Raw genomic sequence first — 256658 nt, 5'->3', positions numbered from 1 at the left:
ATCCCATGCAATTCCATGTGGAAAGCAGATTAGTAATGATTGGTAATGGCTTCATTTTTCAGCATGACACAGCAAACACAATGGCAATGGAGTCAAAGGTATGCGAGATAGAAAAACACACAATGTAACATCTTTAGTCATGGATTGGCCTCCTCAGGACTTGGCATGTTAGTTGAGCGCCACAGTGTGATGAAGAATAATGTTCAACTGACTTTCAAGCTTGTTAGAATTGCAAACCTGACAGAGTCAGCTAAACTTTATGTATTACTTTATACAGTATTTCCATGTGTGTTTGCAAATGTTTGTTAGCAGGCAGGGCATACATGGAATGCCATAACCAAGTGCATACTATACAGAAACATATGGCCTGGAAGTCCTGAGGTCAAAATGTGAGATGCCCCAAGATTGGTGGAGACTGACCAAGCTAAGATCCTGTGGGACTTCCAGATACAGGTGGAGAAAATGGTGGTGGCTAACCAACTGGGCACAGTGGTGGTAGACAAACAGAAGAAGATGAAATAATGATGTAGCGGTTCCAAATAACAGCAAGATCAGGAAGAAGAAACACGAGAAGCTCGAGAAATACCAAGGGCTCAGAGAAGAGCTCGAGAAGATGTGGAGGGTGAAGGTAACGGTGGTCCCAGTGGTAATCGGAGTACTAGGTGCAGTGACTCCCAAGCTCTTCGAGTGGCTCCAGCAGATTCCCGGAGCAACATCGGAGATCTCTGTCCAGAAGAGCCCAGTCCTAGCAACAGCTAAGATACCCTCAAGCTCCCAGGCCTCTTGTAGAGGACCCGAGCTTAAAGGATAGACCACACGCAGGGGCGAGAGGGGAATTTTTAATATATATATATTAAGAAGGCTAGCTCAATATTTTCCCACCATTCTAAATTATAGACTCTTTTTATTCCTTTTTTTCAAAATAGTATAACTTGATTTTCTCCCAACTTCTCATATGCCAGCTCATCGGCATTGCATGTATTTACCTAATATAAATGGTGTAGGGTTCTCCCAAGTGGCATCATGAAAGCAACTTGATATCATTTAATAGTTTTAATAAAACAAATTCAAATGCTAACCACTTTGGAATATAAAATAAATATTTTTCAAATATTTTTCTTTTGAAATGCATATTTTTTGTTGTTGTTTTTCATGTATCATGTTGGATTTAAACCAGAAAGAAAATCATGTTTTTTTGAGTGGTGAAAACAAACACTTGTAGAAAATAAGTAGCTGCCACAGCTCTACTTCTTCTATTATTGAAGCTTGCAAGCCACTAAAGTACAAAAAACAAACAAATCATTTTTTGCCCTTCACAACACAATATTTCAGGTAATTATCACTGAATTTCTAACTCAAAATTGAGAAAATGTTGATTTATTAAATAACTTCCATAAGACAACAACAGTTTACCACTCCAGCTCTGTTTAGCTGACTCTGTCAAGTCTTTTGAAAAGCAGTGAAAAGTTAGACACTATCTCTACGTTTAAGATCAGGCTTAAAACTTTCCTTCTTGCTAAAGCATATAGTTAGGGCTGGTTCTGGTGGAGATTTCTTCCTGTTAAAAGTGAATTTTCCTTCCCACTGTCGCCAATGAGCTTGCTCTTAGAGGGTCATATGATTCTTGGTTTTTCTCTGTATGTATTATTGTAGGGTCTATGTTACAATATAAAGCACCTCGAGGCGACTGTTGTTATGATTTGGCGTTGTATAAATAAAATTGGATTGAATTGAATTTTGGAATGAATAAGTCGAAATTTACCAATAATAAACCACTGAGTTCTGTTTAATTATTCAGCTAATACCATTGTAATATAACTTGGATTTCTTGGTAATATAAAGCAGGTAATGCTGGCATCACCTTTGTCAAACGGATCTGGCTGGTGTTCAGAGAAGAAGAATGATCAAAGAACCATTTATTTATTTTTAGTTTTTCTTTTTAAAATTTTCTTTATAAAACCTGCAAATGACATATTTAAATATCAGTAAATTGTACAGACAGCACGTGTTTCAGGCCTTTTTTTTCCTTTTAACTGCTGCTCTGTAGTAAAAATTATTTCTGTTGCATTTATGGTCCAGTGAGTGTGGGTATCAAGAAAGTTGTTTTATTTTATTGCACATCTGTGCACATATTTCAGGTTCTTTCTAAATGAATATAGCTTTGCTAACTGGATATTCAGAAAAAGAATACAAAATAAAAATTATATTTATTAGTGACTCAGCCAGCAGATGGCGCTGCAATGTACGTTAAAGGCTAATGAGACACCCTTATCATCCTCTCACAGTGTGAAGCCATCAAACTTCTTAGTAACAGACTCAAACACACAGGAGTGTATGGCAACATTTATTGCTGTCATTAGTCTCATTTAGTTTCTGACTGACTCGTCTTACAAAGTAAAATAAAAACAGAAAACACAGCAAGTTTTCACTAACATGTAATGAATAACACACATTGTTCCACACTTTATCTCAAATCGAGTCAGGACACTAAAAAATAAAACAGTGACGTAATCTGTCCTGGTGTTTTTAATACTTGATCATTCCTGCTTGTGCTCAGATGTTTGACTCTTCACAATGACAACCACAAAATATGTGCACCCCCCCGCACCCGGTCCTCCTGTGCCTTGAATCATATTTGTACAATTACTTTTGTGGGTAGATGCTCAGCTGTGATTGGTTCCTATAATTAGTGGAGGTTGGTCCAAGTGAAAAAGCCATAAAGTTTGGTGAAGATCCGCATTGATAAGATATTCCAAAAAGATCTCTGTCAAACTGGTTTGGTCCGGTGTTCAGAGGACAACAATGGTCAAACAACCAGATACTTTAAAACACAAAATCTTTATTTGAAAGCAGGTTTATTATAAGTTGTCATTAAATGTACTTATATACATTCCAACCTAGTCTTTAGTAAGCAATCTATAATTTACAGGTCTTTCCCAAATCCCAGGACTCACCCACCACACAGCAAGTGATTACCAAAGGGATCACAAACCACGGCACACAAGAAAAACCCACAGCCACAAGGGCTCAACCAAAAGGACAACAAACAAAGGCCACTGAAGTATACAGGGCCAACACCAATTATTATGGAACAGGAAAGCCCCTGACGTTAGCCAGGAATTGCTTATCAACCTCTAACCAGGTGAAGAATGAGGAAAGGGGCTGATGAGGGAAGTACTAAAGGGTAAAGAAGGTAGGCCTAAATTTGTCACACAGGAAAAGAAAGAAAAGAATCAGTCATAAGATAGATACGATACTCCAGTAAGATCTTTATCAACCATCTTTGCCCAACTGGTTTGGTGCAGTGTTCTGAGAACAACAATGATAAAAAAAACAAATGCTTTAAAACACAAAATCTTTATTTGATTGCATGTTTATTAAATGTTATCATTAAATGTCCTTATAAACCTTCCAACCTGCTACTGATAACAATAATGACAGTAATAAATATAGAAATAATAAAGCTAGATAAGAAATGAACTCCAGCTAAGATGCATTTGAATCTTATGTCTGAAAAGAGAGTAAACATTTTATAAACAATTTTATGAGCTCAAATTTAATCAGAATGACATCTGTATAGGGAAACTGTAGATTTGAAATGAGTTTGAGTTGTGCTTATGGACTTCCCCTTTCTTTTAACAGCATTTCTATGTATACAGCATGTAGGGGAGTATTAATAAATCATTGGCGAGCCATATATTATATCATGACTGAAGTGCAGCTTTAATTGAAGGTTATTTAAAAAGTATTGCATTACCTGGTTAGGAATTACAGCTGTATTCTATAGTCTGTCATTTTCAGAAGCATAAAAGTAATTTGATAAATATTTGACCGGTTGAGGCTTGTTTCTTCATTATGTTGTGACAGATTAAGCTGATAAAATATTTGGAGTTGGTCTCAAGGGTTTGGTAGCATTTCACTAAAATGCATGAATGACTGAGATTCAAAGATATGTCAGCTGAAAGGAAAGAGGGTCATTGCTACATTAGCATCAGTGGCAGAGTACCAGCAGGATCAGCAAACAGATTCATGAAACTGGAACCATCACTGGCCAGAATCTGGAGATGTTTGAGCGAACTGCTGTCCATCAAGGAACACCCATCGCACACGCTCCACTGTACTATGCTACTGAGGCAGCACGGCTCCTTTCCCCCCCTAGACTTATTAAACCCTGCTGCCAAGAAAAACGCTTGAGGGAATCACTCCTAACATTCTCTGTGAGACTATTTATAACTTCTTTCTTTGACAATGTTACTTTTCACCGACAGGACATACCTGTTTCCCATGTGAGACACCCATCAGTGCCATGGGTGTTCACCTGTCAGCGACAGGAGTGTTCACCTATGTTTCTTTATTTACCCCCTAATTTTAACATTAACCGTATAACAGGAATACGACAAAAATGACCAGTTTGCATAAAGATACAAGTACATGGTATATTATTTGTTTGTATTCAATTAAATTACTTTTGTTGTCTTTGGTTTCTGGTGAAAAATAACTTGACTCACTCATGATAATTGCACAGCCACGTCTTGCAGACACACACATGCTATCAAAGAGCACATCCTTAGAGCTGCCCTCTTGTCCAAACAGTAACTTTATGATTGCCTGCAAACAACACATTTAAACATCAGTAAATTGGAGAGACCAGAAAAAATGGGCACTGCACTTTGTTTAAAAAAAAAACGAAAGACAGACAATCTCTTGACTCAGCAGGTGTTTCCAGCCTTTTTTTTCTTTTAACTGCTGCTCTGTAGTAAAAATAATTTCTGTTGCATTTATGGTCGAGTGAGTGTGGGTGTAGGAGCCATAATTGAATGTATTGAATTCTGATGATCACTGGGTTTTTATTTGTTTGGTTGTTATGGGAGTCACGTGGGTGCTAGCGGTGACATAAATGGGCGTTGTCAGTCTGTCATTCACTGGTTTTGATTTTGACAGAGAGGAGGGCTGGGTAGCCGTAGTTTTTGTTGACCGCTGCACAACATGTTTCGCTTCGTTATATTAGAGCCTGTGACGTTGTAAGAGTCTGGATTGGGATCCGATGACATTACTCTGTAAACTCTCAAAGCACTTTAATAAACAAGCAAACAATTCCACCTCTCGCATTATTGCGTAAAGTTGACAGCGCGTCAGGCAAATAGGCAGGCTTCATCCCCGGCCTCTAGCGACTGTGGAAGTCACTACATGTGGGTATCAAGAAAGTTGTTTTATTTTATTGCACATCTGTGCACATATTTCAGGTTCTTTCTAAATGAATATAGCTTTGCTAACTGGATATTCAGAAAAAGAATACAAAATAAAAATTATATTTATTAGTGACTCAGCCAGCAGATGGCGCTGCAATGTACGTTAAAGGCTAATGAGACACCCTTATCATCCTCTCACAGTGTGAAGCCATCAAACTTCTTAGTAACAGACTCAAACACACAGGAGTGTATGGCAACATTTATTGCTGTCATTAGTCTCATTTAGTTTCTGACTGACTCGTCTTACAAAGTAAAATAAAAACAGAAAACACAGCAAGTTTTCACTAACATGTAATGAATAACACGCATTGTTCCACACTTTATCTCAAATCGAGTCAGGACACTAAAAAATAAAACAGTGACGTAATCTGTCCTGGTGTTTTTAATACTTGATCATTCCTGCTTGTGCTCAGATGTTTGACTCTTCACAATGACAACCACAAAATATGTGCACCCCCCCGCACCCGGTCCTCCTGTGCCTTGAATCATATTTGTACAATTACTTTTGTGGGTAGATGCTCAGCTGTGATTGGTTCCTATAATTAGTGGAGGTTGGTCCAAGTGAAAAAGCCATAAAGTTTGGTGAAGATCCGCATTGATAAGATATTCCAAAAAGATCTCTGTCAAACTGGTTTGGTCCGGTGTTCAGAGGACAACAATGGTCAAACAACCAGATACTTTAAAACACAAAATCTTTATTTGAAAGCAGGTTTATTATAAGTTGTCATTAAATGTACTTATAAACATTCCAACCTAGTCTTTAGTAAGCAATCTATAATTTACAGGTCTTTCCCCAATCCCAGGACTCACCCACCACACAGCAAGTGATTACCAAAGTGATCACAAACCACGGCACACAAGAAAAACCCACAGCCACAAGGGCTCAACCAAAAGGACAACAAACAAAGGCCACTGAAGTATACAGGGCCAACACCAATTATTATGGAACAGGAAAGCCCCTGACGTTAGCCAGGAATTGCTTATCAACCTCTAACCAGGTGAAGAATGAGGAAAGGGGCTGATGAGGGAAGTACTAAAGGGTAAAGAAGGAAGGCCTAAATTTGTCACACAGGAAAAGAAAGAAAAGAATCAGTGAATAAAAAGATTTTGTTTTTAATTCCTCACATGACCTGTAGAAATAGATTGATCCTGGTTTTCTTTGGTCACAACTCCAAGACTGTCTGAAGAAGGTGAATTGAATGGAAAATACTAATAGTACCACTATTACTACTGCTACTAACAATAAGGACAGTAAAAAATATTGAAATGAAAAAGCTAGATAAGAAATGAACTCCAGCTATGATGCATTCAACTCTTACGTCTGAAAAGAGAGTAAACAATTTATGAGCTTTAATTTAGTCAGAATTATATCTGTATAGGGAAACTGTACAGGGTGGGCCATTTATATGGATACACCGTAATAACACGGGAATAGTTGGTGATATTAAAGTCCTGTTTGTGGCACATTAGTATATGTGAGGGAGCAAACTCCTCAAGATGGGTGGTGACCATGGTGGCCATTTAGAAGTCGGCCATCTTGGATACAACTTCTGTTTTTTCAATAGGAAGAGGGCCATGTGACACATCAAACTTATTGGTAATGTCACAAGAAAAACAATGGTGTGCTCGGTTTCAACGTAACTTTATTCTTTCATGAGTTATTTACAAGTTTCTCTTTGTTGACAGCTATTGACATGTCGAAGAGGTTAACACGTGAGGAGCGGATCGAAATTGTGTTGATATCTGGTGAACGCAGTAACCGGGTCATTGCAGCAGATTTCAATGCAAGACAGCCTACGAGACCACCCATCTCCCATGCTACAGTTAGCAAACTGCTTGCTAAGTTTCGTTAAACTGGTTCAGTGTTGGATTTGCCAAAATGTGGACGCAAGAAAACTGTCACTAATGAAGAAACATCAGTGGCTGTCCTAGCTTCATTCAGCAAGAGCCCTCAGCGTAGCACTCGCCGCATGTCACTGGAGAGTGGCATTAGTCGAACATCCCTTCGGTGGATATTAGTTACTCACAAATGGCACCCTTACAAACTCCAGCTACTGCAGCATCTCAACGAGGATGACCCAGATCAGCACACAGAATTTGCAGAATGGGCAAAACAAAAACTGGAACAGGACCCTCAGTTCATGCAGAAGATTTTGTTCAGTGATGAGGCAAACTTTTATGTGAATGGTGAAGTTAACAAACAAAACTCCCGCTATTGGTCTGACACTAACCCACACTGGATGGATCCCTCCAAGACTGTTGGAACAAAAAAGTGATGGTTTGGTGTGGTATATGGGGTACAACGATAGTGGGTCCATGCTTCATCTACATGATGATGTGTTTCCCTCTTTATGCACTGAAGCTGGCACGTTCCCTGAGTTTTTCCAGCAAGCTGGTGCACCACCACATTATGGGTGCCAGGTCCGAGCATTCCTAGATGAACAGTTTCTTGGAAAGTGGATTGGTCGTCGTGGGCCAGTTGAATGGGCCCCAAGGTCTCCCGATCTGACCCCCTTAGACTTTTATCTTTGGCAACTGTCTATACAAGATGAGCAGCACCTGAAACTACGGATACTGGATGCCTGTGGTAAATAGCCTGTATTTGTATAGCGCTTTTACTAAGTCCCCCCTAGGGACCCCAAAGCACTTTACATACCCAGTCATCCACCACATTCAAGCTACAAGCTGCCCTGCGCCATCAGCCCTTCTGCATTAGTTCTTCTTCACAAGCATTAGTTAAGTTCATTCCTAAAGGCCCATCAGCTTGAATGTTTTCCTTGTCTCCCTGCTTTATCACTCCTAATTTGACTAGTCAGATAGTTAAATCATGTGTTTGGGTGATCAGAAACATTTGACACCAAGTTAATACTGCAAATATACACAATCAAAGTTATTACAGTTATCAAGGATGGTTAAGTTGTTTTAATAGGGAGAGAAGGAAACACTAAGCATTCAGGAGGGTAAGCCTGTAGGGGTCAGTAACCATAACACTGAACTATGTTCCTGTTCAGCTCTTCCATGAAGATGTTACATTTTTAAATTTTTGTTCTTTCTTCGTAGATTAAGCTTCTGGATTCATCGCTGGTGATACTGACACATAGTCAGTGCTCCTGTGTGGCAGGCGCTGTTATGTGCAATCACACAGTGGCACTGCTCTTCCAAACAGCACACTACTCACAACTCAGCGTGCCGGTTGTCCCCCCTGTGCATAGCTGCACGGAATCTGAAAAGCAATGGCACAAGCCACGGACAGTGATAATTTAAATGAGGTTAAAGTTTTTGAATTAGTCCATGTTTGCATATGAACAGCAACACCATCCATAGTAAATGTGTCTTCTGTTAGGGTGTGAAGCCAGGACCCATCAACTCCATGATCTTCACTAAGCCGGTACCAAATAGGATGGCCCAGACTGGAGTACGGTAATTAGATTTGTAAAATTTGGTTTCATGTTGCTATTTGTTCATACATACATGTGTCACAATTAGAGCTGGGCGATATGAGATTTTTTCATATCACGATATGTTTTTTTCATTTCAGGCGATAACGATATCTATCACGATATAAGCCAAATAACTATATTTGTAAGATTTAAATGTGCCGTTGCTCACAAGTAAAATGTGAAATAATCAGCAGCTTGTTTTTATCTAAATATTTATTTCCCATAATAAGTTCAAAAGGGTAGATGTACTTAAGGAACATGAGACTTTTTCAGATAAATAAAGGCAAATATTGCAAACTACACAAAAGGCAGCCGCTAAAGCGTTTAAGTTTCAAAACAGAACAAACGAAACAGACTACTAAATTGTCAATTCCACTTAGAAACAAAATATTAATTCTAAAAATAAATCTTAGTTTGTTTTACAGAAGAACAGACAAAACTGACTAACTTTTGTCAATATCAAATAAACTGAGAACTAAAAGGAAATTCTCAATCTCTCCTTGTTGTATAGCTTAGCTTTTCAAACAGTTTTAACAGTTACTTTAGTCTGACAAAAGCCGAATGACGAATTAGTGCTTCCAGTCAGAGACTGAGGCTACGTCCACACGTACACGGGTATTTTTGAAAACGGAGATTTTCCGTTTTCGTTTTAAAAAATAATCCCGTCCACACATAAAGGCAGAAATGAAGGAAAACGCTGCTATGAACATGTCAAAGCAGCAGGTGGCGCTAGATTCCTAACCGTGCAGAAATGTTGGCCAATCAGAAGTCTAGAAGCCTCAGTGGGAAAAAGTAAACAAAGCTGCGGCATAGAAGCAGAACCGAGTCGTATGTGTGGAGGGACAGTAACTGTGTGTATATGTAAGCATTTAAACACTGCAGAGAGTAGAATTAACAGTAACAGTATTGTAGAAATTCATTTCACCGAAACAATAACGTGGCGCACAGTGTGACGCATGCACCAGTTTATTGTATTTCCAGACTTGCTTTCGGCACAATTTACAGTGCACGCTACTCTGTTTTTTGTCAGACTTGAAATAGCCGAAATACCTTCACACTACGGAACTTCTTTGGCTCTTCCGTTCGACAATCTCTCCGGGATTGGAACCATCATCTGTTTTCTCTTCGGTCACGCTCGGTTGATTTTTCTAGTCGGCACACTCATTTCCTCCATTACGCGCTGGCTCCATTACCCGCTGGCTGCTTCCCAAACAAACACACGTGCGGCTTGGCACTTGTGCTGTACGTAACAAGTCACGCGACGTGACGCTGCGGCTGTGATTGGTTCGGCTCTGCGCTACTTAATTTAGATTGGCTGACCTTTTTTTTTTTTTTTTTTTTTAAGAGGACAAGAGCGGCGAGGTCTATCGCGATAGCTTAATTTCTCTATCGAGTAAAAGTTATATCGCGATACATATCGTTATCGTTCTATCGCCCAGCTCTAGTCACAATAGGTATTAATTTACATACAACATTACACTTTCTGAAGACGGCTAACTCAGTCATGTACATATATATCCCAGTCTCTAACTTATGCACTGTAGCATGTTGACCTATGTTTGTATCAGCCACTAGATGGCACTGTGTCGCTGCAATGTGTGTAATTCACTGGCGAGCAAGAAGCTCCACAGAAAATGGAGAAGTAGACGAAATAAAGTGGAATCGGAGCAGAGATTGGTGTGTGCGTGCAGTTAGTATGAAGCTCGGTATACATACAAAAACAACACATGGTGTCAGAGTAGCGGATTCTACGCATTCCCTCGCCGTCGGACAGCGCAGACATGGAGGCTTACGGCGTTCCCACACCGCGTATGGATTGGGACTCCAGCAACCTGCCCGAGGCATGGCGGCGTTTCAAGCAGCGCGCCGAGCTAATGTTCGCTGGTCCTCTTCGGGGGAAGGAGGAGGCAGAGAAATGCAGCTACCTTCTTCTATGGGTCGGTGAGAAAGGACGGGACGTCTACAACACGTGGACGCTCACCGCAGACGACTCCCGAAAGCTTCAGACGTACTACGATAAGTACACTGATTACATCATACCGAAAGCTAACCCAATCTACGCCCGATATAAGTTTCATGAAAAGATGCAGGGTGAAAATGAGACATTTGAACAGTTTATTACGGAACTGAAACTACTTGCTAAAGACTGTGGGTACCCAAATACAGATGAAATGGTCAGGGATCGCATTGTATTTGCAACTAACTCGCCACACGTCCGAGAAAAGCTACTCAGCCAAGGCGCAGAGCTCACGCTAGAGAAAGCTATAGATATAGCACGATCACACGAGCTAGCAAAGCAGCAGCTAAAAACTATGGGTCACTCCAGGGGCCAAGAAACTGTGCACGCCATCGGCAGGAAATCGCACAGACAAGAATATCAAACAAGAAGCGTGAGACCAAAAGAACACGCTAATGCAACACTAAAAACGTGCAGCTATTGTGCCGGACAACACAGTAATAAAGACATCTGCCCAGCAAAAGGGAAGCAATGTGCAAAATGCAAGAAAATGAACCATTTTGCAAGAGCATGCAGGTCAAGACTCCCTTCGCAGACAAAAACCCACCTCAAATCAGTACACACTGTGAGAGAGAACATAGAAACGACAACTAAGGACACAGATGAGGACCAAGACTGTTTCTACATTGATAGCATCACCATAGAAAATGAAGGAAGAAAGGATGAGCAAGCATATGCAGACATGCAGCTTGGTTCCCCCCCACAGACAGTGAGGTTTAAAGTTGACACTGGGGCGCAAGCAAACACAATTCCAGCCAACATGTTCCAGACACTCTTCCCACACGTGACACTGAAGCCTGTCACACACAAGCTCACAGATTATGGGGGACACTCACTCAGCGTGGAAGGAAAATGCCAGTTAAAATGCAAACACAAAGACAAGACCTGCACGTTGGAATTCCATGTTGTTAACACAAGCGCCCCACCTGTATTAGCAATGAAAGCTTGCCGTGACCTTAACCTGGTAAGGATCGTGATGGCAGTGACGGAGGAAAGAGGCAAGACAACCAACAGTTCACAGGCAATACTAGACGAATATGCAGACGTATTCAAAGGGATAGGAGAATTTCCTGGTGAATGCAGTTTCCATGTAAATCCAGACGTTGCACCCACAGTCAGCCCACCTCGTCGGATTCCCATTGCTCTGCGAGCCCGACTCAAAGACGAGCTCGACAACATGGAAAGGAACCAAATCATATGCAAGGTCACAGATCCTACGGACTGGGTGAATGCACTTGTTGTCGTGGAAAAACCCAAGACAGGCAGACTCAGAGTATGTCTGGACCCCAGACCCCTCAACAAGGCTATACAAAGACCCCATTACCCTCTACCCACCTTGGAGGATGTCACCACAAAACTTGCTGGGGCCAAGTATTTCAGTGTTTTGGACGCCAGATCAGGCTACTGGGCCATTAAGCTAAGCCACGAATCATCTCTGTTAACCACATTTAATACTGTGTTTGGCAGGTACCGCTTCCTCAGGTTGCCATTCGGCATAATCTCAGCTCAGGATGAGTTCCAGCGACGCGTGGACGAGACCTACGAGGGCCTGAGGGGCGTGGCAGCCATTGTGGACGACGTACTGGTCTTCGGAGAAACCAAACAGGAGCATGACGACAATCTGAGGGCCATGCTGCAGCGCAGCAGGGAGAGAGGTGTAAAACTGAACCCTGACAAGTGCACCATCTGCGTCAAAGAGGTCAGTTACTTCGGTCACACATTGTCACACGAAGGACTGAAACCAGATCCACAAAAAGTAAAAGCAGTCCAAGACATGGCGCCCCCACAGAACAGGGCAGAATTGGAAACAGTGCTGGGGATGGTTAATTATCTAGCAAGATTTGCCCCACACCTGTCAGAGATAAATGCTCCGCTCCGCCAGCTGTTAAAGCAGGACAGTGAGTTTGTATGGGACAAGAACCATGACAGAGCCTTTCAACGAATGAAGGAGCTGATCACTAAAGAACCAGGCCCAGTTCTCTCCTTCTTCGACCCCAAGAAAGCGCTACGACTCCAGGTCGATGCATCCAAAAGTGGCCTCGGTGCTGTGATGCTGCAGGACGGCAAGCCAGTTGCCTACGCATCCAAGTCACTTAACAGCACTGAGCAGAACTATGCCCAAATAGAAAAAGAGCTGTATGCTGTTCTCTTTGGTTGCAAGCGGTTCCACGAGTACATGTACAGTCGACATGTGACCATTGAGTCGGACCACAAGCCACTTGAGTCCATACTCAAAAAAACACTAGCATCAGCACCACCACGGCTACAGAGGATGATAATACAGCTGCAAAAGTACGACATCAGCATCATCCACAAGCCAGGGAAAGACATCCCGGTAGCCGACACGCTCTCCCGGAAATCCATAGAGTTTCACGACAAATCACTATGTGACGGGATGGATGCGCAGATCCACTCAGTCCTCAGCAACATGCCTGTCAGTGATCAGAGACTCTCAGAGATAAGAAACGAAACAGCCCAAGATCCTCAGCTCAACAGCCTGAGACGGACCACATTGAGTGGATGGCCTGATAAACGGTCTCAATGTCCGCCTGACATCCAGGAGTTTTGGAACCACAGGGATGAGATCTCACTGATAGACGGGATCATGTTTAAAGGAGAGAAAATGATCATCCCAAAAAGGCTCAGAAAGGACATGATAGATCGGATTCATTCCAGCCATATGGGTATAGAAAAGAGCAAAAACAGAGCCAGAGACCTTCTGTTTTGGCCAGGCATGGGAAAGCAGATTGAGGAAGCAGTCGGAGCCTGCAGCACATGCCAGGAGAGACAAGCTGCTAACCCCAAGGAACCCCTGTTGTCACATGCAATACCAGAACGACCGTGGCAGGTCATAGCCACCGATCTGTTCACTTGGAACTCGGAAGACTACATCATCGTGGTAGATTACTACAGTAGATTCTTCGAGTTGGAAAGACTGCGCAGCTGCACTGCAGAAGCAGTGATCCACAAACTAAAGTCAGCCATGGCTAGGCATGGTATTCCAGAGTCGGTGATTAGTGATAACGGTCCGTGCTATGCTTCGAGTAAGTTTCAACAGTTCGCAAAGTCATGGAGTTTCACCCACACCACTACTAGTCCCCATTACCCACAGAGCAATGGTCTAGCCGAGAAAACAGTCCAGACAGCAAAGAAACTTCTGGACAAGGCCAAAGCGGAACATAAGGATCCCTACTTGAGCCTATTAGAATACCGGAACACCCCCGTGGACAACTTAAAGTCGCCTGCACAACTACTCATGAGCCGGAGACTTCGCTCCATCCTCCCTGCAACACCAAAACAGCTGGAACCCCAAGTAGTTTGCCAGCAAACAGTGCGTGAGAGGAGAGAGGTCTGCCAGCAGCGCCAGCAGACTTATTTCAACAAAGCCGCCCGACCTCTGCCTCAACTATGTCCTGGCACACCGGTCCGGTTCCGGCAACAAGACGGTTCCTGGAAGCCAGCTGTGGTCACAAGTTGTGCCGACACGTCCAGAAGCTACAACATAACCACAGATACAGGACAAGTTTACCGGCGTAACCGCCGACACCTCCGCAGAAGCAGGAACAGCGTAGGAGGTGAGGAGTTCATTCAACCAACAGGCATCAGCGATGACAGCCCTGTGGTATCTCAGCCCCCGCCTGTGGAGCCCCCTGATAAAGACATTACAACACCTGGATACACGACTCGTTATGGGCGTGTTACCAAACCAAGACAGGTCTTGGACCTGTAATATTGTAAAGGGTGCAGGCGGATCGCTGCCCTAGAAAAAAAAAAAAAAAGGGCTGTTTATATGTTTGTTGTTCCAATGATGTCACTAAATGCATCTGTTTATTATGTTTGTGATATAGCCAGTATTGAGTCGAATGCTATGTTATCAATGGATGTGCTCAGGATGTTATTCCTGTAATTTCAGTTGCCTTAGAAATTTTACAAGCCTGAGTTGTGTTTTTTTTTTTTTTTAAGAAGGGAGATGTAGCATGTTGACCTATGTTTGTATCAGCCACTAGATGGCACTGTGTCGCTGCAATGTGTGTAATTCACTGGCGAGCAAGAAGCTCCAGAGAAAATGGAGAAGTAGACGAAATAAAGTGGAATCGGAGCAGAGATTGGTGTGTGCGTGCAGTTAGTATGAAGCTCGGTATACATACAAAAACAACACATGCACCACTGTTTTACACCTTTTAGTTTAGTTGTTGTTCAACTGCTCATCAGTGGGATGTAGTGGTGTGACTTTGTTGTGTGGGCACAAGAGGACTACCTAGTGCAAACAATATACATGGATACAGATGTGCACAATGCAACCAGAGGAAAGGCAGACTATTTCTTTTTTTACATATATATGCCAAGATACCTGTGTTTGGAAAAATGAACAGTGAAAACATAGCAAAAAGAAAAACAGATCCTTCAGGCTTGCTGGAACAAAATAACTGATGTTTTATTTGCAATGTATTTCATGAATTATTTTGTTGTTACATGTTACTTTTATGTGAAATCAATAAACTGTTATTTAAGCAATGGCATCAATTTCATTTTTTAAAAACACACAAAACATTGAATTTGTGTAGAACTTATTTACATGGTATTTAAAACTCCATGCCTAGCATACTGATATACATTTAGACAATAACACAACTGAATGAAGAAAATGACAAATGGTATTTTTGATGTTACAAAAGCACAAAGTCACTTATGATTTTAAAACGATTTAGTGATTTACTTTATAATTTTGATAAACAATTTTGTTGAATCTGAATAGTAATATAGTAGTATAATTAAAAAGTATTAACATTCAACATTTACAATGAATTTGAATTATCAGTAACTTAAACTCAACTATCAGCACTCAAGTACCAGTTCTGTAATTAAGTATTGTCAGCTAAGAAGTCCATGTTGCAATAATGCGGCTAACTGTGGACTGGTGTATGTTAAATCGGTGTGCCAGGTCCCGCTCCTTCAAACCAACTGACAGGAAAACCAGGAAAAGGAAAAAACTCGTCAATTGGCTGTAGCAGCTGCCTCTGGAAGGTGAAAACAAAAGGGAAAATGTTACTCCTTAAGCTATGAACTAGTAAAATTATGCTTTTCTTGGCTAAATGTTTTGTAATGGTTATGCATACCATACTGTACCATGGGGTAAACAATGAGGTGCTGTAGTACACAGGTGTATGTATGTAGGATACTGAGTCTAGCATACATACACCTGTGTATGTATGCTATTGTACATTATGTAATGTTATTGTACATAAATACAATAACATTACACCTCTAGTTCTAACTACCAACAAACCCATAACCTACCGTTGATGTGCGTGCAGGTGTCAACACTTCTTCGTTCCGATTGGCAGCTGACTTGGCTCTTGAAACCCGGATCATTTTATAGCTGCAAGGCTCAATCAAAAACCAAAATGCCATCAAATGAGCATAGCTTGGAAATCTATTCACGAGAGAGACATACATCGTGTCAATCATTAATTAACATCCAACATTGGCATAAAATAAACTGTGACAAATATGCTAATGGTATGCTGTATAAAATAGTCTGATTAAGAGTCTATTTGGTGTTGTATTTTATCTGTAGCATTAGGATATCGTTTAAATACTAAAGCATCTACATGAAACATACAGTCAGCAGAGAAAAAGTAAATTTCTATTGTGTTTCATTAAGACTTGTTACACCCCGGCCTAGGCAACCGGAGTGCAACACGAAAAAAGTAAAAATAAAGAAAAAAAAAACACACAAAAAAAACCCCCCACTAAAGCTCACCACCAAAATGCCAAAACGAAAGTATCGACAAATCTATTTACAGCTATTTAAAACAAACTATTTATTTACAACAAAACACCAAACTATTTACAACACGGGGGAGATCGCGACCATGACACACTGAAACACAGGGTTTAAATACCTAGAGGGAGCAATCAGGAAAATGGACAACAAGAGGGAAACACAGCTGGGGCAACTCAGAACTGACGAGACAGGGAAACGTAATCTGAAAACACTAAGATAACACAGACTTTCAAAGTAAAACAGGAAACGCATAACAGAAAACAACACACTGACAACACCGAAACGTAACAGACTGGAAACACTTGAAATTTAACTGATGGTGACCTTGGTATATTTTAAACAGTTAGCTTGAATAGAACTTAGGTGTACCTGGTATAGAATCGGATGTCAGTGTTGGAGCCAGCAAAAAGCTGTAACCCAAATTCTCGCTGGACACGTAACTCCTGTATTTCCTTCCTCAGAGTCTCCACGTCTTTGAACAGGTCTTCTGCAGCTGATGCAGATACTGTATGTCCAATGCAGACGGCTCGGGGACTGAGCAGTAGTCATGATCTCTTGTAAGACGTACTAGTTCAGGGCGTCGCTCCGTTCTCTCCCAAACACTACGCCGCGGTGGTTCAACTTTATAGCCATTCCACTCAAAAAGTGTTGGTACAGCACCTTTAATAAGCCGCCTTCGACCATCGAGGGTTGTTGGCTCTATGAGTTGATCACTGGCAAAGTGTCTGCAGCAGAGCCTGGTGTGAGAGGTAATCGTGAAATGATCCCGGCGTATGTTTACCAGCCATTGTCTTCTCAAGTCGGAATGGGTCGGAAAGCCATGAAAACTTAGTATGCCGTTAAATTTGGCTGAAGCCGAACAAAATAAGACACAGCAATGCTCGGAGTATTTCTTCTCCTGTTTTTGAAAATGTTCTGTTTTAAATACTTTCCTTTTTATACTCATTCTGAAGGGACATTAGCATAGCTACCGACAGATAAACAAACATACCGGAAACGCCCAAGCGGTAGTATTTGGAAACGGAAATACGTCACATGCCCTAGTGCAAGTAGTCCATTCTACACTGCAATCATCGAGTCCATCCTCACCTCCTCCATCACCGTGTGGTACGCTGGAGCCACTATCAGGGACAAACAGAGACTGCAGCGTGTTGTGCGCTCTGCTGAGAAGGTGATTGGCTGCAGACTCCCATCTCTGCAGGACCTGTACACCTCCAGGACACTGGGGCGTGCAGCTCGGATCTCAGCTGACCCTTCTCACCCTGGACACAGTCTGTTTGACCTGCTCCCCTCAGGCAGGAGGCTCCGGTCCATTCGCACCAGAACCTCTCGCCATAAGAACAGTTTCTTCCCCTCTGCTGTTGGACACATGAACAATAAACGTACGACTGTTCCCACCACTAACACATGACCCTACGCTGTGTTCACTGCATCATTCCATGTTTGGCACTGATCACCACCTGCACTCATGTATATATCTTTCTACGTAGCACTTTTAATTCTTATTCTTATTTTTATTTTTTCATGTCTATTTAAGCGTAATTTATGACAGTATGTTTGCACTGAAGCACCGCAGCAATTTCCTAATGTTGTAAACCTGCTCAACATTTGGCAATAAAACCCTTTCTGATTCTCTGATTGTATTTTCATTTATACTATTATGTTTTACTGCAGGCAGAGGTTTTTCTGTGTGGAGTTTGCATGTTCTCCCCGTGTTTGTGTGGGTTCTCTCCAGGAACTCTGGCTTCCTCCCACAGTCCAAAGACATCCACTTAGTGGAGATAGGTTAACTGGAAACTCTAAATTGCCCATAGGTGTGAATGCGGGAGTGAATGTGAGCGCGAATGGTTGTCTATGTCTATGTGTTAGCCCTGCCTCTGTCCAGGGTGAACCCCACCTCTTACAGCTGGGATAGGCTCCAGCGCCCCCCGCGACCCTGAAAAGGATAAGCGGAAGCGAATGGATAGATGGATGTTTTACTGCATATTTATTGACAGCATTATTAATTGGCTTTGTTCACACTGTTGCAGAATTAACGCTGTTTTTTACTTATAACAAAAGAAGTTCAACTTTAAAAATAACATCTTAACCGGTAATAAGAGTCACCTGTAAGAAGTGCCATATCTAATCCCTGTCACCTCAAAAAAGAAAAAAAGTACTACCAAAGGGAGGAAAATGAATGTCTGGACTATATTCAAACAAATTATAGAATTCACGTGTCTGCAACACTGTGTGCTTCAGGTCCCAGAATAATACTGGGATTTTCATAAAACAGAGCACAAATGAACTGAACCGAGCTTCTTTTTCACAGAAGTGTGCACAGAGTGAGGGACTTTGCTCTATTGAATGTGTAACAAATAAAAGTGAAATGTCTGTAAATACAGCTATCAATTAATCTTATCTTCCTTCTTATTCCTATACAGTTTCTGACTGACTTGTCTTACAGAGTGAAATAGAAACAGAATGCAAACATGTAATAATGAGTTATTCTGTACTTGTTATTCTGTCATAATGAATCATTACACTGACTGACACATTTCATTAATGCTGGTGTCTTGACAGACAGAAATTACATGTTTGTGTTGCACAAAGGGCACTTTAAGAGCAATTTAAGAGCCTCAGACACTTAAATGGAGCCAGGATGCAATGCAATTAAGAGCTTAGTGCTGGTCTAAGAAAGGGCAGGTAAACTAACCCATGTTGGGAGACTTTAGTCGATCACATCTAGAAGTTTTGATGCGTCACTTCTGGTGGGAAATATCTGAATTAGTGAATTTTTGGAAATGATATCCAAATTCAAGAGTTTGATGAAAATAATTCATATTTTATTAAACTTTATAAAACAATCCACAATATTTTTTGAAGGAAAATGTCCTTCACTCAAATGTTTTCCCTCCACTCAAATGAAACATTCTTTGTCAATAAGCTTTTGATGAACTCGTGAAAATAAAATACAATTTTAAAAAGCCTTTGCAACACTTTCCAGCAAATTCATACATACAGACCAACAAGCTCAAGTAAAACAAATCAACATGTATTTCTCACTGTCCGTGCCGGAATACCGCCCGTAGAGATGCCAAAGCCAGAGGTGGGAAGTAACAAAGGGCAAATACTCCATTACTGTACTTAAGCAGAATTTCCAGGTATCTATACTTTACTTGAGCATTTCTTTTTCTGGCAACTTTTTACTTCCCACATTTCTGCACAAATATCTCTCGGCTACCTTCTACTCCATGTAACAGGAGAGGAACAAGACAGGTTGTATTTAAAGGTAAGGACTGCTCAAGAGCACTAAATAAACTGTAAAGTTAAATATTACACATCAGTTGCTCATTTTGTAAATCAGATATTTGATCTGTATGATATGCAGTTATGTTTTTTTTCCCTTTTGTTAAACACCCTGCAAAACAAACTGAGCTTTATAGTTGCTTGTGATATTCCGAGGTTGCAGGAAAACCGGTTCAGTGCTGAATAAACAGGTTAGTTTGCTGTGCTGTGGTGGGTGTACTATTTTTCTGTGTAGGTGGTTTATGATTACAGTAATTTGGTACATTATTTAGACACGAGTCTCTTGTGGAATTTTCCTTCAAAAAGTGCTACTTTTTAACTTTGTGTGTGTTATTATTATTACTATTATTTATGGTGTATCTATATTGAAGAAAATCATGAGATGACTGTTATTTAATGTTTGATTTGTAGTACAAAAAACATGGCATCCATCCATCTTCTTCCGCTTATCCAATTCAAGGTCACCGGTGGGAGGCTGAAGCCTGTCACAGGGTGAAAAGCGGAGTACAGGTCTGTCGGAGGGCGAACACAGAGACAGACAACCATTTGTTATCTAAAATCATGGGGAACATCGACTGTGTGGATCATTATTCATCCAACAATTAGCATATCTCTGTCATACTCTCTCTGTCGTACTTACAAAAAATACATATGAAGATCTAGTGCAAACCATCTATGCTGTCTTCAGTGTGCTGGTTCAGCGTATTCTTGAATCCTAGTCTGTACAATTGGCCTCCTCAACACAGCCTCTGATTGGCAGCTACAGGCTGACCTGGGTAAACGGCTAAAGTTCCCACAGTACATTGTAAAAACATCTCTCCAGACATGATCATTATGTCTGAGGCCTCAAAACATCTGATCATAAAGCAGTTAATGCAGTACTTTTGTTAAAAATGGGATTGTTTCTGTCGTGCATTTCAATGATTTTATAAAAGTCAAAAACGTCTTTCAGAAACACAATGACCAAATTCAGACCTGTCTTCATTCTGGTATGATCTAGTGATTGGGGGGGCTTTCCTGCAGTCTGGGTGAAAGATGGGCTGATCCTATATACAGTATCCAGTATCGGTCCGATCCTGACCTAAATTACTGGATCAGATATCGGCGAGAAATAAAAAATCAATTAAATATCACAAAAGCGCCTCACAGAACGTCCAACATGGCGTAACCCAGCTAGTGACCTTAGCACGTCGGAGCAGCAGCTGTTGCGTGCGAGACCTGTCGGCGGACTGGAGTTGCTTCACAATGAAGGCATCTGGAGCCTTGCACAGGAAAAACGTTTCTCCCACAGAAAACGCTACATCCAGATGAACAGAATCAACTTTCAGAGATTTACTTACCTGGATGATAGAGCATGCATCAAGATGACCATACAATGGTTAGACTCACGTCTTGAAACTTGAAATGTCTGAAAATACAGCCGTTGATAAATCCATGTTAGTGTGTTAGATTAATGCCTGAATGTTGCAATGCGCCATTTAAAAAAAGAACAGATTTACACACATGGCACATTAACATAGTTACTGGGAAGGCTCATGATCTCATGCAGCAATATCCTAATGTTGTAAACCTGCTCAACATTTGGCAATAAAACCCATTCTGATTCTGATTCTGATTCTAAATAATGTCTTGTGTTGTTCTTCTGCACAGGGGCGCTACCAAGTTTGCTGACCACCCCAGTGGCCCCCTCCTTGACAAGACAGTCCTAGGTTGGCAAAAATGTTAATAAACGCGAGCACAAAAGAGAGGAAGGCACCCTAGTTGAAACATAAGCTTGTTATTTGTTCCTGCATTAAAGCATATTCTTAGCAGATCATCCAGCGACTGTGGTGTTGCAAGAATTTGCCCCACTTCATAAATCTTTTTTTTTTTACCCTTGTGTTTCTTCTTCCTTTCTTTCTGTGTTTCTATTTTTCTCTTCTTACCCCCCTAATTCCAACGTGAACCGTAAAACCTTAGCCCTAGACCATGAGTAAAATTAAAGCTCTAAATCTTACAACATTTTTTACTCAAATCTTAAACTGGTGTGAATAAAATACCCAATAAATTATGCATATGCTATATTAAGGGAACATCAGTAAACTGCTCAAACAGAAAAAATGGGTAAAAGAAAAGACAGAAAGGAAATCCCTTGCATGGTATTTCCAAGTTTGTTTGTTTAGGGTTTTTTTGCTGTGTGTTAGGAAAGATTATTTCTGTTGCATTTACAGTCCAATGAGTATTAAAAAAGTAGTTTTATTGTATTCCAAAACTAAACAACTATTCCAGGTTCTTCCTTAGTTTCACTGAATATCGAGCTAACAAAGATGAGGAAGGATGACAAGATGATACTTATTAGTGACTCAGCCAGTGGATGGTACTACAATGCAAATTATCCTTTGATGAGAAAAGCTGCTTATCACCCCCTTAAAATGTGAAGTCAACAAGGTTCCTAACAATAGACTAAAATACACAGGAGTACTTGTCATTATTTATTGCTGCCAATAGTCAGGAACAGTTTCTGACTGATTCATCTTACAAAGTGAAATAGAAACAAAAAGCTCAGATATAGAATCACAGACAAGTCTTTCACACAGTATAGAAAGATATTTTACTGCAGTGGAAAAACCTTCCCAGATAACTAATAATAGCACACATTACTCTACAGTAAACCTCATTCTCTCACAGTGAGTCGCTGTACTGACTGACATTTATTCTATACTAATAACTGCCTTGTGTTCAGTTGTTTCACTCTTCAGTATGGGAAGCATCATGCCCAAGGGCAGCCAGCAAACAAACCGCCAACGTTCTAATCAGTAGATAACATGCGCTATGTCCTGAGCTACAGCGCTTCAGCCACCCCTGATAATAGAAACATATTTATTCAATCCAAACCTTCTTTGTTTTGTCTTGAGTGATACTTTGTATCATTACTTTTGAGACTCTGAGAATGTAGGTTAAAAGTTGCTGAAATTCAGAATCAGTTAATGCAATACTTTTGTTAAACACCTTTATCTGAAAGTCTGTGTTTCAATCACAAGTGGATTCTTTAGTTTAAAATCCATAGTGATGGCGTACAGAAGTAAAATTACAATAATTATGTCACTGTCTAAACACTTGTGCATGTAACTGTATCCTACATATGTTAGAAACACCCACTTTGGACAACTTACTACAGATATACATAGATTTTAGAGTATATGACAAGTACTGGCTTTCTAAGACAAGCATGCATATTCCTGTAACTCCATTAAATTTGTTTTTCTTTTTTCACGGTAAGGATTAATAGATGAGCCATATTTTGCTGTAGTGTGTGATACATATGAGGAAACATGACAAGTGACGCCAAAAGCAGCAAACCTGTCTACAGCAAAGTCTGTCATGATAAAGTGGCAAGTAGCGTTACTACTCCCTCTTGTGCTGACAAGTTGCAATAACACCAAAAACATGAAATGGCTCTAACACACCGGCCCCTAATTGTTCTTTGGCAGAGCACATAACAATTTCACATTTCACAAAAATAACAGAGCCATTACTTCAATAATTACAAAGGCATCAAATACTTAACGAAGAAAGAACGAAACCTTTTGCAAATTAATCATCGTAATTTGTATTGACTTCAAAAAGGTGGCGAATTTTGGTCAAGAGCCTTTCAACGATCCTTGTCTTAGTTTTTTAGACCCCAGATCAAACGAGTCCTCCTTTGTCAGGATACACCTCAAGCACTTTTCAAAGGAATGTGGGGACAACGTGGTGCTTTGGGATGAACTACGCAACATCGTCTCCAGATGAAAGGCTTTTTCTTTCTTTGTTCCATTCTTGCCTTTCTTGCAACAATGGCAAATATTCTCAAGTCCATCTTTTCCAGAAGAGATGGCCCAATTATTGAATTTGTTTCCATCTTCTTAGATATTGCTCAATCCTTTTGAAAACTCCTGGTGGGAGAACTGGTTTTCCTTTCAGTAAAAGAATGATTTGGCGTAAGTGGGATATTTGTTGCGATCATCAATTAATGTAATGGGACGGTCATTCAAAATGTTTTCGCGCAATATAGTGCGTAGCCCTTTGTCGTCGTTGCATTGTCTCACTCACAGCATGACTATTTTCTTCAACCCATTTAATTAGAGCAGGTAGGCATCCATGTCAGTCAAGTCGAGCAGCCACCTCTACTTTTTCTGGTATACCGAAAAAGTAAATTGGGTGGTTGTTACATTAAAAAAGTCTAACTTGTAATTTGAACGCAATAATTTCGTGTTTCTATGAACGTAATTAAATCAACAACTTAATTTGTTCTTGTTGAGATGACATGATACAGTCTAGTAAGAGTGGTTAGTTGCTGAACTCATAAAATTCACAAGATCGAACGAGATCTCAAACTGCAGGAAAATCACTGGAGTTAAAAGAGGCAGACAACTACACACACACCACGTGCATGCTATTGCTATTTATTGTGGATTAACCTGTCAAGGACAAAAAAAAAAAATCTGCATCAAATACAGGAAATCATAGCTTTCCTGTGTTTCCTAGATTGTTGGCATGGTGGTTAGTGCTGTTGCTTCACAGTAAGAAGGTCCTGGGTTCAAATCTACATTCTGGCTAGTTTGCAGTGGTTTCTCTCTGGGTATTCTGGTTTCCTCCCACAATTAAAAGTCATGCAGTTATTAGGGTTAACTGGTGATTCTAAATTACCTGTGAATGTAAGTGCAAATGGTTGTTTGTTTCTATGTGATAGACTGGTGAGCTATCCAGGGTGTACCCTGCCTTGTAACCTATTGCTTCAGGGTTATTTCCCAGCCCCCCTGCAACCAGGATAAAGATAGAAGGATAGTTGTTGAAGACCCATTCAATTTTTATGGTAACCAGGATCTACACTTTGTTGAACATTATGTAATATGAAGACAACATGTAGTATTTAAGTGACCAAGTAGTATTGGGGTAAAAGTTATTGAATACTGTTGAAATAAAATGACAAAATTGTGAAGGATTAAAATATTCCAAGAGCTCAACTTACTTCATCTAAACATGTTTCAATCGCGTTTTATGAACACAAAATGCACAGGTTTATTGAATATGAAAAAGTTGTGTTGATTTAACTCAGTTGTTTAAGTTTCTGCCAAAGCAAAACATTTGTGTGCAACCAATGTCCACTATTGAATCAAGGCAATCCAACATGGCCTTTTTTTCAGTGTACTGTGAGCTTCATGAACTACCTGTCCATTTAAGTCTCTCTGAAATGGAGAGTGCTGTGATCTTATGTGTGTGTATTTAAAACCTCAACTCTGCTGATACAAAAGAGACCCAAACCAGTGCAAAAGAGATTCAAAACCAGTGTTTTAATGAGTAGAATAAGCCATTTAAAGTTTCCATTGATTGAATAAACCTCAAATTTGAGTGCTTATCATGTAAAATATTGCAAAATATAGCAAATTTCCAAAAATGTACAAGTGAAGATATTGTTTTATTCAGAACACTCAGTCATTTAGGAAAACCAAAACTCTCACAAAGTTGTGACTGAAGTCCATCTTTAGTGTAAGTGTTTGGCAATTTTTCATGTGCTCAAAAAAATCACTATCAACATTTTCCCAGATATCACCCTAAACACAATTAATAGTAGTTAATTTACCCACTTTCTCTTACTCTGAAGAGATAAATCAACATGATTTAACATTTGCTACTCATTCAAGTCATTTCAACGTCAAGCCTAAATGTACCATCACAGATTAAATGTTCTATGATGTTTATATGTGATGTTATTCTGTCTGTGCAGACAGCAAGAGATATTTGATTTTCATTAATTTCTCAGAGTTGGTTGCTGTATTAAAAGATGTATAACTGTGAACTTGACTCATTTGTTTTCAGACTGATATCAGATGAGCAACATTTATGGCAGGTTGGTTGGTGTACTTTACAATCTCTTTTTGCAGCAATGAATAAATAAATAACTATAAGTTTTGTCTACTTATAGAGACACTTCAGGAAAAGTCATGTGATCGTGGCACGCAAACACTAAATGTACATTAACAGAATACTGTGCTGCCTTTTCACATTTCAGTCTTCTTACAGTGTCCGTGCTTTAAAAATGGACATTATGACAGTGTTCTCTGTTTTTAATAGTCGTACCCTAATGTAGTTTTTTGTGCGGTCCATCTGTCAGAAAGTCTTTGTCATTCTTGTTGTAACTGTTGTCCATGTGCTGTGTTTTATCAGGTGACCAGCTGAGCTGTTCTTGTGGTACCAGCAGATCTACGTAGAGATTCTTCTGCTCTATTTCACTGTTTACCATCGTGTACCCGAGATAAGACATGGCCTCTTCACACACTTCCTGTACTCGTTTGACCGTGTTGTGTGGCAGCATGGTGCGCCAAGCCTGAGAGATGTCAGTGGCGCTTCGCGATGTGATGTCAAAAGCCTCTTTAATGGAGCCTTTGCCTTTTCCGTGGGTCACCTGGTAGATCCATGTGGCCAGCTGTGTGGTCATCTCCAGACCTACAAACTGATACAAGGATTTGATCTCCTTGACTGGGTTGCGCGTCACATCCTCGTAGCGAACCAGTTTGTAGCGGCCTTTTAGAAACGGAGGAGGCTTCAGGACCGCCCTCTTATTGATACGCAAGTGGCTTCGACAGATCTCCTGCATGACCTGATACTGTACCTCTGCTTCATTGATGGGTTTCTGCTCCAAGACGATCGCGTTATCACTCGCTAAGTATTCAGCTACCTTTTCCTTAGACCGCATCACTCCCCGTGGGTCTCGGACCAGGTGGATGATGCGGAGATTTAAGTTTGGGTCCAGCAATAGTGGGTAGAGGGATTCTAGCTCAAAGATGCGCACTTCCTTGTACACCACATGAGAGTAAAAGCCACACACCTGCTCTACAATCTTCAGGTCCCGAGGTTTACAATTCTGTTGGCAGTGTGTCTTGTTGCTGAGCTGATTACGTGGCATGAGAGGACAGACCGGGGGTGAGCACAGAGCTCGACTGTGACTCCACATAAACAACTCTTTCTGGTTCTCTGGAAGGTAGGACTCCATCACTGAGAAGTCACACTGGAACAGGCTCCGTAAGAGATCCCTCAAGGCCATTCGAAGTGCCCGTGCACCATTTTGCCTCAGCTGGGTCCACACATGCCAGCCAGGCTCCATAAGATAGAAGACAGACGGGTGCTGACTGAATACCTGGCCCAGGAAGGATGAGCCTGATCTCCATGATGACAACAATAGAACGTGGACTTTGTCATTGGAGGGTTGTGGGTCATAGAGGCTGAGCTGCATGTACCAGCCGCTGACCAGCAACAATGCTGCCCCACATAGGATCACTTGGAACTTCATGGTGTTGTGGTTCACTCTGTAGCGCAACATTATGGCTGTGAGCTGCTGTCCAGTCAGTGGTGCTTTGTGCGAATTCTTCTCTCTTCAATCTTGTTTTAAGCTGTGTCTCTTTTGCTGCATAAAAAATACACAAATAATATTAATTATTTTTTATAAAATACCAATTTGTTTGCAAATCCTGTCTTTGCTGGAAAACCTGGCATGCCACTGGTTGTGAACCACCTTCTTAAACATTTTAAATCACATGATACAATTTTGTATATGGTGGAGAAACTAAACCGAAACGGCAAACATTAACCAGTGATACTTTTTGTAAGGGTCATTTCATCAGCACAGAATTTTAGCTTAAAAAATCTTGCATACTCCTTCTGTTTCCCTTGTTTGTCTCTCACTGTGTGTGTGTGTGTCTGTGTGTGTGTGTGTGTGTGTGTGTGTGTGTGTGTGTGTGTGTGTGTGTGTGTGTGTGTGTGTGTGTGTGTGTGCGGTTTTACCACAAAGGTCTGCTACCCAGTACCCAGTTGGAATTAAAGGTTATCCAGTATTCTGGGCTGTAGAATCTACCGTAGCATCGCAGAACAGAGCGTGTCCACAGTCCTTTGAGTATCCCAGGGGAGCTCTCCTCTCCTTCTCCGCTTCCTCTGTCACATGCTGCTGCTCGGATAATTATTTTCTTTAGTCCCCGGGCGTGTAAAAAGCGGAGATTTTGGGCGGAGTCTTGCATGCACAGAGTTGACGGTGTGGCAGGGGACTGCCACAGCCGATGCTATCGTCACCTTCCGGCATAACAGGTCAGCTGGGGGATGTTCGAAAGCTGGAACAGAACTGTTAAAAAGCCGTAATTTACATTTACCCAACTGCCGACATCGTTTAAGACATTTGCTCTTTATGTGTTAATTATCTTGTGGTTCTGTCTGTGTTTTATATCTTCTGGTGTGCCAAAATATGATCATCTGCCAAACAGTAATTTCGGATGTTCCCAAAAAGCGATTGCCCGTACCTGTAAAATACTTATTTGTTGAATTATAATATATGAAAAGTGTCTAATGCCTCACTCACGAATGGTATCAATTCATCTTGAGCTACAAACAACATTCTGGCTGCATCAGTTTTTAACACAGCAACTTTTATATATGCTCAAGAGTTAAAAAGATATTTTAACTGGCCTAAAGGGCTGGATTGATTAAATTGTAGGTACAATATCATAAAGATAGCCTACAAGTCATAAAGATAAAGAACAGGTAATGTCTTTAATTTATATATAACCTTGTGAATCCTGTTCGTTATTTAACAATATGAGTAAGACATTACATACACACACACACACACACACACACACACACACACACACACACACACACACACACACACACACACACACACGCAAAACAAGACATTGGACATGCAAACGTAGCAGCCACGATAACACAAAAAAACAAATATAAATATATATTTAAATATCCCCCCCCCCCCCCCCCCCCCCCCCCCCATTTCTTTGTACTTTCACGTCCATTCCGAGAATTCTGGCAATTTCCCTTAAGGAACTCGGTGACATTTGTGAGTTCTTATAAGCGATGATTATTATTTTCTCCGAGGTCTGCAGCAGATCTTATGAACTAGACCAGCAAAAATGCCACTTACTGCCGTTGGGGGTGAGTGGATGAAAACAGGACAAAGACACGGTGAAAGAGAGGCAGAGGTGAATAACCAATGATTAAATGCGTAAAGAGAGGCGTAAAAACACGCAGCGAGTGAAAAAGGTGAGTGAAGAAACAATGCGTCATGGAAATCCCCCAGCAGCCTTGACCTATTGCAGAGTAAATAGAATAGAATAGAATGCTTTTTATTGTCACTATAAACATATACAATGGTATACCCATACCTGTAAACATGGTATACCCGTACCGCAGACATGTTAGAAAGAAAGAAGAGTGAAGTCCATAGTTATGCAGCACTATATACAGATGAACAGTATTCAAAAATAACAAATATTCAAACATCGGGAAAAAAGTGTTATATATTTACCATTAATTAAGTATTGCACAGTAGTTATGGTAGTTTAGTGTGTGTATAGAGGGAGGTCCTTGGATTGGGTGAAGCAGGTTGAACAGGTCAACACCAGGGTGGGAGCTGTCCTTGATAGTGTTTGTTGCTCTGCTGAGGCAGCAGGATTAACAACTGTCCATCAGGGAGGGGACAGGACAGCCCATGATGCCAAGGAAGGATTGAGGGCCACCTGATCCAGCCTTAACTCTAAGCTTTATTAAAAGAGAAGTTTTAAGCCTAATCTTAAAAGTAGAGCGGCTGTCTGTCTACCAAATCCAAATGTTTTATCATTGAAACTTTTGCTCGTCTTTGGGAACCTGTGACGAATGGCTTCACTCCTTCATGTTTTCAGAGCAACATCTCGCACACACAGACACACTAAAACACACTCACATGCAGTCATTGAATGTATTTACTGTCTTGCTTTCCATACAGTAACTTCATGATTGACTGCATAGGGAACATCAGTAAATTGCACAGAAACATATAGTCCCATGAATGTGGGTATTAGGGAAATTCTTTTATTATTTTATTATTCTTTTACAATATGCATGGAGGAAGTTGAGAGAGGTACAGCAGTGAGTATAACAGCCATACAGTTCTGTCATACAGTCTGATCACGAAAACGTAAATACCCACATCAAGGCTTACTGCAGTAAGAACCAAGGTCAGGTTAACTATTAATTTAACAATATCTAGTGCATCTGCAGCAGTCGTGATAGCATGACACAGTGGGACACTGATTCTTAGAGCGCGTAAGTCTGTCGAAATCAGAGTTTGGGAAATATCCATCATACGTGTGTGCAGCTACAAAGAAGTCATTCATCAGGTTTTGCAGTTACCGTTAAAGCATGAGCTCACATCGAAATTGCAAAACAACTGGAAAGACTGTCCAAGTTTGTGGTACGTCACCAAACAAGAGCATGTAGCAGAACAAGCTGCGTGTCACTGTAAGAGAGGATTTGACAGGTTTTTCATTGTTTTTGCAACCCGCACACACTTAAACACTCAACACCCCTGACTTTCTGAAGCTTCCCATTATACCGGTTATACTTTCTGTAACAACATTTAATGTGCTGTCTTTTATCAAGAGGGATGATTGGTGGAAGACAATGCATGTTTTGATAATCACTTAATTATTTCAGCTATTTTACAAGCAGATATGCTGACTTATCAACATCTGCTTTTCTTTGTCTGATATGACAAAGGTCTAGGTAGTCTAGGTATCATTCTGCAAAAGACCAAATAATTAAAATAATAAAAAATAATAATTATAGGCAGTTTGGCGATTATTAGAAATACTTATCTGCAACCACAGTGCTGTTATCCTCCAATGATTTCAAAGGGCAGCAAAGTTGATTCTCAGAATCAGAGCGTCATCTGAGTCAATTAATATTTTAAGTGACTTGGCATTGTTAAGCTCGTTTTCTGAAAGATTATGTCATAATTGTCCTGAAATTTGCTGTCCAAAGTCCAAAATTTCTGCTGGTGTCTGTTTGTGGTGAGCATCAGATCAAAGTTAAGAATTATAAATTGTAATTATAATTAGCTTCTAGTGCACTTTCAGGCCCGTGAGACTCATTTAGACTCTCGGACACTAAGCCATGGCTCTTTGCGAAGTGCACACATTTCTGCATATCTGCCATTCAAAGACACTTTTTATAGAGTTTATTTTATGTAATATTCAATACTGAACTGTATGTGGGAGCCAAATCTTCAGCCCTGCTGAGAATCCATGTGGGACTTTACTTCCATGGGCATATCATGCAGGCCAGTTACATGCAAATACCAAAGGGTCATTTATAGCTGACATATGAAATTATCTTGCAGACCAGTTATATATAACAGAATAGTAACTGCTCAGCTGGGGTTCCAAGCAATTCAAGCAGGTACTAAAATATGACATCATACCCAGAGTGCGTGCCACCAATTGGCTGGTCAGTGGTATCACTCAGTGGGTTATTCACAAAAATCAAAGCTGCTATTTCTGAAATCCAGCAACGAGGAAAATGGCTACAAAAACAATGCTCTGTTCATCCAGTCTCACAAAAAACCACAGACTGAGCAACAGTTACATCGTTGCCTCGACATCCACCTTTGTTGTAGCATTCATGTCACATACTAATTATGTCACAGGACCCTCGTCAGCATTGCTATGACGAAGACCACACACATTAGGTAGATTCCTATGTGAACAACAATATGGTGAAATGTACATTTATTCAACTAGCATTCTCACATTCTCTTGCACAATCTTGCAAAATCAAATACTCTCAGATCCATATGTTTTTCAAGGGTCTTCTGAGCCGCTTTCAGGCCTTTTTTGCATAGTGAAATCTTCTACAATGATTGAACATGAATATCTCAAAGACTGTCAAAGATAACCTGCCATGGTTACTAGAATCAACAAGTGAATGAAAATGGCATTTTATTTACAATAAATGCAATTTTCTTGTTGAAAAGTATTCTATATCCTTAATTTTGTATTGTAATGAAATATTAAATAAATAAGAAAGTTATTTTAATTATTTGTGCTCAAATATGCAACTTTCCAGGACAGCTTGAAATTGTTTTTAATATTTTAAACAGCCATTTCACATTTTCTACCATGAACGTAAAACAGAGACAGTCGAACAGCAAATGTTCTGAACGTTGGCTGTTTTGAAACAGAGTAACCCATGTGTAAATTTTTGCATCTCACAGTAAATGTTAGGCCCTGACAGTGTCCGGCTGTGACCTTTTATTTTAACTATGTTGTTTATGTATTGTGAACGGTACTATTTTTATTCTTTACTCTTCTGAGAACATGCTTCCTAGTACAGGGCTCTATGGTCACATGATTAGTGGTGGTATTCTCCAACGCATGTTCAGTTTCACGTCAAAATATGCCTCTAATTTTTCCACTACTCTTTGCTCTGCTTTGAGCTTGCTGGACCGCCCATCCCTTCAAACTGGAGAGCACTAGTTTCCTTTTGAGATCTTGAGTCTGTGTATTTAAGATTTTATCTTTGCTTATGGAAAAGAGACCCAAACCAGTGCAAAAGAGATTCTAACCAGTGTTTTAATGAGTAGAATAACCCATTTAAAGTTCCCATTGATGAAATAAACCTTAAATCAGAGTACATATCATCTCAAATAAACAATATTTTGTTATGTATTTTACTCCATGATGTAAAACACTTCTGTACATCATAGCAAGTTTCCAAAAATGTACAAGTGAAGATATTGTTTCAATCAGAACACTAAGTCATATATGAAACACAAAACTCACACCAAGTTATAGCTGAAGTCCATCTTTAAAAAAAAAAACCCATGACAATTTTTTATGCATTAAAAAAAATTAATGTACATTTTTTACTACAAAGCACCCTAAACACGATTAACAGTAGTTCATTTATCCTTTTTCTCTTACTGTAAAGATATAAATCAACGTGATTTAACATTTGCTACTCATTAAAAGACATTTCAGTGTAATCAAGTATTAATCAATAAAACAGACAGATCCCGTAAACAAATGTAAATAATGACACTGAGCACTTTTATTCAGTTTAAGTAAACATGTTAATTCCACTCCTTCATGAATGTATACCTTCATAGCTACAATACACTGTGGAAGTGAGGAGTTTCAAGTGGGAGCAAAAAAAATAATGTTTAAATTCTCAGGCACTTAAATGGAGCCAGGATGCAAAATAACGCTGTTAGTTCTGAGCTGAGAGCAGGTCTGAGAAGGAACAGATAATCTATCCCATGCTGTGAGACTTTTGTCAGTTACATCAATATATTTTGATGTGTCAGACATTCATTTGCAGAGTAACAGGAGACTGACTCCATCTTAAAGCAACATTTATGGCAGGTTTTAGTAACAGCGTTGGCGTGCTTGACTCATTTTGGAGCAAAAAAACCATGATTTTTTGTCAATACCTGTTTTTTTATACTGCAGGGTGTCTGGTGATTTCCGCCCATTACTTTTTACTGCGGGATGAATTAAGCTTGAGTCCAGTTAGTGAGTTTCCTGGCTGTACCGTATTAATAACATGCACATTGCTAAGAGAGGGTAGGTGCGTTTCATTGTGCTAATGCATTTTCTCACGGCTCTCTGCAGCTTCTTAACTTTTCTCACACTATCAGCATGAGAAAAGTATGTGAGGTGCCAAATGACTAGCCCTTCAGTTCTAAGTGCTGTTAGTGCGTTAACACATCAGGTGCTGGTGATACTTGGAGGCTGGTCAGTATTTATGCATCGTGTTGCACCATTAAAGACTTTGCATAGGAAACATTTGTATTTATTTGTTCTATGCGTCTTGGTTGTCCTTGAGGTGCACATAAGGGATTTGAAGAGCAAGAGTAGCCACTAGAAAGCATCAAATAGCATCATCATCATCATGAATCAAGCCTTCAGGAGACAATGGTTTGATGCATATGCTTAAAACAATGTGGCATGCAACGGCCAATGGCCGGCTCTGTGTGTTTAATGTGGCACATCATAAATCAGGATTTTGGTTATGTTACATCGTTTTGTCATAAATTGTTTTGTCAGTGAGTCTGTGGACTGTTTTTGTGTGTGGTCTGTGCCTTTAAGAGACTATACATGTCCCTTGTCTGATTGGGTGAGCTGTTTTGGGCTGGCTTCAAAATGGCATCTGCTGATTGGCCCCCACTGTCAACTGGCCACTTCAAAAACTGTGTCTCCATACATCCCCTGACAGCAGCTGACACCAGACCTAGTTTTGATTAGTTTGATTTCTTGCTTTTGACCTTGGTTTACCCCAGAGTTAATGGTTTCAGTTTTGGTATTATTGGTGTCCCCACTTCGGCCTCCAAACCAGGAGAACCAGGGCAGGGTGGTACCGTTATCCGGTCCTTTGAGTAGTCCATTCTTTAAAAAGTCTGTTTTTATTCCTGTTTTAACAAGTCTTTGTCATTCCAGTTCTAATTGTTGTTAGGGTGCTGTGTTTTATCAGGCAACCAGCTGAACTGATAGGGTTCCCGTGGCACCAGGAGATCTATGTCAAGCCTCTTCTGTTCCTTTTCACTGTTCACCGTCCTGTACCCGAGCAACGACATGGCCCCTTTACACACTTCCTGGATTCGTCTGACCTTGTTGTATGGCAGCATGGTGCGCCAAGCCTGGGAGACGTTGGTAGCGCTCCTCGACGTAATCTTGAAGGCCTCTTTAATAGAGCCTTTGCCTTTTCCGTGGGTCACCTTGTAGATCCATGTGGCCAGCTCTGTGGTCATCTCCAGACCTACAAACTGATACATGGCATTGATCTCCTCGAGTGGATTGCGTGCCATGTCCTCGTAGCGAACCAATTTGTAGCGGCCTTTTAGAAACGGAGGGGGCTTCAGGACCGCCCTCTCGTTGATACGCACATGGCTGCGACAAATCTCCTGCATGACCTGATACTGTACCTCTGCTTCCTTAATGCGTTTCTGTTCCAAGACGATTGCGTTATCACTCATAAAGGCCTTGGCTGACTCTTCCCTAGACCGCACAACTGCCCGTGGGTCTCGGACCAGGTGGATGATGCGGAGATTTAAGTTCGAGTCCTGCAAAAGTGGATAAAGTGATTCCAGTTCAAAGAGCCGCACATCTTTGTACACCACGTGAGAGTAAGAGTCACACGCCTGCTCTACCCCCTGCAATCCCTCAGCACCACATTTCTCTAGGCACAGAGTCTGGTTGCTGAACTGATTACGTGGCGTAAGAGAACAGATTGGTGGCGAGCACAGAGCTCGACTGTGACTCCACATAAACAAAGACGACACATTGGGGTACTCTGGAAGGTAGGACTCCATCACTGAGAAGTCACACTGGAACACGCTCCGTAAGAGATCCCTCACTGCCATTCGAAGCGCCCTTGCACCGTTTTTCTGCAGTTTGGTCCACACATGCCAACTGGGCTCCATAAGATAGAAGACAGACGGGTGCTGACTGAACACCTGGCCCAGGAAGGATGAGCCTGATCTCCACGATGACAGCAGCAGAACATGGACTTTGGCGTTGGAGGGTTGTGGGTCACAGGGGCTGAGTTGGGTGTACCAGCTAAAGAACAGCACTACTCCTGCCCCCTGTAAAATCACCAGAAACATCATGGTGCTGCAGTTCACTCTGTAGCGCGGCATCGTGGCTGTGAGCTGCTGTCAGACAGTCGTCCTTTGTTTGAATCCTCTCTTTGGTCCTGTGTTGAGGTGTTTATCTTTGCTGCATGAAAAAGCAAGACAGACAGAGAGAGAGAAATTCATATTCAAGATTTGACAATCATGTTTATGCAGCACTCAAAATCTCTTGCAAATTATTATCAAGCATGTGTCAAGAAGAGAGAGCCCATACGCTCTTATAAATTAGCTGACTTTGGGACATTAATAGTGACACAACATTGATTAAGAAAATATGACTTTTGTTATCAGTTTTTTTATCTGATGAAAAGCTCAAATAATAAATAAATTAGATTAATTTTACTTAGAGACTAGTTATACTTGCTCCAGTAAATGAGGCCTTGTGCAGCTTTAAATGCTAAAAAAAATTACATGTATAGTGGAAGTATTTTAAACTGTTTTAATTTTGATGATTATGGCTCATGAAAATCAGAAATCTATTATCTCAAAGTGTTAGCATATTTAATTCAAAGTTTGCATATGAATGGCGTGTATTTCTCAGTCTATTTTAGCACTAAAACCACAATCATGGGGACAACTGCCGATGCAACAGTTACCCAAATGATCATCGACATCCTGTACAAAGATTTTTGTATTTGTATTTTGTACCTAGGCTCATAGCGCCTAGGTACAGGAGTCCAGGTTTTTGAATGGTTTGAGATACTATGTCCTCTATGTTGGTGGTGGTGGTTGGTCTACTGTGTTTCATCGAGTCCAAAGCCAACACAGCATTTCCCAGGAGATGTGTGAACACTTCATGCTTATATCTCCTGACAAGCTTTATGGACATGCTGCTTCCCTTTTCCAACATGACATAGCACCTGCCCACAGCTCAAAAACATCATTACTGTGTGTGACTGGCCTGACCTGGCACCCCAGCAGTGCAACAATGTGATCGCCTCCCTGCCACACCACACGTGCTGAAATTCTTGGCAAATAAGTCCCAACCAAGTAATGAGTTTGTAAATATGGTTTAAGTAAATTTTAAATACTTTTATCATGTGTCTGACAAAACATAATCTGAGATACTGAAATGATGATTTAATGAGCTTTAAGCCCATAATCCCTGAGTAAAGAAACATTTTACATAGAACCTAACAATAAACTAGTGCAGAGTGAACTCAGGTCAAAGAAGTGGAGCAATATCCTTTAAGAGCACTACTTAGAAATCCATTGCGTTCTTATTCTATTACAGTTTTGTTTTCATCTAAAGTCTCACCTTAGACATTTTATAGAGATGTCTGCAAAGATTATGGCTAATGTCAGTGCGTCAAATTACAAGCTGAGCAAGTTTCAACAATTTAAAAGGATTCAAATGACACTCAGCCAGTCAGACTAAGTCACTAGCTTATATCTGTTATAGCCCATATAATGTTTATATCTAACTTTGTAAATAATGTGTTGCTAATATTATTAAGTGTACTGACAGCTAATAAACCAAAGATAGGTTCATTTGATAGATACACTCCTCACACTTGGAACACATCATGCACTGACTGTACCTGACAAAGTCACGTGCTACACACAGCACAGTCAGACCTTCCGGCACAATCTCAGCAAAAACTGTGAAAAGGTATTTGAATCATTCATTACCTTTTCAGGTTTATTTTTACCCATTCATGTTCGCACCTTCATTTTCAGTGCAGATAAAACAGATAAGCAGATAAGATTGCAAAACGCTCTTGCAAATTTTTCCTGTTGTACTTCTGTGTTTGTAATTAGCTCAGTGCATTTTTACCTCATTCTTTCTACATATACGCACGAGCATACATCCATTGTCACAGTCTATTTTAAGTGACTCAGTTTCCATTACAAAATCACATAAATTCCAAAGAACCACCTCCCATTCTGCTTGCTTTTTATTATTATTATTTATTTATGATGTGTTCTACAATATTTGTCAATTTAACCAATTTTGCAGGGCAATCTTCATATACAAGATTAATTTTCATATATGAGAGACCTGACAGAATATGGAAATGACTTTTGTGCTTTTTCCTGCCTATCTTGAAATCTTTGAAGCATTTCCACTGGACTAAACATGTTAAAAACAAAGACTGTGCTGAGAATTCAGTGACATTTACAAGCAAAGCTGTCATCCAGAGAACAAGTTAGAAGCATGATTGCATCTTAATTGGTGGATTTTGAGACATTTGTTTGTGTCCCTCGTTGCTGCAGGAGAACTTCATGCTGGTTTGGAATGCAGAGAGAGCTCGGGTTAGTGCAGAGAGAAAACTGCAAACACTGGCACGGCTTCACTGAATGATTTTTCCTGCATCATGCCACTGTAGCAAGCGGCCTTTATGTAGCTGTTCAGTGTACATTTTTAAGGATTGAAGAAGAAAAAAGTTCATTTACATTAAATGTGTTTTCATAGAAAATAAAGGGTCCAGTTTTATTGTTACTTCATTGCATATGAGATGGTTTTAGTAAAGTTATAACTTTTGGCTACTTTTAAATGCGATACTTTCTATTGATACTTTTTAGATACTTTTAAACCAACCCTATACAAAACTCTGATCTCTCCCCTAATGTTCCAATGTCACGCAACATGCTAACATGTGAGGCGTGTCACCTCACCGGCGGCTTATGACAGGAATGCTGTCACCTGATGACAGTTGAAAATACTGGCAGCATTCTTCTTTCGCCGAGTGCAGGAAGAAGGAAGAAGAGCAAGATCCCTGATGATAAAGCAAATCATGGTAGTATGTCATAAGATGTCTGAACAGGCTGGGACACGAGCTAATCAACTTTTGACCCTCGAGATAGTGAAACAGTGATAGTGAAATCCTAGTGTGGCAATAACTACCTAGTTAGTTGGTAACTGATGTGAACCACCCTTCTTAAACATTTTGAATCACATGGGCTGATTTTGAACATGGTGAAAAAATCAGACCTAAACATCACACATTAATAATAATAATAATAATGGATTGGATTTAGCGCTTTTCAAGGCACCCAAAGCGCTTTACAATGCCACTATTCATTCACTCTCACACATTAACCACTGAAACTTTACACAGGTATTAATCACGCCACTGTATTCCTGCTCTCTCTGTTTCTCTGGGTCGTCTGACTGTTGGGAATTTCCCTCTGTATCAATGTAGAGTCATTACCTTACATACAAATTGCCTCGAGGTGATTGTTGCTGGGATTTGGTGATATATTTAAAAAATCTATTTCATTTATTGAAACTATCAGGTGTCAGGGCATTTAGCCACCTGCTACTCACAGATAGAAGGGCCTGAGTTTGACTCGTGTATCTGGGGCCTTTCTGTGTGGAGTTTGCATATTTTCTCAATGTTTGTGTGAGTCTTCTCTGGGTACTCTGGCTTCCTCACACAGTCCAAAGTTCGTGGGAATTAGTATTTAATTATTTAATTATTAATTAGTGATTCCAAATTTCCCATAGGTATGAATTGCTGTGTGTCTCTCTGTGTCAGCCCTCTTTCAGATTCCAGGGTATGCCCTACCTCTCAACCCTATGACAGCTGGGATAGGCTCCAGCCCCCCCCTGGTGCATGAAAGTATCAGTCAAAGATTCAATCCTCAAATATTTTCAGACAAGCACTTATTCATCCACCGAAAAACACACGCTAAGCTCGACATTTAGCTAATAACAGAAGATGAAACCTGAGAAAGTTACAGTCTTGTTAGCTGCTGATCCTTTCCCTATAAGAACCCCTTACCTGTTGAGTAACCTTCCTCTTAAACTTTCAGATAAATGCAGAAAAAAAATCTTAAAAATTAACAACTTGTGACAACTGGCAAAAGAAATCTTTCAAACCATATTTACTCACTTGTACTGAAAGGCAGGATTTTATTGTATTATTTTCTAACTGAGCTATCACTAAATACTAAAATATCTGGATGAATGTCTTGCTTAAACTGTTATGCGCGTCCACATACTTGCATGTGGGCGCAGATCTGATGTAGAGGCAATAATGCCAGGTAATGTCAAGTTTCAGATCACTTTGTACTCTCTTAAATTTCAACAGGCTGCTCAGCTGAAAAAGTGATGCTGCACAATTTAGCATTGTAAGACTGAAGTGCTGAATCGTCAAAAAAACGAAAATCCCGACTGGCTTTCAAAGATGCTGTTAAATGATATTTAACTGCTGAAAACAGCAAGCACTGTGCACTCAGACATAAGGTGACATGGATCCATCACATGCAAAACTGCCTGAGGCTGTAATCTGCCCTTTAATTTGAAATGCTAACATGAGCCTGCAGTGTCACAGACACAGTGGATAAACAGGGACAAGCCTGCAGAATGCCGCCCAAGATCAACATCATTTCTGTTAGAAATATAAAGAACATTTATACTGGAGATGAATTTCTCAACCCACAATTAAAGGAGCGATGGCAATCTGTCTTAAGTTTGGGATCACAGAAACTAAAGCGGGACAAACCACATATGAAGCTACAAGTGTGTTGGTGGAGCAGATCAGGTGTGATGGCGCAGTGGGAAAAAAAGATTATTCTCAAAATTGTCAAATTCTTTTGTACTGTGACTTCAGTAGAACTGTTTTGTTTGTAGGGAGACGAATCAGCTGACCAGGGCACTAGTCAAATGAAGTTTATAAATATGATTCCATACAAGAGGATGATAAATGACACTGGCATTTTGCTGCTGGGATTCTTTCACCTGTGCTTTGACAAATTTCATTTACTGATTTTAAATCTGTTTTCGTCTTGCAAGTTCCCGTTTTTTTAGTTATGTTCCAAGTATTGGACAGCTGGACTGGACAGAAACAGCGACTCATTATAAAATTAAAGAAAGTAAGTGTGCTCTGCAGAAAAGTAAGCCCAAAATTAATGAAGGTCTTTTTGTTGGTTCTAAAATCTGTGAACTGATACTTGACGATGAGTTTGAATGGAAACCGGAGCCAAGTGAATCAGTAGCCTGGGAAGCATTAGTGCAGGTTGTCCAAAATTTACTTTGGAATCACAGAGCAGAGAATTTTGCTAAAATCACATCAGCTAACGAGTGCAAAATGTCACTGAAGATGCACTTTTGTTCACCCAAACCTGGGCAAAGTCAATGATGAGCGTGGAAAAAGATAAAAGATCAAATAAAATGTTGGAAAACTGATACCGGGACAGTGTAATCTGAGCTTGATGGTTGACTGCTTCTGGTTCTTTGTAAAAGACATGCATGCTCAGTACAAGTGCTAAAGTAAGTGGCTAAAACATTTTTGAGCAGACATTTTTTTGACAGTCTCAAATGTATGCTCAACTGTGAGGTTCAACCATGTGCACCTCACAGTTGAGCAAAAGTTCAGCACAGTTCATTACTGTAAATGTTGCCACAGTTCCCTAGCACTAACTAATCCCAGCAGCCTGCACACGCAGCCTTTAAATTGATCTGAATGCAGTTCCCTGATCAGGCTGCATGAAGAACATACTTGACATTAGGTATTACCCCGCCTCTTAGATTTAATTACTCATGAAGGTGCTGACATGTTAAGACTTTCTCTCCTGTTTATGTCTTGAACAGATTAGACAGCACACTGAACAATGGAGAAGTAAACAAAAGGTAAATGCTTTTAATACCCCAATCTTCATCTGGATTTATATAATTTATGACTGTGTGATATTATACACACGCACCTTGTGTAAACATGGATCTGCAGCGTCTTGTGTGCAGACATTGTGCGACACCTTGCGTGCAGCTGCTCGTGCACTGTTTGTTTGCAGTGAGACTGAGTCTGGGAACAGATGCGTCTCTTTCTGTTTGCCAGCAGAGACGTGGTGAGTCCAAGTGCAGGAGACACTTTGCTGTCTTTGTGAGGAGAACAGTGCTGGCAAGCAGCACCGTGAACTACAGCGCTGCAACACCGAAGAGATCCAGATATTCGTCTGCTAAGAAGCATACATTATTGCACCTGCATGGCGAGCTGCGCCAGCTGCAACCTTTCCTTGTGATTATCATTTCTGACAAAGCGGCTACTCGAAAACACTCGCTGCTCGTCCTGCTCAGCTCTGTGTGCATGAAAGAACACAGGCTCTCAGGGTTGTTTCGGGGTGTCTTGCAGCTGCTTGATCAGTGGATAAATAAACCACAGAGTCAGCCAAACCTCAACAATGCACTTAAATTAAATCACTCGCTTTGTTCATGAAGTCTGCCTGAAGGTGGCCATTCTTTAATTGTACTTTGTGATGTTTGTAGTTGGTAATGGAATGCATATAAGAGCTGCAGAGTGCTCTTTAGACCACTCTCTATCTTGTAAGTGTACAGATCCAACTCTAAAAAGCTTCTTAAACATATGACAAAAGATTTGAGCCGATATGTGTATAAACAAAATCAATGAGCCTTTCAAGCTGGCCTATCACATACTCTGTAGTCTTTGTGAACCTGAACCGTACTTGTTTCTGAAAAGTAAAAATAAACATTTGCTCAGTTTTGACGTAGTTGTTCACACATTGGCCAAACAAGCAAAAGATCCCTAGTTTGTTCCCAGGAGAAGGAGAGTTTGTGGGTGCTCTTGGCCCATCAGCCAATCGTGGAAAAGAGTAAACTTCTTAAGTGCAAACAGCTAAAATGAAGCCAAATGTTAAAAACCGTGAAAAGTGCCCGTTGTCCCTGTCTGTACTTTCAAAAATGTATATTTGGATATTTTATGGGGGTTTTCTCCTATGAAACTCTGCGTTCACCTTCTATGGATGCACAATCTGATACTGGACACAGGTTCAGTCCTATTCAGTTCATTGTTGCTCTGCATTTATAACTCTACATAGCAGAAGCGTTGCTCCTGTTACCAGCAGCACAGCTAATATAGCATGGAGGAAGCTGGCAGCACAGGTTCAACAGTCGGGAGGTATTCCAAGCATACTGCATCAACAGCTTTACATATTTGAAGTGGTTTTTACTGCTTATCAAACTGTTGCCAAGTGGGGTGACTCAACTGAAAATCTCCAACAACAGTGCTTTCTTTGTTGGTTTCTCTCTCGCTCTGTTTACTTTAACACATGTTGGGAGGCTTTTACTATACTCACTGTAACATAAAGTGTTGATAATCTTGGTTAATATTAAAATAATCTCTCATTTCACCTGCCTCCTATTACACCAGTCTCCTTCCCCTGCTCTGACAGCAGGGTGCAGTAAAGACCTGGTCGTTTTCTTCTGTAAGCAGACCTGAAACAAACATTGACACTGAAAACATGATTCATGTGTGTTTTCTTTCCACCTCTTCTTTCTTTTTGCATTTACATTTATCAGCTGTTATAAATGCTGATATTCAGCAAATCACCAGCCACCAATTTTTTGCAAGCTATTAAATTTCAAGACTTGGTGGCGTTTAAAACAGCGCAAATAAGATAGAAAAGAAAGAAATAAAGTGTTTGCAAAAGAGGGAAATGGAATTTTAAAATACAAAGTGTTAGAACAACTTTTAAAAATGTCTATCTCAATAGCAGGAGTTAAATTATGGAACAGTCTAACAGAAGAAATTAAAGAAAGTAACAACATAAACCAGTTTAAAGTGAAATATAAAAAACTGATTTTTAACAAATATAAGAATGAAGAAAACGGGGTAAACCCAGGGCGGTAATGTTGTTCGTAATAGTGTTTTAGTTTGTTTGTCTCATCATTTGTGAATCTGCAAACGTTGCCACTCAGTCCTTATTTATATGAAAGTAACTATACTGTGGTGGGGCTTGTTTATTTGTTTTGTTTGTTTGTTTGTTTGTTTTGATTTACTTTTGCTTCATATGTTGTTTGTTTAATTTAAGGCTAAAACAAAATGAAATCAATGAGAGGTAAAATTTGAGGCGGTAGGGACTAATAAGTGTATACTTCTGCCTACTCCGTTTCAAACAAAAGAATGGAATGATATTTTGTAATGATTGTGAATTCACGTTTGAAATAAAAATGAAATGAACTGAACTAAATCATAAATAAATCAGCTCATAAAATTTGTTTATTTTCTGTAAATGTTCCTTAAGCATGTGCTTATATAGAAACAGTCTCTCAGCTATCCTCCGTCAGAAACACCTTTGACATTATGACTCATATTTCTTCTCATAACCTGAAACACTCATAGACACATCCAGTATTTCCTCTGATGTCACAGTCCCTTGATGTGTTTCTCAAAAATTAAATTGTAGTTTCCTTTAGAGTACGAACAACGTAATAACAAAGCCAGTGTTCTTGGTTTGCTTTGTTCTTGGCCGTTACTGATTCCCCCTTTCGTGTTATCAATACTGCTTTGTCTTTTATCTCCACTCCCTTTGAATATTTAACCAGTTTAACACTAATACGAAAGCACACATAAGTAATGGTCAGTGGTACCCATGCACCAGTCAGCTGGGATGCATCTTTTTTTTTTTCAGACATTATTTGGTAACTTTATATTTTTGCTGTGGATTTCTACACTGTCACTATCACAAAGTGCTCTTAATCCACTTACTATTATTATTGTTATCTCTTCCATTGAATAGCGATTTGTGTGTTTGCAGATCAGCTGAAGTAATCTTATCAACTACCCACTGGAAACGCTATAGAGGAAAGCCCACATTTAAGGATGATTGACACGGGCACTTGAGCAGAGCAGGCTTCCTCATATTACCTCTATAAGTTTACAGTTAGTTCAAACACTCAGTCTCAGGAGTACCCATCACCATTCTTTCTTTTATATATATATAAACATTATGTCAAATTCTGTTTCAAAATTGGGGGGAAGAGAAAAATTTTAAATGAAAGGCAGTGTGACAAATTTAATAGCTTTACACCTGATGTTTTTGAAAAAAAAAAAAAAGCTATATATTCATCTGTACGACAGATAGAGTCTCACATTTTAGACTGCTGCTCAGCGTGTGGCCCGTATAATGTCTGTCTGTGAAGCACAAACGTGACATGAATATTGGCAGCTTTTAATTACTTCATTCATTCACTGCCTTCAAATGAACCCCGTGGAATCTGGTAAATATTGTACAGAATAAAAACGGCCGAAGAGGCTTGTAGCTGGCACTTGTAATCACATTACAGAAGACTGTGTAACGGCACAGACCAAACTAACTCTGAGGGGATAAACGGGGGGTAATGGAGTCCCCTGCGCCTACCTGGGTGGTCACGGATTCTGATCTTTGGAGTTTCGTTACATTGTTGCGTTGCTCGGTCTTAAAGACGAATTTATTGACATGGTTGTAAAAGAATCGCCAAGATGGGCAGAAAAGAGGGTCGTAACCGTAGAGAAGCGAGCGGGTTGTAGTTTATTCGTCTTTTTTTTTTTTTTTTACCTCTTATTCCACCAAAGAGAAAGAAAAAAGTCTCACCTTTTATTTTGTTGTCGGTCGCGCTGTCTGACAACGGAGCCGGTCCACAGTCCTCTGAACTCTCCTCTCCTCCGCCGCCCTCGGTCACCAGCTGCTCGGAGAACTTTCTTGTAGTGGCCGTGCACAAGGCGCAGTTTTGAGACGTGGCCGGTGGCAGTGCAGGGCTGACGGGCTGGCAGAGGGCTGGGCGGGGGCTGCTGGTCACAGAGATAGGAGAGTGGTGGAAGGTGGGTGGGTGCGTGGATGGGTGTAACGGAACAGTTATAAAGGCGACATTTACGGCGCATCGATGGCAGACATCCTTCCCAACATTTATTCTTGTGTGTGGTGCAGTAGGCTACAGATGTTAACTGCCCTGTGGTCCAGTCCCAGTGTTTTATCTCCGTTACCAGCTGCAATGCAGCCACTACCTTTATAACTCTGTGTTTATTGTACTTACATTTTAACCCATCCGATCTTTTTTGGCCACTGAAAACATGTTTACAGAACTATTGTTATGTTTTATATTGTTATATTTGTGCTGTCCTCTTGGTCAGATTACGCTTTAAAAAGACATTTTTAATGTGAACGAGATTTTGATATCATTCACGAGGGATACATTTGACATATATTTCACATATCCTCCCGAGAACCAGCAAACAAGTATCTTCCAGTTTAACGTTTTTTGTGATGCCCTGCCTATTTGAACGTAGAGGCGACTCAAAAACATGAGGTATCATTGGAAAGGCACAGATGTCCCCGTTTGAGCTCACTTTAGGGCTTATTACAGTAGCTTGAATAAATCAAAAGATGTAGACCAAAAACAGATGTCCATTTGTCCAGTTTTTGGCAAATACACACTTTCAAGTCACTTTTCTATTCAAAAATAACTTTGCAAACAGGAGAGACACTAGATCAAAACTAGATCTAAACTCAAGGACGCGTGAGGAAAGTTGACATTGTCGTCAGAACATTTCCATCCTATTTGTTTTTGCTATTTTCAGTACAGTCAAGCTTTAAAACTAGCTGCACAAGCTGACGGGTAGCCTCTCTTTACTTTCAAAGATAAATGAGGGGTCCTCCTCTGCACTGGCTCATCGGCTCAGTGTCCTCCCCAGTTATGCTGGTTATCATCATGGCTGCAGAAGCACGAAGCTGCTGAACTCTACTGAATCTCCAAATATTGATTCTGTTCATCTGGACGTAGCGTTTTCAGTGGGAGACTACTGAATAATTCAACTGAGCTCGCATTGCATTAATGTGGGGGTTTTAAGTTTTCATTACAATGTCTCACTGTCTGCAAGGGCCCCTCATCATAACTTTTCTAACAGGCTACAATTTCAAGTGTCCATCCTCCGTTTTGATAAGGGACTTAACCAAGGTGTCGTTGAGCATTGTGCCAACAGGCAGGAGAACACACAGGGCTTAAATACACACAGCAGCAATCAGGGGATGACTGATGTTTATTTACAGGGTGGTGTAGTGGCAAACAAGCAGTGAGGGATGACAGGGAAGTAAAGAAACCTAAACTGGAAAAACTAAAGAGCAAACCTGAGAACATACAAAATGGGGAGAGTGGCAGAGAGCCACAGACAGGGAAAAGGACACTGTGGAACACAGACGAACCAACAACAGGCAGGAGAACACACAGGGCTTAAATACACACAGCAGTAATCAGGGGATGAGAGACAGGAGGGCAACACAGCTGGAAGAAGTCAGAGGTGACGGGACAGGGGAAACGTAAACTGAACACACTCACACGAGACAGGGACCTTCAGAATAAAACAGGAAACTCAGACACAGAACCAGACAAGACACTGAACTAACTAAACAGACAGATTCACAAACAGACAGTGTGACAGCATAGACAGACAGAACACAGAAGTGGGACCAGGGTAAGCACAGAACAGAAACCTAACAAACAGTAAATCAAAACAGAATACATACTCAGGATAAACAAAAGCATAAAGAAACACAAAACACTGAGTCGGCAGACTCAGGACCATCACACAGTAAAGCAGCATCTGTTTCGTCCAGCATCTGTGCTTGTTGCACCTTATAGGTTTCACCATCCTTTTGTTTTGCAGGTTGTTGGATTATAATATTATTTTATGCCATGTTAGACCCCTAATTAAAGATTGTGAATTATTCTGTAGTTTTGGTTTGCATTATTCTCCTGAATTAGAAGAAGGTGATAACTATTGCATTTGTTAAACTGATTTGCATTACATTAGACTGCTGATTTATTGTGAATGAATGATATTGTTTTATGATGCATTATACTGCTGAGTTATAATAATAATAATAATACATTTTATTTAAATAGCGCCTTTCAAAGCACCCAAGGACACTGTACAACAGATAAAAACTGGAAACATACACAATGATAAAAATAGAAGATAAAAGTTAAAACATACAGAAATTTAAGAATAGGCAATTTTAAACAGATGAGTTTTGAGGGTGGACTTAAAAAGAGAGAATGAACTAATATTTCTGAGGTCCGGGGGTAGGGAATTCCAAAGTCGAGGGGCAGAGCAGCTAAAGGCCCTCCCTCCCATTGTGATCAGACGAGCAGAGGGAACAGAGAGAGAAAGAGAAGATGAAGATCTGAGGCAGCGGGATGGGAGCTTCATCTGTAATAAGTCAGAGAGGTACGGTGGAGAGAGAGAATGAATAGCCTTGAATGTATACAGAATTATTTTAAAATGGATGCGAAATTTGACCGGGAGCCAGTGAAGTTGCTTCAGGATTGGGGAGATGTGGTGGGTAGAAGAAGTCCTAGTAATAATACGGGCAGCAGAGTTCTGGACACGTTGGAGCTTGTTGATAGATTTTTGTGTAAGGCCAAATAATAATGAGTTGCAGTAGTCAATTCTAGAGATAACAAGATTATGGATGAGAATGGCAGTGGCGTGAGGTGTGAGGAAGGGGCGGAGGCGATTAATGTTACGGAGTTGGAAATATGCTGCACGTGTAATATTATTGATATGTGAGTTAAAGGATAATGTGCTATCGAGAATGACACCCAAGCTTTTCACAGAGGGAGAGATAGGGACCAGCGAGTTATTGATGGTGAGAGAGAAATTGTTAATTCTGGATAGCAGTCGTTTAGTGCCAACCAGAAGAAGTTCCGATTTATTGCTGTTGAGTTTAAGAAAGTTGGAGGAGAACCAAGAATTAAGTTCAGCTAGACAGAGGATGAGGGAGGGTGGAGGAAGAGTAGAGTCAGGTTTGGTAGAGAGATAGAGCTGGGTGTCATCGGCGTAGCAGTGGAACTGAATATTATATTTACGAAAAATATGTCCGAGTGGAAGAAGGTAGATGATGAAAAGAAGGGGCCCGAGGACAGATCCCTGGGGCACCCCAGTGGATAAAGGAGAAAGCTGAGAAGTGAAGGATTTTAATTGAATGAACTGAGTGCGGTCAGATAGGTATGATTTAAACCAGGCTAGTGGAGTGTGAGAGAGACCAATAGAAGCTAATCTGCTAAGGAGAATGGGATGAGAGATGGTGTCAAAAGCTGCACTCAGATCAAGAAGGATAAGGATGGAGAGGAGACCAGAATCAGCTGCTACAAGAAGGTCGTTTGTTATTTTTATAAGAGCAGTTTCAGTGCTATGTAGAGGACGAAAGCCAGACTGGAACTGTTCGTAAAGGTTATTATCAGTTAGGTGAAGATGGACTTGTGAAGCAACTATTCTTTCAAGGATTTTTGAGAGAAATGGTAGATTGGAGATAGGACGAAAATTATTAAAGTTGTTGGGATCTAGACCAGTTTTTTTCAGAATTGGGGTAATAGCAGCAACTTTGAAGGAAGCAGGAACAGTTCCAGTGGTGAGTGAAGAGTGAATAATAGCAGATATGAGGGGAAGGAGAGGGAGTAAGCAGGCTTTGACGAGGACAGTGGGGATAGGATCGAGCTGGCAGGTAGAAGGCTTTGATTTATGGATGAGATCAGCAATATCAGCTAAGGATGGAAGTTGAAAAAAAGAGAGGAAGTGAGAAGGGGGAGAAGTTAGGACAGAGAAGCTACATTGAGCATTAGGGTCCAGGTCTAAGTGTATTTTATGAATTTTATCAATAAAGAATAGCATTAGAGCATCACAGAAGTTAGATGAATAGAGATGAGCAGGGAGAGAATCAGGTGGCCTGTTAAAAGAGTTGAATAGTGAGAAAAGGGTCTTGGTAGAGTTCTCACTTGAGCAGACAATAGCAGAGTAATAAGCAGATTTGGTTTGACTAATACATTCCTGGTAAAACAGAACGTGGTTATTAAACATATCCTTATGAATAGTAAGGCCAGTTTTCTTATAGAGACGTTCAAGCTGTCGGCCTTTAGCTTTCAGTAGCCGGAGTTCAGGGGTGTACCAGGGTGCAGAGCGAGAAAAAAGTACAGTTCTGGTTTTTTGTGGAGCCAGGGAATTTAAAATACTACTAAGGCTATGATTATAAAAAAGTACCAGGTCCTCTTGAATAGCTAAGTTGTTAGAAGACAAGCAGCTAGAAAAAGCAGAGGAAAGGATATCAAGATTTATATTCTTGATATTCCGGAAAGAGATAATACGGGGATTGTTAATTACAGAGAGGGTCATGTGAACATTAAAGGAGAGAAGTAGATGGTCCGAAATTAGCAGTTCGTCAGCTCTACAGATGGAGGGGGTAAGTCCAGAACAGCAGACTAGGTCCAAAGTGTGGCCCTTAATGTGGGTAGGGAAGTTTATGTATTGTTTAAGGCTGAAGCTATCAAGGCAGGATAGAAGGTCCTTGGTAAGGGGATGGTCGCAGTTATCCACGTGAACGTTAAAGTCACCCAGCAATATTATATTAGGGGAGACAGTAGCTAGATTGGTCAGCAGATCGGCAAAGTCACTGATAAAAACAGAATTAAATTTTGGGGGGCGGTAGATGACAGCTATTACAGTTGGGGTAGGTCCTGAAAGTTGACAGACAACAGATTCAAAGGAGCTGTACGTAGGGGCGGACAGCGGCGAGACTTTCCAGTTCTCGCGATAGATTATCGCGAGGCCACCACCACGGCCGGACTCGCGAGGTTGGCAGGTGTAAACAAACCCCGGGGGGGTGGAGTCGTTGAGTTGCGAAAAGTCATTGGGCTGTTGCCATGTCTCAGTCAAGCAGAAAAAGTCAAACTTACGGTCTGTTAGGAGATCCTGGATGAGATGTCCTTTGTTCGTAAGCGAACGGATATTAAGCAGGCCAAAGTTGACAGAAATACTGTCGGACTGGATGAGAGTGTTAGCCGACCTAGGCAGACTAGTCAGAACATTGTGGTCAATAGACCTGCAGGGGTTCCGTTGAGAGCGACCAGAGGTGGACCAGAAGGACTGAATTGGTTTGGAATTATCCTGATGGAAATACCGACGGGAGCCTCGATGTACGTACTTTCGACGAGGGAGGAAGGCAATGTCCGTGTGGAAATGAAGAGCAGCCAACGGCAGAGCAGCTAAAGAGAAGCGGAGCCGGAGGAGCTCATCAGCTGTATATTGATGAAGTCCAGTGCCGAGTCGGTAGATCGATGACATAAGGATCCAGACCCACACTGAGAGTACATAGATCCTGAAAGGCCACATCATGGACAGGAACAGCCGGGTAGGGACACTGACATTCTGTTCTGCAATTGTTATTCACTTGTATTTTATAATTTGACTTTACATACTGCTAGGTGGTTTGTAAAGTTTACAATAACTAGTATTATCATTATGCTATATTTTCAAAAATATATAATAATCTCCAGAGGTGTGGACTCGAGTCACATGACTTGGACTCGAGTCAGACTCGAGTCATTAATTTTATGACTTTAGACTTGACTTGAAAAAATGTTCTAAGACTTGTGACTTGACTTGGACTTTTACACCAATGACTTGGGACTTGAATTGGACTTGAACCGGTTTACTTGAAAAGACTTGATATTTTACCCCAAATATAAAATTTAACATGCATATTATATGGAGATTGAAAATGTGACGTCATTCACGGGTAGAACCGCAAAGGATTCTGGGAACTCGTGGCAAGCGGTACTAGCGCACGCAGGCTTTCAATTAAAATCAGTTATACAGCGATAAAAAGAAACACAAAAATGTCAAGAAGCTGTTGTATTATTAACTGCAATAGCCGGTCGCATGACAGCCACGGGAAGCCGACGGGTAAAGAGATCGGTTGTTATCGGATTACGTCGTTGAAGAGAAATTGTTCGAGCCATGTTTCCGAAGTAACAAAGACGCGACGGATGGCCTGGATAGCAGCCATTCAAAGATCAAATATAACGTCCTAGAACACTCCAGCTCACAGGTTAGTCTGCTCCAAGCATTTACACAAAGGTCAGTCTGCTGTTGTAGTTAATGCGTCATTTTTCTTAACATAATTGGTGATATAGGTTACAAGCAAGTCTGGCGCTGAACAGAAATTGTCGCGTTATGCTCCTTTATTTATTGTGCATAAATAGTAAATTATCCTGACACAATATTGTGTTTCGCTTCTGTTATTATGGTACACTGACAAAAACATATACTTTTATTCACAGGATAAAACAGGTTTTTGTATCACTAATTGCCCAGTACGATTACAGCATACAATATTATTGTCACTGCTACATTTCTGTGATGCTACCAGAAATTATTTCCACTACTAATTAATTACCGTTGAGCTCAAAGGTCCTATTAATAAACGGTTAACGAATGTGTATTTATGACGACAATTTGTGAGACTGGTAAACTTATGATAGGTACGATGGTCTTTCGTTCTACACGGTGCGTTTCAAGGTCCTGCACCCATCCGTCGGTAAACTGTACCTGGGCTTGTTGCAGTGACCTGAAGTTACTAAACTTCATGAGTGTATGCACTCACTCCAAGAACCGTATAATTATAAATATGCATATAAATATGCTAAGATGAGATAGCTGACTTCATCTAACTAGCAAATGTTTTCCAGGCTACGTTGGTGATACAGTTTTTTTTAATGTGTATGATATTTTTGTCATGCGATTTTAAAGCTGGTCCTACAACCGCATCCAAGAATAACATGCAGCTTATCTCAGAACTGTCGGTGAAAATTATTCTTGGAGCTAGGTTTAATTGAGCTGCATTTTAAAGAGGTGCAATTTCACAATTTGTGTATATTTTCTAAGTTCACTATTTTGTATGTGTTGAGAAAAACACAGATTTTAAAATTACATGGTCTAATATTTACATTTAGCATATAACTGCAACATTATTTTTTCGTTTGTTTTTTTTAAAGACTCGAAAGGACTTGAAATTCAAAGTTTCAGACTTGTGACTTGACTCGGACTTTTACACCAGTGACTTGAGACTCGACTCTGACTTGCCTGACATTACTTGAGACTTGACTTGAGACTTGAGGATAAAGACTTGAGACTTACTTGAGACTTGCAAAACAATGACTTGGTCCCACCTCTGATAATCTCAAAAGTAATGCCTTGGAGTAGAAAATAGTAATGCTTTATTAAAATTTAAAACTAAAGTACAGTATTTGAATGTGTGTATTGTGTCTACTGTTTGCAAATATTTCTAACTTTTATTTGAATATTCAGTTTCCTACCATCTTCTCTTAAAGGGTAATTGCCAGGTATCCCGCCCTCCCCCTTCGCACACACATGCACACAAAGAAAACACACAGTATAATTCACAGCCTCATTATAGTGAATAAATATTTATGCCATTTACACCATCAAACTTAGATTGCTAAGGATGAAGAACCTTTTGTTCTTTAAAGAACCATTTGTAATAGCTGAAGAACCATCCACAAAATAAAAAGGTTCTTTGACGTATGATGGTTCTTTAAAGAACCATGAAGACATCTGAAGAACCATTTAAGAACCATAATTTTTCTGAGTGTAGAGGCGACCCAAAAACATGAGGTATCATTGGAAAGGCACAGATGTCTCCGTTTGAGCTCACTTTAGGGCTTATTACGGTAGCTTGAATAAATCAAAAGATGTAGACCAAAAACAGATGTCCATTTGTCCAGTTTTTGGCAAATACACTTTCAAGTCACTTTTCTATTCAAAAATAACTTTGCAAACAGGAGAGACACTAGATCAAAACTAGATCTAAACTCAAGGATGCGTGAGGAAAGTTGACATTGTCGTCAGAACATTTCCATCCTATTTGTTTTTGCTATTTTCAGTACAGTCAAGCTTTAAAACTAGCTGCACAAGCTGACGGGTAGATAAATGAGGGGTCCTCCTCTGCACTGGCTCATCGGCTCAGTGTCCTCCCCAGTTATGCTGGTTATCATCATGGCTGCAGAAGCACGAAGCTGCTGAACTCTACTGAATCTCCAAATATTGATTCTGTTCATCTGGACGTAGCGTTTTCAGTGGGAGACTACTGAATAATTCAACTGAGCTCGCATTGCATTAATGTGGGGGTTTTAAGTTTTCATTACAATGTCTCACTGTCTGCAAGGGCCCCTCATCATAACTTTTCTAACAGGCTACAATTTCAAGTGTCCATCCTCCGTTTTGATAAGGGACTTAACCAAGGTGTCGTTGAGCATTGTGCCAACAGGCAGGAGAACACACAGGGCTTAAATACACACAGCAGCAATCAGGGGATGACTGATGTTTATTTACAGGGTGGTGTAGTGGCAAACAAGCAGTGAGGGATGACAGGGAAGTAAAGAAACCTAAACTGGAAAAACTAAAGAGCAAACCTGAGAACATACAAAATGGGGAGAGTGGCAGAGAGCCACAGACAGGGAAAAGGACACTGTGGAACACAGACGAACCAACAACAGGCAGGAGAACACACAGGGCTTAAATACACACAGCAGTAATCAGGGGATGAGAGACAGGAGGGCAACACAGCTGGAAGAAGTCAGAGGTGACGGGACAGGGGAAACGTAAACTGAACACACTCACACGAGACAGGGACCTTCAGAATAAAACAGGAAACTCAGACACAGAACCAGACAAGACACTGAACTAACTAAACAGACAGATTCACAAACAGACAGTGTGACAGCATAGACAGACAGAACACAGAAGTGGGACCAGGGTAAGCACAGAACAGAAACCTAACAAACAGTAAATCAAAACAGAATACATACTCAGGATAAACAAAAGCATAAAGAAACACAAAACACTGAGTCGGCAGACTCAGGACCATCACACAGTAAAGCAGCATCTGTTTCGTCCAGCATCTGTGCTTGTTGCACCTTATAGGTTTCACCATCCTTTTGTTTTGCAGGTTGTTGGATTATAATATTATTTTATGCCATGTTAGACCCCTAATTAAAGATTGTGAATTATTCTGTAGTTTTGGTTTGCATTATTCTCCTGAATTAGAAGAAGGTGATAACTATTGCATTTGTTAAACTGATTTGCATTACATTAGACTGCTGATTTATTGTGAATGAATGATATTGTTTTATGATGCATTATACTGCTGAGTTATAATAATAATAATAATACATTTTATTTAAATAGCGCCTTTCAAAGCACCCAAGGACACTGTACAACAGATAAAAACTGGAAACATACACAATGATAAAAATAGAAGATAAAAGTTAAAACATACAGAAATTTAAGAATAGGCAATTTTAAACAGATGAGTTTTGAGGGTGGACTTAAAAAGAGAGAATGAACTAATATTTCTGAGGTCCGGGGGTAGGGAATTCCAAAGTCGAGGGGCAGAGCAGCTAAAGGCCCTCCCTCCCATTGTGATCAGACGAGCAGAGGGAACAGAGAGAGAAAGAGAAGATGAAGATCTGAGGCAGCGGGATGGGAGCTTCATCTGTAATAAGTCAGAGAGGTACGGTGGAGAGAGAGAATGAATAGCCTTGAATGTATACAGAATTATTTTAAAATGGATGCGAAATTTGACCGGGAGCCAGTGAAGTTGCTTCAGGATTGGGGAGATGTGGTGGGTAGAAGAAGTCCTAGTAATAATACGGGCAGCAGAGTTCTGGACACGTTGGAGCTTGTTGATAGATTTTTGTGTAAGGCCAAATAGTAATGAGTTGCAGTAGTCAATTCTAGAGATAACAAGATTATGGATGAGAATGGCAGTGGCGTGAGGTGTGAGGAAGGGGCGGAGGCGATTAATGTTACGGAGTTGGAAATATGCTGCACGTGTAATATTATTGATATGTGAGTTAAAGGATAATGTGCTATCGAGAATGACACCCAAGCTTTTCACAGAGGGAGAGATAGGGACCAGCGAGTTATTGATGGTGAGAGAGAAATTGTTAATTCTGGATAGCAGTCGTTTAGTGCCAACCAGAAGAAGTTCCGATTTATTGCTGTTGAGTTTAAGAAAGTTGGAGGAGAACCAAGAATTAAGTTCAGCTAGACAGAGGATGAGGGAGGGTGGAGGAAGAGTAGAGTCAGGTTTGGTAGAGAGATAGAGCTGGGTGTCATCGGCGTAGCAGTGGAACTGAATATTATATTTACGAAAAATATGTCCGAGTGGAAGAAGGTAGATGATGAAAAGAAGGGGCCCGAGGACAGATCCCTGGGGCACCCCAGTGGATAAAGGAGAAAGCTGAGAAGTGAAGGATTTTAATTGAATGAACTGAGTGCGGTCAGATAGGTATGATTTAAACCAGGCTAGTGGAGTGTGAGAGAGACCAATAGAAGCTAATCTGCTAAGGAGAATGGGATGAGAGATGGTGTCAAAAGCTGCACTCAGATCAAGAAGGATAAGGATGGAGAGGAGACCAGAATCAGCTGCTACAAGAAGGTCGTTTGTTATTTTTATAAGAGCAGTTTCAGTGCTATGTAGAGGACGAAAGCCAGACTGGAACTGTTCGTAAAGGTTATTATCAGTTAGGTGAAGATGGACTTGTGAAGCAACTATTCTTTCAAGGATTTTTGAGAGAAATGGTAGATTGGAGATAGGACGAAAATTATTAAAGTTGTTGGGATCTAGACCAGTTTTTTTCAGAATTGGGGTAATAGCAGCAACTTTGAAGGAAGCAGGAACAGTTCCAGTGGTGAGTGAAGAGTGAATAATAGCAGATATGAGGGGAAGGAGAGGGAGTAAGCAGGCTTTGACGAGGACAGTGGGGATAGGATCGAGCTGGCAGGTAGAAGGCTTTGATTTATGGATGAGATCAGCAATATCAGCTAAGGATGGAAGTTGAAAAAAAGAGAGGAAGTGAGAAGGGGGAGAAGTTAGGACAGAGAAGCTACATTGAGCATTAGGGTCCAGGTCTAAGTGTATTTTATGAATTTTATCAATAAAGAATAGCATTAGAGCATCACAGAAGTTAGATGAATAGAGATGAGCAGGGAGAGAATCAGGTGGCCTGTTAAAAGAGTTGAATAGTGAGAAAAGGGTCTTGGTAGAGTTCTCACTTGAGCAGACAATAGCAGAGTAATAAGCAGATTTGGTTTGACTAATACATTCCTGGTAAAACAGAACGTGGTTATTAAACATATCCTTATGAATAGTAAGGCCAGTTTTCTTATAGAGACGTTCAAGCTGTCGGCCTTTAGCTTTCAGTAGCCGGAGTTCAGGGGTGTACCAGGGTGCAGAGCGAGAAAAAAGTACAGTTCTGGTTTTTTGTGGAGCCAGGGAATTTAAAATACTACTAAGGCTATGATTATAAAAAAGTACCAGGTCCTCTTGAATAGCTAAGTTGTTAGAAGACAAGCAGCTAGAAAAAGCAGAGGAAAGGATATCAAGATTTATATTCTTGATATTCCGGAAAGAGATAATACGGGGATTGTTAATTACAGAGAGGGTCATGTGAACATTAAAGGAGAGAAGTAGATGGTCCGAAATTAGCAGTTCGTCAGCTCTACAGATGGAGGGGGTAAGTCCAGAACAGCAGACTAGGTCCAAAGTGTGGCCCTTAATGTGGGTAGGGAAGTTTATGTATTGTTTAAGGCTGAAGCTATCAAGGCAGGATAGAAGGTCCTTGGTAAGGGGATGGTCGCAGTTATCCACGTGAACGTTAAAGTCACCCAGCAATATTATATTAGGGGAGACAGTAGCTAGATTGGTCAGCAGATCGGCAAAGTCACTGATAAAAACAGAATTAAATTTTGGGGGGCGGTAGATGACAGCTATTACAGTTGGGGTAGGTCCTGAAAGTTGACAGACAACAGATTCAAAGGAGCTGTACGTAGGGGCGGACAGCGGCGAGACTTTCCAGTTCTCGCGATAGATTATCGCGAGGCCACCACCACGGCCGGACTCGCGAGGTTGGCAGGTGTAAACAAACCCCGGGGGGGTGGAGTCGTTGAGTTGCGAAAAGTCATTGGGCTGTTGCCATGTCTCAGTCAAGCAGAAAAAGTCAAACTTACGGTCTGTTAGGAGATCCTGGATGAGATGTCCTTTGTTCGTAAGCGAACGGATATTAAGCAGGCCAAAGTTGACAGAAATACTGTCGGACTGGATGAGAGTGTTAGCCGACCTAGGCAGACTAGTCAGAACATTGTGGTCAATAGACCTGCAGGGGTTCCGTTGAGAGCGACCAGAGGTGGACCAGAAGGACTGAATTGGTTTGGAATTATCCTGATGGAAATACCGACGGGAGCCTCGATGTACGTACTTTCGACGAGGGAGGAAGGCAATGTCCGTGTGGAAATGAAGAGCAGCCAACGGCAGAGCAGCTAAAGAGAAGCGGAGCCGGAGGAGCTCATCAGCTGTATATTGATGAAGTCCAGTGCCGAGTCGGTAGATCGATGACATAAGGATCCAGACCCACACTGAGAGTACATAGATCCTGAAAGGCCACATCATGGACAGGAACAGCCGGGTAGGGACACCGGTGGGCCTTAGAAACAGGAGTAGGACAAAAGTCCAGAAGTCCAGAGTTCAGTAGCGTTAGCGATAGTGGTGAGTGGCGGCCGGTGAGTAGCGGCAGCCAGTCGCGCCAGCGTTCACTCAACCGGAAGTGCAGATGATTATTGGGGTATACCTGATAAGAAATACTGTTCGCAGAAAGTCATCGCCTTATTTGTCTGATAAGAAGAGAACAGAACATACTGGAGTTTTCTGCCCCATCTCAGCAGGAGCAGATAAACAGGGAGCCAAGGTCGTAGCTTAGGCACTTTGTGAGAGAAAGCATGTGAATGTTTAGGCTTTTATTATTAGGTGGGGGCCACTAGATGCTATAAGAGGTTGATCAATGCTCCACCATTTTGAGATCTGATGCTGTCTGCGTACAGTGTCCATCTCCCACGCGTGTGACCATTAAAATCATTGTTTGACTTAACCCGGCCGGACCAGTGTTGTTCTTTTGGCTTTTCCTCTTGTATCCATCCCCAATATTTGAATCCGTAACAAGGTACATAGATTTTACAGGTTCGGATCACTGAGCTTTTGTGAATTCTTTGCGTGTCCAGTAAAGAAGTCACTGATTCTGTGCTTTATCTTAAGCTACAGTTTCTGAATCACTTTTAATGTATACTGTACCATTGCTACTTGGTGGGGTAAAGTTATGTTTCACATATTGTTTTGATTGCCCAGATTGTGATAATATCGTGTAAAACAACAAATGAATACTAGAAAATACTGTGCATTGTTTTTCTGGAAGCATGGAAAACACTGAGGACAGTACACAGGTTGCTGGCAAATGAATGCCAGTATGTTATTGCCAACCCAAAGTATTTACATTACTGTAAATACATTTGCAGTAAAAATATCCTGCCTCACTTGAATTTACATGAAAGTTGCTGTAACTGGAATTTACAGTAATTTGCTGTGAGTCTGCATAGAAGTTTGCAACTCTGCCTGCCACACACAACTTAACATGACATATATGTCTCTTAACTTGGACATAATAGTAATTCAACATGTAGAGCTATGTTAATATTTACTACAGCAATATAGCTGACTTGTCATTAGCTAATCTGAAACCGGCTGGGGTTATTTTAAACCCTGGCAGTTTGTGATGTCTGGTTTGCATTATTGTGCCAAACATATTTGCTTTTCCAAGATGAGCTCCATAAATTGTCTATATGCTTCTCTTGTTTGTGTTTTTCTTTTATCTGTTTATTTATTCATGTCCATCATTATTTCTATAAATAGCCTAAGGAGTTTGGAATGAAGGTGACTAGACTTTAAGTTGCTAATAATTTAGGGGTTCAACAATTTAAAAATTCTGTTACCTGTGTGGGCATTTCTGAGTTCAGTTGCCAGCAGTGTTGGTCAAGTTACTTGAAAAAAGTAACCAGTAACTAATTACTGATTACTTCCCCCAAAAAGTAATCCCATTACTTTACTGATTACTTATTTTCAAAAGTAATTAATTACTTAGTTACTTAGTTACTTTTTAAAAACACGATTTACAACCTGAATAGGTGATAAAGCGATAGATCTTTCAGCCCAATTCTACTTTTTCTACGTAATCCATCATACAAAATGTAATCAAATGGAAAAGTCTCTTTTTAAAACTTGTTTTATTAGTTTTAATCTTTTAACTTTATGCATCAAGCAAAAATGTAATTATATGCAACATTCTCTGACTGGAAGAAATTAGTTTAACATTTAAACCTATTTTCTGCACATTCCAGCACATAAAATAATTTTTTTTTGTGTTTACACTCAGTCTTTCAAACAGATGCAAGTAAAACACAGCAGAAAATAAATAAAATCAAATACTAGCAGTCCTGTTGCTCTATTTTCACCTGTAAAGCAGGAGTGGGGTAGGCGGAGGTTTACCCTGGTGCAGGTGTGCCGCGGTCAGTGGAAGAATCCGCGAGTTTCTCTGTGAGTTTCCCATTACGTCATAGCTACTCGGTGCTTGCTCGGAGGTTTAGGGTTTCTTTCGCTGTAAAAAGAAGTTTTCTTCCCACGCACAGCGGACGCTAATGTTTTTGTCACTTTTTATGGAATCAAACTCAAAGTAAGGTCAGTACTTCCACGCTTTAAACGCTGCACGCTCATACTCTCTCTGCACTCAATATATTATTCACTGTTGATCTGCACACAGCTGTTGTCACGAACGTGGCACTTGCTAACTTCATTGTCATGAGACATTCTCGCAAAAATTCACGGTTTTAGTAACGCAGTAACGCAGCGTTCCTACGGGAAAGTAACGGTAATCTAATTACTGTTTTTGCAATAGTAATCCCTTACTTTACTCGTTACTCGAAAAAGTAATCGGATAACGCGTTACTGCCCATCTCTGGTTGCCAGGGATTAAATCTTTTCTCTATGCTGTTCATCATTTGCTGATATTTAAGAAATCTACTGTTGGTGAGCCTATATTTTGATATGCATTCTTGGATTTATTTATTTTTTTAATTGTCATGAGTAACATGTTCCAGATTTTTTATTCGTTTTTATGAAATGATGGAAAATTCTGTGTTTTCTTTTTCGGGCAAACTATCTGGATTGTCCCACACCTCCAGACTCACAAACCAACCTCTTCTTCCCCTGGGCTTGTGTAGAACTACTAGTAGAATTTTCCAGTCACCCTATGAGCTATGAGCATGTTCATGTGAAAAGAATATTATTGGCAAGATCTAGGTCAAAGTTACCATGGCAGAGAGTAAAGTACCTTTGGAACACTGAAAACCAGGGTTTAACCTAAATTAACCTCACTAAGTCCATATCCTGCTCGCAAATACAGGTCTCTGGTGTGCTTTTTTGCAGCACAGAGTTAGCTGTATACAATACAGCAATATTTCCATTGCAATAAGAATCCATTAACAGGATTCATGCTTACATAACCTTTCAGAAACCCTGAGAAGACAGAAATGTTTGCAAATGGAAGTCAACCAAGTCGATCATAATCATTATGCTAAACCAACACTGCACACATGTGTGAACAGGAATACAATATTTAAAAAATAAAACCAAAACAAATATGCCTGCATTTTTGTTTTTTTGTTTGTTTGCTTTCTAAATTGAGCTTACCTTCAAACCCTGCCTGTTGCCAACCAACCAGGTAGATTCTTCAGATTTGGTACTTTAGTACATTTTCAGCTCATTACTCCCTTTCAACAAAAACTGTCTAAAACCGATTGTTTAAAGCAGTCTGGTGGTTATGTTTAACATGAACATCCACCACTTTAACAGCATAAATAATGACAAAAATCACCAAGACAGAAAGTGAAAATCATAGCAAATTTGCACATTTCAAATGATTTTGATTTTTAATTCCCCACTTCCTCCTTTTAATAATGAAAATAACTTGCTTGGTACCTTAATGGCACCAATGTTGCCTCACTGCACAGGCTGCACTTCCAGGCTGGGGACCTTTATGACTCTGCACATTCTCCCTGTGCATGCATGAATTTTCTCCAGGTTCTCATTCTTCCTCCCAGAGACATGTGTGTTGGTTAGGTCAGTTGGCTGCTTTATACTGGCCTTAGGAGTGAATGGTTGTCTGTTTCTCTTTGCAAGCCCTGCAGCACACTGGCAACCGGTCATAGGCCTCTCACGCTATGCCAGCTGTCACAGTGTCTTCCTTTCTTGTGGCATTTAGTGAAGCAGAAGTTCTTACTTTGCTGCTCTGACAAAAATGGTAATAACATAAAAATAATTTTAAAAAAAAAAAGCAAAAATGTGAAAAATAAGCAAAATTTGCCACATGTTCTCTTCTTGATTATAATAAAACTTTAATAGCTGGGAGTGTTTTCATAAAACTTTGAGATTATTTTGGCATTGTTTTCATTGGGATGAAGAATTAGAAATCTGTATGTTGATGCTCTGTCTCTAGAGCAAAATAAAGTGGAACTTGGGAAAAGCAATGAAACACTGAAAAAAGAGATGCAAACAAGGGATGCACCTGTTTCCTGTAAGACCCAGACTCATATCCTGTTTTCCTTCTCTCTGCAGCTGAAAGAAAAGCTTTTTGGTGACCAGTAAGAGCTGGATGGAGGCGGAGGAGGGACTTTGGGCAATGATGTGGAATTAGTTGTAACAGTTGCAATAAGGTGTTAAAAAGAGTGCTCTTTCATTCAAACAGGAGACTTCCAGTTTGAAGTGAGCCAGCACTGTTATTGGTTATATGGCTCTTTGTTACTTTGTCCCTGCATTCCCAAAAAACAATGGTCTACGACCCTGTTTTGTGAATGGACCTGTTGGCCCATCCTTAGTAATTTCAACATCTATTGGTGAGATTCCCACAAGATGCTGCATATACGCCCATGGAAACAGATTGCATTTAACAGGGTTGTAGAAACACTAAGCTACTGTTACTAATAAGATCACAATACTAACTTTATTTATGTTGACTCTTTATAAAAAGCAAAATAACAGATTGCAATATTGAAGCACAAAGCCAGAAATTACAGATTAAATTAAAGTTAAGGTAGAAACAAAACTTCTTAATTTCAGCTTCTCCCTTTAGGGGTCGCCATTCTGGACCATCTGCCTCTATCTCAATCTAGCGCTACGATCCTCCTCTCTCATACCAACCCTTACACATCCTCCTTCATTGCATCCATTAACCTGCTTTGGATTTTCCCGTTTTTTGTCTGACCTGGCAGCTCCATACTTAACATCATTTGCCCAATCAGCTATTCCTCTTCTGCACATGTGCAAACCATCCCAGCCTCACTTACTTTGTCTCCAAAGCATTCAACCTGAACTTTCCTTCTGATGTGCTCATTTCTAATCTCCCTCCTGATCACTCCCATCTTAACATCTTCAGCTCCACTCCTGTCTTTGTGTTAGTACCACTGTCTCCAAACCCTACCTCATACCAGCCTCACTACCACCTCTTCTGTTACAAATCACCCAACACTCTTCATCACCGCTTGCGTGCACTGTCTGTTGCTTTGGCTGGTCGATCCCAGGTATTTTAAATTTACCTTGTCCATCACCACTCCAAACAAGAAGATGCTCAGAGCCGATCCCTGATGTACTTCCACCCCGACCTTGAATCCATCTGTCACTCCTACTGCATGCCTCAACACTTGTGCGTTTTCTTCCTACAGGTCCGTCCTTACAGACTTCTCTGTCAGTCTTGACTTCCTCATGCAGCACCGCAGTTCCTCTCTTGGGACTCTACCCTATCTCTCCAAAGTTACTGCAGCTCTGCACGTCACCCTTGAACTTGAAATTGGATTTCTCTATTCTTCAGGAATCCTCTGACCAAAATTATGTTAATCAATCTGTTTAAAAGAAGCCATCTCTCCTAAAGATCTTCATATTTCACAGACATGCCATCTGAACCACCTTTCCACTCTTCATAGTGTAATATGTGAAATCTGCACTTCCTGACTCACTTTCCTCCATCCATCCTCCTCTCTTTCTCATTTTCATCATTCATTAGCTCCTCAGAGTACTCCTTCCATCTTCTCAGCACACTCTCTTCACTTGTTAGTACATTATGATCTCTATCCGAAACCACCCTAACTCAGTACACATCCTTTCCAGCTCAGTGTCTGTGCCTATAGTCCTTTCCTCAGTGCCCAGCCTCACATGCAATGCCCATAAGCCTTTATCCTTTGGCACCCTCTCTCTTTGCCGTACACCTACCCTCTCAGCATTCCTGCCAACTTTCTTCATCTCCTTGACTATCCCACTTTTCTTTGCTAACGTCTTCCTTTAAATATGTTCCTGTACTTTGTCAGTGCATAGAAAGTCACAAATCATCAGCATAATGAATGAAATAATAAAGAGCAAAAATTGTGAGGCTGTGAGGACAGCAGTCCACCTCTCTTAAGCTAAACAGGCATCCTAGTCAGAAAAACGCACCCATTTGATTTTTTTAAGGCTTTAAGTTAGGATCGTCAGGTATAATATTCCAGTCACATATTCTACTTTATGTTTGTGCTGTTGTGGTGATGCAAAAACATCCTTATAATAATGAATCTAATTGACTAATATGAAACATTAACCAAATATAGCAGCAGCGTGTCCTTTCTGTGTCTCTTGGGTAAAGTTTAGTTGATAATAAAACACCTTTTCTTTTCTTGTTTAAGAGCATGCAGCACGTTTATGATAAAGATAATGACATCAACAGGAAGTGAGCCAAGACTTATATGTTCAGATAATCTGACCTTGAGAACGAATAAAAGGTAGTACCCACAGAATGGTTAAGACATGATCTTTCTGAGATGAAGTTGCTGAGCTGCTTGGGTGTTACTAAATCGTTTCGTCCAGCACAAACTTTGACTGATTGGTTTAAATGAGCTAATGCTCTGATACAGGCACAGAACCACATAAACACACATGCACACATTAAAAAACTTCTCCCTGGTGGATGAGTCACAGGGAGGAAGAGAGTGCAGTACTGCAGCCTATACGCCCAAAGTCAAAATGAAGTAACTACAGAGCCTGCTAATAGTGTGAAAGATACAGTACTGTGCAAATGTCTCGAGCCACCCTTTGTTTCTGCATATTTTGTTCCCAATGGGCCAGATTTTCCTGTAATGTGTAAAAGTGTTCTTAAGTTAAGCATTCAGGAAATACTTTTTTAAATCCACTGAACACCGATCTGTAAATCATTCAACCATCAAAAGGCTCCTAGCTCAGTCTCTTGATGTGTGGAAACCAGTGTGGTTTCCAGTGTGTAGAAATCAGTGTGTGTAGAAACCAGTGTGGTTACTACACATAACAGACAACTTAGCAAAGAACCAATTTTAAATTGTATCTTTAGGCATTTTGTTACTAGCAGTGTATCTCAGAAAACATCATTTGTTGCCTTTTATTTAGTTAAATCTATGAAAAATGCCCAAAATAACAACAGTGTTTCTGCACCTGTATCATTAAAAGTTTTAAGGAACCCGGACAAGTGCACAAGGGTTATCTGAAAATGTTGTCCTTAAAAAAAATGGGGATAACAGACATCAGAGACAGAGGTAATCAGAGGTCAATTGATCCAATTCATCTACTGTTTACTGAAGCCTGATCAGGAATTCTCTCAATGCTGTCAAGAAGCCAAACTATCTATATAATTGGTTTAAAAAGTTGTCATACTAAATATTGACTTTCAAACTTAGATTTATACAGACTCTATTTTTGCCTTATAATCTGTATTTCCATGTATGTTTGCAGATGTATCAATAAATCGCTGCTCCAATTTCCCATTATCTTATCAACAAATAAAAAATGGGGGGTGTTTCATGAATTTTGCAATTAACAGTGAGAACTTGGTGACATATTAAAAGGCTTGAAAGTGAAGTTGGCCATTCTAAACCACTCTGCTCACAGTCTGCTGGCTGTCCATGTTGTACGCACACTGAATAAAAACATCTGCTGTTTGTGCAAAGCCCTGAATGGCCAAAAGGGGAGAGACACAGAGGAGCTTGGACTGCTACAAAAACATCGGTCAAGCCAACCAGCAACACACACACTGCTTCTCCTCCAAGCACCAAAGCTTAAAGGACGTGTAATAAAACATGAAATGCTTGTCACCTTTTTATTTCCAAGAGTAAATGTTAATGAGAAACTGGTTTTTGCACCACCAGGAATGCTTCCTAACACACAAAGAAAAATTCTTCTGTCCTAATCTTGAGGATTAGGGCTGTGACAACTCCAAGACAGGGAGAGAATCATCCTTCAGCCAGTTCGAGCTGTGTTGGCCATTTGCTCTGTCTAAATATTCTGATGATAGGATCGGTTAACCATTAATTCTTTTGAACCTCATGATTAACATTATCTCATTTTCTCACACTTAGTTCCTTCTGGTATTTCACATGCTAGGATTGCACATTTATGATCTCTGGTTACTTGCAGCCCTCCATTAGCTCGGTTGTTGTGAACTCCTTTGAAGTGCTTTCACACAGGAGATCATTAGCTCATTGGTTATTAACCCTATGATATAAAGTGTCTTAAGATAAATATTGTTGTGAGTTGGGGTTATGGCTTCGTGAAAAAGTCACAAAACATTAAAAAACAACAGGTTGCTTCAGAAAAAGTCTGAATACTTTAAAAAAAACAGGTTTTAGTTTTCATTTCTTAGGAAATCATCACACACATGTTATGGTTAAAGCAGACACACATAGTTAAAACTGTAAAAAATATTTATTATCCATTATGCCACAACACAAAAGACTGATTCTGCCACATACACTCACACAATAGCACAAACTCTTTTTGTTTTTTAAGTTCCTGCGTGCAACAAAAGACAGACTGATTCTGCTTTCTAACAAATATCAAAGCAGTTTTAAAATTGAATGTGCAGCATGGGTGCTGGTTGTACTGATGTTGCGAGGATGCTGCCTGGTCCTAATGTGTGAATGTGTTTCAGATCACCAAAACAGGTTTTCTGGACGATGATGGGGCAGCACTTACTGCTAACTGTAAACCTGAGTTAACACACGAGAGGCAACAGCAGAAAGAAGTTCAAAGAAGAACAAGGAAAAAGAAGATTGTGGGCAGGCTGCATAAGGAGGTTGAAGCACTACTACCATCATGACATGTGAGGTTTTCCCACTGGGACTGGGACAGTTGTCAGAACCTGGTTCTGGAAAACAAATCTCTGGATGCGTTCAAAGACCCAGAGGAAGATGAGGAGGATGCTGACATATTGAATCCAGGCAAATTTGATGGTTTCCCAGAAGCCGGGGCGATAGGTGGAGGGAGAAGTCAAGGCAGAAACAATGACAAAAATTAGACACCACACCCCAAAATCAGGGGTGTCAAACATTAGAATCAGAATCAGCCCAACAAAGACTCCAGTCTGGGCCTCTGGACTGCTTTGGCAGATGTGAATGCAACGGCACACATTTTTAATTTTTAACTGTATTTTGGCACGGTTTACAGCTTCTGCTACTACTAATGACCTTTTTTAAGGTCATTCACACTACACCAAATGAATTAAATAAAATACACAAACAATTAAATGACAGAAGTTTTTTTTCAGGATAATTACATGTTAGAACAATGAACTACCAGAACTTTTTCTTTTAACTTTTACACATCTGTTTCTCTACTGTGCAGAAAAATGACGTAAATGTAATGTTGTATTTGCACTTCTTATTCTTATATTAAGACATCTCCAGGATTAAATGTGCAGTTAAACCTCTGTACAGTGACAGAAAGGGGAGTCTAACACCTCTGGCCCACTTAACGTTGGAGCGTGGGCTGAGCGTGGGTTGGAGAGGGGCCGATGGCACGATATGGCAGCCTCGCTTCTGTCAGTCTGCCCCAGGGCAGCTGTGGCTACAACTGTAGCTGCCTCCACCAGTGTATGAATGTGAGAGTGAATGAATAGTGGTATTGTAAAGCACTTTGGGTGCCTTGAAAAGCGCTATATAAAATCCAGTCCATTATTATGTGGCCCACTGTATAATGTGACTGTATTATGTTACTATGCTGTTTCTTGTTTTATTGCTGCTGGCCTCTGTGAGCTACCAAACAGATTTTGTTGTATAACTACAATGACAAAAAAGTTCTTCAAGTCTTTAAGTCACTTAAGTCACTTTAATGATTTTAACATCCCTGCTCTAAATTTTCTGTACTCATGTTTTACAAGTTTCTTAATTTTACCTGACTTTTCTTTCACCCAAAACTTCATAGCAAAGTTTAGCATGTGAATAAGTAAAGCACTGAATGGGACAAAGAAAACGACATCCCAGTCTCCTGACATAAAATGTTAATATCATGCAAACGGAGCTGAATTACCAGCTAAATTAAAGCACTTAGTTAATTAAGCTACTGCATGTTATTCTAACTCACCACATTCATTTTACTTACTTTTTCTGATGCAGTGATTTTGCAGAATTATTTTACAGTGCTTTGAACAACAAAGCTATGTGACGCCTGATTGAGTAAAGATGAAATAATATTTGATTTTTCAGAGAATAAACATTCAGAGGTTTGCTGCTACAGCCTCCCTTTACCTTCCTAGTTTTATGCATGCACAGTACTGCTGTGGAAAACATGTCCAATAAAAGCCTACTTACATGAGATAAAATTTATCATAAACCTCTTTTTTATTATGAAATGTTTCTGGGCTTCTGGAGACATGGAGCTAACATATACTGACAGAAAGTTTACTTAAATTATTTATAATCATTTTTTACATTACGAGGTTTCACAAATGTCCAAATGAAGGATCACCCCAAATGAGTTCAAGGTTTTTATAGAGGTAGTGTTTGAGATCTCTCTTTATCGCTTCATGAATCAGAAAATACACAATGAAATCCATATTCTATAGCCAAAAAGGCCATACAAAGCATCACGATACAGGCAGGAATAAAACAGGAAACTCTGGTGTATGCAAATGACGTAGAAGAGTATGTCAGAGTGTAAGAAAATGACTGTTAAAGTTTTGTATTGGGAAATGACAGTAATTTACATACATGTGCATTACCAGAGGTGTAAAACAAGCACCTCAGTGTTTGTTCTGGACATTTCCTTTGTATTACCATCTCAAAAGCATGTCAGAGGACTGACAAGACTATATAAAATACCTCGGAAGCTCAAAATTGAACAGTCCATGAAAAAAACATGCTTTGTCTGCAGCGTCCCACCTTAAATAAACCTTATCCATAGAAAGTATTCAAAGATATATTTATTTGAAGGTTACTCTATGTGAAAACAAATGGTAAATGGTAAATGGCCTGCATTTGTATAGCGCTTTTCTAGTCCCTAAGGACCCCAAAGCGCTTCACACTACATTCAGTCATTCACCCATTCACACACACATTCACACACTGGCGATGGCAAGCTACATTGTAGCCACAGCTGCCCTGGGGCGCACTGACAGAGGCGAGGCTGCCGGACACTGGCGCCACCGGGCCCTCTGACCACCACCAGTAGGCAAACACGGGGTTAGTATCTTGCCCAAGGATATTTGGCATGCAGCCAGGAGGCAGCCTGGGATCGAACCACCGACCTTCTGATTAGTGGCTGACCTGCTCTGCCACCTGAGCTACAGCCACAAACATGTCCATTTTAATGTATTTATCAAAAGGATATCTGATTACCTCCACAGGGTAGCGGATTTCAGCTTTAAACTCAAAGGGAGCAGCAGCAGCTCGTCCTATAGTCCACACGGGGATTGGGCAGGACAGCACTGTGGTCACTGTGGCAGGAAAAAAAAAATACACACTTGCAAAATTTGACTAAATTTACATTAAACCGAACAAGAGCAGCGCCTTTGTCAACTCACAGTTTCTGTTCTGGTAGCTCCTGATTATATTCTCGAGGTCATACGCGCTCGCAAAAGGGCTGGAGCCATCGATCACCGACACCTTAGCATCAACGCGGAGGAAGAGAAAACAGCACATTAACGTATAATCATCCCCCATAGCATGTATTAACACTGACACAGCAAAGATGCATGGTGTACTGCAAATATATTTTTATACGGGGTTATTGCGATGGCTAAAATCACTAGCTGAATTACTCTGATATTGAAGTAAACTTTAGATTAATACTTCAGGAGTATTTTATGCAGATTTGTTTTGTTTTATGTGGAGTTACATTTGCTGTGGATGTCTAAGTCACACATATTCTAAAAAATGACACCATATGGATACAAATTTGGGCAGGTGCCTCTCTGACACCATCATGCATACACCCAGTTTAAAAGCGCGTTTAGTGGGCTGTTACAGTGGTAGTGAGTGCTTAACAAATACACGCCTTTACAGAAGACAGAAAAGATAAGAAGCTACTGTTCTGCTGTGAATGACCCTTCTTGTAAAGCAAGACACTTGGGATGTGGTTGGTGTGTTTAATTTAACATTAGCAAACATTGTTAGCAAACCAAACACATGCATACTACAATGACGCTAACCACTGAAGCACGAAGCTTTTGGATATCAGATCTTAAAAGTGCCTTTCTGCTCCGCTCCAGGCTCAGAATGTGGTAGCAAAGCACTCATCTACTCTAAAGGGTGTAGCGAGAGAAAAAGGTGGTGATCCCGTGTCCTCTTACATTATAAATATTGTAGAGCCCCCTGTGAGGCAAAGGCGTTCTCTGCTGCAGCCTCAGGTCTCCGCTGATGAACAGCTTAGCTCCGGGGACAGAAGAGGAGTGCTGCATGTATGCCAGACTCTGCATCACCACGGTGGACATCCGCTGGGAAAACAACAACAACAAATATTACGCTCTGCTTTAGCTGAACCACCAGCCGTAGACGGTCCTGAAGGCCCTACTTTGGTGCTGTCACACTGAAGGCCACATTTTATTATTTACAGCACTTTGAAATACCTGTTATTAAACAGGTAATATTTATTACCTGTCTGAAAAAATGTGTTTACACATGTAATAATTGGGGCCCAAACACTAAAAGTGTGAAGGTTATTGTATCTGCTTTGTTGTTTATCAATATTCAGGCAAATGAATCGCCTATTTGAGGCTCAAAAACTCGTGAAATTGTGCATACGCCTCAGTTCTGCTGAAAATTTACATAAAATCTACATATTTTACCGATTTAGCGTTTCAAAATGGCTCTAGAGCGCCACCGATGCTGGCTATTAAGAAGTACTACAGACACATAGCTGAGCTACATGAGTCAAATTTGGTAAACATGTATAACATGAGACAAACAAAAAGTCCCGGGGCCCATTGACCTAAACCTAACAGGAAGTCAGCCATTTTTAATTTAAAGTGGAATTTTGCGGCAATTTCGTCCATTTTCAGGCCTCGTACGTTAGCTAACTCCTCCTAGGGTTTTTATCAGATCTACATGAGCTTTGGTGAGTACAATCTAAAGGCTTCGGTGATGTTAAATTGCAAAGCTTTTGAATTTTCACGAAAAGGCGTGGTCCTGGCGGCACGCTAATTTTCACTCATTCGCCACAGGACACGACATTGTCAAATCTCAGCTAAACATCGTCCAGTATGTCCCAAACTTCACAGCTTCGATGCGAGTCTAGAGACATCTGTGTGCCAATATTAGGTCACACTTATGGCGCCACCTAGTGGAGACAGGAAATACACAGTAGGTTATTTCCCGTCTTCACTTGTGGTTCAACGTCTGATATGCTTCAGAGATCTTTAGATGGTATTCTCCATCGCCACCTAGTGGGCATAGGTGTCCAGCATGGACACCTATGCCCGCAGCGCACCTGGATATACGCCAGGGTGCGGGGGCCCTCTCGTCGCTGCTTGCAGCTTTAATTCTATTTTTAGCAGGCAGAGTGAGAGAAATATTGACATTTAAAACTGCTTAAAAGGCTTTTAAAAAATCCCCAAAGCTACTAAAACTGATAAAAATCACGTGGTGATCTGTGCCTCTTAGCTCCAGCCCCACCATTACCTCACAAGTTTTATCACGTTTCATAACATTAGTTTCATAAGTGAAAGAAATAAACTTTTTATGGCTCCTTCTCAGGTTTAAAGTTAGTAGAAAGCCTTGTCTGATGAAAAGGTGTTTCCTACGGAGGAAAGGTCAAACCTAAACTATCTAAAGTCAGTAACGTGGACCTCTTGGCCATCTTATTGCTGTTGGTGCCTTTTTGGAGCATCTTTAGTGGTGAACCATGTTATTTATGGCCCAATGTGCAACCTTTAATTTGCACTAACTAGCTTAACAGATTCATGGAGTGTCTGTGCGAGTGGGTAATGCTGTGGGATACATACAAAGAGCTGGTAGCTGAAGGTGAGCAGCAGCTGAATGCTGTACACCTGCTCATTGGGTTTCAGAGGAAGCTGCAGCTGAAAGACCAGGAGGTCCAGTTTCCCATCCTGGTTCTGGTCCTCTTCTCTCACCTGCAAAGTGCAGTCACAGAAGAACAAAGCAGACTCTACTGTTATTAAAAGTAAAAAAAATCATATCTGTCCACTGTTCAGTACAAACATGATGTTTATTATGCAGGAACGGACACTTTTTTAAACCAGGGCTCGCTACTTAATACGTTTTCCAGCTTTTCAATGACAGTAAACTCAAACTGCTCACTGAGCAACTGGACTACGAGGAAAAATAACATAATTGACATTTCTAATGTATTACACACAGTGAAATCATTAATTATTGTATGAAATAAGAAAATTAAAGTAATTGCCATGTGAGGCCTTTCGGTACTTTTGTGATGGTACAATGCAGACTTACCTAATGTTTTTGTACATTTATTACAAGTTCGTATTGGAGCTGAAAAATATTAAACCAATACATAAATGCCAAAATCTGCAGCTATTCTATACTGACTGATTTTGTGAGGCATTTTTGTATCAACGTGGGGACACCAAATATTGATATTGTATTAAATAAATTTAATAATCACTAAAAACAAGAACAAGAAGCTGCATCTCATGCACCACCATCCTGAGATAAACGAGCAAAATTTACATTTAACTGGCCCACCTGAAAAACATTGCTTCACTGGACATACTCGCCTTAACAAAGCTGCCTCCTAATTCAAAGCAAGCTAACGGCTCAGCCACATAAACGAAATTCAACAGCAACCTTGTGACATTGACAAAAACTCCCCACAGCACTAAATGGGAGTCTATGGAGACTCCCTTACTCTTTGAGAAGGCCCCAAAAGGGAATCAGGGGAACTGCATGTTCATTTCTCAGCCCCATAAGTTGCTGCTTGGGTCCTACTGATGAAAAACACTGATGCACTCACTAACAGCTACTTTGGTCACAAGCACCATTCACAAATACACAGAATGAGCACGAAAATGAAGCTTACACCACGGCCAAGTTTCTTACTTCTAAATTCTGATTTCAGCATAAACTCTAATCACCTGTCTAATCTCATCTAATCCAATCCAGTCATCTGCTCAAAAAACTCAACTGTGAACACAGTGCTTTAGTTCATTACTTAAATATCATGTCTTCTATTAAAACAGGATCGATTCTGCTGTAGTTTGTTACCAGAGAACATAAGCACCGTGCTGATTTGAGTGGCGTGTTGTGAACACATTCTTACAGTGACAGCAGGAATCCGGAGGTTGGCTCCTAGCATGTTGTTAAGTTGGGGGAAGGTGCTCCAGGCGACATATTCTCCCCTAGTACTGGTTGCTGCAACAAGCAGAGTCTGATACTGGAATCTCACAACTGGCTGTTCCTCATAAGTGCTCCTTTTTATCCAAAAACCTAAAATTAAAAACAAGTTTGAGAACAAGGAGCATGTATTTGTACCACTCAAACTGTTCAGTTTTCTACAACTACTTACTTGGTGTAATTACAGACATATGCAAAATAAATCAGACTAGCACCTATTTGAAATAAATAAATAAATAAATGAATTGCTGGACCACTCCTTGGAGGTCAAGAGACTGGAGTTGAGATTTTTGTGTGGGGAAATCCCAGTAAATTCCGGTAAATCAGCAGTTTCTGAAAGACCCAAAACAGCTGGTCTGGCTCCAACAACCATGCTGTATTCAAAGTCAGTGAAAATAATACTAAAATACATTTCTTAAATTATCCTCATTTAGAAAACAGAAGCAGCTTGATGATGTCACTGAAGGCTTCTGTTTTCAACTCTGTTGTCATTTTACACATGGACACCACCAACCACTTGTTTATCAGTTGTAATAATAAACGTGAAAATAATTACTGCCAATCAAACAACCACGTACAATGCTTTCTATGTGTTTTCTGTTTAAAGCAGACATGAATTAAGCGTTTTAACATGTTTCACAGTCATACGAGAGCAATAAGAGAAACAGGGAGCCTGTGATTCCTGACAGAGATAAATGAAGTCTGATAGTGCAAAATGAATCTTAATAGGTGTATAAAAGCTTCAATCGGGAGTTTTATAAATGTAATTTAAAACTTCATGGCTTGTCCCATGCTTTGATACCTAGCAGACTTGGGAGAATAGAGGAAGTGCCACTGGATTTTGCCTTACCAGCAAAATCTATCTATGAAAATTCCATGGCGTGGCGCAACCCGGGTGTTTTTCCATGAGTGACGTGCAAACAAATATTTTGCTTCTATTAGCGTGGCATGTGTTGCTGTTAAAGGGTGTAGTTTTTAGAGCGCATGTAGAGTTTCTGGACCGTAAATGTACCTTGGCTCCTGTAAGCAACCAGCAGAGGCGGGATGTAGGTGAGGCACAGAACCACAACCAGGAACAGCGTGGCTTTCGTGCACACGCTCGTTTTGTACCGAATCAAAGCCGGGTGAGAGTACACCTCATAGAAAGCCATAAGTGTGCTGGAGGTATAAACAGCTCAGTCTTCCAGATAGCAAAGATGCTAAACCGACGGAAAGCCCTCGGAGGATCAGCGTGGGCAAACCGACAATAAAATGCTAAGCAACCACAAATTATCCCTTAGTCATCTAACCGCTTCCGTAATGAAGTGAGTCTAGTAGGGCACTGGTCAAAAACACAGCGAATTAACATGCTATTTATGTTAGCACCAAGTACCGCGCCATGTTCCTTCCTAGCTTAGCGTCTGGCGGTTACCATGGCTGCCAGTGTTCGCGTTTGTGCTGCATTCACGCGATACCAGCACGGTGAGGAGCACATACACACACACACACACACACACACACACACACACACACACACACACACACACACACACACACACACACACACACACACACACACAAAACGTGTACAGAAGCAGAAACGCATTACAGGCAGGGATTCTATATTTTTGTGGTTATTGTGCATTTATTTCTTGTAATTTTGACTTTTGAATAATTTCATCACCGTTTTCATCAGTTTGCTTCGCTTTGCGGCCCTTTTTGTGTCTGTTTCAAGTTGTTTGCGGGTTTTTTTTTTCAATCTTTTTGAGGATAGGGGGGTCTCTGATTATTTTTTAGTTTCTCTTTGAGGAGGTTTTGTGTCTCTTACTTTGTGTCTTTTTGCATCTCGTCAATTTGCACCCGTTTCAGGCCACTTCCTGTATTTGCCTATGTTTTCAGTTGGGTATGTCTGCAAACACGTGTCTGTTGGGTTTTTTCTATCACTTTCTGTTCATTTTGCATTTTCCCTTTACATGCCAATCTAAATATTCTTTATTTTTCACTATGCAGTCACATAATGAAATTCTGTGTGGTAGTTTTCATCTTAAAATAAGATATTAATTGCTACATAATATATAATTGTACACAATAGAAAATAAATCATCATTAAAGATAATTTTGTGTTTGTTATTATTATTATTATTATTATTATTATTATTATTATTATTATTATTATTATTATTATTATGGATGGTTGGATGGGTTCATTATGCATTAACACCGATGTCAAATTCATTTTACATTGTGGCCCACATGCAGACCACTTTGATCTTAAGTGGGCCAGATGAGTGAAACTCTGCTTATTGTCATTGACCAGAGGTTTAACTGCACATTTACAGTCCAAATCGGTTTTTCTACATGATAACGTTTTTGTACTGTAGTTAGTGAAAAAGTAACACCAGCCTTAATGATTCTGGGCTTATGTTGTAAAAAAAAAAATACATGTGTAAAATTAGAGAAGCAATTCTGCTATCTCATTGCCCAGACTGTTCTGTAATTATATAACAGAAAGTTTTAGTTGTTAATTTTTTTTTTAATTTTTTGTCTGTGGACTTTTTGCAAATCAATAAATTGCTCTAGTAGAGCATCATTTAATTGCTTATTTGTTACTTAATTACTTTGTTATGAATGGCTATGAGGTGGGAAAAGCTGTAAAAGGTATGAAAATACAGTTAAAAGTCCAATATTTGTCATCTTTCACATTTTCCAAAACCCCCCAATGTGCCTGATTACACTCTTTGCCCGGCCGAAGATGGCCCCCGGACCTTATGGTTGACACCCTTGCATTCGTAGCTGGACTGAGAGCACTTGAAGGCAGCACCAAAACCATCAGCACCTCCCCTGTGTCAGACAGTGACGTCACCTCCCTGATAGACGGACAGCTGAAAGCTCCTGGCTCAGCGGGGTTGTTGACGTTTTGTTTTGACCGCTTTTGTCTGGATTTTTGGACATTATCCGCAGATTCAGAAGCCCGCCTTTCGACCCTGCCGTCACGCGTCAGTGCGGGGATCCAGCAAAGATGAAATGGATGTTTAAAGAGGACCATTCCCTCGGTAAAGGGGTTTGGATTGTTATGAAACGAGAGATCTTGTCATGTCACGCACCCTCCGTTCTGTCTTTTTCTCCGCATCCATTGTTGCCATCTCATCCCATATAGGTGTAGAAATGTATTGCTTGCCTCAGCATATAAATCCATGATGGCTGATGCTGCATGGCTAGCAACTAATGCTAAGATTATTCTTGCAAGTGTTATGACCGCTGTCAAAATCCGGCTCACCTTTCATATCCCTGATGCATCCAATCAATCCTACCCCGAAATGTGTTTTTCCACTGCATGCATGTTCTTAACCAAAATGCATTTAAAAATCCCACAATTTAATGTTGCTTTGCCTATATGTAATCACTACTTAAAACCCTGTGGTAATAACATGATTAAGGGCTGTCAGGGACTGTTGTGGCAAATTCGGCTGTATGCAGTAGGGCTACAACTTTTTGTGTTGGTTCATGCTGCTGGGTAACCCCCTCCAGGGTCTATTTAACTAGGCCTTATAACTTAAATGGGTACTGAAGAGGGCTTCCTCAGTTATTCAGAGCTGGTAACACCTAACACAAACAGTGTAAGTGTTATTATGTTTATTAATAATGTGCCAGAATTTGGAACTGAGTTTGGTGTAAAGTTCTCTCCAAATTTAGATTGCTGGAACGGCTTTGCTCCTCAGCCTTTGTCTCCATACTCTCTTCAGATAATCTCGAAGTTCCTTTTTAAAGAAACACACAGCAAAAGTAGGCCTCTTAACTGGGCTAATGAAAGTGTGCACCTAAATGAAGCACACATCTTCTCACCCATCACCTCATCCTCTCTGACCTCTGTTCATTGTTTTCCCTGCTGCATGCAGTCTTTCCTCCAATAGATGCTCTTTCCTCCTCCTGATATAATAATCACTTAATAAAAGCTGCTGATGTGACTTACTACTGATCTGTGACAGTAATGCCTTTAAGTGTCCACTTTAACACACATGATCACACTGTGAGTTGATGTTAGAAGGCATCCGCCGCTCTGTCTGCGTAAACTGCAGTCAACCTTAATGCTGTGCTTGAATGTGCATTTGAGCCGATATATCTGACTAGCCTTGGCTTGAAAGGCCAGAGGAATCCCAAGAGGCCTCGCTCAGCCCTTTAATCTCTGACTTCCTGTTTGTTTCCTGTCTCTCCTTCAGAGCACCGATGTGTGGAGTCAGCCAAAATACGCAACAAATATCCTGACAGAGTACCGGTGAGTTGTGGGGGAGGGCAGTCACCCAAAACCTGCTAAATTCACATCAGGATTGGGTAAATGTGCAGTCCTCTGGCATTGTTTAAATAAGCAGAGCTGTAGGCCCGTAGCAAGAAGGATGGTCCTTCTCATCTTTAGCCTGGAGGATGCAACATTCACGGTTTCCATAAAGAATTTGAGATTCTGATTGACCAGACCACCATCCATTTTCTTCTGCCTATCCGGGCAGAAAATGACCACAGGACAACTTTCCATTTCTCCTCAGTCTGTCTTAATTAAGTTAGGCCCCAGCAGAGTGCCTAGGTCTGTTCAGTTTGTCTATTTTTTCCATTGACCATGGTTTACTAATGTATTCCTAAGCCCATGCAGTGATTACTATAGAGAGCAATGTCTGTCTCTAATGCAGTAGAACATGAGGACCCCAGAGATCAAAATTTAAAATTAGTTTTCAGCCTTGTCCCTTGTGCAGTGGGATTTTCCCTCCTTTGTCTGAATCCTTTAATGATGTTGTGCGTCACAGACGCAGCGACAACCTGGGCACACTCTACCTCTCGCACTATGGCAGCTGGGATGGGCCACAGTTATGGCTCTGTGACGTTTGGTGTTGCATTCAGCCAGTGAAAATTGCAAATGCAATAAAAACATGCGTGGATAGAAGAAGGACTATCAGCCATGGATTGTGACGCACCTTAAAACCTTACAAGTACCTTGCTGCTGAGGGCTTACTGGTGACACATGTTCTTACAACTTCACTCACAGACATTATTGTAAGGCTAAGCTTAATGGTCAGCCAGAAGCTTTCAGATAGGGAGTGCAGGTGTTTGCTACAGTATTGGGAGATTTGTGGCCCACACACAGCATGACCACAGTGTGTAAGAATGCATTTGTCTGTTAATGTGTGCACTCCAGGTGATAGTGGAGAAGGTTTCTGGCTCTCAGATAGTGGACATAGATAAGAGGAAGTACCTGGTGCCCTCTGACATCACTGTGGCCCAGTTCATGTGGATCATCAGGAAACGCATCCAGCTGCCTTCAGAGAAAGCCATCTTCCTCTTCGTTGACAAAACGGTCCCCCAGTCCAGGTGAGAGTGCGCTGCGTTCTGCAGCAAGTCAGTAGATTTAAAGGTCAAACTCATGAGTGTGCACCACAGAGACCAAAAAACCTTGTGCCAACTCATTCTTCTCGATAATTTTATTGAATGTAAATGTGTTAGATGATTTGAACTTTTTTTGAGTTTAACAATACCTTTGAAATAAATATTTATGCTGTATATTGTTAATATTTACTTTGAATTGCATGAATTGTACTCTGTAGTTGTAGCTTAAGAAAGAAATGTGAGTTACGTTGATTTTTTTAGCATCTGTTCTCCTCACTCAGATGTCTCCTGGGAACCAAGAATTAACTGATTCGAGTTTAGTGGTTTTTGGCCACATCGCCAGAATTCATTACATAGTTACAGCAAAATTTCTGCAATAAATACATAAAAATAATTATGTTTAAAATCTGTTCGCCACATTTTACCCTGGATCAACAGCCTGACGTTATCAAAGCTGTAATGTGCGCACTGTGTGTTACCTAAAATGTGTTTAACCATTCATCTTGTGTAACTGATGAGCAGGATCGTATGTAGAAGTATTTCTTATCCAGCTCCATTTGAGTCTGAAGCTACACTTTCACCTCAATCAAAACTTTCACCAGTTTTAAGATGGAATAAGCTTCATGGTTGTTGTAAGGTTAAGTAAACAAAGAAACTGGAAGCACAGCTGAACTTGGTGTATACAGACAAACATGAACAAGAATAAAAGAGTAATATATTATCATAATTTAAAACACCAAGTACATAGGGGCTAATCCTAATGTTAGCAGCTTTATCAATGGTATGGGTAAACAGTGGAATAGATGGAAATAATAGAGGTAGGTGAATATTATAGAAGGGGTGGGGGCGTCAAGGGTGGATCGATCCAAATATCGGTAGTATCGATACTAGCGCTGGTATTGGTATTGGAGCAATATTAGTGCGATAGCATCGATACTTTGTTTCTCTCCTCTAAGTTCTGTGCGTTGCTCCCATTCACCAGAAAGAAGTCATGTCTGTGTAAACACTGCTCCTCTTTGGACACTTTGCTGTCCTGTGTTTAGTTGCCCTTGGGTCACGTGTCCTACCGGCACTAAACAGCTGTAAATACTAAAAACAGTGATACTGTATGTATTCGAAGAAAATTCTCTTCTGTGGCTACACCATCAAACCATAAAAGACCATGAAAAAGCACAAGAAATGAAGAGAGGAGGTAATGTGTATGTAAATTCCTCAAATTGACCCAGACAGACAGAGCTCGCTGTCACAGTCCTTTCAGAGAGGCAAAGAATATCCAGGTAGCTCACGTAGTGGTGAAGCTAATGTTAAATAATTCAGTTCATCAGCGCAACTTAACGTGGACGTGTTATTGTCCACCGTAATTGTTAGTGGTCATTGAATTATGTTCATGATGATTCATCTTATAAATCATGACACATCACTCTCCACCATTTATTATTTTTACTATAGTGCTTTGCACTTAAGGTAGATATTGCACAGGGATCAGCAGTTTTCTAGGTGTGAGTGTTGAGTAGCCTGATGGTCGATGGGAAGAAGCTGTTTTATACTCTTTATGCTCCTGTACTTTCTTTCATAAGGCAGCATGAAAGTCTCTCATCTATTCGTCGTTTATTCAATTAAATCCGGTTTTACTTATATAGCACCAATTTCTAACAAAAGTCACTTCATTGTGCTTCATATTGTGAGGCTAAAACCCTGCATTATTAGAAAGAAACCCCAGCAATCACAAGGGACCCTATCAGGAAGCAGTTGACAAAAGTGGGGAGGGCAAACTCCCTGTTAACAGGAAGAAGTGTCCATCAGAAACAAGTAAGTGCAGCCATCTGCTCTGACTGGTGGAGGCGGGACGGGATGGGATCAGAGAGAGGCGGCTTATCAAAGGAATCTGCTTCTGAGTGCTTTGTAGCACGCTGATACTGCTCTCCTTATTAAAGTCTAGCCACAGCACGTATGCCACCTCTTCACTAACAAAGCAATAATGCTGGAGCCAAATCTAGAACCAGTTCCACAAAAAAGACTGGCTCTGGGACAACGTTTTTTGGCATCGTCTCTACTGATGTGGTTGCTCCAAGTAGTTGTTTAGCAAGAGGATGTCAAAGATGTTTCAGAAGCACAGCTCCTACAGTCCACAGCTTTGATAAATGGAACCAGAAGGAAGAACCACTAGCGGCTCTTTTTTATTTTTAAAACTTAAATTCATTTTTTATGAGGAATTTATTCCACACGTAAATCAGCTGTTGTGAGGAATGTTCATGTTCATGTTGCAAAAACATGCATCTGGCTGTAATCGCTGAGCTCTCAACCATTGAAGGTATTAAACAGACGGCCTGTAGTTTTTATCAGATTTGACAGTGAGTCTAATGAAATTTAGACACACCGACACAGTAGGGCTTAACATTGCTCAGGTCTTTGTCATATTTGACATGACATAACCACTGGTTGCTAAGGAAATGTGCAATGCTAGACTGGTTGGCAGATTTCCCAGGTAATTCTCAGTAATTACTAGTTGTTGTTGTTGTAAAATCGACGCAGTTCCCACCTTTAAAGTAAACACTGCAGCTAACTTTTACTTTTAAAGGCACACGGTCTGCAGTTCTGCTTCTGCAGTTTAACTTTGAACAGTGTGAAAAGTGCAGGTTTTCTGCAGGCAAACCCATCATTGGTTCCCCACAGAAAACCACGATCTGGGCCTTGAGGGTTAAACTAGGCTAGCCCATAGCAGGTTTGCCCTTTTGGGTTGGCAGTGGGTCTATCCACAGATCTCCCGCATGAACCCTGAGGAGGAACATTTGCTAGAATGATTGTCAAATGCCCAAAACCACAGACAAGTTATCATCACATATCAACTTGTGTCTACAAAATCTCAGTACATGCAGTTAAATCCTGGTACTTAGATTACAGTTTCAAATTACTTTTATATCTGTTCCTCCATTTAAAGGGTGGAGCTGCCCAAATAACTGCTGGGTGGAATTACCAAGGTCACTATAGAGTGGTGAGAGTTGCTTCAAGAAGGATTTTGATATATCTGTGTGTAACCGGTGTGATTCTGCGTTGTGTCTGATAAAAAAGGTAAAAGAAAGAAAGACCTCCAAGTAAATAATTTGCCCACTCCAGCTCCTCTCCCACAGGGGAATTGTAGAAAAAGGGGTGGCATTTATTTTTACATTAAACATAAAATATGCATTTACACGTAACATATTTGACATAAGATAAAACAAAAACAACATGAAATCTGACATACCTGATAAAAAAGGTAAAAGAAAGAAAGACCTCCAAGTAAATAATTTGCCCACTCCAGCTCCTACGACCAAATACAGACAGTGGGGAAGAGGATTAGCTCAACCCACCACAGCTCCCAAGCTAGCAAGGAATACATATTCATGCTATCATTTATGGCGCCTAAAACACATTTATGACACACACATACCACACACTTATAACATCTTACAAAAACAGGCTCAATAATGACAATAACTGAATTAAAATCGCAATCATAAACATCAGGGTGGTTAAATATGAATTATGTGTGCTTTAAGGTGCTGGAAAGAAATGACACCCACCTCTCCCACAGGGGAATTGTAGAAAAAGGGGAGAGGCAAAAGGGGTACACTGTATTTATAGTATTGCACCAAAGAAGAAGAAAAGAATGAGGAGGGGCTCTAACTGATAATGAACACAACTACAGGCTTGGAGGTCCTAAAAGTCAGGTATAAAAGGAGAAGTTTGGGGGTTTAGAACACATTTTGTGTAATTATTTTGTGTAATTATAACAATGTTATTTATGACTCTGTTACATTCACCCCCCAAGAATTACACAAAATCCTAAAGGGTACACCAAAAAAAAAATATATATAAACCCACAATAACAGATACAGTGGCCTCAAACAAATTCACATCGCATATACAATGAATTAGATCAGCAACATAGCTTCCTCCAAGGAGGATAAGAGACCTGAGACCTGCTCGGCGCCTAGCAAGATCCCAGGACTTTCTATAGACAAAATGAGGTGCCATTTACACCACACAAAACAGGCCATAATATCTATGGGCGTCACTATCAGACTGCACAGACTGACAAAATACAATGAACTCTGTGCCTGTATTATTCTTTTCCAAAAACAATAGCAATGAAAAACATACAGAAATAAGCAAATTCACACATCAATAACCGCTGCTTGAACAGGTTCAACACCAAGGAGTGTTTCAAGTTGAGCCATTGATTCAATCAAGCGACGAACTGGTTTAATGATTCTACCAAAACGTGTGGTAAGTCCTTGATCCACGTCCACATTTTTGGGTTCAAGAGAATGAAAAGTGTGGGACGGGAAAGCAGCAGGGGAGCCTGGGGAGGCTCCATCACCAGCCAGCCCACCAAGATCAGAAACACCCATTATGGGAGGGGTCCCATGAACGCCATCTTCGACCGGGTCAGCGGCAGATTGCTGATGGATCCATGATAGTGTGCGGTCATCACACTCGCCAATGCTGGAGACGGAATCCACAGTCCAGGTGGCAGGAGGTACAGCTCCTGTGCCCCCAAAAGATGTCACAGACCCATCCAGGTCAGACTCAGCGGGTCCACTGACAACGCTCACAGCAGGATGTGCAGCATCGTCATTCAGTGTTGTGTCCAAGGGCAAAAAGTTAACTTGAAGGAGCAGGTTGCGATGCACCACACGCTCATGACCTTCTTTGTCTCTGATACGGCAGATGTGAAGAGCAGGATCCAAGTCAACTACCGTGTACACAACAGGTTCCCATTTGTCAGAGAGCTTCCTTTTTCCTCTGACTCCCTTGTTTGCCAACAACACCTGGTCCCCTAGTGAAAGAGGCAGACCCTTCACTTTTCTGTTGTACTGGTCAGACTGGTGTCTCTGCTCCATTGTGCTGTGTTCCTGGGCTCGGAGCATGGCAGAGCGCAGGTCATCCATCAGTGACTTGACATAGGTATCATAGTCACAAATGGTGTCATCATGAAGGACATCCCGAAACATGAGGTCAACTGGCAACCTTGGCACCCTCCCAAACATCAGGTAGAATGGCGCAAAGCCGGTGGTCTCGTGTGCCGTACAGTTATACACAAACGTCATGGACTGTATCATCTGCGGCCATTTCTGCTTACATCTGGGGGGGAGGGACCGTAACATGTTTCCAAGGGTGCGATTAAATCTCTCTGTGGTACCATTACCCATGGGGTGGTATGGTGAAGTGTGGGATTTGGCAACGCCACCCAAAACCAGAAGCTCTGCAAGCAGCTCACTCTCAAAACTAGCTCCCTGGTCAGAGTGAATGCGCTGAGGGAAGCCATACACACAGAAGAATCCATCCCAGAGCTTTTTAGCGGCTCTCTTAGCTGTCTGATCCTGGCATTGGAATGCATGTGCTAATTTTGTGAAGTGGTCAGTAATCACAAGGTCCTCAGTCCTCAGATGACCAGAAGTCAATGCACACAAGTTCCAGTGGAGCACAGGTCTTAATGCTTTCCAACGGGGCCCTAGCTGCTGGCTCTGGGGTCTTGCTGAGAACACACCTGCGGCAATTTCTCACATGACCGCGCACATCCTTCTCCATATCATACCAGAAAAAACGCTGACGAGCCAAGGAGAGTGTGCGAGGTTGACCTTGATGACCAGCATTGTCGTGTATGCCAGACAGCACCACTTGTTTTAGGGAGTCAGGTACCACAAACTGGAATCTCTTGTGTTTGGTCAGTGGGTCCCTCACGACTCTGTAGAGGACACCATTGAGGAATGTGAGCTTATCCCATTGTTTCAGGAGCCGCAACGTATGTTGGTTCTCATGACAGCGCTCACGTCTGGAGGGTCTGCGCTTACGCTCAACATAGCGGGCTACTCTGGAGATCACAGGATCCCCTGTTTGATGAGACAGGAGATCAGCACGGGACAGCGCATGAGTAACATCACAGTCAGGTGGATTGATGGAGGTTAGGTGACCAGCGAGGGATGTTGCACGCTGGCGAGAAGCAGACTCCCACTCACAGAGCGAAGACATGAGAGAAGACACGTCATCAGTTGACAGAGACACATCAAGCACAGCAGAGGGTGGAGCACTGCGTATCGATTGAGGTTGACAGGTCAAACGGAAGGCATCTTGGACACTGGCATCTTTCACACCACTGACTTGCTCTAGCAGCTCAAAGTAGGGCTCCTACAGGAGCCGCTGGGCCAACGGCCTCACAAACGGTTCCCTGCTCAGGGTGTCTGCCACAATGTTCAGCTTTCCAGGAACATATTTGATCTCAAAGCAGTATGGTGCAAGCTTAGAGACCCAACGCTGTTCACAGGCATCCAGCTTTGGCTTAGTCAGAATGTATGTGAGAGGATTGTTATCAGTCCAGACAGTGAACCGATGACCCTTGAGCCAGTGGCTGAACTTATCGCACACAGCCCACTTCAGAGCCAAAAATTCGAGCCGGTGTGCTGGGTATTTGGCCTGACTGCGGCTGAGAGACTTACTAGCAAAGGCTATAGGTCTTGCTCTCTCCTCACCAGCTGGCACCTGGGATAAGACAGCACCCAGCCCATCCATGGAAGCGTCAGTTGAAAGGATGAATGGCCTCTCAAAATCAGGATGTGCCAGCACCGCACAGCTGAGGAGTGCACCTTTGAGTCCCTCAAATGCTTTCTCACAAGCAGGAGTCCAATCTTGAGGGGTGAGCTTGCGAAAAGTTCCAGGTTTCCGACTCCCATGGCAGCCTTTAGTCCTCTTCTGACCGGCAGTTAGAGCAAAGAGTGGCTTCGCAATACGAGAGCACCCTGGAATAAAATGCTGGTAAAACATCACCATGCCAAGGAAGGATCTCACTTTCCTCTGAGAAGGGGTGCAACCGTCACCATCCATAAGGTCAGTCTTCTGAAAATTGGCGATAACCCTCACTTTATCCTGATCAACCGAGACACCACCAGCATCCACGACATGACCCAAAAACCTCACAGAGCGTCTGAGAAAGTGACATTTTTTCTGCGCCAGCTTCAGATTGCTGGTCCTCAGGCGAGAGAAAACAATCTCAAGACGTCTTAGGGCCTCCTCTTCTGAAGGCGCAAACACCAGCAGGTCATCAAGATAACACAGGAGGCTGGAAAAGTTCAAATCACCAAAGATGCTGAGCATCATCCGCATGAAAGATGCTGGGCTGTTGCATAGACCCTGGGGAAGTCTGTTGTACTCATACAGGCCAAGAGGTGTAGTGAAAGCAGTGTACCATCTGTCAGACTCATGGAGGGGAACGTTGTAGAACCCAGATGTGAGGTCCATGGTGCTGAAGAAAGCATTCCCACCAAGGGCAGCAAGACAGTCAGCCTGATGGGGCAGTGGGTGAGCATCCTTAATGGTTTTGGCATTGAGCCAGCGGAAGTCAGTGCATATCCTCAAGTCACCTGACTTCTTCCAAACCATTACCAGTGGCGAGGCGTATTCGCTGGTGGACTTACTGATGATGCCTTTCATCTCCATGTCTGACAGCACCTCTCGCAACTTGTGATAGTGAGCCGGGGGTACTCTGCGATAGGGAAGCCTGAAAGGGCGGTCGTCAGTGAGGTGGATACGATGGACAAAGTCTTTCACCTCACCACAGTCCAGTTTGTCTCTAGAGAACACATCTTGGTAAGTCAACACAAGCTCCACCAATTTCCTCTTCCACCCATCTGACACTTCACAGCCCTCAATATCAATGTCAGCCAACCCAGCATCTTTGAGTAGCTGTGCAGAGTCAGGCACAGAGTCTGATGAGGGGGGAAAACTGGTATGCTGGTCAGTCAGAGTCTCGCAGAGACCTTGAGTGATGGGCAGGTCCTCCACAGCAATACAAGGAAAGACATCCGCAATCTTAGCATTGCGACGAAGTGTCACAATGTTATTTATGACTCTGTTACATGTGCACTGTATATAAAGAATGCACATAGCTAGTATTGGGCCACACCTCAGGCTCAGCTTCTGAATCCGGTTTTCAGTCTCATTGAATTTCAGTCCTGTGGCATCAGCACATTAACTGTGCACCAGGAGCTTAATGATACGGGTTTCCAAGGCCGAGGAGCTTCTGTCGGTGTAATGTGTTTGTTGCCCAGGCCTTTTTTTATACGGTGTTGGCCTAAAAGTGAATCTATTCCACAATATGCATTTGTTTTAATTGCCAGCAGGGGGCGACTCCTGAGGTTCTTTGCTCTGCGACTTCACGTTCCTGATTACTTAATGGGCTAACTCAAAGTAGTTTGAAGTGATACTGAGTAAAACCTAAATTTAATTTAATAATTATGGTCATGATATGAGTCAGAAACCAGGATATCCGATAGCCGTCTTCCAGCATGTTATTCAGAAGCTCACACTCATGACCTCTCAAAACAAAAAGATGAAGGTGGCATAAACACTCGGCGCAGTAATGCAATGGTGTCGAATCTGTCTTTAGGTAAAGCCTGTAGACATGACTGACTCTGTTTTGTGCATCATCTAACTATTCGGTTTTTACTGTGTTTCAGTCTGACGATGGGCCAGCTGTACGACAAGGAGAAGGACGAGGACGGCTTTCTGTACGTGGCCTACAGCGGAGAAAACACCTTTGGTTACAAGGCCTTTTATACAGCACAGGGTTAATGCATAACTGATTACTAGTTTCTCTCTCACACGCTTGCACACACACACACACACACACACACACACACACACACAAAACCCCAAACACACCGACACATTAGGGCTTAACATATACTGGTGCATAGTGCTTCAGAAATTGGCCTTTACATGTGTTACACAGGTAACGCACCTACACATTTGGCACTCGCATTTCTGATCAGCTTTTGATACTTAAAACTGCTCATTTATGATGCGAGTTTGCTACAATAAACAAACTTTTTTCCCCAGATGCTTGGATGATGTAAAAAACAAACAAACAAACAAACAAACAAACGCTGAACTTTATCATGATCTCCATTTCAAGGCCAGTTACTGAGAGAATTATCTTTAACACTGCCGCGAATCTGAATAACAGTCATGTACATTAAAGCCACTTCAGATACCATTCATCATCCTGGCACTGTTAATAAACACACACGCATGCACAAACCAATCATTATGTGACACAGTCATGCTCCATTTTATTTGTTGTCACAGATATTTATGTTCAGTGGAAGTGAGAAAGAGACGCAGTAATCCTGTGACTAGAATACTTACCCGCATTCTTTGTATTGCTCATCATATCATGTATGAAATGTTCACCACAAGACAAAAGATACTCGTTAGAAGGCCCAGGATAGGCTTGAAGGTTGATCATAAGCACGTGAATGTTAGCCGGCGCCACTCCTCGGGATGTTACCGAGACTGCCCCAGCCCGACGGTAGTCTCTCGGCACAGGATGTTGTGCTGGATAAACACGAATTCATTGAACTGCTTCAAAAAATCCAACACTTTACTTGAAGTTTTAAAATACCGTCAGAAAAAACAACAACATATAAACAAAATACAATTAATGACAAAACAACCTTATAATTAATAAAACCTTAATGAATATTTCCTCAATTTAGAGACACAAACAACCGAAGCCTCGTTATTTATTATTATTAATTCACTGAACTTTTAAAAATGTAACATTTCTGTTCAAACCCATTAAGTTCTGAAATGTTCAGTGGGAGTTATTCTATGAATATTACACTGACAGCACTAATAAAATATTCCAACAGTCTTCTGATTCCCCCTGATTCATAATAACCTGTGAATGAGTTTAGCTAAATATAAATGATGTAATGGTACAAGTCAAACATATTGACCGCACCCAGATAGCAAGGAGACACTGAACAGATGTTGATTTTCCATCTGAACCATCAGAATCGTCAGGATGGAAATGTCAACACAAAACCAATGTTGAAACAACATTGAAATACCGATGAAACCTGACACTGACATTGAAATAACATTGATTCACTGTTGTTCTGTCATCGTTGGTTGTTGATCTATTTCTAGTTGACAAGGTGACAACAATCACGTTGAAAAACCATCGATTTATGGTTGAGCGGGAAATTAAAGCTGCTCACACTCAGCTGCGGTGTATATTTAGCACTGAGAGTTTCATGTTCCTGCCAACTTTGTTGTCACTGCACACTCAGATTTGCACATGTGCTGGTCTGTCACCGTGCAACATGGATGACCGGAGTGTCGCGTTACCGTCTTAGCCAGCGTGCGCAAGCGTGAGCGGCCGGGAGGTGACTGCAGTTCACAGCTGTGGGTGAACTTCTCTCTTTTTTCTTTTTCTAATCCAATATTTAAATTTTAGCATTCAGTGTTTTATTTTTACTACCTGTGTCTTGGGGTGCAGCCGAGTCCTTGTGTGACATTTAATTAAAAAGTAAAGCTATTTGAATTGTATTAAACTCGTGTGAACGTTTATGTTTAAATCCTGTTTAACATTTAATTATGGGCTCATTAACCACAATAATAAAGAGCTCACTATTTATTTGCGATTTTTATTTCTGGGAAACCTCATCCCTCATGAAATGTGATTGGGAATTGAATATTCACAGATCTGTAATTAAATTGTTTTGCGCGAGTCCTGCTGTGTCTTTTGTGTTATTAATGAGCTGTGATAACTGGGATTTACACTTCAGTGCATTGCACCATTTCACTTTAGGGAGCTCAAAAAATGGACAGTAAAGAGCCGAAAGGATGAAATCGTCATTAAAACGGAAACTTCTTGGCTACTCAGAAAACACACTTAAAACCAGGGCTGAAGGATGTATTCAGGTCTTTACTTAAAAAAAGTAATTAAGTAAGTAAAACTATATTTATAGGGGCAAGGATAAAAAAAAAAACAGCATTAAAAAATGAAAAATGTGACAAAACAATCACCATAAAGTGATTGAAAAACTTACAATTCAACAGAATCTTTTCTGAATGTGTCATGAGATTTAAATATGAATTTTAAAACAACGGGAGAACTATCGGGTTAATAAACACGGAGGTCCCACTCTATTTTTGGCTTTATAGGCTTGCAAACATGGCTGGAGCGAAACCTGCGTTTAGAAATGACGCGCCGTGCTTTGTCATTAACTTCAAGTAAAGTGTTGTTTGTCTGCAAAGCATTCACAGCCTTTTCATCTCTCAGCTCTCACGTTGCATTCAATATGACTTCAAGCTTGTAACTGAGATAATAAACTTGTATTTAAAAAGTTTAACAAATTCAAAGACCAATGGAGCCAAAGGATGACGTTTCATACACACAGACTTATGGCCGGAGGAGATGCCTCCTGCTGGCAGGTTTAAGACTCGCACTGGCTTCATTTTGCACACCTGAAAGTTACACCTGTCCGTCCACTGCAGAGCGTCTATGGATGACTCTGAGGCTGAACTTTTAGTTGCACCTGTAGTTTCTGGTGCTGGTTTCCACCCATCATTTGACCTCGTTGCAGTTTTCATGTCTGCGCTCCACAAAGCTGGTTCACTGTCTGATGTTGTGTAATATGCATTGGTAATTCTTATTTCATCAGTGTTGTATGAATATAAAACATATCTTAAAGACATAAATAAATTTTAGATATCTGATAAAGGGAAGGTAGCTGGAAGACCTGACCAATAAAAACTAATGTAAAATTTACGGTGTGGTCTTTGACTTGGTGGTCGCACTGTAGAGTTTCACAGCTGTGTCCCTATTTTTAATGCTTCATACACATAAACACTACATGATGATGTAAGGGGGTCCGAGGAAGAGGCGCACAATTAAAGGCAGAATCGTCCACTTTAATAAAAACCTAGAGATTTAATGATGAGCACTGATCGTGTTGACAGGCTTGTAAAAAGATGTAACACAAAAATGCTCCATGCAGCAAAAGCTGACATTTCCTAGTTTTTTTTATACTTTATGTCTTATAATGCATCAACGTAGATTAACTTCATTAGCCCTCACCTTTCAGACTTAATCTACTGGAAAAGCATGAAGTTTTCAATCCGACGCCTTTACAGCAGAGTTCAAGCTCACTTCTTTTTAAAGGGGACAGTTTTAAATACTGTTGCTCTTAAAATGCATCACCTCATTTATTTCCCTCAAGCCCCTGGTCTTTCTAATAAATCCATAGTCTTTGCTGATAACATGAGTTATTCTCTTGAAATCATTTGGAGCATCTCTGGAAGTCGAAGCTCCAACTGGGAAACATCACAGTGGAATAGATTCACACATAGATACACAGAAGTGATCATTAATCTACTGAGTCAGAGTTTATAAATAAATTATCCTAATATTTGTCAAATACTGTGTGCCACATTATCTGTGACAGATATTCATGTTCTTCAGGTTCAGTGATATCGAAGTCGGCCGTGGCCATGGACCCTTTAAAGTCTAACTACTGCCAGATACATTTACTGGCTTAATCAGCCACTCACGTGGCAGAAACTGTGCATTTAGGGTCAAGATGACCCGTTGAAGTTTAATCTGGGCATCAGAACGGGTGATTTAAGTGACTGTGGGTGGTTTTCTTCAGGAAATGTTTCCAGCACCTTGTCGAATTAATGCCACACAGAATTAAGGCACCTCTGAAGGCAAAAGGGGTCAAGGTGTGTCTAAAGAACTGAGCGTTTGCCCCTGGTTCAGTTTTCCTGTAAGGTCTGTTTAATCGGACCTCATGGGCTGAATCAATACTTCAAATATAAAACTCTGCTTTTTCTGTATTAGTCCAACGCTCAAATTATGAAGCTGTTAAAAGATTCTCTTGAATCTAAAATATGATTGATATTGTTTTCCCTTGGCTTGTAGTGCTTTTATTCATCTGATTATTGAATTGTGCAGTTCTGGAAACATCAGCTTTCTCTCTAATGGAAAAGAACTACAATGAATCCCCTCATGCCAAGGGAAAAAAAATCCAACCGAAAACTTGCATTAACCTCAGGTTTATTTATGCAACTATCCATATATTTAAAAAAACAATATAAAGAATTTAATTCAATTTTATTAATACAGCACACAAAACACAATGAGGTGCTTTATATTGAAAGGTAAAGACTCTATAATAATACAGAGAAAACACACAGCTTTCTATGAGCAAGCACTTGGTGACAGTGGGAAGGAAAAACTCTCTTTTACCAGGAAGAAACCAGGTGCAGGGAGAGGCAGCCATATGCCACGACCTGTGGTTATTTTTCCCCTGAGCTACAGACGAGCTTGCACTGATGTAATCAGATGTCTGCAGCCCAGTTCTCTGCATCGCTACGATGGATGTGACGAAAACAGCTCAAAATCGCTGAAGAATGAGAATGAGAAAATTGAGGGCATCCTGGACATAAGCCACCATGTGCTGTTTGTCATTAGCAGAGAGGAAATAGCAGGAATCAGCTGAGCCACATCACCAACTGAACTGATCCTCTGTCCCTGCACCGTGGTCCTGAATGAACGACCTAACTGTTTGTGCAGAAATGTGCAGCTTTACCTTTTTCTTCACAACAATGTGTCCTACACAGGCCGAGTTAACAAACTGGTGCGAAAACGTTTTTGCAGGGTTCAAACCACTGCCAGAAAGTAACTGCTGGTCGTTTCCTTACGATGAAATTAGAAAGCTTTTCCCAGAATTTGCCAGTTCAACCTGATAAACCAACTAAAGCAATTCCTTTGATTCCAAATTTTGACATAGTCTGGGACTTAAGGAGTATCTTCATGTTTTTAGTGCAGGACGCATTCAAACTAGGAGTGAGACTGGAGGCTGTGTTTTCCTGTGCAGGTATAAATGGCTGTGCGCTTTTAAGAACACCAGGCAGCTGGAGCCACGACATGCACTGTGAAAATAAGCCATCGTGTGTGCTGCATTACCAACAGTTTCAAACAGCGTGACAGCGCAGAGCGTCCTGCTGAGGCAAACCTGCACTGCAGACCAGCTGAGCCAACACACACACAGGAAGAGAGGAAAAAGACAGCGCAAATTAAAGAAGCCAAGCTTGTCCTTTCGTTAAAAGGGTGCCGCAATCCTTTCTGTTCTCTGCAGCATGTTTGAAATCCGAGTTTCATAAGGTCAAACCTTGGGCGACCCTTGACCTCTGAGTTTCTCCTACAACAAAGCTGCTTTGTCATCAAGCCTGTCGAGAGTGAGTTGTCAGTGGAAGAGGAGGAGGTTTCTGTCACTGCGCGGCCACAGAGGGAATGCCTGACTGCGCAGCTGCTGCCAGGCCTGCTGGTACGACTGGGAGGCCTGCTTGTAGTCCCAGTAGGTCTGCAGCTCTGCTTTCCTGGACACATGTAAGAAAAGAAAATCCTCGATGTAAAGCAAGAAGCAAAAATTATTACTCTAAGTTACTTTTAAACCACTACAGAAGTACAAAAAAACCCCATTGGCTGAAACTGTTCGTGCAGATTGCTGCTACAACCTGTTAGCACGTAAAATGAGCTGAAGTTTAAGTTCTGTAATAAAGATTCAAAATACATCATTCAAAGGGAGAAAGTGGATTACTGTGTGTTAGATAGGAGAAACAGATTGTTCAAATATCTGCTGGTTACCGTGGTTACTTGAGCCACTGTAGTAAAGAAGAACATCTTGTAGATAAAGTGATCAGGACTGGCTCTCAAAAGGCAGATTAACGATTGATTTCCCTCAGCTGCAACTTCCTCCTTCGTCTGCCGTTTCTCCTCCTCGGACGTACCTTTGTCATTAAGTCCTGTCATTGTGCTGAGCTGAGTGTGAGTGTTTACAATATGTCTGTTGTGTGTGGGCCGTATCAGGTTTTCTGACAAACACAAGGACCTTTGTCCTCCATTGTTAGTCATCAGAGTTTCATTTTCTCAGATTCATTTTCAGGAGACCTACTGTCATCCTGAAGCCAGTCTTCCACATAAATGTAGCACAGCACACTATGTGACAGGATCTCCAAAAACAAAGACGATGAAAACAAAGTAGCCGTGTGACAGACTTAATATAAGTACACAGCCAGGGATTCAACTGCAAGGACCAATTTTCACAGAAAAAAACCTTACAGATTCCTGTCGAGTGCAACATGAAACCGCAGCAGCCTTGGACAGTCCTTTATTTGGCAACAGCCTGGCATGACTGCACCACGGTGGTGGTTTTATCCATAGTTTAACAGGTAACAAAATGAGAGCAGAACAAAGGCACCAGCCGAGAGAAACAGTACCTCCAGCATGTCCTGGATTGGCCCTTTAATCTCCTCACAGCTGGACACCACATCCTCAGCTCATCTCTAAAGGAGAGCCCGAAACCTGCCGAAGTCCAGCCGCTACCCGGAACTCATGGCCAAAAGTGAGGTAAGGAACAGAACACAGCACCCTTCTCCACCTAACCTGGTGCATGTGAGATCCACATGGCCTTAGATTTGGAGAAGCTGCTAACTCTGAGCTCAGTCACTTCAGACTCGATTACAACTTGCTCCAGTGCAAGCTAAAGGTCACTGCTTGATGAAGCCTTAATACGAAAGCTTAATACAAAAAAAATCAAAAATCACCTGATAACTTCATAAAGTGATCAGTAAACATGAAGCCAATCAGCAGCAGCATAGCACACAAGTCTGAAAAAGTGCACACACAACATTTTAACCCACAGCAGGCTGGAAATCTAAGACTGAGGAATTCAAACCAACCCCACCTGTTTAATACGAGCGTAACAGTCAGATTGCATAACACGATTTCCAGTAATGAACATTTCACAGTGATGTGAACATTTCCTTAGTGATTGGTGCACGTAGTTTTATGTGAATGAGAGTTGCACAAACTGAGAGAAGCTGCACTGTTCTTCAAATATTGCAGCTCTCGTTGGAGCGTTTTCAAAAGCTGCAGCGAGTTTCTGAAAGAGCCAATTGTTTGTTACCTGAGAGAGTCGGGGAGAGCCGAGGGATCGGTGGCCGACACCAAAGACAAGAAGGAATGAAAAAGCTCTGATTTGCACAGAAGAGACCTGAAATCAGAGAAGCACGCCGGGATGTTTGAGAACACAGCAAACTCACATGGTACTCATGTATGATGACAGTGGATTGGTTCTACCTGGCTTTTGCTGTTCCCAGGGCCTTCTTGGTGACTCCGTGTTTGTAGCCGTTAGCGGTGACATCTAGTGGCTGCTCTGTTACGTTACACCAGCTGATGGCTGAAACACAGGGAGCAAACCTCAGATACACGCCGAGATTGCAGCTCAGTGCTGGAGCAGTTTAAACACAATTAAAACTTTAATTGAAACCGTAAAAACTGCTTCACTGAGTGAATGGGTTAAATGCAGAGAGGAATTTCCCCACGGGGATCAATAAAGTATACATTATTATTATTATTATTATTAAAAAACTGATACCATTAATAGAAAGAGACAGCTGCAAACTGGACCTAAACTGAGAGAGGCCTGCAGCGAGGCAGACACCCTGAGTCTAGCAGATACTCTTGATCTGAAATCCTTTCTCATCTCATGCTCAGTTCCTCCACTAAAGCAAGTGGAGGAACTAAAGCAATTTCCCGATTGGGTGATCCTCACAAACAGAAGGTCTAAGCTGCAGGTGGGTGTGGCTTCTTTGAGATGACTATATTAGGGATAGTCCATGGTTGATGTCAAGTGTTGACATCTAGTTTTTTGGCACTTACAAATAATTTGCAGAATACGTGGACAGTCCTACCTGCCCCGCAGGGGGAGATGCGGCCCTGGCCGGCCTGGTGCTGGAGCTCAGTTTGGGCTTGGCTGAAAGGAAACTCCAACGTGGCCTGGAGCAGCTCGGGCGGACGTACGGCGAAACCGGCAGGGAGGTCCGATACACAGGCGCACCTGACAGCACAGAAGCACTGCATTTAATTGAGTGTGGTCTGATTTGATGAAGACTATTCACTGCCTAACACCTGCAGTGCTGCAGGTGTTCCACTAAATTCCACAGAATTTAGCAGCTAGAAAATTCCCACATGATTAAAGTGATATCAAAGCAGTTCTTTATTGTTGCATACTGAGGCGTCAAAATGCATTATCTTCATGGGTGAAAGAGTTCATTGTCTGTGTGAATAAGTGATAATCACACAAACTGACAGCTACCTTGATGTAACCACTTAGCCCGATTACAGATGTTAGGCTGTCAGAAGGCAGATAAAGGAAAGATATCCTGGTTATACGGCCCAAGGAAGTGGTTTTTAAACCAGCACCAGTTGGTGCCTGTCCAACATGCACACTGCAACAAGAACACTATGCTGTCTTAAGTATTTGCTCGTCTGCTTTCACGTGCATATGAACTTGAGTGACATCCCATTCTTAATCCATGGGGCTTAATATGATGCTGGCCCACCCTTTGCAACTATACCAGCTTCAACATTTCTGGGAATGTAGGAGTGTGTTAGTGGGAATTTTTGACCAGGAATCCCAAATACAGGAAGGTCTGGAACTGGCTCTGTTTAAAAGCCCTAATCTCTGAATCCCATGAGCATTACCCAGTAGGCAAACACAGCTTAGATGGAGCCAGGGAGGAGACTCACCCAGCTCAAACTGGTACTCAGCCCTCCGGATGCTGATCCTGAAGGTGTGCTTGCCAGGGTGGCTAAGCCCGCTTCCTCTTCAGCCACACCCATTACCAGCAGCTCTCCTCTAAATCTGTGTACTTGGTAACTGACTGGTTTAAATGCAGTAGCTTGGAAAATTAAGCCCCAAGGATCTGTTCATTTTTAAGGTTAAAGTAACATGTAAGAACCCACTGAGTGACGTTCTAATTAAATGCAGATTTTTACCTTTGAGGTTTCACACAAGGTTAAAAAGGAAGTGTCCACTGTTAAAAACGGTTCTTTTGATTCTTAGGGCCAAAAAGACACGGCTCAAAAGTGGTCTTTTACTTTAAAAAATGATCTTTAATCTTACATATCCCGGGATATGGAGACTGAGCACACACAGAAACGCCTGCTCACATCAGCCAGTCTCAAGCAGAAAACAGGAAGCCAGGTTATTTATGTACCTCTCGACATCACATACAGTTTCATTACACACAAAACTTCTTCTATTCAGTTCCTCTTTTCTGTGTCTGTTTAATTAATATGCCTGTGCACTAAAACTTCTTGTGCAGCTTGCAATAACTTCCCCTTTCTAAGGTCTGTTGCCAGGGCAACCTGTCTAGACTTAGTCTCACTCTGTCGGTTCCTCATATTCTACAAAAAACATGCAGTTTCTGGTCAGCCTGTAACCTAGTTTTACACTGAAGTCTGGGCCTCTCTTATATAAACCAATAATAATCAGCATAAAAGCATTTAAGATTATATATATATTACCTAACACCACCTTTTAGACTTTTTGAATGCAGGATGTTTTACCAAAGCAATTTAGCAGGAGCGAACTAGAGCCAAAAAAATCTCTTGAATCATACGTATCCAATAAACTTCTCTAAGCTAGTGCTGGTTTTGTTTGATTTTGAGAGAGATTGACCAAATAATGAGCACATCCAGGTGAGACGATGCACTTATCTCTGTTTCGTGTTGACATAAATAATCCCAGAGGAATACAGGGGAAATCCAAATCTGCTCAAAGTTATCAGCTGCAGGACATCAGTGGAATTCTTTGGAAGCTGTAATCTAGCAGGAAAACAACAGAAATCCAGATCCTCTTCAATTTATAATCAAACATGACAAAATGAGTAGAGAAAAACCCCCAAAAAAAATTCCAAATGTGAACTCTTTGATCCAATCTTCTGTACGGCTCGTCTCCCAGGAGACAAAAGGATGAACAGCTCGTCTCTTCTGCTTAAAACAACAAGGCTTCGCTCACGGTCTCCACTCTAATTCGCTCCAAAGGGGTTCTGTCAGGCTGAGGTTAGGATTCTGTGCAGGCCAGTCAAGTTCTTCCACACCAAACTAGCTCATCCATGTCTCTATGCACCTTGCTTTGTGCACTGGTGCGCAGCCGTGTTGGAGAAGGAAGAGGCCATCCCCAAACAGGAACAGTCTTGGTGTGCTGAGGCATTCAGGGGCCGAGCCCAATTCCTCCAGAACAACTCCACACCATAACCGCCGCCCTCCACCAAACTTTACACATGGCACAATTCAGTCAGACAGGTACCGTTGTCCTGGCAACTGCCAAACCCAGACTTGTCTGTCGCATTTACAGACAGGGTAGCATGAACATGCAACATTGTTCTGGAGTCCAGTGGCCTCATGCTTTACAGCACCGATGCTTTGCATTGCACTTGGTGACGTAAGGCTTGGATGCAGCTACTCCACCATAGATACCCACTCCATGAAGCTCTCTGCAAACTGTTCTTGAGCTAATCTGAAGGCCACATGTAGTGACTAGAACACCTGAATTCAATGATTTAGATAGTTGGCAAAATAGCTGAAGAATTAAGTTCACCATTTAGCAGTTTTTTCTCTCAGGAGTTGGTGGAGAGGACATGTCTTCGTTCATTGAAAGGCAACTGTTTGCAAACAGGTCGTTTTTCTGGCAGAAACCAAACTGAACTGTGAAGTCATTGCACTCATTTCACTTTCATTAATATCTGCTGCATTTAGCTTACTCTAATTGAACCTAACGTTGTTTTACATCAAGGAGGGTCCTTGACATGCTGGTCATGACTGGAACTGTTACATAAACCTTCAATATCTCTATTTGGTGTTTATTATTATCACGAGTTGTGATTACTGGCTCTGTATCTGTTTAGGTGAAGTTTTCACAGCGCATGACTAATAAAAATATAAAGCAGCCGGTTCAGCATTACCTTGTGACCAAAGCTCTCTGCATGACTTCTTGGTCATATGGACACTTTCCCACCACCATGGTGCTGAAGTACAGCGCCTCCTGTAGGTAATGGGACAGCAGTGCACCCTGGAAGCCCAGCACCCCCCAGCGGGCCATCTTGTCGCTGCAGGAGAGGGAGAGAGTTGGCTCTCCTCTGCCGGGCTTTACCCGGAGAACGCCCGGACTGTGATACCCCACCCCAGGCTGCAGAGGGTCAGCTGGGCCACCCGGTACACACTTGGCCCCTGTTCTGTGAATGTCTGAGACCTGATGATGCAGGCCAGTGCCATCAGTTTGAGCCAAGACTGCAGAGCTACTGGTTTGTGAGGATGTTTCCGATGTTTTGTTAAAGTTCAGCGATCCACGCTGTTCTGTGTCTCCTCTGTCCTCTTCCTTTGTCTCTGCCGTCTCCTCCAGATGAGGCTGCTTAGAGATTCGCTCCTCGCCGGATTCCTCTGCTTTCCTTTTCAGGTCTCCTCCTCCATCAGTCTGTTCATGGCCCTTTACTGATGTGACAGGAGGGCAGGGCTGAGGCTGGCTGTCAGTCATGGGGATGATGGAGGCGTCGCCACCTGGTTTCAGATCGGACAAACAAATGGCATGAGGGCACACTTCTGCATGATTAAAGCCAAGATAGATAAAGGTATGGTTAAAGGTAGAATGCATATGTCTGAAAGACAACAAAAAAGAAAACGCCTGCAAATGCCTCACAGCTAATAACAAATACTACAATGTAAGGCTACGTCCACACTAATGCGTTTTAGTTTGAAAACGCATCATTTTCTCTCCGTTTTGGCCTCCCGTCCACACTGAGACGGCGTTCTCGCTCATGGAAAATGCAGCGTTTTGAAAACGCTCTCGAAAACGCGTAATTTGAAAATGGTGCTTTATGTGTCGCAGTGTGGACAGCGAAAACTTTTGACAGCCCTATTAAAGCTTAATATCAGTCCGTACATGCTCCAGAGAGCTTTTCTTCAAATTCTTTAATTCTCACTCGCTTTTGCAACTTTGTACTTTTGCGTTACTCGCAGCAACAACTTCACCTCATTGTCAGTCCATTTAAAAAACTCGGTGCTTTCTCAACGTTTCGCCGCAACGTTTTTCCCATTTTCCTCTATAAACCATTGTGCAATACATATTTACTTTTTTCTTCTTACACCAGATTGTACTTTTTTTCTGTTAATACTGTTTATATGTATATAGTGCTGCTGTTTAAAAACTATATATATATTGTGAAGTTTTTGATATATAAAGCTGAAATTTCACAGCAATCATTACAGGTGTCCAAACTTTGGACCATAAAAGTTTCGTGTAAATCAGAGATGATTAAGCAGGTGAGCAACGATGATTTGAGAATTACTTTCTCTCTTTGTTCCCACAGAACTGTGCCGGTCTCAGTTATAGCGCAATGTGCTTTATCACAAATGATCCCTGTTCTCTGCATGAAAAGGCTGGACTGACTTCCTTCACAAACAAGAATAATCATGTCAAGTCCTCAATTATTCATCATCTCATGGAACTAATTTTACCATAAAGAGGTTGGAGAGTTAAACATTAACAATCCTTATCAGAAATGCATCTTTATTATTTATGGGCTAACAATGCCGCTGCTGACTAATATTTAGGTTTACTGCTTAATAAGCGGATGTTAAATGTTATCAGTGGTGAATATTTAACTGTTGCCATATCAACTCTGCATCAAAGCTCAAGAGCTGAAAGACTTTTCAGGCTATTTGTTTGCATCTCTGGCACAAACAGGAGTTATTACATGTTATCATTTATAAAGACCTTCATTACACTCTGCTAGAATGGGTTATGTAATCAAAAAACAGAATAAATCTAAACTGGGTAAGTTACCAAACTACCTCACATTAACTCACAGTAACTACAGCTGATAACCTAGCCACTCTCTGTGTGAGCAACACAGATCTGGTTTGATTTCTTTCCATCTACTTTCTGCTGTGTGTAACTGTATTCGTTATTGTCGCTGTCCTGTGTGCTGACACTCACAGGGAGTGTGGCTGGTAAAAAGGAGGAAGGAAACTCTGGGCCGAAGCTTCCACTTTCCTCGCTCATCTGCTGCACAAAACACAGAGCTGCCCCGACCGCTCACAGCCCCGTGCAGCTCCTGGATCAGGTACCTGCAAATAAAAACGCATACATATACATAAAGCAATCAGCACAGTCAAACAGCCTGCAGTGACACAGGTGGGTTCATACACACACCTGATACATCCCCTCCTGGCAATGACCTCTGCGTGGCTGTCGTTAAGTACATCACCTGAATTAAAAAGGAAAACAAAATTTGGTTTGCACAATCGACACTTTCAGCATCTGAGACACAAAACGTCCATCTGCACACACCTGTGGGACTCATGGCGGTCTGTCCAATACATTTGGTCCCAGTTCCCAGAGAAACAACCTCCATAGCAACTGTGATGGAAAAAGAAAAATATCGCATCACTATACCTCACTCATATCAGTGTCTACAGGTCCGCTGAAATATACATTATGGACATAATTTAGAATAATTTAAAGCCTTTTCCCCATCTTCAGAAAACTTTAAATGTCTTTTTAGCACTGACGTTTGATAGAAATGGGGAAAAAATGAATGAAACCGGGGTTTCAGAACAGTGGACTGGTCCATCCTGCCGAACAACCTGAATGAGAGTCAGCTCCGCGGGTGATCTGGAGCACAGCGGCCAGCAGGGTCCACTCTCTGCCCGGCTCAGGCTTCCCTCTGCGGGGAAGCTGACTGAAACGCTCGTAGCACAACTTGGCGACTTCATCCGCGCTGACCACATTAAAGCGACGGGGAAGGCGGATGTGAGCACCAGTAGGCATTTCAGATATGATTAAATTCACCGTTAATGTCCCGGTGTCATCCGAACACTACAAAGGTGGCATTTTCATTTAGAACTGCGACTAACTCCGGTGCACTTCCGGCGAATGAGAACGAGAAGTTACTTCCGGTCCCAGCAAAGGAAGCGGTACTTTCACAATAAAAGTCCTCTCTTCAGCACCCTATGTCAATACATCCACCAACCCTCTTCTGTACGTCACCAAACCACCTCATCCTTACCTCTTGCCTGTGTCCAGTGGGCTGATTAAGTAAACCTCTCCAGCGTACTCACTAAATTTATTGTCTTTCCACCGCTGTAGACATAATCTGTTGTGCCCAGAGCCACAAACTGGACGGCCAATGGGAGACTGAGAGTGAAGATTCACTCAAAGTTTGCGTGCATGGTTACATCCAAACATGCATTTTCAATTATTGTGACCCAGTCGGCCAAACCTCAAACTGCTTCGGGCTGAGCTCTAACTGGGGGGCCCAGGCAGAGTGTAATCCCCCCTACAAAGACAGTGAAATAACATATGTCAACATTCCTCAAGCCGTCTCAGGAAACTTGTCAGTAAAAAGGTGACACCGCTACCCTTGATAATCAGTGTAAAACACCTTTAAAATATTTTTTATTATCTGATTTTTTTTAAAACAAAAACCACAAACAAAGCTACAGAGATGGTTCGTTTTTTTAAATTTTCCCTAAACATTTCAATAATATCGTTGATTATTTTTTTAAACACAGTAATGATGGCAATCACGACAGCAATTGTGACATGGTGAATTTTTCTATGCAAAGCATGTTTTTATAAATATTCTATTTTGGGGAATTAATCATAAACCACACATAAAAATACATTTTGAGTAAGGTTATCATTTCATCTTTCTTCAACAGTACAGTATTGTTATTGTGAAGTTCAAATCTGACATCTGGACATTGCTAACCTCCATCATCATTTGAATTTTCCTCTGTAAAGAAGTTATATACACTTTAATGATTGTAAGTCATTATGTAATTTCTGTGCAAAAGTCTCAAGCCGCCCCTCATGGGTGCAAACATATTTACAACTGGAAATACAGTATATAAGGCAAAAACAGTACAATTCTGTACAATTCTAAGGGGCCTGAAAGTCAATATTTGGGATGACCACCTTTACACTTCACCATAGATTGAACTCTGAGGCTGCTTTCATGTCATTTCTTTAAGCACTCTTCAGGAGTAGCTCTCTGAGCTCCTTGAAGGACATTTAAAGCTCCTGTTTGAAAGCCGGCTGCCTTTTTGTTCCGTCCTCTATCAGAATGATCTCACACTGCTTCAATAATATTGAGATCCGAGCTCTGGAGAGGCCACTCCATGACTGATAGTGTTTGCTTGTGTTTGTCAAACTGTGTTATCGTTGATATTTTTCATAAATTCAACAAAAGAAATGGGAACAAATTATGTGTCTTTGCGAAATGCTCCTAGTACCAAAGTGCCTAAAGATACCATTTAAAATGTTTCTTTGCCAAGTTGTCTGGTACTGGTTGAGTTTGGTGCCTTTTTATTCTTGAATGACTCAGAGTTTGGTGTCAAGTAGCTTAACAAACAAAAGAAATGATCAGGTTCAAGTGAAAAAGCCGCCAGTGTCCAAAGAAAAGCTGTGAAAAACCTTCAGAAAGCCTGCAGAACGATTGCTCAAGAGCACTTTAAAAAAGAAAGTCTGATAATAAAGAAACAAAGGGTGGCTCGAATTGTTTGCACGGCACAGTAAACCAATTAATGCTGAACCTACGTCACTCACACTGGATTAAGCATTTTAAAAAGAAAGCCTCACCCAAACATCTTATGACTGAAATCTCATTTATTTGAGTTATATACAGGAGAAATCGACTGAATTTCACAATCAACAGAAAAAATAAAATCGCATCTCATCTCTCTGACCTCTGTAACAGAGGCGCACTAGTTCACGATAACAGCTTCCTCTCACACGCTGCCGTCTCGCTGCTTTAATATGCTTAAAATGTACGTCTCTCTGGTAGATATGTTGTACTGCATTTGCGGGTAGCTGTGCTGTCGCTGTGAGTCGCTGCTGACATTAAAACTATCATGTCGTCTGGTTTTGGTGCGGTTCTAAGCAGTGAGTGAGGAGGGGGGGGAGTGGTCATCCTGTTTAATCCACACACATACACACCATTTATATGCAAATACACAATGGCATTAACATGAGCAACCACACACACACCCACACACACACACACACGTAAGCATTCACTCTTCTGTGTTCCTGTGCCTCAAGCCTGATCCCATGATTCAGCTCACTAGCTCACTAACATGATCCTCGCCCAGGGAGGGCTTGTTTAGCTGACAGGTGACTCCTCAGCCCTGTGATGAACAAACAAACGCAAAATAAGACCAATAACAAAAAACTATTCGTCGATTTAAGTGTCGTCCGTCTCTGCCTCCTCGTCTCACTCCTGTCCAAATCCCTCCGTCTCCTCGATGGCGAACAGGAGCTTCTCTCGGAGCTGTTCCAGGCTTCGGTAGGGAGGCAGATCCAGACGATTGAAGCTGAGGAGGAGGAGACAGAGTTACACCTCAGCGTGGATTTACAGATGGAACTTCAGGGTGACATTTATCTATTTTTTTTAAACGCTCCCAGGCTGCTCACAGCTCAAACAGAGGAAGTGAAATCCTGATTTTTATTTTCCCCCCCTGTAGTAACCGTTTTAAATCCTACCTGCCCTGCTCAGTGGCTTTAATTCATTTTAGATCATGTGTATTTTTAGCTGAAATTACTTTTGTAGCTGAAATCCTGTCCGAATCCACGTCCTTAAATTTCAACTGTCTTTTTCTTTCTCCTTTAAAACGAGAATTCCCTTCGAAATGTAGCAGAAGCGTTACAGCTAAGATACAAGCGTCTTCTCCTGATACTAATCCAGGAGGTGAAGGTGACAGAGGGGCGGTCCTGAGATGGTAAAACATGCATAAAAAATGTGACTCTTGTCAGGGAGGTTCTGAATACTATGTGACTTTAAAAAAGTGAATTTATCAGGAATAGCTGCTCGTTTCAGACAGACGATGACCTGAGGGACTGCACAGAGACCATCTACAACATGAAGAAGGATTCTAAATTATGCAAAGCTGCTCTAGTAGAGTCCCAGAATAAAAACCTGGAGCTGGAAGTTGAGTGAAATGAGTCCACTTTAAGACGTTTAGTTAAATCTGCTGATCTGTCTATCAGATGTCTTTTTGTACATTCATTTTAGCCTCAGAGCGGCAGCTCTCTGTACTGTGAAAAGACTGTAATCTAAGGAAAGTGATTTAAGTAGAGAGAGGTGAAGAAGAAAGTGCAGGCAGGGTGGAGATGGGTGTCAGGGGTGATTTATGACAGAAGGATAGGTTCATAAGATTGTTGCGAGAGCTGCTATGATGACAAAATAACAGGAGGCCGAGCTGAATATGTTCAGAATTTCATTGGGAGTGAGCTAAGTGGGCGGGATTAGAAACGAGTACATCAGAGGAAAAGCTCAGGCTGAGACAAAGTTAGAGAGACGAGTGCAGAGGATGGATAGTGGATATACTGAAGACAGGATGTGGAAGAGGGAGCTGCCAGGTGGGAGGGAAAGAGGACATGCAGGGACTGATGTGACAGAGGAGGATGTTGGGATAGGGTGATGGAGGCAGGTGATCCGCTGTGAGGTTTGTAAAGCTGTCCTTCTCGTTTGTAACCTTGCTAGTCTTAGGCTATTTTTAAGTTTTTCAGAGGAGCGCTTCAATAAACACCTTGCTTTTTACCCTATAACAGCTTGAACAGGCTCCGCCCCCTCGACCCTAAATAAGATCAGCGGGAGACGATGAATAAATGGATGATTCGGAGAAGCAGAACATGAGGCAGCATCTTACCATGTGTGGCTTCTTGGAAGCCAAGTCTCCTTCCCCACTTTGTCTATGCAGAACTTCTGGGGACCATTACTTCCTGCAGGACACACACACACACAAACAAAACTCAAACCCTGAACAGGAAGCTGAATGCTGCCGACTCGCATAGCAGAAACTCAAACTGAAGATGATTAAGAAAGTGAGTAATTTTATTATATCTTATGAAAATGCTCAGGGATTTCCAGCTCCCAGAGCAGCATGGAAAAGCTTTTGTTTCAGCACTTTGGTTTGGAGCTAAATGTCTGCTCAATTTCCTTACAATTGCTTGAGAATTTCCTGTTAGTGTCTGTAAACATCACAGGTCCCTCCATGCAAAGGCAGAGATCTATTTACAACAGTATTAAAACCAGGAGAATCCTCATAACCAGGACACTCCTGTCCCTGTAAACGCAGTCAGTACCTATGAGCTCGGAGAACCCTCCGACGGGCAGCCGACAGGTTCCCGTTACAAACTGAAGCAGACGGATTCTCTTCTCATTGTCCATCTCTTTCACCACCTGCAGAAAAAACGCTCAGGTCAGCGCTTTCCTAGGAGCATCAGCGTGGTAGGTGTGTGTGTTTACAGGCCCATACCTGCCAGAACCAGTGGATCTGCTTGCTGTTCTTGGTGTAATGTCTGTAGATGGTGTTCTTCTGCCAGTCGGCCAAATCGATCTCCTGCATCCCACAAAGCATCAGCTGCAAAAAGGACAAAGACGGGGGGGTTACTTTAAAATTTGGAGTTTAAACTACTCACATGTGACTTCACTCTGTGTGCTCAGAGACATTTTTGCATGTGGTGGTACAGAACCCTGACGTCCTTTATAAAACTTTACTGATTACAGCCCAAATTCTCACATTTCCTCCTGATAAACGGGGCTCCTGCAGCTCAAGTCGGATGAGATTTCAGACTTTTCAAAAAAAAAGAAAAGAAAGAAAAAAAAGTCCAAGCTTACCCCCCACCAGCTTGTTTTGGGGGTTTTTCTCTTGGCTCATGAACTCTTTCCCTTCTGTTCCTCTTTTCTGAGTTCTGTTGTTTTAGGTCTGCTTCCAGAACAAAATGTTTACATATGAGGTCAGCGAGGGTCTGTGCCTATACAGCTCACTAAAGCTATGATTGGGGAAAACCCAGGAAACTATTCTGATGGTCGTCACACCACGTCTTTACTGATCTCTAAAGAGGTGTCAAAACGGCTCAATAAGGGTGCAGGGAGGTCCATCCCTCAAAGAAAAGCTAATGGTGTAAAAGGTTGAGACATTTACACTCAAATAACTTTATTTGAGTACATGGTGTGAGATTAAACTGCCTCAGGCTTTCACTGAATTCACAAAATATCAGTGTCACACGGATCCTGATGGTGCGATCAGGCAAAACACGAAGCATCGTTTTCACGTGGTGTGATTTTTGCTGGGAGACACACACAAGTAAAACGAGCTGCTAACAGCTGGATTCATGACATTTTAAGCCTAAACACCAATAAATACAAGTCTTCCTCACCTCCAGCTCCTTCTCGTCAAAGTAGCGAAGCCACTCCAGAGGCACCACCTCGTTGAAGCCGTCCAGGAAGGCTTTGGTTTGCTCCTCCACCCCGCGGGTGAACCTCCAGTCTGTCAGCAGGCTGCGTGAACAAAGAGGCTGCTTTTTATGGTTTGCTCTCCACCACAGACCTTGTTTCTCCTACGCTCATCCGTCTTCATCAGCCCAACTGTCCCCATTTCTGCTTACTGACCTGATGTACTCCTCCTTGTTCTCCTCGGTGACCAGCTCGTTCTCCCCGTCGTCCTTCAGCTGGTGAGTGGAAACCTTCCCGAGGATCTCCATGTCCTGTGCAAAATAGAGCTCCACACCGCACTCCTCCAGGTTGTTCTCTCTGAAAACACAGACGCACACATAATGAAACTAAAAACATTAGCACCTCGTCCTCTCTGTGTCGCCTGCAAGACTGACCTAAATCCAGCAGCCTTCTTGGAACAAACTGCGACACCAACTCCTTTATGTGGCAGTTCATACATAAAATATAAAAATATCAGAAATATAAAAATTTTTTTTTATGTATTTACTAATACTGTTAATTTAGAGAAGGGGTGTCAAACATAAGGCCCAGAGGCCAAAATTGGCCTGGCAAAAACTGCAATTTGGCCCACTGGATACCTTTAGAAAATGTAAAGGCGGGCATAAATTTTTTACCTGTATTTTCCTGCTGAGAGTCATTATCACTCAAAGTAGCAACAGATAAACATGCTTCTGTTCACCATGTTTAGAAATGTATCTTAATAAAATTGAATAAAAGTGGCTGTGAATCAACAAAAACTTCATGTTTTACAGATACGGGACAGGCTGGGCAGCTGCCAGAACCTTTTCTGTAATTTTACACATTTATCGTGTAGAGAAACTGAGGCGTATTGTTGAAATTGCACTTCCTAATCTTATAACAAGACATCTCAGGGATTAAATTTGTACTGAAACTTCTTTACACTGACAGAGTTTCACTTGTTCAGTCAACTTCAGATCAAAGTGGGCTGTATGTGGCCCTCGATGTAAAATGACCTTGACATCCCTAATTTAGAGTAAAACCTCACATTAGGTGGTGGTCTGATAAATTTTGTAGTCTGTCCAGCTGAGGGCGCTCCTACTCCACTGTTTGTGATCAGCACTGTCAGCAGCACATGTAACAGAGCAGCATCTCAGAGTCTTATCAGCTAAGCTTTTAGCTGGTTTGTCAACTAAAAGTCATTTAACAATTACTTGATATATCAATGTGGTTTGGGAGGCATTTTAAGACTTTCAGACTTCCTGCATCCAGGTTTCTGTTGTTTGGATATAACTGGCTTAGTATGACCTATTCACCTGGACTCCTACTGTTCATTTCTTTTATTAGTTAAAACTAACTAACTCACATGCCAACCTCTACCCTTGTGAGCATAAGGTGGCCAGAGCGCACAGATTCAGAGGAATCATAACTGCATTACTTACTTGACCCACATGATGGAGTTATAAAACTCCGGGTCTATCGACTCCAGGTCTTTGAGAGTGGGTTTCTTGTCCAGCATTCGCTTGTAGAAAGGCAGCGTGAAGCCGGTGTCGATGAACTTTCCATGATACAAAGCCTGCAGGGAGGATTTATTACATTAGAAACCACAATAAGAGACGCCACCTGGTGTTCACCGCTCACATTTCATAAAATGTAATTGGGTTAGGCTGATGATAGCGCAAGTTTGAGTTCCTGGATGTAACAAAGCAGAGACAGAGGGAGGTTATTTTTGGCCTGCTGTAATTCTGCGATATTAGTGTTTTTTTATGGACTCTGGTTGCACATGTTTCAAATTAACGCCCGACAAATTACACATATTTTCATCTCGGACGCGCGCCATGCTGATGATTCACACGGGGGCCGTTTTGAGCTCATTCAAGTGTTAGAAACGCTTTAACAGCCAATCACACTTGCAGAAAAAATGAATGGGGCTTTTATTTCTGAAATCACTGCAGCCACAAGAACAACGCAAATCATTAAGACTCAGACGTGGACATAAACATGTGCAGCGACCACAAACGGCTCCAAACCACATCTTAATCTTTCCTTCGTGTGTGTGTGTGTGTGTTTTCAGAGAGAGCACACTCAGTCAGACGGAGCTGTTTAATGTTAAAAACCCTGTGAGAGTTCAGAGCTACGATGAGCCAAGAACAACACAGACGCTCACTGACTCAGTCACAGACTATCCTGTCCTGCTGACCCACCGCATCTGTGGAAGCAGAGCAGAGGGTGACCGAAGTGAGAGCAAAGCAGGTAAGGAAAAGACACGAGAAATAAAGTCAGAGAGGCTTTGGGAGCTGGGAGTGGGTAGAGACAACGATCTTTGTGAGGAAAGTCAGCAATGTGCAGTTTAGGGCTAAATATAGGCAGCTGCTGCCGGGTGTGGGCTGGGTGCGGCAGTGAAGTCATGGTGTGGGTGAGGGGTGGGGTAGCAGATGGAGGGGAAGGTGGAGGGTGACGGCTTTGGGACCTACAAATTTTTTTGAGTTGACCCCAGAATGCCGTGCATGAATGCTTCAAACTACTTCAAAACGAAACCTGCTCTGAGCGAGAGCTTTCCCGGCTGACAGCCTGTGGAATGACTTTTATGTGACGCACTTTCAGGAAAAATCCAAAATATGTGATATCTGTTCTAAACAGTGAGCAAAACTAGCTAACCAAAGATTAGAAATGCAGTCATCTAATCACAAAGGTTAGTTAAACACACAAAGCCTACATACGTGCAGTGAAATCCATTTTTGCTGCTAAAGTAACAATATTACTAAGATCGCAACACGATAGAGGAATGTCTCAACTACATCACATCTGCATTTTGGCTTTCCCAACGTGAGCGTCGCTTCAGTTTATTAAACTGAGGTTTCACTTTAAACACATCTGGATACAATGTTGCCGTATGTGGCGATCAAGTGAAAAAAAAATGGCTCAGATGTAACAAAAGAACTGTGTTTTTGTGCGATTTCAATACAGCTCACCATAGCGATGAAGCGACCGATGAAGCGAAAGTACGTGAGGTGGTCGGGGTTTATGGAGGATGCTGGGTTGATCTGCAGACAGTAGTTGTTCTTGCCAGCATACTCAAACAGGCAGTACATGGGATTCAGGACTTCATGGGACAGCAGGAAGAACCACTCCCTGTGGAAGAGGAGAAGAGGACGTGAATGCACGAGAGGAAGACACAAGGCTGTCATCCTGCAGGGACCTAACAGTAACATACAACACTGAAATTAAACACCTCAAAACTATTATTTTATTTTAAAAACCCCAAAACACATTCTATACTAGCTGTACAGTCAACAGAAGAGCACATGATCACAGGGAGTTTATAAGAAAAGCAGGAAAATGAAAAAGCATTTCTCCCACACGAGAACGAGGTGCTTTTTTTCATTGGCAGCATATAATTACGACATTTATCATCCTAAACTTCCAGCGTCTTCATTTTTCACTCATTTGCTGCTTTTAATCTTCTTGTCAAAAAGACAGGAACCAATTACAAGGTGTTGCCAAGCTCAACTCTAAAATTACTGCCAAACATAAAGTCCACTGGCACGGCTTAATACTGATGTCCTGTAGACACGATGATTTCTTTAAGCTCATCGATGCCTCGTGTAAATCAAATAGAAGACCAAATAAGGTTGGGTTTAATTCTCTTTATTCTGCTGATCCTTAAGATGATGTTCATTTCTGATAATGGATCTCGCTGACCAGTTATTAATCTAAATCAATTCTTTTAACTGAAAAAGAAGATTTTTCTTATGACTCTGAAGTGGTTTAGATGGGAATAGAAAGTACATTTATAGTTATAAACACATCCTACAAGCCAAATCTGACACATGAATTACATGGAGACAAAACATATAACATTTAGGATAAATACAGCCAGGTAGAACTAAATAAAAAGACACAAACAGACTGTGGAAGGATGCACGTTAGAGAGAATGAGGGCCCCCTCCACCAGCTGCAGCACCAGAACCAAGCACTCCCAAGGCCCCTGCCCTCTCCCCTTTGGGAATATTAGGGAGGAGGGTGTATGGACTGACGGACGCAGACACCTCCCAACATCCCGTCCGTGGTTCTACCCTGTGGTAGAACAGCATGATGTCACCTACCATAGGGTAAAACCACTGACGTGACACCGGAGACAGAGACACAATGCAAAACCAAAGAGAACAAAATGAGGAAAAATAACAACATGTACAGAGAGGAAGACCTGAGTGACAGCAGACGCAGCGGGCAGCATGGACACGTGTGATGGACGGATGGAGAGATGGAGGAGGACAGCAATGTTGTGAGAGGGTGAGAGAGAGAGCAACAAGTAACCCAACACTATCACACACGTCTGCACTTCTAGAAGGCAGAAAAGGCAGTTTTATATCAAAATGATGTTGCTGTAACAATTTCAGACAAAAACAACAGATTAAAATCTGCGCCATTGTGTTACTGCATCTACAGGCTGGAAAGACACACATCGGTATCACTGTGTCTAGGTTTAGGCATCATAACGGTGACAACGCTACCACCATCAGGGTCAGGATGGAAACTGTAACGATGCCCTATCTTGCAGGAAATTGACCTTAAAAACAAAATTTCTTTCTCACTTTACTTACAAAAAGATTGTAGAGGACAATTTTTAAAATAAAACAATGAAGCTGGGGGAAGAACAATGCAGAAAACAAAGATTTTCAGAGAATCGCAAGTTTTGAAAAGCAGTCATTTAAACACCACTGGTTTTTCCGTTGCTTTTTTACCCAACAGGAAGCTGGTGCAAAGATTGAGAAGCAGCAGGAACAGACGAAATACACCATCACCAACGTTAAAAACCCCTGGATTACATAACAAGCTTAACAAACCCATATAAAATGACAGAATTTGAAGATGTAAAGAGAAGCTGCAGGAAAGAGTTTTAGGCTGCTCTCACCTGGCGATGCCACCGTAGTCCAGCCCCTCCTCCCCTCTCATAATGATGTAGAGCCGGCGACGAAGATCGTATGGCTTCACGTTCATGATCTGATGACAAAGCACGTTATTTAGACGTTGATGGTGTCCAAGAAGTGGCCTCACTTTCAGCCATTCCTAGACTCGCTTCTAAAGTAACTAAATGATTCTCCTGATACAAGAAGCTCTTTCAAATTAAAAGCCCTCAAAAAATTCACCACACAGAAACCCTTTATTCCTTATCACAGTGTTTTTCTATATAACATAAAGCACCAATGCAAAGCAGAGATAAGATAAGATGTAGTTATTAAATGTTACCATTATGTAAACTAGAAGAACAAAAAAAAATAACAAGTGTGTTTCATCCGTCTCTGACCTGCTGAAACGAGTCTTCAAACAGCGTCTGTCTGGACACAGAGATCTTCACGTGGCTGGGTAAGGCATTAGACTGCACATTTCAAAAAGAAAAAAAAAGAACACCACCATCAAGGCGAGAAGAAAACCTCGGGATATTTCTGTAATCCCAATCCTAATCCCTTTCTACAATTCACATGTGTCAGCATTTAAAACAGGTACAGCGTTTACAGAGCACGTCACTGCTTGATCTGTACCATCTCATTACTGATGTTTCTCTTTTTAGTCTCAGGCTGCTGGGTGTGAAGTATACGGAGGATAAAAAGCGGCAAAAAGTGAAGAACACTATGGCTCACAGACACACATAGTTCAACTTTTAAAGATTTTTAACAAAATGGCAAATACATTTAAAATAAAGCTATGGCATCTTCATCAAATCTTCTTGAGTATGAATCAGAACACTGAGATTAAATGAAGACTGACAGGACAGATGGGAAGAGCTTGATGCTGGAGCATACCAACTAACTCCAGTTCATCCAGGGGGCTTAAATAGAAGCTAGTAATAAGATTTTTCCAGACACCATAAGTATAAACAAACTGGTAACGATGCCTACATATGCAACCTGAGATTTTCTCTTTTTTCGAGACGGTATCTGAAGCTGTCTGTGGATCCATGGATGCCTCCCCCTCTAAGACCTCCCCGTAACCACAATGACATCATGTGGCTTAGCTTAGCTCAGTCTGAGTTCAGTCACAGCGGAAATGTCACTTGACAGATATAAAGCGCTTGCCAATCAGTTTGGTTTGGTTCACATGCCGCTAACATGTGAATGCTCCTAAAGCCGTGTCTACTACAAAATAAAAGCCTCCTGAAAGTCCAACTTTGCGTTAAGAATGTCAAAGACTCGAAGATTTTATATGAGGCTAAAACCAAAAAAATCTTGCCGTTTTTGAAATACTCTCTAATTCTGAACGTGCACTCTGTTCTCCTGTTCAAAGGCTTGCACCAGTAAACAGCTGCGCTTCTATGACGGTAATGACTGAAAGTGGCAGCACTCTAACGCCACAAACTGACATTTTTCCCTTATTATCAGGATCTCACAGGTTTTCTTTCTACAGTATTAGAATGTGCACAAGCAGATGTAGCCTTCAACTCCCAATCAGTCTAAACGGTCTATGCAATAATGCTTGTGATGTGTAAAACGATAGTTTCTCTCTAGTTTGGCCCTATACTGCTGTAGCTCGTGAGGAAAGGTGTGCAGTTTTAATAAAGAAAGTGATGTTTTGTCTTGAGTTTATGTAGAGAGGAAATAACTGCCTGAAAACCAAGTCGTCCAGAAAACTGAAAATATATTTTTTGGCCACACTTTTCCAGTCTTAGAGTGAATTATGCTTTTTTTTCCTTCTCTGGGTGAACAGATCCAGACTGCAATAATCAAGGTGAGCAAAGTGGGGAGTTTTATTGTGGCTACAGACTCTATTTAACACTTACATGGCACAGGAAACGGAACTGGTGGTATTTCCACCTGAAGCTGCGGTCGTAAGCGCCTGGTGAACCGCCCTGCCGTGACCTGCACGCGCACACACACAGACACACACACACAGAAAACAGAGAAAGTTGGTCAATTTTACAAGTTTCAACAGAACTCTAAAGGTCAGCTGACCAACAGAAATTTGGCGTCCTCTTTTGAGGAATACTTAATTTGCATCAGCTCTACAGCCCTCGAGTGTCTGAGTCGCAAAGACAGAGGTGAGCCTGGCCCCGCAGCTGTGTTAGTATAAGCTCCACCAACCCACTGTATGCGCACACGCACACACAGTGGATATCTGCCTTGTCAGCAGCACAGAGGCTGAGAAGCAGAAGTAGAGTTAGACAGATGATTTGGGGGGGAGTGAAGAAGAAGGAGGCCTCTAATGCGTCGGGTCTGTGCTTGCCGAGCTGCCAGGCACATCTCGGTTTGGGTTAGGAAATGGCGACCGCAGCAGCAGAGCGCTGGCCGCGGACGCACACTCCTGCAGGATCCAGTGTAAGAAAACAGTGAAGGAGGCCTCTGTGAAATAGCAGCCTAAAAATACGTGCAAATATCTGCATGAAAAGCAGCTCGCCGATGCACACACACACACACGTCTTCAGCACTGACCACACAAGCAAATACACACTTGCATGCAGAAACACAGAAAAGCACAAACACCCACACAGATGCCAGCGCAGTCTGCAGTGGATGTGTTGTCGCACATCTGCACATTCTGGGATTTGAGACTGCTTCAAGGCAAAGCAAACACTCACAGGCTGAGGGGAAGAGCAGTGTGTGTGTGTGTGTGTGTGTGTGAGTTTTCTGAGATCCTCTGTGACACTGATTCTCTCTGACTCAAAGAAATATTCAAAACAGGAGAGAAAGGAAAGGTAATGGATAAAAAGGAACAGCAAAGATGATGGGAGTTTAGAAAAAAGATTATTTTCAGGTTTTCACCAAACGAGCGGCTTGTGTGACTTAATATTTTCAATGCAGTTATGTCAGGCCGAGGCAAAAATCACTTAAATATTTTGGAGAAAGTGTCGAATGATCATTTAATTAGGAAGTCTTTGCCTCGGCCTGTGACAGCTTTGGGAGGAAAGGGCTGAGAGAATATTTACCCTGACTCAAACCCAGGTCGAGGGTCTTTAAAGGTGGTGGTGCGCGAGTTGTGGTCCACGAAATATCGGACTCCCTCGGCGGTGTACTTCATCTCCCAGCCCGGGGGCAGGGGGTGCTCCTTGATCATCCTGCAACAGGGGAGAGGGCAGTGAGCGCGGTCCCGGCTCGAGGGGCCCCGTCTCGGGGGATGAAACTGACATACCTTCCCCTGCCAACTCGTGCTAAAACCAGAAAGCCTGCGCCGGTGTGCCACAGTGGAGTTTACCTCCTATGAGCATGGCAATGGTAGGTTTGATTATTCAGGTGGCTTCAAACCACAAGAACGCTTAGAGGACACAGAAGCAGCATGTTTGGCTTTAAGGTGAAAAGCAGTTTTCTTTCCCTGATGCTTTAGTCGCTCTATTTAAACCTACTGTGTTGATCCGAGGTCTAAAACTCTAAACTTTTGTCACGGTCAAGGTTGTGTTTAGGTTAAAGTTTAGCACCCCGTGTTTAAAAAATACAAAGTGTATTTTTTTATTTGTTCAATGCGATATTTGATTGATCTTTTATTTAGTTGTGAAATGGTTTCAACTTTACACAGACACACACACACTTATTAAGGAGTGCAACGATACTGACGGAAAACCTGATCATTTAAAATTAAATACGGATGTATAAATGGTGTCAGCAGTGTGATATTAATCTGAGTAATTGTTCTTTTTGTATGCTTTTGTGTAGTTCTGACTGAGTCTCTCACCAAATCCATGCACTCCAACGCATTATGGCCACTTTTTTTTTTCTTTTCTTACATGCTCTATATTTTTTAATCACAATAAATTTCATAGCAGTCGCCCTGATCTGCCTGTGAATCTGTTTCCTTTCTATCGTGTTCCCGGATGCTAGGCTAACACAGTGGCATCACCACCTCACAGTAAGAGGTGACGATGCTAATACAGCTTTGTAATAGATTCCTGTCTTAAAAAGTGCTGCATAAATAAACTTTACTTACTAAGAAGTGCCTGCTTTTAAATCTGTCTGTTGTCCGAGGAATTTGCAGAAATGCAGAGGGGGAACAGCGTTTTTCACTTTTCAAACCAATTTGGATGAAAATTAAGAAGAACAACACAGCTTTTCACCTTTTCGTAAACGTTGTCTTTTTAACGTGTTTTTGCTTTGCTTGGCTAGCCTGAAAATTTGAATCAAAGACTCTATAAAAGGGGAAGGGGAAAATAATCAGTTGGCTGCATGCTAAAAAATGAATAATTTACAAGAAGAAAATCATGCTTTTAGGATTCTAGAAAAGATCTAGAATGGCAACAAAGGTGTATCTAACACACCGAGGAGAGCAACTGAATCTCCAAAAGAAGATGCAAAGAAGGCTCAAACTCTGAAATGTCAGCGGGTCAACTAGTATGGGTGAGACGAGAGGAAAATCAGGAAAGTGAGCGAGATGACCAACAGCGCATCAGACCTGTGTCCAACATAATGTGAGGTAAAGCTGCTTTTTTTTAACTTATGTCAGGCTGTGAAATAAATGTTCCTCTCGGGGATAATACTCTACTCGTGTTTATATCATAATGTAGATGAGTCACTGTGTTGTCATACTAAACTGTGCATGACTACCACGTCTTGAGTATGAGCAAACACCCAAAGCGGCACGCCACCTAACAAGCAGGCCAACACATGCACGCACACAGAGATATTTTCCAGCTCGCTGTCTCACCCTTGGGTCCGAGGATCATCCCACTGCGTCGTCCGTGTGTTGTGGTTGACGAAATACACCCTGCCATTGTCCTGACGCTTCTCTGTGGAGACAAATGGGGCAGAAGGAGCATGCTCAGTGGGCTCAGAGGTTCTTGGAAAACTCCACACTCGACGGGATCAGAGGGATCACCTGACCGAGAGGAGAAGAAGAAAAAAATCTCGCCGCTATGAGAGAAAAGCAGCGAGTCTTTGTGGCATTTCGCTGTGGGGTGATCCAAATACCTCACCGGGGTAAAGCAAAATATGTGTGTGTGTGTGTGTGTGTCAGAGTGACCACAGACATACAGCAGAGAGTGTACACTGGTGCCCCATCCTCCTCCTCCCGCCGCTGGTCTGACATCTTTTTCTCATTAACAGGAGTGTGTGGAGGGTTCAGAAACAGTAGTGCTCGCATTGCAACTCCTACTCACTCCACCCCCCACTTTACTATAACCACCCCACTTGCCACTTTCCCTTCTTTTCTCCTCCATCTCCCATCTTTCTCTTTTTCAAATCGGAGCAACCGCAGATGAGAAAAAAAAAAAAAAAAAAAGCGCACCCGAGAAGCAAATCAGAGCCAGCGATGTAATTGAGGTTTTGAGGTACCGCAACATGTTGAAAAGGCATCACGGGCAGAAAGCTGGGGGTTTTTATTTTTTATTTTTGGAGAGAACACGGCTGTGATGAAGTCTGTGAAAATGTTGGCGGACCGGGAGCCGCCAGCAGTGTTCGTTTATGAATGAATGTGCGGGGGACAATTCGCCGTGGCTCCGGTTACATTGCTCTTTTGGGGCAGCGGTGGATGATGAAGAGCCCCATCAATAACGCAGCCCTCTGTAATTTGTGGATTTCAGAGCAAAAGGAAAGCGTACAGTGATAAATGAGTAGAGCGCTGAAAAGAAACCATGAGACACTTTATCCAGCTTTTCTACACGGGAATGAAAATCACCATCAGTGGAGGGATTTATCAATCAATTAACAGTTGGCTGGCTCACAGGTCAGTGATTCAGGACAAATGTAATAGCCACAGAACCAGAAGAAAGGTTTGAAATCTCCAAAAATGTGCTTTGAGATCTGTAAAAGGGAGGGAAAATTTCACCGTGCAGCAACTGTTTTCCAACACCTCCACCTAACAGCTGCACGCACATAAGGAAAGCGCATTTTGAACCATTAAATCGAAGGTTCACGTCAGGTAGTTTGAGTGTCGCCAAACCTACCTGCAGGACCGGTGAGGGAGGCAGAATCACTCTTTTCAAACAGGCTGTAAATCTAGCACACCTGGAGACGATTTTAGAATATTCTTGTCTTTGCCTGGAGTTTGTTAACAGTCGTAGAAGTGTGTGCATGTGTGCGTGCGTTAGATGAACTCACCCCATCCAGGAGGCAGCGGGCCCAGAGGGTCATTTTCCACCGGAGCACCGGATGGCTGAGGGGGGGGGGAACACAGAGAGAAAACAAATCCGGTTAGGACACCTTTAAGTGTCTCCTCTCATAGCTTGCTTTTGCTCCGGTTTTCTCTCGGTCCTCGTCGCCACCATCGCAAAAAAGTTGTGGAAAACAAAAACACACAACATGTTGTGAATAAACCAATCAGAGCTCAGGTGGGTGAAGAAAAACTGAGAAAAACTCATACAGGTGCTCCTAACTGTCGCGACCAAGTCTCTGCTCGACCTCCCTCCCTCAGCGATATCTGTGGCTAAGTGAGGGTGTATGTGTGGGTTATGGGGAGAAAAGGTGGATGAGGACGGGGTAGTGGGGTAGCTCCTCTCTGCCTCAGCACTGAGGGGCGACTGAGAGAGCTGGCCGGCCGGCGGCTCGTATGCCTTCCAAAAACTACACGCTCGGTAGGAGGATAAAACAACAACGCTGTTCCAATGAGCTCACTGGCTGGATGCAAGCCCCACCCCCCCACCAGCTTCCCGCTCACCTCCTCCCTACCCCACCCAAAGGTCCTCCTCCTCCACCACCGCCTCCTTTCTCTCGCTCTCTTCTAGCGCTGCTGTGAAAGTAGGCAGGGAAGTGCGATGTCTGAGGGAACTGAGGGAACATTCATGCTTGTTCCAGACTGGACACCACCCACCTCCCTGGCCCCCACCCACCCCACGCCTGACAAAAGGCACCTTTATTCACCCTGGGCCTGGAAACCACTGTGGGGTTTACTCAGCCTGTACTCATACACACACATACACACTGAAAATGAAAAAAAAAAAAAAGAACATGTGTGCGCCATGGTGTGGAAAGTTTGTCCATGACAAACAGTCAGTCAGTGTATGTTCTTATGGGGGAACACACACACACACACACACACACACACACACACACACACACACACACACACACACATACAGGAATATATTAGCATGAGTGGAAAAGCAGCTGAAAAGATGCTTGTTAGGAGTTAGCAGAAGATTTTTATCAAAAGGGACGATTTAGGTGTGTCGCAAGCAGCTTCAACAACATTCCCTGCACCACCAAGCAGAGTGCTCCTCATTCTCATGACAACATGTTGTGGTGCTGCTGTAAATAAAAACGCTGCTATTTAGCCATAAAAAGCTCCGCTTGGGAGAAAACCCCCCCGAAATCAATTAGAAAAACTTTTAGGCGGATTCACGACCTTTCTGATGGACAGCTGATCGACACTCTGCCAAACTTGCTGGGTGTGTTGCTGAGGACGTGAGTGAGTATGTGCAGTGCCATGAGGCCCACTGTCATATTTTGGGTAAAAACACTTTGTGTTTCTGCTCCAACATGTGTGGAGAGATGACACACAAACCAGGGACTGTATATAAAAGATGGACGCGGCGACTTTATACAGGTTGAAGCCTTAATGTTAGCATTTTGCTAAGTTGTTGCATTTGCATGATTCTAAGTTGACTGTGTGGGTGCTAATAAATGAACTACCACAAAAACAGAAGCACAAACCTCTTTAAGGTCTGTGCCAACTAGCAAGCCACCTAAACAAATGCTCCAGTTCCAACTATTGCAGTTGGGCAGCCCACCAGTTAATTACAGCCGCCACACCATTAACTTTACATCATCCCAGCACACAATAGTTATAAAGGGGACAAACTATCAATGATTTGGATTGTTTGGATTCAACCTCTTACCCCTAAGTTTAGTGATTATAATAGTGTGTCTTTTCTCTCAGTTCCCTGAACTTCAACCAGTCGCAGCAGATGCCCCGCCCCTCCCTGAGTCTGCTCCTGTCGGAGGTTCTTCCTGTTAAAAGGGAGTTTTTTCTTCCTGCTGCCGCCAAGTGCAAATTGAACCGAATTAAATGTGGAGCCCGAGCCTATTTCTAACACAAAACCTCTCAACTCAAACATGATATTGCATTATGTCTTTGGTTTCCTGTGTCAAATGATTCAAATCACTCATTCATGTTTGGATGAGCAGTTCCTCAAAAACCTGCAACTGGACAGTTGTAGCTGCAATAAATAACCTAATTTACACTCTTAGAAAACAGGCTGAGCACTGGTTTATTAAGGGGCGGGTTTAGACAGCACAGGTAGTCTTTGTTGTCTTCTGTTGGCTATGAAGGGAAGGTGGCAAACCAGCATTTTCCAAATGAAAGCTGGTGAACCTTCAAAGATTTTTTTTCCCCACATAGACATATTGCACCACACAAGCAATGATTATTTCCTGAGTAACCATAAAGTGGAGTACTATCCACCGAATGTCAGCATCACCTTAAACACCATCCCGCCCCCCCTCCCTCCAAAAAATGTGACTGTGCCCATTTAAAGAAGCTGTGTCATGGAAACAGTGAGGGAACTGGGATGGAAAGGACTGGGCCTGCTGGAGGAGCAAGAGTGGGCACATAGCAGGGTTAAAGGGGGTGTGTGTGTGTGTGTGTGTGTGTGTGTGTGTGTGTGTGTGTGTGTGTGTGTGTGTGTTGTTCCCATCGACAGCCAATCTATGCCCCGGCGCCCCACCCTTATGGGTTTTCTGTGACTAAAAAAGGTAAAAGGAGAATATAATGATATAAAGACACGATGACTTCATCTTGGCTCTGACCATTCAGCTCTTCAGCAGCTTCCAGACGCAGTGAGGCTGGAGGGAAGAAAAGAAAAGGAGGCTGAGAAAACAAGGGAGGGGAGAGGAAGCGAGGGAAAAGCGGCGTGCTGGCACAAATGTGTGAAATAAAGGTTGGGTATTATGGACCTGGAAGAAATACGCCACAAAGGCCTCGTTCAAGGCCAGGCACCACAGGTGAAAATGGCAATTTCAGCTGGTTGCTTTTAACACTTCAGAGGCAAGTTAAAAAAACACAAAAAAAAAAACACACACACACAAAACAAAACTGAAATGCTTTTGCACTGTGAAATCCTTCGTCACATTTTGGTTGCAAAGAGGACTTGTTGCTTGCTTTCCACATCTGCAGAGAGCAGAGAGGATGGTGTGTGCACAGCTGGAGACGGGAAAATCTGAGGTCAGGGAGTTCATGAGCCAGTCGACACTTTATCTGTGTGGGTCTTTGAAACTAACACATTCAAACAAATTAATGGCTCATAATTGTCCAGTGTTTATGGTGCTGTGTGAATTTACAGCTGCACACCTATATGAGATTTTTAAAGATACTTTTACAACCTTAAACTAAAAGTGATGATTAACCACTCTTTTTCTTGATGTACTGAAAGATTTTCGGATTGATTATAATGTAATTTTCTGTGTTATGTGATGTATTAACAATATGCCAAAGAACATCTGACAGTGAAGTTAAAATGCTAAAAAAGAACTACAACATTTGAAGAGCAACACATTAAACTTGACTGACTTTCGAACATATTTTTGTCATTCTTTCCATGGGTAGGTGTAATAATGGGGCTAAACTGCCATGTTATCAATAACCTACTGCTGGATATTGATATTTTTCAGACTCTATGACTGTGACCACACTCACTGCTCCATCACTCTTGGTGTTAATCAAATGAACAGAACCTACCGTATTGAAACAGGAAAAGACTCACTGGGAGACAGCGAGGGAAAGCTCATCAGGAAACCTTAATAACTGATTAAAACTGAATTATAAACAAACAAATAAACAAAGACATGTGAAACATGTCCCGGGAGCCGGTTTTAAGCCCTCTGCCTTTCACTACCTCCTGATCCACACTGCGGCTGAACAATCCACGGGAGGGCTGGCCTATGTGGCTCATTCAGGCTGAGGGCCCCAGAGGCTCGCCAACCAGCACCTGCCCCACGCCTGGATCCAGGGTAGGCCTGATAAACATGGTCCATTGTTTCAGAGGTCACTTTGACTCTAAATCAACCTTAGGCCAGCCCCTCACCCGGGACCAATCTGCCTTGGGAGACTCTACCAGGGGCAAAGTGACACCTGCTGGCATCACCAAAGCTCCTTTAACACAATAAAGGCGTGATTCATGGAGGGATTCTCAGAGGTTCACAGTAGAGGTTCTACTCCTCCACATGGAAAAGAGCAAATTAAGGTGTTTTGGGTATGACCAAATAGAAGGAGACCTCAGAGTAGAGCCAGGACCCAGGCTTCGGACAGTGGTGCCCCTGAAGAAGAGCTGAAGAAGGTGGCTAGGGACAGGGAGGTCTGGGAGGTCTGGTAGTTTAGGTAGCTTAAACTGCTACTGCCCCGTGAAGCAGCCAGAAATGGACAAACATTTATACTTACTTGCTGCTCTTTTCCTTCTAAAGGACAGTCTTCAGTTCAATTCAGCTCTATTCTTATCGCACCAAATCACAGCACCAGTTGTCTCAAGGCACTATATATTGTATGGTAAAGACCCTACAATAATAAACTGATACTGTGATGTATGGCAGACATGTAGGGCTGACTTGAGGTGTTGTCGTTATTATAGGTAACAGATACAAACACGTTGTTGTCACTCTGTGATTTTAAATGGTGTACATAGTGTGGAAACTAATTATTTTCAATTTTCCCAAAAAATATTTGAATGATTTTCTCAATTAATTGACTTTTAACTTGACTTAAATTCCAAAAATTATGAAGCATATTACACACTAACCTACTATAATGTCACATCTATTTGTGTTGTCTAGTCAAGTCTACAACCACACGTTAACTTCGCAAACGATGAAGGAAAGCAGCAAAAGAAGAACGTTTCTGCTTGAAAGTGAAACACTGTTGCTGATGAATAAGTGATGTGAATAAGTGCATTACTTTATTTCTTTTTATTACTAGTTCTAAACAATGTTGTCAAGCTGAGAAGACTTCTTTTTCTGAACAAGATTATTGGCCAAAATGTCTTTGGAAATTGAAAGGATACAGCACTAGCTCTTATGAAAACTGCCATGAGGGCTTAAAGACTCGATTTGACAGCACACAGTAAGTTCCTAATTGGTTTAAATCTTCTAATTTCCATGAATAAATTCACAATGATATAAAGACCAGCATGAGTGCAGTTTTATAGGCTCTGTTCATTGTTCCTTTCCTGTTATAAAAGTGCTCTATGACGAACTGAGTGTAAACAGAAGTCGACGTCACATCCAGTCATGTGGACTGTGTGAGTTTTCTGTTCAAGTGATAAAACACAGGGCTGATTCAGGTAGAGCTGTTAAGGAGTCCTTGTTGCAGCCAGAAAGGGCCAAAAGTTAGAGGGCAAGGGGGAAATGAGGGAGGGAGGAAGGCCTCTGAGGGAAGGTGAGGGGGAGCGAGTGAATGAGTGATGTGAGAGCTGAGAATGAAGAGGGTAAGAAAGGGGGAGGTTATCTGAAACGAGTAGAGATAAAACTACAGATATTTTTGAGGCGAAGCAGAAAACGGGGATTTTGGAGAGGGAAACGGGAGATTGGGGGGATTCTGGAGAGGCGACAGAAAGATTGGGGAGGGGTTAAAGGAAAGAGTAGAGGTAAATAAAAAGGAAAGGCAGAAATGGGGGAGGGCCGGAAAACAGCAGTTAATGACTGCGAGCTACTCTCACTGGGGCTTCTAACGAGCAGCAATTACTCGCCAAACACACATTTGGAACTTCTACTACTGCGAGGACTGCAGCTGCAATCATTATTTTCATTCCACATTAATGTGACAGTTATTTTCCCTCCTAACTGCTTTGTGGCTAAAATATCACGAAGGTAAAATCTGCTCAAAGAGATAGACAATCTTTTTTTTTTACAGTCATGCGATAATAAAAAGTGCACAAAATATTCACATTCGAGTTAAAAAACTCACAAAGCAATTTTTTAAAATATCTTTTTGCATTTGTTGCAAACTCTTGGTTGGTTGGGATGAATCCTCTTGTACCATCAAGTCAAAACTTTTTGCCGTTTGAACGATGTTAAGATCTCACTGAAAACTGAAAGTTTAAAAGCGGTTTGTTTTTTCCACATCACTGTAAAGAGAGCTAGAAAAAGACAGCCCTCTACAACCCAACTGGCAAAGGTGGACCGCTTCCTCGTCAATTCTTCTACTACAGAACTGCGCTGCCCTGGCATGTGGGGACAGTGACATCCGATTTCATCCGTGTGTTCAAAAACATCTGTAAAGATCAGTGGGTGCTCTGTCATGGATTGGGGCTGCGTTTAACCCAGCGGTGTTGGAGATGTTGTGAAAATTGGTGGAATTGTGAACACAGAAAGGTACAGTCAGATTTTGACCCGCCATGCTATATCATTTAGAAAAGCTTCAGATTAATATCACTTTCATTTTATAGCATGAAAATAATCCCAAACACACTGTGAATGCTGTTAAAGCAAACCTCGGTAGAAAGACACACAGTGGAACACTCAGTCATGGGCTGGCCTCCCCAGAGCCCGGACCTCAATGTTACTGAAGCAGTGTGGGATCATGCTCACAGAGAATTTAAGAAAAAAAAAAATCAGCCAACATCCAAATAAGAAATTTCAATGTCCTTCAAGAACCTTGGAGCACTATTCCTGAAGACTACTTCAAGAAATTACAAGAAAGCTGCCTCAGAGAGGTCAGACTGTTCAAGGATAAAGAGGGTCACACCAAATATTGACTTTGAAACTTGTTACAGTTGTACAGGCTTTATTTTTCACACATATATATTGTAGCTCCATGTATGTTTGCAGATGTTAAATCGTTGTACCTATTTTCCATGTTCTCAACACTTTTGCACAATACCGTGCAGTAATGTGATGTTAAAAAGTGCCCAAGTGGCAGATACCACAAAAGCAGCTAACCTTAAAATCTCAAGCATTCTGTTCAAAGTAGGGCTGGGCCATATTATACCGTTCACGGTAATACCGGTATAATGTTAGGCAACGATAGGAAAATGACATATCGCGATAGAATGGGAGTAAAACGCGCATGCGCAGTGCCTTTGTTTTCATACGCACATGGCCGATTGTTGAGTGAAACAAATGAACCAGAATTGGTTTGTAAAAATGGTGCAACTTCCGTGATGTGGAACTGGTTTGGTGTTTGTCCGTCAGATACACGACAAAGCACATTTTTTTGCAGAACATGCAAGCGGCCGTTGTTATTGTCATATTTGTCGGACTAAGATGCTCTTAAATCTGGGAGTAATCTGGGTCCTAAACTCCGTATTCTTCAGGTCAAACGAACACTGCAGCATCACTAAGAGTTAAAAACTGTCTAAATTCTTTCATCTTTAATAAAACGATCAGCATTGCTGCTTTACCAGGTGTAACTATAAAGTTTAACTTCCAGGCATCCATGAAAACAAAAGCTATTACATTTAACGGAGTTAGAAGTTAGCAGGAAGCTAGCTCGCTAGTTTCGCTAGTTACCTAAGCATGATATTGCATGTTCTGACTGAGAGATTTCTGAAAAAAAATCAAACGTACAGCTCTGCTATCACGTCCAACATAAATGAAGACAGGAAACTAAACAGCAGTGACGTTTGTAGGGTTACTGAAGTTGGGCTAGCTGGTATATAATGATGTGCTACGTGATCGCTAGCGACACAGCTATGTTAGCATAACATAAACAGTGAAGCTGGAGGACGAACACTAACACTTTTCCACTTATAAAAGTTAACGTTAAAGTTCCTGATAGTTAGAGACAAACGCAATCGCATGGCAGGATGCTGTAAACGGACCAAACTTCAGTCAGGAGAACAACTGAGATAATCCATCCACAATACGAGGTTAGTCATTAATATACTGCAACAACATGGGAATAGAGCAGCTGCCAGAGAATTCAACATTAATGAATCAATGGTACAGAAGTGGAGGAAGCAAGAAGAATGAGTTTAATAAAGTTTGATTTATCTGACTGCTTTGTTTCGCTTAATGTGCCTTATAATCCCGTGCACCTTATGGTCCGAAAAATACGTACTGCACACTGCAGTTTAATGTTGCAAAGCACCTCTTTTTAACTTCAGTGGATATTATACATGGTTATGCTCAGGATATGTCAGCCCATTTCTACTGGAAATGCCTTTTGGTTAAACTTTCAGCAAGGAATTTGCATTTGCACTGTTACATTTTTATAAAGCTTTAATGTACATAAAAACCCAGCTTCTTGTTTAAGTGAAAATAAATGGAAGGTTGTCTTTTTGCGCTAGTAATGTTGTGGAGTTGTATTTTGTCTCGCATCAATTATATCGTCGGTTATATCGTTATCGCAAATTTTCAAATATATATCGTGATAAATATTTTTGGCCATATCGCCCTGCTCTAGTTCAAAGTGTGTCCTATAGTCACTACCAACAAAATCGTCTCACCTCCCACTCTAAAAAAAAAAAAGGCAGACACACAAAACCATCAGTAAGCAGCTGAAAAGTTTCAGTACTCGAGTGTCCAACTCCTTTACAACACCCAGTGCATGATTACTTTGGTGCCTGTGTTTATGGAGCTTTAGACAGTCCATGTTTTTGAGTGTGTGCACAGTCTCATTGCAGCGGCATGGTCCATTTAAGAGGGCGACTGGCCCCTTGGCTCTCTTTAGTTGTCATGTGCTTCAGAGGAGAAATGTGGCACCTGACCTCAACATTACAGCCCTGTGAACACATCTGCACCAACACACACAGAGGAGGAGCACATGACTGCATGGCAAGATCATATAGCTCCATATCACAATATCATCACCAATATTGCAAACTTGACTAATGGGACATTTACCAGTAAAGTTCCACCACAAACAAAAAAAAATGTAATTGGGGGGGAAAAATGGAAGAAAGCTTTGGAGGAGTCATGGTGAGAGTGTGAGCCAGGCAGCAGAACATGTGGCTGTGTTCACAGGAAAACTATGAAGAGTTTGTGTGTGTGTTCCTTGTTCACACACACTGGGACCATAAATAGTCGCTGCTATCAGCAGTGTGGGCATTCCAAGACAGAGCAGTGTACTATCAACACGGAGGGCAGACCTGACTCTTGGGTTTTCTCACACACTTGGAAGGAGAGAGGGAGGAAGGGAGGGGCGAGGAAAGAAAAAGTTTCCAGCTCGAACTGAACCTTTCTGTGCGGACATTAAAAACCTGAATGAATAGTGACACCGCTTATAACTTTGTTTTTGTTTGTTCAACTATTTTTACGTTACTTATACAATCTGACATCACTGGAAATGTTTACATATGGGCTAAGTTGGCCATTAGTCAGCCTCTGCTTAGTCTGCTCAAGGACCTGATTGAAAATATTCTTCACATCATTGAGTATCGGGGCCAAGCTCGGGTGAAGAAGTGGGGTCTGTTCTCAGACGATGCCTCATTGAAGATGCTGATCGTGTTGACACAGACATACACTTTGCTGGGAAATTCAAATGTCACAACAAGACAAAGGTCAGGGAGAAAAGGTGAATTTGAGGTTTATTAGACAAATTTAATTAAAAAAAATATACAAAAATTTGTGCACAAATTAAAAAGCCAAAACACTGCACTGTTGCACTGATTAGCTAAGACGAAGAGGACGTCTGTGCTGAAGATAACAGGTGACGCAGACGCCATCAAATAATCAGCAGACCACGAATCCTCCTTTAAATTCACTAGTTTGCGTGAAAAACACTGCTCATTTCCTCCTTTAAATATTTATTCTTGAACTCTACCTGGGCAGAGAATAATCTTTGATAATGTTCATTTATCGTACACTGGAGCTTCAAACTATTCTAGCTGCATTTCCTCCTCCCTTTAACCCTTTCTTCTGATTGGCCGTCCCTCGCAATTAAAAAGTATGAAGAGCAGGTGGGTGGGGCTTCTGTCCCCATAGCTACAACTGATACAGATGACAAAACTCTTACCCCCTGTATGAAAATTAGATTTTCCAAGTACTGTTAAACAGTGCAAGGATTTTTAACGTAGCTTTTCCAAACACTGCTTTCATTATTTTACTTTATTTTACATTAAAATAAAATTATTTCACAAAATCAAAAAAACTATATTAATCAAATTAAACTAAATTATTAGCCTCCCTGATGCTAAATAGTCAGACGTGTATCCTCTTTGCTGGATAACAGCTTGAAGTTGTTTGTTGTAGTCTTACACACGCCCCCTGTTTTGTTTTTGGCAGGATGTGCTCGAGTGACAGCTCAAAGGTTTTTATACTGTGTGTAAAATAGGTGTCAGGCTTTAACTTGATTTTAGAATCAGAATCAGAATCAAAGGGGTTTATTGCCAAATGTTGAGCAGGTTTACAACATTAGGAAATTGCTCGTGCTTCAGTGAACTCTACCTGGGCAGAGAATAATCTTTGATAATGTTCATTTTATCCAACACTGACAAAAAAAAAAAAAAAAAAAAAAAAAAAAAAAAAAAAAAAAAAAAAAAAAAAAAAAAAAAAAAAAAAAAAAAAAAAAAAAAAAAAAAAAAAAAAAAAAAAAAAAAAAAAAAAAAAAAAAAAAAAAAAAAAAAAAAAAAAAAAAAAAAAAAAAAAAAAAAAAAAAAAAAAATATGTACAATGCATTTTTTTGATAATGTTTTCTTTTTTTTTATTTATCTGTTTACACTGTGAGCTTTCAACTATTCTTGCATGGCCAGTCCTCGCATCAAACAACTATGAAATCACTGGATGGCTGCCGCCGCAATTCCTAGGTACCCCAATAGTCTACATCACCTTTCACAACCCCCGCTGCTCTCTGTTGTCCCGATTGCTCGCTCCACACTGATAATAGGATGATGAGCAGTAGAAGATCGTCGTTCTATTTCCTGCCTCGGGTTTTGCTTTTTATGAGGGGGGGGGGGGGGGGGGGGGGGGGGGGGGGGGGGGGGGGGGGGGGGGGGGGGCTTCTAAGTCCCATACTAGCCTGATAGCCAGTTGGTCACAAAAAACTCTGTACCCCCCCCTCCCCTGTACTGAAATTGATTTCCAGTACATGGTTAAAAAAAAAAAAAAACAGTGGGGGGGGGGGGGGGCGAGATTTTGCTACAGTGCTTTTCCGTAGAAGCGAGCGTGGATCAGAATTATTAAGCTTGTGGATGGTTGGAAGGGGGGGGCAGAGTGGTAGGATGGGTGGGGGTCGAGGGGAGGGAGGAGGAGGGTGCCAACGGTATAGCGGGGGGGGGGGGGGGGGGGGGGGGAACTAGCCTAAATATTACCACATCGCCTTGATCATTATATATTAGCTTACAATTATGTGACTTAAAAAAACATTTGCATGATTAATCAGAAAAACTATGTTTGCACATTCTAAAAAGCCTCCCGAGCTCCACATAGTCTTAACTGTTCCTACCTGCTAGAATTAAGAGTGGGGGGGGGGGGAAATCGGGGGGGGGGGGGGGGGGGGGGGGGGGGGGGGGGGGGGGGGGAATTAGTGTAGTGCCTCTTGTTGGGCGTGGGTGGAAGGCGTGAGTCGACGGAGTGATTGTGGGTGTGGTAAGGCGCTGGGAGTGGGGGGGGTGGGGATATCCTCCTAAAGGATCATCCACCGCCCCCCTGTTTTGTTTTTTAGGAAGATTGCTCGGAGGTGCACGCCCTCCAGACAGTGAAGGTAAAGGTTTTTATACTGTGTGTAAAATAGGTGTCAGGCTTTAACTTGATTTTACAAGCTTTGAGCATTTACAAAGTCAAAGCACATCATTGGACAGCAGTGATTTGTGCTGTGGTTCAATAAAAATGTCTAATAATCCTGATTTTTTTTCCAAAATAATTCTGTTGTTGTGTGCAAATTTAAATAATTTATGCTTTCTAAAGAAAAATAAGATATTTAGAAACGGTATGTTAAAATCCACTGCTCTGTTTAAAAAATAATAATTAAAAGACTCATCTGTCTTAGGGATATCCTCGTTCTAAAGTCACGGCTTTCAGCCAAAGGGATTACTTTCACATAGACTTTGACCATGTATAATACAGCCATCCACCATTGTAACAGGATTGTGGAGAATAAATCTGACAGCATTCAGTATCAGATCGAGATAACAAACACTGATACAGCTTTCATCTTATATGAGAATGTGAAAAAAAGTAAAATAAAAGGAAAGACCGGTGATGTAATCAAAAGAGGACTGTTTCCATTTGATACGGACACCCTGTCTATGCATATCTGCTGATAGAGAACATCAATCCAATATCAGTGTTAAATGAATTAAATTAAAATTAAATTAGCACCTGAGAACAGGACCAAATAAACAATAATTCGCCTTCTTTATAAGCACTTCTCTCATTTCAGCTCAGTATTAGAGCCTTTACTACACAGGCTGTAATTTATGATCATGCTAATTTCTCCTCTCTCTGCTCTCATTCCGAGTGCACACCTGATAACAACATTATGCTTTGTAATCGTAAGAAGCCGACAGATGAATGATCGTTTTTGAGATGATTAACTGTGCAGGTTCACTTGGCTGCTGTTTTCAGTTTAGTTGAAAACTTCTGCAAACATAGAAACAAAGGAAAACTGCTGACGCAGCAGCTGGAAAGTATCTCCAACCTACCTACTGTTTGCTGTTGCTTCGTCTGTGCTATGTATAAAAGTCAAATGAGGAGATCGTGCCATTCTTTTTGGAGATTTCAGAGTGATCTGAGCAACATAACACATCAATGCATCCCTAACAACTGCAGCAGTCCAAAGTAATTAACGTGTGTAGACAAGAAGTCAGGAAAAATACAAGCCACAATGAAGACCAAAGCTAACTTTGACAGTGTTTTCCATTAAATGTTTTGCCTTCAAGTTCAAACTCAGATCATGTCAAACAGATACTGTCCATCGTGAAATCAACAATGAGTGAAACAAGTGTAAAAAGGGAGGGACTCACTGATGGATAAAAGAGCTGAAAGATGATGAGAGCATTTAAAAAATGACTGGAGCAAAAAGGACAAGCTGATAAAAAACAAGTGAAGGTTGTTTCAAAGACGACAAACACGACAAAGGAATCAGGCAGCTGGAAGCATATAAAATAAGCCGCCACAAGCAGACAGAGTAAAACAGAAAGACTGAGACGAACACACAGATTTCATAAAAACTGAAACACCAGCACGGGGAGTGCAGGGCGGGGTGTTTTTATAGAAGCCTATAAGAGTTTTAAGGCGTTTTTTTACTAATGGTCCATTGAGAAGGCTCTGTTGTTTTAGCCCCATAAGTTTTTACTGTCTGGCTGCAATCTGACCTTGGCTGCTTCATGGAGAAGATTGTGATTGTCAGAAGTGCGGCCAAACATCAACTGGCTGCGCTGGAAAAATACTATAAACAAGTCTCAAATATCATCCCTAACCCCCCGCAGACGACGCCTTCAGACTGCTCGACTTACTCAAATCATACAGACATTAGTCTCGTGGTGCCTGCGTGACAGTCATGTCCAAATCTAAACAAAGCAAACGTTTTGTGCCAAATTCAAGAATTTCACCGTCTCCTCAGTCTAAATGAAGGACGGCTTTTCCAAAACATGGAATCTTCCGCCTCAAAAGTCTGGTGTTTTTAACCAACTTTATTTTCCTCAATTTCAAACCCGCCAGAATGGGGGAGGATAGCTGTGTCTAAACGACACAAAGAGACAGCTTTACTGAGACTAGGTGGCTATTACATTAATGTTCCTTATAGCTTGATTCAGACATACCAAGATACATTACCGCGTTCCCTCTCGTCTCAGCACTTGACCAATTTATAGCCACTTTTCAATTCATTTCAGTTGTATTTATGTAATGCAAATTTACAACAGCATTTGCCTCAAGGTGGTTTATACTGTAAAGTAAAGGCCCTACAATGAAACAGAGAAAACTCTAATAACCAAATGACCTCCTTGGATTTTGCACTCAGCAACAGCGGGAAGGAAAAACTCCCTTTTAACAGGAAGAATCGGGCTCAGCGAGGGCAAAACACACCGTGGAAGAGACCCAGAGATTTTTGCAACCTCACTAGTGTAGTGCATGTTCATAAAGAATTTAACCCTGGGTATCTTTGGTTGCAACAATTCACATAATAAGAAATAATAAACTTCCAGGTTTAAAAAGGGGATATGTATCTACACATGCCTGCAAAGCCCTAAATACTGTGTAAATTTAGGGTTATGAAATCTGGGAATACGGTAAACTCTGTGTGCGTGTGGACCCTGTCCTGTGGACAGAGTGGCGCATGCAGTACTCAAAAAAAACTTTTAGCCAAAACATGAGAACTGCTCACCACTGCACTTCGTTTAAGTCCTAAACAGTTTAACCAGCAAGTTTAAAGGCGATCAGATGATCAGCTGTTGAGATAGATTTATGAGGAGTTGGATGGACAGACACACGTTTATGGTTTGGCTCAAAGCATTGACCAACACTGCCAGAAAAATAACCCAGAATATGTAAGTAGATGCTTGGTGTTATCTGGAAATGCTGTCACCACATAGGTTTATGCATCAGAGAGATAACAAGAGTCTGTTGTAAACATTTAAGGGCTTTAACCACCAAGGTTATTTGTTCTCAACTTGCAACACTGTAGCTTAAATGGATATATGCTACTAGTGGGGTTACTTTCCAATTGTTCCAACATTTTTAAAGTATTCAAAAACATCTTTGACTGAGCTCTTTAAAGGCCAGTGTACTGCATGCTGGAAACCACTAAAACCCTGTGGTACCTGGTAGAGGAAGCGCTGGCTGAACTGGTGCATGGCGCCCTGCAGCTGGCTGCGCTGGCTCTGCCACTGCTGGTAGTTTCGCACAGACTCGGCTGTAGGCCTCTGCCACGTGGTGGTTCTGGTGTTGTGGTCCACATAGTAGAACCTGCCCCGCTGGTCCACTCGTTTCTCCCAGCTGCAAGGGGGGACGCAGAAAGGGTTAGTCGGGGCAGCAACGGGCGCTGTGCCTTTCAACAAGATTTTATTAATCGCTTCAAGAGTGGGTGGTTGCATCGAAAAGCTGCTGATAGCAACGGTACTTATTTATGGAGACGAGGAAAGAGAAACAGACGAGAAAAGGAAGGAAAACACAGTGAGGAGGCAGACAGAGAGTAGGATTCAGGAAAGGAAAAGAGGCAGGCATAAGGAATGTTTCCGATGGAAAACTGTTTAATGCTTCCTTTTTAAGGATGTTTTAAGATTATTCCAAAGTCTCAATCTTGCTTTGGATTAGTGCTCCAGTAAATCACCTAAAAATCAGCTGTAAGAGACAGAGACTGAAGCTAGCTGAATTTTGTTTTAGTACGTTATCACTTTAGCTTAGCCTGAAATATCAAGTAGTTTATTCTCCTTAAGCCGACGCCTGGCGTTACGCATGATGAGTAAAAACAATGGAATATGTCAGGTTTCTGACTGAGACTAACCATGTCCTTCATGTGAGTGCTCAGTTGTTTATGTACATGCTATTCTTCCCCTGAGACAGGAGGTCTGGACTTGGACTGAGATAGTGACAGTCTACTTAAAGACAAACACACAAAGAATAGACCCACAGAGGACAAACGCATGAACAAAGCCCCCCTCCCCAACACACACAAACCAGCTCCCCAGGCTCACCAGGACCGACTGCTGCTCTGCTGCTATTCTTGTATCTCTGACTTAAGTTCAACAGAATTTGGTAAAGAGAAAACAGCATCGACTTCCGAAGGCTAAAAACACTCACTGCAGATACAGACCAGCTTAAAAAAAATCCAAATGCACACAGACAGCCTCAGATAGAAAATAAATAGTCGTGCACAGCAGCACCACACCTCCACTCTTGTCTTGCTACATTTTTTCTTTTTACCTTTCATATATTTGGAGAACAGCACAACTGCTACTTAACGACTGATTGAAATCAGCATAATACAAGCAGTGTAGCTGGCTCACACAGAATCAGTATGACTGGAGCCGCTGCCTTTCAGTTTGTCTAAAGTCCAGGACCACTCGCTGCAAACCTGAGTCTCTAAACAGGCTCAGTTTTGTTGCACTGAAGCATATATGCAAACTCACATTCAGGCTGCAGGAGGAGAACTGCATGGAAGATTTAGTTTACCAACCGAGGCTAAGAGTTTACTTGCTGCATCATGTTTTATTGGATGCCTGCATATTTATATAACACAAAATGGTAATAATTTTCATCTGTTGGGTATTTAAGCCTTTAGTGCCCAGCAGAACAAGCTCACAGTGAGATGGAAGAAAATAAAAGACATGCAACAGAAGATCCTGGACTTGGTTACATCTTAGGACAAAGACACACATTACGCATTTCTCAGGACAAACAATCTTCTTGAAAAGTAACATGCATAGTTAGGTCAAGGTAAGTGGAAATAATTAGTTTTAATGCCAGCCCACAATAATAATTTTTCATCTACTTGTTAAATTGTTAATGATGGGGGAAAAAGTACAGTTCAAATTCTTTTTTAAGTCAGGCTTTTTGGTTCTAATAACCAGACAGCAGCCCCATGTTCAAAAGTTAGTAACTAAAAAATGGTAACAAATACAATGAAAGCAAGCGATCCAATAAGGTGTTTAAATTAGATAAATTACTATTACATATATAATATTTAAAAACACTGCTGAGCTCTCTAAGAACTTGATATGATATTTTATATGATACTAATGGGTGACGCAGTGCATGAATGTAAACACAGACAAACCAGGAGGATCATGTGACAGCCCCGGCAAAGAAGTCTCTTTCTCAAGGACACTTCAGTAACACGGATGACTGCAAACACAGCGAGTTATTTGGTGGAGGGACAGTCTGTCTGACCACGATGCCTCTGAGCTTTCTTTAAAATGCACAAGAAAACTCTGCTCCCTCTCTGATATTAGCGCTGGCTTGTTATTTACTGGAGCCGAGGAAAATCCCAGAGCCCACAGAGGCCCGTCTGAGTCTCTCCTCAGTTGGGCTATCTGTCTCTGACGCTCTGTACCAGTTATGGTACCATGTCATTAACCATCTACTCTGTGTATTTCCTGGAATTTGTAGACTACAGTCCCATCACCATGTTCAGATCACACAGTGCAGTGTTGAGCTTTGTTTGAACAGTTCAATCATTATTTATAACCGTGTCAATCAAAAGCAACACTTATTAGCTCCGTCTCCTGTCTGTGCTTGACTTACTTAAACTGCTGAATTATTGGTGGGAAAAAAAGGTAATAATGAAAAAAACAACATTAGGTGAACAATATGAGCATTCAGTGTCGATTCCATTTTGGGTTATACTCCAAGCAGAAAGAGTTAGTTGCATCTTCAAGCGGCTGAGATGATTTCTTCTGTAGAGTGGACTCAGAGTTAGTGTGAGGAGTGCAGACAGCCTGGAGCCGCTGCTCCTTATATCAAAAGGCCAAAGCTGGTGGTTCAGGCATTGGGATGGGACTGGGATGCCACCTTGATGCATCCTCTTTTGGAACCTTATTTCTCCCATATTAGATTCTCTTCATTGGCTCCCTGTTAAATCCAGAACCAAATTGAAAATCCTTTTCATCACTTAAGGTGATGACTAATCAGGCTGCGTCATATCTCAAAGACCTTATAGTACTGTATCAATCAATTAGAGCACTTTGCTCTCAGACTGCAGGCTTACTTGTGATTTTTAGGATATTTAAAAACAGACATCTGGAGAACCAGCTTCCAGTATAGATCTGGAAGAAAGACACCCTCTCTACTTTTAAGATTAGGCTTCAAAGTTTACATTTTGATAAAGCATATAGTTGGGGCTGGACCAGGTGACCCCTGAATCCTCCCTTAGTTATGCCAAAATACGTCTAAGCTACTGGGGGCTTCCCATGATGCACTGTGTTTCTTCTTCACTCACAATGTGTTTATATACCTCTTTGTATTGAATCATTAGTTATTATTAATCATCTCTGTCTCTCTTCCACAGCGTGGCTTCGTTCCTTCTTCCTCACCTCACCCCCAAACGGTCACAACAGATGGCCGCCCCTCCCTGCTGGAGGTTTCTTCTAAAAGAGAGTTTTTCTTTCCCATTGTCGCCAAGTGCTTGCTTATAGGGGGATGTAGCACTTTAAGATGACTGTTGTTGTGATTTTGTACATTATAAATACAATTTAATTCAAAAGAAGTAAACTGAACAGAATTAAAATGCAAGAATTTATACCTTTAGGTGTATCGTTAACCAACAAAGAGTGGATAGTCAAAAAACAAGACAGAAAAGGTAATCTCACATGGGTTTCCCGTGGAGGGCAGAATGAGATTAAAGCTTCAGGCCGGGCTCGGTCATGATAGCTTCAATCTGAACTCTGGTTTGTTTAGCGTCAAAGAAAAAATACTGTTGCTCAGTAACACAGCCGCAGATCTGATTACTGCTTAAGGCTTTGTTAAGTTTTTCAGACTGACTTTTTAAGTGGAAATCACGGCTACACTTTGGTCTGGCATGCTGTACTTCTTCTTAACTCTAACCATTTTAGTCAAGATGTAATCATTTGATGTTTTGAAATGCTATACTGGATATAAACAAAAGCTTTTCAGTTTAGTCTGTTTGGTCTAAAGAAATTTTTGAGCTTGTGACGTGTTACTGCTCACAAACCCTGCAAATGATATGATGAAGAACAATGTGAGAAGCTCTCCTCAGTCTGGCTTTGGATTGCTTTCTTTAAAAAACACTATTGCCTAACTACCCCAACCTCTAAACAGCTCCTGATGTGTACATCTGGAGCGTTAGCGCGGTATTAGCTTGCTAATTGATCCTCTGAAGGGCCACAACGGCCATCCGCCAGCACAGTGGTGGATGGAAGTACATGTGGCATGAAGAAAGGACTTTTGTTCTCTGGGCCCCCACGCTCTCGTTCCTTGTATGGAAAATCTGAGGTGGAGGTTTGGGGGGGGCAACCTTTTCCTAAAAACAGCCTCTCTTTCTCTCTGTCACCCAGTCAAACGCTCTGAAAATCAATCAATACTCACTCCAAGTAAAAATGTGGTAAATGGGCTGAACTCTGGCAGAACACTGTACTCCAGAAGAGGGAGAAACAGTGTTCTCGTTACGATGCCTCCGCACACAAACACTACGATCAAGCTGCAGCGTTAGGCACAGTTACAGTGCAATGTGTGTGTTTATGCCAGAGAACATATAACGTGCTCTTAATAAAACAAGAAGCTTTGATCGGGCAGAAACCAAGACTGGGAGGGAACTTTATATGTTCAGCTTTAATTTTAAAGTCACAGTCCACCCAGAACTGAAATTCTTGTGGCAAGTTCACTTCAATGGAATTGCTGCAATCAGAGCTCACAGGGGTCAGATGCCCCTCCCACCAACTCAGAGGCTGTTTTGGCTCGTTTCAACAGAACGCTGTCAACTTTAGCAGCCAGTCAGCTGATGTGCTTCACAAGGGCCTCAGAACAATAAAGCATCTCTCATTTCCTTCTGTCCCACAACACCTCTGCTTGCTTTTCCATCGTCGACACTGCTGACTCACACACTCCACTGCTGTTTAGTCATAATAAACTCCATTCTCTTTTGGCCAGTTTTGCTTTAAGTTTTACTTTTTTCTTTGATAAAACATTCTTTTTTTTTTGTCATTTTGACTTTGATGTTTCAGGAATGATTTAGGCATCGGCCTAAATCATTGTGGCACAGGGCATTTCAACCAAGTCCAGTTTGAACCTAATGTCCTCAACCGTTCGGTGCAAAGCAATGAGATCAAACTGCGCCTTTATTGTCTACCTATGCTGACGTGCAAGCCTGGAACAGAAACAGTACGTCATGATTTCAACCTGGAACAGAACACTTGTTTATCTTCAGTGGGGTTTTTTTTGTCTAGATGCTGAACTCCGCTGTTGTTCCTTTTCCCGGACAAGCCAACTTTTTACACAATCAGCTCTCAACCTACGCAAAGTGTCATTACCACTGGGCAAGGACGGCACACAAGTGGGCCTCTGTATCTTCTGTAATTACCATAATCCTCCTCTCTATGTAGCCAAATAGACACAAATGTCAGACCATTAATCTGAATCTGGCATAAATGGTTATTTAAGGACAGATCCTGCTTTTCCCCAGTTACGTTACTGTCAGATGGTGAAGCTAAAAAAAGTGGCCACAGATATCAGAGGAAACGGTTATTTTCAGACAGGTGATGACTGAATGCCCTTTAGTTTACAGAAAGGAATGTTGACACATGCATTAGCCTAACTTTACGTAACCCTAAACAACCAGTGCACTGATGGAGAAAACACATTTAAAAGTGCTACGGGCGCACCCCGGTGGCAGTGGTCTCTCCCACGTTGTGGTTTTGGTGTTGTGGTCAACGTAGTACACTCTGCCATGAGGCAACACCCTCTGCTCCCAGCTGCACAAAGAGAGAAGAGACAAGCATGCACAAATATTCATTTACTATCACACCGAATACATTCCAGCAACGAGATATCCAAGATTTTCTTGGACTGCCAAATACATCTTAAGTTTTTTTGTTTTGTTTTTAAAGTAGTCAGGGAGTGTCCCTTAATGTAATAAACCTCTAAATGCATCTCGCTCACCTGCAGCCATCCACACACTTAAGCTTTTTAGGGGCACTGACTCAACAAGTGTTGCTGAAGTTTTATCCTCTATAAAAAAAAAAAATCATTCACCTCGACCTCTGTAAACACACGACTCACACTGGAAACACCATTTTAGTCTATCAGTAAAATATTCTTTTCTGACATATTGGTGGCAGTCATCTCATTCTGTGCTTATTCATCTGATAACTATTAATGAATCCCCACTTTTAGGTTGAAACTGCAAATATACACACACTACGCAGATTCTTACAAAACTATTGGAAGATTTGACTGGGTTCAGAGTTTCAGAGGCAAATATGGTGCTGGTAATAAAACGAATAAAACTGAAATAGGTGAAGTAAGCTACAAGAAGCAAAAATATATATAGAAGGCAGACTTCATTTTATTACAGGATGAGGAATGAAAAGGAAATTAAATGTTTTAGTATGGGAGGACTCAACTTTCTCACAATTAAATACTTATGACGCATTCACAGTTTACACGAAAGATCCGGGCCTACTCCAGCATCCATACAAAGTTTATCTATACACAATAACAGATTATTAATCACTGCTTACTTTTAACATTTAATGTGCTAGCATTTTTACATGTAGATACAGCAGTGTGTGTTTAAGATTTTCTTAAACAATAAATATTCCTCTCGTTGTTTCTGTGGCAGTCTTTCGTATCGTTTATAGTTTGCTGCTCAAACTACAGGCTGACTATGAGATGCTGTGACACACTGGCTCTTACCCTGCTGGGAGTGAGTCTGTGGTGGGCTCTGTGGTGCTGTTGCTGGCCTGCTCTGTGCTAGAGGTGGTGTTGGAGCTGGGCTCCACTGAGGCAGCTGGACCCAGGGCTTCCTGCTGACCAGGAGAGGGGCTACTGCTGCTGCTGCTGGCAGCTGGAGACCTGCCCGAAGGAGAAGATGGAGGAGGCGTGTGTAGGGACACGCCGCGATTGTTCTCCAGTCCATTAGACGTCAGCTCAACCTTATCTGAGAGAAGACACGGGCAACAAGAAGCATAAGAAAAGCTGGGAAGATGATGTGATGCGTTCTTACAGTCAATTAAGAAATTACGGTTTAAGAGTGAGTGGACTGATGGCTGCATGAGAGATGATTTGGGACCAAGATAGACAAACAAACGTTTTTTTTGATTGGTTGATTACAAGTAGCTGAAGCATCTGCTGTATATTACTCAGCTACTCTCTTTTCCCACATTTCCTTTCTCTCCACCAGTGCTGTCAAATAAAGGCATTAAACGCTTCCAATGACCTTTAAATTAAATGTTAAGTTTGGCAATCTTTAGACGGTAACACAATTTCAAGCTTCAAGTTTGGCATTTGCACTTGGAAGGTGTTTCTAATTCCCGAAAATGAGTGGGCGATCCTTAGGCTGCAAAATAAACAAAAATCTATCTGCCTGTGAGAAAATCACCGAAGGATGCACACATACAATGTTTTTATTGACTGAAGCCCCTGCAGTAGCCTTTCAGCATATTTTTCAGCCTGCTCATCTCGATAAGTTGCTTAATTGAATCATTTTGTTTAATTTTGTTTAGTGTGTTGAACGTCTTTCAAAACTGTGACACTACGCATATCTAAAATTGTCATGTGACATATTTAGGAGTGGATAAAAACTTTTTGATTATTTTCACTACAGCTCATCTCCTCATAATTCTTTTTTATCACCTAGAAAATGGTAGAAAGTGTGAAGAATTCCCATTATCTCTTTTATGTTTCTACTTTTTCTGACCTAAAGTCCAAAATTTCTCTCATTTGTGACAAAGTAAAGCTTAAAATCCATTTTCCATACGAAGCATATATAAAAGCTGCTGATTAAATTTCTGTAAATAAACAGCTGAAATATTATCTTAGCCACATCTACCATTCGCTGTAGCGTGGTGTAACGTGGTTATTTTCTTGGATGCTCCCTTTTAAAAGCTTCCTCAGCAGTGTAACCACGTAAATGTAAAAAGCCTGTGTTCTTAAACTGTGCGTGACACCGTGGCGAGGTGAGCAGACTTTCCTACCTGCGCTGTTTCCGGGGCTGCCGTGACTCTTAGAGGACTGCCGGCGAGCAACGGGTCCGGGGATCTGCTCCTCACTCAGATCCCCATTTGTCAGAGAGCTCCCTCTGGAGTCCCCCGAGGACTCACCCTGCGAACCCCCCACTGAGTGCCTGTTGCTCCTGAAAACAGAGAAAGAAAAGAAGAAGACATATCAACATCTGCACTTACTTTATTCACCTCGTCCTTTTATATCCTTTGTTTTGACGACTCACAATTCAACCACACACGCAGAGGTGTCAGCTGCTTTTCCTCTCTGAACACTATCATATTTTCCCCAACGCTAAATATAACTTTGCTTTTCTGACGAGAAAGAGAAAAGCACGATGGCTTGCCCCCCCAGGACTGAGGAATGCTGGGGCCGAGCTTGGACGGCGATCTCTAGATTCAGTTGTTTACGCAGCTCAATAAGGAGAACTAACAGTGCAGTGTGCACGTCTGCATGTTTTTATGACCATGTTCATGCAATGAGAACACTTGAGAACAGCATAAGAAGCCTCTCATCTTGTCTGTTGGTGGCATCTCTTCATATGCAGTATAGAGATGTTGACTGCCTCGCCATGACAGCAGCGGTTTAGGCTCTTGGCTGAACTGTGCTTAATGCCCCCCCACAGTGTTTAGAGGGAAATACCATCTGACCCCATGCACTCCCGCAGCAAAGCTTGGAAATAAATGCAGCCTGCTCCACTATTTATTATCTCGCTACCATTCTAGCCAGTGAGAGCTGCGTCTGAAACCACACTTGGGGGGGGGGATAACATGCTGGCACTCTGCATAAGTGCTTCAGTCGAGTGGCTTCCTCCACTCGACCCTTTTCTTCTCTTTTCTGCATTTATTTTGATTACAATTACGCCTGGGGTTTATGACTTTCATAAACAGTTTTTTAGAAACGGGTTTGGAAAGTTTAGCATTGTATTTATTATTATTGTTCTTACTGTACCACAACGTCTGCAGACTTTCTAAAGCGGTGGGATTAAAGAAGCCTCTTTTTCTTTGAAAAGGCATTTTTGGTTTGTTAGGCTATAAAGAATCACAAAGTCTTTTAAAAATCTGACTTATGGAAATAAACATTAAGACAGAATAATGCTGAAATGATGGCTTTTATAAATACACTCTATTATTCTGGTGTTCAGCTATTCAACAGGAGATAATCATGACTTGTATTTGATGTTTTGCTCGCCTGATATGCCAGAAAAGTGAATCTCTTTGGAGTTTTATTGCCTATTAGAAAAAATGAGCTGATTTTTATTTTTTTTTTATTTAATGTTTTAGACATAAGCTATAACTTTAGCTTATCTAATGCAATATATCCCGCAGGAGATGCCAGTACAGTCTACAGTATTCCCCACATAACTCATAAAGAAGCTCTAATGAAAGCTGGCTACAGTGTATGCACCTCCTTTTGTATATCTTGTTATATTTCATGTTATAATTCAGAAATTTTATGAGCCTAAATGTCACTGTTCATTATGACAGCCATGGAGTTATGACAATTAAGAAATCCCAGACTTTTGGGCCATCTGTCCTGCTGTGTCACCCCAAGCTCTTCATGAGCTGGAGAGCAAAACAACAATATCCCACGACGTGCTCTAATAAAATAATAAAATAAAATATCAAATTTCCCCTAGATGACAGCAAGCTGTGCAGATCCAGGAACCCAAAGTCCGTTTTATGCAGATGCCAGATGGTGGGAATTATTACACCGTGACGCAAACGCAAAATTTTGGGAAGGGGATAAATGATCCCCTTTCTTGTGTGGAGAAAACCACAACTAACCACCACATATGTTGGTAGAAAAAGATTCAGAGTCTTGAACTGAGCTATTTCCCAGAATCCCCCGTTACATGTGTAACGGCACAATGAGTTGGATGTTAACCATAGTTTTACTCCATTAAAATATTGTTGAAGCATTGTTGAGGACTGTACCCAAATCCCAAACAGTCACAGTGTGTGTGTCTTTGTGTGCGTTTTCTGACCTGGCCTGTGATCCCGCTGTACTGGGAGTCTCCTCGCTCTGTGTCCTCCTCAGGTTGGGTCTATCCGACTGAAGTATCTCTGCAACAAAGACCGATTACATCATTAGTGGACAGACATACACACGGACACATCCATATCACGCTCCTACCAGCACAGTAACAGTTCAGCAGTGAATCCTTGACTAGATAAAAATTAGTCAAGTCTCCTTTAGCTTGTGACAAAACAGTGACAGTTCGGGCTGTTTCTGTCTCCTGCAGTAGACAGCCCTGTTACTATAGCAACCCAATGCAGTCCAATAAAGAAATAAAAGAGGAGGATGTAGAGTCAGGTTTGGTTTAATTCACTAAACAGTCACAGGGCCAAACAAGTGCACGTGCAAGGTTTCTGAAACTAAAAATAAGGATGTGTGAAATTAATTTAGTGTACTATTTAATTCACGCAATATTTCTGCAAGGTAAAACAGAAGGTTTAACCTCAGACACCACTGTTTATCTGCAGGAAATGTCACACTTGGTTTTAGGGCAAACAAAAAATTCCCAAAATGTGTAAAATGTCCATCTGCATCTAAAGGTCAGAGGTCACTCTTTCGAGGACGCAATGTTCACATTTTGGACAGAGAAGACAGATGGTTTGAACGAGGAGTAAAAGAAGCCATCTATGTCCACTGTGAACGAACATCTCGGATGAGAGGTGAAACATCTTCAAGGAAACTTAAAGAAGTCCAGATGCTTTTCTTTCCAAGCTTCTTAGACTATGATGACCTGGATGACTGAGAACCTTCACAGACATAAAATGTCAAATATACAATTAGAAATGTTATATTTTCCATAATAAATACACTATAGTGAGAACTGGGCTCACATCTGTCAATCTGGACCAAGTGACAATCCTCAGGGCCGGGCCCAAATGAAGCAAACACATACTATAATCATCAAAACCTGCAGTTCCTCCAATGACCACTGGAGGCTGGCTCTAAATTTGAGACAATCCCCATGGACTCGTATGAGAAAATGTCCATTTTCAGCAATTAAATAAAGAGGTTTACAACCTGGCACTAAAACATTGTTTGTCTTCTTTATAACGGCTGCACATGGATAGGAGTCTATGACTGACAGTTGTGCTAACAGGCAGCAAATCACTCAAATGAACCTCTGAATGGTTCAGATGTTTGATCTGGACAAAAAAAAAAAAAAAAAAAAAGATGGATGGATGGATGGATTTTGGATGAAATTATCTCAATAATCATAAAACTATACAAATAGAACATACACAACTGATTTGCTGCTCAAAAAAAACTTCAGTTGCTAGTAGGGCTGCTCAATTAATCGAATTTTAATCACGATTACGATCTGGGCTTTCAACGATCATTAAAAATGACTGAGCCGATTATTAGCCCCTCCCTCATTTATCCGCGACACCTTAAAGGCCGGTCCGTGAAAATATTGTCGGGCATAAACCGTCCGTGGCGCAAAAAAGGTTGGAGACCGCTGATTAAGAGGACCCGAGGGAAGCTCGGAAAGCTAAGCAGAAGTTATTTGGAGAGTGACTGCCGTTGGTTGAAAAGAGAGTTTAAAAAAAAAAAAAACTTCAGTGGTGTTGCACACTATTTTATATTATTTTTTTAAAGTCATTGTTAACCCTTTAAAGCCGGTCAGAGCAGCACGCTCCGTTTTGTGTAACTATTTTTAAATCCCTGTAGAACCTGAACCGTGTAAGCTAGCGCAATAATTTGTTTTGCATATGAAACCGGAGGAGTTGTACTTACATCTGATGCCATCAGCTTGTCCTCGGTCACGGTTTCGTTCCACATATAGCTTTGCAAAAATTGCATAAAAAGCGCTTGCAGGAACAAAAACATAATATTCCAGAAACACGTTTTGCCGTTCCTATCAGCTGTTCGTAACACTTCCCACAGTGAAATGATGCACATGCTGTTTTCTTTGCAAATTTGCATCATAGGATTTTTTTTGTTTTTCCTGCAGTATATAAAAATTGCTGTATCTCCAAAATAAAACTATGAAGACACTCAAAATAAATTTCCTGTGGTGGGAAACTATTTTTTGCAACTTTATTGTATTTAAAGTTTTGAGGGATAAACCTCTTAAATTTCTCCAAGTAGAAATATATGTAAACAAAACAAAAGCGATTTTCAATTTTTTTTGTAGTTTATTGCACTTTTTTGCAATTTATGTAATTACTATGGACTTAATGCATACATATTATTAAAATATGGGCTATAACAGTTGTATTGATGTATAGCAACTTGAAATGCTCCCACAAATGGCACTACAACATGTAAAAAAATAATATAAGCTCTGGTGGACTTGGTTCTATAGTAGGTCTTAAAGGGTTAAATAAATATCGTCAAATAATCGTGATCTCAATTTCAGTGAAAATAATCGTGATTATCATTTTTGCCATAATCGAGCAGCCCTAGTTGCTAGTAAACTATATATAACTAGCGAATGATTCCACGTGGTGATTCTCCTTTATGAGCAAAGTTTGCAGAATAAACATTAAGTTGCATTCAATAAAAACTTAAACTAGTGAATAAAACCGTAAACCCATCAGGATGTGTTCACTTACACCACACAGTAAAAGAGCCAAGCACTGTTCACAAATGAAAGACTTTGAGTCGCCCCCTGCTGGCCATTATCAAGAATGCAAGATCAAGGGACTTCACATTAGCTTAGCTTTACAGACTCTGAAGATACATCTTGCGAATACAATCCATGTTTCCTATCACTTCGTTACCATCGCTGATAACAGGCGAAAAACTTTCAGACAAATTAACTTTTTAAAATCACACTTTGAAGCAAGTATTGACAATCCTGGCTAAAAAACTCGAAGCAAACTCACTACGCAATAAGTTCAGCTTCCCTAACATCATCATTATCAGTCCCAGTGTCTTCTAACACAGCGGTCCCCAACCTTTTTTGCGCCACGGACCGGTTTATGCCCGACATTATTTTCACGGACCGGCCTTTAAGGTGTCGCGGATAAATACAACAAAATAAAACTAGTACCCGTACCGAAAAAAAGAAGATTTATTCATAACACACGTGAAAAGACCCAGGAAAACCGAGTAAACGATAAAAACGATAACAAAATAACGCTGAAAACCGATAAAAACCCTGAAAACCATACATTTCACACCTGAGCCTCAACTCTCGCGGCCGGTACCAAACGACTCACGGACCGGGGGTTGGGGACCGCTGTTCTAAGACACAGATTTATCGTCGCACTATGAAATTTGCGGTGGTTACCTGTCCCTGCATCTCAGAACTGTACAGTAAATGACAAAGTGCTCATACTGAGGCTTTGTGTGCACAAATAAAACAATAACCCTGAAAACCATACATATAGACCTGACACATGTGGTGGTGGAAGCACAGTTGGCGGTTTAATAGAGACCATTCATGCTTGTATGTATCGAGTAGTCTGTGCTGGTTTGTGTGCGCAGTGGTATGTGGTCTTGGCGGTGTGAGGGACTATACAGTCCCAACTGTGACTGAAAGCCACAGGCCTGTAACGCGCTTTTCATTAACACTCACTTTCTCCTTTACACACCACCTTCCTTCGTGCCGTGGGCACGACAGCCTCAAATGGCATCCATGTTTACACATTTACATATCCCGCTATCTAAGGTAAAGAAAACAGGTAAAGTCTCACTGACTCACACACACACACACACACACACACACACACACACACACACACACACACACACACACACACACAGCACTATTTTAGAGCTATGAAAGAGCTTCTTGTGAGCAGACCTGGTGGACATACAGAAAAATAAACAGTGGTCTTGAGGAGAAACCATTGTGTCATAGCCCGCTCACTGAGTTCATCATCCCCCATCCCGCGTAATGGTCCAATTACTGCTCTGGTGTGTGTCTGTCTGAGGTGGTATGCCTTCTCAACATCTAAACTTCAGTGAAAATAACAGAGGGCACACATTTCAGTCACACAGCTGCTATGGAGAGACTGGAAGCTTTGGCTTACTTGTTTAACCTCAGTGTCCACTCGGATTAGCCCCTGTGAAAGAGAACACCTTTGATTTAAGACTGCAATAAAAGAGGTCGATGAGGCCGAGCCCAGAGGTGTTCACTGATGTTAACAACGACACAAAATGAACACATTCACACAACTTGCAGCCAGGGCGACAAATGAACTGATTATGACAACACTTAGATGAGGGTCTACACCAGAGGTATTAAAGATAAGGTTCGGGGCCAAGAATCAGCCCAGCAAAGACTCCAATTTCGCCCACTGGACAGCTTTCAAAATATGAAGGAGTGGAACTTAAACACAGACACCAACCCTAATATCCTCATTTGCCACACATCCTACTCCAAGGCAATTAAATAATAGATAAACAATTAAATTACAGAAAAGCTGCAGTTTTTCCACAATTTACTACAGAAATGTATGTTTGTTTAATTATATAATTAAAGGACGTTTTTAGCAAAGGACTACAGGGACCTTTTCTGTAATTTTACACATTTATCATGTAGTTTCATGCTTCAAGGCCCAATTATCAAAGTTTGATGTCCCTGGTCTACATGAAGCACCGGGGAGACGGTCATCAACTGGCCATTTGTTATTTGTAATGATGATCGTAACAGGTCTTCATTGCATAAAATTTCATTGCAAATGGAGCTTATTTTTAACCTGTATCGTGATATTAGGATTTATGAGTAACTACAAAAACAAATATTGGCTTTTTAAAACCATGAAATATCGGTACTGGTATCGGTCTTAAAATTCCTACACTGCCTAAACTCTACATAACAAGTAACAGGGCTCGCAAAATCGCTGGCCCGACGTCCCGGGGCTAGCGATATCTCTGGTCGGACGACCAAAATCTATCTCAGCCCAAAATGCGCAGTTTGTGTTTAACTAAGCATTTATGAAATCACTTTATTTTTTTCCCAGTCTGTTTATTCAGTGTTGGCCACACCACCCTTTAATATCAGTCCCTATATATAGACATCATTGGGCAGTGACTGGGATTTTCACATCACATAGTTGCCCTCGTTTTGCAGACTGTAACGTCTCATCCATGGACATTTTCTTGTGGATACATGCTATACCGCAATATATACATCTGCCAGTGACACTTTTGGCTGAATTTCTGTCTCACGCTCTTAATGAGTTCCACAACTCTGGCACATTTAGCCAGTTAATTAACACAGTCTAGCGTGATGTCTCAGTGTTGACCAGTGTTAGTCAGTGGGTCGGATAATCTGAGGGTGTCTGTGCTGCGGTTTACATGTGGCTCCTGCTTCTGTGGGATAGGAAGCTGTGAGTATGTGGAGTGTGTATGTACGAATCTGACAGTTACAAAGTTTGCCAAAAGTTGAAATATAAGGGTTTGTTTATGAAGCCCACCACATGCGTGCGTGTGTGTGTGTCAGAAAAGCTGCCAGGGGAAGTGAGCAAACCCCCAAACTAACAGAGCTGCGTTCAGACTGAGAACACAGAGCCCCTTGACATCACCAGAAGTAACACACTCCCACCTTTATGCACTTTGTATATTCAAGCAGCTCACATACGGCTGAGCACACACACTCTGCAGAATGTAAAACACATGTGCGCTCACACACAAGTGCAAAAAACCCAAAACAAAACAACAAAACCCCCACACATCTGCATCGACACTCAGGACAACATAAAAAACACACACAAAGTCAAGTGCCTCAGCTTGAAACCCAGGATCTGGAGGGCACACTTCAGGCCTCTCCTCCCCCTGAAACACACACACACACACACACACACACACACACACACACACACACACACACACACTTGCATTCAACTTTGTCATCGCTGCCCCTGCAAGCTTGAAGAGGAAACCCCCCCCAACTCTCGCTACCATGCACACTGCTCCAGGATCACAGAAGGCGATTGTACTACTGAGCTGCAAGCAATGAGACTCAATTACGCAATTCTCTGCAACAAATTAGACAAAAGCGCTCCTGATGTTGGTGATTATGTGTGTGGAGAGGCTGCAGATAACAGAAAACTGGGGGGTGGAGGGCTCTTTTCGTTGTACATCAACCTTTGACCTGCACACACACTCAAATTACGGATGCACGCTTGTTTAACTGCATTATGAGGGCCTCGTTTTCACTGCATTCATTCGTTTATATCCAGAAAATGGTCTTACTTTAAAGCATGGTTCCACATTTTTCCATAAACGCGCTCACTCGCTTCCACGCCAAGACTTTGGTGAGAAGATCAAAGTCAAAAGAGCAGCATGCAAGCTTGGCTTTGTATCACAACTACTCAATCTTTACAAAATTATGCGTAAAAATGAGATGTTCCCACTAACCTTTCTGCAGCCAGCTCTAGCTGCTGGATGAAAGGATTATCCAGAAAGTCAAAGTACTCTGTTAAAGATCTGGATATTCAATTTTTTTTCTGTTTATTTTGAATATGACAACACTGCATTTAGGTTGTTTAGGTTGTTTGGGCTGTAAAATTACATAATAATTCTCACCTTTCAGGAACCATTTGAACTTTCTCTGCAGGTTAAGGAGTTACAGTCATGTGAAGCACGCATGATAAAATCTAGGCCGAGCTGATTCTTGTGCCTGTGTTCAGCCAACAGTACCTTGTGAAGCTTTTGTGCTGTCGTGACAAACAGCATATCTCTGTAAAGCCTGTCTTTTCTTCTTTTGGAAACAATCTGAATTTTGTCTGTAGCACAAACGGGAACGGACGGACGCTTGTAGCATGGGCTTGCCACCAGGCGGATAGTTTAAAAAGGCATTATGGGATAGTTTGCAGACTCCTTGTTCTTTATGCACAAAGTGTTTTCGATCGACGACGGGTCTGCAGAGCAGTTTAGTAAACTGCTTTATTACAGAGTTATGCTGTTGGAAAATGTGCCGAACGTGTTTAAGTGAGACTTTGCAGAAAAAAGCAAGACCTTCTTTTAGCTTTAGATAGCAGCTCCATAACTTACATATACACATGTAGTATCAAAAGTGCCAACAAGCTATAATAAACTTTGCAGTGAAACTTCAGCTTCCTTTGAAGGCCTCAAATCCACATGGGGAAAAGAGTTGGGTGTCAGATGAAGTTTGGGATTCAGTCCTCTCCGGTAAATTCCACATCACTCTGCGCTCCCTATTACAATTTAAAGTATTTCGTAGGTCCACTTATCTAAACCCAAATTAGCTAAGATTTATCCTGGCTTAGGCCCCCGCTGTAATAGGTGCGGGTCTGATGATGCCAATCTCACCTCACCAAAAATTTGGTGAGGTGGAAGGCTGCTGCCCCGCCCACCTACAGTATGTTCAGTGACTTGCTGATCTCATGTCGTGTCTTAGTCTTGAAGTCTTTGCAAGGAAAGGTTTTTGTCAACATTAATCGGCCCTCCCGAGTTTTGGTGTTCTGTTAACTTTCTTTACCTATGAGGAGTTCTGCTCTGCCTTCGATGCAACCAGTGTTTATGTTTCCATTTTTTTTTTGTAAACTGTATGTATATCTTAATAAAAATATTTCGAGTAAAAAAAAAAAAAAAAAAGTGCCAACAAGCAATGCGGTCTGATAATGATTTTCAGTTTCCAGAGCCCTGAGCAGTGATTTTCACTTCCACGTGAGGACACCAAAGCTGACCGCCCTTCAGGATTCTCTGCATCTCTTTGATTTTTTAGTTTTATTTTTTGTTCATTTTGTTGCAACACATATCGCTGCATCTATTTTTCTGTGCGGGAAAAAACCACACTGTTTGCATTTTGAGCGAATCAATGCTGGGAGAGCATCCAGCCCACCCCACGACCCTGAACTGGAGAGGCAGTTAGAAAACAAAAAAAGGATGGATGAATTGTTTCATTGCTGTTTTTGTACCATTTTCAATTAAACTCAGGGTTTATAGAATTTGCAGATGATTGCATTCTGCTTTGATCCACATTTTACACAGAGCACCAACCTTTTTGGAAACTGGGTTGATGTTGGAAAAACACTGTAAAGAACAAATAATGCACCAGAAATTTATTTTAATTATCTTTTAAAAGTCAGAAAATTACAGATAAGTCCACAAAATATTAGCGGACAATGTTTTTCCTTTTTCGTGAACTATTAGATTCATTGTGTCCACACTGATTTAGTGGAATTATTCATCTGGTGCTAACTGTGATGAAGTCCTGGCATGCAAATATGGAAAGAGTTGCCGCAGAAACAGCAGGGACTTTGGCGACTGTGTCCTTACAACTTAAAAACATGTACGTGTATGATTCTTATGTGCATTTAAATCCAAACAATTATCTAATTATCAAAGAAAAGCCCCATTTACAGGATTTGTTTTTCCATCTTGTCCCTCTCGGGGAGATATATGTTACAACAGCATGCACACACTCGCACACCTCCTCTTAACCTCTCTTCACATCTGAACAGTCACAAAGAGACACATTTACGCAGCCCATGCTGTGGCAGGCCTCAGGCCTCACTGCTGGCTGTGTTCATTCAGCAGGATACACTGCGGGCTCTGTGTGGCGCTCTATGAAGCCTTGTGTGTGTGTGTTGCACAGAGAGAGGAGATGGATGCATGGAACCTCGCTATGGCTTTAAGAGCAGATTAAGAACACCGTATTTGTTTAAAAAAAACATAGACCCAGTCTTTGCTTCCAAACCATAAAGGAAGGCAAAATGTTAGTGTAGTGCTTGGGAGCGGAAAATTCTGTTGACTGAGAGTCAATAAGTGTGTGAAGTGTTTGAAATCCTTCCTGGCAAACTATGGAATCATTTTATATTGGTTTGGGAATAGCAATACATGAATGTGAAGATAAAATATCAACTGAGGCCACAGTTACACAGTGTCATATATTCTTTTAATATCATGATTTAAGTGTAACGATATTCTTGTTTTGTTATTCTTGGCCGGACAGACAGACTACTGGGACACTATTTAAACATCACCTAAACTCTCTACTAAAAACAACAACCGACTTTGGTGAAATGAATAAATACTCTCTAGTCTAACTTTACAGTAACTGTCATCAGGTATGACACAATACACCTGAAGCTAGCCACTGCATAACAAATGCTTTATCCAAATTCTTCAAAACTGTTATCTTTATACAGTTAAAGCAGATAAAAGCAATACAGAGAATATTTTCTGATGATCCAGCGCTTTCTAAAACTCAAAGTGCACTCAGTGAAAAATAAGAGTTTCTAATGAGCAGAAGCCTGAGTCACCGGGAATGTGACGGCAGAAGGCGGACAGAGCGTGGAGATGTTTTTGGCAGAAGCGAGCTGGCACAGGGGCAATAAAAATAAATTTGTTGAGACTAACAAGAGCGTAGCCGCTTCTGCCGCTGCTTTTTCAGACACTTTCATTTGTCAGATATACGGCCTGGAGGCCAGGCCCTCTGCTTGTCTTTGGAAAGTGTGAAAATGGCAGAGGTGGTGGTCAATTTTTAGACTTTTTACTGTGTTTTGCACCAGGAAGCATTGTGTTCCAAGACATTAAGACAGCAGCTGTCAAAATCCGGTGCAGAGGTGTGATACAACATCAATTTAACAGCCTTCATGACATTACCCATGGCCTGCTGTGCCACTGGAAGGATGTTAAAACATGTCAAAGTCACGGAGGCATGTCAGTGCTTCTCTGACTTTCAACAGCAGCTCTTTTTCTAAGTGGAAAAAAACGACTTTGCACACTAAGACACCTCCAGCTGTTCATCGTATGTGTTGTGAGGATGAATCCTGAAATGCTATGGTGTTTACACTGCAAAAACTCAAAATCTTACCAAGTATATTTGTCTAATTTCTATTCAAAATATCTCATCACACTGGAAAAAAGACACAATCAGCTACAGAGTGACATTTCAGTGAGATATGGGAACTTGTTTTTAGTGCATCTTGGATCTGGAGAAACATCACTTGTTCCATCGGCAGATTTTTTTTCACTTATTTCAAGCAAAAATATCTTGTATAAGTGAAAAAAATGATTAATTAAATTCTATTTTCTAGATATTTAGAAATATCTGAAGCAGCATTGTACTCTCAGAAAACATCAAAGATCACAGGTAAAATGCTGACCTTACTTTGACTGCTGCAAAGGAGACCAGGTCAGGTCACATTACTGCATGTAAAGGAGGCAGGAGGAGGCCAAACTACTTGTCAAGCTAATGAAATCTTCATTCATATAAATGTACATGAAATTACCATCAAATCTGACTTTTTCTCCATAATTTACGCCAAAGCCAATATGGCCGCTTTTGACAACGCACTTTAGATTTAAAGACTAAAGAACATGAGCAAACGTGTGTGTTGCCTGTTAGATAAAATAAGTGTAACACCTCTGGTCAACACATTAAAAGGTTATCAAAATGATCCTGGTTCTATGATAGACGTTACTTGGAATTACAGCTTGAATGACTGATGGTGATTATACTATAAACAATATAATCAATATAAACATAAAAAACAACATTATGGCATTTCAGACATGACAAACACAAGCGGTTAAATAGTTTACATGGAAATAACAGGACATGGAAAGGTACAGTGCTATTACTGCTAACATTAATATAATTAATAAAACTGCAAAAATGTGAAGAGGGCGCAAACGCCTTCGCTGTCGCTACAAAACAAACATCCATTTAATGCACGCTGGTATTTCCTAATGAAATAAGTGAAAAATGTCACAGTATAGGATGTTCAAAACATCAGTAACAACTAGTTATTGATTACTCACACCTACTGACAAAGGATGGAGTCTGCTGGTTAAAGTCTACAATACTTAAACAAATTCCGATAAAAAAAAAGCAACAATAATTTAAAACAATTCGATAATTTAAAGCAATTCAGTTATTGAAGCATTTATTTTCAGGTTATTCACAACATTCATGCTTCTAACCTGCAGCAAAGGTTTACTTGTTTTTTTGGTGTAAAAGTGTTGCTACATAGCAGAACACTGCACCACCATCACACCACAGTCTGCTGAATCTTTAAATTTCAAGCTGAATCTTTTTGCAGTTAAACTGTTTCTAGGATTAAAAAGACAAATCAAATGCAAAGTTGCATCAGTCTACCAAACCTTAAGGCTCACCTTCACTATTCCTGCTATTTTTAATTGCACTATGAAATGAGGTTATGGCTCCCTGGAAACGTTTGTTATTGTCCTAAGGCCTTCTCCTGCGTGGGAACCAACAAATATTTTAATTTCCAAAGGTTTAGGCAGCCGCGTAGAGAACTCAGTGACTGTGGGTTGCTGGGACAAGGTTTCGGGAAACAGAGTATTTATGAAGCTTTGAAATTTGAATCACCTCCCTAAAAATAATTAGAGTTAAATTAACTGAGGTTAAAGGTGCTTTTTGGACACTTACATTTTTAAAAAGAGAGAGGGAGAGAGAATAAAAAAATAATCTTGCTTTAAGGCTGAAAACAATGTCAGCTTTTACTCGGCTGTCTTTAGTAAGACTAAACACAGTAAAATGTTAAGGCATGCTACTGTACAGCCACAGCGTAGAGCAGGAGGCAAAGTAGGCCAGCAAAACATAGAAGGCTTCCAGTCCCACTGTTTTTAATAAACAGTGGTTAAAGTACTTTTAATAAAGTAAGACTGTTAAGCATCTGCCTAACGTTTCATCTGATTCCTGTCGACACCCACATCTGGATAACTTTACAGATGTGGGTATCTTTAGACTTATTTGTTGATTCTCAGTAGACCATCTAAAAACTAATACAAATGAAAGACAACAATCAACATTAGATTAAAACAGCATTCGGCTGTCACCGGTGTCACCACATAAGCAATGTACCAACAAGCTGTCATGTCACCATGACGAAAAAAAACTCCACTACAGAACATGTCAACAGCAACTGTATTTAACCTGAGAGCAAAGAGGGCAAGAAGAAGCAATTTAGACTATTTTGAACCCTTTGGCTTTTTCCAGCACTCATTACCAGGGCGGCGAGACACACAAGCATCTCACTGTACAGATATATCTGTGTGTGTGTTTGCTTTCTGGCAGTGCTACAAAATATTAAAGAGAAAGAGCAAGGGGAAAGAGGGAGAGGAGGAGAAAAACTTTAATACTGCGGTGTATTCTGTACTAATAAGCTGTCTGGGCTTCTGTGGGAAACTGTGTGTTTGTTCACTTTAATATAGCTTGTCTGACCGGTGTAAGCGTTGCCATGCACTTCTGTGTGCTTCTCCAAGGCTTCATGTTTGACTGAGAGCTTTCTTTGAATGTGCTGCATGTTATTTCATTTTTATATTGTGCACGGTGCAGCTGTGAGACAAATCTTCACATCTGTGGTGTGACTGCTTTGCGATGTGCTTTTCAGGTCATTTCTGTGCGATTACCTTTACCCTTGTGCATGTGTGCGCGTGCTTGAGAGATAAAGGCAGGACTCACTGTCTGCTGCCGTGCTGCCGTTGGGCAGCGAGCCCAGATCAACAACCATGCCGTCCAGACAGACGTTGAGCTCGCCTCCTGCTACAACCGAGCCTTTGTTCTCCGTCTGCAGCACCAGACTCAGCTGGACGTTCTCCACTAGAGGGTGGAAGAATGACAGACAAACAGAGAAAGAGGGGATGAGTGACTGAGAAGGCAGAGGGACAAAGGAAAATGGATATCCTCTGTTATTGCTCTAACAGAGGAAAACAGCGTGAAGTCACCGAATACCAAAAGGATTGTTTTCCAAAGATGTCGTCCCCCATTTCACTTGGAAAATATTCTGCATGTTAACAGATATACAGAAGGTCTGACTGATCCCCTCACACGTCCAGTGTGTAAAGTTGTTTTTAATTGCAGTATTTACATGAAGTAAGTCGTCTAGCTGCCAGATTAAGTTCCACACTGCACGTATGCACTGAATCTGCCCACAGCTTCCTGCTGGGCTCAGAGGCTTTGCTTTCACATCCACTTTGTTTTTGGTTTTGGGGGGTTTTAAATGCTCAAACCATTTCACAGTTAGAGAGGTAAGACTAACATGGTTTGGACATGAGGAGAAAAAGAGAAAGATCTCAGAGGAAGTTCATGGATGTATGAAAGGAGGACATGCAGAGTGGTTGGTGTGACAGCGGAGGATGCTAGGGATGAAGGAAAAAAAACATCCTGCTTTAAATGTTTCTCTAAGATATTTAAGTTAAAGTTATATATTGCAGCTTTATTTCATTTTAAATTAGATGAAGGGTTCAGGCTTTAAGAATTAAAGCTCTTGAGCATGTACCGCTCCCTTTTTTAAAGGACAGGTGTGGCATTTCTTCATCATTGACCCTGTGCACGAGAAAATGCTAACTTCCTGGTTTGAGACCGGATGTGGGGTTGTACATTACTTTGCGGTCAATCGCTACTGCGAAGATATACTCCAAAATCATGTCCAAAACTCGAAAACGGAAAGATCACGTTAAGTTACAAAGAGGAGAAGGTGGGAACACTCACCGCTGTTGTGTCATAAAAAATCTAATGATCAATTTTGACGTTTAAAGCGTTTAGATCGATCAGTTGCTTACATCACTCAACACAAGCAGAACTGCATCACTGCAGCAGAAGACACATCGTCCACATTCAGAAGCACATCTCTGTATAGTGACTGGTCTTATGATTTAAACAGGCAAATGTAAATCGCCGCTTGATTCATTCATTTGCTTAACTTGCTTTGGACCGTAAACAGGGCGCGAATAGGACACCGGAAACAAAGCTCCCCACAGGAGTTTCCGCACCGGAAGTAGCATATGCTAACGCACACATAGTCAATAGAGCTTCCATCGTATCTGGAAGCCGTCGCTGTGAATCCAAAACACAGCTGCAGTTCAAGTACAACTCAAAAACCGTTAATCCTCAGACTTTAAAAATAAATCCATCGGATATAACAGGAACACTAGTTTAACAGGAACATCGGTGGACACAATAAGGAGCTTGGCAACATGAAGACCCTGACATCCAAAGAAAAGAGAAACGTGGTGCATAATCACAGGATCCTTTTTACGGTAAAAGGTCTTCAGAACACGTAGCCAAGCACACAACACTCTCCAGGAGGAAGGCTTAATACCATCTACACTTAAGATAAAGACCGGGATGGGAAGTAGGCAGTAAACAAGTGTCTATCAGGCTCTCAAACACATATGCCAAATTAGACTTTGCCTAAAAATTGTCTACAAAGTTCTCTGTACAGATGAAAGCACGACAAAGCACCTAAACTAAAAATGTTTTTATAAATATTTTCATTTGTTCAATTACATCTAAGAAGACCATGTATAAGATATAAAATGTCTGTAATAATGTGTCCTTTGATATTTTTGTTAGAGAGTGGGTACATCTTTTAAGATGAGTAGCAAAGGGAAGTTCACTCTCTTCAGCTTGAATGTGCAGGCTCAAGCAGGAGACGCCTAAGGCCATTGCATCCTAGTGCTCAACCTACCCCAATACAGGATAAGAGATCAAGATAAGCAAGATCCATCCAGTATGGCACCATCTTAGACATACTTACATTACAGTCTTATAACTCTAAGACTCGTCTGACTCAGTCAAATATGCAAGGGTAAAGAATATTAAACGCTTACAGAGGAGTTATTTAGCAGTAACCATCAAGCCAAAAGTTACAGAACACTGAAATCTTTTCCGAGGAGTTCATAACAAAGTTAAGTTAAGCTTAGCTGGCAATGTGCCACCATCACTGAGGCTACTGAAAAGGTTTGAGACATCCAATCAGTGTTACTGTTCAGTTTAAGTGTGAATATCAAATAAAACTCTCTGTCTCAGCACTGTTAACAACAGTTATGCACATTTTTACTTTGAAAGTAAAAAGAAAATTCAGGTGTTGCGCCAGTTATACATCTGCATGCCTTACCTCACTAAGTGCCTCTGAGTGGATGAAAACCACAAGCATGTGAACAAGGCTCTGGCACCCTTGGTGTTAGTTAGCACATCGTTCTTTAAAAGAAACAACTTATTCTGTAAGCTTGAGTACTTTCAGTTTTTTGCCAAATCTGCTGGTGATAAAGAAAGTTTTTTATTAGTACTAAACTCCGCTGCAGGTCCATATATCAAACGATCACTATGGCATTACTGAGAGTTGAAAAACTGTCTAAAGTCTTTCATCTTTAATAAAATGATCAGCGTTCTGCTCTACCAGGTGTAACAATTGAGTTTAACATCCAGGCATCCATGAAAACGGAATTTATGACATTTAACGGAGTTAGAAGTTAGCAGGGAGTTAGCTCGCTAGCTTCTATCTAAATACAATATAGCATGTCCTGACTGCGGGGTTTTGGAAACAAATTAAAACGTACAGCTCTGCTATCACTTCCAGCATAAATGAAGACAGAAAACTAAACAGCAGTGACGTTTGTAGGGTTACTGAAGTTGGGCTAGCTGGTATATAATGATGTGCTACGTGACCGCTAGCGACACAGCTATGTTAGCATAATATAAACAAGCTAACTTTTTTTCCACTTCCAAGTTAATGTGAGTGTTCTCGGTGGTCAGGAACAAATGTAATCGCATGGCAGGATGCTGTCATCTGTGAGTATAAAGAAAGTTTTTATTAAGTATAGTGAGCTTCTGTCAAAGTGGGTTAAGATAAGCTGCAACAGCCTGATTAAAATAACTGACAAGTAACTATCAGAACTTCCAATGCTACAAAGAAAAGTAAGAAAAATTTAAATTCTATATATTCCTTGCAAGGCCTCGGCCACTGCGTGTAATTTTTAAGGTTATTTGATCTAATCTAACTAATGCACATGGATTTGGAGTCGGCATTTTAGTCTCAGCAGCCTCTCTCTGACCGTGTCTGCCGTGTATTTACAGCAATATTTTCGAATTTCCTTCATAGATGGTTGGTCGTGGCTTACATGATGATGTGATGAAGTCTCTGGAAGACACAGAACCTTTCTGTATATGAATGTATATGTCCTGTATACAGACTTTAAATTCCTTATACTGCTAATAATTTTGGTTACACGAAAGCAAACATTGTTTGGGTATGCTGCATATCATCAGAGTAATTCTGACAGTTCCAAAGAGGCTTTGGAAATTCACCAGGACTGTAATAAAAATGCCCAAGTGCAATTTTTAGGTAATTTTATTTACTCAAAGTAATATAGAGAAAATTTATTAAAAAGAATTTTTTTTTTATCATCAAATAGCCAGGAAAAAAACAACGAGGAAAAACGCACAAACCTCTGTTAAGTAAGGTAGAGAAACACGTACAGCGAAATTGTGCTCGACATGCATGGTGACTCCAAACTGTATGTGGGTGTTTGTGTGCGTTTTTTTCTTACTCTTGCCATCGTGCGAGCGCAGCGTGTCCAGCAGGTCTATGGTTGCGCTGCCCAGTAGCTCCTTTCTCAGGGTGTGGCAGCTCCACAGCTTTAGATCCAGACGACTCTGTGGCGTCACATTACTGCAAAACGGCATGAAAAATACATCAGCTACAAATGCTTCTGCTTACAGCAGCTGCATTTTATTATTGCATCCTGCTCTTCATCGCCTTTAGCGACGGTACGCAAGTTCTACCTCAGACAAAATGCTTTAAATAAGCTGACGGGAAACAAGTACAAAATCTCGATTAAATTTTATCTGTGTTAGAGCGCTACCACGACAGCAGTACAGTCCAAACACTGTCAGATGCATGCAGTTAATTTAATGTTCTATTGAATTGTTTTAACAATAAAACCCTGGCTCTCATGAGAGCCCGAGTGTGTGTGGTGCTCACTCACAGGGTGAGGTCTTCGTTCCACTGCAGCTCAAGGTGCCCGCTACGTTTGCCTGTTTTTTTGGTTTCACTGGTGAGGCCGTCTGCAGTCACCTCAACGAAGGAGCTCAGCCGAGAGTGCCGGTTCGGCAGCTTTGGGGACTGGGGCTTCGCCGACACCACTGCAAACACACACACGCATAAAGCATGTATCGTAGTGGAAGAACACATCTGTGGTTGTGACAAAACCTCTGCCAGCAGTGCAGCAGTGCTGTCATTTATGGCAACAAAGGACAATAAATGTTAACAAAAGAGAAGCATTTCTTTTTTCATTGAGGTTTAACTGACTGCAGCTCTGGTAAGAAAGAGTCGGAGCTGATCAGATCCTCACGTGGAAAACGACAGTCTAATCACACTAAAGAATTTTAGTTCAGAATCAGAACACTTTATCAATCCCTGCGGAAATTATGTGGTCACAGTTACTCCAAGACAGCAAGAACAGCAACTACCTGAATTATATTAAATAATAAAATATATTGCAAAGTTACAAGATGTAACAAAATAGCTTACAAATAGTTCTAATATTATAATAATAGTTCTAATAAACAAATATTCCAGTACATTACAAAAAACTAAATATGACACTGAGACGGCCTTCTTACTATACCGACATCCTCTGTAAAGGATGTTCAGATCGTTAGGGTGTGTGCACTGTATGCTGTGCATTAGATGGAGGAACTGAACAACAGGAATGACTTCCTGTGTCGTTCGGTGATACATCTGGGCCTCACTGAACAGCTCCTGTGACTCGCCAACAGTGGGTGAGCGGGATTGTCCAGCATTGTCCTTTTCTTGGACAACATCCGCCTCTCCGACAACACCTTAAGGGAGTCCATCTCCGTCTCCACAATGTTACTGCCCTTGTGGATCAGTTCATTGAGCCTGTTAGCATCCGTGACCCTCAGCCTGCTGTCCCAGCATGCAACAGCATAGAGGATGGCACTAGCCACAACAGACTCGTGTAAAATCCAGAGCGTGTCCAACAGATGAGAAAAGGCCCCGGACAATACAGACGGCTCTGACCCTTCCTGTAGAGTGCAGTGGCGTTTTTATTGTCACTGTGTAATACAAGGCAACACCCTTCTTTTTAAATCAGACTGACTGGTGATTGTATATATGCAGTTTCTTCATCCAGGTGACCATGGTAACTAAAGCTAATGCAGCAATGCTTCCAAAATAACTGGCCAAATAAGTCTTTGTAGGAGTGTTAAGATGGCTGCCAAGAGGCGATGTGTACATATAGGATTCTGGATCCTGATTTTTATGAGATTGTTTTCTATTTATTATGTAATAATGTGAAGCAGCGCGGTGTACACTACCGTTCATTTTAGGTCACCTGGAACGGTTCTCAGCGGTGCTGGAGTTAAAAGTTAAATAAGTGGTTCAGTAAATTGGACAAATGTTACAGCGTACTGCAACACCCTAACAGAAACTCCTTGGACTGTGTGTACTCCTGCATGTATACTGGCTGTTGTGAGTATTTTGTTACACGCTGTGTGCCACGGCCTGTTCAGGATGGATTTGAAGTACACGGAGTGTATCAGACAAATACAAACTTTGCCCTCTAGTGGAAGAAAGGAAACCACCTTCATTTATTTAATTTTTATTTATTTAATAAAACGTATTTAATTTATTTAATTTTGGGGGAAAAAAGAATTGACTGACCACAATAAAGCCTTCATGTTAAAAAAAAAAAAATACAAACAAAAAACATTGCACTGTTTACTTATGCTCCATTTAAGGTAGAATGAATATTTGAAAGTAAAGAAACTTTTTGCATCCACTGATTTCAAGCTTTTTTGTTCTCTTTTTTTTTTTTTTTCTCATTTGGAGTGGGGTAAAAGTGTACATCCGGACATTGGCGAGCTCAGAGGCTTGGAATTCTTGCAGGCCTGCTGAGACTCTTGTTATCGCATGTATCAGTCCTCAGAGGAGCTGATTTCTTCACACTGAATCACAAAATCACAAGATTGCAAACTGAAGAACATGCTGACTAGCAGCGTGTCGCAGAGGGCCTCTGATCAGGACTACCGACTGAAAGAATAAATGTGACAGATTAAGATTAAAAAAAAAAAAAGGACAGACAGACAGAGGGGTTTCCATCTGTACTTTTTCCTTTGCAGTGAGACCTTAGCAGATCCACACTGGCAGCAACATGTTGATGACCTCAGATCTTCTGAACATCTGGCATAATAGAACATGACTCATGTGAAGTTCTCTAGAAACAGGGAGGAAGTGACACGGGGAGGTGGGAGGTGTGCCAGAAATGGAAGAACTGAAGTAAGTTTCAACAGTGTGGGAGGATGTGGGAGGAGGTGGGAGAGGTGGAGGAGTGGTAGACAGCCTTTGAGAGCAGATCGGTAAATAAAAAGGTGAGTCAGTGTTCATATGATCAAACCTATGGTTATGACTCTGGTGCAGTTCAAAGACATAATTAAGGAAAAAAGTTCTGATGAACTTTTTTTCGTCTCTTTAAAGATAAGGGGCAAGAAAATTCATTTTATTCCCGGCAGACTCAAGTGATTCATGCAAAAACAAAAAGTGAGTCAATCACCTTATAGCTTCATGTTAAAATATTACAGCATAGTACAAAGAAAGATTTATAGAGGTGGAGTTATCTGATGCATGGACGCTAGTTTCAATCAGTAAAAAAAAGAAACAAAAATGCTAAGCTATGCCTGACTTGAAATTTTGATTCAGATCTGCCAATCAGGAAGCTCTACAGAGGTACGTCATTTCTTTATTATCCAGAAGGAGAAGGCAGAAGGTGTCGGCTATCCAGCAGTTCAACATGAACACAGTGACTCCATATCCATGCAGTTATCACTGAAGCCATTCAAAGCTCACACACCTGGCGCCAGTTTGTTCATACTGATGCTGTCACTACCTAAGTTTGCATTTGCACCATCTGTTTACAGGTAACGACAAAACAACAGCTCTCATTAGCAAAGCTAACTCGAAAGTTCGAGTTACGGATGGGTTTTCTTTTTCTCAGTGGTGGAGACACAGTCTTTTGTTCAATATTTATTAACAGGCACAAACAGGCACTTGTGTTTGTGCATTACACAGTTTATGAATGCATGCCTGAACACCAAACTGCTAACGACGGGCTCTAAAACAAACTAACCTAAACATGCAGACTTCAAAACGCTCAGGTCATATATCCTTATATCAGGTCTATGATGCAAACTCATATTAAAAGGTAAGAAATACTGTTACTGTGATGTTTTCATCCTTTTGACCATTTCAAGTGTTGGATGATTAAACCAAGCAGGACTCTCAGGCTTGGATTAGACTCACTGTACGACACTGTTCTCAACTAAATCGATTTTTGGAACGACATTGAATGACGTCTCAAACACATGAACTAAACCTTTTGAAAATTAACACAGAAAAAAACTGTTTTAGAAAAAAAATCTCTGCATTGACACAGTTACTATGGTAACTTATGCTGGACACATGACCAATGAAATCTCTCAGCACTGAGCCTGAAACAGAAAGTCTGGAGCCGTAAACAAGGTTGTGTTGTAGGTAGCACACTCATCTGGTCACCTTAACCTCCAGTGAAAAACCACCAAAACCTCAAATCAAAATCTTTTATGTGCAATTTGAAAGTCGCATTAAATGTCGCATTAAAACCCCTGCAGCTCTGCTGAAGCTGCGAGCCCTCCTGCTGCCTCAGTCGTTAGAGATAAGAACATAAAAAGTCTATCACAGCCATCTATAGTGAATCTTTTTTGTTTCCTGACTCCTCCATTAATTAATAAAATTCACTCAAGTGAACATGATCTATAAGCAAAAGGCTTCCTCTATTCTCCAATCTAGTGTCAGGTCATCATTTGGCTCTGTTTCTCCTGGGTTAATGCATAAAACTAACAAAACATCACCATCTGTGGGAGATCACTGTCATTCTGCAGGTTAAAGTGCACCGTATCTATATTTTCCTTGATTATCGCAAGTACAGATCAGGATTTTAAATATGTGATATTTTCAATTGCAAATCGGATTTGTGAAAATGAAAATCCATCAGTAGATGTGGCATTTACATTGATGCATGCGCCAGCTGCGATGTAGGTGTTCAGCTGATGAGCTGAGAGGTGTTAGACTGCATAACTGCCTGGATGGATTGAAATTATTTATTTAAACCACGGAGGGAAAATGCTGCAGTGCAAGGTAAATTCATCCAACGAACCAAGGTGTGAGCTAAGTGAACTTTAAACTTTGCGGATCCTGGTCTTTACATTTTATCAAACAGTCAAACAAACTAAACTAGGAGAGAAGCCTGAGGGTGTCTGGATTGTTCCCCTCATTTCCTGTTTTATTTTCTAACAGCTGTTTGTCTTCACCTTTAGTTATTTCTATTTCCGCCTCTTCTCCAACAGCGAATTACACACCTACACACCTACAGGTAAAACCCCCAGTTTCCCTTTCTTTCTTGCCAGGTCACCTTTGTACTTCTGGCAGTTAACACCTCTGGGCACATCTCCGGTTTTCCAGGTAAAGTTTTTCCTCTTTGTGGTTTGTTTGAGTGTTTCTCTGTTTAAATTTTTGCCTTTTGTGTTTACATTGTGCTGAACCCTGGACTGACATGAAGTTGGGGACTTTTTGGACCTAACTTTGCCATCTTGCAGTTGGATCTTCATCTCTGTACTGAATCCTGGCAAGAAGATAATATTGCATTACATTAAGAATGAAAATCCTCCTTTATCTCGCTTTATAAGTCAACGTTTATGTCAGGTAGCGACCAACGCTGCTTTTCTCAAGTCAGCAAGCTAAAAAAACCCCAAATATTTGTTTGCACAACAACAAGTACAGCCCCGCGTCACTAAACTGGCCCCTCCAAAGCTGGTCGCAGCTCATCATTCATGGTTTCACAACCAAAGCAGCACTACTTCAAACAGAAAGGACATAGTCACATTATGAAATATGTTTATGGGTAATAACATATTGTCTTATGCTTGGAGAAGGGATAGCCAGATAAAGAGATTAAAAAAAAAACAGAAGTACCTGTACCACACTTCTGTTTGCGGTATCAACATTTTGTCTGTGTGAGCAATAAAGTAGAAAAAAAAATTACCTTTCAAGGTCAACTGAGACTTCTCAGTGGTCTGGGCACTGCCAGGTCTGCTCACGCTGGCAGCTGCCATGACATCACAGCTCTGTAACACAATCACAAACACACAAAATATTACAGTATACTGTCACTGCCTTCCAATCAGGTGTGTGTTGGGTGATACAGCTCTTCTATGCAAAAAATATTGTGGTGGAGGCAGAATTTTACTGCATTAGATGGTAAATCTGGAGCAAGAGGTGGATGACATAGCTTGATTTATGTGCAGTGTCTTGAACGACAATCTTGAAAGCAACGCAAGTTGTCTCATATTATTTTAACGTCACCAGCAGAACATAACTCCTCCTTCAGACAGAAAAGCATAAAACTCCCACCACACTGCACCTCCAGTCCTTAAACACTCACTCCAGGGGAGTGATAAGTGACGTTGTCTAAGCACATTTCGCAGCATTAGAGAGAAAGCTAGCTGGGATAACCTAATTCAACGGGGCAAAACATCATGACATGCAATCACGCATCACTTATAACTGCACAGTTACAAAACTCCCACAAGCAGAAGGGAATTCTGAGTCTTTTAAATGACTGGAGAGGTCGTATCACTACATTCACCGGCAGCAGAGAGAGACACGGGATGAACAGGATAAAGAAGCAGCAGAACACAGGTGGCGCTACCCCACCCACAGCAACAGGTACCAGGTGGTGATAGTAACGGGTGTTTTTCCTCAAGACATGACAATTTATGCCAAAACATCTGGAAGAAAACATCCAAATGGAGTTTGTTTCAAAGCAGCTGTGCAAACATTAAGGCCAATGAGCCCGACCGATGTTTACTTTAAAAACTGTGGCGTTAGATTCAAGTCAAAAGCAGGACTCAATGATTTCCACAGCCAAATATCCACCTTCTCTTAACACAGCAAAAAGCTTATTTATTGCTTTAGTTATTTTATTATTATATTATTTTTATGGTCACATTAAAACACTTAAAAACAGACGTTACACATACTTAACTCAGCAGTCAGCTCAGATATGTTAATGACCACCCAAGCATACACACCGACTTGTTTCAGCATTTTCTAGTATAACGCTTCCCCCACTAACTGGCTCAGACTTCACTGCCATTCAGCTGTTCCCACAAAAAGGATCTCTCGCTACAGGTCTGCTGCTCTCTCCTGAACTCCACCTGGCAAAGGTAGTTCTACTGCTGTAAAGATCTGCTGAAGGGCCACTTTAACCACAAGCTACACCCTACAGCTCACCAAGCCTACAGAGCAAACAGGGCCTGCCGTCTCCAGCTCCAGTCCAAGATAGTGGAGGTGAATCTCAATTGAGGCAGCCCATTTTATCACTCTGTTTAGGGATTAGGGAAACTGCTTTTTGTAAGCACATGTACACACTCAGATTCCCCTCTATGCCACAAACAGAAATCAGTAGGACACTATATTCTGGCAGAAGCCACAAGACACTTTAAAACTATACAAAAGGGCCACTCATGCAAAAATAATATAGAGTGAGACATCTAGACTCTTGCTGGTTGAGTGTGCATACTTGTTCTCCACTCTGATCACACTGCCAGAAACACTAAATCAGAGCGCATTCACTGGGAATTCAGCTGTATTTAAACATATATATGAACTCAGACATCAGGAGGGAAGATCCACAGACCCAGTAAGGAGTCCTCTCATATCATTATCATGAATGAACAGCTTATACAGGCACATGTTTGCACAATTCATGGATGCTGTAATAATGTTCACTTACCCTGGTGTGATTACAAACCTTGTTCCACTATTGTAACTAAACCAGATTGTTTTCATGTACATGCAGATTGCAAGGGCTTTAACAACACTCAGGAAATTAAAGGGTGAATCACTATATTATTTATAGGCGAGATTACCTACCCCAAGTTGGAGCTTGTCTGAACTATTTTGTACACTCTGTGTGATCTGTAAGACACTAACTACTTATCACAACACTGGAGTACAAGGTATATAAAGCTGATTAAAGGTGCACTGAGTAGCCTGTCCTAATGAATTTACATTAAAGGCGTGAAGTTGTTCTCCCTGTAATATTAAGTAAAAGCTATGACTTTCATCAAACCCCATCAACATCACCTTGAGCAAAGTCAGAGCACCCTGCTGAATTTAAAGCACCGCAAATACAATGCAGATTAAGGCTGGACTCTGCTCTGAAGGTGTGCTTATACTGATCTGTACTATATGCATCAAGGAATTAAAATTAAAAATAAAACCCCGATTCTAACACTGCTCTGCGAAGGGGACCCTCGTTTTGAAGGTGACATGCTGCAGGCACTGCAACCGAAACCAAGACAAAACCCAGCCAGAGGTGACCTGGTCCGAGTCAGAGTGACTAACCGGGTGTTGGATTGCCAGAATATCCACCTGAGGTCTGTCTCAAGGCTGCAGATAAACAGACGAGAGCTACCAAAACAAAAAGCGCACAGCATCCTCCGTCAACCTTGTGAAAGAAGCTGGATGCTGCGCAGCGTTTCTTGGCCGCTGTGAGCTGTCTGAACTTCTCAAGAACCAAGAGAGGTTTAAATGATCCTGACAAACTATTTTATCGCTGCCGTATAAAATACCTTTGGCTGCTGCGCACATAATACAAACGCGGAAGGTGATCAAGGTTTGTATGCATCACCGTCAACGAGAGCAGACCAAAACGCTAACGCTTCTGGTCACGTTTGCAAAATAAAATCTCCTGTTTTGTTTTGTTTGGGTTTGTTTGCGTTGAGAGTGCGGAGACAATAAAACAGCAAATTAATCCTTTTATCAGCAAGTAGAAACTGTCGAAGGTGAGCTTCTTCTATTGAAAAACACAAATGTATTAGAGACTCACAATTTATACATTGATCTTTAAGAATCTGAATATTTCAGTCGAACTCTAGTCGCATTTATTTCGAAAGAAAAGCCAACACACTTCCGCTTTGACTCAACGAACTTCAGCTAGCTTACCTAAAAGAAGCTAATAGCTAGCCAGCGAGCTTCTTGGTGGGATTTTATAAAAGGACATGCGGATAAAACCCGTTCTAATCACCTGACAGCAAGTAAAGCCTCACCCACAGCCTCACTGCTCTCCTCATGCCATGGTACACGTATTGACACGATAACAGTTTAGGCTTATGTGTGATCCTGGACGTACCTTTTTCAGCTGTGCTCCGCCGCTGTCGCTAGTGAACTTTCATTTCCGCCTCAGTGACAGTATCACGTGACCTAGCGTTCTCATTGCACAAAGGATTGTGGGTCGTAAACAATAATAAACAGCCCACACAATTACCTTAAATCACCTTTAATATATATATATATATATATATACATATATATATATATATATATATATATATATATATATATATATATATATATATACACACACATACATACGGCCTCTTGCTTTCTTACAAACCATGAAAAAATATTAAAATATGGAATGAGGAAAGCATGCCCCTACTTTTTAACAAATCTGTGTATCTCTATGTAGTTTACATCTTTATCTAAGCTCTGAATGATCCCTGGTTTGATCCCAGGAGGAGACACAAAACCCTAATCCTACTGCAAAAGTATGAAGTTTGTTCGAGGTCAAATGCTTAGCCAACCTTTGTACTCATGTCCCCCAAGGCCTAGTATGTTGTTATGAAGTTTGAAGACGATCCTTAACAAATTGTGGGTAATATAAAGCTTTTAGTACTTTCTACATTTGGTGGGACCTTGACCATGACCCGATTTTTTACCAAAATTAAATCAGCTTCAGCTGTTTTTGGCATCTACCGTCTCCCAAAATTGAACACAATATCTTGAAAGTGCACGAAAAGTTATAAGTTTGAAAATTTTATTTTCTGTACATTACCCCAACTCCCACTCTCCTCCTTCGACTGTAAATATCCTGATTGATTAACAAACTGTTTAAACCTGTACTGTTTAAGTTTGCACTTTGAGTCCACCTGCTTTCACTTGCATTCATGACAGATGGTAAGTGCATTTGAAAGGTCTTGAGAACCAGCTAACGGGAGCAGTACGTATCTGCGCAAGTGGGAATTTGTAACTGTGTCCTCCAGCAGCAGGCAGCAAGTGAGCAGGTGATTTTAGTGTTGAACAGGCTGTATTCCTATCAGATGGCAAATGTTAATCCACAAAAGAACCTCCAGAGAAGAGGAACCTGATGGGAATGTTGGAATATGCATCTAGGATCTACGACAAGGAGAGGAGATGAGGCTAAGTAACTCAGATGGCTTTATTTGAAAACAATAGCCTGAACAAGTAACGATCAGAGGGGTATACTGCAAACAAAATTCAACAGCGCCAGTCTTTCTTTGTGTTAGCTGCCTCGACAAAACCTAAAACCTCAGTCGGAGATAACAAGTAACAACTTTCTGTTGAACTTCGCTTTCTGCTTCAGATTCTGTGCACACGCACATAAGAAGAGGCAGTCTGCGGTTCTTGTGATTCGGTGAACTTATATAAATGAAGGCCTCTTAATCACACGTTGACGTGGCGGCGTCCTAGCAGCAACTTTGATTACAGCAGGAATGGTCACATCAGGAAGAGCTTTACAAATTGATTGCAGCTGAGTCACCACCTCACTTTGCTGTCCACATTCAGAAAGCACGAATGTACAAATTTAAATAAAGAAACCTTAAACAGTCATTTATTCCAATAATATCAGCATGATGTATATGCATAGTAGCATAACTCAGGTTTGGTGTACACAGAATAATATGTATTGCTGAAGTGAAACATCAGGCATGTGCAGCTTTGCCTCACAGATGAATTCTCAGCCCAGTCATAAATGCAAAAGTGTAGGAATATCTGCTAGACTGCCTTCACTCAGTCAGTGAAGCTGCAGGAAAACTCTCCGCTCTGATGTTGGTGGTGACTGTGACGGGCAATGCTGACGGTTAACGCGGAGGCTGACGTAGTGGTCGTGAAAGTAAGTGGCCACAGCTAGAGGAGGGCCCAGCAGCAGGAACAGCCACACTAAACCGTTGCCATAGTTTCCCTGGAAATAGTTTCGGAGGAATACTGCGACCAAGAGCTGCAAGAAGAAGACATAGTGTCAGCTCAAGACACGCCCCGATTATAATAACACAGTGCATTGTGTTAGGTGTGGAAGGCCAAAAACAATAAAGTGGATCAGGTTTAATTATTAGGACTAAGATTTCAGTGTGTAATCTATGTCTCCATTTAAAGCCTTTTTGCATTTGTTAACACTGTTAAATAAAAGAGCATAAAATTCATCCATGAATGATAAAGTTGGATCCCCATACAGCAGCAGCTGCCACCAGTGCAATAATCTCACCTCAAACACCATCATGAGAAAGATCCACAGACGGCAGCTATGCAGTGGCAGAGCAATCATATACTGTGTAGGAGAGAGAAGAGAACCATCACGGCTCATTAGTACTGGTGTTTATCCAGAGGTACCAGCTTAATTTTATTGTATAGAAGTGGGCTGCAATTCAATCCTAATCTCTAATCTCTTTTCCTTTTCCCCAGTGGGAGAAAAAAATCACGAAGTCAAGAAAAAATATGAAGTCTGACTCAACTCCAGAAACCAAACTACCTAATAAAGCGACGGTGGATGTCACTGACGTGGGTCAGCTGTGGTGAAACTACAATGTCCCACTGATGGACTACAAAGACTCATCTCACACTGACTGCTCTGTTTCATGCAGCTTGTAGGTTATAAACAAGGTCATAAATCTCACTTAATTACCAGACAGAGGAACAGAGGAATAAAGATATATAATAATATACAATAAGAATGGTAGGATACAGTAATTTACAGTAGTATACAATAGCATAATGCAAATATAATATCAAACAATTCAAACAAAGTGACGATATAACTATTCCAGTAAAATAAATAACATAACAATCAGTGCAGGTGCTTATAAAAAAAGTGACATAGTATTGTGCAATGAATAAAAAGAGAGTAGCAGCGTATAATGGAATGAAACAAACATTCAATAACATACTGTTAAGTAATATTGCACAATCTGAATGAGAATAAAATAACATTGATATTAATCTTAAGAAATGTCACCCGTTTAAAAAAAGTCTTTCAGCGTCTGTCACTGATGTAAAGTCAGTTCATAAGAATCCTAAAGGCCAGAAATAGTTTTACAGCGAAAACTTAACCAAAGTGTGAAAACAGATATTTTTAAATCTGAAAACACGAGTTCAGAGAGTCTAAAATAGTTCCACATTTACTTTTAGCTTCACATGGAACACAAACCAAAGTTTCTGGGGCTAAAGATCAATGTTTGGTCCTTGAAAGGTCACCTGCAATCTTGGAGTATATGAGATCGTTCAGAGGTAACTTCTGGGTCTGAAATGGGAAGAAATGCAGAAGTTCCTTAAACCTGCATTCTGGTTAATGACCAGCAGGGTTGGCCCTTGGATGTTGATTCACCTTTACAGTGTCTCTGGCCAGTTCTGCACAAACTTAGTCTGAACGTTATTAGATTGCTGTAACTTATGCTGGATTCCCCGTTTATTAAATGCTAGATTTGTGGGACTAAATTCAATAAAGCCAAGGCCCTGACATTCAAGCCTTACACTCTATAGTTGCAACGATGGTCCTCTAGCACCTTAAATATGATACTGTAGACCAGTAAGGTAAGAATCAGATACTGCCATAAGCAAGGGTGCAATGTATCCTGTGCCAAAGGAGATAAGGAAGCATTGATAGTTCCTTTCCAAAGATGCCAGAAGAGTGGACTGTACCTCACAAAGCGCAGCAGACATCAGGAAAACCAGCAACTCGGCATGTGATGGGGAAACATTCCTCTCCACCAGACGAGTGTAAATGTGTCTTTTTATGCATAAAAAGAAAAACATGTAAGCAAAAAAAACAACCCATGTCAAACATTCAAGCACACAGACCAAAAAATGTTGATAATACCTGTGACACCACCTCTGAAAGGGAATATTCCAGTTCTTCCAGAAAGCAATCAAAGTTGTAGCATTCCTGTAGATAAAATATAAACTGCATTAATTCTGAGATGCAAAATTAACACAAATTACAGTAAATGTTCTGTACAACTGACCACCAGTCTCCATAAAAATGGCGATCACCAAAGCGCAGCAGTTCTGCACAGAAGTTCAGGTATGAATGAGTCAAAAAGAAGAAGAGGAGCCACAGGAAGTGGGTCGGTGCCTGACAAGAAAGTATGTGTTAGCAATGCCAATATGCCACACATACAAACTCTTATCTCTAAGTATCATGGACCAAGGACAAAAGAAATCACTAACCACCAGCCCCACGAGGTGCTCCACCCTCGTAGTGATGGCCATGCTCTGGATAAAAGTATACAAATAGAAAGAAGGGTGGATTCAGCAAGGGTGGGAGCTGCCCTTGTTTTAATGAGCACACTTCAGAAGATCATGTTTCACTTACAGAGAATGAGATTTCTGATCTCTGGAAGATGGGTTCAATCCACTAGAATGAAACAAAGGATTCTAGAATCATGAAATTCAACTTGGTTCTTGAAGATAATAGTCATCGATTTCCATGACTCCCTACTCCATGAAATACCAGCTGAAGATTTTACCCATTTATAGACAGGACATTAAAATCACTGAGAGGTGAATCAAATGCACTGAAGTCACTTTGATTCAAATAATGCTGCAATAATGGCACAGCATGTCCAACCACACCAATGAGGAACGGGTTGAGGAACACGATAAAGAGTCATGACGCAGTTTTCTAAACTCCCGAGGTCATAGCCCAGTGCCTGCTTGACGCCCTGTGCACAAAGGCTCGTGAGTCCAACGAGTGGACTGTAAATGCTACAGTGATCAATGCTCTTCATGTGTGCATTTTTATGTACGTGTTGAGAGGTTATAGCCAGGAAATAACTTCTTGGTGTTATATTAAAGTATGAGGACACATTTTAGGACACATAACAAAACATGTATCAGCAGAGTACATTCAATAGCATCTGTCATCATCAGTGCTGCTCCTAATTCACACATACCCCCCAAATCAACCTCCAGAGTGAAACATGCTCTCACAGCCGTGCAGTGCCAGACTCCCTGAAAGGTCTGCACATAAATGCAGTGATACTAAGCTACTGTATAACAAAGAAAGGACTTCAGCGATCTGCTGTACCTGCTGCACAATGCCAACCATGATCTGGACAACCACCACCTAAAAACAGAAAATTATGTTTAATTATCCCATGTAGTGTGTGCACAATAATTTTACATTTTGTTGAAAAAAAAAAATACATTAAAAAAAAAGACAAATATTCAACACATGTGATTTAATGTGGCATACAAAACAAATCTTAGATGTCGGGACTTTAAAATGTAGTAGCTAAGTCCTTACGTTTCGAATTCTCTCCAACAATAGAGAATTTAACAGGAGAAAAGACAGAGGAGACAGGAACAAGGAGCAGCAGAGACTACAATACAATCAAATGAAAAAGAAATAACGAAACAACAAGGATTTATATCAGGAGCAGTCACACTGACATTAGCGGGGACAGAAAATCCCCTGTGCAGTGTCAAAGTATTACAAATACAATACTTCTGGTTAAAGGTTCAAAGATAATCTGATTAAAGGGCCTGAAGCTATCCAAGAAAAAGGTTTGTTAGCGCTCGTTTTGTTACCATGCCAACAGAGGATGAAGAACGCCACGGAGCGCTCAAGTCTAGACTTGTAAAGAGAAAACTGAGTCATCCATATCAGCGCTATTAATCCTTTTTACTTTTTCTATTTTCCTCTCTCATAGAACAATACTGTGTAAAAATAATGACACCAGTGTTCAGCTCACCATTTCTATCAGTCTGTGAAGCAGCTTATTAATGCGGACGTTAGGACAGCAGGGGAAGCCCCTCTGGAAGCAGAGAGTGGGGGCGAGGAGGAAATAATAGAGCTCTGAGAAAATAAAGACAGAGTTAAAAATGCTGAAACATCACTTTGAGTCACTATAAAGAAATGAAGCAGCTGTTACCTCTGAATGTCAGGTGCTCATTGTGGTGTTTCTGTGATGCAGGTCCATTCTGATCTTTCTCTAAAAATAAAACAGAAGCAAAAAGCTGCAGCAGCTGCTGTTCTTCTGAGATGGGGTCAATGAAAAGTTTAGAGTTGCACAGATACCTAAATGAGCCAGACGATACCAACGATTTGTTTCCTGGTAGGAATAAAGCTTCATCCCCAGAATAGTGAAGAACAAGAGAGAGAAAAATGCTCCACCTGGTGGACAAAGCATAAACGTGCTTTTCAGACAATGAGACACATACACATGGAAGTCCTGGAGTCCAACAAATCTGCAGTACCAGTGCGATGCTGTCACGTCATCCCCTCCCCTCACCCAAACCGGTCACGGCAGGTTTGGTTCTGCCACAGGTCTCCTTCCTAATAAAGGGAGGTTTTCCTTCCCACTGTTGCCAAAGCACTTGGTCATAGAGTGGTCAAATGATTGTTGGGGTTTTCTCTGTTTTATTTGTATTTTTGTGTGGCTTATAAAGTGCTTTGAGGCAACTGTTTTGATTTTGTGCTATATAAATAAAACTGAATTGGATTAAACTGAATGTCAACATGGATCAAAATCTGACCTGAATCTGTTTCCTGGTATACTTAATGAAGTGGCCAATGACTGTATTTTATAAGGGAACTCAAATCTATCGGTCTGGATTACAGTAAATATGATGCAGGTTTGAAGTTACCTGTTGACATTGCAGGCTCGTGTACGATGACAGCAGGAGGAAATAGAACCAGCAGCCCCAGATTAGTAAGGTGTAAACGATGTGCGTTGGAGAGAGACAGCATTGCCTGACAAACAAAGATTTGTTATTTTTTCTGTGTCAAAAAGTCCCTCTCTGGAAAGATACATCCTTTCACATCTAAAAGAGAAAATAATAAGCTCTCACCTTTTCCTGGGACCTCTCCAGAAGCAAAGCTATCAGAGCAAACGTGTTGGCAGCTGGGAAAATAAGAAATTTATTCATTCACAACAACAAGTGTGCTGCTGGAGACACCTATTCTCTCTACTCTAAAGTAATCCTGTATCATTCATGATGTGTTGTTTCTCTGCAACAGTCCTACGGATACCAATGGTTCTCACCCAGAATGAGGATGACTGACGGCCAGTTGCAGTTGTCCTCAATCAGATGTCCCAAAACCTTTTTGACATCTATCAAAAATCCATGTCTGTTATGAAGAGGAAACAAGTAAGCTTTAGTAAACAGTAAACAGAGAGCAGGGATGTATTTAAACTGGAAAAAATACTGTAATGAATAGAAATTCTTGGTTTTTAGACCAAGAGGTTTTAATATGTTCATGTGACACATTCAGTGTGGCGTTTCTCCTCACAAATTATCATCCAAAAGTCTTCTAGATTCAGAGTGTGTTGTGCTGTTGTGAAGCGCAGTGCTCGTGCTTTTCTTCCACTAAATGTGCCCGCAGAGTCCCAGCATATAGATTTTACACTGGAGTAAAGCATGGGAGGTTTACTAAACATGAAACTTTAATGGTTTACAAAAAAGCAAGTGTGTTTGTAGGTGAAGGGTCTGTTTTATAGATGGATGTGAAGTCCACCAAATCTGAAAATTCAAACCAAAAAAAGGACAGAAGCCATTTATACTCACTGTATGAAATTCTCCAAGAACAGGTGAGCATGAGTCAGGACCTTAAAAATCAGAATGACAGCGTTTTTATAACTCAACAAAATCTTAAATGTATTTCCACAAATGATAAGGCAGGGCTGAGAAACTAACCAGCAGGATGATGATCCAGTTGAGGATGCCTCTGTATCCGGTAAAGCTGCTGTTAGAGCTCAGCAGAGAGTCTTGGATGCTGTGGCAGCTGCACAAAAACACATTTTCATCTTCATCAGGCTTATTTTTTTTTGTTTTTTCCTGTAAATATTATCCTGTCAGCTCTAATATGACTGCATCGCAAAAACATTCCAGGTCTCCTCCAGTGGTAAACAAATGGAAAACCACTCAGCTGATGGTTTTTTGTTGGTTATACGAGGCCCTGGGATATAAAGAAACTAAACATGTCTACATCTGATTGTGTGTTTAATATATTTTAGCCCAAATTCAGAGGATTTTAAATTAAAAGTGACACTCAAGAGTCTGAAGATGGTTTACTATTCATTAACTGTTAATTTTGTAATGATGGTGCTGAATAAGTATTTAACGGGATGATCTCTGTGTAGTTATGAAACAGGGTGTTTTGGCTCTACAATGGGCCACAAAGACCACACGGTACGAAAACACAATGTCAGAGAGGTCGGTGTAGTTGTTATCCACCACCAAAGTTCAAGGATTCAAGGATGCCAGTGTTCACATTTTGGACCAAGAAGACAGATGGTTCAACCGATCACCTTCTTTTGAAGCTTTTAAGACGTAGGAGAGGGTTTTTGAAGCTGTGTGTGAGATTAGAGCTTCAGAATTAGATGGCCACGCCTGCTGTAACGTGTGTCGTTACTTGTTCACCAAGATGTCAAGTATTATTCCTCATCTACGTTTCACGCTATCCTCCTGAACAGTTATTTCTGCACAATGACAGCCAGGTCTGATGGGTTCTGTGAGTTTTTATTATATGATGCCTTACACGTATATAAATCAATGCATTCATAATTTTTTATTTGTGCTTTTTATTATTTGAGTAAAATATGTGAACATTTCATCTGCTGGTGAGGTCATACATCTGCCACATGGAGACACGAGGAAAGCAGCAGAGAGCTTACCAGAGCAAAGATGCGTAGGGGTGTTCTTCTTCACTGGTTAGATCAAATGTAGAAAAGGAAGTGCTATCACAGAGGCTTATACCGTCTTCTTCGACTGAGGAGGAGGAGAACCTCTTCCTCATCGAAGCCATCTTTAACTCCAAGGATCAGTCCACCGAGGTGGAGGTTACAGATGTTTGAGTCCACTTTAAGAGTCAGAAAACAGATTTATTTAACTCTCACAAATAACATTCTCTTATTAGATATTTGATTTGAAATATTAAGATGATCAAAGAATAAACATAAATATTACATAGTGTCATATTTTTATCTGAATTTCATGCAAGAAATAAAGTGTAGACCAAACTCCGCAAATTCCTATTTACGTACACTGCTTAAATAATATCAAAGTTTCTGTTCTATTCTATCCTAAAACTGGGCTCTGAGGAGGTCAGCTGATATTGTTCCAATGGGTGCTTTTTATATCCAGTTATGCTTTCCTGCATTTGCAGTGTGTTTGGGATCACTGTCATGCTAAAAAATAAAAACCTTTCCCAATCAGATGTTTTCCAGATGGTATTCCATGGTGGATTTTAATGTAATTGTACATTTCTGCATTTCCATCAGTTTTCTCCAACACGACTGGCTGAAATGGAGCTCAAACCACGACAGAGCCTCCAGTGCTTTACAGATGGCTGTACACACTCACTGTCGGGCTTCTATTTTGAACTCTTCTATATACAAAAATTTCAGATTTCCTGTTTCCCTTCATTGAGACAGGATGTCCCTTAACACCTACCCATCCTGTGCAGTTTCCTCAAAGTTTTTGAATTCTGACACAAGATTGACTCCAGAATTTTGCACAGTTGTTTACTGTACTTGTTAAAATTTTCTGCAATGATTTATTGTCTTTCTAATCTTTGCCATGTTGAGACAATGAGGCTGTAGGTTGTGCAGAAAATACGAGCGCATCATCAGATCATTTAAATGCAAACTGCATCTTAGAAAATAATTCCAACCAAATCGCTGTAGTGGATTACCACTTTGGTGTTTTATCGCTTGTATACGCGGGTGAACATTAAGTAAGATAAAGTTTTAGCCTTTACCCGAGCTTTAAGTTCAATTTGTGAAAATTCGGCAAGCATACAAATTATTATTAAGCCATTTAGTTCATGAGAAATTAGACTTTAGATGTCCTTTCTACCTCAAACGACCCGTTGTCGCAGGCATCTTATGCTTAAAAGCCAAGAGGTTACATTTTTGTGTTGCTGCTTGTCGATAAAATGTACGCCGAATGAAATAGCTGCCCGAAATACATTAGTCAGTCTAACCAACTCGTTTTACAACCACTGTAACACCGGGTGCTAACAAGTCAAACTTTTAATTTCCGCATTTCCTAAAGAAGCTCGGTGTGACCTTCTGAAGCGAAAGAAAAACGTCCTACCGCGTCATCCTCCGCGTGCAGCATCCTTCTACCAGGTCCACATCTCAGAGCATCCGCCGCCTGTCAGCTGACTGCCCGACACAGAGCTTCTCTGACCTCTGAGCCCTCTGAGGACTGAGGAGGTGCTATTCGGTGTGAAGCCACGAGATCCTTTTATTGTGAAACATTCAAAATAAAAGCCCACTTAAAGTAAAAAAGACTTTAATTTCTGAGATGCCAAAATAAAGGCCTGTAGTCTGATTGATTAATTGTCATTTTGGTGCCTTATACGGAAGCCCGTGGTTTATATACATATGTCATTTATTGTTCCTCCAGTATCCAATTCATATTTTGCACACAGTAAATGTCACAACAGCAGATTTAAAGTATTAATAGATTCATAAGATAAACATTTTACATAAAACAATGTTTACAGAAATTGTTACGCTTTAAAACATTCATTTCTTTTGTACCATAAAGGGATTGTAAACAAACGATTAACTTTGTGCATAAAAAGCAAAGAGTTGTCTGGGAATAAAGCCTTCAACTGATTTAAGTTTAAAGGTGTAAAATAAAAAGCAGGGAAATAGAAAGCAGGGTTCCCAAATGAGTTTTCTCCCAAATGACTTGAAGAAAACTCCTGCCAACCAAACATTACTATGTTTTAAGTCAAATAACTAAATGTGTAACTGTTAATACTGAAACTGCTCATTTCGATCATTACTGAGGAAATAATTGATGCAATTTATATGAAAAAAGTTATACGTTTTTCCCTTCATCCACTCAGCACCCAAAGAACTGTACGCCTTCACTTATATATTCTGACTCTTTAGACCTAATTAATTACATTTAACCTTGATTAAATATATCATTTTAAAAACAGCTAAATCTGGTATTAAAACCACATATTTATTCACAGGCTGCAGATGCAGGTTAGTTATCACAAGCCCAGAAAAACTGAAATAAGGACACTTCATGAAAAAAGATAATTTCCTTTAGAAAATATTTATTTAAAAAAGGAACATTTAAGGAAAAATAACAGTTTAAAGTGTTACACTGACAGCAAAAAAGATCAATATGCATTTGGCTCAAACTCCAAATTAAGCAATGATCTCGCAAACTCATTGAATTTTACATTTCTAGTGACTGAGACTCAATTTATTTATTATGACCAGAAAACACAACCCACATTTTAATGGATCGGATCTCAGTGATCCTGCCAGCCTGCAGGGAGGACACAGCAAAGCCATTTCTGGATGTGAAGATCAAGCTGGTGTGGAGGAAGGTCCTTTAGTTGATGATCAGTACGTCGTTCTGGATCTCGTGGCTCAGCTGGGTTTGGAGGTCACTCAGCTTCTTCTTCAGGACAGCCAGCGCTGACATGACAATGGTCTCTGGCCGCAGGGAGCCGCATGACTCCACGTTGTAATAGAACCTGTGCAGGGAGAAATGTGAGCCGAGCTGCGTGCAAAGTTTCCTTATAAAAGTCAAAGTCATTCAACTTCAGAATTTAGTCTGAAACTTCCTGGATTGCATTCAGAGCCTAAAACACATGCACGGTACTGAACGTGCTAATCTTTGCTTGTGTCTGGAGTTCATTTCAAGCTCGTTTTGGTAGACCAAGCAAAAATAAGAGAAGGTAAGCGATCACAGCCATCTCATGCTTCTTTATTGACAGTAGATTCTGGCCATCTCCAAAAGCCTGTGTATTGATGTCTTTGTGAATATTTAGGGTGGAAATATGCAACACTCCTCATAGGCTTGCCTCAGGACATTTTCATGCAGTGGGAAACACTAGTGTGAATGTTCGATTCAAATAATTCAGGAAACTTGTTTGGTTTCAGGGATCAAAACAGACCTAGATCCTTCTGGCTAAGGTCAGGTAATGCAAATCCCAGTGGGCAGAATAATAAAGATGAGAAAACATCATGAAGCTCTTTGCTAACCGTTCCGGTTTCCCGTTGGGGTCGTAAGGGGCCTGAAACTCGTCCTCTTCGATCTCTGAGTACTCGCTCTTCGGCCTGGGAATCAGTGCATTGGGTGTCAGTATTTTTATGATAATTATTCGTTAACAATGTAGTTTTTAGATGAGCCAAACTGGGAGGAAAACCTACCACTCCTCGGGTCGTGGATAAACTGTGTGTCTCAGTGCATTGTCGGGGTCATACTCGAAGGAGACCCCCGCTGTTGGGTTCCACTTGGCGTGTTCCTTCCCAAAACCTTTCTTAGCGTAAGCTCTGAGCCGAAGTTCCTGACCTTTACGGAGCTTCACCAGCAAAATGTCTGCGTGGTATCAGAGCACAAGAAACATTTATGAAGTGATGTGAAAACAGACACCAGGCAGAGACCTCAGCAGTCGGTATGTACTCGTGAATACAGCTTTACCATCTTGCTCGACGTAGTCGTTGGGATCGTTGTCTCGACTCCTGGAAGTCACCTAGAAAACCACAATGCACCACAGTCAACTTCACCTCTGCTTCCAGTCAACTAACGATCCTAGAAAAAGGAGAAAAGCCTCACCGGGATGACTCTGGGGTTGTTAGACAACAGGTCACGCGAGGTCACGTGACGCGTCTGGTCCTCGTTACATCGAACATCCAGGGTGAGCTCCACAGAGCACTCCTGACAGAAATCCTCACAGGTGCAGTCCTGCAGGAGAATTTGACGTTGTGGTGTTAAAGCCGGCGCCCGCATTCAAAAGTTAGGAAGCTCTTGGCTTTGTTCACAATCTGATATCATGTATCGTTCACACCAGGGAACCATCAGGTTAATGACCAGTCTGAGTCTGTTTATGTTGTCACAGGCAGCTGACAAATCGTGTGTAGAAACCACAAATGTCTGAAAATTAGGAACAGCATCTCTGAGTCTCACGAGCAGGAATGGCACTCTAATCTGGCAGGAGGAGTTTTTGCAGGAAACAAGAGAGAGGTGTCCCCTGAACAGCAAGCGTGGCAACACAGATAAGCTTTTAAAAATACGTTGGAGAAACAAGGATAAATTGAAACTGTGGTTGGCTGTGCTACAAATGTCTGCTTACCCTGGAATACTGCATTTTGTCCACGATGTCGTCGCTGGTGAGTGGTATGAGCCCTGAAGATACAGGAAACACTCAGGTTTTTACAGCAGCCTTCTTTGATCTCTCGCACTACCACAGGTATTACACACGCTCTCATACATACCCACTCTGTGGGCGATAAACTCATCGTGCAGTACAGACGAATTGGCGTCGATCTGGATCCAGTCGATGGCTGGAAATGAAGCAGTGCAGTGCAAGTCAGTCATTTAGGCTTGCAGAGGTGGGTTTGATACTGAACGCTTTCCCCAGAGTTCTGGTGAAGCTACACAACTTTATCCAACACAATATCCGTTTTGTTTTGCTCTCCATATCATAACAGCAGCTGAGTCTTGACTGCTTACTTATATAACTGTACAGAGGACCCCACCAGAACTTGGCGATGTTAAGCAACGACACACACAAAGCTACTGTACCTATTGTAGGAACCTCCGACATAAAGACACGGCGGAGGGAGTTTGCAACCCTGAAAAAGAGAAGAAGAAAAAAAATGGTTTCAGATGAATAACACACCGTTAAAGTCCCCCTTAAACTCCAGACTGTGCTTTCAGGTTTTTATGTGTGCTTCATAGAACGAATTCTAATAGTCCAAGATCACCTGAAATCTGCAACTGAGAGGGCTGAATTATACAAACATTTAAAAGGGCTTCCAGTGACGAACGATGAATGATGATTAATAAGTCAACTAGCAAAATACCAAACTATTACTGATGCTGATTACTGATCAAAGTTTTGTTTTTTGTTTTTAATCAAAGAGGCATTCCTTAGTCATAACATCAGCAAACTCTGTATTTTCAGATTTTGGACTGTTCAGACATTAAAAAAAATTGCACTCCACATTTTCACGTTGTGATGTCACAAAGGCGTTAAGATTTTTATCTGGAATGACTATAATGGACAAGCTTAGAATTGATGGATAGCTAGATTTGAATTATGAGGGACATTGAAGACTGAGTAATATGGAGACAAAGTTAGAGAGGGAAAGCTGATCTGCTGTGGCCAAACAGTCACTGAAGTGAGAAAATAATCAGGAGACTAATTAAAGAAAGGAAATATTCTTCTAGCGAGAAACAGCTGATTTTTTTTATGATTGATTGCCTAATCAATGAAATGTTTCTTTTAATTATCAGACAAAACACATTTTACAGAATTGCAAGACAAAGAAAACTAAATTTTAAGATAGTGTCCAATGAAGTTTCCTCAGCTTTAATTGGTGTGTTGTTAGACTGCCAGTTAAACCTGGTAATCTAACAAAGGAAAGGCAGGAAAATACTTTAATCTTTAGGAATTTTCATTTCCTTATTTAAAAAAAAAAAAAGATTAGAGAAAAATGTACATTTTAATCAACGCTGGAAAATATAAAAAACTAATGGAATAAATGTTACTGTGCAGTAAACTAGCCCATTTGACTTCTACTTATATTTCTTTATTTTTACAGCCTATGTATTTACTTATTGGTTATTTGTATATGAAACTTTGTCCTAAATGGTAATTCATTCACAGTAGACTAAAGACCCATTTAAAAACATGACCTAACTAATGTGAAGCACCTGCGTTTACTTCCACATTCAGCTAGCTTAACATACACTTAAATAATAATTATATTGTATATTAAATATTAGTTATACGAGTTAAACGAAAGCAGCTTTACACTGTTACTCGGCGTGTGTTTTGGTGCTGAGAATAATGGCCGCCCTCGTCCTCCTCACACACTGCACAAGGGAAAATATACTCGTACTTACGCCAAATCCGTGTTTTCGATGACAAACTTGACATTTTCATCTGTCAGCTCTGTGATCTTTACCGTTGGCTGGTTAGCATACGGCATTACTGAAGCTAAATGAAGCTAAACTAGACGTTTCACTATCAACACACTTCACACTACCGCTGCTTCTGCTTGAAGACCTCCACGGAAATATTTACGAGGCGCTGATTGGCCTCGAGATGTAAACGCGTACAGTGATTGGGTCAAAAGAGGCTCGAAGGCGGGTCTTCTTTTAACCACCGGGTTACAGACGACGGTAGCTCCCTTTTCAAAACAAAAGCACAAACTCTCAAGTTTGACTTGCTTGCAAACATTATCTGCATATTCCTTTTCAGGCAAGAACTTTATTGTCTCACATTAATCTAAAACAAATATTTCAAGCGTTTAGATTGGTGGGCAAACCAAGACATTAACAGACAATGTATTGACGTTTCAAAATTGCTTTTTCATTGTAATACAGTTAGACCAATTACAATTAATGCAAACGTCCCAAATCAGACACTTTAAAGTCTCTATATACAAAACTTTAACTGCAGAACATTTCAAATCATTCTGGTGGCACAGGGTTTTCGCTCTAGTAAAATATAGTGACTTTGACCTGAAACGTAGTTCTTTAGTGGGAAACTGATTTCACAACTGAAGACAAACCAAAAAAAAAAAAAAAAAAGTTAAATATACAATTACTGTTTTATTGAACTTTCACTTGATTCAACAACTAAATTGCAGATCTGTGTCCTTCTGTACAAAGGAAAAAATGATCTGAGCAGGAGAGTGAAAGGATCAGCGGGTGAGAGTTTCTGCAGGTGATCAGAAACAAATTTGCTCCTTCTATTGTTTATTAACAGCCATAGTCCAATATTTCAGAGTTCTGCTCATCATGTGGACGGTCGGGATCGGTGCTTCATCTTCTCTGGTTCAATCCTGTGAGGTTCTTCAGCTGTGAAAAAGAGGCGTGCAGACATTAATGAACACAGTTTCCTTCAAGAACGTGAGAGTTAAGAGCACAGATCTAAGAAGAGGGTGAAGACTTAAGTATCTCCGCTAATCCTGTGGCAGAAGTTATGAGAAGAGTGAATTTAAATGGTGAATATAACACAAAAGACTCACTGTAACAGCAGCTCCCATGAGTCCCTGCACCACTGCTTCACCTGTTGACTGCACCTACACATCAAAGTGGAACATACAGCTTACACATGGCTGAAGAACAGGTTCAGGTGTCACATAAAGAATCATTTTTACATGATTTCTCTTAAAACGCTAAATCTCAGGTCATTTATTTGTTATTATCGTTGCTGGGTGATGCTGCAAAGCGATTAAAGATGTGCTTCTGCAAAAACATTCAAAAGAAGTCAGGAGTGAGTCTTTAACAATGTTTCACTCTCTACCTGTTTGGCTGTGGTGGCCATGTTGACTACATCTTGGATGCGGTTATCGAGGAAGGCCCAGGTGTCCTGGTAGTCTGGAGAGGAATCCTGAATCATCACCAGCTCTGTGGTGTTGTAGATGCCCGTCAGCGCCGCACGCTTTGTGTACCAATTCATCTACAACAGAAATGAGTCCTGCAGTTTTACTCCTAGTCCACATTTATTTCAAGGTAAACTCAAAAGTAAAGTAAGTAAAACGGATGCAGTGGCACATAAAACAACTAAGCTGTAGTGCCTCTTCACCTCACTGTGCAATACCTTTTGTGCAATACTTTTGTAAATAGTCAACGGTGCAATAGACTCAATACTTGAAATGTGCAATTCACTTGTATTTTTATTTTTATTCCTATTTATTCTATTTATCCCCTTCGTATATTTTATTTATATTGTCTCTGTATTTATATATATATATATATATATATATATATAATATTCTGTAACTCTGTAACTTCTGTGCCGTGCTTTTTTGGAAATCGAATTTCCCAGAGGAACCCAACCGAGGGATTAATAAAGTTCTATCTAATCTAATCTAAAAGGTCAGCTTTAAAGAAGAGCACACAGGAGACTGCACCAGAAAAGAGTGCTGTGCAAAAGCCTTGAACTGCCACTCATTTCTTTAGATTTTGCCAGGAAAATGATTGCACCGATTTATCGCAACATGCAAACTTAAATGTAAATACAACAAGAGCCAACATGGGGCTGGTTAGTTAGCTACAGCTTAGACAATACGTATGTGATAGTGGTGATTTTGTCCTTGCACACAGTGTGAGAGCATGCATTGCCTGCAAATTTAAGCACGACTGGAGTTTGTGTTACGGCTGCAGGTGTCAATAGTTTTCCGAGGTTACACCTTTACTGAAACAAATCAAATATTACCAATTACTACAAATGTATCAATAAAAAAATGGAAAACGATCACTCATGAGAAGGTCGTTAGCCCTCTTTTTCTCTTTGTTAGTTAAACAGTATCTGTGATATAATCTGCTGACTGGAGCGATCATTCGCTGTTTTTATATAAATGCTCAAGTGGCACCTGCCAGCTAATAAGAAACAAGTATTTTCAGTGTACCAGCAAGGACAAAGTGAGGTGTCGATAGGGGCAGTAACCTGGGAGGTGGCAGGTCGGATATTTTGAGGGTGGTGATGAAAGGGGGACAGGAAGCTATGAGGAGGAGAAGAAGAAGAAGAAGAAGAAGGGTGACAGGATCCACTCACGTCTGTGGATCGGTCTCCGGCGTAGTACCAGATGTCGTCCATCAGCGTGGAGAGGTGCTTCAGGCTGTCGGGGATGTTGTGGGGAAGCAGCAGTAGGCTCATTGCCTGAGAAGACAATATCAAGTAAAGCTTCCTGACCTGTGAGCACACTCAGAAGCTCATATTCTCAGTGTTCCATGCTGTACCTGTGGCCATGTTTCGATGTAGGGGATGTACATGCGCAGTCTGGTCTCTACAGCGTCTCTTATAAAATCTGCAGTCTTCTTTGGTCTGCAAGAGAAATCTGTCTTTACATCTCTCACATTTTTTCATATTACCTGTCCCGCTGAGTGTTTTATTTTCCAGCCTAAAGCGTAGGTGAATAATCGACCTGAATTAAACCTGAGCTCAAGCTGAATCTGCACAGTTTTCCCTAAACTACTCACTCATCCATCCAAATCATTGAATTCAGGTGTTCCAGTCACCTCCATGGCCACAGATAAATAAAATCAAGTCCCTAGAGGCCTGTAGGCTGCTGTCAGTCAATGCAAACCTCCAAACTTCATGTGGCCTTTAGATTAGCTCAAGAACAGTGCACAGAGAGCATTACTGAATATGTTTCCATGGCCGTGCAGCTGCATCCAAGCGTTAGATCACCAAGCACAATGCAAAGCATCAGATGCAGTAGTGTAAAGCACAATGGCACTGGACTCTCGAGCAGTTCAAACGTGTTCTCTGGAAAGATGAATTACATGTCTAGCAATCGGATGGATGAGTCTGGGTTAGCACAGTGCAGACTGACAAGTACCGCTGTCCTGGCAACCGGCAAAGTGTAAAGTTTGGTGTAGGAGGGATTATAGTGTGGGAATGTTTTTCAGGAATTGGGCTCGGCCTCCTAGTTCCAGTGAAGGGAACTCTTAATGCTTCAACACACCAAAAGGTTTTAGATAATGTCATGATCAAGTGCATACGTTTGTGAAAGCAGAGAGCAAATACTTGTGACAATATAGTGTAGCTGAACTGCAAAGTGAGCTGCTGTGTATACATACTCAGCCTGGCCCAGCTGGACCTGATTGTGCTGTTCAGCCAGGATCTCCGTCAGCTGCGCATTGCACTGAGCGATGAAATGTAGGACCAGGTCTCCGGATCCTTTCTCGAACATACCGGTGGAAGCAGAAGACAAACCCAGACTCTGGTACAGACACAACAACCACAGCGTTAACGGTGCAGCTTACATACGAACACAGGGCTACACGATAAAGTCTTTGAACTACTCTCTCACCTCAGCACCAGCTGCGATAGCTTCCATCGACCAGCCGTGCAGAGGAACAAACTCCAGAGCGGCAGTCAGGATTCGAGCCTGAAGCTGCTCCTCTGTTTCATACTCCTCATCTTGCTCCCCGCTCTGATCCTGGTAACTTCACAAAGACAAACGGCAATGTGAGACCAAGTGTAGCTCTCCCACATCAGAAAGCATCTTGTAAAATCCCTGTTGAATGACAGAAGTGACTAATGTAACGATTACTGACCTGGTGTTTGGATCGGTAGACTGGTCGGCTGCCGGATCGGAAGCAGAAGCCACCGTGTCCTGTTCAGCAGAGCGAGCCTGGTAGTGCTCATGGTAGGTGGTGGATGAGGAGGTTGAGGAGGGAGGCTTGTCAGATTTGGACTCATCCTGAAGCCTCAGCCCTGCACAGCGGAAGCCTCGTCTCAGACTGCCGCACTGAGGGTTTGTTGCTGTTGGTGCAGCCACCACTGGAGCATACAAATATATGGATTTACTTCCACAGATTCATTTTTAATACGGTGTACTTGTTTATTTCTCGTAATAATCGTGCTGTATCGAATCTCTATCGCCTGTCACTTTCCTCCCAGTGTGTGCTGTTGTTGTTCACACTTTTACCAAACTTTTAGAAAAAGGATTAAATGTGACAAACCACAGTACAAAGTCTCACATTTACATTAAACTCAAGCTCAGTGAAACCTGTACAATTTATCACATGGTATGAAGTACTTTATTTCCCCATCTGTTACACTTAAGAGAAATATTGGTGAGAATGCTGCACTAAATACTTATTATACTACACTCATTGGTCACTACATCAGCTGCTTGTTAAGGCAAATATCTAATCAGCCAATCATGTGTCAGCTATTCAGTGTATACTGGCATATAGACATGGTCAAGATGACCTGCTGAAGTTTACACTGAGCATCAGAATGGGAGGAAAAATGACTTTGAAAGCGCCATGGTTGTTGTGAGAGAATATTTCAGAAACTGATGACCTGCTGGGAATTTCCCCACACAACCATCTCTAGTTTACAGAGAACGGTCTGAAAAGAGAAAATATCCAGTGAAAAGCAGAAGAAGATCTCTGAACGCACAACACTGGAAAAATGTTGCCTGGTCTGATGACTGTCGATCCTCGTCTCAACAGTTCAGGCTGGTGGTGGTTTAATAAGGTGGGAGAATTTCCCTGGCACGCTTCTTGAAACCAGCTGAACACCATTCAAACACCACAGCCTATCTGAGTATTGTTGCTGACCATCTCCATATGACCATCTTCCGATGGCTGCTTCCAGCAGGTTGAACACGTCACATCATCTCAAACTGGTTTCTTGAACATAAAAAGAGTTCACTGTACTCAAATGGCCTCCAGTCACCAGTCCTTTGGGATGTTGTAGAACACATTCATAGATGTGTAGCTGATAAATCTATAGTCTCGGGGTGATGCATTCATGTCAACATGGACCAAAATCTCAGAGGAAAGTTTCCAGCACCTTGCTGAATCTGAGCCATGAAGAATTAAAGCACCTCTGAAGGAGAAAGGGCGTCTAGCACAGTGCTAGCACCTAATAAAGTGACCTGTCAGTGTAGGACATATGGACTTAGCTTTATTCGTTTATTCATTAACTATTATATATATATATATATATATATATATATATATATATTCTATATATTTTCTATCAAATTATTCCAATAAAATGTGGGCAAATTATAAAAAATACCCCAGTATTCCAACGGGAGGATTTTAAAATTGATTTGTTATACTAACTCAGTATAAATTAGGCTGTTTAGGTATCAAACGATTGATAGCTTTCATAGTTTAAGTGTGTATTTCAGTGGAAAATGTGCGGTTTGGTACATTTTTTGCAAACTAATCAACAAATACTGAAGCTTTACCGTAGATACACTTCAATAGGAGACTGCACATGTGTGTTTCACAGAACTTGCAATGATAAGAGGAAAAGGGAGCTATAATTAGGGGTTTCATTAGAAACGCTCAGACAGCTTGTATAACTGCAGACAGCACGCCCCCTCCCGGTGTAGGAACCTGTTTACGTGTTTACCCTGCAGTCACCTGTGAGGTCTGCCCGGCAGAGCCAACCCGGACACTACAAACCTCCTAATAGCCCCGTTTTTGGAGCTACACTCAGTTCCCTGTTGCTGATATCGTCCTTCATGATCACCTTTGGCGCGATCAGCTAACGCTAATAAAACGCTCGTTCTAAAGGCGCTGATAACGCAGACACAGACACGCGTTCTGGAAAACGTGTCCCCGGCTCTCCGGTATAATCACAAAACCAGCGGTGACCCCTTCTTACCGCTGCTCAGGCCACGGAGTGCCCTTCCAGCCCGCAGACCTCTTAGCAACGCCGCCATATCAGCTGCTCACAGCGGCGTCACCACCGCGCGACTCGCTCCCACAGCGGAAATCCAGTCAGAGCATTTCAAAATAAAACGCCTGAATTAGGTGTGTATGTTTGTGTGTGTGCGTTTTTCACGTCTGTGTCCCAGTAATCATAAACTTGTAGCTAAAATTTACATATAGAGCATTTAATTTCCCAAACGCGAACACTCTTTTTCAGTGTTTATACATTTAAACTCAATAACGCCTGTAAATTACAATAAAACTAAGACCATCGAATTGTGCAAAAAAAAGAAGTAATTTTAATAAATTTAATAGTTAAAAACTTTTCCATGAAAAGGTTTGAAAAATATATTTTGGATTATCCTGTATTAGGTAAGCATAAACCTATTGCGTCTAAATTAATTTATATTAAGTCAAGTATACATAATGTATGAAGAACCTTCACACAGCCTGTGGGCCCGTGACCAGGCTCAAATACTTTACTTTGAAAATAAGAACCGGAAACACGCTCTGACGTAACTGTAGCTGAGTTTAACTGCCATCAGGACAGCAGGCAAGTCTTCGTGTAGGCTCGGTTTACGTTTTGTTTCTTTAGTTAATTCTGCCACCAGAGGCCTTTTAGGAGAGCAGTAGACAAACGTTAAGCCTTTGATACTGCGGGTAGCCGTGTAGCGGGAGCTGCTTGGTGTTCACGCCGTCGTTAGGAGCTGATTACGAGCCTCTGCCGGTGCTGCGTCACGTTGTTTGCTCCTCGGAGCTCCTGAAACACCGGAGTCAAGAACAAACCTCTAATTATTGGTATGTCACGTAAGCGGTTTTTTCTGTTTTGCAGACTTTAAACACATCTCTTCACTGTCACTTACAGAGCGACAGGGAACCTTCTAGACCTTTGTACGATAACATTAGAATAACATTTTGTAATTTGGCTCTGATTGGATCTTAAAGGCTTTTTATTACACTCATTTGCACTTCCACGTTTATATTAGAATAGCTTTACATTAAGATTCACACTTGTATAAATACCCCTTTGATTTGATTTTTACTGTGATTTTTACTTTAACTAATAATTAGTTAATGTGAGAAAACATGCCTTTCATGTATATTGATACTGTGTTTTTAGGAAATCTCGAATGATATTGTGCCCATCTTTGAAGCACTTTGGGTCAGCTTCTGTTCTTCAAATGTTTTGTAGGATATGAATAAAATAAACGTTACAGTCAATACAAAAAATTTCAGACATGTTTCACAGTGCAGGTATGCGGCCCAGGACAGATCCCCTAAAGCTTCCTCAACATCATCTACCGCTGAGTAATTACATGTCTGAGAGGATGGTGTGTCATGTATGAGTGCTTGAACACAATATGAGGTACCTGTGCTTTTGGTAAATACACCTTTAAAGCTCACAGAACATGTGGAAAGACAGAGATGGCAGTTTAAAACTATTTCCACATACAGTGGGGCAAAAAAGTATTTAGTCAGCCACCGATTGTGCAAGTTCCCCCACTTAAAATGATGACAGAGGTCAGTAATTTGCACCAGAGGTACACTTCAACTGTGAGAGACAGAATGTGAAAAAAAAATCCATGAATTCACATGGTAGGATTTGTAAAGAATTTATCCGTAAATCAGGGTGGAAAATAAGTATTTGGTCACCTCAAACATGGAAAATCTCTGGCTCTCACAGACCTGTAACGTCTTCTGTAAGACGCTTCTCTGTCCCCCACTCGTTACCTGTATGAATGGCACCTGTTTGAACTCATCATCTGTATAAAAGACACCTGTCCACAGCCTCAAACAGTCAGACTCCAAACTCCGCCATGGCCAAGACCAAAGAGCTCTCGAAGGACACCAGGAAAAGTATTGTAGACCTGCACCAGACTGGGAAGAGTGAATCTACAATATGCAAGCAGCTTGGTGTGAAAAAATCAACTGTGGGAGCAATCATCAGAAAATGGAAGACATACAAGACCACTGATAATCTCCCACGATCTGGGGCTCCACGCAAGATCTCATCCCGTGGGGTCAAAATGATCATGAGAACGGTGAGCAAAGATCCCAGAACCACACGGGGGGACCTGGTGAATGACCTGCAGAGAGCTGGGACCAAAGTAACAAAGGTCACCATCAGTAACCAGTGTTGGGTAAGTTACTTTAAAATAGTAACTTAGTTACATTACTAGTTCTCTCAAAAGTAACTCAGTTACTTCAAGTTACTCATTACTTTCAAAGTAACTAGTTACTAGGGAAAGTAACTTTGGTTTTACTCAGAATTCTCTTGTTAATGTGTTGCTTCCATAACTTTGCCAGTCTTCTAGCTTGCTTACTTGCCACAAGTGCACTGTGCCACCTACCAATAGAAAGGAAAAGATAATGTGCATATTTCCACAAAACAAGTCCCACGCCTGGACCGTCATTGACTACTGCCATGATTCTAGCCTACGTCACGGCGTCATGTGCGCCTTTTACATCCAACACAAAAACTGCAGTTGTGGTGCTTTGATTGTACTCAGAACTCGGAAATTCTGCCTTCTGAATAGGAAGATGTAGGCAACACCAGACTGCAGATGAGCTGCATACAGGGCTGGACTGGGACAGAAAATTGGCCCGGGCATTTTGACTAGAGACCGGCACACCATTATAGGAAAAATCATAAAGCCTTTGAATGAAAATAAACACTGTTGTGACAGTGATGTACACTGTTCTGATGGTATATATGCATCAATCTATCAATCGTTTGTTGTAAGATTCAGATAATTATTTTTTTAAAAGCTAGACATTTTAAATGAGAATAAGAAAGAAAAGTATTTCTTTGTGCCCCCCTCTCCCTGTTAATGCCCTACCTGGCCCCCTGGCAAAACTTTGCTAGATCCGCACCTGCACAGTTACCAGCTGTCAGCTACAGTGGGGCAAAAAAGTATTTAGTCAGCCACCGATTGTGCAAGTTCCCCCACTTAAAATGATGACAGAGGTCAGTAATTTGCACCAGAGGTACACTTCAACTGTGAGAGACAGAATGTGAAAAAAAAATCCATGAATCCACATGGTAGGATTTGTAAAGAATTTATCCGTAAATCAGGGTGGAAAATAAGTATTTGGTCACCTCAAACAAGGAAAATCTCTGGCTCTCACAGACCTGTAACGTCTTCTGTAAGACGCTTTTCTGTCCCCCACTCGTTACCTGTATGAATGGCACCTGTTTGAACTCATCATCTGTATAAAAGACACCTGTCCACAGCCTCAAACAGTCAGACTCCAAACTCCGCCATGGCCAAGACCAAAGTGCTCTCGAAGGACACCAGGAAAAGTATTGTAGACCTGCACCAGACTGGGAAGAGTGAATCTACAATAGGCAAGCAGCTTGGTGTGAAAAAATCAACTGTGGGAGCAATCATCAGAAAATGGAAGACATACAAGACCACTGATAATCTCCCTCGATCTGGGGCTCCACGCAAGATCTCATCCCGTGGGGTCAAAATGATCATGAGAACGGTGAGCAAAGATCCCAGAACCACACGGGGGGACCTGGTGAATGACCTGCAGAGAGCTGGGACCAAAGTAACAAAGGTCACCATCAGTAACACACTACAACGGCAGGGAATCAAATCCCGCAGTGCCAGACGTGTTCCTCTGCTGAAGCCAGTGCATGTCCAGGCCCGTCTGAAGTTTGCCAGAGAGCACATGGATGATACAGCAGAGGATTGGGAGAATGTTATTGCCAACAAAGGTTATGTTACAAAGTATTGAGTTGTATTTTTGTTATTGACCAAATACTTATTTTCCACCCTGATTTACGAATAAATTCTTTACAAATCCTACCATGTGAATTCATGGATTTTTTTCTTCACATTGTCTCTCACAGTTGACGTGTACCTCTGGTGCAAATTACTGACCTCTGTCATCATTTTGGGGGGGAACTTGCACAATCGGTGGCTGACTAAATACTTTTTTGCCCCACTGTACCTAAAAAAGGATCCTGGTGTTATTTGTCTCTCAGAAACAGTTCATAAATTCCCTTCAACTCATTCATGTCACCTAAAAGGTAAACCTGTTTCTCCATCACAGCTCTGAGGATCCAGTAAGGACATCTCCTGGTTTCATCTTCATGTTTCCCTCTCACCAGATAACAAAACCATATCATGACCAGCAGCTTTTTTTACAGCTGTGGCTCCAGCAAACATCAGCTGATACTAGAAATTAATATTAAATAAATTCTAACAACAGCTGATCAAGCTTAAACGTGCTGCTGTTGTTTAGCGCGACATCCGCTGGTTTCCTCTTTCGGCGCAAAGTGGGATAAACAAACAAGAGAGCCGATCAGCTGATCGTTGATCAGTTTTCATGATTGAAGTAGAAACAGGAGAGGGAGGGGGGAGAATGTAAGAAGAAGAGGCAGCTGTGCAGCAAAGACACAGAATAATTCCAGCTTTGTGCCTTTTTCATTGTAGCTGAATTACGGGACAAACTGTTCCTTTTCACCTCAATAAGAAACGCGTAATATTTTCTCTGAATACCAGACGGGACGGTTGGCAACTCTAATAACTTATGAACAAAATAAAGTTCAACATCAGTAACATAGCACCCACCCAGCTGTATAGAAACTCCGTCATGCTAGCTAGCACGCAGTAAGGAAAAAGTCAGAATAACGAAAATAAACTCCACCTAAACTTGGTTTATATCTGACCCAGAGAGACTGCAGGTCATAACTTCTTACCTGAAGTTCAGTTCACACTTGGACCGGCGGCCGCCTCGGGTCTCTTTTCCTTCTGCGTCCCTTTTCCTTCATCCACCTGCTGGCCTCCACCACTTGCTAATGTTACTGAATCTGTGGAAGCTCCGCGACAGCCACCACACGAAGTAACGAGTAACGACCCTATCTAAATCCCAGTAACGGCTAACGCGTTCCTGATTTTGGCATAATAACTAGTTACCGTGCTCGTTACCACAATAATAACGTAGTTACTGTAACGCGTTACTTAATAACGCGTTAGTCCCAACACTGTCAGTAACACACTAAAACGGCAGGGAATCAAATCCCGCAGTGCCAGACGTGTTCCGCTGCTGAAGCCAGTGCACGTCCAGGCCCGTCTGAAGTTTGCCAGAGAGCACATGGATGATACAGCAGAGGATTGGGAGAATGTCATGTGGTCAGATGAAACCAAAGTAGAACTTTTTGGTATAAACTCAACTCGTCGTGTTTGGAGGACGAAGAATACAGAGTTGCATCCCAAGAACACCATACCTACTGTGAAGCATGGGGGTGGAAACATCATGCTATGGGGCTGTTTTTCTGCCAAGGGGACAGGACGACTGATCCGTGTTAAGGACAGAATGAATGGGGCCATGTATCGTGAGATTTTGAGCCAAAACCTCCTTCCATCAGTGAGAACTTTGAAGATGAAACGAGGCTGGGTCTTCCAACATGACAATGATCCAAAACACACCGCCCGGGCAACAAAGGAGTGGCTCCGTAAGAAGCATTTGAAAGTCCTGGAGTGGCCTAGCCAGTCTCCAGACCTCAACCCCATAGAAAATCTGTGGCGGGAGTTGAAAGTCCGTGTTGCTTGGCGACAGCCCCAAAACATCACTGCTCTCGAGAAGATCTGCATGGAGGAATGGGCCAAAATACCAGCTACTGTGTGTGCAAACCTGGTAAAGACCTATAGTAAACGTTTGACCTCTGTTATTGCCAACAAAGGTTATGTTACAAAGTATTGAGTTGTATTTTTGTTATTGACCAAATACTTATTTTCCACCCTGATTTACGAATAAATTCTTTACAAATCCTACCATGTGGATTCATGGATTTTTTTTTTTTCACATTCTGTCTCTCACAGTTGACGTGTACCTCTGGTGCAAATTACTGACCTCTGTCATCATTTTGGGGGGGGGGAACTTGCACAATCGGTGGCTGACTAAATACTTTTTTTCCCCACTGTAATCCAGTGGAGCCATGTTCCAAAAGACTTGAAGCTTTAACAGCTGCCAAAGAGGCTTCTGCAGAATACAGAATCAAGACTCTGTAAGTGGGAGTGGAGTTGAGCACTGGATGAATCTGTTGTGTCTTAATGTTACAGACATGCCAGTTTGGCCTTTCTTGCAGCCTGGCTGATTCATCAAGTTACAGACCTTGGGTTGAAATTTTACAACCTCCACAGTCACCAAAACTGCAGTTTCTTTTCATTATTTTTTCCACTGCTGCTTGTTTCTAATGAACAGCTTAGCTTTGACCCGGCTGCTGTTTACAGAGTCAGAGAGTCTACACGATAGCAGGAAGAAAGAGTTCTTGCTGTTGATTTTCCCAGAACAACAAAATTTACTTTTTTGTTTTTGTGCAAGTACATGTGGGATTTATGTTGTCATGGTGGAGGCCACAGCAGCAAAAGGATGGAATGCTTCAGTAGTCATTACCTACACCTTTAAACACACAAACTTTGATGCTGCACTTTCAGGTATAAAAACTTGAGTTCACTTCCTCCAGGGAATCATGGCAGACCTTGGCATCAGAGCAGGAGACAAAGTGGTGCTGGTGTGGGCTCAGCCTTCAACACCTACGGCCCTGAAGCAGTACGCAGAGGAGCTGGGAGCAGTTGTCGGTCCGGATGGTAGAGTGGCGGTGGAGAACATGGACAGGCTGCTGCTGTGTAAGTTCACCTGATAATTTCTTTTTAACACATGCTCTGACTTAACCTCTTAAGGAAAACTGCTGAAACAGCAGCTGTAGACTGTCATCATCACCACAATCAACACGCGTTGAATTCCCCTGCATCTCTGTCATGAGTTCATGTGTGCAAATGTCTAAAAATAGTCACAATTACAGTACTTATCGTAACTGCTACTTAACTACTCGGGAGAACAGCTGTTAAAGAGAGGTGCTTTCTGAGGTGGCGGGAATTTAAAATGCACTTCATGTACCTGGTGAACACAGATCTGCCTGTAAGAGGTTATTGATGAAACTTGCAAATGAATATTTCTGAATCGATAGAACTTTAAGACAAAGGAAACTCGAATTCACAAAGAATATCCATTTTCTTCCAGTGCACCTGCACACTGGGTCTTATGGTTAACCCACCTCCTACGTCTCACTTTGAACCCCTGCTCCATTGTGAAATACTTTAGTTTGCAGTTCAGAACATAGCGTATTTCACATTAATTGTCTCCTCCTGTCCTCTCCTCAGCCTCTCACGCGGCCTCCACCTTCAACTGGGTGCTCTCTTGCCTTCTGGCTGACAGCTCCTCCATCCACACTTCAGAGACTCTAGCAGAGATAGCCAGAGTGCTCAAACCTGGAGGGCAGCTGGTCCTTGATGAACCAGTTACAGGTAAGAGACAGTAGTCCATTCATCCATTTGCTGCTGGAAGATAAAAAAGATACTCCAGATGTCCCACTTAGCAGCTCCTCCTGAGGGATGGTGAGATGTTACAGAGTCTCATGAGACTCTGTAACGAGTCTCATGAGAGTCTGGATCAGAGTGTTCTTGACCCTGTGATCTAGTGTGTAAACCTGTTTGAGCTTCTAGATTTTTGCTCTGAATTCCTTCGCTGCCCTTTGTTGAGCCAGCATGGAATCCTTTTGACCTGTTACATTTAATCCTAATAACACTGGGACTTCACTGTTATTCATTTTGTCATTGTTTTTTTTGTTTTTTTACTTTCATGGATTTTTAAAAAATATGCTTGGCCTGCAATAGCATTTTTTTCACATCTGAACCAATCACTGTTCAGTTATTAAAAGGTTAAACACCTCCTGAAGTAGGAGCTAAGAGACCCCAAAAAACAGGGTTCCAAGAAATCTTCTAGTACCTAATTCCTGCAGTCATAAGAGCTGTGAAAAGGTTCCTGTGCCCCTGGAACTGGGGCATTTTAAGGAGCTCCAGCATTACTCTAACCTCTCCAAAAGTTGATTCTGTTCATCTGGACGTAGCGTTTTGTGGGAGAAATGTTTCATCACTCATCCAAGTGACTTCTTCACTCTCAGCTGACTGCAGGTTTCCCCAATCTTATAAACAGTACATTTGCATAATGACTGAAACCAGCCCACTGAAGGAACAATGGGCTGGGAGGTCAGTTCCTTAATCATAATTATGCAAATTCTCATGACCATTGATCAACATTAACAACAAACCATTACTCTGACCGCTCTCTGGAGCCTGCTACTCGGTCCCGGCAGGTGACTGGTAAGGATGACAGGTGAAATAGTAACCACTGGCAATGCAAAGTGTCAGGTATCAAGTTTATCTCACTTCAGCAGCATGACTGACGTGACTTTGAATGAGAGTGAAGGACACTGTTGTTTGACACGTGATACAAGAGTGGCCTAAGTGTGCACTGTTACAGTGGAAACGCATTATCGACAGCAGTTTAGGTGTATTTATCCTCGGTGTCGATGTGTTTTAATGTGCTGAGTATATCTGTGTTACAGAATCAGAAGGACAAAGTGTGAGGACAGCTGAGAAGCTGGTGTCGGCTCTGAAGCTGTCCGGCTTTATGTCAGTAACAGAGGTGAGTAGTTCACACTAGGGCTGTTCGATATAACGATATATATCGGATGACGATATAAAAACGTCTGTCGTTTCATTTTACGCTATCGTTTGTTTCGCAGTGTGGCAAAATAAAATGTTTACGGCAATATTTTTTTCATCGTTTGATGGTCACTGTAGTGGTTATATTAATTTGTTAAATTTTTCTTTCTTTTATATTTAATATGACCACACTACGGATGGACAAGCGACTGTTTTTACGCGTTGCTGTTAGCAACCACGATGGTAAAACAATGGCGTGGCTCCGCCGTCTGCTTGTTTGTTTTGCATATTAACCTTTCACAATAAAGCTCAAGATCCTGTTGAGGCTTTTCAAAATAAACAAAATCCTGTGAAAGAGTATGCAGTATTTACGGATGAGAAGCAAAAAAAGAGCCGTCAGGTGCTAAAAAATAAACCTTAGAGTCAAACGTTAGAACAGGCTTTTCCCCGCAGCACGCCGTGTAATAAATATTCACAAAGAAAACGGCGGCCGTTACAACTTATGTCTAAAAATGTATAGTTTCATGCATTGGCTAAAAGTCATAACTCCAGGTACACAACGCCCAGCTGAAAACACTTCATGCAAGTCGAGCTGCCCGAGATTCATGGAATTTACAGAAAATTTTAAATGTTGTGATTTATATCGTTATCGGGATGATGGATGTCTTATATCGGGATATGAGATTTTGGTCATATCGCACAGCCCTAGTTCACACTGTGGAGTAGAGGGATGTTTTCCCCAACATCTGCAACTGTGTACTCCAGCAACATGCATATTCAGGACATTATTCCACTTAGACCAGCTGATCGGAGCACTTGAGGCACCGGTTGACATGTTGTGAAGTTAGTTTTGGGTTTAAATTCCTGGAAGCTTGTCTCTGTAAACAGATTTTGAGTCTCCAGCTGCTTGAACAGTGAGGAACATGATTGGAAGAAAGAAGTTGGTATGGGTCTTTCAGTTGCTGGCTTCTGAGAATCCCCTTACTGAGGAGGTCTAATTATTGTTAATAGTTTGACCTGATGGTCATTTTTGCTTCCTCATTCACACGGAGCATCATCTGCCTCCATCGCATCCTATCCCTGCCATCCTCCTCTGTCATGTCCATATTCAACATCCTTTGTCCAATATATCCACCATCCCTCCTCTGCACATGTCACAAGGGTTTTCCCTAAAACCTGCATACCTTTTTAGTTTTATTTAATTTTTTTAAATTTGCTGAGATTAAAAAAACGTGAACTTTGGGCAAAACGCTACACTGCCACTTTCTTCCCAGCCCAATAACGGTGTAATAGGGACAGGTGTAATAGGGACAGGGAAAGTGCTACACCGACATGACGCCACATCCTACCTTAACCAGTGCTGACTAATAAGGGAGGGCACAGTATAACTGCTGCTCTGAGTGTGCTGCACATCCCAGAGTGTTAGTATGAACATGGAGGAATCCTCAGTTCACTGTGGGTCCATCAGTTAAGCAGCGAATTTAGCTGCTACACGTTATTTCTGTGGGTCTTCACGTCACGGGTGGGGAAAAAAAAATGCTCCCAGCTGGGCGTATTCACAAGGCTGGATCCAGCCCCTGATTTTGTGCCATGCTTATATCAGTTTGCTGTCTCGTCATTCAGATCAGCAAAGCAGAGCTCAGTCCTGAAGCGCTGAGCTCCCTCAGGGCAGCCTCTGGTTACCAAGGAGACTCCCTGTCTCGAGTCCGCGTATCTGCCTCCAAACCCGACTTTGAGGTGGGGTCATCGAGCCAGATCAAACTGTCGTTTGGGAAAAAGACAGCCAAGCCAGGTAGGCTTCATAAGTACGCTTTGTTCTTTCTCCTGTTGTCTCTGAATCCACAGCTCACCGTCTCTGTCAACTATGATCTAATATAATAGGCTACAGATGCCAGATTCCCTTTAGTTTGTAGAGAGGTTTGAGTTGATGATGATAGGGACATAAATCTGTAATTTTACAGATTACAGATTTATGGCTTTGTTTATGGCTCTAACAAAGGAGAAGTTACTGTCTGGGCATTAGGAATACTTTATGTTAATAAACTGAGTTCTGCTCAGTTTAAAATGAAAGAAAATCCAACTGAAGAAACAAGAAGTACCACTATGAAGTCAAGAACAATCAAGTTAGGAATCTGCTGACCAATTTGGGAAAAAAAACCCCCAAACGTTTTCACGTTTTAAAGACTATCAACAGAAGACGAGTGACTTTCTCGACTCTTTATACAGACACAATAATCCAGTTTGTCTGCGATCGCTTCTTTTTTATTTTTATGAATAATGTAATTTCCACTTGGAGGACGAAACTTCATTTCCTATTCGGGCTGTCTGTCGTCCTCACTACAGTAACATTTTATTTTAATTTTTTTTTTTTAACAATGCTGCATTTGCATCATTATAAGTGACGAGTGAGTCTGTGAGCTCCTCAGACTGTCTGTGCTGTGAAGCTAATGTTGGTTAAAATGTGTGATTTCAGCAGAGAAACCTGCTCTGGATCCCAACACGGTGAAAATGTGGACGCTGTCAGCCAACGACATGAACGACGATGATGTGGTGAGTTTGTACACCGACTGAAGCGCTGAACCACGAACACGTGACCGTTTATTAGGCAGACTGAAATCCTCTTTTAAAGAAAAATATATGTATTTCAGCACGATGTAGTTTGTGGGGAATTGCTGATTTTTCTGCAGTTTCTCAAACCTGGAGTAATGCAACACATAAATGACACACTGATGTTTTTCTTGTCCGTCGTGTTTATGTTCTGTGTAGGATCTGATGGACTCGGATGCTCTGCTGGATGAAGATGACTTGAAAAAACCTGATCCAGCTTCTCTTAAAGCTCCGGCCTGTGGAGAAGGAGCCGACAAGAAGAAGAAAGCCTGCAAGAACTGGTGAGGTTTTGTTTAAATCTCACATATTTTGGAGAGATTTAAGACCAAGATCCGAGCTTTCAGAAATGTCAGTGCACTTTTAACCAGATATTACACGATTTACCCATGCACAACCTTTGGGCTCATGCTCATTTTCAGCTTCATGACTTATAAAATTTATGTTTGAGATGTCCGCATTAAGGACGTCTGCTCTCACTGACAGCATACAGATCCAGTGTTATGAGCAATCTGAAGTTTGCGGCGATCTGAAACTTTTGCATGAGCATGAAGGACATCATGTGACGTGATGCTGTGCTGTATCTTTGTGTAGCACGTGTGGGCTAGCTGAAGAACTGGAGCAGGAGAGTAAAGGAAAACAGAAGACTGACCTGCCAAAATCAGCCTGTGGAAGTGTGAGTGTATACTTTCAAAAGCCTGCATTGGTTCCTCATCCCTCCTCTGGTTCTAATAAAGAAATAATAATTATCTTTGTTCTGTTTGTGGCAGTGTTACCTTGGCGATGCTTTCCGATGTGCCAGCTGCCCGTACGCGGGGATGCCGGCGTTCAAGCCGGGAGAGAAAATCGTTCTGGACAACAAAACACTGACGGATGCTTGAAACACAACTTCAGCAACGCGCACTGCTCAAACCTCAACACATGACATTCCTCTCTTTTCCAACCCTGTAGACACGATTCCCTCTGATTAAACCCCGAGGATCAGTGAGGCACCTCGCTGATCCATTTTGTGTATAATCCACACGGGAGTAAATATGCACTGAGAATGTTTGAGTCCTGCTGTGATGAGATTTAAAACATAAAGTAAACTCTCAAGATGATCAGTGCAATTACACCATACAGAAATGTTTTTTTCAATCTGTCAGCTGGATTGCAGTTTCCATCATTGAAGCTTCAATAGAAATGATTCATCATTGACTACAAAGTCTATAGTGAGAGCGCCTTCACCTGAAGGCTTTCTAGGTCATACTGAAAAGCTGACATGCTTTCTTTATTCCTTGAATTTAACTTCCATTTACACCTGATCGCTAACAGCTGAAGAACCGAGTGGCTGTTTAAGATTTACAAACGCTGACATCGAAACCAAACCGCATTTAAACCGTTCAAATGAAGGGTCTGTATGTATGTGGAAGGCAAAGAAGTGTTGTTGCCTCTCTTTGTTTCATTGCAATAAACTAAAACCAGCCTTACAATGTTTAAACATATCCCATTTATTTCACTGCATGTGACTAAATACTTAAGAAATGGTTATTGGTATTGTGACTGCAGGTGGCCCAGGATCTAAATGTAATCCCTTGCTTTAACAGCAGCTTTAAACACTCGTTTTAGAATATGACTTCTTTCACAAAAACTCTTGACGCCAATTTAAAAAAACAACTTTATAAACAATTTCCTGAATATCAAATAAATAGTCTCTCAAAACAACATTTGGCTTTACTAGACTGTAACCTGCTGACTGACAGCTGCTACATCTCTTCTAAGTTTTTGTGTACAAACCTTTATTGTAATGAGAATTTAAAAAACGACTTCAAACAGACTTTTAATGTCCAGCTGATACAAAATATCCCGCAGCTGTATCATCTCAGAAAGTAAAAAATAGAACTGGTGACATCCTCACTAATCTTCTCATGTTCCACACTCTGAATTATGGTTAATCATGGAGATTCAGTCAGAACAAAACATGTTAAATGTCAGGTTTGGCAAAAAGTGAGCTGTTCAGTCGGTGATTGCTCGACGTCACTGAGATGTGACACTGAAGTCCATCCTAATGTCTCCTAAACTGGGTTCAAAGGTGAAGCTGTAGGACACCGCGGCCCTGCCGTCACCTGAGATCTCCCACGGTGACCCGAAGAAGTACACTCCCTGCTTCCTGTGTCGACTCCACTCGCAGTCGCCCTGCAGGAGAAACATCTGCTGTAAAACCCAACAAGTCCACTGTGTCCCCAAACTTCACACTCCCAGTGAAACGCTCCACCGAGGACCACTTTTAGTAATCTTTAGTGATTCTTTAAACTTATTTTGCTTTAATTGTTTTTCATTTACAGTATTGTATATGCACTCATAATCACTGTTCTTCTCATTGAAACAAAACAGCCCTACCAAATAATAGCAGGTAAAATCTGTTGACATTAGAAACAACCAGGAGTACTGACAAGCAGCCGATGAGGGTTAAGAGGGTGCAGACACCCGGTCTCCTTCTAAACTGCTGCAACTACAAAAGAAGACTAAAATTGTATAACAACTACACATCTGTTGGTAGTGCTGGCGAATGCCTGGATAAGAGGTTCTCCCTGTGGTTCCTCCCACAGCCCAAAGACATGCAGTTAGTGGTGATTCTAAATTAACCATAAGTATGAACGTGAGTGTAAATGGTTGTTTGTCTCTCTGTGTTAGTCCTGCAGCCTGTCCAGGGTGTACCTCTCCTCTCACCCTGTGGTGGCGGCTCTTTCAACACTGTGTTAGCAATTAAGTGTTAGCTCATTCAGAACTCTGCTGCTTGAGTCCTCACTAAGACCAAAAAAGTGGACCACATCAGTCCAGCTCTGAGGTCCTTACACTGGCTGCCTGTCCGTCAGAGGATAGACTTTAAAGTTCTGATGCTGGTCTATAAAGCTCTGAATGGTTTAGGACCAAAATACATCAATGACCTCCTGACCCAGTATGAACCTTCCAGATCCCTCAGGTCATCTGGATCCGGTCTTTTATCAGTTCCCAGAGTCAGTTTGTTTGCTTGTTTTAATCAATTTTAAATCGTGCTTTTTATTTGTTTTTGTTTCTAATGTCTCTGTAAAGCACTTTGAATCACCTTGTTGTTGAATTGTGCTATACAAATAAACTTGCCTTGCCTAAAGAAAGAGTCATTTAGTAACGAAATGAAGCTCTAAACTGAGGCAGATACCTGCTCATTGATTGGTCCGTTGAGACCTGCGCTGACAGTGATGTCATCTGTCAGGTGGTACTCCATCCACAATGCAACACCATGGCAACGACCTTCCCTGAAAAGCATGTTTAACATAGAAAATATGCTACTGACTCAACTCTATGAAGCAGAAGATGAACGTCAAACCTCACAGTAGTATTTTAACAGCATCAAAACACAACAATAAAAGGAGCTCTACGGGGTGAGAGAAAACCCCGAAAATCAGACGTCCCCCGCGAGCAAGTATTTGGATGGTGGGAAGGAAAAACTCCCTTTTGACAGGAAGAACCAGGCTCAGGGAGTTGCTGCTTCAACCATTTGGGACTCAGGAGAAAGAGAAGAGACAAACTACAGAAAACAAAAGACAAATAACACAACAGCCACAATGATAGAAAACTGACATATTAGACTGACATGTATGTCTCAAATTAGTTCTGGCACTGATTAAAGTAACTGTACCTAATGAAAGACAGCAAGCCCTGGCTGCTGATTGGCTGCTGAGGGAGGCACTGTGTGAAGTCAAAGGTCATGGTGGCGGTGGACTGGGTGAGAGCCCGACAAGGATACTCCCACAGGGGGTGTGGCTCCGCCTCACGGGACTCGCGGAAATCCAGAGAGCGCTGAGGGGACATAAGGATTTATTTGGACACAGATAGTTACAGTTGTGATCAGCAGGAGTCAATGAGCTTCGAATTTATACCAAAAATTAATAAAAGTTGTTTCACACGGCTCATTTGTAGATCCACTTCTTTTTGTAATATATTTTTATTACATTATTTCATCGTCACAAATTGGTATGTACATTTATATGCAGATGACACAATATTTTACTGTACTGTTGATTCTGCATTGAAATCTCCCAAATCACTCATTAGTCACTAACTGCTTTGCTTTCATTATGTTTTCTGTTCAGTTTTTGAAGGCTGAAGTTCAGCAGTTTGAAATGATTCAGCAAGCTTGTGCACATGAAAGTCCTCTCTCAGGGTCAAACTAGTATTTAGAGGTGTCTCTGTTTGAGTATTTGTCTTATTCCTGACACCTTCAATCCCAAAAGCTAATAGAACTCACAAAATAGAAGTAGCACAGAGCACCCTGACGGTAAAGTTCAATAAAAACGACTACAGATCATCTCTAATGAGTTTTTAAGATAATGCTTTTTACTGATCCAAATGTTACAGTGTTGCCATTAAAATAGAAATAACTCATTCAAAACCTCATTTAACATCCAGTGAAATCATCTCATTTTACCTGGACCATTTCATCCATGGGCGTGACATCGAAGCCCTCGCAGGTTCCACACGGCGCTCTTATCCTCCACAAATCCTACCAGGCGGACAAAGACAGAAACAACGCGTTTATTTTTTTGGTTAAATAATTGGATATACGTCTAAAATAACTGAATCTCAAATCACAGTCATTCCCCTCCACGTGAGAGGAATCTCACAGCATGTAGAACTGAAAGATGGAGATGCAGAAAATGATCAGAGTATTTAACACCTTCACTCACTGGTATGAACAAAACAAAAACAAACAAACAAAATAGCAACTTGTTTGTTGCCATTTGGATGAAACATTTAACAGCGCCTTCATCTGTGAACAGTCTTCATGCTTAAAACTAATAAGTATTAACCACTGAATATGACCTGAATTCACATAAGCAGCCAACATCTGATAGATTGATTAAGTATTTATTTGATTGGTTAAAGTGTAAAGTCTGAAGGATCATCGCAGAAACAAGTGTAAGCTGATTTCCACAAAGAGAAGATTTTTTGGTTTATGGGTCCCATTCTGGGAACGTTTGATCGCCCTGTATACAGATGATAACAACAATCATAACGGCCTCACCTGGAACTCCACAGCCACCATGTGAAGGGAGGCAGAGCGGGGCAGGATGCTGGCGTCGGGTCGCAGAAGACCTGCCAGGGCGGTGCGACAGTACCAGAAGAACAGGGAGTGCCACGGCAGGAGGCTGGTGCTGAAGTACGGTTCACCCATCAGGACGGAGATCTGCACAGGAGAGGCCAACATCACCTCACACATTTCAGTTTCCTTAGCACTCATGTGGGTGGGACTCCTGACGTAAAATCCTCTCTGTCATAACAGATTAATAGATGCTCCCAGTTTGACTGGACTGGACCAGGTTATGTGTTACCACAGTGATTTAGCCAGGTCAACACAGAAAACACAAGACTTTAAACTTGTCAACCCTTTAATCCTGCTTTGAGGTACATCCTTCTAAAGGAGTCTAAATGTGTTGCATTCAGATGCTTCCTGGTTGCATCGGGAAGACGACGGTACCTGTTCTCCTCCTACATCATTACTGGTCAGCTGCTCCGGCCTGATCTCCAGCAGCTCAACACGTCCTTTCATGGAGTTGGCTTCCAAAACCTGCAGAGAAAGATGCTTTCATGTTGATATACAGGACGTAACAAGCAGGATAAGACACAGTTTTGGTTATATGAAACCATTTTATCATCTTTTTACCAAAATGAAACAAGAATAAAAATCATACAGTGCCTGAAACATTTCAAAGCATCACCGCTGAGAATGATCTGAATGATTACCTCATCAATAACCTGTTTAGACATTTGGGAGTTCTCCAAACCGAACACCTGAGTAGAAAAGGAAACACAGGGAAGTGAAAACAGGCGTGACGCTGACGATGTCACGGAGCGACAGTATCTGTGAGGTGAAAGCGGCGTACCTTCTTGGCTCCGAGCATGTGAGCGAACACAGGAAGCAGACTCCCGTCACTGACGCTGAGACACACGCTGTCCTCTCTCAGCACCTGAAGTTCACCCAGCTCGTTAAACCGCAGTCGTATTTGAGAATATATGAATTTGCACAGGCGGCCTCGATGCCTCCACTTACGCTGCGCAGAGCGCTGACGTAGCTCTCCGTACGCCGTCTGTCGTTAAGTTCGCCGAAACGCGGCCGAGTCCAAACCAGGTGAGCCTGGCAGGTGCAACATGGCCGAGAGGGAGGAGCCTCAGTCTGTGAGCCCCGCTGGCTGAAACAATCGACATTCAGACCAGTTTGTGACAATTCCCAACCAGGAGGACATGTTTGTGAGTAATGTCTGATAATTCAAGTTATTGCTGTTAAACGTGGTTCTACCATCCGCTGAATCATAGGGTGCAGCTTTTCACATGAATCTTTTCACTCATATTCAGTGAGAACAATCGCACTGATGTCTTCTTGTTGAGCTGCAGACAGATTCAAGAAGTCTCTTAAATAAATTGTTCAAAGCGTATACATGCGTCTGAGCAAACTGTACCTGCGAGGCTGCAGGCTGTACCACAGACTGTAGTCATCGTGGCAGACCATCAGGCTCAGCTCCTCTCCTTCTGTCACCTGGCTCTCCACAGGCAGGAAGTACACGCTCTGCATCCAGTGGTCGCGCCACTGAAAGACACGACAGTGACCGATGATTTATCGACTTACTTTTTGCCGTGACCAAAAAAAATGTCCCACGTGTGGGACTAATGAAGGTTTATCTTATCTCATACTAAACGCAGTGAGTCAAACCTCAGCTGTTTATGCAAAGCTAAGAAAATACCTTCATATATTTTAGCTTTAAAAAATATCAGTTCTGGCTTCTTTATCCTGTCAGTTGTGGATTTTACTGCAGTTTCATTATTATGTACAAAATCCATGCAAAGATGAAGACTGCCAGGCACATTTTCCTACTGTTTCTCCATGCTGCACACACCACAAAGAATCATGTCACAGATTTTTGCTGGCATCTTCACTGAATATAAAGTGAGTGCACTGAAGTGTTGTTCCCTCTGATATTTAAGAATATTTGTGGCACTGCTGCCTGAGCTGTTAAAGAGCTTGCTGTAGTCTGATGCTACTGGCTGCTTAAACACAAGCAGAGCAGTAACTCACCGGGGCCATCTTTGGCTCTTGGTAAGTCCAGCTGGGTGCCATGGTGCACACTATGGACCCAGTGGGGTCCATGTCCAGGTCCCACCAGGACAAAACCGCCTGAGCCCGGCCGCTTGACTGAGCCACAAACTGGGAGGAGTGGGCCTGGAAGGCGCTGCTTACAGGTTTGCTAAAATCCACGCTGAAAGGAAAGGATGACAGTCAGAGAGGGATGTGAATAACTGCAGATGCATACGAGCAAGTGTCTCCTTTCTTACGTGAACATGGTGCAGACGGGACCCAGCGGGGTGAAGCTGGCAGGAGACACCTGGCTCAGCTGGATGTCACACACCGCGTGAGCTCCGGCACACCGGCCCACTGCGGGCGGAGGGACCAGCCTGGCCCCCTCCACCTCAACTGGCTGCAGCTGAGCCCAGCTCCACAGAAGCTCCGACTCTACCAGCTGGGCGTAGACGGTGGCCCGGTGAGGGATGGCCTCGCAGCGCTCCTGCGGGGCAGCAAAAGGAAAGTAAAACTACCGGAAACAGTCCAAACCTTCAGCTGTGAGGAAGCTGCTGACGAATGCAGGAAAAGTGTGACAGCACACACCTGCATCAGGTTTTGGTGGGCGTGCTCGTAGCTGGGCAGAGCTCCTTCACCGATCAGCTCAGTATCGAACAGCTCTGTGATCAGGACGTTGGCCTTCACCTGCATGTCTCCATCTGGAAAACAGGGTTCTGGTTATGAAAACAGATGCACTGCTGTGTAAGTAATGAATGCTGTTTTTTTAAATGTCCTCTGCTTGTTTGGTTTTGTGCTTGGAGTGAATCGTTACAGTTTGGGAGAAAAGAGTGATGTTAGTAAGTTAATATATGGACAGAAGATTTAATTGATTTAGGGTGAGCTGTGAAGTTGAGATTCATTAACACACAGCCTGATGCAGTACTGCCGTGTCTGACCTGGTCCCACAGTGACGTCTGTGGAGTGTTTGTTAATAATCTTGATTTTGTCGGAGAAGCCGTTCTTCTCCACGATGCACTGCGCCGCCTCGGCCATCGGCTTAAAAACCTGCAGGGAAGCATCACAAAGTTATTAACTGATATTAAAACACCACAAGGGGGAAATGAATCCATGCTGAAGGAGAGCGATCAGTGATGTTCACCTCCACGGCGTAACAGAAGTCAGCCCCGGCCGTGATGGCCATCATCGACAGGAGGCCAGTTCCGGTGCCGATGTCCAGCACGATGACCCTCTCGCTGCGAGCCTTCACTCTGGCTACAGCAGCCCGGATGCCCTCATAGTATTTCTTATTCTGCAGTGGAAGACATGTTAGCGGTGTTGTTCTTTTATTTCTTCTGTCAAACACGACACTTGTTATATGTGTTATCCATCTATTTGGGTTTATTATTAGTAATAATAAAAGCACTTCTGAGAGTTCTGAGGGACTTTTTCTCCAGGTCTTACCCTGTCGTGATCGTGCAGCATGTCTGCATAGGAGGACCTGAAAGATAAACCGATGAAGGATCATTGTAAATTTTAAAAAACTGATTAAAGAAGAAAAAGATAAAAATTAGTCACTAATGCAGTTTAAACGTATAAAATCATCATTTTTGAAAACATAACCAACAAAGAACATGTGCCATAACAAAGTCAGTCAAAGGAGCTTAATTAAAACAGAGGAAAGTTAAGAAAAAGATAAATAAGAAAATGAATGTACAATTTAAAAAATATGTTCATGTTCTGTTTACATTTGGATTTAGAAAGACAAACATATAATTTTTTTTAAATTTTATTTTACAATTCTCATTTTTTAGGCCATTTTTTCCATGATATTTTTCACTTCAGTTAACGTTGATTTTTCAAAACCTTTTATTGATCAGCAGCAGTGTAGAGTGAGACTGTATCTGTAGTTTGTTTCCATATCATTATCTGTGCTTTTATATCTCATATTCTTATCTTTATTGTGCATTTTTACACGTTTAAGTTGAGAATTTTCATGACAAACGTTACAATTTCTTTTGCCGGCATTACTGAACTTCCATACAGGATCACAGAGTGGCGAATATCTTCAGTGTTTCTAAGGATCTTTGTTTTCAGGGTACGCAAGACATCTGTAAACCACATCTGTGGTCACTGGACGCCCTGAGCATACCTGGCTATCTCCTGGTGGTAGTCGTACTCCTCGCTCTCCTCCACCCAGTCTAAAGCCCCGGTGGTCGGGTTGGCTCTCCCGCAGAAGGTCTTCATCTCCGCCACGACACTCGGACCCCTCTGCGGTTGAATGACGGCTGGTTTCACCTGAATATTCTCTACAAGTAGGCAAGTAAACACGATCACAGCAGCAGCGTTTCTCCAAAGGAAGCCGCCATCTTGCCACGTGACGTCACGTAGGCGGAGTCACGTGACGCTTTGCGTCGTTGATATTTTCTTTTTTGGTATTTGTGTCGTTATTGAAGTTGTAATTTAGGAGTTGGTTATTAAATACATTTATAAAAGATAATCGGCCTTGTGAAAAGCTAAATTACGAAAATAAAAATGACAATAAAAATATTAGAAAAACATGAGAAGAAAAAAACAGAATAGAAAAGAATAGAAATTGTACGTGTACAACGAAAGTGTGGGTGCTCCAAACAGACTGTAAATAGTAGACAGCAGGAATTTAAACAGCTAAAAAAATATTAAGAAGAAACAGTATAATAATTCATAAAATAAAAATATAAATGATTTCAAAAGTGACTATATTAGTTACTAGAAACAGCCTTTGCAAATAAAAAAACCTGAATGAATAAAATTAAAATTCACACCTAAATCTTGCTTTCATTATCAAAATAACTTTTCATCATTCTCTCGAGATTCAAAGATTTTTACTGTCAGTTTGCTGCGTGTACAGGACATCCAGCAAAAATGAAATGCTGTTTCTCTCACACACCGTAAAGAAGAATTAAGAGGCAAGAAAGATAAAGGACACTCTAGCAAAATATATAAAAGTCAAACACATTTACAGTGCAGTAGTTCAAGATATAAATAAATACTTTATGCCAAGTAAAGAACATAATAAATAAATAACACTGCATCTGCTGATTGATAGTGATTTCATACTTAATATGTGCCTTATGCTTTTAATAATAGAAATACAAAGTTTACTTGATAAAGACTTTATTAAAACACTTATGGAACAGACTTTATGCTCTTTAGAGGCTTTGAACCAGAAATGTAAAACCAATAACAAAACACCAAACAAAAGACAACAGTTGACTTTGTTACATAAATACAATAAATACTTTCTAAAAAAATGAGATAAACAACATTTGGTACAAACAGCAAGCTTGAAATGAAAACACAGTTTCAGAGTGATTACAGAGCAGCTGCTCTGGTGGGATGTTCACAGCTGGGAAATCTCAAAGAGAAACCACGTTCATCTTTAAATAATAAACTTATACACACTTTCATTTGTTCTTTTTTTTAATGTATGCACTTTCCTAATTTATCATCCATTTTTATGTCACCTTAATTTTAACATTTCAATGCATAATGCCATTGTTTCATGTCATATTTTTATATTTGATGTCACTTATATATTTAATGATTCATCAGTGTCTCATTTTTATTAATAATCCAACCACGTATTTAATATTTCTTATTTTCAGTTTAATTTCATTCTCATCTTTTATTTTTTTGTCACTTTTCTTTCATAATGCCACTTTCTATATGATCATTTCTTTATTTCATGTCTTTTTCTTTCATTTTGAAAGCTTTGGTTTTCAATATACATTACATAAGAGTTATGCTTTATCTGAATTTCTACTACACCTTTTATCTATTTTACCATAGTAACTTTGACTCAGCGGGGAGCAAACCCTGCCAAACACCCACGCTGCATTAATGTGTATACGCATGCTGCACAGCCAATTTTATTTAAATTCAACTCAAAGCATTTTTATGTTTGAAGCCCACCAATATCATAAATCTGTCCCATAACCTCTGTCTTCCCTCAAATCAGAAGAAAATCTCCACAAAAAAAGTTTAAAAGTGTCTTTTTTTCAGTAGGAAGTTTTTAGTTTATATAAAGATATCTAATATGCAGCAATTTGAGTCTTAAAAATGTTTTCTCACAAAGAAATGATCAAAAAACTTTGGTGCAGTTTATCCAGGCAGATTGTTTGTTTCACATAGAAACGTTTATGCTGATGTGAGATTTTACTCATGCAGGTCAAAGCAATGCTCAGCGCTGACTCTTTAAAGTGACAGGAAGCAGAAATAACGTTTAACCAGTAACATGGTGGGTAATAAAGAAGAACGAAGGCAGCGTGCAGGCCTGTTTGTGCTGTTTGTCACTTTAAACCTGAACCAAAAGTCCCATTTGGACACGAATAACATCAACAGCTTTTTAAAGTCTGTGAAAATATGACAGCGTATCGAGACTATTGAAGGTTAAGGGAAAATCACAGTATTTAAACTCCTTTTGAAACGTAGTTTGTTGTTTCTCTTAATGACTGGAAAGCTGTTGCTTGTGTTCTAACATTTCCTTTTAAAGATATTTAAACAAATTGAAAGATATAAATTTTACCTACATTTTACTTGGAAATTGTTAAATTAGATGTTTTTCCCATCATAAAAATTCTGTTTTCCTTTTCTTTCTTGTGTTGATATTATTTTTTCCCCACAAATCATACATGTGTGTTTCTCAGAATTGTATGACTTTAATCTCAGGATTTCTTCTTGCTTTACCCAGTCGCTCAGTTTCTCTGTTTGTATTTCTTTACCTTTAGTAATTCGCTCTCATTGTAATGGACACGAACATTCAGGTAGGAAAAATATAAAAAACAAATAAATGTTAATAGATGAACACATTTATTTATCTTCTATCATTTGCTTAGAAATAACAGAACTACAGGGCGTCTGGTCGCTGTTAATGTGACAGTTTGAGAAAGTGGAAAACAGAGTTCAGAGAACAGGTTACTTACCTGAAGCTGAATACTTTTTCACTTTGATCATAATATAATCCCCAGAGAAAAATAAGTCATATATGGTGTGGACTGATAATAAAATCACCCAACCTGCCAAAGAGAAATAAATTCCATCCAAATGGGGCTACAGAGAGTGTATGAAGTGCACAATAGTCCTGTTACCGGACTTTAAAAATCATCCACGTCCTGTTAACTCTGTTGTATAAACTGCAGAAAACTCTGACAGCGACTTCTGGAAGTATAGAAGACTTAAGGCAAACAAAACAACCCCTGCCTCGCAGCTGATATTAGACCTGGACCAGCAAGTCGCCACCTCAAACCCCTGGTAAGCTGGAGGAGAAATAAATTCATGTGCATCACCGAGATCTTGAATAAATAAGGAGAGCTGGAGACTCTGCTCAGCACTGTTTCTAAGTGTTTATTTAGGAGCTCCCTGCTTTTTACACGAAACCCCTGCAGCTATGCACACTTGGCAGTTGGCAGGCAGAAGGCCATGGTGGAGGGAGGCACCAGGATGTCAGTGAAGATGGGTCGGTATCCGACGGGAAGAGGGGGAGCGCTCTGCTCCAGCAAATCCAGTACAGCCCCTTTGATGTCCCGAGAGACGTCGCCTCGGATTTCCAGCAGCACGGACACGTGCTCCTCACTGAGAGAACAAACACAAAATCTTTTTCTACATTATTCACCAAAGGAAATGGACTGGTTCTTACACAGCACTCAAAGCACCTTACACAACTCACCTCATTCACACAAGCTCTTAGGTCTATGTAAGTGCTTTCTATGTAACATTCACACACATTCATGCTCCGATGGATGCTTGGGGTAAGTATCCTGCTCAAGGATATTTGGCTTGGGCAGGGATCGACCCGCAAACCTTGCGATTAGCAGATGACCTGCTCTACTTCCTGAGTTACAGCCAGATCATTTTAAATCGTATGGCATCGCTTTGATGATACCTTTTCTTTCACAATGTCACTTGATTTTAGCTTTTCCTTCTACAATGTTTATGCTTTTGATCATTCTGTTTTATATATGAGTTTATTTATTTCGCATTGATTTTTCTCACCTTTTCACCTGACAGCGTTACTTTAATTCAGACCATTTCATTTTATCTAAAATCAAATTTTTATTTAATTCACATCACCTTATTATACTCTTTTTTCCATAAATGTCACACTTTATGCCTTGTTTAATATCATGCCTCATGTCTCACAGCCTGAAAGTGAGTATAGACTAAGTATAAAAACTAAATGTCAGGCTTTGTCCGTGTGCAAACCTGTGTGGTGAGAAACAATAAAAAAGATTAAAGACTTTAGATGTGCTTAAAGAACTTTAAACCCTCCTGCTGTCATCTCACAGAGGTCTGAGAGATCTTCCACCAACGGTGATGCTAATTTCTAGAGGCCTGATTGGTCAGCAGGCAGCGAGTTCGTGTTATGGCTCTGTTCAGTCTGGGTTTTTCGTTTTGCAGCTTTGTTCAGGTAAGTTATTTTCCTACTCCTGTGGTGCGTGCAATCATAAAAAAGGCTTTTCTCCTTTGAAACGTGCTGACTGACTGATTATGAGATGAATTAAACCTCAGAAACAACCCAAAGACTTCTTGAAACATCCCGTTTTGTCTGCTCACTTTGGAAGAATTTGTTCTGTTGTTTGTTGTTTCTTCACTCACTGAACAACCAAAGACAATCAGGGCTGTGGCAGCTTTATTAAAGACGGTGTTTCTGAAAGCTGACGTATGACGTCTAGAATACAACTTTCTTCTGAACAACACTGGCAGTATTTGTTTTACACATCAAGCTTACAGAATGAGCAGCAGTTAGGGTGGAGGAGGTGCTGATTACCTGATGTCAGGATATTTGGCTGCAAGTCCAGACACCTCCAGTGTGAGCATGTTGGGGTCTTTGAGGCGGATGAATTCGGCCAGGACAGGGAGTAAGGCCAAAGGGTTCACTTCAGGTGCTGACCCTTCACCTTCCTGCTGAGACAGATCGATGCACGTGTGGCTTTGAGTGATCGCGCACGGACAGGTATGAATATTCTGTGGAAATTATTCAGTTAAGACATCGCAGCAGACGAAAACACGATTCTCATGCAGTACAACGGCAAACTATATGTATACGAATACCCCAAAGTGCTCAATGTTAAATAAATCAATCAGTAAATAAAATACTTATGTATGATTTTTCTACTCAGCGTGTTATTATCAAAGAAACTTATTTGACCACTTCTTTAAAAATAATTGTTCTACCAATGAATTTATTAATTAATTTGTAGTTAACAATAAAAGTATTAGAAGTATTTAATTTTGTCATGCAGTAATTCATATTCCGTTTCTATTTCACAATATAGCTTTAAAAATGTGTTTATTTCATAAAGCTATCCCACGTTTCATCTTTTTTTTAACTTTGTTCGTTTCATTTATATATTTTTATTTCTACATTTTTCCATTTTTTTCTCAATTTCTTTATGTTATGTCATATTTTAGTTTTATTATACTTTAGATTATTCAATTAAAAAAAAAAATTCATCATATATTGTTTAAATGTTCAAAAATGAGTTAAATTGCACGTCAATGTTTATCTAATTATGCATTTGTAATTTCATGATTCACATGATTACTTTTCTACTTTTACATCCTTTGATTTGGTCTCTTTTTTTATGTTAATCTTATTTTAATTATTTCATTTTTATTTCAAACTATCACTTGATTTTGTTCCATTTCATTTCATTTTTATGTCCTTGTTCATTTTATAATGTTACATGTCATGTGTATTTTGTTAATCTGTTAAATTAATTGAATATTGACCAGCACGGGCCTAAATAAAATACATTTTATTGTAGTATGAGTAATGTAGTACTCATATTTCTACAAAGTCTCAACCTTAACATACTGATATTGTTCAGTGTTACATAACCTGGTACAGTTTTCTGAATCATGTGTAATAATATTGTGTAATAGTACTTTATACCCACCAGGCTGTGGAAGATTTCTCTGAACAGCTGGTCGTCCTGAAGCATCTGCTGAGCGAGCTGCCTCCTCTCCTCGCCACTACGACACACCAGCCTCTTCTGCATCAGAGCCCTGACGTACTCCACCACCATCAGCCACTGGGCCTCTTCCTGCAGACGCTGTACACACAGAATGTATAAAATAAATATGCACTATGAGACTTATTCCTGTCTTTGGAGGTTATTTACACTTTCTTCGGTTATTAGGTTCTGTACCTTTAGACCACCTTTACCCTCGACACACACAGTACATTTCTAAACCGCTCTCTGAATCTGATACCTGCCGGCAGGGAGGCCGAACGCGCAAGTACAGCTCCAGGTGACGCTCCAGGACGCGGCAAAGTTTGGGGGTCGGGTCTCCCTGAGCCAGCCAGGGTCGGGTGAGCAGGCCTGGGAGGAAAGGCTTCAAATCCAGCAAGAGCTGATCCATGACAAGCCGGCACGCCCGCCGCACCGCCCGGTCCAGAGCTGCCAGAGGGTTAGGAGGAGTGCGAGTGAACTGGCCTGCCGACTGGGACGACTGCTGCTGCTGCAGGCTCTCCGTGGACTTCCTGCACCGACAGTGAACAACGATTAATCCTCTCTGAGACCACACACATCTTTGCTCCTCAAATCGATCTAACTGTTCACTGCACCGATCTGGCAGGTCACTACAGCTGTCTCATACGGCACTAAACAAGCTGTTTTTAGGACACTCAGATTCCGTGCCATGATCTTCATCTCTGGAAAACTGAAAGGCGGTGCTTCGAGGCTCCTGAAATTAATCACATTTAGAGCAAATACCGTTTCACAGGCGCAGCTATTCACTGTGTCTCACATGACATACACCCTCATGTTGTGATGGTCTGCTTGCTTGCTTATAACGTTTCCATGCCGATGGGTGGAGCAGAACATCAGCTCAACTGGAGTGTTTCCTCAATTAAACTCCACCCTTCCTCAGACCATCAGCGGCTTTTCTTTCACACAGATCTTTGCTTTGTGCCACTCAACATGTCCAGATACACACGTCATCATTACTGATGATTCTCACCTCACAGTTAGGTTTTTCTTTGTCTATTTTTAATTTGATACCAAGATAAATTAGTATTTAGTGGCCTTCACCCTGTATCTTCCTCTTTTGTCATGGCTTTAGAGCCAAGCCAGTGTGCAGAAAATTACATTACGACAGTTAATTATTAATGGCTAACTGTTGTGTGACTTATAGCTAAACTCATAATAAAGATCAGGACTCAACCTGTGCATCGGGATCATGTCCAAAGTCTAAAAATATGCAAAGGAACCACTACTGCATGTAGAGGCACTGGGATGTCTTTGCTTCAGAACTTCCCAGTGGAATTCTTCCATTTCTATTTAAGTTTTTTCAAAGTGATATTAAGAAATAATAAGTGACCCCACACCATCAAATGATGGATCGATTCAACATGAGAGCACTGAGAGTGTGCACGTCCTGGAGCATTTATCAATCAGAAGCTCCTGTGTGTGGTGACTACTTACTTCCACACCTGCACTGATCTTCCACTACAAACTTACTTGAGGATGATGCAGTTGCTGATGGAGGCCAGCAGATAGTGGAGGTAGAACTTATTTTTGCTGTTGCTCAGATCCCTGCGATGCTCCTTTCCGAATTCCACCAGAGCTTCACGAAACCTGGAGGTTAAAGTAGATGTAATGATTCACAAAATTATTGCAAAAGGAAACCTCCGGAGCTGAAAAATGCAGCAGGGAGAGCATAAACTGTAGTTCTTCTAACTTCCCACTAGAGGCATGCTCCAAAAAAAGAGTCAACCCCAACAGACTAATGAATCCAGCTGGATACTGGATTTAGGGGCATATCCATGCTGACTGAAAGGTATCCTGACAGAGGTGGCATGAGCTGATCCATGCTTGCTAGGCCTCACCTCTGTTAAGTGGAGTCATTAACCTGAACCTTCTACCACACTGGCTATTCTGCTTTGACTTTGAGGCATTCTCTTCTAGAGAAACTGGGACATTTTCTCTTTTTGGACCATTTTCTTTAAACCCTAGAGATGGATGTTTGATGTTTGATGTGACTGAAAGTCTCAGAGCAGTTTGAACCTTAGCAGGTCGCCTTGACCATGTTTGTATGTCTAAATCCACTGAGTTGTTTTCGTGATTGTTTGTTAATAAGCAGTTAAACAGGAGCATCTACTGAAATGACTGGTGAGTGTACAAAGCAGCAATAAGGAAATGATAAAACTTGATCTGACTTGAAGTCTACAAACAGTGTAACCTGGTCTAAAGAGCAAATACTAAGCAAAAGCTGGGTGCAGTATGTTCAGGAGCACAGACACACAACGTCCATGCGCACACACCTGTTCAGGAGGTTCTCCATCTCATACAGTCCCATCTGTATAGTCTGATCTCGCAGGGACTCGCCGATCATCAGAGCCACCCGGGCGTTCTCCTCCAGCATCTACCACCGTGACACACAAATCCACACAAAATACACAGCATAGTTATATAAAACACTCCGAGAAGTCCACACCAACTCTACATTCAGTGGGGAACTTGAACTAAGTTTAATAGCAGAGAATGTGAGATCTTTGTTTCTGCCAGTGCATTTCCAAGAAGCACATAATTTCATTACATACAGAATCTGCAGGGTGTGGACAGGGATGAAGATCATCATTGTGATTACATTATCACGTGATTACATTATCCAGCTCCAAAACCAGGACAGAATCCACAGTCATGCTGCATGCGAGGATTGTGAGATGCTCATTTAAAGGTTTATTAAAGAAACTTTCAAATGTGTAAAATTTGCTCCACGTCATGGATCTGTGATTGTATTTATCTGATGTTTTTATAGCACTGGTTACCTGTGTGATGATTGTGGGCAGGCTTGTTTGGTAGAAGCCCTCATGGTCTGTATCTGGCTCCTGGTCCCTCTGCCAGTCCTGCAGCTCCACCTGCAGAGCTTTGTGCATCCATTCAGATACACTCTTCTACAGCAGCAATGACACACACACACACACACACACACACACACACACACACACACACACACACACACACACACACACACACACACACACACACACACACACACACAGACTATGTGTACTTAATGCAACAACACAGACAGTTTCAATATATAAAACATCTGTCTTCTGTATATGCAGACTGTATCCAGTGCTCACCCGAACACTCTGCACGTATTTGCTCTGCAGCTGCTCGAGTCCCTCTGTGGAGATTAGAGGCCTCAGCTCTTCTCTCTCCATCTCCGTCACCAGCTCAGGATGACCCATCATGTCCGGGCTGCCAAAACAAGACTGCCACGTTCAGATTTTAGTGGCTTTAATAGTCATTGTAATGAAGTATTAATGAACTCGCGGCTTCTTGTGACATTAATGGCTGAACGTGGGTTTGCAGAGTTCAGCCAAAGGGTGGCGTTTCATGCTAATAAAAGTCCATAACTTCACAGTAATAACAAAACAGAGATTTGAAAGAAAAGTTTTGTATCTCTTGTTTCTTCTTTCTTCCAATCTTGTGATTAGCTCAAGATTAAAATCTTCCAAACTGCTGCTTAGAAATATCCTGAAAAACTCTAAAAAACTTTATGGTAACAGAGAAAGGATAAAATACAGATTCTGATCACGAGCCTCACCTGTTGTAGATGTGCAGCACCCAGTTGAGCACAGCGAAGATTTCACCGCTCTCCAGGTCCCAGCTGCTAACCTAGGCCACAAATATCACTTACATGTAGACAGTGATGGTGGTCGGTGTTTAAAAAAACACTGACCTGGACAGAAGAAGACAGATCTGTAGTATTCATGATGAGGTGGCATTGTTCATTTCACCGACCTGTGTCAGGTGGGCATGTAAACAGCGGTGGCTGGCCCTCAAGTAGGCTCCAGTCAGCTTGTATTGTTGCGGGACGCAGTGCTCCAGCAGGTGGCGTACGGTGGCCAGGTCGGCCATGATGCCGTGCTGCAGTGCAGAGAGGTGACCTGCCAGACCCGGACCACGTGTGTGCAGATAGGAAACACTGCGAAACCGCGCCGCCACCGCCTCCTCTAGTACCTGGGAGTATGAGTGAACTGAGACATACATTTGTATATTCAAAAGCAGAAACTTGGTAACAGTGTTTGTATCAGGTGCCGCTGACCTTGAAGAAGCACGCTCTCCAGCAGCGAGGTCGTCCAGGGGGTAGGGGCCTGCTGTTGCCTCCGCCGCCTCCCCTCTCCTCCAGCAGAGTTTGGTCCAGCGCCTCCTCCCGCTCCACAATCCTCACAGCGGATACAAACGGCGTGGGGTTTTGTCGGGCCAGAGCCAGAGCACTGCTCACCACCGCCCACAGCTCCTTCCCTGCAGCGCCAGGATGAATGTGGAGTATGAAGATATCAGGTTTCAACCAGCAGACTTTGTGCTTTCATCATCAGGACCACAGAAGCTGGGATTAAAGATTTTATTAAAGCTGCTAATACCCAATGGCACTCTTTCCATGACACTGCTTTTTCTACATGCTTCTTTGATGTATTCTTGCTTTAGAAAAGTCAACTGTAAAGCTTATTGCATATCCTGGGTGCATACTAAATATCGCTGAATGTTATCATTTGTTTTCTTTTATCAATAAAGATTTTTTAAAGGTTTCTTTCCAGAACAAAACTGGTTGCTACAGCTGCAAATGCCTGAAGGTCAGTTATTTAAAACCATGTCTCAACAACTTTAAGCAACTTATATGAATGAATGGTCTTTTTTTTTTTTACAGAAACATGTAAATCTGATTAACAGTGATGTGTTGTTAGGCTGCTAGGAGAGGAACTTTAACAAAAAATGATGGTTGAGCTTGAACAGATTTTCCCATATCTTAATGAGTTCCTCACCCAGTGCATCGACCAGGTGCCGGACTCCAGAGAAATATTTGGCCACCACTTCCTGGTCTTCAGTGCTGAGTGCACCTCCTGCGGCCTTGTTGAGCTGCCATAGAATATCATCCTGCAAGTACTCCAGATCCATCAGCTTGGCATGGGCCTCCAACAGCCGCCGGGACTCCACCAGGCGCTCTGTCTCCATCACCATGCTACGCACTGGGCAATAGAGAGTATGTGGAGGTGGTTTACATGGAACTATAAGAATTACCAAAAGAATTATTAAACATGAAAAGGTTTACACTGCGCTATAGTTTCTGTATGAAGTCATTATGAGTGGATATCCCGTAATACGGTCATCATAGCTGACGGTGACATCAGAAGCCCCACCCACCTGCCATTTAAACATGGCTGCAAAGGGCAGCCAATCAGAACACCTCTTTTAGGCACGCAGACATACCTCTGAATATCAGGCAGAAAAATAAGGGGATTTTCCAACCAGCAATAGCGTAAATGTCATATTCACACACTTTTAAAGCTTTTAAGGCGTCAGCATGGAAAACTCAGTATCCTTAAAATACACATTAGAGCAGTGGGACACCTTTTTTATATGTTTTCAAATCAAAAACACACAGAAACAAACAAAGTCACAGTAAATTTGCCAAAATGCATCAATGTAAATGTTTTATGGTGTTAGTGTCAGCTTTCAAATAGTTTTCCTGAAATCCTGTTCCAGCATAAAACTGTGTAAAATGATGTCATCTCTAGATTTAAAGTCCTTTCATGTCAAATTAAAACCAGTTATAATAATCTGCTCATCATATAACAGGATTAAGGCAAATGTATGTATGCATGTATGTATGCAAAGCGTGATGACAGGGACATCTACGTTAGTCACTTTCGTCATGGGATCCTACTTTCATCCACACAGCTGCTTCTCACCGGAGTAAAGTCGTGGCAGGTTGCTAACGGCAGTGAGGAGCTGACTGTGGTTTGCAGACACCTCTCTCAGTCTCTCCAGAGATCTTCCCCCCTCTGTGTTTTGATCAGACTCCAGTCCAGCTTTCTTCAAATCACGTGACACTTCCCTCAGCTCAGTCCGGGCCTCGCGGAGCTGCTCCAGACCCCAGCCCACTCCCTCCAGGTACGACTGGACCATGGACTGGAAAGAAAGGGATTGCAGTGTTAATGTATTTACAAAAAAGGGAAAAACAGCAAAACTTTTCCTCTGTCCTTCCACCTCCCTACATGCCATCTTTCTTGTGATTGGATGTAACGGGACTAAAAACCCTCCTGAAGGTTTTCGTGATTTTTGGTCAGCAGTGGTTTTCTCCTTGGAACTTTTCTATGGATGCCATTTTTTTCCTCGTCTCTTACTGAAGAATCATGAACTCTGACCTCTACCGAGACAAGTGAGGCCTGCAGGTCTTTGATGTTGTTCTGGGTTCTTTTGTGACCTCGTGGATGAGTCATCGACGAACTTTTAGGGTAATTATCAACACCACTGTTCCAAGTGGTGTTGATAATGATTCAGTGGAGTCCCAAAGTCTTAGAAATATCTTTCTTTTCCAGACTAATAGACATCAGTGACTTTGTTTTTCACTTGTCTCTTTAGATTGCAGAATGATGTGCTGTTCATTGAAATCTCAAGTGATTTCTTGAGTCGGCAGGTCTGGTGGTAATCAGTCCAGGGTGTGGCAACGGAACTTGAACTCAGCTTTCCAAGATAAAAAATCAAAGTTAATTCATGATTTAAGAAGAGGGGCAGGTAGCTTTGGATAGCTTTTTTCACCTCAGTAAATAAAATCATTACTTTAAAAACACATTTTCTGTTGAACTGGGTTATAACTATAATTACAACTTATTTGATGACCTGAAACATTTAAGTGTGACGAATAAGAAAAAAAGAAAGAAATCAAGAAGGGGGCAAATATTTTTTGCAGCACTGTATGCAACAGAAAATAAGGAAGAGTAGATTAGGTTTCTTTTATGTGCCTTATTGGGATAATTTAAACTGCTTTAAACTACTGCTCCATTATTGTGCATTGATGCGTACTTGTGGACTGTGTTGTCACCTTCAGTCTGGTGTGAACGGACGCTGTCCTCTGACTTTCTCTCTTCCTGTATTGACTGAGTCGCTCCAGATGTTCAGGCCGACAGAAAACACCCGACGCCCACTTCAGGGCAGCGCCGCGGGCCAAACACTCTGCCCTCTCCACCTCAGGCCACACCTCAGGCTGTGGCACCATGTCTGAGAGACAAAGAGAAGAAAATATCAGGCAGGGAGATATAGTGAAGCAACTCGCCCATAAAGAGGCAGGCCTGCCCTTAAGCATACTCTGTTTTATTGTCTTTTCAAGCTGTAATTTACACCATGAACATCACAGTGTTGAAACTTGTGACTGAGACGATAAACTCTTTTACTGAAGTCATAGAGGAAGTGAGCAGCAGGTTGATTCCTCCTGGCCTTTCTGTTCTGTTCCAGTCTGTTGTGTTTGAAACACCCCCTGTTGGCCATTAGATAGAATGCAAGTTTAATTAACTTCAGCCCTCAAAGCTACAAACATCTTTTATATACAGTCAGTGTCACACACACCGCAAAGAGGCGTGTTTTATCCACTACTTGCTTCTAGCACAAGATATATTAAAAATACTAAGTTCTAAGTTCATGTTTGGGTAAAATGTAAAGAATAAAAATTACATTTTATTTTTATATATAAAAGACTCTGAGCCGTGTTAGTAAGCTGCTGAGCCATCCTGTGTCACTAGAACAGCTTCAAAGCTCAAAGTCTCAGGACTCCACAGGAGGGAAGGAACACCACTCTTCCAAAACATATCCCCTCATTTGGTATTTTGATGTTCCAAAATCTCCCTTAGGTGTTTAGTGAATCTCATTTTCATTTTCTCATATCATTTTCATCCTCATCAAAGCATTGAGCCCTTATGTCCTATCAGTGGGGGGCATTATAATCCTGGAAATGACCACTATCAGAAATGTTTCATCACAGGGAATAATTTTGTTCTGAGTTGTCGTTGCACATTTCTCTAAGAGGACAAGAAAACACAAACAAAGGTTTAAGTTCACCGTTTATTATATTATGTTGATCTGTTTTAATCTGCACGCGCCAACTTATACTGCATTAGACATGTCAGAGAAGTTCTAGCTTTGCAGTAGTAAATTATGGATGTTAGTTAAACTATTATGTATGTTTTATTATAATAAGATGTTCTACATTTGTTCCATTTTATTTCCATCTCAGTTCAGCCACTGAGATTCTGTTTTATTTTTTACCTCTATGTTGGAATAACAAAGCTAAGAAACAACACGTCGGGTGTGTTGCTGCATTGACATGACTTTCACTCGGTAATGCTTGATTGATACAACGGCAATAAATCTATGCATACAGTGCGAGTAATTTTAACATTTAATTCTGTGTTTTTTAAGTATTTACAATTATTGTTTTTCTTTTGCAAACTTTTATTTTTGAATAAATATTACTTCCTACCACTGTTATCCTGTCAGGGCAAGCAAGGCAAGCAGTGCTTTCCTCATCAAATCTAAAAATAGATGCAAATTGAAAAACAGTGATTTTTCCTTTCACTTTGATCTTAAAGCTTCTCATCTATTTGTGCTAATTTTGTGCTCATCTCCCATTAACAATGCAGGAGCTGGGCAAGTGGAAGACAGCAGCTTTTTTTCTGGTGGATAAACTCTGGTTTTTCGCTGACGGGACGGGAGTGTGTGAAACAATCTGGCTCAGCCTTCACTGCTCTGAGATCAGCTATGACATGCACTACATATGGAAACACAGCTAGCAATAGCAACTAAATGAGCTTTAGTGATTTAGCATCAGTGATGAGTTTGGTCTTGCTAACCACCTTGGCCAGCATGAGTCATGTAGAGTAAAAAAGTTGTTAATAACTTCTTACATTAGCAAGAAAAGCTGTGACGACGGTAGAGAGGGGAAGGCAGCTCTGACCATAAAATAGGCAAGTTGACTAGGTGCAGTGTCAACAGTGCTTTTAAATAAGTATCTATGAGAATGTCTGACAGTATTTAATTTAACCAGCTGGTTTGCCAACACTCCACATGACATGATGGAGTTGGAAAACAGAATCTAATGAGACAAGGGGAAATAAAACTAAACAAAATGCACATGAGATAAGAGACTAGCAAAATAAAACAGGAAGTAACAAACATCCAAACAATGACACTAATATACAAACTAGTCACTAATGGGAACGCTAAGAAAAAACAAAGGAAAACCCTGTATAATCTGATCTCTAAGTAAAATACTAACTGCTACCCATACACCACACTAAAGTCAAAGGTCAAGAGTGTACAAAGAGGGATACAAAGAGGGGCATTAAATAAAGGATTAAAAAGTCCGCAACTAAAAAAATTCCAAAAGCCAACGGGCAGGGTCAAAAAACCAGGATCATGACACAACATTCATATTTTAATATTGAGAGTTAACCGTGACAGATACTACTCAAGTCTCTGTTCGCCTTACTGCAAAACTCACCGCATGCCACCGCTTCCTACCCACACCTTCCAAATCAAGGAAATGATAAAAGTCTGCTCGGTCACATGGTATTAAAGATGGGAGGTCAGCACAGTCAAGGGGAGCGGACACACAGCAGAGCAAGGGGGGAAGCAACAAGGGGGACCAAGTGAAAGCTGCTCTCCATCTGATCGAAAAGGACCTCTCTTGTCCTCCCTTTCTTTACACCTTCCTTAAAAATTGTAATAAGTCCGTTTGATAGTAATATTTTAACACAGTTTATTAATTAGCTCAAGGACAGTACCTATATGAAAAAATAATGCTAGCTGGTGCTCTTCTTTGTACATAAATACTTCCCTTCCTTTAAGTGTAAAAAAACATATTCAGAAACTGTCCATGAGCCACAAGCCGTACAACCGTAAACTCAAGTGAAAAACATCACTCCCTCAGGTTTTCCATATTGAATCATCTACAATATAGAGATCACAGTGGAAAGGCAAAAAAATATGTACTTTATTTCTTCTTGATTCAAACAAAATGTTTGATTAAAACAATATTTAACATTTAAGGCAACTTCACTCCTACGCAGTAACGCTAGCACCACAACAAAAGGGAGAGTGAGACATTTAATTCATGTGAGTAACGACTTACTCAGTGACTTCACTGCAGTTTTCACACCTGGCAAAGCAATCCAGTGGACCCATCATCTAAAGAGTCCAATAAACTCAGTAACAAAACGAAAATGCTTGATTCCATATAACAGCTGAGAATCAAATAATACAGCATAAAGTTAAAATATTCAACTTGTATAAACATTTAACTTCATCGATTGAGGGAAAAGGAATCTGACATATTTTAACATTTATTTTATTTATTTATTTATTTTTTACCTCTGATAACTTTCTTGTGCTTGCAGTGGATCAAACAGTGGATCAAACAGTATATTTTGTCCCCCAGAAAACCAGAGCTCACGTCCTCATTTTAATATTGATCAGACCAACAGAGGCAGCTGTGTACCGTCAAAGGTTTCTGTTTGACTTAAAAACACTTTCCCCTGCAACACTCAAGATACTTCTGGTATCCCGCGGTTCTTTACAGCAAAAGAACTGTGTGTTTGTTTGTGTGTTTCTTACAGAGGAATAAACACACAAAACACGCAAGAAAACTTTAAAGTGCAAGCGGAAATGCAGAGACAACATGTTAAACGCCTTATACTCACTGGGTGTGACTATAGTTCAGGGCTATTACCATCATGAGATTAGCTGCGTTACTACAGGGAACAGTATTTGATCATATTTAGACAAACTGGGCTCCAAGTGAACGAGTGATTCTAAATGTCACAGTTTAAAATCATTTGAAGGAAGTTTTGAAAGCTGGTCACAACCTTTCCCATGACAGAGGAGCTTGAATTGGCTCGATTATGTGCTAGAAGAGAAGTTTCACTCCCTCGGCAGCGTCATTATTTCTGTCACAGCAGCTCTGCTTCAGAGAAATGCTCGTGCAGAAATGTGCAGTGATGAGATTTGTTCCCAGCTGGGAAGCAGCCTGTCAAGAGCGATTATGGATTGCCTCACTTAATGTTTTTTTTAATCGCTTTCTCATTTACCAGCACAAGAAAAGTACACTCTGATTTTGTTACGGCTCCCAAAGCTGCCCCCAAATATTCTCCCATAATTTTCTCTGAATGTTCAGTATTGAGCTACCCACCACAGAACATTACATTCAGTGAGGAAAAATACAGACTTCTTATGAGATTTTTATTTTGGAGAGCTGGTGAACTTTCGCTTATTATACCATTAACACAGCTTTGACTTTAAAGCCTTATTAATCAAAATGTAATGAAGACAGAGGAAATAATATAAATAATAGATACAATTTAACAAACTGAGTACCAACACAGAGAAACCTAACCCCTATTTACACTTTCCTAGAATATAGTTATCGTCAATACACTTTGCAGATAAACCTTCATATCAACCCTCAGAAATTATAGATAAAACATCCCCCAAAAGGTTGACTCTGTTCATCTGGACGTAGCGTTTTCAGTAGGAGAAACGTTTCGTCACTCATCCAAATGACTTCTTCAGTCTCAGCTCTCTGCAGGTTTCCCAAACTTTATAACGAGTACATTTGCACAATGACTGAAACCAGCACCACTGAAGGAACAATGGGCTGTGAGGTCAGTTTCTTCATTAATAGGCAAATTGCCATGACCACTGATCAAAGACCATTGGTCCACCCCAAGGATCGAATCCCTCGACACAAACAGAGTAACATAGTGTACGCTGTTAAGTGCCAGGAGGATTGCCAGGATTTGTACATTGAGGAACCCAAACAATCTCTGGCGAAGCAGATGGCACAACACAGAAGAGCCACCTCGATTGGGGAAACCTGCAGTCAGCTGAGACTGAAGAAGTCACTTAGATGAGTGACAAAACTTTTCTCCCACAAAACGCTACGTCCAGATAAACAGAATCAACTTTTTTGGGGGGCGGATTTCCTTACTGGATGATTGAGCATGCATCAAGACATAAATACAACACTGAACGGGCCACAGCAGATCATCTGCCTGCATCTCACAATGTCCCTGACATCCTCCTCTACATGTCCTCCTTCACTAATTCCACAAAGCTTGTCTGAGGTCTTCCTTTTTCCCTCCTGCCACATTTATCATCCTCTGTGAAATATATCTCTTCTATCGAGTCTAAAAATGGCATCATACACATGACCCCCTGTCTCTTGGGTGAAAGATCAGGTGATTCCAAGACATCAGTGAAGTGACAAGAATCAGGATTCTTGTCTTCCTTGTATATAGTAAAAAGAGACAATGCCTAAAAATGTACATAGCTTCCAGCATATCCCGAGTTACCCAACAATTCGGGAATGGGAAGTGCTGCGCAGTCAAACAATTCTCCCTGTCCCAATGGAGGGACTATTTTATAGCCCAGACTCTTTGTGTTGTGCCTGTCAGGTAAGCAGGATATCATATCTCATCTGTGAGTCAGCTAGAACACAGTTAGTCACATGACTGCCTCAATTGGAATTACACAACATAATTGGTCTTAATGGAATAATGTACTGGTTAGTGACTCAGCAGACAGCAATGTGCTGCGCTGGGTCGCCTGGCTTTCTGGCACTCTGGAGGTTGAAAGGTTACAGATCTGCAGCACAATGGACAATATGATCGTTAACTGCCGACGGCGATTAGACAGACCTGATTCATAACGATTTTGCAAAGATTGCAGAAAATGATTTACTGCTGATTTTATATGAGAAGATCCTGATGAGTTTAAAGCTGCTACTTAATGTTCAGTAGTTGGTCTAAAAGTCAAATATAAGTGGAAAGGAGTGAGATCAATTTAGCTGACATTTTCAGATGGCTGCAACTAAAGATGCTGTTTCTTATCATATATGTGTGATAAGAAAACCAAGAAGGTACAAACAACAAAAACATGCTGATGCAGAAGCTACAGTGTTTTCAATCCACATCGACTCCAATCCTCTATCTGAAGAGGCACTTTCCCCTTAATAACAACCGTATGGTGAGTGATTTCTTTTTAAATCACTCACCAGACTGGATACTGTTAGGTTGGCCTCACCTCTTCTAATTTCCTGAGCTGGAACTCTCAACCAGGTTTGTGCTGTTTGGACCATTTTAATGGAATTATGTGACAAGGAATATGACCCACAGTGTGTCCAAGAAGCTTGTGCTTTAGTTCAATCTAGCATTTTGTGTTTTTTGCAGTTTTTTATATTACTTAGCATAACATAACTAAATAGCAGGTATCTGTGTCTGTGCACTCATTCAGTTTATGCCAGGAGCTTGCTAACCGAGCTAACTTAGAGCTCCAAAATGTAGACTTCATGTAGCGGGTGGCTGCATACATCTACATTTGTGGGTCATTGTTCTCAGCATATCTGAGATTTCTGACATTAAACACAACAGCACACGGTCACTTCAGCAGCTGCAGTGGAGCTTTCAGTTATACAAGATCTTTAAAGCCCTCGTGAAATGGATATTTGAACATTCACAGGTTTGAAATTGCGTCATGAGAAAATTAAACTTTTATACCCAAACACAGTTGGAGAGTCTGTAGTTTTCTCGCCCCCCAGCAGAAACACTGGACACAGGGAGAATCCTGTATCTCACAAGCACTGGCTTCTTCAATATTTCATCAGTCACTACAAATCAATCCATCAGTGTGAGGCAAACTCCTCTGGTGTGTTCATTCATTTCTCTCGCAGAGAAGTAAGAGTGCAGCCTCACGCACAGCTTTGTTTTGGTTCTAGCTGTTAAGAGGCTTTAGAAGAAGTGGGTGTTGGCCACAGTCAAGCAGTGTGTGTGTGTGTGTGTGTGTGTGTGTGTGTGTGTGTGTGTGTGTGTGTGTGTGTGTGTGTGTGTGTGTGTGTGTGTGTGTGTCCCATTACCTTCTGGTTTGTCACCACCATTCTTCTGATCCCCAGCTGACATTGGAGTTCAGTTTTTAGCCGCCCATCCACCCGACGAGTCTCCTTTTCCCCTGAGGGCCGGTGCTGAAGGTGCCCAGGGCGCAGATCTGATGGAAGACAGTGAAGGAAGACACTGATGAGGAAGAGGAGAGGAGGCACATATCCATTCTACTGAAGGCTTTCCTCTTTTCCTCTCTCTCACACACATACACTCTCTCTCCAGACACATCCTCTGCTGAGAGGCCGGCAGGAAAGGAGGGGGAGTTAAAGGAAGAGAATAATGCCTGAGGGTGGAAAGAGAGGGGAGGGAGGGGGAGAAAGGGAGGGTATAGGGTGATGTGCTGCTTTCAGGAGCCTGTGCAGAAGATGGTAAATGCTGTTAGAGGTGATTGTTTCTAGTTTTATAGCCAACAAAACAATTGCAAATAAATAGTTGATTATTAGCGTTTTCTTTCAACTAGAAGAATTGAATTTCATTTTTACAACAGTCCGTCATACCTTTTTTACTTTTTTAAAGGTAAAGACCCCATGATGTTAGAGAGAACCCCAGTAATTAGAAGATTCCCCGTGAGCAGCACTTGCCAATAGTGGGGAGGAAAAACTCCCCTTTAAAAGGAAGTGACGTCGAACAGAACTCGACTCAGGGAGTTCAGGGTGAGGAGACAATACAGGAGACATAATGGTAAAAGTGGTAGTAATAACAACATATAAACACATGTGGAGTGAAAAGAAGGTGGAGGATGTCTTATGTCGAGTGGTACGATCCCACAAAGCACACTGGGAGGACTTATGAAGTTTATCTAATGAGTTAAACTGACTGCAGTTCATGGCGAGCAGTATGATAGAGGCAAATCCATGTTTGCACAATTTAAAATATTTCAAAACATTTGGTGAAACACGGTGGCTCACAACAAAACATCAGCTGGACTGTTGATCATGTCGTTACATGACAAAGAACAAAGGAGAGGGCTTCAGATATTTCCTCTCTGTTATTCTGAATCATTAATTTGCCAAACATGCATGTCTTTGGAGTGTTGGAGAAAGCTGGATTACCTGGAGAGAACCCAGGTAGATAATGGATTTGAATCAAGGACCTTCTTTCTGGGCGGCAAAAGCACTAACCACTGCACCACCATGCTGCTGCCATCACTACCAAATCACATGAACTATCCTAATAAAAAGAGAGCAAAGCATGAAACATCGAGTCACACCTTGAGGCGACTGTTGTTGTGGTTTGGTGCTGTATAAATAAAATTCAGTGAACTAAATTAAGAGGAGGATATACTCAACCATGGCCACATCCATCATTTGGACCTGGAAACATATCATTAGATCATCAGTTAACAAGTGGATCACAGCACAAGTACCAGCGATAACCAAAAACTTTGGCAGAAAGAAAAGTTTGATATGTCATCTTAAAACTACAGAGGCTGTCTGTTTCCTCAACCCAACTGGGAGCAACTGATACCCAAAGTCTCTGCCACCCATTCTACTTTTTGAACCTCAAAGAAGTGGACAGTCTGAAACTATCAAACTATGAGGTCTTTAGGATATGATGGGGCTTAATCATTCAAGAGTTGTGTTAATTAAGGATTTTAAATTCTAGATTTAACAGGCACCAAGAGGTACTGCGTGAAATGGATAAGAGCTACAAAACAAGACAACAAGATCAAGAATAAATGCACAAATTTAACTGAAACTTCAGTACTTAGAGTTTTTGCTTCACCCAGCTGTTGGTGATATGTCGCACCTATAAACACATCGCTGCTTAACCCATGTGTTATCAAATAACACTGTATCCCATGGTACACTTCAGTCACAACACTGAAACGATTGTTTGTTATGGCATCTTAAAAATGTCCCATGTGACGCGAAAGCATCACAAGGGAAAGATGACGAGGGGAGGAGAGCAGGAAAACAATCCAGATGGTGGCACATGGGGTGGGGGGGGGGGGGGGCACAGCGAATGGACCTGGTGTTCCAGAGGACCCCCCCCAGGAGTCTGAGAGTCTCCTCGACTCAAAGGGAAACCACTTAACAGAAGAAACAATGTATAATGCACAAGTCATTATCTTACAACCCAGTGGAAAAGAACAGAGCCAACAAGTAATGGAGTCCTTGATGAGTAGTGTTGTATTGGAAGGCACTTTGTAGGTGTCTCAGATGATTTAGTCAAGTTCTGGATAAACTGTTGTGGAACAAAATGTGTTGAAAATTTCCACTCAACAAAAACAGCACGTGTCATTGACCCTCTCTGATCCTCTGCAGCTGTCTCACCAGTACCGGCTACTGCCCCCGAGGACAGTTTGTTTATTTGCGGACCAGTTGAGTCCTCTGACCCCGCCGCCCTGTTTACGCCTCCAAGCTTCCCGGACCTCTTCACAACACAGCGAGGAGCGTGCCAAGTGGCCCCGTGGCCGGAGCCAGCACAAACACAGTCTCCCATCATCTTTTGGTGCTGCATTACTGATTTCCTCAAGCGAGTTTAGCATTTCGGCACGGGTGCTCTGCAGATCGAATAACAAACCAAACTGAAACGGACTTTGAGAAAGGCTGAGAATGACTGATGTGGCCTGTTTAATGTGTGAGAGCTGCATCTCCAAACAAAGAATCAGACGTGGATTGCACCAGGTGAAGTTTTTTTTAGCCACATTTCTTTGTGGACTTGAGAAATGTTTTGAATCTACTAGAGTAGCTTTCCTGAAGTTTAATGAGGTCTAACGATCGCATTAGATATATCTATTCTCTATGACATCACACAGAGTCAAAAGTAGAACAAGCTGAAGTCTGAGCTTTTGGTTCACACGGATGAAGAAAAGACAATAAGACAAAAAAGCAGTAGCTTCCCTTTTAGAGCATCTTTTTCCTTACTCGAAATAAAAGTTTTCCACAAATGGCCTCCAGAGTGTGCAAATCTGTCACCACTGGGTCGGTATTTCAGTGTTCGCTCAGCTTTTGAAAATATTCCATTGACCCACCTCAGCCCATCGAGGGTCCGGAGCAGTGTGGGTGTAACTTTCTCTTTGATGGTTCGCTGAAATCGCACATACCCAGAAAACTGACTGGATTTCTTTTGAATCTCTGGTGAGATGTGAGATGAGTGATAGCTGGTGTGCAGTGTTTATGAGCTACAACTAAAATCACTTTTTAATGCTTCCTTATGCAGCTGGCTGACAAAAAATGGGAGATATATATGTAAATCAGCTGTATTGTGAATATAGCTGTATATAGAAGATGGAAAAGGCTACCAGGCCTGAAACTTGAAGTCAGTGAGGAAGACATTTAAATGGATTACTTCTGATGCCCAGCAGAAGGCAAAACTCTGATTGCAAAAAGAGCTCAATGAGGAAAACAAAAGGCCACTTTACTTACTTTAAAGTCTTATTTATTAAACATCAGCTTCATTTAGTAAAAGCTGGTTCCATTTCAAGCCAAAAAGACTTTTTTTTAAAATAAATGCTTTAGTCAGAATCAGCTCACTTGTGATATCTGGTGTCGACAGACTGAGATCAGAAAAATGCAAAATGAACCTTCACAAACTAATAACTCTTCCAGATCTTTAAAAGAGAGTTTGTCTTTAAAAACACCATCCCATTGTTGCATGATCTCTAGAAACACTACCTGCGTAGGTTTCATATTATTTTTCACAAGTTTTGTTAGCATAGATCTTTGCATTAGCTACTAGACTGTATATAAAAGATAGCAGTAGTCCCTGCAATATTGTCCACTACTTTGGAACTTTGAAGCTTTAACATTAGTGTTTTGGCTGCCAGCATATTGACTTCTTTGGAGCCAGAACAGACCATAGTTGCATGAGAAGGTGGAGTAGTAAATATTGGCTAATGCTAGCTAGTTCGGGGTATTAGTAGCTGAGAAGGTAGAGCAGGTCACCTACTAACTGGCAAGGTGGCGGTTTAAACCCTGGCTGCCAGTCTGCATGCCAAAGCATCCTTGAGGAAGATGCTGGACTCCAGGTTGTTCTCCGATGCGCTCGCTGGAGTGTGAATCTTATTAGGCATAGATAAAACGATGCTTATGTGAATAAGATGTCATATAAAAGTGCAAAATTGTAGGAAAGCACTATATAAGAACCAGCCTGTTTATAATTTAGCACGCTGCACCAAAAGAAAGTGCAACACATAGCCACTTGCTAATAGTGCTAAGTAGCTAAGTGCTAAGGACAACATGCAGCTCACAGCCCCTTGTGTACATCCACATACCTTTAATACCATTATTAAATTCACCCAGTATTAAGTTATTCACAGACCATAGACCTACCTATATTGGGCAAGTTTAGGATTTTAACATGAGACTGATTCACTTTTGGAACCAGCCTCAAGTAACTACTAAAGGAAGTTCATTTTGGGTTGCAGTTTTTTTGTGGACCCACGGGCAGCTTATATTATTATGTTGGTGAGAAATTAGGATGAACCATATCAATAAGCTGGAAGGTGCTTTAAAAAAATAACTGAAGTTTATGTGATAAATTACAGGTATCATTATAAGCTTCATTTTGTCTCTTACTTTAAGCACACTACCCAGACAACTCTGGGCACCATCAGCTCTTGTATCTTTACCACACAGGCACCGTTTCCTCCAGAGCCATGTAAGGAACAGAGCTGAGGATGACGCACCAGGATGTTGTGCAGAATGTATTCCTGTCAGGGTGGGACGACACTGATAAGGACAACAGGGCCGCTGACCTGACGTTCCCTGCTCCTGTCACACTGACAGCAGGGCTCAGTGCAGTCAAGTGTTTCTTCCTCCGTCTGTGTCGCTGTATGCTTGGTCGCTCCTTCTGCTGCAGAGTCTTATATGAACTCACAGCGGCCCTGCAGGATGAAATCAGATATTACTACTGAGACCTTTACACCTCAGGCTTTCCGGTCTGCTGGAGGAAAATATGTCACCATCTCGTGGTTGCAAAGCAATACATTGCTGCCTTGAACATGCTTCAGTTATAGTTATAGTCAACAGTGTATATGATGCGCAACCAGCATGGATACAGCACAGCACACCATCTGGTTTAAGCGTCATTAAATTTTCAGCAGCATAATGAGTCTAACAGCATTTGCTGAGGAGTGCTGCCTCACATCACCTCAGGTCCACAGCCAGTAAAACCAGCTGAGACGGTGTGGGAGTTTAAAAGATGGGTAAAAGTCCAAAAATGTAGTGAGGGGACAGATAAAAATAAGAGTATATTGCACTGTTTCATTTGTCCAATCAACTTTAAACTTAGTAGGCTTGTTGCAGTGGAGCACTTTGAGGTGTCCGGGACACCAATTCTTAGATTTTGGGTAAATCAGGCTCTGTTACTGTTTTCTTCTACAGTAACTGCTGACTGCTTGACACTGAATAATTCCTGAGCCTTTTACCTGTAAGTTTAACCTAAACCTAATTCTAACTTTAATCCTAAAACCCAGACTTGAACCCTCAAACAGGCCTTTGAAGGGATGGTGCCCACAAAGAGAGCTGGGCATGTTTTCATTTCATTTTATTCATCTTTGCCTTTACAGAAATTACAGAACAGAAATTTTCTATCACACCTTCCTGCCTGAAATTACTTCAGTTGATTCATGTTTGGATGAGTGGTTCTCAAGAAAGTTGCAACACACATTGTTTAAAACCCGGCTCTGCTAAACAGGCACAATCACACACATTCTGGGAGTTTGTCCTTATAGGTGTCCTTTCTTCAAGAGCATATTTTATGATGTGTTTAAGGTCAAAGTGTAAACTGTGGCTACAAAAGCAAAACAAACCTCTGACGCACTCACATTTCTCTAGTAAGACTTCAAATTTAACGAGCAGAAATGGTTTCGTTCGAGCATGTTTACATAGCTGTAATGAATAATGAACTGGCTTCCATCTGTACTGATCTAATAGACCAGTTCTACATTCCTGCCCCACAATCTAGCAAAGCTCTGGCAGGCATAATGCATCGCCGCCCCGCACCCAGAGGATGAGGCTGCTGACACAGCCGTACGGCCGTCCTGAAAGCTCAATCACGTGACCCGCTGCCCCTTGTTGTTGTCATCACCTTGAGCACCGTAACACCCAGCGGCGCCTCCACCCAGAGGAGCAGTGGGACGAACAGGAAGTCTAATTCTAGACTACTTCCTGTATGACATTCCTGACCTGAGCAGCCTTCCTGCCAGATTCTCTTAAGCGCCCCATGTATAGCAGGTTTACGGCTGAAACGGCTACTTTTATATGAATACATGAGCAGGCGAGTAATTGTAGTAAAACCTTTGGGGATCTGTGCACAGGCTTTCAAATATTTTTTGCATTAGTAGGAAAAATGGTGTTTATTGTTAATAATTGGTCATTTGTTTAAAAATCCCAGTCTGTATCATTTAAACCCATCAGTCAGAACACTTTTGTAGCAGTTATACTTCATTTATTTTACCGTTTGGCTTCCATTAAGTGCATAGAATGAGAGTTCACATCATCAACATTTAGAATAAAGTGACAGAGATGGACAATAGCAGAACATCAGGCAGACAGCATTCATTGCAGCAGCGTGTCAGGGGCCTCCCCAGCTGAAATACACGTAAAATATGATTTTATTTATCTGCACTTGTAATGCAGAAGACTGACACTTTTAGAAATAAAACAGATGCACTGACTAGCAGTTTCATGGCTGATAACTGATGACATTCAGGGTATTTATACACATTTTATCATTTAGATTCATTTAATTTATTCCCTCTTGTGTGCCAGGAGGTGAAATGCATGCATACTGTATCCAAACATATGGATATATGGAGGGTAAACAACAGCTACTGCTCTTACTAAAAGGCAGATTGGCTGATATATTTGAACAAGACCAATACAGATGCTTACAGATTTACCAGTATTTGATTGATTATGATATATGTTGGTGCATCCCTGGTTTTCAGCACGACATCATATTAAAACTAATTATATACAGACTTCATCTCCTGTAGATATTCCATAGAATTCCACAAATTCTTTGGAAAAATCCCAAGATGATTATCTGTCAGTAGAGAGGTCTGAACGCCTGCCGAGAATAGATTTTACATTACTTACTCCCATTCAACACCAGCCAAAATTAATTCTACAGTTTTAATTATTAGTGTTTCTGTCCATTTCAAACACGAAATCCCAGATTACTACAGTTAAAGATTTATACCTGTATATATTTATTAGTGTCTCTATATAAATTTTAGCCTTCCCATTTAAATGATACAAAAAAATACAATCTGAATCCAAATAAATGCAAATTATAGCAGAAACATATATGAGGGTATAAGGCAAGAGTCATCTCAGATACTGAAAGTGCCCTTTATTATTACCAGCAGAGGCTGAAGCAGCTGATTGCCACAAAAACATAGATATATATATATAAAAAATGTAAATACTCAGACAGCTGTGACTTGGGAACCAAACAAAAGTGTTTGGATTCAGGTTAAAAAGAAACACATACAAGGAAAAAAAAAATCTCCCAAAGATAAATCAACGAGACACATGTCAGCGAGGCAAACACTCTGAGATGAAGAGTAAACCCTGAAGCACATCCCAGCAGGTGTCTTAGTGATGTGTTACAGTATACTCTCCCTCAGGTTCCCACTGCTGGACGTGTTTGCCTGCTGACTCTCTGTTTGGGTTCGATTCCACGTGTGAAAGTCCAAAAGAGCCTGGTTGAGCTTCTCCATCCAGTCCAACCTCTCCTGCTTGGTGTCTGCCGAAAACCAACACCTGAAACAGGAAAGGCCTTCGTCAGTTTGTGTGCAGCTATTAGTGTCCAGCCTCCACCCAGTGAGTGGTGTCACCGAAAGGTGTTTCCCATCAGCTGTCAAAAACACAACACCCACTGTGACATCACTAGCTGGGTGCAGCCAGAAGAGCAACGTCATGCGTCATGCTCACTGTAAACAAATGTGGAATAGACTGGCTTAAATGTGTAAACCAGTCAAACAAAATTAATCAGTGAGAAAAGTAGATGAGCTCAATTTTGTGAGCAAAGCCTTAATTCTCTTAATTTTTCCAACAAGCAAGCAAAACGAGCCATCATGCACAGAACAGAGGTCCTGACAGTTAAACCTGAGCTTTTCCTGCTGGATAAAAGTGAAAAAGTCCGTTTGCAGCTGTGATTCACACTGAAAGTAGGCTGACAACAACACATTAAACACTTCGCTCTAATGTTTCTGTCTGTTTGTGCAAGCAAAGACCTCATTTTCAGGGAGTCGGGGTCGTTAAATTCCTACTTACTTGGCTGCGGCATCCTGGCTGAGGTCTTGCTCCTGCTGCGATACGCTGCTTACCAGCTCAAAGGTGAAAGGTCGAGCACACAACTCCCTCTTGACAGGCCTGACGCACTGACTCTGTGAGCTGGAGAGAGAGATGCTGCCTTCTGCCTCCTTAGAAGTTGAACACAAAAGACCGATTTAAGGTCACTGATGGCAACAATTAAACTTGGCCAGTTACAGGGTACGCCCTTCAGAGTCGCCTTCTCATGAGTGCCTGTGCAGGTGGTCAACTACACATTTAAGTTGCTTACCTTGCTAGTTAGAGCCACAAACAGCAGTCCCTAAAACTAATTATTCACATTTTATTAATGTAACAGTTTCTTAGATTTAAAATGTCAGGGTGCTAACCACTGCTGATTGGAGCTAGAGCTGAAAACAGAAAAGTCCGTTTAAAAGTTTTGACACTGCAGCAAGCAGGCATCGCAGTAGCACAGTCATAAACTTCCACTGCGAAACCTAAAAATAGCATCCACCCCCAGAAGCTACTCAGACATGCACAAGAAGATGACACTGAAGAGATGGCAAAATTTAAATCAGATATGCTTTTTGATTTTTATGGGCTGGAACTTCCATATTTCACATCTATGTAATAAACCTGCTCGTTCATACCTTTGTTTCTCTGTCATTTGGATAGTTCCAGTAGTACAGGTTGCATTCCTCCAGGACAAAAAAGCAGCGATGCCAGACCCCATACCCACTGATCAACTCGAACATCGTCTGGGAACACAAACACAGCAACAATGCAGTGAAAACAGGCGTTTAAATTTAGAGGAAAATGATTTGATGTGTGTAAAATTTAGCTGAGGCAGGATCTGCACTCCCTGCAATGTGACTTTAAGAAACTGAGACATGACTTCAATTTCAAAATTTTTCCCCTTTGATATCTGGAACATTAATGGGTGCCTGGCACTTTGTCTTTGATTTGACTCACTGGTCCAAATTATCTGATGCTCACGCAACGAAGGCTTCAAGCTTCCAGATCACACTCGTGATTCATCTGCGTGGCTGGCTTAGAAACTAGTTGTTAAATGGCATGAGAGAATTTTTTCATTTTCAGACAAAGCGCTTAAGCACAGTTTCAGGAAGTCTCCACCTATGCTAACATGAATCATAGCTGCCAGCTGGAAACAGGAGTTTTTGTTCTGGTCTGCAGCCTCTGTGAGCTCAGCATCGTGACACTGAACCAGCTGCATCTGCTACAGAGCGGCAGACGGAGTGTGAGTGAGAATGGAAGAATAAAGTAAAACACCCAAGAAAATATCCTGCTAAGATAAATCTCTCTGTGACATACTCAGGTTTTTCTTTAATATAAAAATATATAAAATTCCTGACCAGGAAGCCTTGGTGCTGGACGTCAGAGTGGCTCTTGCTCTCCAGCTGCAGGTAGATGTTGCCCTCTAGAGGGGAAAGAAAGGGCACCTAAAGCCAGAAAAGGACAGGGAGGGGCACACAGTGTCAGACTGGCAGGATTTTAAATGGTGGTAACAGAAAACAGCATTTCAAATACATCCCAACATGCTTTTCTACACATAATCTAACAGATGACCGGCAGTGGTCACTTCGACAGCGAATGCTGCCGTTTTCCACGGAGTAAAGATAATTTCAATCTGCAGGAATCAAGAATATAGGAGAGAAATGTAAGAACATGTACACTGACTACACATGCAGTAATATGTATCAGCGAGTTGAGATCACTTTATGTCCTTAAGAACAAGTTTCACATTCAAAATGGCAACATAATGGATAGCCTTTAATTTCTGAGATTCGTTCAAGTTCTTTCTTATCTAAAGTGACAGCAAAGTTATTTACAAATAACCCTCGAAGGTTTTTATGAATTATGAAATAGGTGCGTCTTCAGAGAGGTGGAGGGGTGACAGAATTGTGAAAAAGTGAAACCTTTTCCTGAAATTCATCTCCCAGCAGCCTCCTGACTTTGCCATCCAGTTTCATCTGAGTGAAAGAAGCAAGAAAAGAGGGGGAGGGACACAGACACGTTACATCACCAGTGGGCCCGTGCATGTGTGGAGTAATAACAAATCAAAAGGGGGAAAGCATGCGGGGTGGTGTTTGCAGCACTGTGCTTCTTCTTCTCAGGCAGCGGCAAATCCCAAAGACAGTGCTTTTATTCAGCTGCATCACTCAATCAGCAAATTCACATTTACACAACTACACAGACAAAAGAAGCTTCCATTTGTATTCATCTTATTTTTTACTTCTCAAACTTTCAAAGACAAGTTTCCATCGCCAAGTCCTATTTCTCTTTACCAAAACTCACATTTCCACTAGGTTCCAGAGTTGCTGAATAATAAAATATTTGTAAAAATGTTGAACAGGCTTTCACCAACAGTCCTCCTCAGTGTTCACCCCAGCAACAGACACAATCTTACCTTATCCAGGGGGAATTTGCTGTGTCCCAGTGAGGCCAACGTGATCTTATGAGAGCCGACCAGACAAAAGTTACTGGAGCGACGGGTGATGAGAGGAGGAGCAGCAGCTGAAGGAGCAAAAGCAAAAACATGACTAATGTGCAACACTTAGAGCTGGAAGTATATCACCAACCACCATTATAACCATCTTTGTGCCAGTTTGTTCAAAGAGTGAAACAGGACGAACTGAAGCCTCATCGGGGTGTTTATGCTTCAAGTCAAGTTTATTGATATTGCGCCAAATCACAACAAAACATAAGGCACTTTATATTGTAAGATAAAGACCCTACAATAACATAGATAATAATACACCCCAATAAGCATGCACTTACAGCTAAAAATCAAGTTCAGTCTAAGACTTAACAGTGAACTCCATGAAAATAAAATTTAGGATCCAGCTAAAGAAATACTAAAGAAAATGGAAACTATACTCCAACTGAAGCCAATATAAAACATTTTAAGGCCTTTGGTTATAAATATGCATTTAAGACATTTGAAGACCTGTAACCATGCTGCTCTTTATGCACTGACAAAATAAAATAAATTAGTGACCAAAATAAAACAACTTACATGTTGAACTGACGCTGGATCTCTGCTGGAAAATAAGACAAATGAATAAATAAGAGTAAAACTCAAAGTATAACCACGATTTGATGAAAAATAAAACTGAAACCTCACCGTGAGAGTGTTCAGAAGCTTTCTTGGAGTGACCTGCACATGAGAAGGCAACATTAATGAATTTAAACATTGTATATATAAACATGCAGTGAGCTCAGAAATGACCAGCTTACCCGTGGCTTGGTGGAGGCCCGCTCCATGGTGCAGTTACTGGCTGAGGTTTGGGACTAGATGGCAGAAAAACAACATAATAAAAATATAAAGTAATTTCAGTTTTAGACAACAACACTCCACATTTAAAATCAACACAAACACAAAAATAATACATATTTTACACATTTGGTATATTGAGCAGTAAGAAGGTCATTAAAAAACAAATCACTAGGCCTAATGCAGCACACCTTAAACTGCCTTTAAAACCAGCACACACCCAAGCAAAGGGCAGCCGAACCAGAGCCTTATACAATCCTGCTGCTAATGCTGAACGACCACAGCTGTTCAACTACACTCCGATTACTGATAGGCATTAGTTAGTCTCCCCTGGCTTCAGAACTTATAACTGAAGTAAATCTCATGAGCTGTCACATAAAGAAAAAACAGTGGCTTCTGTATTTAGGTGGGAGGACTCCAGGACGGCCCCTCTCCCTACAGGATCGCCAACTAACAGCACGCCAGCTTACAACAGCCTTCCATCAGATACCACAGAGACATGCCTGCAATGCTGCAGCAAACAATCCAACCAAGTCTCTTCAGCTAATCCATTAGATACACTACAGATGTGTGTATTACATTAGCACATCTGGCTGCAACATCACCAGTTCACAGTTAACGCACATGAAAGGTTTATAATGATTTAAAACGTGTATAATGTAAATAGTCATAGAAAATGAAGCTCTATAGATTGTGACTGACCAGGCTGTAGACTTCCACATCAATTTCAAAGGATGAGCGAATATCCTTCCTGAAACATTAAGACGAAGCAATGCAATGCATTAGGATACTTTGCATATCAATTACCAGAGTCACAAAATGAGAAATCAAAATGCTGTTTCAGAGCCGCAACATGAAACGTCACATAAGGTCAAAGGCCACAAACATTTGTTCCAGTTTAAGAGTAGTTGATGAAATGCAGCTTACATAGTGACAGATGTGGGGAAGGAGATGGTGTCTCCGTTCTGAGCATCTGCAGCTGTGGCCAGAGGGGTGGCGACGATGTTGCAGGGTCCGTAGCGGATAAGAACAAAAAAGTAGTGACTTGGTCGACCTAAATGACAAACAAAAACAACATCGTGAATGTTAAGAGTGAAGCCATTAAAAACCAAACAAAGGCAGAAATCTTCTCAGCTGCGGTACCTGCACGGTTGTGTGAGGAGCAGACATATTCCACCTTGAGCGGCAGCTGGATGTTTGTGATGCTGACAGTGCCTCTGCAGGGCTGCTGGGAAATAGATTCACTGTCCTCCACTGCTGCCTCTCCAGATTCTGAGCTCCTCTCCTCCTTCAGTCTGGCCACCTCAGCCAGCAGGGCAGAGCGCTTCTCACCTGAAACAGAAAATATATCATAAATGCAAGGAAGACAAAATAGATAAATATTATAACATATCAGCAAAGAATTGACAGTTGTGGATATCACACTGTCAGTTTTGACTGGTTCCTAATCTTAAAGACCAATGAATGACCAATAACGGCTGCGGAGAAGAAGCTTAGATGACAGGAATGAAAGTGGCTTATGTGAAGAAGCATTCCTGACTCTATGCTGAACAAAGATGCGGTGGTTTAAAATCTTGCAGTCTACATACACGAGACCAGCAGCAGTTTCTCGGCTTCGGCCTCCTCCAGTGAGCCTCGCCCGTGCTCCTCATCCGTACAGCAGTTCAGGGCCTGCAGCGTCTGGTTAATCACAGTCTGCAGTTTCCCAGCTTCTTCATTAAGAGCCTGGACACAATCGACCAAACCCAGAGCATCACTGATACATGTAATATATTCAAAAGGTTCCACAGTTTTTGGGGTTCTCACTCTTTAAGAAACATTTTGTTGCACTACAGTTCCAGATACAAATAACATAAGAGTGTTATGAGGGGCGATCACGTTCGAAAGTATTAAGTTCCTCTGCATAAAAGTCTCCATTAAAACATTCCACATGCTTGAAATTTAGACCAGATGAATGTCGAGTTAAACATAATTTCAGCTTTTTAAATTCATTGCTCTACTGATTTAGTCCTGCTCCATTTGTTGAAATGGAGAAAGACTTCAAATTTCTGTTACTCCCTGTGTAAACTTCAGGACAGGTAAGTTGTTGGACAATATTGAGCTTAGCCTTCCGTAATATCAGTGTTTTTCTAAACTAGTCAAAGCAAACTACACACCGTTATTTTCTCCTTGATGTTGACAGGCGGTTGAGGCTTGGGCGTCTCTTCAGCCCGTCTCTGAACCCCCGGAGTGACGCTCTGAACGATGGGAAGCTTACTCTGCCTTTGTGTGCGGTAGGCATCGATGCTGACAACCAGAGAACAAACAAACATTAACATAAGGATAACAATGTTTGAGAAACAATGTGTGAGTGCTGGCACAGTTCAAGAGTTCACAGAACAGTGTGGGTAAAGCATCATGGAGCTTTCTGAACATGCACAACATGTAGATTTGATTCGTTACACATTAGGCACCAACAACCCCACCAGACTGCTGAAGAGCACAATCTCATGTGTTGGTGCAGACTGACTCAGTCGTTTTTACTAACAGACCTCAGACTGTGCAAATGAGCCCACTGTGAGATCTGATAATGACATTATTTCAGTGTAACTGCTGTAAACTGATAAAATGTTCATGATCCTGAATTTGGATCAGATAATTTTTTTCTGTTTTAATAACTTGGAGGAATTATCCCATTTTATGAGGAACTAGAGAGTTGTGTAAATGTATGTATATAGAGATTAGTGACTACTGCAAAGGCTGTACCAAACAAACAAACAAAAACTTCTATCCTTTACAGCACAGGATATGTTTGTTTATGCTTGGCAACAGTTTGACTGTGAAAAGATAACAGCTGGGATTTATTATAACCTGTATTTGTGTATGACCATGTAACTGCTGTGATTACCTGTACAGGGGAGCAGATTCAGCAGGATGGGCGCTAGTTTCCTCTGGTGTCAGGAGCAAAGGAGGGATGGGCTCCTGGCTTGCGGCCAGTCGCTGTTGTAGGAACATTAGCACACATGTCATAAGTTGTGTTGTTTACAGGGCACTCGTTAATGCTGTCTGCTAGTGGAGGACACCAACTCTTTCAGCTTCTGAGTGTAGCTTCTATAGACTGGAATAAATCTTACCAGTGGGGTGACCACAGCCTCTACAGACTTGCTGAGAGGAGAGAGGATGCCAGTGGGAGGAAAGTTGAGCAGCTCATCCCTGATGCCATCAACCTTATCACTCTCATCACTCTTCTCCTCTTTGGCCTCTCCCTCTTCTTCACTTTTTTCCTTCTCCGTCTCCATCTTATCGTTTTCGACGGAGCAAGCCCCAATACCACTGTCGTGATCCTCAGGGCCTTCCATCCTTTCAGCATATTCGAGCACCTCCTCGAACATCTGATCGATAATTTCACCAGTGTTGGTCTCCTCACGAAAGCTCACTTCAGTATCTGAAAAATATCACAAATGTATGAAATCACTTTGAATCATTTTCTGACACTTCAAATGCTTCTGTGCAAATAGCAAATCTGTGTTTTAGACATCAAACAAATCATTTCGTACGTTCTTCTCAGCACAGCTCTGATGAAATAATTTTAATTGTTCAATCTAGACAAAAACCACCCGTGTATTTGTGCACCATGGACCAATACCATAATCTTTCAAAACATGCACCTCATGTCCAACAGACTCTTTCACCCGTGAGTTTCCACCTCTCCTAAAGTGTCCTCAGGTGCTCACACTGCCCTCACCTGACAGGGCGGTTTCTGTAGAGGTATTGTTGTCAGACACCCCTGAGCTGTTGATGAACTCGGGCTCCAGAATAAAGGAAACCTTCTTTGAGCTCTCTCCTCGCTTGTGAGTGTCTTCTGTCAGACTAACGTCAAGATTCACCCTTTCATCGACAGATTCCTGCCCCACCTCCAGGTGATCAGATGGCTGGATCTCTGCTGAGGTCTGAGCTCCATCAGCCTCTGTTAATGCGCCCTTGGGCTTTACCACAGGTTGTGCCTCATCTTCTAGATTTCCCTCTAGTCCCGCATGCTCATTTTGTTCATTTTCAAAAGAAGTAGGCAATGCTCGTTTGCCTCCATCTGAGCATGTGCTGTCTGACTCTTCTTTTATACAGACTGTCTGGGTTTCCTTTGACTGTTCAGCTGCATCATCATATTGACTGCATAGTTCCATTTCTTTCTGCTCTTGTTTTATTGTAAGAACATCACTATCTGCTGTAAGTAGACCCTGACTACCTTCTTTACATGACTCCATGCTCTCTTTGTCTCGGTCTAAAGTACACTTCCCTCTCATTGAGTTTTCTAAACAGCTTTCTGGTTTGGATTTGTCATCTTTTTGTATTTCAGAACAGCCAGCGGTCTTAGTAGAGACAGAACGTGGACCATCATCCTGGATGTCAGTGGGTTCATTTTCATCTGTTTTCTCTTTGTTCATTTGGGATGATTCCCCTTGCACGTCCTTCACACATGCTTCGTGTACTTCATCTATGGCGGATTCTTCCTCCATACACACTGTGCTTTGAGGATATCGCCACATCCTTAACTCCTCATCTGTCGATGGTTCAATCTCCCCGTCACTACAGCACGAACTATCCATCTTTTCATCGTCTTCAAAGGCCAGCATGTCAGAGCTACCCTCTTCACTTACTGTGGACTCCTGTGATGTTTCCTTAACGTTTGACTCATGTGGAAGAGTTAATTCTGAGAAACTTTGCTCATTAGATGCAGTTAAGTCAGACATGTTCTGATCCTCACCAGAGGGGGCTTTGAAGAAACTGTGATCCTCGCTAAAAGAAAGCTTTAACACAGTTTGGCCCTCTGGTTGTTGGGGACCTGGCTGCTCTTCTTCATTAGCAGACAGAGCCTCTTGCGTCTGTCTGGGTTCTTCACTGAGAACACACCGTTTCTGCATTCCAGTCTCTGAATAAGCTGCAGGAGCTTCAGAGTGACCGGATGTCATCTCACCTGTTGAGAAACAGGAGTCTCGCATCTCATCACTACACACCTTTTATAGCTTTATACTTGTTAAACCTTCAGAGCAGTTACTGAACATACTGAGTCATTTATATAAAGAGCACAAAATCTGTACTGATACTGAAAAGAAATACCATTTTAGATGCGAAATGAACTTGCAATTAAATTTTTTTATTAATTAAATTTGCAAGATGTAATCAAACGTGCTCTATTAGTCGCATTATTCCTAATTATTGGTTACATAACAGACACAAGAGTTTACAAAATATTCTGAAATGTAAAACTTTTCTCCTTAAAAATGAGGTCAGACGAAAACAAATTGAACAAATGGCAAGTGGCCTGAGATTACATCCCTGGTACATAAGTGCTGTTCGAATGCGTTTGCCCCAATACAGATGTTGCATATGAAGTCCAATACTAATTAGAATTGTTTTTGTTTCACATTATAGAAAAATATATGCTTCAATTTTAAATCTAAATGACACCCAAAGCCTTACCTGTCATATTAAGAGATGCGCTGTCTGCATTTGTCGTCGGAGGTTCAGTGAAACTACCGTCTTTCACATCAGCGACACCTTGATCCTGCCAGAAGATCAAGAACAACAGGATTAAAGAATAAGAAGGAGTTTTATTGACTATAATGATACTATGTTGATGACTACATACAAAAGGAAATAAAAGTTCAGATAAAAACAAATTAATTTAATTAAGGGACAGTAAAATTGTAAAAGAATTCTAAAAATTAAAAATCATGAAATATAAAATTCACAGGAAGAAAAAACAGCCCCTAAACAAAGTGAACCAAGAAAATATTGACAGGGTGCAATAATGCTGAACAGTGCAAGTCTGTACAATCTTCAAATGTACAAGAAGTGCATGAATCCACCACTGCACACCAAACATGACCTTTGTTACCGCAGTGACAAGCCAACATCCCCAAAACCATAGAAGAGAAAAGAAGGTGCAGAGTAAGGAATGAAATTCTGTCTCCAGCAGTGCTTCAAGACATATTTAATCAACTGATCTCTGCCCAAGTCTATGTGGCCCATAATACCAGGTGACTAGACAACGCAGGGTTTTACACTACTGACTCACATCCCAGAGGCATGTGGGAGGCCACTGCACTCTCCTTTTTGATCTAGGAACACTGGAGGAGGGACCTGAAGGGCCACAAGGAGTCCTCTCCTGTTTATATAAACTGTCATGTTAAAAAAATCTATGAAAACCAACAGTGAAAAATGAAAAGTACAGTTTACAAAAGCTATAATCCACAAAAACGAGTTAAAACCCGAACAAAGTTTTAGTCAAAGCAGGACGTGCCGAATTCTTGTTGACACTGACTGTGTGCATCAATTACTATTTACTGTTTCACAGCTGTGATACTAATCCACACTGCTATACTTGATGGCAATTCAAGCACGAAGCTTTAATTTACCCATCGATTTTAAAATAACAGATAATAAACTATGACAGTTTATTATCGGAGCTCTGTAGGTGGAACGTCAGGGTCTGAAAACTCACCTCTGCTAAAGCGGAATCTGAGCTGCTCCGTTTCAGCCAGGCGTTCTCAGCGATGGGCTGAAACGGCACCTGACTCAGTTCATGCTCCCGCTCCTGACCAGTGAAAATATATCAGATTTGAGACATTTATCACAAGCATAATCAATTATCCAGTATTTCAATATTACAAAAAAATTATTTCTTTCTATGTTTTTTTTAGTATTAGATTTAAATAATAAATAAACAAACAGAAATAACAAATTTCCCCCCTTAAGAACCAGCACATGGGAGTGCTGAATGTGCATTTCAGTGATTAAAGCTGTTAAACCAACCTGGCGGATGCGAGAAACCTGCTTTGAGCTGGGTGTAGTTGAGCCCTGGAGTTTTTGTTGGATGACTGATACAAAGCTGGAGCGTGTCCGGGGGTATTGGTTGGCGGGGCTTGGGGTGTTGGTGGGGCTACTCTGGAAAGAGGCCATTTTGAATCGCTCCATCCGCTGATTGAACTCTGCCTCACCTGGAAAATATTTCAGACAGTGTTTAAGTCAAAGGTGGGGTACTAAAGACCAATTACCTTAAATAACTCTAACAAGGTGGAATGATGGCCTTAAGCTTTTGTTGGTTATCAAATTGAACCAATGAGCTAAATTAATAGAAATAGTGCATGAGAAATAGACGCTTGTCATGCACATCCTCCCATAACACTGCATAGATATAATGCAAATAACAGTAATGCTTTAAATATAAAGTAACAAAAGAACAAAAGAAAATATTTGTGAATGGAAATGACAGCAGATGATTGGAAATCAGCTACTGCTCAAAAACAAATTATTTAACTCTGAGTTAAATCATTCCATAACTCATGTTAGCCAGATGTATCATAAAAAGAAACACCTGTCATGTTCACTACTGACATACAGTCACTGCACATGTTGTGTTATTTTAGATTAGAACTTAGCAGCTGGGTGTTGCAAACTCAGGGACGGGCAGTAAGGCCAATGTCAGGACTGAACTTCAGTCTGTGTCCCTCTGTAATACACTCTAATTAATGGAGTCATTACAGTAAGCAATCTATTTAGGCTTCAGTCTTTAAGACTGAAATTGTTTGTAGTTAGTTAATAACAGGTGATGTTGATAGAGAGGTTTTTGAAGGTGTGCTCATATGTAATCTCACCAAGGAGAGGCTCTTTGTGGCCCTTGCTGTCCCCGCCTGGATCCGAGAGGCACCGCTGTGCAGGAGGAGCTCCTCCTAAAATACAACACACTTTGTTACAAACTACAGGAATGATCCAACTCCCACACAGTCACTCGGGCTCAACAGAAATTACTCAACATCTTGACAGCAGGTCTTATCTTGCTTGTAAATAATCTAGTTGACTTTTGATCTGCTATCTGAAGCATTACCTGAAATGCTGCCAAAAAACAGAGAAGTTTGTTAGCTACCCAAACAAAGCCAGTAGTGCAATAAATTCCACCTTTGTGAAGGTTTTGTCACAACTGTACTGTACAGATCAGTCAAGTATTTTGTCACATATTCAGCATGCATGAACTTGTATGCAGAAAACAGTCATTTACCATCTCTTCTCTGGGTGAGCTGTTGAACTCGTGACCGGACTGAGGGAACTATTGGTGTGTCGGGTTTGGTTTCAAGCTCTGCTCGGCGTCCAGAGGAAGATGCTTCAGGGCAGTGGTTCTCCTGACCGGCCGCTTCCAGACGGCGCCTCTTCTGACTGTCATTGGTCTCTGACACAGTAAGACATAGGCGACAGGCATAAGGGACTCCTTCTTGTAAATATATGTATATTTTGTAAATATAAAGAAGAAGGAACCTTGACATTGGTTTAAGCCACAAACAAACCTGGTGCTGAGCAGTTATTGTCCTCTGAATCCGACAGCGGTGCTCTCTGTCTCTTCAAGCCCATATTGTTGCCATTTTCCTCACCTGCTTCCATATCGAGCTTCAAAAACATCAAGCACTGAATAAGTATTTTTAAGAGGTCAGTTTCACTGATTTGAAGATAAAACTCGAAGACCATGAACAGATTTACTAAAGAGTAAAGCGGTATCAGCTAGCAATAGTTACTTTCTCAATAGAAACAAGCCACATCAGAAAAAAAAACTGATCAAAATCCAAAGAAATAACTGCATGCCAGATTGAATCTAGCTTTGTAATTTCAACAGTGACTAATGCCTTTACCGATTTTCCAAATAGCCGCCATATAACCAAGTTTTATCCTGTCTATGGCCATCAAGCTTCACTCCCGACCAGGCCTGCTTCGAAAATCAGGTCAGTAAACTCAGTGACATTTATCTGCCTACAACAAAGTTAAATACATTTGCAAAATTAAAAATGTTCTATTATTAAATGACACAGATTACCGCAGCTAAAACTAAACGTGAAAACGCCCCGTTTCAGCTTGGCTCGTTTTTAAAAACAAAAACACTGCTGGCTGATTGGCATCGCTCTTCAGCGAAAACTGAAGCATTTACTTAACACAGCGACAACTTAGTTATCTACGCCAAGTTTTTCTTCTCGTCTCCGAACAACCTGTCACGCTAAAACATACTAGATTAGCACGCTGAACGCATCCACACCCTGGGTCAGCTTGGCTAGCTCTTTTCAAGCTAACCTATCTAAAGTTAATGCTAGTTTAGCTTCCAATTAGTTAACTTAATCAACAGAAACTTAGACCGGTAGCTCGAGTTTGTCTCTATATGTTTTGTTTCTAAATGGCTCCCCCCCCCCCCTTTTTTTTTTTTTACCTGAGAAGATATCCGTAAGAAAGTACAGGTGTTACACGGGACAACCTTAACTAACAGAAACCACGAAACAGTCCTCTCGTTGTTTGCTCTCTTCTTCTAACTTTGAATTTCAGCGGGTCTTCTGACGTCAGAGGAACGAGCGATTGCAGTACCGTAAATATTCATAAAGAGCCCCGATCTGATCTTTGCCGTGCGGCTCCTGTGGGGCGTTAAAATCTGATACTGCGTCCATTCTCCAGAAATAGTAGATGAACTCTTTTAGTTAAATACCCACCGATGATTATTTACATATTTGTTTTCCTACTAGTTGATGTAAAAACGGCTTTTGTGGAAATTAGGTGTTTATATTACGGTAAAAACAGAGTAAACGCGCGGACGGTTGCTGACTTTGGTAAATAAGGTTGTAATAAGCTTTCCCTTCCTGGAAGTTATGAAGTGTACCACATCTTTGCTGTTACACAACTGTCGTATATATTTAGCTTAATATGATCTCAGAGCTCGTCTCTAGTATGTTGTCTGATTGATATTGTTGAGGTTCCATTTAAAATATCTAAGCTACACCTATATATATGAACAGCGTTTAATTATTATGTGATTTCTCTGTTTGATGTCCTGCAGACAGCCAACTCTGTTGTTAAATATTATAAAGCTCTATGACATACATGCAACGAGTAGTTACAAAAATGACCAGTAGGTGTCGCAGATTGCTTTCAAAGGTAAGGCTTGGCGAGCATCTTTGTAACTTTCAGAAAACTTCATACTAGACACAGTATAAAGCTGGTATGAAGGTGGAATGAATGGAATGAATCTCAGCATCATCAGCTAATGAATCTGTGCTACACTTGATGTAACCTGACCATGAGCATCACAGCTGCCGTGCACCAGTCACACAGTAGTGTAGTGTAGTGTAGTGTAAACCCATGACAGCACAGCAAACCAACCTGTTTATCCTGCACTAAAGTATATTTGTGCAACCTTTAAATAACACAAAGTTAGCATACCCCAGTTTGTTTTTCAGCATGATTCACAACATACAAAAATGTCACATGTAAAGACCAAATAAAACATGAAAATATAAAAACATGAGGACATATATGTAAAATTTCAGTTAATCAGATACTACTGAGCAGTCCTTACCTTTAAGTGTAGCCTCTCCTCCTCCTTTCCTGTTCTGTCTTTCGTATCTTTTTCCACCTCTGCGTAAAGTTAGTACCGCATCCGTCACTTATGGGCAACTGCACTGGTTCTGGTGATGCCAGAAATACGAAAAACACCAGTGCATGTTATCTCCTGACCATGGTGATTAATACAGGAACATGATTGCCTTTGACATGAAACTGTTTAGGCCCAAATCTTCTGATATTTGAAGGCCTGCAGCAACATGAAACAATAACTCCCCTTAAATGTGTTAAACCAAAAGCAAGAAGCCTGTTTTAAAAATGTAAGGAGGAGAAAGTCCAGATCTTTGTTTATATATGTAGGGAGAAGTTGCCAGAAAAATAAATGCTCTAGTAAAGTACTGATACCTGAAAATTGAACTCAAGCACAGTAACAGAGTATTTGTACTTTGTTACATCTCACCTCAGCACGACAGTAGTGAAATTTAAAATGGGCAGAGACAAAGAACTCTGAATTGAAACGATGGCAGTAAAAGTATAACTTGCAAAGGAGAAATCGTGTAGAATCATATTTGTGTGCAAAGTAAGCGAGCTTCAAAGTCAGATGCTGTTTGCTAAACTCCACCCTGATGGTTCAAATCCATAAAACGCAGCACCCCTCGGAGCAGCAGACCATAGAAATCATGGGACCTATTTCTAACGGAGCCTTAGGTCCACCCTGCCCTGCTACACCAGAACTTGGGATTTCTGCTACTCTAACTACCAAATTCCACTTTAACCCATATGTTGAATCAGCAAATGGTGAAGATGTAGCTTATAAAGTTGATAATAATGCAAATTAGTTGAAGTTTCTAAATTATTTCTCCTCAGCAGTTCAGTATGACTGGATTTAAAAGGGAATTGTTGTACTTGGGTGAAGTTATTTTGGCGATAGTCAGTTCAAGCTTTTCTCTATAGTGAAAAGCTCTTTTTTTCCCTTGTAAAGTAACTTGCTCCAAGAGCCGACAGCAAACCAGTGACGTGTGAAATGATTCTGCTGACAATGCTTCAAATGTATGTTTTTCCACACTTACACTTTGTAGACAGTTCCTGTGCACTCACAGCGCACGTTTCCAACCGCAAACAGTGAGTTACATTCATTTCCTCCCACCTCGAAACTGATTGTGGAATGAAAAACCAAACCACAGACGGACAAATGTTGACCTTTCCATGTAGGTCCAGTCAGACCATCTCTTACACAGTGAGAAATATACACGAGCATATTATAATGAAGGAATTAGATATTTGTTATTGTAAAAACTAATCTGATACAGTACGTGGTTATAAACAAATAACCCAGTAATTTATATGACTGTACACAGACTTTGTTTTAAAAAATAAATAACCCTTTTAAGCTACTTACATTTATTTAAATTGAATTTCTGTGTCTTTTCCTCCATGATGAATGCACTGCAGTGTTATAAATATCACTTCCTTGTCCCCGATGTCTGCAGCATAAACCCAGGGAACTGAATTTGAGTGTGAAGTCAGTGAGGTCAGGAGGAGCAGAAATGGGCTCAGAAGCAAAATATCATGAATTTGAAGCTCTACTGAGGTATTTTATTTTTCATTTTCATTCTATCAAAGGTTTTATTTTTCAATTTAAATCTTCTTTGTGATAGAAAGTCTAACAAGGACACCCAGGAGAGGTTAAGGTAGAAACTGGAGGTGGCTGCAGTAATGGCCTAGCTGAGCACCTGAACGGAGGAAACGCAGCATTTGTTGATGTGCATGGGTTCTAGAGTCCAGGTAGACATTTTCCTCAAAGGATTAAAGGGAAGCTTAATATTTACAGTTAGTTTGTCTAATTACTTCTGACCAGAAATATTCCTAAGCAGTTAATTTTCAGGGCGGATGGAGAGTAAGGATGAGGATCCAAATGCAGGAAGCCAACTTTACCTGAAGGTGAGCCTTGAATATGACGATTAACAGGAAGACCAATATAACAGATTATAAAGTAAACAAACAAGTTGACCCTTCACTTAGAGTGAAACCTCAGCAGAACTTTGAACTCAAATACATTCACCAAGAATTAAAGACCCCAAACTATGAAAATGAAAAATTATTCAAGTTATGCAACACTCTCTAATCATGTACTAGAATCATGCACTACTTTAGCTCATTACCTGTAAAATGTAAAATGTCACTTGTTGAGCTTTTTGAAACGTTAAATATGAAATTACCTGCCACTTTTTGAAAACTTTTTTTTTTAACATAAAAAAGCACTACTCTTTTTTGTTGTTGCTCACTCCAGTTCTGTTCAGCTAGCAAGACTAAAGTACTGAAGAAGTCAAAGTCAGCTTTATTGTCAAAAACCACATGTACAGATCATACACAAGCCACGGCCCTCAGAGTTACACTAAAACAACAGGAAGATAAAAAGATCAATACAATCTTATATAAACAACAGTGTTCAACACAGTCCGGGTGTTTGTGGGTAAGAATTTGTGTGCAAGTGTGGTGAGGGAATCAGTGAAGGGCGATGGTGAAGGTTCAGAGTTTCTTATGTCTGGGGGGTTCAGGGGGAAGAGGTGAATGCAGGTCTGGAGTTCATGAGAGTGGAGAGGGACAGAGCAGGGAGAGAATTCAGCATCCTGACAGCCTGATGTATGAAGCTGTCTCTCAGTCTGCTGGTTCTAGCCCGGAGGCTCTTCAGTCTCCTTCCCGATGGCAGCAAACTGAAAAAGTTGTTGGACGTATGAGTGGAGTCACCTGTAATGCAGAGGGCTTTTTGGGTGAGGTGGGTGCAGTAGGCGTCCTGGAGGGAGGGAAAAGGAAATGTAGCTTTTTCTATCAGGACACAGTGCAGGAGCCATATCACACATTGGAATATCAATAACATACAGACACAGACAGTTGATTGTTTGGGCTTGTTCTATCAGATATCTTGAGACCGTGAAGTTCCGGTTTCAATATTTTTCAATTTTTATGCTTAAGGACAACAGATGGAAATTAGCCCTTGGCTATAATCTGGTATGTTTACATTCATGTAATTTTTTTTTACATTTATGTTCATTAACATGCACTGTCCTAAATAAATAAATAAATATGCAGATTGGAATGTGACTTTGTGGAATGTGTCAATTTAAAGTTACTTTGTAAACTGTTGCTGGAATTTTAACCCCTTTATTCTTTACCTGCTTAATTACAGCTGCAGAATATAGAGAACATTTTTTTTTTTTTACATTATCACAATATCAACTTCATAATTTGGGAATTATGTTAATCCAGTATGTAAAACTCAGTTGATAAAGTGTCTTCCCTCATTAATATCCCATAATCATCTGAAGGTGCTCTTACTGTAAGATAGGAGCATTGAAGAACCACATGAAGTGCCAGACGACATAAAGTTAGATGGCAGGGTTAGTGAGTGCAAAGACAGAGTGCTGAAAAAGTCTCCAATGTTTTGGTGACTAAGAAACTCCAGAGTTCCTCTTCTGGAATTAAAATTGGGATGTGGGTTTTCATGGCCTGTAGGTGTAATGTGTAGGTGACCCCATACGTTTGGCCATATAGTATTCCACACCGCCTACCTCCCCTTAAGCCATGTTGACCCAGGTTGATGTGACTGTGTCTCAAAGAGCCTCATTTGATGAGCAAAGTTTATCTTAGTCAGCACTCTTAGGCTTTCTTTAAGCAGCTCTCCAAAGCTTTGAGGTGTGTTTGGCTTCAATATATCCAGGTTTATCAGTTACTTTCACTATGCCATTTATATAAGCATTTGTATCACCTTGTATTATTTTGCTTTATTCTTCATTAAAGTTTCATTTCACAAAGCTGAACGACTCCATCAGACAGTGAATGTAAAGGTGTTTTCATGCTGTGGCCTTTGTTTTGGAATTTATAAGTATGCTGGTTATGAAAATGTGTCAATAAAAGCAGTTGAAGGTGAATGTGCACAATGTGACATATTAGGACGTTTACAAAGGCATTATCTGAATGCGGGAAACTTCTCTGATCTGCACAAAAGGTTGCATGAATGTAATGTGGTTCATATGCTGCTAAGAGATGGTGGTGACTATCAAAGCGGAGCCAATGAGATTTGATAAGGGAATCAGAGGAGTCATTGTCATTCAAAGGAATAATACATACATACAAAAAACACCTTTCATAACAGGGAACACCCTCAGGTGCATTTTTGTAAGTCTCTTCTGTCACTGCACTGGATGAATTTTACTCATCCATCCTCTGCTTTTCTGTTGTGGGGTTCCCTCTAAGAATCCTTTGCCCTTTCTATAATAAGTACAAGTGATGCATCAGAAAGCAATGACATTTAAGTCACTCTTTTATCTTAAAAAACAAACAAAGTTCGTCAGCTAGCTGTATATCTGGACAAGAAAATAGAACACAGTGGTTTCAAACTGTTGATGCGTATGTATTTTGTCTACACGTCATTAAAACACTATACATTTTCTTTTTCACAGTACGTTTTTTGTGTCACATGCATGTGTTTAATGGCAACACGTGTTTCTTAAATTGAGGTTTGCAAACTGGCACGGTTGAAAGTAGGTGCATGAAATGCATCTAAATAGGTTACGGGTGCATCTGTAACCTGGGTTTTGTACACATCTAAAAGCAGCACTGATAAGATCTTGGGAACATCATGAAATCTCCATCACTTCAGTCTGCACCACGAAACATTTGCATAGAGAGGAGAACTGAGTCACGTTGTGCTTGTAATGTAGTTCACCCTGGAGGAGGCAGAAACTTTAGCTGCTATTCTTTGTTTGTAAGCGCTTGGATGAAATTTTTTAGCTAAGAAACCCTGAACTTTGACTTTTTACACAAGGAGATAGAACGGTTTGAGGGCTAGTTTACCCAACAGAAAAGAAGTTCTATATCTGAAAATAGTCATGTTATGAAACCTTCAAAGCTCTCTGCCTACAGAGTACAAAGTGAAAATGTGGTGGAACTGCACAGTAAAAACAGCACAGTTTCTTAGAAAACTCTCGAGTGTTGTTTTTTCCAGTTCTCTGTGGCAACATCACTGAAGTAGAAATCCAAACCAAATATTTCTGCCTGTAGGACCGAGACAGTCTAATCCACAATTACAATAAATTCAGCTCCCATGACACAGAGATTTGACCTCTGAAGCCTCATTTACTGTTTCTTGTTCTGCAGTTAATTTCTAGCCGATATTATAGGCTCTGTGTACATAACCTTAACGTATATTTCCCTCCCTATGTCAGCAATGTTAACAGTATCTAGCAGCACAATCACCGGAGCTGGAAATGAAGCCAATGCTTCATTCAGACTGCACTGCCCTGAGTAATAACCTAAGCTTGTTTCTATGATTCAGCCTCCAAAGACTTGCAAATAGAAATAACCACCTTTACAGCAGAAATTATAAAGTTTAAAGCTTGGTAACAAAATTCACAAAATCTGTCCATGAAGGGATTTTTTACATAACTATCCCCTTTAAACTGTACAGAGGTGAATAAGGACACAGCCCATAGCCACTCACTATTAGCCAGTAAATTCATTAATATAGACCTCTTGACCTCATGACCTCTCCCACGTGTGCACAGAGCCAGTCTGTGGGAGTCAGAATTGTGGCTGGGCTGTAAAGGATCAAATACTCACATTTCTCTCAGTGTCATGCAAACCAGTTTAGAACTTTTTTGTGATGTGTGTGTTTTTTTTATTTTCAGTTAATTGTCTCTCTCCATTAAGATGAAACTATCATAAAAATCAGAGACTTTTCATTTCAAGTGAGCAAACCTACAAATTTAGCCGGCAATCAAATAATTTTCTTTCTTTCTTTTTCCTCAGAATTTCAGTGGAACAGTCAGTTGCCCCACTTTCACTTGTGTAGCTCTAAATTTGGTACAACTACAGTTAAGTAAGTTTTTATCAGGTTCAGTGAGATCAGTACATGCTGACTAATTGTGGTAAGCATAAAACATCTCAAATTTTAAGCTTTGTGGTAGAAGCAGCAGGAGTTTTTTGACCTCCAGCCGGGCCTAGTGATGGGTACTCATTTGGGTTGTGAGTCAGTCTATTCCCCATGTGCTTGGGGAAACACAACTAATTTTGTGAAAACCACACACAAAATGTCAGGCATGATTGTGATCAGTTTCCTTTGTCTACTAAAACCCCGTAAAAGAACCTGTAAACTAGAGGTAACCTGTACAGATATAAACACTGATTACACTCTCCCCCACTTCCGCTGATTCTAATCTGTCAAATGTCCCCTTACTCTAACTTTCTTCCGCAGTTGCACGAGCGGTGGTTTGAGTGTGCTTTCGTGTCGGGGATTTCTGAGTTTGGGGCGGAAAGGTTGACATCACAGAGATAGAAAAGGCATAGGATTTATATTGGATGCACGGCTGGTCAACATCAGATAAAACACGACGAAGAAGATCCTCCTCATCCCTCCTCTCAGCATCATGAAGACTCTCTGCTTCTCTCTGGGACTGCTGCTGCTTGCAGCCTGCTGCTGTGATGCCATCCGTGAGTGTTTATTCCTTTATGACTCCTTGCATTTGTTTGAAAATTTACAGCTGACATGTTGATACTGACTTTAGTCTTTTACCTTGCTCTCAGCGAAAGGCGTAAAGTTCAGCACAGCTCCTGGAACCTGCTGCTTCAACTTTAAAATAAATGCAATACCGGTGAAGTTGGTGTCCTTCATCACCCAGACGCACAGCTCCTGTCCCAAGAAGGCGTACATGTAAGTTTGATATTTTCAAACAGGACTGGTCATGAATAAAGTATAAAAAGGGATATGTGAAGTTTAGACAGGCCGTCTGCAAGAACTCAATCAAAGCAGTGTGAATAAAACGATTTTTGTGTGCATGTTTTGCAGAGTCCACACTGTCAGAGGAAAAAAGATCTGCTACACTCAGAGCTTCCAGTGGGCTCAGGACATGTATCGGCTCCACAACACTGAAGGCAGCAGCTAGCCGCCACCAAGATCGTCAGCTATCAGCTTTAGTTAATAATTGACTGCTTTTTTAAGGCCTTATGGCTTCGCTTTGTATTTGTATTTTCATAAAACTGGCTTAAAAATAAACAAAAAAATTTATGCAAGTTCTCTGAAAAGCCTGTTAGACGTTTATGTGACTGATCAGATGTGTGTTAGGTATGTTTTGTGAACTGTAAAGAAATAATAATACAAAAGTGCTTTTTACTCTGCTGCCTCAAGCTCAAAGCTGTAAAAAGATCTTTATAATCTCATTAAATACAGATCTTAAAAAAACTGTCATCCAGTGTTTCTCAGTCTCTTGTTTTCATTTGAACAACTCTTTGAATCTGTAAAAATGGTAAAAGATATTCAGAGATAATAACCAGAGAAACAGCAAAATCTAGAACTGAATTACCTTTTAAAACAGGTTGGTGCAGCACCACTTCTGCCTTGGTGTATTTTTAAAACAAGCCCACGTTTCAGCAGGTTTGAGTAGTTTCACCAGCAGACGCGAGAGCAACTTCTATGAAAAGATGGTTGCATGTGCTGATTCAACCGGGGACCAAATTTTTGCTCACAACCTGACTAAATCCCTTAATTGTATACAAAATGATCAAAACGTGCTCCACCTGAAGGAGCAAAATTCAGTTGAATCAATCAATTAATGCTTCTGTATTAGTCTAATAATGCCATACAATATACAGTATATAAATCTACTAACCTCATCAGGTTTACTCCATTTTTTTAGGCACGACTGTAAACATTGCACTCGAAGTTATTTCGGTACATTTCAGCTTCTGAAACTGTAATTTTTACACCTGTGAGGATTTTTTTTGTTTTGACACAAAGTAAAATCT

General features: G+C 41.2%; 14 protein-coding genes across 31 annotated transcripts; 3 read left to right on the top strand and 11 right to left on the bottom strand.

The window, feature by feature from the left end:
* Positions 1-25294: 25294 nt before the first annotated feature.
* LOC113027228 (carbohydrate sulfotransferase 6-like) lies at positions 25295-27736 on the bottom strand. Its single transcript, XM_026176849.1, has 2 exons — positions 27583-27736; positions 25295-27205 (listed from the first exon to the last, which is right to left on the bottom strand). The coding sequence occupies exon 2, from the start codon at positions 27119-27121 to the stop codon at positions 25883-25885; it is 1239 nt and encodes a 412-aa protein (XP_026032634.1). The 5' UTR covers positions 27122-27205; positions 27583-27736; the 3' UTR covers positions 25295-25882.
* Positions 27737-31712: 3976 nt separating this feature from the next.
* LOC113025153 (carbohydrate sulfotransferase 6-like) lies at positions 31713-35272 on the bottom strand. Its single transcript, XM_026172626.1, has one exon. It carries the CDS (start codon positions 35258-35260, stop codon positions 34064-34066), a length of 1197 nt encoding a protein of 398 aa, XP_026028411.1. The 5' UTR covers positions 35261-35272; the 3' UTR covers positions 31713-34063.
* On the bottom strand, positions 35272-73770 carry tmem231 (transmembrane protein 231). 2 transcript variants are annotated; one of them, XM_026172627.1, is made up of 8 exons: positions 73355-73770; positions 72269-72435; positions 70974-71102; positions 69324-69467; positions 68556-68637; positions 68371-68468; positions 44570-44766; positions 35272-35339 (listed from the first exon to the last, which is right to left on the bottom strand). In XM_026172627.1, the coding sequence occupies exons 1-8, from the start codon at positions 73491-73493 to the stop codon at positions 35279-35281; spliced, it is 1017 nt and encodes a 338-aa protein (XP_026028412.1). In that variant the 5' UTR covers positions 73494-73770; the 3' UTR covers positions 35272-35278. The 2 variants fall into 2 exon arrangements, with proteins under 2 accessions (XP_026028412.1, XP_026028413.1); XM_026172628.1 differs by lacking the exons at positions 35272-35339; positions 44570-44766 and adding an exon at positions 65443-66012 and having other exon boundaries at positions 68363-68468.
* A 1369-nt stretch (positions 73771-75139) lies between these two features.
* On the top strand, positions 75140-89287 carry gabarapl2 (GABA(A) receptor-associated protein like 2). The gene is made up of 4 exons (XM_026172625.1): positions 75140-75374; positions 76539-76594; positions 77504-77676; positions 86184-89287. Exons 1-4 carry the CDS (start codon positions 75341-75343, stop codon positions 86296-86298), a joined length of 378 nt encoding a protein of 125 aa, XP_026028410.1. The 5' UTR covers positions 75140-75340; the 3' UTR covers positions 86299-89287.
* Positions 89288-90715: 1428 nt separating this feature from the next.
* On the bottom strand, positions 90716-100323 carry adat1 (adenosine deaminase tRNA specific 1). Its single transcript, XM_026172623.1, has 9 exons — positions 100013-100323; positions 99717-99785; positions 99579-99633; positions 99363-99493; positions 97333-97924; positions 94276-94421; positions 93662-93761; positions 93489-93575; positions 90716-91899 (listed from the first exon to the last, which is right to left on the bottom strand). The coding sequence occupies exons 1-9, from the start codon at positions 100194-100196 to the stop codon at positions 91767-91769; spliced, it is 1497 nt and encodes a 498-aa protein (XP_026028408.1). The 5' UTR covers positions 100197-100323; the 3' UTR covers positions 90716-91766.
* A 1694-nt stretch (positions 100324-102017) lies between these two features.
* On the bottom strand, positions 102018-166045 carry wwp2 (WW domain containing E3 ubiquitin protein ligase 2). Of its 4 annotated transcripts, none has more exons than XM_026172618.1 (24): positions 165963-166045; positions 162810-162891; positions 157698-157854; positions 157260-157381; positions 153391-153528; positions 141007-141085; positions 138995-139152; positions 137715-137958; positions 136682-136771; positions 131168-131342; positions 116643-116697; positions 115252-115333; positions 113546-113674; positions 112403-112481; positions 110933-111004; positions 110540-110628; positions 108597-108756; positions 107067-107200; positions 105823-105963; positions 105591-105711; positions 104687-104791; positions 104514-104610; positions 104078-104150; positions 102018-102742 (listed from the first exon to the last, which is right to left on the bottom strand). In XM_026172618.1, the coding sequence occupies exons 2-24, from the start codon at positions 162877-162879 to the stop codon at positions 102643-102645; spliced, it is 2670 nt and encodes an 889-aa protein (XP_026028403.1). In that variant the 5' UTR covers positions 162880-162891; positions 165963-166045; the 3' UTR covers positions 102018-102642. The 4 variants fall into 4 exon arrangements, with proteins under 4 accessions (XP_026028403.1, XP_026028405.1, XP_026028406.1 ...); XM_026172620.1 differs by lacking the exon at positions 165963-166045 and adding an exon at positions 165858-165936; XM_026172621.1 differs by lacking the exon at positions 165963-166045 and adding an exon at positions 165776-165825.
* Positions 166046-167033: 988 nt separating this feature from the next.
* LOC113025148 (diacylglycerol O-acyltransferase 1-like) lies at positions 167034-176084 on the bottom strand. 2 transcript variants are annotated; one of them, XM_026172616.1, is made up of 18 exons: positions 175949-176084; positions 174526-174710; positions 173546-173633; positions 173417-173457; positions 172894-172979; positions 172700-172752; positions 172496-172601; positions 171927-172022; positions 171781-171840; positions 171601-171704; positions 170934-170972; positions 170220-170261; positions 170075-170119; positions 169870-169979; positions 169725-169790; positions 169547-169634; positions 168117-168179; positions 167034-167852 (listed from the first exon to the last, which is right to left on the bottom strand). In XM_026172616.1, the coding sequence occupies exons 2-18, from the start codon at positions 174654-174656 to the stop codon at positions 167649-167651; spliced, it is 1422 nt and encodes a 473-aa protein (XP_026028401.1). In that variant the 5' UTR covers positions 174657-174710; positions 175949-176084; the 3' UTR covers positions 167034-167648. The 2 variants fall into 2 exon arrangements, with proteins under 2 accessions (XP_026028401.1, XP_026028402.1); XM_026172617.1 differs by lacking the exons at positions 170075-170119; positions 170220-170261.
* An 872-nt stretch (positions 176085-176956) lies between these two features.
* polr2c (RNA polymerase II subunit C) lies at positions 176957-180968 on the bottom strand. Its single transcript, XM_026172615.1, has 9 exons — positions 180743-180968; positions 179417-179466; positions 179107-179175; positions 178965-179017; positions 178448-178576; positions 178313-178364; positions 178042-178210; positions 177874-177948; positions 176957-177362 (listed from the first exon to the last, which is right to left on the bottom strand). The coding sequence occupies exons 1-9, from the start codon at positions 180826-180828 to the stop codon at positions 177218-177220; spliced, it is 828 nt and encodes a 275-aa protein (XP_026028400.1). The 5' UTR covers positions 180829-180968; the 3' UTR covers positions 176957-177217.
* A 121-nt stretch (positions 180969-181089) lies between these two features.
* coq9 (coenzyme Q9 homolog (S. cerevisiae)) lies at positions 181090-187106 on the bottom strand. The gene is made up of 9 exons (XM_026172614.1): positions 186990-187106; positions 184913-185138; positions 184666-184801; positions 184433-184575; positions 183590-183674; positions 183405-183509; positions 182151-182306; positions 181873-181926; positions 181090-181702 (listed from the first exon to the last, which is right to left on the bottom strand). Exons 1-9 carry the CDS (start codon positions 187045-187047, stop codon positions 181667-181669), a joined length of 999 nt encoding a protein of 332 aa, XP_026028399.1. The 5' UTR covers positions 187048-187106; the 3' UTR covers positions 181090-181666.
* Positions 187107-187500: 394 nt separating this feature from the next.
* ciapin1 (cytokine induced apoptosis inhibitor 1) lies at positions 187501-199628 on the top strand. Its single transcript, XM_026172613.1, has 9 exons — positions 187501-187834; positions 193515-193677; positions 194212-194355; positions 195456-195535; positions 197179-197347; positions 198029-198105; positions 198322-198443; positions 198754-198835; positions 198930-199628. Exons 2-9 carry the CDS (start codon positions 193521-193523, stop codon positions 199038-199040), a joined length of 942 nt encoding a protein of 313 aa, XP_026028398.1. The 5' UTR covers positions 187501-187834; positions 193515-193520; the 3' UTR covers positions 199041-199628.
* Positions 199629-199798: 170 nt separating this feature from the next.
* Positions 199799-207624, bottom strand: prmt7 (protein arginine methyltransferase 7). 2 transcript variants are annotated; one of them, XM_026172611.1, is made up of 17 exons: positions 207381-207624; positions 206693-206729; positions 206391-206540; positions 206188-206296; positions 205838-205950; positions 205507-205736; positions 205250-205430; positions 204636-204763; positions 204230-204368; positions 204063-204146; positions 203923-203970; positions 203657-203746; positions 203204-203365; positions 202607-202681; positions 201818-201978; positions 201338-201434; positions 199799-200334 (listed from the first exon to the last, which is right to left on the bottom strand). In XM_026172611.1, exons 1-17 carry the CDS (start codon positions 207473-207475, stop codon positions 200176-200178), a joined length of 2058 nt encoding a protein of 685 aa, XP_026028396.1. In that variant the 5' UTR covers positions 207476-207624; the 3' UTR covers positions 199799-200175. The 2 variants fall into 2 exon arrangements, with proteins under 2 accessions (XP_026028396.1, XP_026028397.1); XM_026172612.1 differs by lacking the exon at positions 199799-200334 and having other exon boundaries at positions 201373-201706.
* Positions 207625-208367: 743 nt separating this feature from the next.
* On the bottom strand, positions 208368-227212 carry exoc3l1 (exocyst complex component 3-like 1). 4 transcript variants are annotated; one of them, XM_026172606.1, is made up of 15 exons: positions 226970-227212; positions 220112-220287; positions 218979-219198; positions 218052-218255; positions 217334-217533; positions 217030-217248; positions 216833-216903; positions 216366-216483; positions 216045-216170; positions 215538-215638; positions 214735-214851; positions 213485-213755; positions 213169-213324; positions 212037-212233; positions 208368-210841 (listed from the first exon to the last, which is right to left on the bottom strand). In XM_026172606.1, exons 1-15 carry the CDS (start codon positions 227010-227012, stop codon positions 210655-210657), a joined length of 2406 nt encoding a protein of 801 aa, XP_026028391.1. In that variant the 5' UTR covers positions 227013-227212; the 3' UTR covers positions 208368-210654. The 4 variants fall into 4 exon arrangements, with proteins under 4 accessions (XP_026028391.1, XP_026028392.1, XP_026028393.1 ...); XM_026172607.1 differs by having other exon boundaries at positions 212037-212173; XM_026172608.1 differs by having other exon boundaries at positions 212037-212170.
* A 6153-nt stretch (positions 227213-233365) lies between these two features.
* anln2 (anillin, actin binding protein 2) lies at positions 233366-247884 on the bottom strand. Of its 7 annotated transcripts, none has more exons than XM_026172601.1 (25): positions 247738-247884; positions 246833-246932; positions 246550-246717; positions 246149-246223; positions 245307-245491; positions 244996-245088; positions 244570-244659; positions 243972-244056; positions 243256-243465; positions 241628-241938; positions 241402-241493; positions 240671-240800; positions 240104-240239; positions 239658-239846; positions 239442-239568; positions 239217-239265; positions 238478-238531; positions 238365-238397; positions 238257-238281; positions 237648-237754; positions 237157-237210; positions 236593-236679; positions 235870-235977; positions 235223-235371; positions 233366-234709 (listed from the first exon to the last, which is right to left on the bottom strand). In XM_026172601.1, exons 2-25 carry the CDS (start codon positions 246924-246926, stop codon positions 234553-234555), a joined length of 2808 nt encoding a protein of 935 aa, XP_026028386.1. In that variant the 5' UTR covers positions 246927-246932; positions 247738-247884; the 3' UTR covers positions 233366-234552. The 7 variants fall into 7 exon arrangements, with proteins under 7 accessions (XP_026028386.1, XP_026028380.1, XP_026028383.1 ...); XM_026172595.1 differs by having other exon boundaries at positions 242239-243465; positions 247738-247883; XM_026172598.1 differs by having other exon boundaries at positions 238257-238278; positions 242239-243465; positions 247738-247883.
* On the top strand, positions 247202-256059 carry LOC113025141 (monocyte chemotactic protein 1B-like). 3 transcript variants are annotated; one of them, XM_026172603.1, is made up of 4 exons: positions 247202-247261; positions 255112-255347; positions 255441-255567; positions 255703-256059. In XM_026172603.1, the coding sequence occupies exons 2-4, from the start codon at positions 255284-255286 to the stop codon at positions 255797-255799; spliced, it is 288 nt and encodes a 95-aa protein (XP_026028388.1). In that variant the 5' UTR covers positions 247202-247261; positions 255112-255283; the 3' UTR covers positions 255800-256059. The 3 variants fall into 3 exon arrangements, with proteins under 3 accessions (XP_026028388.1, XP_026028389.1, XP_026028390.1); XM_026172604.1 differs by lacking the exon at positions 247202-247261 and adding an exon at positions 250399-250449; XM_026172605.1 differs by lacking the exon at positions 247202-247261 and adding an exon at positions 250770-250799.
* The last annotated feature ends 599 nt before the right edge of the window (positions 256060-256658 follow it).

Source organism: Astatotilapia calliptera, chromosome 7 (genome assembly GCF_900246225.1).
Source record: "Astatotilapia calliptera chromosome 7, fAstCal1.2, whole genome shotgun sequence".
NCBI lineage: Eukaryota > Metazoa > Chordata > Actinopteri > Cichliformes > Cichlidae > Astatotilapia > Astatotilapia calliptera.
This window is presented reverse-complemented; position numbering and strand designations above follow the sequence as displayed.

Excerpts from the sequence above, each read along its gene's own strand:
- LOC113027228 (XM_026176849.1), bottom strand. The coding sequence starts at position 27,121 with ATGTTGCGCTACAGAGTGAACCACAACACCATGAAGTTCCAAGTGATC.
- LOC113025153 (XM_026172626.1), bottom strand. The coding sequence starts at position 35,260 with ATGCCGCGCTACAGAGTGAACTGCAGCACCATGATGTTTCTGGTGATT.
- tmem231 (XM_026172627.1), bottom strand. The coding sequence starts at position 73,493 with ATGGCTTTCTATGAGGTGTACTCTCACCCGGCTTTGATTCGGTACAAA. Across the intron at positions 71,103-72,268 it reads TCCGGATTCCTGCTGTCACT|GTGAGAGAAGAGGACCAGAA; the intron begins GTAAGAATGTGT and ends TGCACTTTGCAG. Across the intron at positions 35,340-44,569 it reads GACCGACAACAAAATAAAAG|CAAAGATAAACACCTCAACA; the intron begins GTGAGACTTTTT and ends TTTTTCATGCAG.
- gabarapl2 (XM_026172625.1), top strand. The coding sequence starts at position 75,341 with ATGAAATGGATGTTTAAAGAGGACCATTCCCTCG. Across the intron at positions 75,375-76,538 it reads TAAAGAGGACCATTCCCTCG|AGCACCGATGTGTGGAGTCA; the intron begins GTAAAGGGGTTT and ends TCTCTCCTTCAG. Across the intron at positions 76,595-77,503 it reads AATATCCTGACAGAGTACCG|GTGATAGTGGAGAAGGTTTC; the intron begins GTGAGTTGTGGG and ends TGTGCACTCCAG.
- adat1 (XM_026172623.1), bottom strand. The coding sequence starts at position 100,196 with ATGCCTACTGGTGCTCACATCCGCCTTCCCCGTCGCTTTAATGTGGTC. Across the intron at positions 99,634-99,716 it reads GACCGCCATGAGTCCCACAG|GTGATGTACTTAACGACAGC; the intron begins GTGTGTGCAGAT and ends TTTTTAATTCAG. Across the intron at positions 93,762-94,275 it reads CATCTCCCCCTGCGGGGCAG|CCATCAGCTGGTGTAACGTA; the intron begins GTAGGACTGTCC and ends CCTGTGTTTCAG.
- wwp2 (XM_026172618.1), bottom strand. The coding sequence starts at position 162,879 with ATGGCAGCTGCCAGCGTGAGCAGACCTGGCAGTGCCCAGACCACTGAG. Across the intron at positions 104,611-104,686 it reads AGATCCACTGGTTCTGGCAG|GTGGTGAAAGAGATGGACAA; the intron begins GTATGGGCCTGT and ends TTTTTTCTGCAG. Across the intron at positions 104,151-104,513 it reads AGGGTTCTCCGAGCTCATAG|GAAGTAATGGTCCCCAGAAG; the intron begins GTACTGACTGCG and ends TGTGTCCTGCAG.
- LOC113025148 (XM_026172616.1), bottom strand. The coding sequence starts at position 174,656 with ATGGCTTCGATGAGGAAGAGGTTCTCCTCCTCCTCAGTCGAAGAAGAC. Across the intron at positions 173,634-174,525 it reads CCCTACGCATCTTTGCTCTG|CTGCCACAGCATCCAAGACT; the intron begins GTAAGCTCTCTG and ends GTTTTTGTGCAG. Across the intron at positions 172,602-172,699 it reads TGGAGAGGTCCCAGGAAAAG|GCAATGCTGTCTCTCTCCAA; the intron begins GTGAGAGCTTAT and ends TTTGTTTGTCAG.
- polr2c (XM_026172615.1), bottom strand. The coding sequence starts at position 180,828 with ATGCCGTATGCTAACCAGCCAACGGTAAAGATCACAGAGCTGACAGAT. Across the intron at positions 178,365-178,447 it reads ACAACCCCAGAGTCATCCCG|GTGACTTCCAGGAGTCGAGA; the intron begins GTGAGGCTTTTC and ends GTGGTTTTCTAG. Across the intron at positions 177,949-178,041 it reads TATCCACGACCCGAGGAGTG|GCCGAAGAGCGAGTACTCAG; the intron begins GTAGGTTTTCCT and ends ACTGATTCCCAG.
- coq9 (XM_026172614.1), bottom strand. The coding sequence starts at position 187,047 with ATGGCGGCGTTGCTAAGAGGTCTGCGGGCTGGAAGGGCACTCCGTGGC. Across the intron at positions 185,139-186,989 it reads ACTCCGTGGCCTGAGCAGCG|TGGTGGCTGCACCAACAGCA; the intron begins GTAAGAAGGGGT and ends TGTATGCTCCAG. Across the intron at positions 184,576-184,665 it reads CTATCGCAGCTGGTGCTGAG|AGTCTGGGTTTGTCTTCTGC; the intron begins GTGAGAGAGTAG and ends TGTCTGTACCAG.
- ciapin1 (XM_026172613.1), top strand. The coding sequence starts at position 193,521 with ATGGCAGACCTTGGCATCAGAGCAGGAGACAAAGTGGTGCTGGTGTGG. Across the intron at positions 193,678-194,211 it reads CATGGACAGGCTGCTGCTGT|CCTCTCACGCGGCCTCCACC; the intron begins GTAAGTTCACCT and ends TCCTCTCCTCAG. Across the intron at positions 198,836-198,929 it reads CAAAATCAGCCTGTGGAAGT|TGTTACCTTGGCGATGCTTT; the intron begins GTGAGTGTATAC and ends TGTTTGTGGCAG.
- prmt7 (XM_026172611.1), bottom strand. The coding sequence starts at position 207,475 with ATGAAGACCTTCTGCGGGAGAGCCAACCCGACCACCGGGGCTTTAGAC. Across the intron at positions 206,730-207,380 it reads TACCACCAGGAGATAGCCAG|GTCCTCCTATGCAGACATGC; the intron begins GTATGCTCAGGG and ends TTTATCTTTCAG. Across the intron at positions 205,951-206,187 it reads AGACGTCACTGTGGGACCAG|ATGGAGACATGCAGGTGAAG; the intron begins GTCAGACACGGC and ends CCTGTTTTCCAG.
- exoc3l1 (XM_026172606.1), bottom strand. The coding sequence starts at position 227,012 with ATGTCAGCTGGGGATCAGAAGAATGGTGGTGACAAACCAGAAG. Across the intron at positions 216,484-216,832 it reads GTGCTGCACATCTACAACAG|CCCGGACATGATGGGTCATC; the intron begins GTGAGGCTCGTG and ends TTGTTTTGGCAG. Across the intron at positions 214,852-215,537 it reads ATGGAGAACCTCCTGAACAG|GTTTCGTGAAGCTCTGGTGG; the intron begins GTGTGTGCGCAT and ends TTTAACCTCCAG.
- anln2 (XM_026172595.1), bottom strand. The coding sequence starts at position 246,926 with ATGGAAGCAGGTGAGGAAAATGGCAACAATATGGGCTTGAAGAGACAG. Across the intron at positions 245,492-246,148 it reads CCACAAAGAGCCTCTCCTTG|GTGAGGCAGAGTTCAATCAG; the intron begins GTGAGATTACAT and ends AATATTTTCCAG. Across the intron at positions 244,660-244,995 it reads CAGATTCCGCTTTAGCAGAG|GAGAGGACTCCTTGTGGCCC; the intron begins GTGAGTTTTCAG and ends TTATATAAACAG.
- LOC113025141 (XM_026172603.1), top strand. The coding sequence starts at position 255,284 with ATGAAGACTCTCTGCTTCTCTCTGGGACTGCTGCTGCTTGCAGCCTGC. Across the intron at positions 255,348-255,440 it reads CTGCTGCTGTGATGCCATCC|CGAAAGGCGTAAAGTTCAGC; the intron begins GTGAGTGTTTAT and ends CCTTGCTCTCAG. Across the intron at positions 255,568-255,702 it reads TGTCCCAAGAAGGCGTACAT|AGTCCACACTGTCAGAGGAA; the intron begins GTAAGTTTGATA and ends CATGTTTTGCAG.